The following is a 253,477-nucleotide window of genomic DNA, read 5'->3' as shown; positions in this document are numbered from 1 at the left end:
ACACACACACAGCGCGAAAATTTTTGCTGGACAACTCAGAAACAATGGGGCATGGGGGTGTCTAGCCTCTGCCTGAAGCCCTTCTATTTTCCATACTTAATTCAAATTCGGCTTAGGCGAACATCCTAAAATCTTCTTCCTGAATCAGGTTTTTCTGTCTGAATCTCTTGGGCAGGAAAGTGGGGAGGGTCAAAGGTTCTGAGTCCTTTGTTTCTTTCCTTTTTATTTTGTTAATCCTCACTGGAGAATACCTTTCCACTGATATATTTTTTTTTAGAGAGTGAAAGGGAGGGGGGGAGAGAGAGAGAAACATGGATGTCAGAGAGACGCATCAATTGGCTGCCTCCTGCATGACCCTGACAAGAGCTGGGGATCAAACCTGCAATCCAGGTATATGCCCTTGAATGGGAATCAAACCTTCAACCCTTCTGTCCACAGGCCGATGCTTTAACCGCTAAGCCAAACTGGCCAGGGCTGTTTCTTAATAAACAGCTTAAAATTAATATCCCAAATACTCAGCTGCAGGGTGGCAAAACTTTGATTCCCTTCATAATTTACAGGTGAGAAAACTGAGCACAAAGAGGCCATTTAAATTGTCCATGATTCATAAAGCTGATAGGTGGTAGAACCTGTCTAACTCCAGGGTCCATGCTTATCTATGCTACTCTGCCACCTACAGGAAGGCGGTGAGGGGGTCAACTGAGTTCCACAGCAATGACCAACATGTCATCAAATGGCTGTTTTCTTCAGGAATAACTGGGAATCAATATAGTAGTCATTCAGGAAGCATTCTGAAGCACCCATTCTGTGTTCTACTGGGTTCAAAGAATGCAGAGGTAATTGAGATATAGTCCAGCCCTCCAGAGATACTCAGTTCAGAAGATGGTTTCAGTAGCAAGTGCACCCTCAGGGCCAAGGGCAGCACCTTTAACACTAACTTGAGTCACAAAAGGTCACCCTGCTTTCTGGGCTGACAAAACCCCATGTTGGGGCATATTGCAAGTAGGTGAAACACTGGATTTCACTCAACCTTCTCAGTAGAGTCCTTTCATGCAATGTAAAAACTACACGACAGAACGTGTGTCCTCAGTTCTATAGTTGGTACCCAAACTATGACCTTGTGGAGATATACTGTCCAAAGAAAGACATGAGATTATTTGAAGCCTAGAATTTACAAAAACATCAATGCATATGTAAGGAAATACAGTAGTAACTGAATGTTTTAATATTTCATTCTAATCCCAGTGTCAGTAAAAGGTAGGAAAGGAAGTGAGCCTTCAGGAAAGAAGAAAGATGTGTGACCTGGCAGGTAGCTCAGTTGGTTAGAGTGTCATCCTGATTCACCAAGGTTGTGGGTTCAATCCCCGGTCAGGGCACAAAGGAGAAGCAACCAATGCATGCATAAATAAGTACACCAATAAATCAGTGTTTCTCTCTTTTCCTCTCTCTCTCTCGAATCAATATTTAAAAAAAAAAAAAAAAAAAAAAAGATGTGTAAAACATTTGAAGGGAAAAAAGAGGAACAACAAATGAAAAGCCAAAACCAATGAAGTGGGGATGGTTGAAGGACCTACAGAGAATGAGCACATCCTTAATCTTAAAACTTTAAGAAAAGGTGATAAGAATATTTGAAACACACACATGCAGAAACATTCCTATGAATGGCTTCAGGCTGCGGTGCCACATTTACCCAGGCTACGCAGCAACATAGCTGCAACAAGAAATATTTCACATGCGCTTACAAAGCTGTATTTGCACAAGACCACAGAATATTCTTGTCCACTCCCTGATATCATCTTCATCAACAAAAACAACACACATTTAGGGAATTCTTAGGATTAGCAAAATAATCGCTTTGAGCTACTAAATACATTAAAACTTTAAAATATTGTGATTCCTGCCCCAAGAAAGAACTGTACATAAGAAGATAATGAACAATGCAAGATATGTACAACAAGGGGAAAGGAAGTGGCGCTGACATTATGGATTTTAGAAAGTCAGGCAGGAGATCAAGTGAGCTCTTACCATCAGAAGAAATATTTGGAGAAGCGATGGGTTTTGAGTGAGCTCTTGAAAGAAAGTATACCACTTCAAAAGGCAAAGTAGGTCGTGGCAAAGAGGGCAAGTACACACCAAGTAGGGGGAACACCACGATGAAAGCAAAGTAGGCAGAAGTAAGTGCAAGTGGTGGATTTAGACACAATCAGTACATCTATTTGATGAGAATAATAGAAATAATAAAAATGACTATGGCAGACTATAGTTCCCAAAATGAATAGTCCCACATGCTCTTCCAGAACTTCCACTCCCCATCAAATAGTGGAATCTGTTTCTCCACCCCTAGAATCTAGGGCTTGAATGGTGGACTGATAACTGCTCCCACCAGCAAAGCACACTAGAATTGATACTATGTGACTTCCAAGGCTAGATCATGAAAGGATACAGCGTCTGTCTAACTCTCTCTTAGTTCACTCACCTTTCAACTCTGACCACCATGTTGTGAGGGAGCCCAGGCCACATGGACCAACCACATGTAAGTGTCCCAGTCGACAGTCCCAGCTAAGGTCTCAGCTGACAACCGAATCAACCAGGACACACATGTGCATGAAGATTCAGATTATTCCAGCCCTCAGACCTCAAGCCTTCCAGCTGAGGCACCCGATGTCACAGAGAAGAGACAAGCCATCCCTGCTGTACCATGTCCAAATACCTGATCCTCATGATCTTGAGCACACTAAATGATTGTTTCAGGCCACTAACTTCTGGGGTAATTTGTTACAGAGCTATGAAACACGAACATTAATGGGGTGATTCCATGGTGCCATGTACAGTGTATGATGCCTTATATTTTATATCACTCAGCTCAGTGACTTAAAAATATAGTTTATTAGTATAGCTCATGCACCTGTGAGTCTATTGAGCATTGGCTGACCTAGGCTGGGTTTGCTCATGTGTCTAAGTAATGACTGGGGCACATTAGCTAGGACAGATCTATTCTATGTTCCCTTATCCTCCTGTTGGATCCAGCAGACTTGCCTGAATATGTCATTTTCATGGAGAGGCAGCAGCACAAGGACAAGAGTGGAAAGACATAAGGCTTCTTGAGGCCTAAAGATAGAAATGGCACATCATCACTTCTACCAAATTCTACCGGCCAAATCGAGTCACAAGGTCAGGCCCAGATTAAAGAGGTAGGAAAACAGATTCCACCTGTTTCTCATACTGCAAAGTCATAGGCAAAGAGTGTGCACATGAGGTGGGTGGAGAATTGGAGCCATTAATTCCATCTACTACATATTTAATTTTCATCATTATCAAGTAAGTATCATTATGCTCTCCATTTCATAAATCTAACTGACAAACCAAGGCACGGAGACTTTAAATACTGTGAGTTAACAGAGTTCCTGGAGCTTCCAATGAGACTGCTGGGTGCTCCTCTGGCTGTCTCATCACTGCCCACTGTCTAAAAGACCAAACTCTAAGAAGACGTTTTTCCTCAACGCTTTAGCTTCCAGGCCACAACTGGCTACAAGAGTGCTGGGTCACCCCCTCTTCCTATCTTTTTTTTTTGGTACGTGCTCCGAGCGGGAACTGAACCCAGGACTCTCTGGTCTGTAGGCTGACGCTCCAACTGCTGAGCTGAACTAGCCAGGGCCCCTCTTCCTATCATAAACAAATTCCTGACCTTCCTCTAACTGGCCCTCAAGGTTACTGTACCAACGTGCCTCATGTTTCCGTTTGCCTCAGGCACCATGAAAAGTCCAAATTCTTCTCCCCATTCTACCTCAATTCCAACATGAATACAACCCCTCTCCCACTCCTTCCCAGGCCCTGGACTCACCCGTCATCAATACGATCTATGACATCCTCTCTGAACATTCCCTTCACTTCCGTGCCCTGACTGAAGCCCACTTATCCCTTGTGGGCATTGCTTCCCCTGCCCTGCCGTCCTCTCAAAAGGATGCAGTTCTTTCCCCTCTTATCCCATGTACCTTTGAACTTGTTTCCTATTGCAGCTTCAAAATTGTCCTTCTGGCCCTGGCCAGTTTGCTCAGTGGTTAGAGCGTTGGCCTGCAGACCCAGGAGTCATGGGTTCAATCTCTGGCCCTAGTTGGGGTCATTCAGGAGGCAACCAATTGACGTGTCTCTCTCATATCAATGTTTCTCTTTCTTTCTCTTTCTCTCCCTCCAACTCTGTCTGAAGATAAATGGAAAAATATCCTCAGGTGAGGATTAAAAAAAAAATGTTATTCTGCCTCTTCAAAACTTAAATCCTTTGACGTTCCTGCTATTAGACATTACAACCCCAAATATTGCTCTCCCATTGTGCCTCCTCATTCACTGAAGATGTTAGCATCTGGCTGTCCACCTTGTTCTCCATCCCTACTCCTGTTGCCATTCTTGATGTCTGAACCAAACAATGCTGAGGCCTCTTAGTTCCTTCTACTCCTCACCTCTGATGATTCTTTTCCTTTATCTCATTCCAGGGCCAACTCTTACGGCCATACGCTTGCCCAACACTTACGAATAACAAGCACCCCTCTCTCTGACCACCATCTCTCTGACCACCATCCCTTTCAAGTGTTCTCTTTATCAAATACTTTACATCCATTTTTAAAAGTGCATTACAATTTCCAATTCACTGAGTCTATCATTTTTTCTTTATCCATTACCTCTGCATTGTCTCTTTGGTTCAATGCTCTATCATCTGCGTCGCTCACTGAGGTCCCAGGCAAGTGGTGGGGGTGGGGGATTGGAAGATGGACCTTTTTAAATCTTGTGTTAAGCACTCTCAACTTTATGTTAATGAGTTCTCGGAATCCTAGCGGGGGGAGGGGTGGACCTGGCCCGCCCGTGTGTATTGGGTGCTTCATTTGCATGTGAATAAGGGTTTGTTATCTTTTGGCTTCAAGGTCTCTTCTCTTAAAAAGCAAGAGACAAAGCTAGGGTGTATGCAATAATGCCATCTCAAGGAAATAATTTACTTATATCCACTTGTGACCTGGGGGTACCAATCTGCAAATAAATGGGACTGAGTCTCGATCTGGGGCATTTGCTACCTTGCAAAGCTCCCCCTCACTCCAAGCAGCATGTGCTTGTAGTTTCATTGCATTGCACTGATCCCGGCAGGCCGAAAGACAGCACCAGGAGCTGGACACATCACACCTCACATCCAAGTTAACCACTGGGTGACACTCAGCTATAAAGAAGGCTCAAAAATGTCATCGCTCACTGGGAAAGACCAGCTAAACCCAAGCCACTCAACTGCTAAAGGAAAAGGGAAATATGGATATTTGGAGACACTGATGTTTGTCACATTAGTTAATGCAACTACCTACCTGTACCTATTCTGTGCCTTCGCACAAGTCACTGACTGAGACCAAAGAGAAGCACATAGCTATGATTCTGTTGTAACCCAGGAGATCGACCAAACTCAGACGCCGAGATGGGGTTTAATAAAAGGAGTTTATTGAGCTAAGTCTGCAGGCACCTGCAGTATGTCCCACACAGGAGTAACTGCGGCCTCGGAGAGCTAAAATGGCTCCTTTTTATAGGATTTTGTAAGGGGGAGTGCTACGTGTAAGCAAGCATGTTACAGAAGCGGAATTTAGCAGTTAGTTAATTACCTGTTACTCAGTTTCCCAGACATCTCAAAGGTCAAGATGTTTTCAATAGATTATCCCTGGTGCCGCCCAGGATTACTCAAGGGTTAGTTATTACCCCAGGGTTAGCGATTACTTAGGGATTAGTTAGTGAAGAATGTTCTTCAGTAAATGAGTAAACTGACAACCCCTTTGGTTGTCGTGAAGGCCTCTGGGAGTTTGGGTCAATGGCACTGAGTTATAACAATTCTCATCACAAATCTCAAAAAAATCATTGATTCTACATAACAACCTTACACACTTCTTTAATACATTTGAACTTCTGTTCACAAGAAAATGACTCATATCCTTACATCTTACTCTCAGCTGACAGGACCCTTCTACCACTCACACGATCTCATACATTCCCATAGCTGTAAATACCTATGTATAAAATGATTCCCAAATCTTTATCTGCAGGTCAGTTGCTGAGTATTTGTATTCGACTGTTTGTCTGATGTCTCCATTTGAATGTTCAACAAACCTCTAAACCTAACCAAAACATAACTTTTCTCATCCAAACTTGCCTTTCCCCCAATATTCCCCATCCTTAGTAAAGGGTACCAACATCCTCCCAGTTACTTAAAAGAAACTTATGAGACTCATTTTTCTAGCATCCCATGTTCTATTGAAAGAAAGCCTTATTCGAGGACAGGCTGGTCCCACACCCATGTGTGGCAGATAAAAATCAGGAGGGACACCTTGGCTGTGACGGTCCTTCCTGAGGAGTGAGGGGTCCCCATCTCACACCAGGCACCCAGCTCAGGATTCCAGTGCCAGGGAAAAACCCCCATAACTTCTGGCTATAAAAACCAGTGGGAACCGAGGGTGAGGGAGGCTGAAGAAGCTGAGGTTGCTGGAGCCCCAGGCAGCTCCTCTTAAAGAGCTCAGCTTCAAGAGACATACAGGGAAGAACTGAGCTGTTTGGCCTCAGGGGCGAGGGCTGGAGAGGCAACTTTCTCTCAGACAGACTGCTGGCTGAGGCCTTTGTTCTTTTGATGAGCCCTTCCCTGGGGCGGCATATGGCCACCATATCTGGGACTTCAGCAACCTAGCTCACACTGTTTGCCCCACCTCGGTGATTCCCTGAGGCCCTGCCCCACCCTACTTTCGGGCCCACCCAAACTGTTTCCGAAGGCTTTACATAGGATTGGCCTGTTGTGGATCCTGCTTCAGAGTTTCCTAAATTCTCTCAAACAAGCAGCATCTGGTCTCAGAGAACCCCATACCTCTTGTTAAGTGGCCCCAGGCCTGGCACTAGAAGCAGCCAGCCTTGGTTCACAACTTGGCTTTTCCTGGGCATGTCCAAGCACAACACAAGAAGCAGCCATCGGCAGATCACTTTGTAATTGAGTGGCCCTGGATAGAACACAGACAGTGGCTGACCTTGCCCCAGAGCCAGCACACCAAGCTTCAGACCACATTGAAGCACCACCACCCAAACACCTTCACAAGTGACACACTCAATGAGCAGACTCAGTATGTACCAGAGCCCTGCTGAAGTAAGTCTTGCTCTGTGTGGTTGGCCCCTACACAGCTGATCCTCCAAGACCAGTGGTCAGTGGGCACAGCCAGTCCTTGCAGCTGGTCAGCCTGAGTAAATCCCTCCCATTGATGTGCCAACAGTAATCAAGACTCAATTACAACAGAAGTGTGTATAGTCCACATTACAGGTTCACCTGGAGGGCCCAGCTGGGGTGATCAGGGAGGCTGTGCCACTGGATCCTACAGGACACCTACAACAATAGGCCACCCTACAAAGCCTAGGAGACATAGCAACTCTACCTAATACATAGAAACAATCACAGGGAAGCAGCCAAAATGAGGGGACAAAGAAACATGTCCCAAATGAAAGAAAAGAACAAAACTCCAGGAAAAGAATTAAAGAAAATGGAGCTAAGCAATCAATCAGATTCAGAGTTCAAAACACTGGTTATAAGGTTCCTCAAGGAATTTGGTGAGACATTCAAGGGACTTCATGAGAACATCAACAACATAAAAAAGGACCAGTCAAAATGAAAGATGCATTAACTGAAATAAAAAAATAATTTACAGGGAATTGTAAGAACAAGGCGGTGCTGAGTAACCAGAAGAGTTCAGGTTTATTGAGGGAAAGACCTGCCGGGCTACCTCTAAGGAGAAAATAGCAACCGGCCCCTCCAGACTCAGGATTTTTAAACTTAGGGCTGGGGGGTGGACGTTCAGCCGAAGAGTCATGGTCGTCCTTGATTGGTCAGGGCTGGGGTCTCCCGAGTTCTTGATTGGTCGGGGCTGGGGTCTCCTGAAACTTGTTTTTCTTGTCGAGTGACCATTTGTTAGGGTAGTTCCGTCATTCCGTTCCTCCTGACTAGAGTGATGGGTTTTGGTTTCCTGGAATGAGAGGCTTAGAGCAAGGGGAAATGGTAAGAGGCTTGGGGCATCAATATGAAAGTAAAAGATTTAAGAGGCTTGGGGCAGTAATATGGAAGTTAGAGCTAACAGGTAAAGCCAAGAAGCAAACCATCGACTTGGAATATAAAGAAGCAAAAAACACCCAGTCAGAACAGCAAAAAGAAAAAAGAATTAAAAAAAATGAGAATAGTGTAAGGAGAATCTGGGACAACTTCAAGTGTGCCAACATTCGCATCATAGGGGTGCCAGAAAGAAGAGAGAGAGCAAGAAATAGAAAACCTATTTGAAACAGTAATGACAGAAAACGTCCCTAATTTGGTGAAGGAAACAGACATACAAGTCCAGAAAGCAGAGTCCAAAACAAGATGAACCCAAAGAGGTCCACACCAAGACACGTCATCATCAAAATGACAAAGGTTAAAGACAAAGAGAGAATCTTAAAAGCAGCAAGAGAAAAGCAGGTTGTAACCTACAAAGGAGTGGCAAGAGATATTCCAGGTGATGAAAAGCAACAACCTACACCCAAGATTACCCTATCCTGCAAAGCTATTCTTTACAATCTATGGACATATCAAGGGTTTCCCAGACAAGAAAAAGCTAAAGGAGTTCATCACCACCAAACCAGTATTATATAAAATGTTGAAGGGTCTTCTTGAAGGAGAAAAAGAACAAAAATATGAACAATAAAATGGCAATTAATACATACCTATCAACAATTGAATCCACAAACAAAATGAGCAAACAGAACAGAAACAGACTCCTAGATACAGAGAAACTCTTTGTTGCTTGCCAGATGGGTGGGGGCTGGGGGGATGGGTGAAAAGGATGAAGGAATTAAGAAGTACACATTGTTTGTTAGATTGATGAACCTCAAAGGGAAGAGAGGAGGGAGGGCGGAATGAGATAAACCAAAGAACTTCTATGCATATATGCATAACCAATGGACACAGACAATAGTGTGGGGAAGGCAGGAGGGGGGCAGGATTGGGGAGGAGGGGGTCAATGGGGAAAAAAAGGGGGGACATCTGTAATCATTCAACAATAAAGATAAGTAAAAAAAAAACATTTTTTAAAAAGAGAAATAATATAAGCAAAAGAAGAAGGAGACAATGAGAAGAGGAAGAAGGAAGGAAAGTAAGTTAAAAAAGGGAGAGAGTTAGAAAGAAGGGATTTGGACTTGATCGTGTTGTTCACTAAAATTAGAATTAAGAATCAAATATGTGATAAATTCTAACCTATGAAAATAAAACCATTGTTAGTGATAAGTATCACTCGGGAAGCTGCGACATAAGATGAAGAAGACATCAAACACCAACCAAGGGAATGTGGTTTCCTAGCCCTGTGTTCTATCTGGGCTCAGGTGCATTTTGCCATCCTGTGGCCAAATAATGGTATAGATATTTATCATACCCTACAACATATCTGAAGGCTGAAAATCTATCACTTTAATTTAAGATTTATTGAGGAATGGTAATGCATTCTACACTTGACAAATGAACAATTATCTCTTGACTAGAGATTTATATAAAGCCTCTAATTTTAAACAATCTGAATCATTCAGGAAATTGATGATTTTCAACTGATGTAGAAATAGAGAAATCAAATTATTTAACCTCAAAGAAATTGGTAAAAATGTACTAATCTAAGTGTAGTATGTGTTTTATCTCAAACTTGGAAATGCTTTCTTCTTTGATTATAATTCTACAGATGGAAAAGACTTACACATCCAAAAGGCAGATGTGGATTTTCTTAATTAGTGAGTTCAGAAGTGTGTTCTGATTCCTAATGATTATTCCACTCCACTGCTCAACGTGACAAGGACAAAACAGAACTCATTTAGTTTTCTGTACCATCAATATTATTATTGTTGTTATGGTCTCTAATATATACTGAGGCCCCACTTTGTGTCAATCACTGTGCTAAGGGGCTATACACAGATTATCCCTTAATTCTCACACAACTCTCTAAAGTAGGTAATATTATTTATTGCCATTAACTTGCTCAGGGTCAAAGCAAAAACAAGCTTCTTGGTCTATCTGACTCCAAACTCTTGGGTACTTGCTATGCCACTGTATCTATTAATATACAATGCCTCTTCTAATATATTATGCAGTGACATTGGCATAGGCCCAATTTAATTTATTTTTCTATCTACATAATGGGAGTCATACCACTGACACACTGGGTAAAAGAAAAAGATTGATGTTCTACCTTCCCAATGTTCTATCTCTAAAAATGATTATCCTCAGTTTTCTTGTTTTATGAAACAAGAAATATAATTAAATTCAAATATAATTATAAAGCTAGACAAAGTGTTGATTATAGAGAATCTTGCTAGAAAATAGCAGTTCTTGTCTGGCTGGTGTGGCTCAGTGGATTAAGCGTCGCCCCATGGACTGAGAGGTCCCAGTTCAATTCCCAGTCAGGGCAAGTGCCCTGGTTGCGGGCTCGAACCCCAGTATGGGACGTGCAGGAGGCAGCAGATCAATGTTTCTCTCTCACATCCATGTTTCTCTCTCTCCCTTCCCCTTTCTCTAAATAATCAATAAAAACATAAACAAAATAAAAAAGAAAAGAACATGGCTGTTCTTGCCAAATTCAATAATTGAGTGAGTGCTATTTGGAATGGAAAATAGATTATTTTCAACTGATATAGAAACAGAGAAATCACTTATTGAAGTAACTTAATAAATGCTTTTTGATGATGCTTTTATGGAGGCAAGTATATTTAATCAGGGCAAAGTCTTGGTTTCACGTCTCAATTTTGTATGTGCTATAGTGTTTCTTTTCTTCTAAATGAAGCTTAACACATTATATAATTAATATATATTTGAAGAACTTAAGGAGCAACATAAGTTGATTCAAAAACCTTCAGATTCTCCTGGATTGATAGCTTCTTATTTCTAGACAGGTGGAAAGACCCTTGAATTTGTACCTCTAATATTTCACAAGTAGCATTAAGACTTTGGGCAAGACTTCCGGTCAAGATGGGAGCATAGGTATATGTGGTATCACGTCCTCCCACAACCACATCAAAGTTACAACTAAACTACAGAACAACCATCATTCAAAGCCACCTGAAATCAAGCTGAATGGAAGTCCTACAACTACGGAATTAAAGCAGCAGCCACATCGAGACTGGTAGGAGGGGCGGAGGCGTGACAGGCTGGTCCCACACCCATGTGTGGCAGATAAAAATCAGGAGGACAACTCGGCTGGGAAGTTCCTTCCTGAGGACTGAGGGGTCCCCGTCCCATACCAGACACCCCACTCAGGATTCCAGTGCCAGGAAGAGAATCCCCATAACTTCTGGCTGGAAAAACCAGCAGGAACTGAGGCTCAGGGAAGCTGATGCGGCTGGAGCCCCAGGCAGCTCCTTAAAGGGCCCGCACACGAACTTATCGGACTCTCTCCCTCTAAGCTTGGAGGGGAGGCAGGTCGAGGGGCACCAGAGACATACAGGGAAGAACTGAGCTGTTTGGCATTGAAGTTGAGGGCTAGAGAGGGGGCTTTCTCCAGGACAAACGTGCTGTCAGAGGCCTTTGTTCCTTTGGTGAGCCCTTCCCTGGGGCGGCAGACAGTCCCCATATCTGGGACTCCAGCAACCTGGCTCACACTGGCAGCCCCACCCTGGTGATTCCCTGAGGCCCCACCCCACCCAACTTTCAGGCCCACCCAAGCTTTTGCTAGTTGCTTAACCATAGGATTGGCCTGTCTTGGATCCTGCTTCAGGTTTTCCTAAATTCTTTCAAACAAGCAGATAGCCCCATACCTCTCATTAAGTAATACACAGAAACAAACACAGGGAGGCAGCCAAAATGAGGAGACAAAGAAACAGGTCCCATATGAAAGAACAGAACAAAACCCCAAGAAAAGAACTAAGCGAAATGGAGATAAGCAACCTAACAGATGCTGAGTTCAAAATACTGCTTATAAGGATGCTCAATGAACTTAGTGAGAACCTCAGTAAACTTAGTGAGGGCCTCAAGAACATAAAAAAGGACCAGTCAGAAATGAAGGAGGCATTAACTGAAATAAAGAATACACAGATTCAATAGTAGAGTGCATAAATCCAAGAAGCAAACCATTAATTTGGAATCCAAAGAAACAAAAAATGCCCAATCAGAACAGCAAAAAAGAAAAAAAGAATCCAAAAAAATGAGGACAGTGTAAGGAGCCTCTAGGACAACTTCAAGCGTGCCAACATTCGCATCTTGGGGGTGCCAGAAGGAGAAGAGAGAGAACAAGAAACTGAAAACCTGTTTGAAACAATAATGGCAGAAAATTTTCCTAACTTGGTGAAGGAAACAGACATACAAGTCCAGGAAGCACAGAGAGTCCCAAACAAGACGAACCCCAAGAGGCCCACACCAAGACACATCATCATCAAAATGCAAAAGGTTCAAGACAAAGAGAGAATCTTAAAAGCAGCAAGAGAAAAGCAGTTAGTTACCTACAAGGGAGTTCCCATAGGCTGTCAGCTGATTTCTCAAAAGAAACTTTGCAGGCCAGAAGGGAGTGGCAAGAAATATTCAGAGTGATGAAAAGCAAGAACCTACAACCAAGATTACTCTACCCTGCAAAGCTGTCATTTAGAATCGATGGCCACATAAAGAGTTTTCCAGACAAGAAAAAGTCAAAGGAGTTCATCACCACCAAACCATTATTATATGAAATGATGAAGGGTCTTTTTGAAGAAAAAGATAAAATATATGAACAAACAAAATGGCAATGAATACATATCTATCAACAATGGAATCTACAAACAAAATGAACAGGCAGAACAGAAACATTCTCATAGACACAGAGAACATTTTGTTGATTGCCAGATGGGAGGGGGTTGGGGGAATGGGTGAAAAAGGTGAAGGGATTAAGAAGTACACATTCATTGCTAGACTGACAAACCTCAAAGGGAAAGGGGTTGGGGGGTGGGAAGAAATAAACCGAAGAACTTATATGCATAACCAATGGACACAGACAATAGTGTGGGAAAAGGTGGGAGGGGGGCGGGAGTGGGGAGGAGGGGGTCAATGGGGGAAAAATGAGGAACATCTGTAATACATTCAACAATAAAGATTTTTTTTTAAAAAAAGACTTTGGGCAAGTCACTGCTTAAACTGAGTCTCAGTTTTCTATTTATGAGAAAGGGATACTAATATTTGTCTCATTTGACTGTTACAAGCTTCAAGGAGATACGATGTGATTGATTAAAGCTTTAAAGTAAATCTGTAATTATTGTTGTTTCTCAGTTTGGCAGGTAATACAAAATGGCAAATTCCTAATTTTTTAAAAAATTCCATATTTCCTGTTTAAATATCCATTCTTTTTGCCTACTGACTCTCTCATTACTTTGAACCATCCTACAACATTAATCCAGAGCCTTATTTTCAAGAAGGTATTTGAACTATACCCCTTGATTTTCTCACAGAAACCCTTGTTTAAACAAAGACTAGCCCTGGGTATTTATGTAGATTCTTCACTTTCATTCTGGTCTGGAATCTATAATAATGTTTCTGCCATCTCACTTTTTATAATCTCTACTATTTCTACTATCAGAGGTTCTGGAGAAGACATTAAATTAGCCCATCTAGTTCCAGTTTTTTAAAATATTATTTTTCTTTATTGATTATAGAAAGAGAGGAAGGGAGAGGGAGAGAGATAGAAACATCGATAAGGGAGAACATCATTTGGCTGCCTCCTGCATGCCCCCCACTGAGGATCTGGCCTACAACCTGGGCATGTGCCCTGACCGGAATCGAACTGGTGACCTCTCTGTGCATGGGTCGATGCTCAACCACAAGAGCTACACCAGTCGTGCCATCTAGTTCCATAGTTTTAATAATTCTCGAAGATAAAGTTTGCAGATTAACTACAGATTTAATTTACCTTCTATGATGTATTTTATTAGAAAGTTGTCTATGTAGAATTTTCTGTCATATAAGAAATCTCTATCAAACTGAAGGAATATGAGTAAGAAGATAAGGTTGGCAGGTAAATCAAAGATACATTTGACTACTAAAAGAATATTTTTACAATATTCTGAGCAAGTCTGAACCAGCACTTTAATTTTTACCATTTTAACCTGTCCCAAATCACAGCAGTTCAACTAGGGAATCAAGATAAGACATATGTAGCTGAGAGCCAAGAATCAGAGAAAGAGGAAACCCATGTAATTAAACACAGTGTTTAATATTAATTACATTTATAACACAACACCAGGTCTTCTTGGGAATATCAACTCTCTTTAAACAGAAGACAAGCTCTGTGGATGAAGAACCTTGGTATTTCTGTAGATTCCTCACTTTCATTCTGGTCTGGAATCTATAATAATGTTTCTGCAACCTCACTTTTTATAATCTCTACTATTTCTACTACCAGAGGTTCTGGAGAAGACATTAAATTAGCCCATCTAGTTCCAGTTTTTTTAAATATTATTTTTCTTTATTGATTATAGAAAGAGAGGAAGGGAGAGGGAGAGAGATAGAAACATCAATAAGGGAGAACATCATTTGGCTGCCTCCTGCATGTTCCCCCCACCCCACCCCCCGACCGATTATAAAATAAGGTTTCATTAGGTTTATCCTTGATTTTTTAATAGAAAATTTTATTTAACTCAAAAACTATTTAATTTCATCAACTATCCAGCAAGTGTTCCGATTTGTCTCATAATTGTTATCTTCATATTATAGTTTATTTGAATTAATAAGTTCCCCACATTGTGATTGATTGATAGGTCTCTTAAGTGTCTTTTAGCATTTTTTAAAAATGTTTTTATTTATTTATTAGAGAAAGAGGAAGGGAGAGATGGAAACATTGATGTGAGAGAGAACCATTGATCGGCTGCCTCCTGCATGATCCCTACTGGGCATTGAGCCTGAAACCTGGGCATGTGCTCTGACCAGAAACTGAACTGGGATCTCCCAGTTCATGGGACCATACTCAATCCACCAAGCCACACCTGCCGGTCTCTTAAGTAGTCTTTTATTTTTTTCTTTCTTTTTTTTTTTTGGTGTGTGCCCCTAGCAGGAACCGAACCTGGGACTCTCTGGTCGCAGGCTGATGCTCCAACTGCTGAGCCAAATTGGCCAGGGCTTAAGTAGTCCTTTAATCTGTAGATTCTCTCTCCCAAAATTCAGTTGTTGAAGGGTCTGATTTTGTTAATTGCATTCTTGAGATGTAGCTTACTACGTCCCTGCATCTTCTGTATTTTTTGTAAGTTATTAGTTAGATCCAGAAGTTTGACCACACGCAGGGTTTATATTTTTGGGTGGTGTGGGTCGGGGTAAGACTAGCTTAAAGGTGATAGCACGGTCTTCATCAGGACGCACATAACATCTCCTTGTTTCCCTTTCTGTGATGTTGGCAGATGTCAGTGCTTAATGCCTCCATCTCAATTCATTAGAGGTTGCCAAATGATATTATTCTTTCATTCCTTATCTACTTATTAGCTGCCATACTTTTTCAAAGAGAAACTTCCTCTCATCTCCTGTATTAGTTTCCTGAGGCTATTGTAATAAATAACCACAAACATCAGGATTTAAAAACAACAGACATTTATTCTCACACAGTTCTGGAGGACAGAGGTCCAAAATAAAGGTGTCAGTGTGGTCGTACTCCCTCCAGAGGTTCCAGGGGAGAACCTGTTCTTAGCCTCTGTTAGATTCTGGTGACTGCTGGCACTCCTTGTGGCTGCATTGCTCCAATGTCTATGACTCTGGGTACATTTTCCCTTCCTCTTCCGTTTGTTCACCTCTGTGTGTTCCTTATAAGGACAACTTGTCAATGGATTTAGGGCCTGCCAGTGTATATTCCAGGATGATCTCATCACAAAATCCTTAATTTAATTACACTACCAAAGACCCTTTTTCCACATATGGTAATATTCACAAATTCAGGGGATTAGGACATGGACATATCTTTTAGGGGCCATCATTCAACTCACTATATCTACTATTTGGTACTTGGTAGTACATTTCATATAGTAAAGGCTGGATAAGTGTCTGATTATTTTTCTTTATTTGCCAGTCTCCAAAATAATGAGTTGATTCCTTAGCGTCCTCCAATAGTGACCAATTGCAGTTTTCATGTTTTGTTTTTTAGCAGCATTATAAATTATTAGATTTAAATATTCGACGTGGTTCAACTTACTGCAAGTACTATCCTATTGATATTCAAAAGTATCTCATCTTTGGCCAGTGGGACCTTCTTCATATTGGCTCCTAGCTTCTTTTCACATGATACTAGTAGTCTTTGATATCTTCTGTTATAGGTTGAATTATGTCCTCCTAAAAAGGTGTGTTAAAATCCCGACCAAGTGTCCCTCAGAAATGACCTCATTTTGAAACAGGGTCTTGTTAGAAGCAATCAGTTTAAAATGGGTCATTAGGGTAAGCCTGAATCCAATATGACTGTATCTATATAAAAATGGGAAATTTGGACACAGAGACAGATAAGTGCGGAGGGAAAACAATGTAAAGACACAAGGAGAATGCCACATAAAGATGGAGGCAGAAAATGGTCTGATGCTATCGCAAGCCAAGGAGAGCCAAGGATTGGTGGCCACCACCAGCAGCTGGGAAGAAGCAAAGAAGAATTCTTCCTAGACTGTCAGACAGAGCCTGGCCCTGCTGACACCTTGATTTCAGACTTCTGGCTTCCAGAACTGTGAGACAATACATTCCTGTTGTTTTAAGTCACCCAGTTTGTGGTACGTTGTTGCAATAGCCCCAGGAAGCTGATACACCTTCCTTACCATCTGTATGAAAAGATATTCTATCCCTGGCCAGTTTGGCTCAGCAGTTAGAGCATCAGCCCGTGGACCATAGAGTCTTGGGTTTGGTTCCCACTAAGGGCATGCACCTTGGTTGCAGTTCGTTCCTGGCCCCGGTTGGGGTTGTGTGGGTGGCGGCCACTCGATGTGTCTCTCTCACATTGATGTTTCTCTCTCTCTCTCTTCCTCCCTCTCTCCCTTCTGCTCTATCTGAAGATAAATGCAACAACAACAAAAAAAGTCCTCGGCTGAGGATAAAAAAAAAAAAAGAAAAGATATTTTAGACTCCTTTTGTATTCAGTTGGACAATGATTGGAGATTTTATTTGGTTTAAACTAATGTTAGTCTTACCCTAGTCCTGAAGTCGGCAACATCTCCAAGGAGCTCTGATTCCTTTGGTAGAAAATGTTTTTCAAGATTCATAATCTGGGAGCAAGAGGTACTCAGGGATACTGCTGGGTCACTGTATTTAGGCCTTTTCATGACCTATGTATATTTTTATTAGCTAAAATATACAGAGTTTGGTTTTTTGTTGTTTTAAGAAAGAAGATTTTTCTTGCTCTTGACCTAGATTCAGAATAAGGCATTTCTCCAAGGTGTACTGGTCTTGAAGAACCATAATCTAGGTACTAAGTATACTCATTGCTACTAGGTTGGTTATTGTTTCTAGGCCTTTTCAGAACCGAGGTGGGGTGTATAAAAGACAAAATGCATCATGATACTTCTAATTCAAATTCAAGACTGCAAAATTTTTACTTATCCTCTTCTATCTTACATCTATATTTCCCTTCTTCTATGTTGGGAATCCTGCTTCTCAAGAATAATTGGGATGATATAATTCTTATAATTTACTCATTTTCTTGATCCCTTATTTCACATTAAAAAAAACCAAAAAAACAGAATACATGTACAAACATTAACAGCACCATATAAATACTAAAAACAGTGAAAAATATTTTTCATATTTCTTTTTGTCCGTAGAGAATATCCTACTATAGATATATAGTAAAATTAATGCATTTTAAAGTCACTTGGAAAACTTATTTTCCATGGATATTATGGAATATACTTTTACTTGATTTGCTCTATTTTATTTTCAGTTTTGGGATTTATCAAAAGACAATTTTGTTTCATAATTATGTGAAATATTTACTTCCAGAGTCAAATCCAAAAAAATATAGTTAAGTAAGTCTAGCCTCTATTCCTGTCTTCTCACAATATTTTCTACTTATCCTTATAAGTAACCCTCTTTTAAAAAAATTATATATATATGTCTACATATATATATGGTTTATCTTTACTTTTATTTGAAAAATGTAAGCAAGGGTATGTGTACACATTTTTATAGTTGCTCTTTTCTTAAACAGTAGAATACAAATAACAAATACTTTGCTTTTTACTTAACACTATCTCCAAAAGATCATTTACTAACGGTATATAGAGATATCCCTCACTCCTTGTTACAGTTGTGCAATACTTCATTGTTTGCAAGTACCATAGTTTACTCAGCCAATCTCCTTATATGCACCTGTGGGGTTATTTCTCTTATTTTAGTGTTACAATTAGTCCCACAGTGAATAGTCCCGGGCATAAGTCTGTTCATATTTTTTCACTATGTCTGTGTGATAGAGTCCTAAAACTGGTATTGATGAGTCAATGGCCAAATTCTAACTGGTAAATCAGCATTCAGCTTAAGAAGTCTTATTTCATGATAGCATATACTTTTTACATTTATATACAAAAGTGGTATATTCACCACTTGAGGTATAAAACTTTGGCCAAACTTCTTGTGAATAAATAAATCATTGGCCATTATCATCATTATTAAAATCTAATGGTAATGTTCCACAAAGTTTGAAAGAACTTTTCCTTGTTTTGATGTTGCTGTAGCTAGCTATTATTGTACACTTACCATAAATAATAAAAACATCCATTAAATACTTATTGAAGCACTTTCTGGTAACTTTAATCTTCCCTACAATCATAGGTGGTGGCTTTTATTACATCTTATCAACATGGAGAGGTTTAGTTACTGCAGAAGGTCACACAGAGAAGTAATGGTGAGTCAAGCCTTATTCCACAAAGACTCCACACTCTATGAATACTAAGGTGATTTATTTTTGTTAAGCCACCTGAAAATGGCTTACATTTTGATATACAGAAAATAACTGCAAGTTAATTGCTATTTTAAGACATAGAGTAACAATTTCAAACTACTGTAAAAGATAGAAGGCAGAAAATGAACATTTAAAAAAATTTTTTTTAATCTCTTAGAAGTAATTTGTGTGCTCAGCAATTTCTTCTTATACACTGCAAAATAATTGTTGCATGTGGAAATCAATGTGTGTGTGTGTGTTTGTAAAATCTTAAAAATGAGGTAAATCTGAATGTAATAAAAATTTTTTGGTAGGACTAAAACACATCAGTGCTAATATCTTGAATGAGTGCTGTAATTCTTCACTATGCTTTACAATGGGGACTTTGACTAGGATTAGTAAGTTTGAGACATAAGATCTTTTCTTTTTACCTTTGTATCTTCCAACGTGCCTAATACATATGAGTGTATAAAGGCTGTAAGATGCCTAACTATGCCAGATAGTTAACTTTATTTATTCACTTATTTAAGAATATGGAAGCTGAAGAGAAATCATATAATAAGATTTTAGTTTAAGCCAGTTTCCATGAGCAGTCTTTTTAGATTTGCTTTTTTTTTTGGGGGGGGGGGGTAAATTTAATAACTAAAGGATCACTAGACAGCCACATCCTCGCCTTGTCATTTATACCCCACACCCCTCAAATCTTCAATGTTGGTTACACAAAGGAGTGGAAAACAGCCCTTGGGGAGCATAGTCTCTCAGACATGGATTTGGGCACAAAAAGAGGTACGAAACTTAGCATCTCTTTCATTAAAATAAAGATAAAAACAAAAAACACTGAAGAATTTTTTAGGTAAAAAAAAAAAGCCTAAAATTCCCATAGCTGACTCAGGAGTAGATCTTAATCCTTCCACATAGAGAGATACCTTCATATCTGCAGATGTATCTTCTTCTTTCTTCGCATTGTTGCTTAAATAGTTATAAAACACTTAAATGTTTAGACATATAAGGTTTGTTGTTTATTTTGTTTACAGTCTATTAAAATTCATTCATTGATTTTTTTTCCCCCTTTTTTGTTTGGTAGTTACTCAGTTTTTAGGCAGAACATTAATATTATGAAAAAGAAGTAACTTTTTAATCTGCCAAATGAAAACAGTTTGAAGTTAAAAAGAGATTCATCACAAAGAAAGCACTATTATGTATTTATCTGTTTAAGTATATGGCTGTTACAAAGAATGAATTCACAAACTAAAAATCCAGTATAAATATCTCATATAGTACAAGGAATTGCTAATATTAGAAGGGTTAGTCAAGTTTTTGTGCACAAAGAAAAAGTTCAGATAAAAACAATTTAAATATGATTCTAAATCCAGTCTTACATGGGAGTTTTCTGTTCACTAATTTTCAGTTTTCTGAATGAAAGGGCTATAGCCTCCAAATTATTCAGACCCACTGTTTTAGCAAAAGATCAGAAAATGTCTCTTTCTGAAATTAAGCTGGCTGGGACACATATTTTGATTGAAGGCATATTATAGCTAAATGAGGATTGGAAAACAATGAATTGGAATGGAATCTATGATGGTTACTTAGATGCCAGGCATACTGGGAAGAGATCTGGGAAAACATTAATCAAGTGTGTAAGCATGTTGCGATTCACAGTATGTAGAGAGGCTGACTCAGGCCTCCAGGGAGCTTGAAGGTGTTCAGGAGGCCAGGATTGGGTTTTCTGCTTTTCTAATACGATAACTATATTCCATTATTTCTTAGGTCAGAACATACCTTTGACATCAATCCCTGCAGGAATAATTCTGTGGAGAGTAAATCTCATTGATTCTTCCCATGTCCTGTCTGCAATGGTCTCACTCTTAACTGTTGGCAAAACACTTGATCATTTAGTTAAGAATACCAGATGGTAGAATTAATGGAGGGGAAAGGGCCTTGTCTCCCCCTGGTTGCTAGTGGGAGTGGGATTCTTGCCACATCCTAAGGAATTTTCTGAGACTCACACGGGAGGATGAGATATGGTAGAAGGCTTTATTTCTGTGGAATTACACCCCTGGGTTTCCAAAGTCCCATTTCCCTTGGTCCAGTCATAGAAGAAGTGTATCAGGGGCTTCAGTAGAGCTAAAATCAGAACCAGTGTCCAGAGTTTCCTTTCCATGTTGGAGCTGGGTCCAGACCAGCATCAGGCTAGCTCAGCTCATGTTTTCCTCTGCAGTCCATTAGCCCATTGGTGTCATACAGGAGAATGCAAGGAGCCAAGAGTCCTGTGAGCCATGAGCCACAAGCGACTTCCTTTGTTTAGGGGATTATGTATTCCCAAATTTTCAGACTTGCAGTGGCCATACCCATTCTGGCCAACCATCTTTGTCCCCAGGTGTAACTAGTAGGCAAGTACCTTTCGTATGTCATCTCAACTTTACTGAGCATGCATCTATTTTCCCGTTGTTGGATCCTTTCCCCAAGAGATTAGCAGGGCATAGGCTGGTGGTTCCCTGGGGAGTACAAAGTTGCAGGAAGCTGCCCAAATGACATGCTTATAATGTCTGACCTTCCCTCTTTGCTCCTCTATTATTAATAACTAGCTAATTACAATGGTATTAGTACAGAATAAAACAAAGTGGAAGGTGAGGGATTCCATGTGCAAACAGTTGGTAGTATGCATAATAATGAAGTAATAAGAAGTCCTCTTTACTGCAGTGAAATTGACCAGGAATGGTATAACTTTCCAGGCTGATGGTCAGCTGAATATTAACTGAATTACAAATGTTGACAGAATCACAATTTTATATAATATATCAAGAATACTATTATTTCCACCCTGGCCAGTTTGGCTCAGCGGTTAGAGCATCGGCCTGCGGTCAGGAGAGACCCGGGTTCGGTTCCCGCTGGGGGCATGTACCTCGATTGCGGTTTGTCCCCAGCCCTGATTGGTCGTGCGGGTGGCAGCCACTCGATGTGTCCCTTTCACGTCGATGTTTCTCTCTCTCTCCCTCCCACTCTATCTGTGCAAGGAATGGAAAAATGTCCTCGGGTGAGGATAAAAAAGAATACTATTATTTCCTATGCATTTTTTAAAACCCAAAATGTGTTTATTGGGATGTTTCCCCACTCATCCTGACTCGAGGTGCTTTTAGTGCTGCTTCCTTCTGAAGGAGCATCCTTCTCTAAGCCTTGCTTTTTTTTTTTCTTCTCCTGTTGGCTGACAGAGGACAGTGGAGCAACCAACATACAAAACTACTGTTTGTACATGGCTAAAGATGGTGGTGATTTTATAGCATTCTGGGCACTTCACATCCATAAAATGGAAATTGGGGCTCTGCACCAGGAACTTCTTCTTGTGTTTCCTTATTTCTTCTGGAGAGGGATGAAGGAGACCCTAGCGAGAGGCATGTTGTGGGGAAGACACTACCAGCAGAAAGGCTCCTGTATTTTTAAAAAGTATCCCAAACACGCAGCCCTGTAGGGAACTGAGAAGCAACTTGAGTGTTGAAAGGAGGATCATATGTCTTAAAAGAAATCTCAAGGTTAATAGATATTTTTATACCTGTTCACAAACCTATCCACAACTTCCCATTTTCTGAGTATTACTGGCCTCTGCTTTCGCTGATCTCTTCCTGACAGGCTGCATCTGCTCCTCTCTATAGGAGGATGTCCGTATTCTTCAAACCTGGTTTCAGCAGCACAGAACTTTTTCTTTGTCTTTGTCTTTGAGGATAAATTCCCTCACTCATGCAGACTACATTCCATGTCTTGAAATTCCTAAGGGCAGAAAAATTAGGTACTGTAAATTGTGCCTTCTAAACAGAGCATTCTCTGTTCTGCTTAAAATGTTGACATAAAGATGGGATTTAGCCTGAGCAAAGTAGGTCAAATGCACTCCAATTAATAGACACTTTCTGCCAGCTCTCTCGCAGCGAGAGGGCATGTGAGTTGGTGGGTTGAGACAAGTATTTCAGACATTAATCAATACATACTGGCCATGTGGAGTCGCAGAAGTGCTTGGTTTTTCTTGGCATTTCCACCACTGAGAGAAATCACTTAAAAGTAGGGGCCAGTCCTTGGGGGAACTTAAATCCAGAAACTTTTAAAGTTCTGGTGGAGACGAACTCGGTCGACTTCAGAGGTATTTAATTCTGGAATGTGTTAACAGTAACAAATCAGCTTTCATCACCTTTAGAACACGGACACAACTTTGCAAGCGAAAGGCCCACACTGAGCTACAGGCGCCACAGCCTCTGAGCGCGGAGTCCAACCAAGCTCTCAGCCTAGGGATGACTCCGCATTTAAAATTCTGCCCCCGTCCCAGCGCGCCAGGGACCGGAAGCTGGGCCACGTGACCTGCCCTCCGCGGCCATTCCTAACGAGGCAGCCGCCACCACCCCTTCCACATTTCCTAGTTCCTCCATTGCGGGGAGGTGCAGAAAACGCCTGACAGGAGGCGGTCCCAGCGGCACTGAACTCGAGCGTCGCCAGAATTCACGCTTTTTCCATCTGTGGTTTGCAAGCCCCTTTTACCAAAAGAGCTGCCCGAGACATCCGCCTGGGTGCCAACCACGTGACCACAAGACTTAAGAGGAAGCCACGATCCTACTACACTACTCCAGTCCCCAGACTCAGCCCGATCAGCCCCCTCCCGAGCGCGTGACGACGCGGCTCTCGCGGTGTCTCGCACTCAGCCCCGCCCACCTCTGCCCCCGCCCTTTCCGCCCCGCCCTCCCCCTCCGCCCTGTGTCTCGGCGGCAGCGGCGGCGGCGGCGGCTCGCGCAGCTCGTTGGCTCACTATATAAAGGGAAGAAGCGGGCGGACCGGACGGCTGGAGCTGCAGCCGGTGGCGGCAGCGGCGGTGTGGGGAGCGGCGACCGGTGGTGGTTCCCTTCCTTGGCGCGGGGTGGGGAGTGGGCAACGCCCCCCGGACCCCCTAAGGGTCTAGGCTCTTTTTTTTTTTTTTTAAAGGGCGATTCTCGAGATTTTTAGCTTCGGGAGGACTGCCCCCCTCCTCCTCTCACCGCTCCCCTCTACTTCAGGATCAGATTTTATTTTTAAATTCCCCCCCAGTCTTGCGGTGGCTTGCTTGGGTCACCCTCCGGTGTTTTGGCTTCTTTTCTTTTTTTTGATTTTTGTTTTTATCTTGTTTTCTCGGGGTTGCCCCCCTCTTGTTTGTGTTGTGTGTGGAAATGGCGAACTCGGCAAATACAAATACCGTGGTAAGGACGTGGTTCGGTGGCCGGCGGGGGCTTCGTTCAGGCGGCAGCAACGGCCGGACCGGGCGGGGGTGGGGACGGTGGCGACTCCCGGCCTCGACTCTCCCCAGCCGCCCGCGCGGCCGCCGCCGCTTCCCGCCTCCCGCCTCGGGCGGAGCGGGCCGGGGCGCCGGGCGGGGGGGCGCCGGGGGCTCGCGGCGGCGGGAGGGCGGGGGGCGCCGGCGGGGCCTGGGGCCGCCGCGGGGCGGTCCGGGCCGCGGAGGCCGTTGGGCAGGGGCGAACGCGTGGCCCCGGCCCCAGACCCCGGCCGCCGGGAGGGAGGGCGGGAGGGGAGCCGGCGCTTCCCCTCGAAGTCGGCCCGGCCGCGCTGGCGCGAGAAGGGCTCCCCGAGGACCCTCAAAACCAGAACCGCGCCTGGGGAATTGGGCGAATTCCCAAGACCACCGTGATCCACTTTAATGCAGTGGAAGGCTCATAGCTACTTTGGGGGTTACTTTGGGTGTTTCTGGCAGTCGTGCTTAGGGAGCCTTCACTGGGGCCATTTTATGTTAAAAAAAGAGGACGAAGGTTGAAAAGCACTTTATCTCGGTTCCTTTCGAATCGGTAAAATGGCGAAGGGGAAGCAAAACCCCCATGGTATCTCCGACTAGCAAAAGCACCAAAGCAAACAGAAAAAGCCTGCAGTGGTCAAAAATGTCCCAGCTTTCGCCTTGAAATTTGCCTACTTCTCCCCGTTTGTCCCTTTTTGGTTACTTGCGATCACGTAGGTTTGCAAAAAGCAGTCACATAAATAACCTTTTCAGTCACCAACGCAATGTGATCACTAGTGCACCCCACTCTTATTTTTATTGTGACAATAAAACACGTTTTTGCCCGGTCCCAAATGCCGCAGACAAGCCCGCGGCCGCCCGACTCCGTACCGTTGGCGACTCGGGTCGATCCATCATGGCTGCGGCCGCTTACCCTGCTTTTCAGTCCCTGAGCCTTGTGGTCCTCCTCCCTTTGGCTGCCCTGTTTATATAGAGCCATTGCCGCTCTCTAATATAGACTCTGCCAGGATGGGAAGGTGCTTTTCAGGCCTACGTCACCGCCTCTCCATTTAAACACCAGATCCGGCTTTAAATAGTGAGAGCTGCTGAGAGCGGGGCTGGGAGGTGCGTGCTCCCTGGGCGAGTGGCAGGCTCGTGCAGAGCTCAGCTCAATTCTAGATCCTTTCCTTATACTATAATTTCGCACTAAACGGAGGCTGCTTTCAGAGCCCTACGTTTTTGTTTTGATGCAGCAGCTGGGATGGGATTTGCCGTCTTTGTTAGGAGAAAATAAAATTGCTGTCCCTTTGTATTTTATTTTTATTTTTTTATGTAGAATTTTAGCTCAGAGGTCTAAACATTTTGTATTAGAAGATATGTGTATATTATTGCTGGGAATTTTAAAAATTGCCTTCTATGTTAACTGTTAGACGCAGAAGACTTGACTTTGTTAGTATTTTGTTCATCAAGTATTCAGGAAATATGTTAGAAGTATAATTCCTAGTATTTCATTATGCTTTTCTGTAATAAATATCAAAAAGATGATGCTTTTCAAAGAAATAGATTAAATGCCCAAAGCTTCAACATAGGATCTTATGTCCACAATACGTTTATGTATAGGAAAATTGTGAGTAATGAGAGTGAGGTGGCTTCTGCAAACTAGATTTAAAAAAATTAAAGTTCTATTTATATGGTGTTTTTATTGCAATATAGAAATTAATACAATTTATTTTTTAATATTGTACCAAGGGGCTAATACTGGAAAGGAACCTTCTAATTAATCATTAGATAATGCACTATGACCCTTTAAGCTTGGAATATCTGTGTATTGAAAACCAGGATAAACATCCTAAATTTGAATTTCATAAAAGGCAGAAACTTTGGCTCAAGTTTAGCATTTTAAATAATAATTTGGAAATTACTTCAAATAGTGCTGTGTACCCCCATACTTTTAAAAACTTAAGTATTTTGAGGGTTTTTCAATTTATGAACAGTTCCTCCTGACTTATTCTTTATATATGTGCTTCATGAAGAATACATATTACCCTTCCTTCAGCTATAATGTTTATTAATTCATTAATTGGTCAATTTGGGGTAATTTACTTGTGGGTGACCTCTTGACCAACTACTTTAGAAATGTATATTTGTAACTTAGTAGTTAAATCTACAGATAAGGTGATACCCACAGCCATGTTTGCTTTCCTTATGTATAGAATTGGAATGTTACAATAAGAGTAGGCACTGTAGAGATGCACAGTTTATACATGAATAATTTAAAGTTCACAGAGGCAGGTTAGGCAAAATAAAAAAGCAAATTAGTGAATAGAACAGCAAAGGTGAGAACCCAGATAAATGAATTGTCTTTCTGGTTGTAATGAAAAGGAACAAGTAGTTCTTAATTTTTGCCAGGCAGGGGCACATTTTCTTAGAAGATTGCGTTTGCTTATGAGAGCAAACCATTGGTTTTATTGGGTAGCCAGTAAATTTACCTTAAGCAAGATATAGACCACAAATAATGGCAAAGCATTAAAAAAAGGCTGTTAATCTTAACTCTGTGTGGTAATGGATAGGAATTTTAACAAGCTTTTTTATCACTCTGACATGCAAACCTCCTTTTGTCTAACATTAGGATGTGAACAAATTGTTCTGTTCTCCAACTTTGATGGTTTCAGTTACCAGTGGTCAGTTGTGGTTCAAAAATATTAAATGGAAAATTCCACAAATAAACAATCATAAGTGTGAAATTTCCCACCACTCTGTACTACCCAAAACATAAATCATACCTTTGCCCAGTATCCATGCTGTATATGCTACCCTCTCATTATTGACTGTTCCAGTATCAAAGTGCTTATGTTCCGCTAACCCTTATTTTACAAAAGAATGATCTCAAAGCAAAAGAGTAGTGCTACTGGCATTTTGGACATGCAAAAGAAAAGCTGCAAAGTACTTTAAGTGAAAAAGTGAAAGTTCTCAACTTTAATAAAGTAAAATGTGTGCTGGGGTTACTAAAATCTACAAATTAATCTCAAGTTGTGGAAAAGGAAAAAGAAATTTGTGCTAGTTTTTCTGTTGTACCTCAGACTGCAAAAGTTACGGCCACAGTGTGTGATAACTGCGTAGTGAAGGTGGAAAGGCATCAAATTTGTGGGTGGAATTTTGGGGAAGTTTTTCAAAAATTAAATTTTAGGGGGAGGAAGAGACCACATTAACATAAGTTGTATTATAGTGCAGTTGTTTTATTACTAGTTGTTGTTAATCTCTTACTGTGCCTAATTTATAAATTAAGCTTTATTATAGGTATGTATTGTATAGGAGAAAACATAGTATATGTAGGGTTAAGTGTTGTCCATGGTCTTAGGCATTCACAGGGGGTCTTGGGCCATATCCCCTGTGAATGAGGGGATACATTATACTTTTAGAAGTGTTTCTCATTTTATCCTTCTGGCAACCTTCTAGAAGCCAGCTTATCCCTCTACCCCCAAGTAATACCAATAATAATAGTAATAATAATAATTTAAAAACTAAACATCAAGGTTATTCATGATTTTGTTCCATAGCATCAACTGAGCATTAGTAGAATGAGAGACATTTTGGGAAAGAGATCAGCATGCTTTGTTCCTCTGGGATTCTGAGGCCTGTTATTGTGGGTATATGAATAGTTTAATGGGATAATCTTAAAAGTATAGACTGGGCAACAAAAACAGAGGTTAGGAAACAACAACAGTGAAAAGTTAGGTGATTTTAAAATTTGAATAGTCACTGGGTTCAGATTATATCCAGGCAAATGACTGTAGTATGTACGGTTCTCTAAAGTGTACGACTGTGACAGGCTTTTAAGATATAATAGGGGTCAAACCAGATGTAATAGGAACCAGACGTAGCAACCCAAAAAGCATTGGATCACATTAGGTGTTTTGACTACAACATAGGAAATTAAAACTGGAAATTATATGACCTTGTATGTGTAAGGACTTTTTCTGTATGAATTGCATTAGTCTTAAAACTTTTATTAAAATATGCCTTCACCAAATAATCCAGTGTAACCAAGGTAATGACATTTTCTAGGATGGCCATATCTTTAAGTTGTATCTTCTAAAATAAATTGTAGGTAGTTGGAGACATTATTGTATTACATTAAATTTGTGAAAATGATCTTTTCCAACCGTCTTTTATTTTTCATTTAAAGCCTAAATTATACAGATCTGTGATCGAAGATGTTATTAATGATGTGAGAGACATCTTTTTGGATGATGGAGTTGATGAACAAGTTCTGATGGAACTGAAAACTGTGAGTTTACCCCCCCACACCACACCACTTAAAAAAAAATTATCTTTAGCCAGAGACTAATTCATAATAATTTTTCCATAGGATGGACATTTGACCTTGTTGCAGGAGTATAGTTAAGTGAAGGTTACTTGTTTTAAATCCCAATTCTGCCATCATTCTTCCTCTCACCTTCGGCAAACTACTTATATTTCTCTTTTCTCATATGTGAGATGGGAATTAGTAGTACTTATCGTGAAGTTTGTTTTGAGGATTAAATGTAGTAACCGTATAAAGCTTAGCACAGTGCCTGGCAATAGCATAGCATTAGCTATTTTTAATGGACAGTTAGTAATGTACATTTATGGTTTAATTGATATATCTATCAGGTTTTTTTTTTTTATGGTTTTAATGTACTGATGTACTGTATTCTAAAATTTGTTTATGTTGTGGAGATTGAATAAGTGTTTGAAAAAGAATTTCATGTTCTTGAGTATGATTCTTTATTTTGGCCCTGAAATGTGGGATTTATCATATATTTTAATTTGGGAATTGGTTTTCTGTCTTTTGAATTTTCTTGGATTTAAGCAGAAATATTTAGATATTTTGTTTAGCATCTTGGTGGTGTAATGACTCATGAAATTGTGGAATATATTTGCCTTATTGCTCAGGACAATGGTTCTCAAAGTATGGTCGGTGGACTTCTTGGGTTTTACCAAGGCTCTTTCAAGGACCATGAAGTTGACCAAATGCCCAAATCCAAATAATCAGTTTGTCACATTTTCAGTAAAAGTGTTCTGTGAAAAGTGAGTAGTTCTGCTCTCAACTCAAATGCACATGTGCTGTTCCTTGCGATAACTATTCCATATGCAGCAAAAATTATTTATATATGCTCCCCATTTTGACGTGCTAAATGTCAAAAAGGTGTTTACTTAAGGTCAAGATGAGATTAGTGTCCATGTTAAGAATTGCAAATGTCTGATATTCTATAATGGAATGTGTTAACATTTGACATATCTGCATAATTCACTGAGCTCTTATTTCCAAATGACCAATGCATGATTTTGCAGAATCAGTTCAAAGTGAAAGATAAATTAATGGATTTTAATTGAGGAGTATGTTAGGTTCATTGGTATATGGTTTCAGATTCTACATTGCAAGCTAACTTTTAAGAAACCATCACTTAAAATACTTTTTCCTTTCCCAGTTACTTGGCTGTGGGAAGGCAATTTCCTTCACATGCTTGAATCAAAGTGTCAGAGTGAATGCAGAAACAGATATGAGACACTAGCTATTTTTCCTTAAGCTATTTCTCACTAAATTTTATTTGGTACATATAGTTATTTTCATTAAAAGCCTTGGCCAGTTTGGCTCAGCAGTTAGAGAATTGGCCCACGGACCAAAGGTCTCGGGTTCAATTCCCGGTCAAGGGCATGTACCTGGGTTGCAGGTTTGATCCCTGGCCCTGGTAGGGGTCATTTGGGAGGCAACCAATTGATGTCTCTCTCTCACATTGATTCCCCCCCCCCCCCACACACACACACATATTTCCTTCCACTCTATAATAAAGTCAATGGAAGGGTATCCTTGGGTGAGGATTAAAAAACAACAACAAAAAATTTATGTTAATAAGTAATGGCTATGTTATTTTTATTTATTTTTATTTTATTTTTTTCTTTATTGGTTTTAGAGAGAGAGGAAGGGCGAGGGAGAGAGAGATAGAAGCATCAATGAGAGAGAACATCAATTAGCCACCTCCTGCATGCCCCCCATTGGGGATTTGGCCCACAACCTGGGCATGTGCCCTGACTGGGAATCGAACCAGCAATCTCTTGGAGTGTGGATCACCGCTCAACCACTGAGCCACACTGGCTGGGCGGCTATGCTATTTTTAAATGAATTAGTAAACATTAAAAAAACATTTTTTTTTTTTTTTAAGTCCTGATCCAAGGATATGTTCATTGATTTTCAGAGAGAGAGAAAGAAACATTAATTAGTTGCCTCCCCTATGCCCGGACTCTGGGCATCAAACGCACAGCATAAGTATGTACCCTGACCAGGAATCAAACCCACGACCTTTTTGTACAGGACCACAACACTCCAACCAACAGAGCCACCCAACCGAGGATAGTAAACATTTTTTTTTTTTCAATCTTAGTTATAATTTCATAAAAGTTCTTTGAGACCTCAGTAATTTCTGAAAGTGATAAAGGATCCTGAAACCAAAGCATTTTAAAACTTCTGGGTTAAAAATTGGGCTTTGAGCTCATTTAGAACTATGTACAAATAAGTTATCACAGTTAATGAATGCTAAGGGACATATGTCATGATCTTTATCCACTCAGTGGAAGTGTGGAGGCTGCAATTTAGAAACTTACAAGTAAATCTCACCTTTATTATGATGATGAAATATATCTTAGAGTGTTTAGGCATTTTATTCTGGGCAACTTCTGTATAGTTTTTTCAATAAGAACCTGCCTATGTGAGGAAGCAAAAATATATAGGTTTAAGTGAGATGAGGAGATAATTATCTTGAGAGAAATGTAATGGTTACTAAAACTGAAAAGTTGTAAAACTACAAGTGAAAGAATGCCAACTTTGAGACATGAGTTGGAAGAAGTACAGTATAAACTGCTCAAACAACATAGAATATCTCAGAAATGAATAAGAAGAAAATAAACTTAATTTGGTTTCTTTGTTTTATATGGAGTGAATATTTTACAATTTATGTTATACTCATAAAATTTTTTCAGTTATCCTCCTTCTGTGATCTTATGTAGAAGGTATGATACTTTTAGGTGTAGAAAATCAATTCCAAAGACTTTAATTTACCCCAGGTCAAACTAGTGTTCAGTCCAGATTGTTTGTTATGTACTCTTGCTTTTCACAAAGTCTGGAGAATTGGTTTTAAATACTGATCACAGTAGAATAAGGCATTCTCTCCACAAAGAGAATGAGCTGTCTTTGAGACCAAATAGCTCCACCTGCATTTTTATTACATTTGACTTTTTATTTATTTTTTATTCTCACTCAAGGATATATTTCTCTTTATCTTCAGATAGAGTGGGAGGGAGAGAGAGAAGAACATCGATGCGAGAGGGACACATCCACTGGTTGCCTCCCACATGACCCTGACCAGGGCTAGGGACAAACCGCAACCGAGGCACGTGCCCTTGGCCAGAACTCAACCTGCGCCTTATTGGACCATGGGCAGACGCTCTACTGCTGAGCCAAACCAGCCAGGGCACATTTGACTTTTTAAATATATGTATACACATACATATACACATACACACATACATATATACATACACATATATGTATAGTATATAGTATAGAATGTGTAAACAATATATTTACATATGTTTTACAGGTTATACACTAACATTTTATGGTTGGTTGTTTTTTTTTTTTTTTAATCCTTACCTGAGGATATTTTTCCATTTATCTTCAGATGGAGTGTGAGGGAGAGAGAGAGAGAAACATCGATGTGAGAGAGACATATTGATTGGTTGCATCCCACACGACCCAACCAGGGCTGGGGACTGAACCGAAACTGAGGCACATACCCTTGACTGGAATTGAACCCATGCCTCCTTGGTCCAAGGCCAACACTCTAACTGCTGAGCCAAACTGACCAGGGCTAATGGTTGTTTTTTTTGTTTTTTGTTTTTATCCTCACCTGAGGATATTTTTCCATTTTTTGTTCAGATAGAGTGGGAGGGAAAGGGAGAGAGAGAGACATCAATGTGAAAGGGACACATGTTGTTGCCACCCGCACGACCCAACCAGGGCCAGGGACAAACTGCAACCAAGGTATGTGCTCTTGGCGGGACCTGAACCCAGGTCTCTTTGGACTGCAGGCTGATGCTCTAACCGCTGAGCCATACCGACCAGGGCTAATGGTTGGTTTTTAATTACACAAATTGTGACTTAATTCAACTTTGAATCCCCAGTTTCTTCCACAGTGCCTGGCATATGTGATTGGCATTCAGTAATTATTTAATTTAACTGGTTAATGACAAATGTGGCCCTGGATGGTGTGGTTCAGTGGTTAGGGCGTTGGCCCATGCACCAGAGTGTCACGGGTTTGATTCTTGGTCAAGGTCATGTACCTGGGTTGCAGGTTTGATCCTCAGCCCCGGTCAGGATGCATGTAGGAGGTAACCAATCGATGTCTCTCTCTCTTTTTTTTCTCTCCCTTCCACTGTCTAAAAATCAATAGAAAAAATATTCTTGGGTGACAATTAACCAAAAAAATTAAATAAAATAAAAAATGTGACTCCAGAATCTAACTGAACAAAGTAGTTCAATATTTTTATTATGTTTTCTTTTTAAATGGGGCATACTTTCCTATTCTGGGTTGGTTGTAAGTGGACTAAAAATAAAACCGTTAGATTTAAATGAGTTTGATATTCTAATTCTCTGCGCTAATTTCTTCAGGATCTCATTAGAATTTCCAGAATGTGTCCTAGTTTTAACATTTTGACAGCCACCACTATCTAATAGAACTTTCTGTGGTGATGCTCTCCATTATGGTAGCCATTAGCCCCATATGGCTATTTAAGCACTTGAAATGTGGTTAGTGGGACTGAAATGAATTTTTATTTAATTATAATTCGTTTCAATTTAAATTGTCATATGTGGTTAGTGGCTACTGTAGTGGACCCTGCCGGTTTAGACATTCTTGCTAATAAAAACTAATACTAATTTTATAATTTATGGTTTATAAAGGACTTTGTCATTAGTCCCAGCTCCTTCCTCCTTTTGGGCATTTCACACACTTTCATCAAAAGCTTCCATATGGCTTTGAGGGATTCATTGGTGAATTAGATTATGAATTAAGATGAGTAATGAGAGCACATGTAATTTGATGTTTTCAGGGGTGGGGAATGTCTTGCCCACAGGCCATGTAAGGCCTGAGCAATCAATACCAGCTAACATCACACGTCTTACCAAATTAGCCTGATCAAATATAGCAGGCTAATTTTTATGTTGATAATTATGTATAGCCCAAGAATGCTGTTATAAATATCCAAATGGCCCTTGGCAGAAAAAGGTTCCCCACTCCTCTAGATAATGCATGAAGGGAGGTGATTAAAAAAAAAATTCAACCTTATTCTCGAGGTCATTTCTTGAAACACTGTGGGCCTACTTTACTGTGTAGACTATGGGAGATAGAAAGGGCATAAAAAACATAGTCTTCATTTTCAGTAAATCTATATTTGAATGTAAATTGTGTGGGAATGATAGTCTACAAATCCTCTTAAAGTGAATGATAAAATCACCCTGATTTCTAGACTGTCATACCTAACCATATCCAAACAGCAAGCACTATGGGAAATATACAACATAGCCTTTCTTCTCAGTAAAACAAAGTAAGAAGACTTTCCTCAATTTGAAGACAAATCTGAAATTCAGTTTATCTGCCTCTAGATCAGGTTTCTCAACCTTGGCACTACTCACATTTTGGACCTAATCTTTGTTGGAGAGGGCTGTCCTATTCATTGTAAGATGTTAGCAGCCTGACTGGCCTCTGCCCACTAGATGCCAGTAGCACCCCTTAGTTCTGACAACCCAAAATGTCTCCAGACATTGCCAATGTCCTGGGGCGGGAGGGCGGCAAAACCATCCCTGATTGAGACCCACTATTCTAAATATATTCTAATTATATATAAATACTTGGATTATAGGTTGAATAATTTATTGTTCTACTTCATTTGCCTTTGGGGGAAGCTCTTTTCCCAAACATCATTTCTAGGGAGGCAAGAAATGCAGTTCTCTTATGTTTTATCCAGTAGCTAGATGTTTTGTGAAATTAGGAGAATCCTTCAGAATTTCTAGCCCATAATACTGCCAGGAAGCAGTAGATTTAATCACATTTTAATAGGTCAGTAAATAGACCCAGATGGAGTATATTTTGACAGAGTCATTTCACAAGTGATAGAGACTTGAACTTAGGTTTTTTTGTCACCAGATGACATATATAATACTTATCAGTAAAAAGGAAGGTACCAGTGTTGTGACTAGACCTGTTCTGATAGCAGCAGTACAATTTAGAGGTCAGAGTTTATGCCAGAATTGGGATTAGGGTGAGGCAAGTGAGATGTCTAAGATAAAAAATTTAAAGGACTTTTCATTGTTCACTCTCAGGGTCCAACCCTTACTGTGAATACTGGAGGCAGACTGCCTGGATTGTATCCCAGTTTTGTGTGCTATTAGTTGGTGGTGATAAATAAATTACATAACCTCGTGTACCTTGAGTTCTTTTTTTCTGTAAAAAGATAATAATAATACCTATCTTACCGGATTTTTTGTGTGAAAAATGAGTCTGTACATAAATTTATTTACAAAGTAAGAATTTAGTAGTAGTCTAGTGAGAATGGTATACAGAGGTACATCTGAATCATTGGGGAAACAGAAAATGAATTTTCTCCATGTCTGATTTCAGAGAATTGGCAAAGATTGCTGAAGTAGGGTTGCCTGAAACAATAGCTACTGTGTTGGCAAAAAGAGTACTAGAAAGGAGGAGAAAAAAGGGTTTTTCCTATTGTCTAAGCAAAATAAATAAATAACAATTTGATATTCTTTGTGGTCTTCAGCAGTTTTAATATGATTACTGTTGCCCAAACAGTGTTACATTGTTTATTTTAAATAGCTAATATTTAAACAAGAGAATATTTTGATAAAAAAAATTATACACACATTGCTGTGTATGAACTGAGAAATATGCCCACTGCTTTGGATTCTGGCCGGAGAGATGTGATTGATACTTTGCTTGCACCCAGGTCAAACTAACCAGGATAATTCATCATGACTGATGTCTTTTCTTGTTACTGTTTTTTTTTTTAAGGAATAGTGTTTAATATCCAGTGGTCTGATCTGGATGCAGTAAGCTGGGATTTTAATTTTAGAAAACAAAATTTAATATATAACTTCTGTTTACATTTAATATAAATGTAATAAATTCTTATTCCTGGAGGGGGAGGGGGTGGTGAAATTGAACATTTAACTAATTTGAACTTTACATTATTTAATATTACAAGATTAATGCTAAATATTTATATGGTACTATTCTTGTATTTTTTACATTACCTAGAACAGTATTTGGTACTTAGTAAATATCAATTCTCAGTGGACTGCTCCAACACTCCTTTCCTTGCATCCCCGAAAAGCAGTTGAAAATGTGTGGGGCCATATTTGCTTATTGTGATGTCTAGCGAACACCTTTGGCATTTAGTAGGTTAGAGCCAGGAATGTTGCATTTTATGTACACTTCCCAGCAGTACTACCCTGCACAGAAAGAATTGTCCTGCTCCAAATGTCAGCAGCATCTTAAAGAGAAACAGTATTCTAGAAAACAGTAGTTTGTTTTCTCATTTTTACTTTGTATTAATAGTAAATATCTGGTAAATTCTTGGTCATTTCATCAGCTCCCAAATAAGACATAGTTTCTGCCCTGAAGGAGTTCTTTAATAGAGATGGTAGACTGCATGTGTAAAGTATAACAATATTTTTTTGAATTTTTAAAATTGATTTTTAGAGCGAGAGAAAGTGGGGGGAGAGAGGGAGAGAGAGAGAGAAACATCCATGAGAGAGAGAAACATTGATGGGTTGCCTTCTGTATGCACTATGACCGGGCATTGAACATGAAACCCAGGCATGTACCCTGACTGGGAATCAAACTGGCAACCTTTTGGTGCACAGGACAACACTCCACCAACTGAGCCACTCAGCCAGATAGAAGCAAGGTTTTATAGAATGCATTATGTCCCTATTTGGTACTGTGTGCTATGCTAGGTGCCCACTTTACAGAGATGAGCCAGGCACAACGTGGGCTCTCAAAAAAAGAAAAAAGTCCTTTGTAACCCTAGGAAGAACCCTAGGTGTTTTTATTTTATTCTCACCCAAGGACATTTTTGCATTTATCTTCAGATAGAGCAGGAGGGGGAGAGAGAGAGAGAGAGAGAAACATCAACTTGAGAGACACATTGACTGGTTGCCACCTGCACGACCCCAGCCGGGGCTGGGGACAGACTGCACCCAAGGTAAGTACCCTTAGTGGTAATCGAACCCGGGACTCTCTGGTCCGTGGGCCGACTCTCTAACGTCCGAGCAAAACCGGCCAGGGCGAACCCTAGCTGTTTTTAATCTGCAGTTTATAGAGACTTAGATTTATTAGCTGAAAGTAAGTTTGGAAGTATAATCTAATCCAACTTGTACTCTTTTAGATGAGGAAAATGCCCAAGAAAGATAAATTATTTGTCCACAAAGCCAATTAGTGGCCAGACCAGAACTAACTGGATTCCTGATTTCTGGTGTAATGCTCTAATATTACCACAACTGTAGTTATAATAATTAACATCTATTGAGCACTGACTTTATGCTAGACTGTGATACATGTTTTGTATAGATACTTTGTTTAAGCCTTACAACAACTCATTAGACAGATATTGGTATTGTCTCTGTAAGAATAGTCTTCAATCAAGTCTAAATACTAAACCTACTACGGGAATAGTTGCTCTGGGAAATGGACCTTTAGTTTACCTTTTTTTTTTTTTTTTTTTTATCCTCACCCGAGGATATTTTTCCATTTTTTGTACAGATAGAATGGGAGGGAGAGAGAGTGAGAAACATCAACGTGAAGGGACACATCGAGAGGCTGCCACCCGCACGACCAAACAGGGACGGGGACAAACTGCAACCGAAGTACGTGCCCTTAGCAGGAACCGAACCCGGGTCTCTCCGGACTGCAGGCCGACGCTCTAACCGCTGAGCCAAACTGGCCAGTGCTAGTTTACCTTTTTATTAAGTCATTAGAGATGTGCTGAAATTGTTAGTAGCATGTAGATACAAATCTAGAACAGGTAGAGTTATTAGGGGATTATAAAAATCTCTGTAAGTATGGCAAAGGGAACTTCTTAAAGGATCTGATAGAAGCCTTGGGTGATTTAGGCAATATCCCAAGATTAGATTCTAGGGGAGAAAACAAAGTATATATAGATCCTTGTGTACAAAATGACTGAATTAAATTTCATTTATATGTTTTAAGGAACAGTTTGTGACTTTCTTTTCTATTTATTAAAAATCTATGGATTGATTTTTAGAGAGAGAGAAAAAAATTTCTTGTTCCACTTATTTGTGCATTCATTGATTGATTCTTATATGTGCCCTGACCAGAGATCAAACCCACAAGCTTGGTGTATCGGGATGATGCTCTAACCAACTGAGCTACCTAGCCAGGACTAGTTCAGGACTAGTTTGTGACTTTGGCAATTGCTTACAAGGCTTGAGGCTATCTTGATTAAACACTACTTGGTGGAGAAGAAACGTGTTAGGGAGAAGGATTGTATTAGAGAGACATTGACCGGTTGCCTCCCGCATGACCCTGACCAGGGCTGGGGAGGAACCACAACCAAGGTACATACCCTTGACTGGAATTAAACCTGCGACTCATTGGTCCACAGGCCAAGGCTAACTGCTGAGCCAAACTGGCCAGGGCCTGATTTTTTTTTTTTCCCCTGTCACAGAAATTCTCTTAAGGTGCAATGAGAAAAATAGAACCTCCTGGCATTGGGCAAGGAGACACCTGATTGGTGGTGTTGCTCTTATATCAATCAGGGGCAAAGCAGATGTACGGTCCTTGGTTCATCCTAGCCTGATGCCTATATTGGTGGCCAGAGCTGTTTCATGCCTGAGGCACATTTAAAAAAAAAGAAAGAAAAATAGAAGTGCTAAGCAGAAAAAAATCGTCAATCCTTGTCATAATGGTAGAGGAGGGAAGTTGAGAATACCTGTAAAAGCATTAGGCATTTTTGAGTTGTTTTTTTTTTTCCTTATGTTGGGCTTTTTTAACTTGAGGATTACCTCTGTAATGTTTCTCATTGTTCAGATAAAGAGAGGATGTATTTGTTTTGTATGTTTTTCTAAAAAATATTTTTTCTTTATTGATTTGAGAGAGAGAGAGAGACATCGAAGAGAGAGAACATAGATTGGCCGCCTCCTGCATGCCCCCCACTGGGGATTGGGCCCACAACCTGGACATATGCCCTGATTGGGAATTGAACCAGCGACCTCTTGGTGCATGGGTTGACACTCAACCAGTGAGCCACACCGGCTGGGCTGTTTTGTATGTTTTTTTAAGAGTTAGAAAACATTGTATTAAGGAAATATTTTCATAAAAATAGTTAATAGATTTGGTACAAAAAGGGTTTTCTTTGATTACTAAAAATTTGCTTTTATGAGAGAATCTGCCTAGTAACTAAGGAATTACTGTAGAAAGTTTGTTGAAGATATCAAAAGAAACAAAAATTCTTTAGGTACTGTATAAGGTAGCAAAAATAAGGTTAGATATTTAAAAAGTTTTTATTATTTCCTACACTTGGGTAAGAATTAGAGATTGATTTTTATTTTTATTTATTTTTTGGTGGTTGTATCAGTTTTGAAAATGGAAGGATTTTATACACAGACTAATAAATAAGATGTTAAGTCCAGACATACCTTTCCTGACTTTCACTTAGAAATCTTTAATGTTCTTTGCCTTAGCTATGGGAGAATAAACTAATGCAGTCTAGGGCAGTAGATGGATTCCATTCAGAAGAGCAGCAGCTTTTATTGCAAGTTCAACAGCAGCATCAAACCCAGCAGCAGCAGCATCACCATCACCACCACCACCAGCAAGCTCAACCACAGCCTAAGGTACCTCAGCAAGCGCAGACTCAGCAGGTCCTTATTCCTGCGTCACAGCAAGGTGAGACTGGAAATGTTTTCCTGCTTACAACTTGGAAATGAAATTTGTCATTTTCAAAGAAGAGAAATACTCTGGGTTTCTCCTTTCTATTGGTTGAGGACGATATACGTGTTTGTATTAATAAATAACTTTGTATAAAATGTGAATCCTATTTTATAGTAAAGGTAAGGAATTCACTAACTGAAAGCCTAACATACTCAGATAAGTCTATTGATACTTTCTTTTGAAAAGACTACCTAATGGTGGATTTTCTAAAATAAGTCAGCTCTATAAAGGTTTGTTTCATTGTTTTATATAGTAAAATTATAGTATGCTTTCTTTATGAAACTGAGTTTTTCCTTCAAAGACATATTTAAGTTTAGTCTTTATAAATATATCTTAAACATTAGATTATTTTTGTAACTATACTTTGGCAATCTGAAATTTCAATTCTCTAGTAATTTATGTAAGTCTAAATTGAACTAGATTTCTGTTTTTTTATTAATCTTCACCTGAGGATATTTTTTCCATTGAGTTTTAGAGAGAGTGACAGGGAGGTGGGGGCGGGGAGAGAAACACCAATGTGTGAGAGACACATCGATTGGTTGCCTCTCTCACGACCCTGACAGGGCTGGGGATCAAACCTGCAACTCAGGTACATGTCCTTGACTGGAATCTAGCCCGTGACCCTCTGGTGTGCAGGCCAATAATCTAACCACTAAGCTACATCGGCCAGGGTTGAATCAGATTTCTTTTAAGTGAAGAGTGTATATGTAACATGCCTTCATTTATATTACTTGCTTTTAAGGTAAGAAAAAACAAGTATTTAAAGACTGTGTCCATACTGCTTTATACTTTGCAAGTCATTTTATAGATTTTGTTTTTATTATTAGATTTTTTTTTAATTATTTTTTTTTATCCTTACCCGAGGACATTTTTGCATTTATCTTCAGATAGAGTGGGAGGGAGAGAGTAGGGAAGAGAGAGAGAGAAACATCGATGTGAGAGAGACACACCGAGTGGTGCCACCCACACGACCCCAACCAGGGCCAGGGTTAAACTGCAATCGAGGTACATGCCCTTAGTGGGAATCGAACCCGGGACTCTCCGGTCCACAGGCCAACACTAACTGCTGAGCCAAACTGGCCAGGGCTAGATTTTTTTTTTCACTGAATCCTTAACAAGGGCTTTGTGAAGTAGCTCTTAGAACATTTCAAAGCTCGGGAATATCTGGACCCTGAAAAGGCTAAAAAGCTTTATTCATTACATATAGTAAGTTTTCTTGTCATGACAAACATCTAGAGTAGTCCTCCCTTATAAGCAGTATTGCTTTTCTCAGTTTCAATTACCTGTGGTCAACTGTGGTTCGAAAATATTAAATTGAAACTTCCAGAAGTAAATAGTTCACAAATATTAAATTGTGTGCCTATCTGAGTAGCATGATGAAATCTCGAGCTGTCCTGCTTTGTCCTGTCTGGGATGTGAATCATGCCTTTGTCCAGTGATCCATGCTGTATATGCTATATATGTAGTAGCTCTCTTGGTTATCAGATCATATCCCCGCAAATAAAGATGGACTACTGTATTTAATTATAAAACTTCCTGGGCACTTGAGTTTTGTAAATTCTGTTATTGGAGAGGGGAATGAAGGTAAATATAAAGATTATTTTAAGGTAACTGTTTAGTTACCTATTTGCCTCATTTGAGAGTATATAGATGGCAATGCACAGTAGAGAAATGTTTATCTGGATTATTGTACTGTTTATATCAAGTAAGACTTCTAATACTTGCTTTTATTCTATACCTTCCATCAAATAATTTTATCCTTTTCATCTGTTTTGATGACTGTTCCTCCTATTGTCTTCAAGCCTGGCACTAGGATTTTAGGTCATCATAAATTAAATTTGATTTTCTTCACTCAGAGAACATTAAGATAATGGCATTATCTGTTTGTTCTCTGAAATTTGCGGAATCAAACACTTAATTCCTTTTATACTTAAGTAATGTTGCCATTTTTTATTTGTATTTTTCAGAAGTTGGTGGAAGTAACAAGATTCTAGCTACTGTCAAATTGAGAGAAAAAGGGCGATGTAGATTAAAAAGAACACACAAAAACTAGTTTTAACTTCTTGAATTAATTCTTAATGGGTTAATCACTCATTCCAACAGTAATATTATGTCAATAAAATCGTTACTTCTAAGTTAGCAAGATAGTTTCAGTTTACGAAGGCACAGAAATGTATATGTTTAGGTGATAGATTTCTCACTACTTCTTGTTCCCAGGTTTCCTTGAGTCCTTAGGGTATATATTATTCAAATCTTTTATTTTTTATTTTTATTTATTTTTATTACAGATGTTTCTCCTTTTTCCCCGGTTGACATCCTCCTTCCTCCCCTCCCCCAGCATTGTTGTCTCTATCCATTGGTTATGTATACGTGCATATAAGTTCTTTGGTTTATCTCTTCCTTCTCCGCCTCCCCCCCTCCCCCCATGTGCCCCATCTCACTCTTCTGAGGTTTGTCAGTCAGTACCCTACTTCTATGTCTCTGGGTCTGTTTTGTTCGTTATATTATACAAATAAGTGAGATCATGTTATATTTGTTTTTCTCTGATTGGCTTATTTTGCTTAGCGTAATACTCCCCAGGTCCCTCCATGTCATCTCAAAGGATAAGAGATCTTTCTTTCATACAGCTGCATAGTATTCCATTGTGTACCACAGCTTTTATTATCCACTCAACTATTGATGGACACTTGGACTGTTTCCAGATCTTAGCAATTGTAAATAGTGCTGCTATGAACATTGGGGTACATATATTCTTTCTGATTGGTGTTTCAGGCTTCTTAGGATGTATTCCTAGAAGTGGGATCACTGGGTCAAATGGAAGTTCAATTTTTAATATTTTGAGGTAACACCATAGTGTTTACCATAGTGGCTGCACCAGTCTGCATTCCCACCAGCAGTGTACTGGAGTCCCCTTTTCTCCACAACCTCTCCAGCACTTGTTTGATGAATTGTTGATGGCAGCCATTCTGGCAGGTGTGAGGTGATACCTCATAGTCGTTTTAATTTGCATCTCTGATGATTAGTGATTATGACATTTTTTCATATGTCTCTTGGCTATTTGTATGTCCTTTTTTTTTTTATCATCCTTACCCGAGGACATTTTTCCATTCTTTGTTCAGATAGAGTGGGAGAGAGAGAGAGAAGCATCGACGTGAAAGGGACACATCGAGTGGTCGCCACCCGCACAACCAACCAGGGCCGGGGACAAACTGCAACCGAGGTACATGCCCTCAGCGGGAACCGAACCCGGGTCTCTCCGGACCGCAGGCCTACGCTCTAACCGCTGAGCCAAACCGGCCAGGGCTATTTGTATGTCCTTTTTGGAGACGTGTCTATTTAGCTCCTCTGCCCATTTTTAATTGGATTTTTTGTCTTCCTTTTGTTGAGATGTATGAGTATTCTATGTATTTTGGAGATTAACCCTTTATCTGATGTGTTGTTGGCTATTATGCTGTCCCATATAGTGGATTCCCTTTCCATTTTGATGGTTGTTTCTTTTGCTGTGCAGAAGCTTTTTAGTTTGATCTACCATTCATTAATTTTTTACTTTGTTTTTCTTGCCTTAGGTATAGATAGCATCAGTGAAAATTCTGCTGCATGTGATGTCTGAAATTTTGTTGCCTACTTTTTCTTCTAGGATTTTTATGGTTTCAGGAGTCAAATTTAAGTCTTTTATCCATTTTGAGATTATTTTTGTATATGATGTAAGTTGGTGATCTATCTTCATTTTTTTTTTCATGTAGCTGTCCAATTTTCCCGACACCATTTGTTAAAAGAGGCTGTCTTTACTCCATTGTATGCTCTTGCCATCTTTGTCAAATAATAATTGAATATAATGTTTGGAGTCAATTTCTGGGTTCTCTCTTCTGTTCCATTGATCCATATGCTTGTTCTTGTGCCAGTACCAGGCTGTTTTGATTACCGTGGCTTTGTAAATATAACCTGATATCTGGTATTGTTATCCCTCCTACTTTGTTCTTCTTTTTCAAGATTGCTTTGGCTATTCAGGGTCTTTTTCTGTTCCATATAAACTGTTGGAGTATTTGGTCTAGTTCCATGAAATATGTTGTTGGTATTTTAATGGGGATTGCATTGAATCTAGAGATTGCTTTGGGTAGTATGGACATTTTAATGATGTTAATTCTTCCAATCTATGAACCAAGGTATATGCTTCTACTTTTTTATATCTTCCTCTATTTCTTTTTTCAATGTCCTCTAGTTTTCTAAGAACAGGTCCTTTACTTTTTGATTAAATTTATTCCTAGGTATCTTAAGGTTTTGCTGCAATGGTAAATGGGATTTTTTCTTTCTGTGAGTTCATTATTGGTGTATAAGAATGTCATCGATTTCTTGATGTTAATTTTGTATCCTTCTACTTTGCCAAATTCATTTATTAAGTCTAGTAGATTTTTGATGGAGTCTTTAGGGTTTTCTGTGTACAATGTCATGTCAACTGCAAATAATGGCAGTTTCACTTCCTCCTTTCCAATTTGGATCCCTTTTATTTTTTCTTCATGTCTAATTGCTGTGGCTAAGATTTTCAGTACTATGTTAAATAAGAGTGGCGAAAGTGGGCATTTCTGTCTTGTTCCTATTAAGGGAATTGCTTTTAGTTTTTGCCCATTGAGTATGATATTGGCTGTAGGTTTTTCATATATTGCCTTTGTAATGTCAAGATATGGGCCCTCTATTCCCATATTGCTGAGTGTTTTTATCAGAAATGGGTGCTGGAATTTGCCAAATGCTTTTTCAGCATCTATTGACCTGATCCTATGGTTTTTTATCTTTCATTTTGTTTATGTGGTGTATCACATTTATTGATTTGCGAATATTGTACCAGCCTTGCATCCCTGGGATGACTCCTACTTAGTCATGGTGACTAATTTTTTTGATGTATTGCTGGATCCGATTTGTCAATATTTTGTTAAGGATTTTGGCATCTGTGTTTATCAGGTATATTGGCCTGTAGTTTTTTCTCTTTGTTGTGTCTTTATCTGGTTTTGGAATTAGAATTATGCTGGCCTCATAAAATGACTTTGGAAGTTTTCCTTCTTTTTTGGATTTTTTGGAATAGTTTGAGAAGAATGGGTATTAGATCTTCTTTGAGGGTTTGGTAAAACTCCCCTGGGAAGCCATCTGGGCCTCGGCTTTTGTTTTTTTGGGAGTTTCTTGATTGCATCTTCAATTTCCTTAGTTGTTATGGTCTGTTCACGTTTTCTGTCTCTTCCTGGTTCAGTTTTGGAAGACTGTGTTTCTAGAAATATGTCCATTTCACCTAGATTGTTCAATTTATTGGTGTACAATTGTACATGATTTTTTTGTATTTCTGTGGTGTCAGTTGTTATTTCTTTTTCATTTCTGATTTTGTTTATTTGGGTACTGTCTTTTTGTTTGTTGTTGAGTCTGGCTAAAGGTCCTTCAATCTTGTTTATCTTTTCAAAGTACCAGCTTTTTGTGTCATTGATCTTTTGAGTTGTTTTTTTCGTTTCTATGTCTTTTATTTCTACTCTGACCTTTACCGTTTCTTTCTCTCTACTTGCTCTAGATTTTCTTTTTGTTTACTTTCTAGTTCTTTAAGTTGTAAGGTTAGAAAGTCAATTAGAAATTTTTCTTGTTTCTGGAGGTATGCCTGTAATGCTACAAACTTCCCTCTCAGGACTGCTTTCACTGCCTCCCATAGATTTTGTGTTGTTGTGTGTTCATTTTCATTGGTTTCCAGGAATTTTAAAAATTTCTTCCTTGATCCCCTTGGTAACCCATTCGTTGTGTAATAATATGCTATTTAGCCTCCATATGTTTGAATGTTTTTGCTGTAATTGATTTCTAGCTTCATGCCATTTTGATCTGAGAAGATGCTTGATATGATTTCAGTCTTCTTGAACTTTTAGAAACATAGTTTGTGTCCTAACATGTGGTCTGTCTTTGAGAATGTCCTATGTGCACGTGAGAAGAAGGTGAATTCTGCAGTTTTTGGATATAATTCTCTGTAGCTATCCATTAAATCCATTTGATCTAGTGCATCATTTAGAGTCTCTGTTTCCCTGTTAATGTTTTGTCTAGAAGATCTATCCAGTGATGTCAGTGGGGTGTTGAAGTCCCCTGCTATGATTGTATTGCTGTTGATTGTTCCTTTGAAGTCCTACAGAAGTTTTTAAATGTATTTTGGTGCTCCTATGTTGGGTACACATATGTTTACCAAGGTTATATCCTTTTGTTGGATAGATCCTTTCAATATTATGTATTGGCCTTCTTTGTCTCTAGTTATGGCCTTCATTTTAAAGTCTATTTTATTCACATCTATTTTTGAATTGGTATTTTCCAGTAGACGTAGGTTTTATCAGGTTATTTACTATGGAAATTTTTAACATTCTGAGATATCAAATGGTTGAGTGTAGTTGAATGAAAAAAATGTCAAAAGCATGAAAAAAGTTTTCAGCGTTGTCTAGCATTTTTATGATTATGAAATGGCCTCATGGTACCTTATTTACATGTGTGTTTGTGTTTTTAATAGCTGCAGCGCCACAAGTTATTGTTCCTGATTCTAAACTGATACAGCATATGAATGCATCAAACATGGTAAGTTTCAATCCATAGCACTGTGTTTGGCTTATGCTAACTGAAATTGTGATTATTCTAGGTAGATTGTGTATTGGCAAAGTTTTTTCAAGGCTTGATCAAAATGGCTGTTTTATTTGGTTTCCTAAATATTGGATTTAGAAGCACATTGAGGTTCATAGAATCATGCAATTTTCTGTTGAAAATGCAAAAAGAATGATACTTTTAGGGAGCTATTTCAGTCCCCATTATTTTTGGAAAGGAAGTTTAGAGGACCTACCAAACATGTTATGCCAAGTATAGTTCATTTGCAAAAGATTCATTATTAAGAGCCATTAATTGTAAGAGGTCAGAAATGCTAAGAATTAAAAACTTTAACAAAATGATTATGGTACTTCAAGATAGCTAATTTTTTTTTTTTTTTTTTTTAATCCTCACCCGAGGACATTTTTTGTTCAGACAGAGCGGGAGGGAGAGAGAGGAAGAGAGAGAGAGAGAAACATCGATGTGAAGGGACACATCGAGTGGTTGCCACCCGCACAACCAACCAGGGCCGGGGACAAACTGCAACCGAAGTACGTGCCCTTAGCGGGAACCGAGCCCTGGTCTCTCTGTACCGCAGGCCGACGCTCTAACCGCTGAGCCAAACCGGCCAGGGCGCTATTTTTAATATCAGGCATTTTTTAAAATTTGCCAAGATTTAAAGATAGCATAGCCTAATAAGTTTTATTACAATATCTAAATTGCTACTTTAAAATGCATTTTAACCAGTTGCATTTATTATACATTAGACTTTATATATTTCTAAGGGATATCCACTGAACTTCAAAGGCAGACAAGTTTTCCAATTTTACTTAGGGCATATAATGTTTTTCATCTAGTGTATTATAGTATAACAGTAAAATGAAAATATCCCTTCATATCCTTAGAAAATCTTTACCTATATTCTTAAAGATTTTAAAAAATAAAGTAATATAGTAGAATAGTTGTTCTAGCACTTTTTTATAAATAGCTTTTTTTTGTGCTGTTTAAAATACATGTAGACTGTTAGTGGTGTTTCAACTCTGATATTTTATTCTGCAGTTCAGCCAAATCTTTGATTTAAAGGTAAGAATCACTGTTGTTTGTTTTTTAAATGTTTTTATTAATTTTTAGAGAGAAGAAGGGAGAAGGAGAGATAGATAGAAACATCAGTGAGAGAGAAAGATTGATCAGCTGCCCCCCTCTTGCCCCTTGCTCCCCACCGGGAATGGAGCCTGCAACCCAGGCATGTGCCCTGACCAGGAATTAGACCAGAAACCTTTCAGTGCATGGGTTGGTAATCTACTGAGCCACAACAGCTGGGCAAGAATCTTTTTTTTTTTTTTAAATTCTCACCCGAGGATATTTTTCTATTTATCTTTGGATAGAGTGGGAGAGAGGGAGGGAGGGAGGGAGGGATCGGAGGGAGAGGGGAAAAGTGGGGGGAGGGGGGAGAGAGAGAGAGACAGACAGACAGACACATTGACATGAAAGAGGCATATACATCATCAACGGGTTGCATCCCGCATGACTCTGACCAGGGCGGGGGATGAGCTGCATTCGAGACACGTGCCCTTGACTGGACTCGAACCCACAACTCATTGGTCCGAGGGCTGACTTTCTAACCATTGAGCCAAACTGGTCAGGGGGGAAATCGTCATTTTTAAAAAGATCTCTTAGCATAGTGCTAGCAATGAAATTGTTTTTTCAGATCCAGTTTTGTTTTGTTTTCTTTTTGAAGCGGTATTTAAAAACAAACACTCCTATTTGGTAAGTGATGAGTAGTGAACCTCAAAGCTCATTTGTTATTTATAAGCCATATTGGAAGCAGGGCTCACCTACTAGACAAATGACTTCTTTATGTATACCGGCCTTACAAATGCATAACTTGGCAGAATTGACCATTTTGCATTGTAGTGGAAATTGAAATTTGAAAATTCTCAAAAAATCGGGCTTCTCTATTTGGGCTTTCAGTTCAAGTTGCTGGATTCAATTCTTTTATATGAAAATCACAAAATATCCCTAGTATTTCTCACAAGAACTTTTATTCAAAAATAACTTTATTTCAAGTCTAAGGCCCCACATTTCTTTTTTTAAATTCTCACTTGAGGATATTTTTCCATTTATTTTCAGATAGAATGGGAGGGAGGGGTAGAGACAGAGAGAGAAACACTGATGTGAGAGGAACACATGAGTTGGTTGCCTCCCACACGACCCCGATCAGAGCCAGGGACCAAAGGTACGTGCCCTTGACTGGAATCAAACCCAGGACTCTGGTCCATGTGCCGATGCTCTAACCACTGAGGCAAACTGATCAGGGCCCACATTTCTCTTTAACCTTCACCCTTAAAACTAAAACTCTCAATGTGGGATTCATATTGCAGTTGGTAATATTGAGACTGTTTTCTAGAGAATAACTTGTGTAATTTCAAACAAGTTTGGTAAAATCACTTGCAATGGGCCCATCTAATTTTGAAGAATTTTAAGTATTGTGGGAGAGAATGTGTTTAAAGAGACCTAGGTAAAATTAATGGCCTATCTTACTGATTTGTTATATATCCCCTTGATTCTAAAGGGCATGCATATTTATAGACCAGAAATTTGAATCAAAATGTATTAGCATTTATGTGTATTTCAGCATTTTACTTGATGGTTTCAGTGTTTGTTGTATATATTTTGCATGTTCTGAAACATCAGTTTAAGCTGTTTACCAATAAAAGGTTTCTTGAGTTTTTATTTGCGTTACTATTTCTGATTTAAAGATATCCATTAAAACAGTTTTGATTTTTTAAATAGCTCTGTATGCTTTGGAAATGAATAAAAATCATGTAATTTTATAAGTATATGAGATAGTGATATTAGGTAGAAGGCTATTTCAGGGAGGAAAACAGTACTTTATATTCAACCAGTTTTGCAAGTTTTTTTAATTAAATGATTGCTTTAATGCATTATTTATGGTAGGGCTGTTTCATAAAATACAAGGAGACATTTCCAGTAAACATTAGTAAAACATGGTTTCTGTATGGTACGTCACTCAACAGGTATTAATAGTAACTTGAATGTATAGAGGTTGTGTGCACAAGGCGACTGTCATTTGCTATATGGAAACTACTGTGTTAGTTTGCTTGTGAAGGGAGATATGTTAATCTTATAAAATATGAATTATAGGCAATTACTGTTTCTAGATAATATTTCTCAATAATAAGTGGTTGTTAATAAATTCCTAAAATATACATTACCTTTCATTTGCCTATACAGGCTAGATTTATTTGAAATTGGGTAGTTGAATATCCTGCATTTCATAAAGAGAGCCTGGAGGGCTATAGTTGGATTCTGGGCACTAGTGAGAATTTCATACTCAAGAAGTCAAAATTACTTAGGCCTGTCAAGTGACAACAACAAACATATTTTCTTGGAAAGCTGTACCTAGAGCCTAGACTAGATAGTAGTGTATCATTAATCTACTTGAGTATAATTTTCCAAGTTTTGTTTACCTCTGTGTTGGCATCTCCTAGGCACAGTTATATTTATTTCTTGAAGCTTATTTAAGTAGGGGTGTTTCTAAAAAAATGTACAGATTAGATTGAGTATATGAAGGCTTGATGCCTTAAAAAACATTGAGGGGAGGAGGGGAACCATCACCTATATATAGTTATAGTGAGATACATGAAAATACTTTGAGCACAGAATTAAAAAACACTAAGTCTGTGGTGTGATTCTTTTGGAGGAAGGCGAGAAGTCTCCAGGATAAACAGTAAATTTATCCTGAATTTAAAGAAATTCAGAGTATGATCTCATATTTATTATTTTTTCCAATCCTCACCCAAGGACATTTTTTTTTCTATTTATCTTCAGATAGAGTGGGAGGGAGGGAGAGAAAGAAAGAGCAACATAGACGTGAGAGGGACACATTGACTGGTTGCCTCCCGCACAACTCCTACCAGGGCCTGGGGGCGAACCACAGCCGAGGTTCGTGATTCATTGGTCCACAGGCTGATGCTCTAACTATTGAGCCAAACCGGCTAGGGCTATACTTATTACTATTTATTTATTTATTTTTTTTAATCCTCACCCGAGGACATTTTTCGATATTTTGTTCAGATAGAGTGAGAGTGAGAGAGAGAGAGAGAGAGAAACATCGACGTGAAAGCGACACATCGAGTGGCTGCCACCCACACGACCCAACCAGGGCTGGGGACAAACTGCAACCAAGGTACGTGCCCTTAGCGGGAACCGAACCCGGGTCTCTCCGGACCGCAGGCCGACGCTCTAACCGCTGAGCCAAACCAGCCAGGGCGTATACTTTTATTTTTAATCCTCACTTGAGGATATGGTTTTATTGGTTTTTAGAGAGAGAGGAAGGGAGAGAGGGAGAAAGATCGATATGAAAGAGAAACATCAATCTGTTGCCTCCCATATGTGTGCCGACCAGGGATCAAACACAGGGCTAGTGCACAGAAGCCTAGATATGTGCCCTGACTGGGAATCACACCCGCAACATTTTAGCCAACTCTGCTACCTGGCCAGGGTCCCTGTATATTTTTATAACTGAAATGTAAGAAACTTACTCTATTTTAAAATGTAGAAATTCAAGTTTGTGAGTTTTTTAGAAAGATTTTTGTTTTAATAAAAACTATTAATGTGTTTTACCTAGATATGATGCCAGTGTTGTCACCTTATGGCATCTTAGAATTGCCAGCTATATATGTATTTTTTTATGTTTATTTTTTTTTTCTTTATTGATTTTTTTTAGAGAGGAAGAGAGAGAGAGAAACATCGATGAAAGGGAACATCAATTGGCTGCCTCCTGCATGCTCCCCACTGGGGATTTGGCCCACAACCTGGGCATGTGCCCTGACTGGGAATCGAGCCAGCGACCTCTTGGTGCACGGGTTGACACTCAACCACTGAGCCACACCAGCCAGGCTTGCCAGCTATATTCAAAGTGCAGTCTTCCGATACAAGGTTTTTTATAGAGACCTGTTGATTCTAGTATAAGTTAAATACTAAAATTTCTAAAATAAAGATATTTACACCTTTGCCTCAAGTAAATTAATTTGTAATAAGATTTTGGGAGTAAGAAATCAGAGTAGGGAAGGAAATAATGGAATGCATATTTTATATATACAACATTATTAGTGTTGGTGAGGGTTTTTGTTTTTGTTTTTTAGAGCACATTCTCCAGGTAGAAACAAAACAATTATTCTACTTAATTACTTGAAATAATTAGGTAGAACATTTAGGCTAGGTGGTCTTTATCATGCCACTTTATAAAATGGAATTTAGTCTTATTGTTAGAACTTTTCATTTTAATAAATACTAAACAATAAACTTCAAATACTGCTAAAATACGCCAGAGTTAAACTGAGGTCCTGTTATGCATAGGTGGCTTTGATTTTTTTTTTCCTTTGTTTTTTCAGAGTGCTGCTGCTACGGCGGCTACCTTGGCACTCCCTGCAGGTGTGACTCCTGTTCAACAGATACTAACAAATTCAGGTAATTAGAAATAGTGTGTATATATATGAGAAAATTGTACCATGTAGTCTTTGTTTTATCTTCATTGAAAGACTGAAAATCTTATTTCTTTTACCATTTGGCTCAGGTTATTAAAACAAGTTTATTCAAGGGCTAGAGCATATAAACTGTAATTACTGCTGAGGATGCAGTAGGGAAGATGAGAATTATACTTGAGCTTTTGATCCATGAATGAGAATTCTATTATTGAATGAAGTATGATTGTATAGAAGTGCGTATGTATTTAGTTTTTTGATAAACACATTTTATCCTGCCAAATAAGTTAAAACTTGAGTCATTAGAATTGATTTGTGATATCAGACTAGTCACTTAATTCTTACAGTATCTTAAGAGCAAGTTTATTGCTTTCTATTTTATATAATATTTCTGTGTAGACTGACAAAATTTACTGTGATTTTTGGCATATTAATATTTGAAGAATTTACATGGATTGTGAGTATATTCGCTATAATCATAATTACATAATTTTTTGTTATTTTGTTAATTTCTAAATTTGTGAAGAGCAAACCAGGGGCTTATCTTGCTTCATATGTTAATAAAATATAATTGTTCACTTTTTAATTAATTCAAGATTCTGGGTCATTTAAAACAAACATATACGAGGGATTCAGTTCTATATGTATAAGCCAGTAATATAATTAATGTTATGTAGCAATGATAATTGATTCAGCAAACTTTTATTGTTTTTAAACAGTTTTGAAGCTAAGTACTACGGTGTTTTGGTTCAAAATATTAATGAACTATTATACTTTTATTTCTTTAAAACTTTAGAAATGAATAGCCCCTGAAATGTCTGGTCTGATATATGCTCTCTCATGATTCCTAACATGTTAACAAAGATAATGTAAGCTTTTAATCAACTCTCATAATCTGTTGTTAAAACTTAGTTGGAAAACAGCTTTGTAAGAATGATAAATAAGGAAAATATTGAATGTGGATGGAAGTCAGAGAAGTTATGGATTATAGTTTACTATATGGATGATAGCCCTTTTTGACTTGATCATTTCTAGGGCCTTTGGTGGTTAGACATTCATTATGAATTCATTTATTTGAGATGGTAACTTGGAACACATACTTTTTGCTTTAGGCCAGCTTCTTCAAGTGGTCAGAGCAGCCAACAGTGCTCAGTATATCTTTCAACCTCAGCAGTCCGTGGTTCTACAGCAACAGGTTATACCACAAATGCAACCTGGTGGAGTACAGGCTCCTGTTATACAACAGGTAAAAGAATTTTAAGTTATGATCAGCATGGGATTCTTTTTTCTTCTTCTGTATGAATTCTCTGAGTGGTTCCCTTCTCTCTCTCTTTCTTTTTATGGCTTTATCTACACACATTCTTAGACTCTTCTCCAGTACTACACACCCTGTCATTCTAAATTCAGGTATAACTCAAAGCTTAATTTATATTCAGTATGTTTAAGTTTAAATTGATGTTATATCCTTGCTCACTACTCTCTATCCAGCCTCCTAAGCTAGTGATTCAGCATTCATTCAACAAGCATTTGCTGTGGGTATATATTAGAATTTCTGTAAGGGACTAGAGATTTAGGAGTGAACAAGACAGGCATGAATCTAGTTTCATGATACTTAATATATTTTCTGGAAGGGGATGTATGGAATACTCCCTTTCCTTTAACCTCCAGTATCCAAAGTAGCAGGAAGTACTACTACTAGTTCTTCAGAGTTTCTTTTCAGACTGCAGTTTTAACATAGTTACAGTTTCTTAATATGTTTAAAACTGGTTTTCTCAGACTCTTGTTATTTCCTTAGCTCATGCTTTCATAATTTCACACATAAAATACTGTATATCCTCTTACTAGTCATTTTTCTAAAAACAATCTTCAAGTGTTTTAATGACTTTCCATTGCCTGTTGGAAAAAGTCCACACTCTTCAGCCTGGTTTACAAGATTTTTTTGCTATCTTATTTTTTTTATCTCTTCAGGTTTAATTTTTGCTATACTTCCAGTTGTTACCTGCTTCAGCTGCTGTTTAGATCAAAGTTAATAAATCACCTACGTGTGTGCTGGTATTACTGTGAGGACAAAGGGGACAGAAAAGTGGCTATTTTCTTGAGGAAGTTAGGTACAGTCGGCCCTTGTTTTATCGCGGTTACTCAGTTCCAGACTCTACTGCGATAAGTGAATTTTCGCGAAGTAGGATTCTTTATTTATATACAGTCCTCCCTTGCCACTTTCTGCTTGGACTTTTGCGGCTTCACTCTATCACGGTTTTTTCAAATGTAGTATATAGTTTTTGAAAAAACCACGACAGAGTGAAGCCACGAAAGTCAAAGCGAAAGTGGCAGACAATAAACACACAATGTCAGTATAATTGTACGACGATAGAGGTAAAATCAGAGGAGGAGTATTAAATCCATCCTATTTATAGCTTTCCAAAATGTCCTGCTGTTATTTCTGGGTTCCACTTGATGTTCTTCTTCCATTTAGGATGCTCCCTTAGGCCTTCCTTCTAGCAATGTCCTCCACTCCCAGCAAACAAACAAAGCAAACAGAAAAGCCTGGCTAATCTCCCAAAGCACAAATAGAGACTGAAGTATTACCTAGTAAGAAGGTTTCCCTGACCATGCCTTGATCCCCGAGTTGAATTTAAATAATCTGTCCACTGTTCTCATAGCACCATATCATACTTCTATTACATCTTCTATCTTTTTGAATTATTTCTTTTGTCTGTTGCACCACTAATCTTGTAAACTTCTTAAGGGAAATACTATCTCTTTTTTTTTCTTTGCATTCCTTGAACCTAACGGCAAGTAATTACCATTCAGTACTTTTTATTTATCACTATGCATTATCTTTTTTTTTTTACTCATTAAGTATAGTTACAAGTATGTTAATTTATAACATATAATTAATATTTAGTAATATGTACTTTTTAAGTTGTGGTTTACTTTAGAATCCTAGAATGCAGAATTTGGAACTTTACAAATTATCTCATCTGGTGGTTCTTAGCTGTGGTTGCATGATTAGAATCATCTGGAGAGCTTTAAATAAGATGAAAAGATTTAATTTTACTCCAGTTAAGTCAGAGTATTAGGAGTGGAGCCTATATATCAGTATTTTTTAAGGTACCAGGGTTGAAAGCCATTGATCCTAGTCTAATAGCAAGGTGACTAAAGCCAAGAGAAGTTTAGGAAACAGCTTGCGTCTGCTATATCTATACCTGTGACCTTATATAATACTAAAACTCAGAAGTTCTGATTTTCAGTGCAAGGTTCTTCATACAGAGGCATTGTAGCATCATAAAAAGAACAGAAGTAGAAAGCCTAGGTTTACATTTTGCCTTTTGGTGACTAAAAACTTAGAAAGTTATTAAACCTCTCCATACATCAAGAAAAGATACTACTAACTTGTGTAACTCTTGGCCTGGAATCTGGCGTATACATAGCAAGTGCTTAACAAATTTTTTTTTTTCCTTAGAAATTTGAATTGTAAAATGGAAATTTAGTAGATCAGTACATTAGTTAAACATTTCTGTCTGCTTTTTTTTTTTTTAAATCTTTATTGTTGAATGTAGAATGTATTACAGATGTTCCACATTTTTCCCCCATTGACCCCCTCCTGCCTTTTCCCACACTATTGTCTGTGTCCATTGGTTATGCATATAAGTTCTTTGGTTTATTTCTTCCCACCCCCCCAACCCCTTTCCCTTTGAGGTTTGTCAGTCTAGCAATGAATGTGTACTTCTTAATCCCTTCACCTTTTTCACCCATTCCCCCAACCCCCCTCCCATCTGGCAACCAACAAAATGTTCTCTGTAACTATGAGAATGTTTCTGTTCTGCCTGTTCATTTTGTTTGTAGATTCCATTGTCGATAGATATATATTCATCGCCATTTTATTTGTTCATATATTTTATCTTTTTCTTCAAAAAGACCCTTCATCATTTCATATAATAACGGTTTGGTGGTGATGAACTCCTTTGACTTTTTCTTGTCTGGGAAAGTCTTTATATGGCCATCGATTCTAAATGACAGCTTTGCAGGATAGAGTAATCTTGTTTGTAGGTTCTTGGTTTTCATCACTCTGAATATTTCTTGCCACTCCCTTCTGGCCTGCAAAGTTTCTTTTGAGAAATCAGCTGACAGCCTTATGGGAACTCCCTTGTAGGTAACTAGCTGCCTTTCTCTTGCTGCTTTTAAGATTCTCTCTTTGTCTTGAACCTTTTGCATTTTGATGATGATGTGTCTTGGTGTGGGCCTCTTGGGGTTCATCTTGTTTGGACTCTCTGTGCTTCCTGGACTTGGAAAGTTTTCTGCCATTATTGTTTCAAACAGGTTTTCAATTTCTTGTTCTCTCTCTTCTCCTTCTGGCACCCCCAAGATGCGAATGTTGGCACGCTTGAAGTTGTCCTAGAGGCTCCTTACACTATCCTCATTTTTTTGGATTTCTTTTTCTTTTTGCTGTTCTGATTGGGCATTTTTTGTTTCCTTGGATTCCAAATCAATGGTTTGCTCCTTGGATTTATGCACTCTATTATTGAAGCTGTGTAAGTTATTCTTTATTTCAGTTAAAGCCTCCTTCGTTTCTAACTGTGCATCGAAAATTTCTGACTGGTCCTTTTTAATGCTCTTGAGGCCCTCACTGAGTTCACTGAGCATCTTTATAAGCAGTTATTTTGAACTCAGCATCTGTTAGGTTGCTTATCTCCATTTCGCTTAGTTCTTTTCTTGGGGTTTTGTTCCATTCTTTCATTTGGGACCTCTTTCTTTGTCTCCTCATTTTGGCTGCCTCCCTGTGTTTGTTTCTGTGTATTACTTAATGAGAGGTATGGGGCTATCTGATTGTTTGAAAGAATTTAGGAAAACCTGAAGCAGGATCCAAGACAGGCCAATCCTATGGTTAAGCAACTGGCAAAAGCTTGGGTGGACCTGAAAGTTGGGTGGGGCGGGGTCTCAGGGAGTCAGCAGGGCGGGGCTACCAGTGTGAGCCAGGTTGCTGGAGTCCCAGATATGGGGACTGTCTGCCGCCCCAAAGGAACAAAGGCCTCTGACTGCACGTTTGTCCCGGAGAAAGCCCCCTTTCCAGCCCTCGCTCCAGTGCCAAACAGCTCAGTTCTTCCCTGTATGTCTCTGGCGCCCCTGGAGCTGCCTCCCGTCCAAGCTTAGAGGGAATGAGTTCAATATGTTCGTGCGCGGGCCCTTTAAGGAGCTGCCTGGGGCTCCAGCCGCCTCAGCTTCCCTGAGCCTCAGTTCCTGCTGGTTTTTCCAGCCAGAAGTTATGGGGATTCTCTTCCTGGCACTGGAACCCTGCGTGGGGCATCTGGTGTGGGACGGGGACCCCTCAGTCCTCAGGAAGGACCTTCCCAGCCGAGGTATCCTCCTGATTTTTATCCGCCACACGTGGGTGTGGGACCAGCCCGTCTCACCGCCGTCTGTTGCCGCCCCTCGTGCCTCCGCCCTTCCTACTAGTCTCCATGCAGCTTTTTTTTTTTTTTTTATCCTCACCCGAGGACATTTTTCCATTTTTTGTTCAGATAGAGTGGGAGGGAGAGAGAGGAAGAGAGAGAGAGAGAGAGAAACATCGACGTGAAGGGACACATCGAGTGGCTGCCACCCGCACAACCAACCAGGGCCGGGGACGAACTGCAACCGAAGTACGTGCCCTCAGTGGGAACCGAACCCGGGTCTCTCTGGACCACAGGCCGACGCTCCATGCAGCTTCTTTAATTCCGTAGTTGTAGGACTTCCATCTAGCTTGATTTCAGGCGGTTGTGAATGGTGGTTGTTCTGTAGTTTAGTTGTAACTTGGATGTGGTTGTGGGAGGACGCGATACTGCGCTTACCTACACCACCATCTTGACCGGAAGTCTTGCTTTGGTAGTTTTAACTGTGTATGAGATATGGCCATTTTTGGTGTTTGTTCAGCATTTGGGCCTATTTTTCTATACCAAGTAATGAAACTGAGGTATTTGATCCTTTTAACCAGTTCCTAATATTTGGTTTTCTTTTGCCTTAGGTACTGGCCCCTCTTCCTGGAGGGATTTCGCCACAGACAGGTGTCATTATCCAGCCTCAGCAAATCTTATTTACAGGAAATAAGACTCAAGTTATACCTACAACTGTGGCGGCACCTACACCAGCACAAGCACAGATCACTGCAACTGGCCAACAGCAGCCGCAGGCCCAGCCTGCTCAACAACAGGCTCCGTTGGTGTTACAAGTGGATGGAACTGGGGATACATCATCCGAAGAAGATGAAGATGAAGAGGAAGACTATGATGATGATGAGGAAGAAGACAAAGAGAAAGATGGAGCTGAAGATGGGCAGGTAGAAGAGGTAAGTTTTTAGTAAAAGACTTGAAATGAGAATGTACTGAATCATTTTTTTCTTTAACTTGGTGCCAAACTTGAATTCTATCCTATTTTCTCAGAGGTGGTTAGGGTACTGTATAACATAGGGTTTTAAATATAGAGTTAGGTTGTTCTAACTTAATAAATATTCTAGATTATTCTGGTTGCATTGTTCATATAGCTGTTAATACAAAGGAATGTATACCAAATTAAGTTGTATCTGATAAGGTGATGGCGACAGTGCAAGTAATTCTAATTCTTTGGTTTATACATTCATGATTAGGTTTAAACATAAGACATTGGTAGAACAGATGGATGTGATTAATCTTTTGCTTCAATAATTAAAGGGATGGCAACATTTGGGAAGAGAGGAAACTTGAGAAAAAAGCTAAATGTGACATATTTTTCAGAACCTTTGGTCCATATTACATAACATTTCCTTCGGTAACCTAATCTACTCTTAGTGTCTATCCTCAGTTGAATGTCCTTTCTTATTTATCTTTAGTTATACATTAGAAGCACATAAATCTTTGTTTTCCTCAGTGTTCCAGCTTAGTTACTTGTGTTCAAGATATTTGTCTTACCACAATTTTAATTGTTAACTGTCTTCTGCAGCCTCAGATATAATCTTGCTTATCTCAATACAAAATTCTTCAGTTATCTAAGTAATATTTTTTTAAATAACTACTTTTTTATTGAATAGATACAAATGAATTAAAAATATTTTAAAATATAAGCACCTGTGTCACATCCAGTTAAAAAATCTTATTAATCAAAGTCCCCTGGGTGCCTCTCCCCAGTCTTCTTCCTCCTTTCATCAGAGTAATCGTGCTCATGATTTTGTGTTGATATAATTAACTTTTCTTATATTTTACCATATGCACTTACATTCTTAAATAGCATATTGTTTAGTTTTGCATACACATTTATAACATAAATGGAATAAGAATATATTCTTCTGAAAATGTTGCCCCCCTCCCCAGTTCATTTAAGTTGTTTCATATGCTATAATTATTTGCTCTTATGAAATCTCCACAATTTGTTTATCCATTCTTCTGATGTAATGGGCATTAGGGTTGTGTTTACTTGTTTACTGTTATAGTTTTAAAATATTCTAGTATGTGTTATCTCGGGACACATGTGCAATCGGCCCTAATTTATTGCGATTAATCAGTTCCGGACTCTACTGCGATAAATGAATTTCCACGAAGTAGGATTCTTTATTTATAAATCGAATATTTTCATAGAGCATAGAAAACCTGTTTTCAACCTTCTAAATACGTTTTTTAACATTATTAGAGCCCTATAGACATGAAATAACACCCTTTAGTCACCATTACACTCGTATTACCCAATATATTAGATAAAATAAGAGAAAATAAGACATACTAGATGTTACAAATATATTATTATTATTATTGTACATTTAATTACACACACACACACAGATCTTACAACCACTAACCTATGAAAATAGTGCAACTTGTTTGGTGATGAAGCCATGAAGATGAAGAGATGTACTGCACAGCAAAGAAGAGCAAGGTTACTGCTCCTCTGAAGGCACGGCCTCAGTAGGAGAGTCTTCAGGTGGTGCAATATCTTCAGCAGGTGTGTCATCGTCTTGTCCACTGAAGGATTACTAGGAGTAGGCAGTGGGTGTCTGGGTGTATGGCTGAAGAACATCGTGATAGGCAGTTGCTGGTGCTGTCTTTTCATATGCTTGAGGAAGCTTTTGTAGGGTTCTGTTGGGCCATTAGGTGCATTCCAGAACCGCAATGCACCTAATGGCCCAGGGTGTATAATACAGGGGTGTATAATTGACTTAGACAATCGAGCATGCACTGTATCATTTTCACTGTCTTGATCAACTTTTTAAAAAGTCAAAGCACGGAGTGGCGAGGGATGACTGTGCAAGAGTTATCTAAGTGTTATACCTAAACCCTGAATTGCTGGATACTAAGGCATGCACATCTTCAACTTTACAATAAAATTCCAACTGTTATACTAATAACACTCCTGCCATTCTTTATATAATGGTGCATATGTCTACATGTCTTCATCATACTTGCTATTGTCAGACTTCTTATTTTGCCAGTATGGTAGGTAGAAAATGGTGTCTTTCTTTTTTCTTCTCTTCTCTTTTATTTCTTTTTGATTAATCCTCACCCAACAATATTTTTTTTTTTTTTACAGAGAGTGGGAGGGAGAGAGAGAGAGAAACATTGATGTGAGAGACACATCAACTGGTTGCCTCTCTGACAGAACTGGGGGTGGAACCTGCACGGGCCAATACTCTAACCCCTGAACCACACTGGCTAGGGCTCATTTTGGTTTTAATTTGCATTGTTTGATTACCAATAAGGTTTAACTTTTTTTATTCTTTCTTGTGTTATTTGTAGACAGTCAAATCAAGTATGAAAAATGACATTTTTCTTGCCTTGTTGGCTAAGCCCACCAGAATAGTATTTTTTAGAATTGGTAATTGCAGGTACCCTTATTTTCGTCTTAAAAGGATTCTTTCTTTGGTTTACTCTTAAGTATAATGTTTACTATAGGTTTTTATGGATATCCTTTATCAAGTTAAGGAAGTTTCCTTCTGTTTTAATTAAGAGCTTTGCTTTGTTTTCTAAACTATAAACAATGGTTGAATATTAAACACTTTCTGCAACTATTAGGTAGTCATATGATTTCTTATTCATAATCTGTTATTTATGATGAATTATATTCATTATTTTTCTATTTTGTATTCCTGGGATAACATAACTTGATCATTACATATTATTTATGAATTGTTGAATTTCCTTTGTTGAGGACTTTTGCAAGTGTAGTCATGAATGATACAATCTGTGATTTTCTGTTCTCATACACTTTTTACCAGGTTTTCAGGTTTATGGTAGCCTTATATAATGAATTTTGGGGAGTCCTCTCTCTACCTTGGACTCTTTTTTTTTTTAATCCTCACCCGAGGACATTTTTTGTTCAGACAGGGCGGGAGGGAGAGAGAAACATTGACATGAAAGGGACACATCAAGTAGCTGCCACCCACACGACCCAACCAGGGCCGGGGCAAACTGCAACTGAGGTACATGCCCTTAGCGGGAACCAAACCCAAGTCTCTCTGGACCACAGGCTGACGCTCTAACTGCTGAGCCAAACTGGCCAGGGCTCTACCTTGGACTCTTAAAAAGAGATACACACAGACATACATTTAATTCTTCTGTGAATATTTGTTAAAATATGCTGCTAAAACTATCCGGTTCTAGTAGTAATCTTTATTCAAGTGTTCTGGTTTTGTTTTTGTTTTGAGACAGTTTGGGTAAGTGATACAGGCATAACTTAGAGATATTTCGGGTTTGGTTCCAGACCACTGCAATAAAGTGAGTATCACAATAAAGGGAATCCTAATGTTTTTTGCTGGTGGAGGGTCTTTCCTTTGATTTGTAGAAAACAAAACATCTGTAGAAAGCATAATAAAGTGAAGCTTGATAAAACAAGGTATGCAAGTATTTTTCTGAGTTTATATTTCTCTAAATTTTTAATTGATTAACATAAAGTTAATGATGATACTTTCTTTTTGATGTCAGAATTCATTTGTAGTCATTTCCTTTTCTCATTCCTAATAATATCTGTGCTTTCTTGCCCCTTTTTTCTTTTTCAATATGCCAGAGGTATGTTGATTGTATTAATGTTTTCAAAGAGTCAACTTTTAGGTTTGTTTATTCTCTCTAGTGTGTTTTTTTCTATTCTGTTCATTTCTGTTCTGACTTCATTATTTTATTTGTGTGTGCTTCCAATGTATTTGAAAAGAATGTGTTTTCTGCCATTGTTTTGTCTTCTATATATGTCTGTTTTAGATTGTCAGTATTTGGGGGGTATTCTATATCCTTATTGATATTATTTCTGTGCTTGCTCCATCATTGATTACTAAGTGAGAGATATGTTCAAACCTCCTACTATGATGGTGGATTTATTTCTTGTTTTTCTGTCCTATTTGCTTTTTTATATCTTGAGCCTAAAAATGGGTGCACATAAGCTTAAAATTTACTTTCCCAGTGAGTTGAACCATTTATTATTACTTAGTATCCTGCTTTATCTCCAGTAATTTTGTGTGTGTGTGTGTGTTGGGGGTGGGAGAAGCAAAAAGTCTATTTTATGTCATATGGGGCCATACCAGCTTTATTTCAGTTAGAATTTGCCTGGTATATTTCTTTCATTATTTCACTTTTAAACTTTTTATATAATTAAGCTTTTGATGTATCTTTTTTTATATGGAATACTGCTATGAATGCTTTCATGTTACAAAATTTTTACGCGGGCCAGGTTATGCAGTAGGGAAAGAATAGCCTTTTCAACAAATGGTGCTTGGACAACTGAATATACATATGCAGAAGAATGAAGTTGGACCCCTACCTCACACCATATACAGACTTTAAAACTAAATATGTATCAAAGACCTAAATGTAGCAGCTACCTATGGGGAAAGACTTGTTTTCTGATGGGACCATCTGAAGCCAAGCTGCTGGTGGCTCTGTATTTCTAATGTGGAGACTAATTGTATCTAAGATGATCACAAGATACCTAGCTTGTCAAAAGCTACAAGTTGGGAGAGAGTACATTATGCGGGAGTGGGATCTCCACCCACTCCTGGCAGATGGGACTCGCAACCTCTTCTCAGCACTGTGTCACTGCTGTTGACTTGTGTTCAGCTTTCCAGATTATTTGAAACTTGCAGTAGTGGATTGATTGCCTGATTATACTTCATTCACCTTTCTGCTTACTCAGGCAATTTATTAAATATATCTGTATCTGCACCCCCCCAACCTAAATGTAATAATCTAAATCTTTAAAACTCTTAGAAGAAAACATAAGGCAAAAGCTTCACTACATTGGATTTAGCAACAGTTTCTTAGATATGACACCAAAAGCACAAGCAGTCAAAGCAAACAATTTTAATAGATTAAAAATTTTTTTGCATCAAAGGACAGTATAAAAATGTGAAAAGACAGCCTAAAAAATAGGAGAAAATATTTGCAAATCATGTATCTGATAAGGGATTAATATCTCGAATATATTGAGAACTCTTAAAATTCAACAAACAGCCCTATTAAAAAATGGACAAAAGGCTTAATAGACATGTATTTAAAGAAGAAAAACAAATAGCCAACAAGCATATGAAAAGATGCTCAACGTCATTATTTATTTAGAGAAACGCAGATCAAAACTGCAAAGAGAGAACACTTCACACCTACTAGGATGGCTATCACACACACACACACACACACACACACACACAATGTTGGTGAGCATGTGGAGAAATTGAAACTCTTGTGTATTGCTGGTTGGAACTCTTGTGTATTGCTGGTGGGAATATAAAATGATGTAGCTGCTATGGAAAATGGTTTGATGGTTCCTCAAAAAGTTAAGCATAGAATTACCATGTGACCTAGTAATTTCACTTCCTAAGTATATAGGTAACAGAATTGAAACAGATGTTCAAACAAAAGCTTGCACATGAATGTTTATAACAGCACTGCTCACAGAATCCAAAGATGGCAACCCAAATGCCTGTCGTTCAATGGATGGAAAAAACAAAACTTGGTATATCCGTATAATGGAATATTATTTTGCCATGAAAAGGAACAAAGTACTGATATATGCTACAATATGGAAGAACCTTAAACATTATGCTACGTTAACGAAGCCAGACCACATATTGTATGTGTACATTGTCTGATTTCATTATATGAAATATCTAGAATAGGTAAATCTATAGACAGAAAGCAGATTAATGGTTGCCAGGGGTGGGGAGAGGTAGGAATGGGAAGTGTCTGCTTAACAATAAAGGTGATGAAATTGTCTGGGATTGGATAGTGGTGGTGCTTGCACAAATGAATCATACACATTAAAATGGTTTAAATGGTGAATTTTATATTATGTGAATTTTACCTCAGTAGTTTTCTTTTTACATTTACATTGGTAATGGTCTGTTTTTAATTAAAGAATATATATACATACCCATGTGTCATATGTGTGAGTAGGTACAGGCTTACACTTAATATCATCTTATTTTCCTTTCCACTTTTATTTTGTCTTGTTTTCTTTATCCATTAATTAGAAATCTGAGTTATATCTTTTATCTTCTGCCACAACTGAGGTCAAGTTAAATGTAGTTGGTCATTTTATGATCTTGGTCTCTAATTCTTTTTGGTTGATACTAACCCCCCACCCTCACCTAACCCAACACACACTTTAAATCTAATGACTTAATTAATTACACTGTAAGCCTCCACCATCACAATGGTAGATATGCTATTATGTATTCAGAATCCTAGTCCCTAATGTTAAGACCAGCCAGACTGCTAGCCTGTTTTATAGCACTTTCCCCCTGCAATTTCACCATTGTTTTATCTTTAACACTGCAGCATCTGGTGGTACATAGGGCCATTATCTCATTAAATCCTCACATTTTCGAACCTAAGAAAAAAAAGATTCACATCTAGACATCTTAAACTGTTATTGCAGATAATAATCTTCCTGTACTGTTCTGAAAGAATAAAGGAAATAAAACTGAACATCATTTCAGACTTACAGCTTAACTATTATAATTGTTGTATTTAATTTCTCGTTGGAATTTCAGTTACACTGGCTGAGTTAATGCAGACAATTCAAATATATTTCTGGTACACATATATGCATCTGTTAGGCCCTTGGTTCTCAAAGAAAATCAAGTTCATTGAATTAGAAGGGCCCTTTTCAAATAATGCATGAAGTATGAAAAAAATAAACTCTCTTTTTTTTTGTAGGAGCCCCTCAATAGTGAAGATGATGTGAGTGATGAGGAAGGACAGGAACTCTTTGATACAGAAAATGTTGTTGTATGCCAATATGATAAGGTAAAGATTTTATCATCAGATTTTTGACATTTTCTTTCTGTTTTAATTTCTTCCCTAAACCATCCTTAATGCCTGTTCAAATACTTGGGCAGCTGCTCAATGCCTTTTATATTCAGTATAAACAGTGTAAATGAAAATATTGTTACAGTTTAGTAGATTATTTTAATAGAATTTGTGTAGCTTTACATTTTAAAAATGAGTTATGAATGAAATTGTGAGGCGAGTTCTTAAGTCCCAACTTGTTAACAAAATAAACAGAACTACTTTTGAGTGGTTCTTTAACATCAATAATAGCTCAGTGGGATAATCAATTCTATATTTTCTTTAGCCTCCATTACCTCAAAACTAACAGTTTTAATTGACTCTCTGCAACTTTTTTTATTACTAAAGAGAGAACTAAGGTAATAAGACTATAACAGATTTTTACTGAAAATTATTTAAAAAGGGATTTAGCTTTGCTGTATTTTGGTATCATTAAGGAATTTTTAAACTAGGTTCTGTGAGAATTAGCTCTTGACTCCTTGTTTTCTTAATTCTTAAAGAAGATGCTACTTTCCAAGTATTTTTGTTAAAGTTATTGGCATTGTTGAGATTTTTGTTATTTATTGAAACATTTAATTTGGAATAAAATTTGTTTTCTGTGTAGAATAATTAAATTTATAATAAATCCACAAATTATATGCATTTATAGTTTAATTTCAGTATAAGTCTTTACCAAATACTGAAAACTCTAATGGAAGCAATTGGGTTTTGTTTGTAAGCACTACTCATTCAGTAAATTAATATTTATTAAGTTCCTAAAAGTGCCAGGCACTGGAGCAGTAGTCATGATCATAAAAAGTTTGTGCCCTGCGAGAATTTCCTTCACAAATGATGAAAATCTTAAATGTGTTGCTTTAATAGGAATGAATATTATTAATAACCATGCTTATTGCTAACAGATCTATAGGCAAAATGTCATGACAATGGATCTTGTCATTTTCTAAAGAAAAGGTTAAGTCAAGCCACTTATATACCAGTGAAATTATAGAATAAACTTTGTGAGGTCATTGATTGAGTTATGAGAACATTAACTTTTGTAGATTATGACTTCTGGGTGAGCATTCTTAATACCCTATATCGGGAACATTATAGCAAAGGTAATTTCTTATTATATTCACGTAGAAGAGAAGAGTATTTAAATTAAAACAGGAGATACCAATAAACTTTTATTGTCAAGAAGTCTCAAGAGAACCTCTTGGAACCAAATTATCCAGAACATTTTATGATAACAAAATTACTACCAGGTCATTTAGAAATAGAAATAGTCAAATAGAAGTGATTGGTTAGAATTGTGCTTCTGGCAGCAGTGTTTATAATATGATTGGAAGAAAGGGGAGAATGAAGACATGGACATCAGAAGGTTATTGTAATAAATCAGATGACAAGAGGCTGTTGATACGATAGCTTGAAGATTATTGGTGGTATTGGATAAAAGAGTTGCCTGGTGTCCTGAAGATAACTAAAGTAGAATTAGAGATAAAGTAAACAGAGGTTAAAAATACTAATATTATTATGAAGACTAGTACCACAGACTATAGTATTAGAAGGGTCAGCAATGTGAAAGTTATTACTACATGCGAGGAAAAGGAAGAAAATGGTTGTAAACATGATATCAATATTGAGGAAAGATGGTGTCCTGGTGGTCAGTAGATAATAGGAATGAAGAAAAGCCTAAGTAAGTGGTGTAGACATAAAAAGAATTATTAGAGCAAAGACTAAAGTGTGATCTAGAAGCATCAGGGAGAAGAAGGGGTATTCCTGTTTTAAATGTTTGCCAGTATAAAATTTCCTATGAAAAAAGGACACGTATTTGCAAACCTGGTAGAGATATTTTGCAGAGAAATATCATTCGCTGCTTTAATGAAAAGTATTAAAAATACTGATTACATTTATTTATTTATTTTAAAAAATCCACCTAGTGAGTAAGTGGTTTCTTTGTTTTGGTCAAATTAAATTTTATTTAAAAACCAATTTGTGTGCAGTTGATGTGGCTCAGTGGTTCCCAAGAGGTCACCATTTCGATCAGGACACATGCCCAGGTTGTGGGCCCAATCCCCAATGGGGGCATGCAGGAGGCGGCCAGTCGATGTTCTTTCTCATCGATGTTTCTCCCTCCCTCTCTCTCTCCCTCTCCCTCTCTCTCTCTCTCTCTCTCTCTCTCTCTCACTCACTCACTTTCTCTTTCTCTAAAATCAGTAAAGGGGAAAAAAAATACAATTTGTCGTGAAACTAGAAATCAGTTACAAGAAGAAAAATGGAAAATTTACAAGTATTTGGAGATTAAACAACATGCTACTGGAAAACCAGATGGGTCAAGGAAGAAATTTAATGAGAAATAAAAATACCTTGAGACAAATGAAAATTGTAATACAGCATACTAAAACTTAAGGATGCAGCAAGAGCATTTCAAAAGAGAGAGAAGTTCATAAAGATAAATGCCTACATTAAGAAATAAGAAAGATCTTATCCTGTCCAGTGTGGCTCAGTTGGTTGGGTGTCCTCCTGTGCACTGTGAAAGGTTGCTGATTGGATTCCCAGTCAGGGCACAAGCCTGGGTTGTGGGCTTGATTGTTGGTTAGGGGGTGTGTAGGAGGCAGCCAATTGATGTTGTGCTCTCACATCGATGTTTATCTCTTCTTTGTTCCTTTCTCTCTAAAAGTCAACAAACCAGTGTTTTTTTTAAAAAAGAAGAGAAATAAAATGAGCTCTAAACCTAACTTTACATCTCCAGGAATTGGAAAAGGAACAAAGCCCAAAGTTAGTAGAAGGAAGGAAATAAAGATCAGAGCAGAAGTAAGTGAAATGGAAATTAAAAGACAATAGAAAAGAACAATAAAACTAAGAGCTGGTTCTTTGAAAAGAAAACATTAACCTTTCGTGGGACTCAAACCAAGAAAAGAGAGAGGATTCAAATAAAATGAGAAATCAAATGTTACAACTGATACCACAGAAATACAAAGGATCATAAGAGACTACTGTGAACCATTATATGCCAATACACTGGAGAACCTGGAAGAAATGGATTACTTTTTTTTTTTTCCCCTCACCCAAGGACATTTTTCAATATTTTGTTCAGATAGAGTGGGAGGGAGGGAGAGAGAAACATCGACATGAAAGGGACACATCGAGTGGCTGCCACCCACACGACCCAACCAGGGCCGGGGACAAACTGCAACCGAGGTATGCGTCCTTGGAGGGAACCGAAACCAGGTCTCTCCGGACTGCAGGCCAATGCTCTAACTGCTGAGCCAAACCGTCCAGGGCTGGATTACATTCTTAAAAACATAAAACCTTTCAAAACTGAATTCATGAATAGAAAATATAAACAGACTGATGATATTCTTAAGGAGATAGAATAAGTAACTAGAAACTTCCCAACAAACAGAAGTCCAGGATCAGACTGCTTCACTGGTGAATTCTACCAAACATCCAAAAAGGAATTAATACCAGTTTTTCTCATAATCTTTTAAAAAATAGAACAGAAGGGAATACTTCAAGACTAATTTTACCAAAACCAGACAAGGATACCACAGGAAAAGAAAAGTTCATGCTAATATCCCTGGTGAACACAGATCCTTAACAAAATATTGGCAAACTGAATTCAGCACACTAAAAGGATCATTTGCCATGATCAAGTGGGATTTATTCCAGGGATGCAAGCATGGTTCAATATCAGCATCTCAAGTAAATCAATATAATACAACACATTAACAGAATGAAGGATAAAAGTCATGTTCTCATCAATGTTTCTTCCTCTCTCTAACATCAATAAAGAAAAAAAAGTTATATGATCATCTCAATAGATGTAGAAAAAGCATTTGACAAAATTCAATGTCCATTTATGATAAAAACTCAGAGTGAGGTATAGAGGGAACATACCTCAACTTAATAAAGGACATAAATGAGAAGCCCACAGCCTATATAATGCTCATGGATGAAAAGCTGAAAGCTTTTCTGGTAAGATCAGGAACAGGGTAGGCGTACCTGCTGGGTACCTGCTTTCACCACTTTTATTTAACATACTGTTGGAATCTCTAGCCAGAGCAATTTAGGCAAGAAAAAGAAATAAAAGTTATTCAAATTAGAAAGGAAGAAATAAAACTGTCACTATTTGCGGATGATACAATATTATATATAGAAAACCCTAAAGACTCCACCAAAAAAACTTATTAGAACTATTAAATTTAGTTAAGTTGCAGGATACAAAATCAAAATGCAGAAATTTGTTGCATTTCTGTACATTATTAATGAACTGTCATAAAGAGAAATTAAGAAAAACAATCCCATTTACAGTTACATCAAAAAGAATAAAATACCCAAGAATAAATTTAACCAAGGAGGTGAAAGATATGTACAACAAAAACAATAAAGACATTAATGAAAGAAATTGGAGAAGACACAAATAAATAGAAAGATACGTTGTGTCGTGGATTGGAAGATATACAATGAACAAACCTAAAGTTTGTGTGAACCACAAAAGATCCTTCAGCCAAAGCATTCTTGAGAAAAAAAACAACAAAGCTTCAGCCATCACGCTCACTGTATTTAAACTATATTACACAGCTGTAGTAATCAAGATAGTATGGCATTGGCATAAAAACAGATGCATAGATAAATGGAACAGAAAAAAGAGCCCAGAATATGTGTTAGGACAAAATAACCAAGAATACACAATGGGTAAAGGACAATCTCTTCAATAAATGGTATGGGGAAAACTGAACCACTGTCACACCATACACACAAATCAACTCAAAATTAATACAAGACTTGACTCTTAAGACCCAAAACTGTAAAATTTTTAGGAGAACACACAGGTGGTAAGCTCCTTAACATCAGTCTCAATTTTTTATGATATGACGCCAAAGTGTCAAGTGGGACTACATCAAACTAAAAAGCTTCTGCACAGCAAAGGAAACCATCAACAAAATGAAAAGGCAACCTGCTGAATAGGAGAAAATATTTGCAAATCACATATCTGATAAGGAATCAATATCTGATATACATAAAGAATTCAATAGCAAAAATACAGTCTGATCTTAAAATGGGCAGAAGAGCCCTGGCCAATTTGGCTCAGCAGTTGAGCATTGGCCTGTGGACCAGAGAGTCCCAGGTTCGGTTCTGCTAGCCGTACATACCACAAAAAAAATAAATAAATAAAATGGGCAGAAGATCTGAATAGATAGTCTTCCAAAGAAGGTATACAAATGGACAATCCATACATGAAAAGATGTTCAACGTGACTGATCGTCAGGGAAATACAAATGAAAACAACAATGAGCTATTACTTCATTAATATTACTTGTTAAAATGGCTGTTATAAAAAGACAAGTAACAAATGTTGGCAAGAATGTGGAGAAAAGGGAAATTTTTGTGTACTGTTGACAAGAATGTAAATTGGTACAGCCACTATGGTAATAGGATGCATGTTCCTCAAAAAATTAAAAATAGAACTACCATATAATCCCACAATTCCACTTCTGGGTATTTATTAAAAGGAAACAAAAACACTGGAAAAGATGTGTAACCCTATATTCATTGCAAAATTTTATGATAGCCAAGACATGGAAACAACCTAAGTGTGCATCGATGGATGAATGGATAAAGAAATAGTGCTGTATAAGAAATAGTGATATATATAATGGAATAATATTCAGCCATTAAAAAGAATGAAATCTTGCTATTTGTGACAACATGAATGGACCTTGAGGACATCATGGTAAGTGAAGTAAGAGAAAGACAAATACTATATCATCTCATTTCCATGTGGAAGCTAAAACAAATTGAACTCAGTTATAGAGGACAGATCGATGATTGTCAGAATTGAGTGGTGGGGGATGGGTGAAGATGGGCAAAAGGTGCAGACTTTCAGTTATAAAATAAGTAAATTATGGGATTTAATGTACAGCACGGTGACCGTAGTTAATATAATACTGTGATGTAATTTGAAATTTTTTAAGAGAGATCTTAAAAGTTCTCATCAGAAGAAAAGAACATTGTAACTGTGTGGTGATGAACGTTGACTAGACTTATTTTGGTGATTATTTCTCAATATTTAAACATTTCGAATCATGTTTGTTGTACACCTGAAACTAATAGAATGTTACATGTCAATTATATTCTCAGTTAAAAAAAAGAAACCAATTTACAAATTCAGTAGTGTACAAGACAAAGGTTATTTTGATGTGTGAATGGGTTTTGTTTGTTATTTGTTTCCTCTGTCTTTTTTCTGGACCGCAGGCCGACGCTCTAACTGCTCAGCCAAACCTGCCAGGGCTCCTCTGTCTTTTGATTGTATCTCTTACATTCTTTTTTATTTGTTTATTTAGATACACAGAAGTAAAAACAAATGGAAATTTCATCTCAAGGATGGCATTATGAATCTTAATGGAAGAGATTATATATTTTCCAAAGCCATTGGAGATGCAGAATGGTGAAGAGTTCGTTCTTTTATAAATAAAACAAAAGAAACTTAAAAAAATTTAAAGTGAACAGTTTGAAACTTGGGACATATTCCAACCAAAACTTAACTTCTGCATGTCAGAAAAAGTGCAGTAGAAGCAAAGCTACTGGAACAAAGAGACCTTGACAACATAGACACTACTTCTAACTGGCAAGCCATGGAACTGTAGCACCTGGGGTTGTTGGGGAAGGGTGGGTTGTGGTTTTGTGGAAGAAAACCATAATTGTCCATTTTAAATACAGGTACCTGCCACTGATAATTAGCATGTAAGACTTTGTCTAGATTCCTTCCTCCAACTTGGGTTCAATCAGAAAATACTTGTTAGAATGAACTGAAGAAACTTCCCTTTTGATAGATTGAAATGAAACTACTTATTGTATGTGGTTATATTTGGTAAAAATTGCGTGTGAGCTTTTTACAAAAGGGCAAGAATTACGGTGTTGAATTTTAATTCACTTGTGTAAGGAGGCAATTTAGAACTCTCATAATAGATCTTAAATATTTTTACTTGCTATTCTCCCTCAGTGATACATACTTCTTCCTTCCCTGCTTTATGAAACATCTACTTAACTAAGAGTTAAAGGAAATAATCAGTGACCACAGTTTGGAGACAAAATTTGACCCAGGAGTGGATATGTATTTTAATTAGGTTTTCATACTCATTAAATTAGGGTCTCATCTAAGCAGAATTAAAAGGACAACTTTAATTTCCTTACAAAAATGTAATTGTTTTTTTTAGCCCCACATCTTAAAAAGAAACCTGAAAGTGGCTTCTTTGGAATACGGTTTTATTTCACAAAGGTACCATTTAGCTGAAATTATATACACGTGAAGAGATACAGATTTTTTTCCTGTTGAGCTGAAGTGTATGCTTATATATCTGTTTAGTCTTTAAGCTAAACAAACATGCAGATAACATTCTGTGCATTGACTGAAGCATTGGGCAGGTGGTGAGGACCTGGATTTTTATTAAACAATTTAGTAATTATAAAAGTTTCTTGTGTTTACTAGTAAAGAGTTAAAACTAGTATTTTAATTGAACACATTTTTTAAAATGCAAGTTTGCAATTTGAGGGACAATTTTGGCATTAGAGGGGGTGGGCCACTAATACATATTTACCTCTTTCATTTGGTGGCCCTTCCAGGCCATTGATAATATAAACATGGGCTTTAGTTTGCACATCGGGAAGAAAGCATATAAATTTGACTTATATTAAAAATAGAAACTTAATGTGTATATTAAGAATGCTTTGTATTCTGCGAGGGGCTTTGGAACACAGGATGGCAGTGCTGTGTTCAGTGTGAACTAGTCGCCTGGGAGAACTGCAGGAACACTTGTCTTCACCTTTCTTCTTACAGATAGTTCTTTTCATGGTCTATCTTGACAGAATTCACATGTTACTTTTGTATATTGATTTTTTTAAGTCTTCCATTTTTGTCTTTTTTTTGCCTTTGTGTTTCCAGAAGTAACGTAGAAACACTTTAAAGTACATTGCAAAGAAACTGTGAGCCTATTATATATTTTTTCTTTTATTAACACATATCTTTAAACTTCTCAAAAAGGCTAACATAATTTTATTTTATTTTATTCTATTTTTTGCCTACTTCCCACCCCACACACCAACTTGGTCCCTTTTAACTTATGTTCAGAACTTTGGTGTAAATGGTGGTTTCTAGCATGCTAGTAGTTAGGTTTTATTAGATGCCATAACTGGTTATGCGGTTTTTATTTTTACTATGTTAATTTCATTTTTTGGAGGGGAGATTTATTTGTTTACCCTACTACTCTCAAAGCACACACAGATATTTTGTTTGTTCGTTATTTTGTTTTTTGTTTTTTATTGAGACTGGGAGAAGAGAAGGGAGGGGTGGAATCACGGAAGTCCTGTTCTGTTCTTCAGTTGTCCATATATAGCTGATAGTAGGTTGATACTTACCCAATGAAGAGTCAATGACCTGAACTACCTATAAGTTTAGCAGTGCTGCAGTGTTGGTTGAAACCTTTTGGCTATCTCGTAGTTCTTATGCTACTGAACTTTGTATTATTATATGATATTCAGCTCATGTTTTGGGCCCTCTATGTAGACACACATTTGTATTCATACTAGAATTATATACTGGCCTGTTTTTATAACATTATTTTCAAACATGAAAACCACTGCTTTCAGAGTGATTCACTAGGATTATTTTGAAGCAGGAAATAACTATTTGTATTTGCACCTGTGTATAGCATTTTAATTATGCCATACTTGGCAAATGCTTTTCTTTTACCTGTGAAAATTCTGAAAGCCAGTCCAAACAACACTGCATACCAAATTGTGCTCTTATCTATTACTGCATTGTGTTCCTTTTTAATCGAATAGCATGTTTTACTTTTATTATGGTGGCTTGCTATAAGAATGCCACTTGCTTATCTTTTATTATACTTGAATTCTTAATCATGCTTTTAACATTGTATTTAACAAATCATTTCATTAGGTTCTATAAAAATGTCATTCCTTTGAAAAGGCAAGGATTCCCCTTCAGAATTTTAAAATGAAAATGTTTATTCAAAGAGGGAAAATAGTTCAGAATTGGTTTTATGAAAATAGGTAAAGGTTTCAGAAGAGGATTTGTTTAGATTTGCACAGATGGTGTTGGCACCTTTTACTTAAAAAGAGATTAACGTTAATCAACAATGCTAAGGGAAATTTTCACAAAATGACTTGATAAAGTGTGGAAATGCGTGCCTTTCAGTATATGTACTCTTTTTTTGGTGGTCATTGGGATAATCAGACCATATGAATGCCTGAGAGCACATTTAATTTCTTTGGAGAGCCACATTTGGCTAAAACAGCTGCTTAATGTGCAATTAGTTTCTAGATTAAAATGTCTGTTATATGAGGGGGATCTTTATATTGGGCTTTTATATATTTTTAAATGTTCACATTTTCTGTTAATTAAATGCCATCATATCACATTTATATTGTTGCCTCACTTAAAATCAAAGCCACCTTGATGTTCTAGGAATTCATCAAGATTAGAGCAGTGTGTAGTAATTAAAGTGTGTTTTTGAAGAGCATATTCTAATAGATTCTGGTTTTAGACATCAGGAACATAATATAATGGCTTTTGTATAAAGATTTTCTTTTGCTACAGTGAAAATCAAAGATTTAGTTTCTTATTTTTTCTGCTTTTTATGGAGGAATGAAAAGGGTTGTCTCCTCTAAGAGTAACTTTTGATTATCTTATAGCAATAATGTCATCATTCTTTTCAGAAGGAAAATATGCCTTGTGAAGGAAAACAGACATCATTTCCCCCTTGGGAGTTCCCTTTATAACTTAACATTTTCTTCCACTTAGAAAATTCCTGTTTTTTTTTATCAGATTATTTCATCTTGAACTTTTTTGAGATTTTGTGCAATGTAATATTTTATTGATCCATCTTTGTACATTTTCATTTTATTTCATTGTCTGTCTTCTGTCTGTCTGAATCAGCTATTTCAGATTTTGAATTCATTGGTTAAAAAAATACTTGCTTTATATAGTTCCTCATGAGTTTATGTTAAATAGTTTTGCATTTTAATCTATTATGCTATGGAAATTATTCTGAAGTTTATATTCCCCTTTAAGCCTGCCTGAGTCTATCTTTTGTCATTTTTTATGGTTTAAGGAAGAACACACCAAACTTAATATTTTTGTTTGTTTTGAGGAATAAGAGAAACTTTTTTCCTTTCTCTGTTAAGGGAAGAACTCATTGAGTTAGTAACTACTAAATATTAGTAAGTTACTATTTTCTAGTTAATAACTGTTTCTGTCAAGTTTCCTTAAATCGGTCCGGTATGCGTCAGGGCTACAATTTGGGGGAGGGACTAATCCTTTTTGCTGTTCTGAGCTACTATTGTCAACTGCTGTTGTACATACTGTTATGTGTAAGGGCGTAAATATATTTATTATGTTTGTATAATTCATCTGTACAATTGCAGATCAAGGTTGCTCTTCTGTGATATACGGGATATTATGTTTTAAAAGACCATCTTGGAATACAATTAGAGAACTTAGTATTTTGATGTACTAAGACCTATTTTAAGTTTAATATTTTACCTTTGCAAAAACTTTAAAGATGTTATTTAAAAAAGTAATGTTGCTTGCTTTGCTTACCTAGTGTATAACATTGTTATATAGATAACTGAATAAAATTATACAGTTTAGAAAGGAAAATGCTTTACATTGTTAATGAGAATAAGTTCCATTTATCAAAAAAAAAAAGGGTATCATTATATTCTATACCTTTACAATTAAGTAGGGAGGGATATCAGTCTGAATTATTAAACTGTGTTATAAATTCTTAATAGCTTTAAAAAAGAATAGTTGTATTTCCCAGGCACACAGGAATTTAAATTGGGCTAAATTCACACCAACAAAGTGTAACTAAGAAATTAACATATTGTATTAAATGAGTATTTCTACTCCAAAGAATATAGATTGCTTAGGATAAAATTATTTGAGAACATACTTGTTTTTAATTTTTCTGTTTAGCTAAATCTTTTACTCTTAGTTCAGTTTGTAAATAATTGCATAATAGAATTGGATTTCTGAGGTCTATATTACATATTGAATATATTTTGTGTTATATTTGAAGGTATTAAATAATTAGCAGGCATTTTAATTTTATAGTTAATTCAAGTAAAACATTAAGAAGCTTGTCTTTTTGTAATTTTTTATCCTGTTACAGACTACTTTATATAGGAAACATGCAAATTTTAACCATTAAAACAATCATAATAAAGATATTTTATTGCCAGAAAATCTTGTAATTTTTCAGTTTAATACAGGTTCCTATGTTGATCTTAACCTTTTTGGCCTCAGTTTTTCTATCTGTAATGCATATGGTTTTGAGGATTAAGTGAAGTGATACATGTGACGCTCTTAGAATGGTTTTTGATACACTTAAGCACTCGGATGTCACAACGAAGTTATTTACTTAATTTCATAATTATATTTGCATAATTTACAATGACTAGTGGAGCTGAAAAAAAATACGTAACTAGACAAAAATAGCAAAAGAGAATGTGGTCTGACTAAGAAGAGGCGGTGAACGGTTTGGTTACAAGTGAACAAGTTAAGCCTGGGAGGTGGAGTTGGGAAAGCGGCTGGTCTGGCGGTGGCAGCACAGGGGAGGGCTAAGGAAACACGGTGAGAGGCTGGAAGCTTTATGTTCTCCCTGAAGTAAACATTTCCTGCATTATGTCTAACAGAGGTTGACTTTTCCCGAAGCTAAAACTGAAGAATCAGAAAATTTTAGTAAGTACATGATTTCCCCAAATATCATTGGATTCTGCCCAGTTTATTTATGGAGAAAAACAAATACTGAAATATGAATTGTTATTCAAAGACATTGAAGCTTTGGTTACCTCACTCCGACACTGACCTGAATCCCTCTCCTAGTGATCGTTGGCAGTCCTATTTCTGGAGGCAAATGGCCTTTGTGTCAACCCTCCTCCTCCTCGCTAGCCAAGGAGGAAAAGGAAAATGTAAGTAGTTGCATAACTTTATTTATTTCTGTTTTGAAATACAGTTTTTCTTAGTTAAATGAAAATTGAGCACAGAGTATATATTAAGTTGTTCGACTCACTTTACTGATCTCCCATCAGTAAATTGGAGCCAGGAATTGTGATCAGTACTATTGGAGGACACAGTTGCCACCTTTAAAAGGCAGTTAAGCCCTGGCTGGTTTGGCTCAGTGGTTGGAGTGTCGGCCTGTGGATCAGAAAGTCCCGGTTTCGGTTCCCACTAGGGGCACGTACCAAAAAAAAAAAAAGGCAGTTAGGCCTTGGGCAGGGGCTCAAGTGGAGCGTCGTCATTCTCTTCAATAAAAGGTTGCAGGTTCGATCCCCAGTCAAGGTGCAGTATGGGAGGCAACCAATTGATGTTTCTCTCCCTCTCTGAAATAAAAAAACATATTCTCAGGTAAGAATAAAATCAATAAATAATAGCAGTTAGATTGGATTGTCTTGAGTTCTAATTCCAGTGAGGAATGGATTAATAGCAGTTGGAGCGTCATCCTGACTTCCTAACTTCCTCTTAGGGTTGTTGCGAAGATAATGAGATAATGCACAGGTTGTATTCAACAACTCCTTGGTACGTGGTAACTACTCAATAAATGCATTTTAGTAAGGAATAATGGTCACAGAAAAGATCTGAGGTTTGCCAGCATACTTATGTGAGTTTTCTTGAATTTTTCATATCTTAATAGAAATGGGTTTATAGCCTATGATGATGCTTCTGCAGATTGAAATGAGGGATCAGAGAACTCAATACTAGCAATCATAGAGATCACTGAGTTTGTGAAGAGATAGACAATTCTAGAAATATAATTGTAGTTGTGAGCTTCACATTGGAAATGAGTTTTGTGTTCTTGAATCAAGAATGTTCTGGCCCTGGCCAGTTTGGCTCAGCAGTTGAGCATCGGCCTGCAGACCAGAGAGTCCTGGGTTCAGTTCCCACTAGAAGCACATACCACACACAAAAAGGGGGGAGGGGTGGTTCTGAATCTTCTTACCATCAGACTTCCCCTTTCTGAAGGTGGTTGAGTTGAAATGATACTAGTCACCTCCTGAGCACTTCTGGAATACCCCCTTTCTCAAACGTGTGACAAATGGAATTTATTTCTATTCTTATTTCCCCATTTCCAAACCTTATGCATTCATGACTACTGCTCTCCCAGTCACTGGGACTCGAAGCTTAGTGTCATCTAAGCGTGTTTCTTCCCAAGTCTTCCCCACGCCTAGTCAAATTCTTCACTGTCTGCCAGGTGCTCGAAACAAAGTCTAGGAGTCATCCCGAAATCCCTTCTTTCCCTCATTTTTACCACATCCAATCAGCAAGTTTTGCTGGGTTTACTGTTGATTCATACAATAACAACTTTTTAAATTATTTTCACTGGTTACCTAGTCTAGGTCAACCCAACCCAGACTGGCATTGACCAGTCCAACAAAGCTGCTTTGTAAAACTTGACCTTCCTTATGAAGAGAGAAACAGTGGGACGGGCTCCTTTGACTAGATCTGCGTTGAGTTCCTGGTCACGCCTGCCTCTCTGTGACAGTCTCTGCCTGTTCTTGCTGACCCTGCCTTTGTAGATTTGTCTCGCTAAAGCCAATTTCTTAACCCATCTCCATGTAGAATTTTTTCAAGGTCATGGTGCATAAGTGGCAACCATCTAGGGATCTACCTGGCAACAGCATTCAAATTTCAGTTCCTAAGCAAGGCATTTGCATTTGATTTTCCCTTTGCCTACAGTATTCTGCATTTAGATCATTGTATTCCCTACAGTATTCTGCATTTAGATCATTGTATTCCCAGGTTAAGGACATTACTATTGCTTCTACCATGCTTTATCTTACATTGAGCCCCTTAGTGATTTCTCCTTCCTTGTTCAAGGTGTGTTGTAACTCACTTTTATTTAGACAAACGATATTTTTAATGTGTAATAGACACTTATAACTTAAGATATTCCACTAGGGAAAATGGACACATAGAACAAGGAAGTCAGTTCATCAAAGAAAGGCAAATGTCAATTAATTGACCCTTTTAATAATTGAAGGAATACAAAAAAGATAAGCCATTTTTCCTTCTGTCATATAACTAGATAAAAATACCTCATCATGGGTAGGATGTGGGTAAATGCTTGTTGGAGTGCAAGTTGGTACAAACTTTCTGATGGACTGAGGGAACAAAAAGCACAAATGCTTCAAGCCAGGAAAGACAGATGGTGTGGACAAGGTACCCGAGTTTACCCAAGAGGCTTCAGTGTATAGTGAGCATGGGAGAGGTCAGATATTTTGGGAACAAAATAAAAAGATCCATATTTGATATATTAAATTTGTGGTGCCCGTTAGACATCCAAGTTGAGCTATCAAGGTGACAAGATGAGTATGAGTGGATGGAGCTCGGTGGGGATTGTCAGAGCTGAATAGTATATTCAGGATTTATTATCACAGGGAGAGCATTGAAAGCCATAGAAATGATTCACCTGAGCAAGAACATAGATAAGAGACAAATGAGGAGAGTCCAGGACCCACTCTGAAGGCACTCCCAAGGAAGATTGGGAAGAGGAGTAGTTAGCAGGACTGGCTACATAATTTGCAGAACCTAGTGCAAAATTAAAATGGGGGCTCAAGGTTCAAAACATTAAGAATTTCAAGATGGTGACAGCAGAGCTTTAAACAAAGGTGTACCTACTCTCTGAGCCTCACATCCCTCATCTATAATATGCATATAATAATGGTTGCCTCGCATCCTTGTATAGTGTGTATAATGTATACAACACATTAGACTCTGAAAATAGTTTATTAAGGCAAAATAGGCCTTAGGGTTCTTCTGGTTTGGTCTGCATATTCTACACTTGAGGACATTAAGGCCCGAAGAAGTGATGTAAATTGGCCAACATTGTGCAACTAATAGAAGGTATGGCCAGAAAGTCTCTGGATACCTAGATGAAACCGTTTCCATTTCTTGAGGCAGGCTTTGTATAGCTGTTTAATTTCAACAGGATGAATGAGGGACATTTGTTGTTTCGACTTCCTAGTACACCCTTCCTATTTTGCTTCATGCCAAGCAGGATGGAGGGAGGGCTATACCTCCTTTTCTGGAAGTGGAACAGGGCAAGTGATTCCTCACCTGCCTCTGCATCCAGAAACAGGCCAGAATCTCAAGGTTAAATAAACATAAAATGTATCATCTTACCCATTCTTAAGTGTAGAGTTTATGGTATTAATGTCATTCATAATGTCTTACCCTTACCACCATCCATCTTCAGAATGCTTTGCATCTTGTAAAACTGAAACTCTATACCCATTAAACAATAACTTCCAATTTCTTCTTTCACCTAGCCCCTGACAGTCACCATTCTATTTTCTGTCTCTTTGTGACTAAGTGGAGTCATGCAATATTTGTCCTTTTGTGACTGGCTTATTTCACTTAGCATGATGTCCTCAGGTTCATCCATGTTAGCATGTGTCAGAATTTCCTTCCTTTTAAAGGCTGAATAATATTCCATTGGATGTATGCACCACAATTTGTGTATCCATTTATCCATTGGTGGATATTTGGATTGCTTCCATGTTTTAGCCATTGTGAGTAATGCTGCTTTTGAGACCCTGCTTCCAATTTTTTTGGGTACATACCCAGAATTAGAATCGCTGTATCACATGATAATGGTATGTTTAATTACTTTTTAAACAATTTTTTTTTATCCTCATCCATTTTTTGTTCAGATAGAGGGGGAGGGAGAGAGAGGAAGAGAGAAACATCGATGTGAAAGGGACACGTCGAGCAGCTGCCTCCCACATGGCCCTGATCCAACCGGGGTTGGGGACAAACTGCAACCAAGGCATGTGCCCTTAGCGGGAACTGAACCCGGGTCTCTCTGGACTGCAGGCCGACGCTCCAACCGCTGAGCCAAACTGGCCAGGGCTGTTTAATTTTTTGAGGAACTGCCACACTGTTTTCCATAGTCCCTGTACCATCTTACATTCTTACCAACAGTGCAAAAGGGTCCTATTTTCTCCACAACCTTGCCAACACTTGTTATTTTTTATTTATTTATTTTTTTATAGTAGCCATCCTAATGACTGTGAAGTGGTATCTCAATATAGTTTTGATGGGCATTTTCCCTAATGATTCGTGGTGTTGAACTCATCTTTTCATGTGCTTATTGGCTACCTGTGTATCTTCTTTACAGAAATGTCCATTCAAGTCATGTGTCCATGTCTGAGTCAGGTTGTTTGTTTGATGCTGAGTTGTAGGAATTTTATATATATTCTACATATTAATCCCTAGTAGATATATGACTTGCACATATTTTCTCCCATTCTGTGAGCTGCCTTTTTATTCTGTTGGTATTTGTCTCTTGATGCATACATTTGTAAACTTTTTATGTAGTCCATTTTGCTGGGACAGGGCTGTGGTTTTGACTCCTGCCTGAGCCTGGTTTTCCATTCATTGGCGGACCACTCTTCCCTTCCAATAAATTCCTCTTCTGCTTACATAAACCAGAGTCTGTTTTTGTTGTTTTTTTTAAACCAAGAATCCCTATATACACTGAGTTAACCTGGGAATGAGTCACTTTGAACATTGAGCAACAAAGATCAAAATCTTTATTAATCAGCCAAATCAGTCTGTTGCATCGCTCAACAGCAAGGCTCATGCTCAGTTGCACATTGATACAGTATTCAAATACTTCCACCTTTATCTGTTGGTAAGCGAGGGTAAACAAGGTTTGATTCAGCAAAACTGTGGAAACAATGAGGCATGTTGTAAGAACCACTTTCTTACCCTGGCCGGTTTGGCTCAGAGGTGCGCGCATCGGCCCGCAGACCAATGAGTCTTGGGTTCAATTCTGGTCAAGGGCACATACTTCGGTTGCGGTTTGTCCCAGGTCCTGGTCCGGTCATGCAGGAGGCAACAGGTACATGTATCTCTCTCACATCGATGTTTCTCTCTCTCCTTCCTACTCTGTCTGAAGATAAATAGAAAAATATCCTCTGGTGAGGATTTTTTTTTTTAATCACTTTCTTTCCCTTGCAGGGTCTTCATATTAACCCCTTTTTCCTATTAGACCTTCAAATCCTGTAATCTTCACTAGATACACAAAACAGCAGTCTATTGATATTATTATTAATAATAATATTGTTTATCAGTTACAGTTGTGCTTGGATGACTATCCTTGAGCATAAGAGTTTCAGTTACATTTTAATTCTTCATTTATTGAGGTATTCATGTATAATTATTGAGTACCTACTATGAATACCATGACAGCTAGACCCCAAATCCAACTGGATCCAGTCTTGGTGGAATGACTGGTTAGGAGGGTTGGCAGAGTCAAGTCCAGCTGCCTCATCTCGAGCGTAGCTGCTCTTTGTCGGCCAAGCTGGGGCTTGCAGGATGAGGCCACTGGAGGCCCCTCTGTAGGAGCTGAGGGCATGGCAGCGTCACAGTCTGTCTGTCTCCCTGAGCCTGGTCTAGCACGGGCCAGCCTGCGCTGTGCTCAGCTCCTAATGTCTCTTCTGGTGTGAACATGTCAGGACCCTGTGCCGTGTCCTGAGATGGCACGTAGTCTAATGTTCTACATTATGAGGACTGTGTGTGTGAGGTGTGCTGGAGTTACTTTCATGCTCCTAAAACCCTCTTTTTGACACATTCCATATATTCTGGAGACTCCCCACAGAATTCTACATCCCACAATCAAGAGACCTTGTGTGGGGAGTACTTGTTTTCACATAAGGAGAACATTTAAGTGGAAGGAGAAGGTATCTGGCAGGTTTTATAGACACAACTCTTAGTGGGGCAGAAAGAAAAGTTTGGAAATACAGGTTTTGTTGAAGGGAAAGAGACTAGGAGTGAATATTTCTCGAGTTCCAAACACTTAGCCTGATCTTTTTTTTCTCACAATAGCCTTGAGAGTTTATTTTCGTCTTCCTTATGTAGATGGTTGGCTGAGCTTTATGGACATCACGTAATTTGCCTAAGATCATATAGCAGAACAGTAGTGAAGCTTGCGCTGGTTGGTGGAGTGAGGTCAAGACTAGTTAGGATGAGAGGTCTTCCCATCTCCTCAGATTGCAGGGACGACTGGTTTCCGCTTTGGCTCTGCAGCAGACCGGTCTCCTGCGTCTGTTCAGAGGAGCCATTGTGGGAACACGCTGACTTTTCACAGTCTGTGCTCACCACTCTGAAAAGACACTGCAGAGACAGGGAGACAAACACATACACCTGACTTGGGGCTCAGCAAAGGGGTGACTGGCTTTTCCCCTCCACTACTAGTGTGAAGTGAAGGGAGTTAAAGGAAAAGTGTTCTCAGAAAAAAATCTGTATCTGTTTGCCTGAGAGAGGGCTGCTACCCTCAGCTCACACCACTTCTCCTCCGGGAGTTTATTCCTAAGAGCTCCCTGATGTAATCAAAGTGGCCCTGGCTTTGACAGTTGCTGGGCAGGGTGCAGCAGGAACGGAGAAAGCCAGAGGCTGGTGGCCTGGGATCACTGAGAAGCCCCACTTTCATGTTTAAATGTAAGTATATGGGCAGAATAGCCCGTCTCCCGGTGGCGCTGGCTCGTGCCGCCCTCGCCAGCACATGTTGCAGCAGAGACGTGCCCAGGTCTGAGAGCAGGTAAGAAGAGAGAACTGTTGGCAGAGAATTTAAACACCATCACTAAGCTGATTCAATTCAGTGTGTTTTTATTCTTGCCATGTTCCAGTACTCCTAAACAATGTCAGTGATAAAGCACTTCCTACAGGAAACAGTTTTGGTGTAAATTCTCTTTGGCCTAAATACTGCAATGAATGTTGAGTTTTAATACTAGTATCTTTGTTAGCTTTACTCGTATCTTTTCAAAGAACACTTTTGGCCCTGGCCAGTTTGGCTCAGCGGTTAGAGCATCGGCCTGCGGACCAGAGCCCCGGGTTTGGTTCCCGCTAAGGGCACGTACCTTGGTTGCAGTTTGTCCCCGGCCCCGGTTGGGGTTGTGTGGGTGGCAGCCAGTGGATGTGTCTCTCTTGCATCGATGTCTCTCTCTCTCTATTCCTCCCTCTCTCCCTCATGCTGTATCTGAAGATAAATGCAAAATAAATAAATAGTAACACTTTTACATTTTCTACATTTTTCACATAAGTGAAGTAAGACAATCACAAACACAAAGACTGCATGATTCTACTGATAGGAATTATCGAAACTAGTCTGATTCATAGAAACAGAAAGTAGAATGGTGTTGCCAGACACTAGAGGAATTATTATTTAATTGGTAGAGTTTCATTTTTGCAAGATCAAAAGGTTCTGGAGCTTAGTGGCACAACAATGTGGATATTCTCAAATAGCACTACTGAACTGCATGCTTAAAAATGGTTACACTGGCAAATTTTATGTTGTGTGTTTTTACCACAATGAAAAAAATACAGCCCAGCCGGTGTGGCTCAGCGGATTGAGCGCCATGCCATGAACTGAGAGGTCCCAGTTCAATTCCCAGTCTGCACATGCCAGGGTTTTGGACTTGATCCCCAGTAGGTGGCATGCAGGAGGTGGCCAATTGATGTTTCTCTCTCACATTGATATTTCTATCTTTCTCTCTCTCCCTTCCTCTCTCTAAAAAAATCATACATATCTTTTTGTTGTTGTTAATCCTCACCTGAGGATATGTATCGATTGATTTTTTAGAGAGAGTAGAAAGAAGGGAGAGAAAGATAGATATGAGAGAGACACATGGATTGGTTGCTTCCCACATGACCCGAGGATCAAACCTGAAGCCCAGGTACGTGCCCTTGACTGGAATTGAACCCAAGACACTTTGGTCCACCAGTGTCTTAAAGGTCCACTTTAACCTCTGAGCCAAACTGACCAGGGTCATACATATCTTTTTTTTTTTTATCCTCACCGGAGGACTTATTTCTACTTTTTATTCAGATAGAGTGGAAGGGAGAGAGAGAGAGAAACATGGATGTGAAAGGGACACATCTAGTGGCTGCCACCCGCATGACCCAACCAGGGCCAGGGACAAACCGCAACCAAGGCATGTGTCCTTAGCGGGAACTGAACCCGAGTCACTCTGGACCACAGGCTGATGCTCTAACCACTGAGAAAACCAGCCAGGGCCATACATATCTTTTAATAAACATTATATTCAGCATGGAACTTAATTTAGATAACTCTCAGTGATACACTTAGACCCTAACACTCACGTCACAGCCCACTCATCTGTCTCAAGAGTAAACTCCCGTGGGCTCAGAACTGTTCAGTCATTCGGGGCCCCACTCATGCATCCAGCCCTTGTGGTAGAATATGTTCCTGTGTTTAAACAGCGGATCAGAAAGGAACAGTTGGAGCACAACAATTGTAAGGAAAGAAACAGAATTTAGTTATTTAAGTATGTCCACTGGGAATTTTTATTTGTGCTTAAATATAAAAGTGAAACATTGCAAATTGTAAAGTGTGGTCATTTTCGGTTCTTCAAGGGAGAAAACCGGAGGAGGGGGCATAATTCATATCACGGGAAGGGTGAGTCTTTATGTTGCTGTCTTCTCCCTAAAAATGTTGAAGAGCGAGGGATCCACATTCAGGACTGTGATCCTATAAGGACCAGTGTCACAGCTTCTCCTGTGTTGGGCTGTGGCTGGGAAATAGGGAAAAAAAAAAAATGACACAGGCAAGTTTCATGAATTTCGGATGTCTAAGAGCAGGCTTCAGAAGGTAAAGAACAGAACCGAATTTCGGGCCCACACCTTGTCGGGCCATGGTTCTGTGCTCCCTGGCCTGGGAATCCGCAGCAGAGCAATGAGTCATTATCGTCATATGCTGGTTGAGAGAATGGCATCTAAGGGCAAGGGGCCCAGGACACCTGTCAGTCCCACTCGGGAGCCGCGGAGGAGAGGTGCCTTCCGCTGTGCAGCCTTCAGAGGGAGAGAGTGCTGTCCTGGTGACAATTTGGTGTCTGACACCAGTCGACTGTGAGTACATCGAGGGGCCCCTGACTCTTTGGCAAGAGGAAAGGAGAGAAACAAACATTTCCAAGCAGCTCTAGGTAGGAGACTGTGCCTCATGTCTCAGCTCAAAACTACGTAGTTTCCTTCCTCCTCCTCCTCCTCTTTTTGTTCCACTGGTTGACAATGACCCTTCAGTTTGGCAAGCTCTTGACCTCATCCACTGACCTGACCGACAGACTGAGCACAGTGACGCAGGCATGTTTCATTAAGGTTCTCTTTTATTCCTCACAAAAGGATCATTCCTATCTGGCAAGGAACAGGGGAGCTTTGGTTTTAGGTCATGGCAACCTACCCCACATTTGGAAAAAAGCTCACCCCTTGTCACATTTTGACTCCGAGGCTGGGCCTGTCAGATCCATGTTGGGCTACCACTGAAGAGCCTCTGTCCAGCAACTGGAGTTTCCGAGGACATAGGTGGGAACTTGGATGAACACAACAAATTTGACATGTAACTAGTCATGGGGCCCTTTGATCCCAGTGTGTATTTGACTCATGGGAGACCCTCTTATGCTTCCTTTATACAATGTAAAAACTAAAATTCTCTGTCAATTCCCTAATGAAACCAAGAGGGCGCAAGATCCTCCACAAGAGAGGGGGCCTGAACTCTAAAGCTTCAACTTCTATTCCTTTTCTCTTAGTCGTCTCTGCTGTCGACCTTGGAAAGCAGGGGCTTGATTTGGGTAAGAGAGTTGATACTATGCATTATGGCTGGTGGATTACATGGTTGGATTAATGGATTAGCCTAGCTACTGGATGGCCCAGATTCAGAAATAGGAACAGAAGCTTCAAGATAGGCCTTAAAACTCAGTACAACAATATTTGATATGCTACTGTGGCTTTCAGAGAAGGTCAAGTTTCCCTGGGAAGAGCCAGTCAGTAGGACCAGTCAGTTTCCTAGCAAAAAGGGACACAGGTCAGAGTGACTGGCAGGAGAGATAGAAGATCCCCAGCAAGACAAGGAGGCAGCCTTCTTGTGGGACCCAAGTTGAGTTAAGCTTGAGTAAGTAGCATTTTGTAAGGCCAATTATTGAGTGATGTTACTTCTTTACTTCTATAGTTCCATGATTTAAAAAAAAATTTTCTTGATTGATTTTTAGAGAGAAAGAGAGAAACATCAATTTGTTGTTCCACTTATTTATTTATTCATTCATTGGTTGATTCTTGTGTGGGGGTCAAACCCACAACCTTGGTTTATTGGGATGATGCTCTAATCAACTGAGCTACTCAGCCAGGGCCATCCAATGAGTTTTCAATAAAACCTATTTAAATATTCCTGATCTCAGCTAACTGCTGTCACACCCCCGTGCTGAGCAATGTCCATCTCGAGCAAGGGCACCATGTTCTAATTTGTATAAACGTCCACTGTGGGCTAGCTGTGGCCCTGGCTGTGCTTCAAAGGGTCAAGGGAGGGGTCACATGTGTGTGTGATTAGATCAAATGCTAAAGGAGGACCAGGCCCTGCAAGAGGTTGATGATAGTTCATGAGAGACCCCCGAGAGGAAGACACTCGTGTGCAGATGGAGTTGTTGCAATAAAGCAGAAATGCACAACGAGCATGTCTGGAGTGTGTTGCAAGCATCGCTTCAGTATTGAATCACTGAACCCTAGGGAAGCTGGCCCAGGTCTGGGCAACCAGAGCCTCTGTGTCAGTCAACTACAGCTGAGAGCAGCCTCATCTATTTACCTGGTGTGCATGCAATACGACTTTATTCTCAGCATGCCATGGTGTGAACAGGTTTGGGGAGCCTTGCCATAGATACGACTTGTCAGAGGACCTAGATTTGCTATGTTGAAGGAAATGTCTAGTCATTCTTATACTTGGCTATCTGCTTCCCAGAACCACCACTAACTAATCTCAGAAAATGATGAAGTGGGACCCTTGAGCTACAACTGGTTTCTGAGCCAGAAGTGCTGCAGTGAACGGACACAGGTTGCCGCAAAGGAGGGACTCGGGAACACTGGAGTGATGAACTATTCAAGTCAGAGTTAAGGAGTCATGACAGTCTCTTTAAAATGGACAAACCACCCTTACTCTTCCTAGTGTTAGTGTATATTATGATAATCTGAACTATCAAAAACATTATCATGTTCATTCTCTTCTTGAAGGATCTCCCAGGCCAAACTCCTTCTTTGTATTCTCCTTAATCCTATCACCCTTGCTTAAGAGGAAGGGTTTCCACACAGAGTTGAACAGTGCACAGCCCATAAACTCCATGTTACGATCCTTGATGTTCTCCACTGTCTACTGAGTAGAGGTCACAATTTGCAGTCTGACACCCCAGACTCTCCATGATCTGGCTTTAATCTACCTGAATCAGTGAAGATACTGGCAGGAAACGGGTGTCCCACTCAAAGGGATTAACCAAGAATTTAATAAACACACTATTTACAGAGTGGTGGGTAAGGTTGAAGGAACCAAAAAGGGCTGACGAAACACCAAGGAGTTAGCCACAGTAACGCGATTACCATCAGGAAAGCAGGGGGGATACCAGACTCCAGAGACAACTTAGAGCCAAAGAAGAGAGACATCCCATATAGGAGCTTTCACTACCGGAATAGCCAAGAGGCCAGCGGGATCGGGGGCAAATACCCGACTGTCTCTCCTCCAGCTCTCGGATCTCAGGCCAGTGTCCCCATTGCCAGATCCACTGGAACCCAGAGGGCAGCGGAGTGTGGGTGGTGCAGTCCGCGGCCTTCACGGAGCAGGCAAGGTTGGCGAGTGCCTCTGGGCGCATAACCAGCACAGTCCTCCCTCCTCCAGTCCTCAAGTCCTGTGTCAGGCGTGCTGGTTCCTTTTCTGAATGGGACCATGGTAGCTCACACTTCTGAGACTTTGGCCATGCTTATGCCTCAGTCTGGAGTGCCCTTCTCACCACCCTTCTAAGTTTGTACATTGGAAAGTCTACTCATCCTTTAAATCCAAGCTTAAAGGGGCCCTTCTTAAAGACTTCTCTATCCCCCATGCAGAATCCTCGAGGCCAGCTGTAGGCATGTCTAGCAAAGCCTAAATATTTGCTGTCTGGCCTTTTACGGGAAGAGTGACAGTCCCTGCTGTAACCCTGATCTGTCCATTATGGGAGCCAGGAGCCCTGTGTGGCCACAGCACACTTGAAATATGGCCAGTGCAACTCACAAATAAGATTTTAAATTTAATTAATTGAATATCAGGTTAAAAACCCAATACTCAGTAGATTATGGGAAAACTTTTAAGTCCATTTAGAACAACTTGGGTATGCAAATCTATTCTTTTCAACTGTACATTTCATGGACTTCAAATATGGATCACATTTTTATGAAGAAAATTTAGTTTCCAAATTGCAAAGTATCATAAATGCACACTGACTTTAGAAGACTTAGTAATAAGAAAAAAGAATGTAAATATCTCAATAATTTTTATACTGATTACATGCCAACTTGATCATGTGTTGTATATGTTGGGTTAAATAAAGTATGTCATTGAAATTAATTTTACCTGTTTCTTTTTACTTTTCTTTAATGGGGCTGCTAAAAATGTATAATGATGTAGTAACTTGCATTATATTTCTTTTGGGCAGCACTGTTCTATACAAACATCCAGAAATTTTTTGTAATAATTTTTATACTGCTGTGAACATATCTGTCTTCCTTTCCAGATGCTACATTTTTATTTTTTTAATTAATTCATTCATTAATTTTTATCCTCACCCGAGGGCATTTTTGAATTCATCTTCAGATAGAGTCTGAGGGAGAGAGGGAGGAAGAGAGAGAGAGAAACATTGATGTGAGAGAGACAAATCGACTGGTTGCCACCCACATGACCCCAACCAGGGCAGGGACAAACTGCAACTGAGGTACGTGCCCTTAGTGGGAACCAAACCTGGGACTCTCTGGTCCGTGGGCTGACACTCTAACCGCTAAGCCAAACCAGCCAGGGCAAGACGTTAATTTTTAAAAGAATGAGATGTAGTTTAAAAAAATCTCTGGCTTAAATATCTTGTATGTAGTGTGTATTCAATAACTGAATGACTTGAGTCAAAAAAAATTTTATTCAAATGCTTCTTATTGGATGTGGATGGCCAGTAATCAATGGACTTCTTTCAGAGGAAAGGGTGTGTTGTGGAAACTTTGCTCATAGTTATTAAGAGAAAAAAAAAATTATATATATATATAATTATATGCATATATGCATGCATATAAGTTCTGTGGTTTATCTCTTCCCTCCCCCACTACCCCCTCTTCTGAGGGTTGTCAGTCTGTACCCTACTTCCATGTTTCTGGGTCTTCCCTATTCTTCAGACTGTTATGTTCATTATATTCCATATATAAGTGAGATCATGTGGTATTTGTCTTTTTCTGCTTGGCTTATTTCACTTAGGATAATACTTTCCAGGTCCCTCCATGTTGTCTTAAAGGATAAGAGATCTTTCTTTCTTACAGCTGCATAGTACTCCATTGTGTATATGTACCACTGCTTTTTTATCCATTCGTCTGCTGATGGACACTTGGGCTGTTTCCAGATCTTAGCTATTGTAAACAGTGCTGCTATGAACATGGGGGTACATATATTCTTTCTGATTGGTGTTTCAGGTTTCTTAGGGCATATTCCTAGAAGTGGGATCACTGGGTCAAATGGAAGTTCAATTTTTAATTTTTTGAGGTAACACAATATTGTTTTCCATAGTGGCTACACCAGTCTGCATTCTCACCAGCAGTGTACTAGAGTCCCCTTTTCTCCACACCCTCGCTAACACTTGTTGTTTGATGATTTGTTGATGGCGGCCATTCTGACAGGTGTGAGGTGATACCTCATTGTTGTTTTAATTTGGATCTCTCTGATGATTAGTGATGTTGAGCATTTCTTCATATGTCTCTTGGCCATTTGTATGTCCTGTTTGGAGAGGTGTCTGTTCAGCTCCTCTACCCATTTTTTTTTTTATCGTGTATTATTTTTTATTTTATTTTTGTTACAGATGTTTCTCCTTTCCCCCCCACTGTCTTCCTTTTGTTGAATTGTATGAGTACTCTCTATATATTGGAAATTAACTCCTTATCTGATGTATCTTTGGCAATGATGTTCTCCCATACAGTGGGTTGCCTTTCCATTTTGATGGTTGTTTCTTTTGCTGTACAGAAGCTTTTTAGTTTGATGTAGTCCCATGTGTTCAGTTTTTCCTTTGTTTCTGTTGCCTTAGGGGATGTATCAGTGAAAATTCTGCTGCATATGATGTCCGAAATTTTGTTACCTACATTTTCTTCTAGAATTTTTATGGATTCACGGGTCATATTTAAGTCTTTTATCTATTTTGAGTTTATTTTTATGTATGGTGTAAGTTGATGGTCTAGTTTCATTTTTTTGCATGTAGCTGTCCAATTTTCCCAACACCATTTATTAAAGAGGCTGTCTTTACTCCACTGTATGCTCTTGCCACCTTTGTCAAATATTAATTGAGCATATTGCCTTGGGTTTATTTCTGGGTTCTCTGTTCTGTTCCACTGGTTTATATGCCTATTCTTGTGCAAGTACCAGGCTGTTTTCATTACAGTCACTTTGTAGTATAACCTGATATCTGGTATTGTGATCCCACCTACTTTGTCCTTTTTTTCAAGATTACTGTGGCTATTCGGGGTCTTTTTTTGGTTCCATATGAACTTTTGAAGTATTTGTTCTAGTTCTGTGAAATATGTTATTGGTATTTTGATGGGGATTGCATTGAATCTATAGATTGCTTTGGGTAATATGGACATTTTAATTATGTTAATTCTTCCAATCCATGAACAAGGTATGTGCTTCCACTTTTTTATATCTTCCTCTATTTCTTTTTTCAATGACCTGTAGTTTTCTGCGAATAGGTCCTTTAAATCTTTGGTTAAATTTATTCCTAGGTATCTTAATTTTTTTGCCGTGATGGTAAATGGGATTGTTTTTTCAGTTTCTCTTTCTGTGAGTTCATCATTGGTGTATAAGAGTGCCATAAAGTTCTTGACATTCATTTTGTATCCTGCTACTTTGCCAAAATCACTTATTAAGTCTAGTAGATTTTTGATGGATTCTTTAGGGTTTTCTATGTATAATATCATGTCATCTGCAAATAATGACAGTTTCACTTTCTCCTTTCCAATTTGGATTCCTTTTATTTTTTCTTCCTGTCTGATTGCTGTGGCTAAGACTTCCAGTACTATGTTAAACAAGAGTGTTAAAAATGGGCATTACTGTCTTGTTCCTGTTCTTAAGGGAAATGTTTTTAGTTTCTGCCAACTGAGTATGATGTTGGCTGTGTGTCTTTCATATATGGCCTTTATTATGTCGAGATATGATCCCTCTATTCCCACATAGCTGAATGTTTTTATCGGAAATGGATTCTGGATTTTGTCGAATGCTTTTTCAGCATCTATTGATATGATCATGTGGTTTTATTCTTCATTTTCTTTTTGTGGCGTATCACATTTATTGATTGAGAATATTGTACCAGCCTTGCATCCCTGGGATGAATCCCACTTGGTCATGGAATAATTTTTTTTGATATATTGCTGGATCCGATTTGCTAGTATTTTGTTCAGGATTTTGGCACCTATGTTCATCATGGATATTGGCCTGTAGTTTTCTTTTGTTGTAGTGTCTTTTTCTATTTTGGAATTAGAATTATGCTGGTCTCATAAAACAAGTTTGGAAGTCTACCTTCTTCTTGAATTTCTTGAAATAGTTTGAGGAGAATGGGTGTTAGTTCTTTTTTGAATGTTCGGTAAAATTCCCCCGTGAAACCATCCGGGCCTGGGCTTATGTTTGCTGGGAGAGTCTTGATTACCTCTTCAATTTCCTTAGTTGTTATTGGTCTGTTCAAGTTTTCTATCTGTTCCCGATCCAGTTTTGGGAGACTGTGTGTTTCTAGAAATTTGTCCATTTTGCTTAGATTGTCAAATTTGTTGCCGTATAATTGTTCATAGTAGCTGTTAACAATCTTTTGTATTTCTGTGGTTTCAGTTGTTACTTCTCCTCTTTAATTTCTGATTTTGTGTATATGATTTCTCTCTCTTTGTTTCTTGGTTAGTCTAGCTAAGGGTCCATCAATCTTGTTTATCTTTTCGAAAAACCAGCTCTTTGTTTCATTGATCCTTTGAATTGTTTTTTTGGTCTCCATGTCATTTATTTCTGCTCTGATCTTTACTATTTCTTTCCTTCTACTTGCTCTGGGGTTTTCTTTTTGTTTGTTTTCTAATTCTTTAAGTTGTGATGTTAGTCAATTAGAAATTTTTCTTGTTTCTTGAGTTAGACCTGTAGTGCTATAAACTTCCCTCTCAGAACTGCTTTCGCTGCATCCCATAGATTTTGTGTTGTTGTGTGTTCATTTTCATTGGTTTCCAGGAAGTTTTTAATTTCTCCCTTGATCTCCTCGGTGACTCATTCATTGTTTAATAACATGCTGTTTAGCCTCCATGTGTTCAAATGTCTTTGCATGTCTTTGTTGCAATTCATTTCTAGTTTCATGACATTGTGATCTGAGAAGATGCTTGATATGATTTCAATCTTCTTGAACTTGTAGAGATTTAGTTTGTGTCCTATCATGTGGTCTATCTTTGAGAATGTCCCATGTGCACTTGAGAAGAATGTGAATTCTGTAGTTTTGGGGTGTAATTCTCTGTAGATATCTATTAAATCCATTTGGTCTAGCGCTTCATTTAGAGTCTCTGTTTCCTTGCTAATTTTTTTGTCTAGAGGATCTATCCAGTGCTGTCAACGAGGTGTTGAAGTCCCCTGCTATGATTGTATTGCTGTCGATTTCTTCTTTGAAGTCCTCCAGAAGATTTTTAATGTATTTTGGTGCTCCAATATTGGATGCATATATGTTTATCAAGGTTATATCTTCCTGTTGGATAGATCCTTTCAATATTATGTAGTGGCTTTCTTTGTCTCTAGTTATGGACTTCATTTTGAAATCTATTTTACCAGATATGAGTATTGCTACCCCAGATTTTTTTCCCTTTTTGTTTGCTTGGAAAATTTTGTTCCATCCCTTCACTTTCAACCTATGTGAGTCTTTTGTTGTGAGGTGGGTCTCTTGTAAACAACATATCGATGAGTCATGCTTTCTTATCCAATCAGCTACTCTGTATGTTTTTATCAGAGCATTCAGTCCATTTACATTTAAGGTGATTATTGATATGTACTTATTTATTGTTATTTTTGTTTATTTTGGTTATATTTTTCTTCCTATGTCTTCTACTAATTACTGCAGTCCTTTTAACATTTCTTGCAGTGCTGGTTTGGTGCTAATGTAATCCCTTAGCCTTTTTTTGTCTGGGAAGCTCTTTATTTGACCTTCTATTTTGAATGACAGCCTTGCTGGGTAGAGTAGTCTTGGATTCAGATTCTTGTTTTTCATGACCTTGATTACTTCATGCCATTCCCTTCTGGCCTGTAGTGTTTCTATTGAGAAGTCAGCTGAGAGCCTTATGGGGTTTCTTTTTTAGGTAACCTGTTGCTTATCTCTTGCTGCTTTTAGGATTCTCTCTTTGTCTTTAATTTTTGGCATTTAATTACTATGTGCCTTGGTGTGGGCCTGTTTGGGTTCTTCTTACTTGGGGCTCTCTGTGCTTCTTGAACTTGAATGCCTTCTTCCTTCACCAAATTAGGGAAGTTTTCTGTCACTATTTCTTCGAATATATTCTCTAACCCTTGCTCATTTTCTTCTTCAGGGACTCCTATGATGCAAATATTATTACATTTCCAGTTGTCCCACAGTTCTCTTAAGCTGTCTTCCTGTTTTTTAATCGTTTTTTCCTTTTGGTTTTCTGATTGGTTGATTTTTTTCAACTCTGTCTTCTAATTCACTGATCTGGTCCTCAGCTTTACTGTTTAGACCTTCCAATGTGCTCTTTATTTCTGATATGTCATTCTTGATTTCTTCTTGGTGGTTTTTAATTTCCACCTGGTTGATTTTCAACATCTCTATTTCCTTACTCATGCTGTTGAGCTTCCTCAAGATCATGGCTCTGAATTCTAGCTCTGTTAACTTGCCTAACTGCTCCACATTTATCTCATCTTCGGTGGAGGTCTCTTGTTCTTTCATTTGGCTTTTGTTTCTGTGTTTCACCATTTTGGCTATCATAGTGGGCTTTGGAGCCTGCCAAGTTTTCCCTGTGGGTGTTGGTGTTCTGCTATTTGTGGCTCCCTCTCCTGGGTTTGGATGAGTGAGGGAGGACCTATGTTAAACACCACTATCAAGTCTTACTTTCCTGGTTAGAGTTGCCAGCCCATGGAATGGTACAGTTATCCCCTAGCTTTTCACCTGGAGGCTATCAGTTGATGTTACTTGAAGAGTTTTGGGTTGTCAGTTGATTGAAAAATTCCCTCAGGTGCTCACTGTAAGGAGATTTCCCATGGGTGGGGCAGATGCTGGTTATTAGTGAGCCTCAATTAGCATTTCAATGGCCCACAGGGTGAGGTTGAATCTCTACGGGAGGGGCTGTTGCCTCTCCCCAGAGCCCTGGGAAGGAGCAATATGGCCACCGTCCTTCGTTGCAGCAACTCAGCAAAAGCTCTGAGGGCCCTCCAAACCCCGAGTGTCCCCACACAGTCCCAGTCCAGTCTGCCCTCCCTCTGCCGGAGCCCAAGGTGAGTGGCTGTGGTTCTTTTAGCCTCTGTCCCGGCTCTGCACTGTGGAGCCGCATGGGAATTTAAGCTGAGGGCGCCGCTCCCAGCTAAGGCTACTGCCGACCTGTGGGCTCCCAGGCCGCCCCCCCCCTCACGCCTCCTCAATCCTACCAGGCTCGAGTCAGTGTCCCTGGTTATATGATACTCGCAAGCTGCTTTTCTGTTGCTTTTTCTTGTCGATTTGTCTGTGTTTTAGTTGTAATTCCAGTTTGGTCCTGGAAGACGGTCTGTGTAGCTTCCGTTCACTCCGCTGCCATTTTGGAATCTCTCTCCATCTCTAACTTTTAACCATAGAGGATTCTTAACTCTATTGCAAAGCAGATAACTGCCAAATAGTTGAGCTACACCAGATATGTTGTTATATTTGGGAGGATGCATTTCTAAGGGCTCAGCATCATGTCTGTGATAATAGACATGAACAATAATATATCAGCAATGCAATTCAAATCCAACAAATATTTATTGAGCATCTACAGGGTGCCAGGGATTGTTCTAGACTCTTGGGACATCTGTCATTGCGGAGCTTGTTTTCCACTATGTTTATTATAACATGACAAATAAGTAAACTGTATAGTACATTTGGAAGTGATCAGGGCAATAGAAAAAAATAAAAATAAACAGGATAAAGGGGATTACGATTACAACATGAAACAAGTTAGAATTTTAAGTAGGGTTGTCAGTACAGGACTCACTAAAAAGATGCCATTTGGACGAAGGCTTGATGGAAGTGAGGAATTTATTCACAGAGCTTTCTGGGGGAAAAGCAGTCCAGAGAGTGGTAAGCCAAGCCCAGGGCAGGGAGTCTGTTGGTGTGATCAAGGAGCAGCAGAAAGGCAGAGCAGCTGGAACATAGTCAACAAGGAGGAGAGTTATAGGAAATGAAAACAGTAAGGCAGTTGGGGCCAGATCATATGGGCTGTTGGCTACTGGGAGGACTTTGGCTTTTGTTCTGAGGGAACTAGAGAGCCACTTAAAGACTGTGCAGAGAAATGACCTGATCTGACTTAAGCTGTTTTTTTTTTAATCCTTACCCAAGGACATTTTTGTATCTATCTTCCGATAGAGTGGGAGGGATAGAGGGAGGAAGAAAGAGAGAGAGAAACAATGATGTGAGAGAGACACATCAACTAGTTGCCACCCACATGACCCCAACCGGGCCGGGGACAAACTGCAACCGAGGTACGTGCCCTTAGCGGGAACCAAAAGAACCACTCTAGTTGATTGGTTGAGAATATACCAGAGGCTGACAAATTGTTCTGTAAAGGGCTCGAGACAAAATATGTTAGACTCTGTGGGCTGTGCATTTTATCTCACAACCATTCAGCTCCGCTGTTGTGGTAACAGTATCCACAGACAATAGGTCAAGGAATGAGTGTGGCTGTGGTCCACTGAAAATTTATGGACATCAACATCTGAATTTGGTATAATTTTCATGTGCCCCAAATTGATCTTTTGATGTCTTTAATCATTTAGCTCTTAGGAGATACAAAACCTGACGGTGGGCTCAGTTTGGCTGGCAGGCAGTAGTTTGTCAACCCCTGAAAAATAGACTGTTGGAGAACAAGAGAACAATGGAGACCATTTAGTAATCCAAGGAAGAGAGATGATGGTGATCCAGACAAGGTGATATCCATCCGTATTTGTCTAAGAAGCGGTCATTTTCTAAATATATTTTGAAGAGTAAGCCAGAAAGACTTGATGACTTGGATGTGGGGTGTAAGATAAAGAGAAGAAACAAGGAAGACCTCACAGATTTGGTCTGAGCACATTGAAGTGTGTATTGTCATCAACTGAGATGGAGAAGGCTGGAGGGGAAGTGGGTTTGGGGGTAGAAGGTCAGGAGTTTACTTTGGACCTGTTGACTTTGAGGCCTCAGAGTGGAGATGATGAGGCAGATGGATATACAAGTTTGGAGTTTGGAAAAAGGTCTGGTCTGGAGATACATTTGGGGGGATCATGCATGAGATCACCTAGGGAACAAGTGCTGGCAGAAAAGACTGAAGAATCAAGGACCAAACCTCAGGACACCACAGCATGAAGAGGTTGCTGCAAGGACAGAAAGCAGCAAAGGCCGTTGAAAAGCAGCAGTCAGACAGGTAGTTGCCGTGTTTCCCTGGAAGCAAAGGGAAGAAAGGCCATTGGCGAGGAGGTAGTGAACAATGTATCAAGTACTGCTGGCAGGTCAGGTAAGGTGAGGACAGAAATGTGACCATTGGATCTAGCAACACGGATCATGGGTGACCTTAATGAAGTCAGTTTCCATGGAGCTGTGGAATGTAAAACCTGGTGAGCAGATTCAACAGAGAATGGGAGGGAAGCAGTATGCAGCATTGCATAATGGCAACTCCTTTTTTGTAGTTTTGTGATAAAGGAGCCAAAGAAATGATGGGGGAGTAGTGGACTCCAAAGGAGTTTTTGTTTTTAACATGGGAAAAACAATGTCATGTTTCTATGCTGATCAGGGTACCAATAGAAAAAGAGAATTTAAACTATGGTAACTTTATTATTTTACAATAACTTAAAGAGGGAAATCTATACTTCATTTACTAGAAAATTGGCATCCTTGTCTATAATTATACAAGATTTACAATATACAGATAACATAAAAATTATCTAAGTTAGTTAGAATAACTACCTGTAAAGATTTTTTGATATTTATTTGCCACTTTAGAATAAGAACCTTTTCTTTTGTGATACATTGTATGACCTGATTCTTTTAAAGAAGCAGAGCTGACATCCTGGCAGGGTTGCTCATTTGGTTGGAGCATAGTCCTGACGTACCAGGGTTGTGGGTCTGACCCCGGGTCAGGGCACATACAGGAGGAGACCAATGGTGCCTAGATGTGATGGAGCAACAGGTCTCTCTCTCTCTCTCTCTCTCTCTCTCTCTCTCTCTCTCTCTCTCTTTCTCTCTCTCTCTCTCTATTCTTTCCTTTCTCTCCAAAGTCAGTGAATAAAAAAAATTTAAGAAAGCTATGCTGATGCCTACCTTTCCTTTTTATTAAATTTCCCTATAACAAAAGCACTTGATATTATTTTATTGACCATAGAGATATCACTAACCTTATTTACCAGTAATTTTATTATCAGCAAGGTTGACTCTAATTCTTTCCTTGAAAAATATGTCTATATGTTAAGGCTAGTACCAATTTCTTTACTTTGTTGTCCCCTTCCTTCTTAGTTAATTCAGAGGAAATACCATCTACCAGAAAACAAATGAGGGGCTGTCAACTTCCAAGTTTCCATTTAGTTGAGAGCTCTCAGGGGGCTTTGCAATTGGAAAGCCAGTCATAGAAATAGCCACCAGGTTATAGATGAGATGTTTCAAAAGAAGTTTCTAAACATCTCTGTGGAATAAGACCAACATTAGGTAAACTGATTTTCCAGCCTGTTGGGATCTCCCTAAACTCAGTTTTTGAATAAATGAACAAATTAAGCTTTGTCTTTCAATTAATTATCATTTAATTCAGTACATAAGAGTACTTCGTATCAGACAAAGCTGAGAATTTCCTTAGACATGTTTGAGAAGGTTCAAGCAATAAAACCTAAGGGAAGTAGGTGGATTAGATGCCTCTGGACATTTCTTCCAATCATTGATTTTGTTGTAATTATTATTAACATAGCAAAAGTTAAAGAATCTTTCTCAGGACATGGTGGACAATACTAATTGCTTTAAGAGGCAACTATATAACTTAAGAAATTATTAGCCCCTGCATTTCCTTCTCAGCTATCTGGTACCCATGAAAAGCAGCACCAGCCACGCTTTCTTTCTCATCATATGTACTTACCATCTCTACTCCCGAACCTTTCAACCATTCCTGCTGCTGTGCACTGCACTTGCTCACTGTTTCCGTTGCCAGTCTGTGAAGGGAAATCTGTGAAGGGGATTCTTTTTTTTTTTTTTGGGTACGTGCCCCCCTAGCAGGAACTGAACCCGGAGCTCTCTGGTCCGCAGGCCGACGCTCCAACCGCTGAGCCAAACCGGCCAGGGCTGTGAAGGGGATTCTTGACAAGGTCCTGAATATATCCCAGATGCAGCATCGACCACCTCTGGCCCCTTTCCCTTTTTTAATGGTGGCAAGAGGGACCCAGGTGTGTCGTTTTTAGGACTCAGAGAGGGATAGAATGGCAGGAATGGTTTGAGAGGGTATTGGGACTAGGGTAGGACGGAAAGGTTGGTGTAAGTTGAGGGTCTTCCAGATGGTAGACAGAGTGTGACTGCAGGGTGAGTGGGTTTGGAGACAACTCAAGGGTACCATACAGGCTGGGTGGTCAAACAGTTCAAGAAGCTGAAGAAAAGAACGTCCTCCATGTAGTGCTCCCTCTTGTGGCTCAGCTGCACTAATTAAAATGATATTAAGTAGCAACTTGGATGTCTGGGAAGGCCCATGAGTGCCAGAGGTGTGTGCTCACTGTTTCCCTGTCTCCACGCTGGCCTACAGATGGGGAAAACAGGTGCGGTGTCAGGCATCTCCTCTTTCATCTGGACAGGGGCATCAGTTGCTCAGGATATCTCATTTCTCCAACATTTGTTGAAGCTATTAATTCTCTCCCTACTTCTCCTGTCACAATGCTTAAAGAGCATTTTGAGAAATCAGAGAAGTATCCGAGAGCGAACAGACAAATGGTTCTATTTGTTAGTAACAACAAATCCTAGGAGCCCCATATTCCCACAGATCCACAAATCGCTCGCCAATCTCCAGTTTGACAATATCTAAATGTGTCCCCTCTCATCCCAGAAGCCTTTTCCACCTACTGTCTGGGGAATTGAGGTGGAAGGCAATAAAATTAAGCCTGAGATTTGGCTTAAAAACAAAAAACAAAAACAGAAAACGGGGACGACACTGTATTGGTTTTATTTTCCCCAAACTTTTACCTCATCTGTTTAATATGGCCCTTGTTGAGAAACTTGCAAAGCCTCCCAGTGAGGTGAGCTTCTTTCGGACTGCTTTGCAACTCCCTTTGGGGTTAGTCCTTAAATTACAATGCCTGTGGCAAAAGAAAACTGAGTCACAGGACTGGCTCACAAATAGGCTTCTGTCAAAATACTTCCCATCGAGTAATGGGCAGATCTAGAATGCTGTTTTGTTTTCATTGTACATTTCTTAATGATTAGAATCCTTTGTTTAAATCCTACTATGGTGAATGATTAGTACATCATTACACGATTTCCACTTGACGAGCTATTTCTAGCACATTTCTAGTGTGTTGTGACTTCAATCCCCCCAAAATGGGTTGTAAAGAACCATGTTGTGGTTAAAACTGGGAGGCACAGGGCTGAGGAGCAGTTCAACTTTTTGTTTTTAAATCCTCACCCAAGGATATGTTTCCATTGATCTTCAGATAGAGTGTGAGGGAGGGGGAGAGAGAGACATCCACGTGAGAGAGACACATCGACTAGTTGCCTCCCGTATAATCCCGACCAGGGCTGGGACCAGGTTGCGGGGACCGAACTACAGCCAAGTTACATGCCCTTGACTGGCATCGAACCCATGACAATTTGGTCTGTGGGCCGACACTCTAACCACTGAGCCAAACTGGCCAGGGCAGTTGAACTTTTTGTTATGCCATCAAATAGCAATTGTCCATCTAAAAAGTTCCAATAAGTGGAACAGAATATTCTCATATTCCCAAAACAGATTCCAAAATCATACTAAATGGGTGACAGAATGGAGGTTTGTTTATACAATCTTGGCTTCCCTACTTTGTTCAAAACTTTACTTTTTACCTACTAAATTTGTGTGATAGATAATACTTAGTTGCTTAATTTTCCCTATGCAACTCAGAGTAATGTATATATGGGAAAGAAAAATTCTGATTTAATATGATTAGTTTGTACAATAGAATAAATTATAATGGGGTGTTACTTTTCTTGTGTCTAGCTTACCAGATGCTGTTACAAAGTAAGCATTTTAAAATGCACTGGCTTAGATTTATTACATTCTAAGAATCTAAACTTCATAATGGCTAAATTATTGTTTAAGTTACCTTCAATGTAACTTCCCTATCACTCTAAAGGCATAAAAGTCAGCTACTTTTAAATTAGCCATTCTCCCTCTTTCCTTAAATGCCACATTTTTTCTTGTTAATTATGCTAAAGCCTAATATTATTATATAATTTCCATTCCAATGTCTTTTTTGTTTGTTTGTTTTTGTTAATACTCACCCAAGGATATTTTCCACTGATTTTTTAAAGAGAGAATAGAGGGGGGCGGGGAGAGAGAGAGAGAGAGAGACATTGATGTGAGAGAGACATTGATCGGTTGCCCCCTGCACCACCCCGACTGACCCCGACTGGGACCAGGAATTGAACTTGCAACCAAGGTACGTGCCCTTGACTGGAATTGAACCTGTGACCCTTCGGTCCAAGGGCCAATGGTCTAACTGCTGAACCAAACCAGCCAGGGATATGCACATGATAAAAAAAAAAAAAAAAATCAGCAGTACAGAAGAGTACCTTTGGAAAAGTTTTCATCTATGTTAGTCTGCTTGGGCTGCCATAGCAAAATACCACCAGGTGGTTTCAACAGCAGAAACTTATTCTCTCAAATTTCAGGAGGCTGGAAGTCCAATATTGAGGTGCTGGTGGATTCAGTTCTGGTAAGGGCACTCTTCCGGGCTGCCTGACGGTCGGCCACCTTCTTGCTGTATCTTCACATGTCCTTTTCTCTGGGCACATATGGAGAGAGAGTCTCTGGTGTCTCTTCTTCTTCTTTTTCTTTGAACTTATCTTTATTGTTGAATGTATTACAGATGTCTCCCCTTTTTTCCCCCATTGACCCTCTCCTCCCCAATCCCGCCCCTCTCCTGCCTTCCCCACACTATTGTCTGTGTCCATTGGTTATGCACATATGTACAGAAGTTCTTTGGTTTATCTCATCCCGCCCTCACTTCCCCCTTTCCTTTGAGGTTCATCAGTCTAACAACCAATTTGTACTTCCTAATTCCTTCATTTTTTTCACCCATCTCCCTAGTCCCCTCCCATCTGGCAAGCAACAAAATTTTCTTTGTATCTAAGAGTCTATTTTTGTTCTGCTTGCTCATTTTGTTTGTGGTTTCAATTGTTGATAGATATGTATTAATTGCCATTTTATTGTTCATATTTTTGTTCTTCTCCTTCTGGTGGTGATAAACTCCTTTAGCTTTTTCTTATCTGGGAAACTCTTGCTATGTCTATTAATTCTAAATGATAGTTTTGCAGGAGAGAGTAATCTTGGATGTAGGTCGTTGCTTTTCATCACTTTGAATATCTCTTACCACTCCTTTATGGTCTGCAAAGTTTCTTTTGAGAAATCAGCTGACAGTCTTAAGGGAGCTCCTTTGTAGGTAACAAACTGCTTTTCTTTTGCTGCTTTTAAAATTCTCTCTTTGTCTCTCTGGCATTTTGATGATGACATATCTTGGTGTGGACCTCTTTGGGTTCATATTGTTTGGGACTCTTTGCTTCCTGGACTTGTATGTCTGTTTCCTTCACCAAGTTAGTAAAGTTTTCTGTCATTATGTTTTCAAATAGGTTTTCAATTTCTTGCTCTCTCTCTTCTCCTTCTAGCACCCCCATGATGCCAATGTTGGCATGCTGGAAGTTGTCTCAGAGGCTCCTTATACTCCGCTCATTTTATTCGATTCTTTTTTCTTTTTGCTGTTCCAATTGGGTATTTTTGTTTACTTATATTACAAATCTATGGTTTGCTTCTTGGCTTTACCTACTCTATTATTGATTCCCTGTAAATTAGTCTTTATTTCAGTTAGTGCATCTTAATTTATGACTGGTCCTTTTTTATGTTGTGATGTTTTCACCAAGTTCTTTGGAGTTCTCACTAAGTTCCTTGAAATTCTCACTAAGTTCCTTGAAGTTCTCACTATGTTCCTTGAGTAACCTTATAACTAGGGTTTTGAACTCTGCATCAGATTGATTGCTTAGCTCCATTTTGTTTAGTTCTTTTCCTGGAGTTTTGTTCTTTTCTTTCATTTGGGACATGTTTCTTTGTCTCCTCATTTTTCTGCTTCCCTGTGTTTGTTTCTATGTATTAGGTAGAGTTGCTATGTCTTCTAGGCTTTGTAAGGTGGCCTATTGTTGTAGGTGTCCTGTCGGATCCAGTGGCACAGCCTCTGATCACCCCACTTGGGCCCTTGAGGTGCACCCGTAGTGTGGACTGTACACCCTTCTGTTGCAATTGAGTCTTGATTGCTGTTGGTAGATGAGTGGGAGGGATTTACTCAGGCTGATTAGCAGCAAGGACTGGTTGTGCCCACTGGCCACTGGCCTCTGACTACCTTGGAGGATCAGCTGTGTATGGACCCACCACACAGAGCAAGACTTACTTCAGCAGGGCTCTGGTGCCCCCTGAGTCCATTCCTTTAGTGCGTCACTTGTGGAGATGGTTGGGTGGTAGTGTTTTGATGTGGTCTGAAGCTGTCCACTGGGTGTGCTGGCTCTGGGGCAAGGTCATCCACTGCCTGTGTTCTATCCAGGGCCACCAGGCTTAAGCTACAGAGTGATCTGCCAATGGCTGCTTCTTGTGCTGGGCTTGGAGGTGCCCAGGGAAAGCCAAGTTGTGAACCAAGGCTGGCTGCTCCTAGTGCCAGGTCTGGGGCCTCTTAAGGAGAGGTATGGGGCTCTCTGAGACCAGATGCTGCTTGTTTGAGAGATTTTAGGAAAATCTGAAGCAGGATCCAAGACAGACCAATCCTATGGTAAAACCTTTGGAAATAGCTTGGGTGAGCCTGAAAGTTGGGTGGGGCGGGGCCTCAGGGAATCACCAGGGTAGGGCAAACAGTGTGAGCCAGGTTGCTGGAATTCCCAGATATGGCGGCTGTCTGTTTCTCCAGGGAAGGGCTCACCAAAGGAATGGTGGCCTCCACCAGTACATCAGTTGGAGAGAAAACGGTCTCTCCAGCCCTCATTCCAAGGCTAAAAAACTCAGTTCTTCCCAGTGTCTCTGGTGCCTTTCAAGCTGCCTCCTCTCCAAGCTTAGAGGGAGCAAGTCCGAGTAAGTCCGTGCACGGGCCCTTTAAGAGGAGCTGTCTGGGGCTCCAGCAGGCTCAGCCTCCCTCAGTCTCAGTTCCCGCTGGTTTTTACAGCCAGAAGTTATGGGGTCTTCTCTTCTTGGCACTGGAACCCTGAGCTGGGTGCCTGGTGTGAGAGGGGGACCCGTCACTCCCCAGGGAGGACCTTCCTAGCCGAGTTGTCCTCCTGATTTTTATCCGCCACACGTGGGTGTGGGACCAGCCCATCCGCCTCCACCCCTCCTACCAGTCTCCGTGTGGCTGCTTCTTTAATTTTGTAGCTGTAGGACTTCCATTCAGCTCGAAGTTGAATCAACGGTTCTGAAGGATGGTTGTTCCGCAGTTTAGTTGTAATTTCGATGTGGAAGGAGGTGAGACCACATTTACCTACGCTGCCATCTTGACCAGAAATCTATCTCTGCTTCTTATAAGGACATAGGATGCCACCCGTAGCACTTCATTTAACCTAATTACCTCCATAAAGTCCCTGTCTTCAAATACAGTCACATTAGAGGTTAGGGCGTCAGCATGTGCATTTGAGGGGGACACAATTCAGTTCATAGCACGACTCAATCCCTAGTCCAGTCTCTGGAGAAAACCACTTTTAGCCATTTTAGGATTTTAATTCTCCCGATGGATTTTAATGTAATTCCATTATACACTTATGCACTGTTGTTTTGACTTATAGATATTCAGGCAATATATCTTTTGGCTGCAGAAAGTGATGCCTAGGAAATTAATTGGCTTACTATTATCTCCTAGCTCCCAGCTTTGACGTTTTCTTTTTCTTGTCTGTATTAATTTTAACTTTCTCAACTGGTTGACTTTATAACCTTAGAAAATAAACAAACTGTGGCCGTCTCCCTTCTTCCCCCACTGAGTGAGAGCGGAGATTCACCCTTCACCACGTTCTGCTTCTCCCTCTCGCTCCTGACTTCCATGAGCAATGCCATTACTTGGACTTGTCCGGGTTGGTAATATTACTCCACTGGCAAGTATGGGTCATATAATTTGATTTAAAAATGAAAGTCCAACAGTACAGTATTATGGCATATAAATATTATTAACTAAAACTAGTAGCAGTGGTTCTCAACCTTCCTAATACCACGACCCTTTAATACAGTTCCTCATGTTGTGGTGACCCCCAACCATAAAATTATTTTTGTTGCTACTTCATAACTGTAATTTTGCTACTGTTATGTCTTAGGCGACCCCTGTGAAAGGGTTGTTCGACCCCCAAAGGGGTTGCAACCCACAGGTTGAGAACCACTGGTTTGTTAGTATGTGAGGATCTAGTGAGAAGGAAGTTAAATTATATCTGAAGTGCAATTTCAAGTAATTTCTTAGAAAGGGGAATATTGGTAACTTAAAAAAATGACTCTCATGCAAATATAAAATAAACATTTGTCAAATATTTTATTCAAATTATAATTTAATGAAGAAACCATCAAAATTGGTCCTAAAAACACTTCAGAAGCATTTTACAAGAGTTAGCATTAGACCGCTGGGTTAAATACAAGCTAGTCAATGTCTGATGGGTCCATAGACCATGCAGAAGTTATTTGAATCTCTATCAGATAAAAATCCTCTGGATGAATTAACCTCTGTCCTTATAGAGTTGTAAATAGCCCAGGCAATAGGAAGTCAAGCCCAGCACCAACAACAACAAATCCACAAAACACCTACTTATCTTTTTGCTTATTTCCAAAGCTCATTTTACGATGTGAGAGAAGGAAATGGGAAAGAAAGTGGGCTGGGTTTCCTGCCCCTTGCTCTCTGCTCCAGACCAGTAACTCAGTTCTATCTATCTATTCACATTTTGAAAAGATGTTTCTTAATTTCAACCTGGGGCCAACACTGAGGTGTGTCAGTTGTTCTAACGGAATGGACGGGGCCAAGTGATATCGACTTGCTGTTAATTACCCTAAGTAGCCCCTCAGTCCTGTGATCTTCAGGCCTGGGGTCTCTCTGGGAGTCTGCAGGGAGGAACACATCACTCCGTGGCTGCAGCCTTATTCCGTGCCTGTGTTCTAGGCTGCAGCCTTCTCTACCCTGAGGTACCCATCAACTCAAGGCCATAGACTCTCCATCCTTCCGAAGGCCATCAAAGACTTTGGTCTGTTGTTGGTGCCATCTCTCCTGTTCACAGTGTAGTTTGGACTCAATTCCATTGTATACTTTTTTCACTCATTTCAGTAGAATTTAAAGAGGAAGGTTAGTAGGTGCTGGGACTCAGCCCACTACTTTTAGATGGAACTTTAATATCTTTTAAAACCAAATGCATTGCTACCAACAAGTTCTTTCTTATCCCTTTAGGTATTTCAGAATAAGAATCACTCTTCTGTGTTATACTACATTATATTTCCCAAAGACTTCAAGCAGTTAAGAGTATTTGTTCTCGCCCTGGCCAGTTTGGCTCAGTGGTTAGAGCGTCAGCCTGTGGTCCAGAGAGGCCCAGGTTCGGTTCCCGCTAAGGGCACATACCTTGGTTGCAGTTTGTCCCCAGCCCTGGTTGGGTTGTGCGGGTGGCAGCCACTCGATGTGTCCCTTTCATGTCGATGTTTCTCTCTCTCTCTCTCTCTCTCCCTCCCTCCCTCCCTCCCTCCTACACTATATGAACAAAAAATGGAAAAATGTCCTCAGGTGAGGATAAAAAAAAAATGCAGAAACAATAAAAACGAGTATTTGATCTCAAACCACTATTGTTTTGAATTCTCATGATTCCAGTTTTCATCTTTTGCCCTCACTTTTACGGATTGCCACTCTTATGGTACTGCCCTGTACTTTCCTTCTAACGGGCTGTTTCTGGTGTGTAGTAGATTATCCATAAAGCAAAAGTCAATAAACTTTGAGTGTTTTGAGAAGACAGTCTTTTAAACAACATATAAACTTTAGGACTTGAATTTTGTGACATCTATTGTGACAGGGCTGAGGTCCTTTATCATCACTGATTTGTGTTTATTTTCAGATAGTTGAAAGCCACCAGATAAAGTGAACTCTGACCAGGTCTTACAGATTTAGTATCTTCATTAGGGTGCTATTTATATTCCTAGTGTTAATACTAATTATGTTTTTTCTTTAGCCATCACTGCCTGTCAATGTATCAATATATTATAAATTATTTCACATAAAGACCATTTATGACCAGGATACAATGTTACACTGAAGTTATGCATAGTCAATAGTTTATTTATTAATATGATCTATTAGTAAATGTGCCAATTGTTTATTTTTTCCCTATTTTTAGTCTGTCTGTTTCTAATCCTCACCCGAGAATATGTTTTTACTGATTTTTAGAGAGAGGGGAAGGGGAAGGGAGAGAGAGAGAAACATTGATGTGAGAGAGAAACATCAATCGGTTGCCTCCCATATGCGCCCTAACTGGGAATCGAAAATGCAACCTTTTTGGTGTATGGGACACTGCTCCAACCAACTAAGCCACTTGGCCAGGGCCTCCTGTTTTTACTTTTAACACATAAAATAGTAACCCTAAAAGAAGCTCATAAACTACAAAAATCAATACTCCTAGACTCAACACAGTCATTTCTTAGGAAGAAAATTTATTTCACATTGTGAATGCAAATTTTAGTAACAGTTTTATTGAAGTCACGCTTCTAGGACTGTTTTCAAAGCTTTATTTCAACTACTCAAGATAAAGCATTATTTATCGGTATATGATATTTCAAAATGTCACAGGTGAGAAACCATTTACCAAAAGGTAACACATTTGTTTAATTTCATTAGTTACAAGTGAACTGGTGGAAAAGTCATTATTTTAGGTGTGTATGATATTTCTACAAAGATATCCAAGTTGCAGGGATGATCAGAAATGGGTATAGCTATAGAGAGATCCCAGGTGAACCAAGGGATTACCTCTGGGGGCCCATTGGGCCCACTGACCCTACTCCACAAACTTAAAACAACAAAAGCTTTTATTTCTATTTTTATTTTTATTTTTTTCACTTACAAAAGATAGGCCATGTTTATTTAGGGTTACAAGCAGCTGACTCACTCATTGTGACTCAAACCACAAGAAGCCATTTCTGAGTCCCAGAGCTGGGCCAGGGTGGTAGGAGTGCTGCGCAGGCCCATTCACAGGTTTACGAGCTTCTCATTGAGGGCGATCTGTGACTGTGTGAGATTGGCCAGGTAGGTCACCATCAGCAGGTCATTGATGTTACTGTTGAGCATGGTCTCGAAGTCCTCAGGAACTATCTTGGGTACTTGGTTAACCAGAGTCATCACAAAGCGGCCCACAGTATTGTCAGCTGACACCTTTCCAGACAGTACATCTTCCGCGTACTGCAACACTGTGCTGAGGGCATCCTGGATGCGAGCCGAGGACCCTGCTACCTGCTGCAAGTCACTCGAGAGTCCAATCACCCGGTTGGAACTAAAACAGGTCTTCATGATCAGGTCAACTCCGATGCGCTCAGTGTCGTAATACGCATATTTCACTGTGAGAGGTGTGAACACCACCCCCATGGTCCTCCCAGGGACGCCCATTAGAGTGCTGACATAGGCCTTGATGCTCATGCGGCCGTTCTGGAGGCTCGTGTCCACAGTGAGGTGGATGGGGTTAGGAGCTTCCCGGCTGTAGTACTCGTGGATCAGCACAGAGTGCTCTGTGATGTCGTGGCCTGTAGCATACCAGCCCAGGATGAGCTCATTTGGAGAGACTTTCTTGTGCAATTCATACATGTTCTTAGCAAACTCCATGTCAACAGCCACCTCATCTTCTGACTCATTGTGCGGCACTGAGAAGCAATTGGTGACTTCCACTGAGTGCTTGTCAACGGTCCCCAGCAGCGTTCCGATAACTCGGGCAGCACCCTCGTTGCGTCGCTCGTAGCTGTCCACGATGGAGGCCAAAATGACCGGGTGCAGCCGGACCACGCGGCCGCGGGGGAAGGGGCCTGGCAGAGCGGGACCAGCCAGCGCCTGCGCCGAGGTCTGCGCCGGGGCGGGCGCGGAGGCCGGGGTCTGGCCTGGAGTCGCGGTCGCAGCCGCCGCTGCCACGGGATCTGGGGATGCGGCTGGCGCTGGACCCGGCGGTGGAGCTGGAGCTGGAGCCAGCGCTGGAGCCGAGGCTGGGGCCGGGTCTGGGGCTGAGGCTGGGGCCGCAGCCGGGGCCGGAGTGGGCGAAGGAACACTCGCCGGTCCTGCCGGTGTGGCCATCTTGTCGAGAGAGCCAAAAGCTTTTAATTCATGGTGTGCCTTTAATTCATAAGTGGTTCATGAATACTGAGAACCAAATGCCATCTGTGCTTGGGATGAAATGCAGGGACTGTGCTGACAGACGACTTGGGGAACACACCCATCGAGGAAGGTCCTGACCATTTTGAGTAAGGGAGCAGTGTTGGGGAATAGAATTTTATGTCTAGTGATCAGCAAGGTTGGAAAGAGCTGGTAGTTTCTGAGAGAGGAAACCTCTCTTGATAGCTTTAGTATTGTATTGTGGGTTGGAAACAGCTAAGTAAAGAAACCAATCCCTGAAGACAAGTTAAATGTTTTTAAGTGAATCCACACAGTGAAATAGTAACTCTAAATAACCAACATTTGCAAAACGACCTTTTATTGTATTATATGAATACCATTCTCTTTTTGCCTGATAATTAGAGCTGTGTAGGTCTAGTAATTAGATGAGTAATTCAGATCCAGCCCAATATGGCCACTCAATAAAATTTTTGCTACAGACATCATAACCAAGAATGAGACAAAAAAAATTCCCTGGGTCATATGTCTAGGATCCAAGGAAAAGTAGATGGCAGCCCCACAGATAGGAACAACAGAATCTCCTTCCTTAATACTTGTGTTTTAAGGAAAAGGGATGTACATAGAGTTTTAACATTGGAAGAAGCTATCAAGTTCCTTCATTTCTACAGACTTCTGAGGCTCAGTGGTTTGCCTAAGTTTCAACGGGTACCTGGTACCCAGTTTGCTTTACTAATCAATTAGTGATTTATTGTGCTCTGCTCATAATTCCCACTTGTTGCTACTTAGACATATTTCTTGAGTTCACATTCATTAAGCTATGAGACTAGCCAAGATGACCAGTTCTCAGTTTGCTTGGCCTGAGCCTGGCATTTACATACGCTGAAATCCTGCCGGTTTTTCTGGGCAACACATAATGAACAGTTGGGTCACATCAGGAAGGTCCTTCTGAAGAGATGATTAATAGTTTCAGAGTCTGAAAAAACAACTCAAAGCTAAGCCTTCCTCCTCCTTCGTGTCTCACAATAGCCACTCCTTGTGTGATGTCCTGCTCGACTTCTCACTTTCAAGGAACTCAAATGCTCTTTGGTTGTATCAGCAAACATGAAGTTGGACTGAGTCAACACGTGTCTGATTTTATTTTGTGATCGCCAACCAAGTTTATCCTTTGCCATTTGCTGAATCTTTAGCTTGAAATGCTGTATAAAAGTGAGCAGCTCAGTGCTGATATGAATGAGTTGATGTTTGTGGAGCATCTTACACAATGTCATCTCTGTGCTTGGCATCAAGCAAGCCTTCCAAACAGTATAGATTATTTTGATATCATCGGGGGTTCAGACATGCTGGTAGAATCTTCCTTCTTGGGGGCAATGATTAGATTAATGCTATTCTTTTTGGGAGATGAACTCTTGTCCCATGAACTGTCACCTGCACAAGAGTTAAATAAACTGTCTTGTGTATGTGAAAGGGTTGGAATGCGTGTTCAAGAAACCAGCCTTGTTTAAGTCCCTCTACCACTGTGAGTAGTGTAGGGTCAGTTTACAAAACTGTTTGCTTATACTCTTTTAAGATTTGGCCCTGCTTATTTGGGGTTAGATGTGAGTTTTCAAGCAGCTCATAGTCATCCTGTATGGTGGGGAGATTTTGCCTCATGTCTTGGGTGACCTTTTGGACCTGAATACCAGTCCTGTTCTTTGGAGAAACTCTCTGGCCTCGGTATGCCTGAGCCTGGCGTTTACAGATGCCAAACTTACTGAGCAGGATAAATACATCCCGCTGGAAGGTCTTGGTGAAAATAGCATAGAGAAATGGATTGGCACAGGAGTTAAGGGGATAGAAAAGAACCAGCAAAATTTTGGAGTTGGTAACAGTGATAAGAGGCTTGTTCATAAGTGCCGAGAGAGCATAAAATGAGATGGGGGCCATACACATGAAGTCAGTGAAGATCAAGACAGCCATCCTTTTGGCAATTTTGGTGTCTTTGTCCCCTGGGTTGTACTGGGGATTTCGGACTGTGATATAGATCTTCACATAACAGAAGCAGACGATGATAAAGGCGACGATGTTGAGCAACAAAACCAGGATAATATATGCCAGGGCAAGAGGGGTCTCGGTGTCCATGGGCAGGCAGATGCTGACCTTGGCGTAGCTGCTGATTCCCACCAAAGGGAGCAGGGCGAGCAGGAAGCAGCAGACCCAGCCCCCAACCATGATGGCATATGCATGCCTGAGGCGGATTTTCCGGTCCAGGCGCATGGCGAAGGTGATGGCGTACCAGCGCTCCAGGGTGATGACCGTCAGTGTGTACACTGACAACTCACTAGCAAAGACGGTGAAGAAACCAGCCGTGTTGCACCCGGGGCCTGTCTGCCAGTCGATGGCATGGTTGTAGTACTCAGAATGAGTGTAGAGGTCTACAGAGGCGATAAGGAGTAAATACAACCCCATGCAGAAATCTGCGAAGGCCAAGTTGCACATGAGAAAGCGTGGGACGGTCAGTTTGTAGTGGCTGGTGAGGAGGATGACCAGGACAAAGACGTTGCCCAAGACAGCCAGCAGGCTAACAAACCACACCACAATTCTCAGGAACTTGTAGCCCATGATGTCTTCACAGGGGTTGAACTCATCTGGCTTGGGGTTACACACCATGTCTTCACTGCCCCCACACACGGTGTAGTCATAATGGCTGTCAAAGGCTTGTAGGGTCTCTTCCTGTGGGTTTTTGAGCTTCTCGCCAAAACCAATGATCTCATCTTCTTGTTCTTCAAAGAAGATGTAATAATGAGGGTGCGTATCCTGGAACGTGGAGTCTTCCTTGTACTCAGCACTGTGGTCACCTGGATCTTCTTCATATTCCTGGTAGAAGGGACCATTCAAAACGTTCACAGATCTTCTCTGACGCAGGCTCCGAATGCTGCTCTCATTACACATTAAGGACTCAAGGATTCTGCAAGGCAACAGAAATAAGTCGCTACTTGCTAAAATCCCACTCATGGCCCCCACAACATGCAGCAAAATATGCAGAATACTTACTATGATCTACATGACTCTACAAGATTCTACATGATCTGGTCAGGCCTGTCTCTCCGACGTCATTTCCTATCATCCTCCCCTTCCCTACTATGCTCCAGTGACATTGGCCCTTATTTCTCCTCTAGAACCAATTCCAGAACAGTAGTGAGAAAAAACAAACAAACAAACAGCATGGACGCTGGAGCCAGTCTGCCTAGATCAGGACCTGGCTCTACTATTTACTGTTTCACCTCAGGCAGGTCTATGAACCTTGGTTTATCCCATTTTAAAAATGGAATGATCAAAGTATTTCATATAGGGCTGTTAAAGGATATTAGATGAGTGTATCTGTTTAAAGCTCTTATATAGCACCTGGAACGTGGTTCGTGTCATATATGTGTTGGTTATTGTTATAATTCCTATTCAGAGTGTTAGAACACTATTTTCCCTTTGCCTGGAAAACTCATGACTGCTTCTACTCATTATTCAATTTTAAACTCAAATGTCCCTTTGTCAGAAGGGGCTTCCCTGATCTCCTTAAATAAATTATCCTACCCTTGTGTTTATTTCCTTCATAGCATTAACTGATACCTTATTTGTTTGCTTGTTTATTTTCTGATTTCCCCTACTGGAATGTAAATAAAATACTATATATTTTTTTTGTTAATCCTCATCCAAGGTTATTTTTTCCATTGATTTTTTTTTTTCTTTTTTAGAGATAGTGGAAGGAAGGGAGGAAGTGGGAGAGAGAGAGACAGCGATGTGAGATAGAGACATTAATTGGTAGCCTCTTGCACAATGCCAACTGGGGCCGGGGATCGTACCTGCAACTGAGGTTTATGCTCTTGACCAGGAATTAAAACCACCACTCTTTGGTCCACAGTCCAATGCTCTATCCACTGAGCCAAACTGGCCATGGCTGAAATACTCTTATCTGTTCTATTCATTGCTGTGGATAAGACAGTGCCAGGCACATAGTAGTTGCTCAATAAATATTTATTAAACAAATGAATAATGGACAGTGGCATGCAGGCATGCTCATGGAAGTAAGACTTAGTTTATTGCTAGCCTACCAGACTGACCTCAGAAGAGATTCTTTAACTTGCTGAGCAGATGTTAATTCATATATTGGGATAAAATCCAATGAGCTGCCTATTCCAAACTGTTTGGAAGTTAATGGGAAATCTGTACCCTGCCCTTGGAGTCCACTAGCTTCCCACCCATCCCTCATCCCGTCCTACTCTGGGCCACACGGTATCAGTCTAGAGCCCCTGTCACCATCCCCACCCCTACTCCTAGTTTTCTGCAGGTGTTATGCCCACACTGGCCTTTGCAAAGCTGCTCAATGTTTCCATTTGCTTCTGCCCCACTACTAGATCCCAGTTTACTTCTGAATGCAACTGTGAGTGCAGAAAGTCAGCCAGTAGATATTGTTTAGTGACAGAGAGGATGAATAAGCTATCAGTGACGACGGTGTTAGAACGGGATTGCATGAGACAGAGGGAGAATAATGCAGAGTAAAAGGTTAGATGAAGACAAGATCCAGAGAAAGCATGGAGAGAAAAAGGCGGCCATCCCTCCTTTTCAGCCTTGCAAGCAGCCTAATCATCAACCAATACACACAGAGCTTAGAGTAGTCCAGGTCATTGTGATAGGTATTTTCTACTCAGTTTCTCATGTAATCGTCTCAAACCCATCATGAATGATAGCATTATGATCGCCATTCACAGAGGCTTGGGGAGGTTACGTAAGTAGGCTGGTGTAACATAGCTAGGAGGTGGCAGAGATGGGGTACACACACAGTTGACTCCAGAGTCCACACATATGTAATCAGCAAGCTGTGACCTCTGCAAAGCCCTAATTGACCAGGTAACCTAATTGCTTGTATTTCTAAGTTTGTCCTCAGAATTGTGGCATCTAATGTGTGTTGCATCTGGTGGCCAAGGAACCATGTAATATAATCTCAATGAGGTTCTACAAGATCTGGTTGTTCCTGTCTCTCTGTTACCTCCTATTCTGCTCCCCTCCCCTGCTGTGATCCATTGACCTTGGCCTTATTTCTCACCTGCAATCACACTGAGTCTGAAGTCAGTGTGCCCCATGGATTTCATGTTCCTTATGCATGCTTCCCATTTGTCCCACATGGTTTTCAAACCACAAAGCTTCTTCCCCAAACCCAGAAAGTAATTAAACTTTTCCCAAAGCCTTCTGTCGCTTATTCCAGACACTTGCCACTTACCCTCTGATTTTCTTCTGATTCTTAAAGGCACAGCAGTGGCTCGGATAAGAAAGGTCAGCCCGTGTGAGGTGCAAGAAACTCATAGAAATTGGAAGTTTCTTTAGAGTCCAAGTGTTTCTTGCTATCAATTCTCTGAGGTGCTCCAGGCCTTTGGATGGCAGGGCAGTGACACTGGTGTAAGAGACGTCCCTGGAGAAAGCAGAGTAACACAGAGAGGCGGTGAGTAGGCAGAGCCTAGCTCTTGGCCAGAAAGTCAAACAGGCCTGAGATTCAGAGAGAGATTACAGGCTCCTTTCTGCTGCTGAGTATGCACTCCGAGTTCTTTGTATACAGACCCCTGGTCTAAGACAACACATTAGGCTTCTAAATGTTCGGTGACCAGGCAATCCCATTTTTTTTTTTATCCTCACCTGAGGACATTTTTCCATTTTTTTGTTCAGATAGAGTGGGAGGGAGGGAGAGAGGGAGAGAGAGAGAGAGAGAAAGAGAGAGAGAGAGAGAGAAAAGGAGAAACATCAACGTGAAAGGGACACATCGAGTGGCTGCCTCCCGCACAACCCCAATCGGGGCCGGGGACAAACTGCAACCGAGGAATGTGCCCTTAGTGGGAACCGAACCCGGGTCTCTCTGGACTGCGGGCCAACGCTCTAACCGCTGAGCCACACCAGCCAGGGCGGCACTCCCATTTTTATTGCTCGGAACACCAGTATCCATCAGTACAAATGACTATTTAGCAGACATTTTGTTTTCTCCATCGCGATACATACAAACTCTTGGAATCAGAGACTGACATCAATTCTACCCTGGACAGCTACACCTATACTATGGAAGGGTCTCAAGAGGCAAGAGAAATATATTTGAACAGGTTCAAAGGGGCCAGAATGGTTCTCAGTGTCTGTGGGGACTAGGGTGTGGAGTTAATACACTGCTCAATGACACGGATCAACAGCAGTACCATGACAGTCCCCTAAAGATGCAGAACTTGGGAGTCATACCAGAGCCACGGTTAATTCATGACTCAGAACAGCTTCCCCATGGTTTCTTGAGAAGGCTGTACATGTGTTCCTGGAAAGAAAACTTTAGTATTTACATTAATAATCTGAAATAAGCTTCAAGTCCCTCTGAACACAATGGGGAAGGCGCCGAGTGTAGATATTGGTGTTACTGGCGTAGAATTAATGTGTGGCCTTTCCTGTGACATGTCCCATCCTTTTCAAGTCCCAGAGGGTCCAGGTTACATGTCTTGCTCCATCATTTTTAACTGCATTGACTAATAGCTTCCAATAAGAACAGGAGTATTTAATCTAATATTATATTTTATCAATTAAAATATTTTCTATCTATTCCTTATATTGTACCATTTTTTACAATTACATTTAAAAATATTTTATGTAATTGTAGTGTCTGATTAGCAAGTAGATTCCAGTGTTTACTTCTTTCTCCATATCATTGGACGTGGACTTGGCTGGGATTTACATTCTCAGGGTTCAAGGCTGCAAGAACGTACCACTCAGTTATTACAACCGTGAAGCTCATGTATTAACCCCGTTCTCACCAGAACTGTGATTCTCAGACAAGGGTGCTGTGTTGCTATTTTGTTTTGTATTTAACTTAAAGATTCTATAATTCAGTATTTCTCCAACTTGTCTGGTGGTAAGAATTACCCTTGTTATTGTCTGATTCCCAGGTGATTTTTAACATTCAGCAAGTACATTTGGGGGGAAAAACTGGCCTAAACAACCAACGTTTCAGTTAGTGAGAGAGCTGAGGGCTTTTGGAGCAACCTTGGGCACAGGTGTGCAGTAGAGGAAGCTGGCTTTGCGTCCCCCGACCAGGCCGTGCTCTCTTCACGGTGTGCCCATCTTTCCGCCTCCAGTGTTCTGGAAGCAACTTATGTGTCCCTTCCTCCAGTGATGCTTTCTGTCAGTGCTGGATACACTGATTTTGTGTGTTCATTTGAAAGACTTTATCCTCCCAAGTAATGTGTGTGTATTTTATTAGATATGTCTTTTTTTTTTCTTTTTATCCTCACCCAAGGACATTTTTTTTGCATTTATCTTTAGATAGAGTGGGAGGGAGAGAGGGGGGGAAGAGAGAGAGAAACATCGATGTGAGAGAAACACATCAACTGGTTGCCATCCACACGACCCCAACCAGGCTGCGGACAAACTGCAACCAAGGTACATGCCCTTAGCGGGAACTGAACCTGGGACTCTCTGGTTCGCGGGCCAATGCTCTAACCGCTGAGCCAAACTGGCCAGAGCGATATGTCTTTTTTTTTTTTTAATTTAATTAATTTGTTTACGTTTCAATTACAGTTTACATTCACTATCATCCTGTGTTAGTTTCAGGTGTACAGCATAGTGGTTAGAAAATCATGTACTTTACAGGGTGTTCCCCCCAATGTTTCAAGCACCCACCTGGCCCTGTATACAGTTATCACGATATTATTGACCGTATTCCCTAAGCTGTAATCTACATCTCTGTGACTATTCTGCAACTACCAATTTGTACTTCTTAGTCCCTTCACCGTTTTCACTCAGTCTCCAAACCCGCCTCCCCTCTGACAAGTGTCAGTCTGTTCTCTTTTTAACAGATGTGTCTTGAGAGATCACGTTCATCACCATTCCAGCTATTGCCTGAAAAAACATCCCCAAAACTAAGAGGCACCAAACAACAATCCTTTTATTCTAAGAAGAACTCGTGTGGGTCAGGGATTTGAACAGGACACGGCGAGACAGACTCGTCTCTGCTCTGTGGTGTCTGGGGCTCAGCTGGGAAGACTCGAAGGCTGAGCGACTCCGTGGCTGGGCCTGAATTCTCCACAGACTCCTTCCCCTGCCCGTTTGGGCCAGCACCGGGATGATTCAAAGCTGCTCCGTGGACTGATGATGTGGCCTCCCTGTGGCTGGGGCTTCTCACATCTTGGCAGCCAGGTTTTGAAAGGGAGCATCTGGAGAGCACTTCAGGAGAACTGGTAGATTCACAGGCAGGGGACACAGAACCCATCTCTCAGTGGGACGAGTGACGAAGGCGTTGATGCCTACTTTTAAAACTGCCACAGGGGTCTAAGTGGCGGGGCTTCCACTGAGGCAGATACTTGGTGAAAACTGCTAACTCGCCGCTCTACAAGGCAGTTTCCAGTTCAACCACCACCCTGGACCAGTGTCAAAATCACCTGCAATACAGACTCCTGAGCTACCCCTGGCCACCTGAAGTATATTCTCTGACGGTGGGGCCCAGGAAACTGCACTGTTTAAAATGCTCTGTAGATCATTCAGAATCTCATTTGAATTCTCAGCAAGTAGATACTAAAGTTCAGACAGACAAACAAGGCATGTTGTGTCCAAAGACTCAGCAAACCGAGGGTGGAACCGCAGCGGTCATTTGGGTTTAGAGTTCTTAGGTTCCGTGTCCTAAAGGCCTTTCTCTACACCCATCTTCAGGTCTCTGGAGTCTGTGAACACAGATCCAGGCCCGGCAGCCACCCTCAGGGACTTGTTTTGCAATCTGGGAGGGAAGGATTTATTCTACGGTCTGACCAAGTACCTGCAGTGAGTGTAACCCAGGTGGCCTCTAGTTGGGTCTCAGTGAGGGAGCCTGGCAGGCGTGGAAAAAGCAGGTGAGGGAAAATGTGTATAAACCTTATGACAGGAACATATGTAACAAAATGGGTCCTTGGCATATAGTAGTGTTTAATGAATGTTAATTCCCTCCTTGCCTCAATTTGGAGTTTGTTGAGCTCAAGGGAGAAACAAGGAACCCCACAAATATAGCCCTAGCCAAGGTTTTGACTTGTATATCCAACTGCTTATGTAACATCTCCACCTGGATGCCCCCCAGGCATCTCCAATTTAACAGTCTATCCCAAAATCTCGATCGCCTCCCCCCTCCCCATCCTGCTCCTTCTCCACTTAATCTGGCAAAAGACCTTTGGATTTGAAATCCACAAAACTCCTAAATCCCTCTCTGGGTTAAACTAACAGGACCTCTTGCTGCAATAGCTCTCAGGTCCACCTTTGATCTCTCCCAATCCATTCTCCACACAGCAGGCAGAGTAGTCAGAACACATCAGGTGAGAAAGTTCACACTCCTGCTCAGAACTTTGGATGCACCCTGGATAACATCTGCTGTGCCCTTCAAGGTCTGTAAATCTGGCCTTGCCTCCCTCTCCAATCTCATCTCAGGGGCCCAAGGCCACTTACCAAATCAGATTCTGCCTGGAGCTATTGTACTCCCCATGCCATGAGGCACTTGATGTAGCTCCAAGTACCCATTATGCCTGCTACTGTGAAGGTGCTGCCCTTTCCTGACACCGGCTACTCCACTCCAGCCCCAAGGCACTTACAGAGCCAGGTAAAAGGGACAACTGCTTTTTCCTCACCTTTTTTTTTTTTGCATTTAACCTCCCTTGCAGAGATCTGCAGTTTTAACCAGACAGTCTGGAAGGTAGGAGCTTCTGTATGCTTCCCAACTGATGTAGCAGAGCCTTCCGCTCAAAATAGCGCAGTGGAACGATTCTTCCCTCCAAGCCTACTGGTATTTCTTTATTTCCTAAATTCTGTCCACCCTCTTCCAGGGCTTGTATGCTCATAGAGTCTCTCTTGCCCTTGCCATAAATATTTACAGTAAAATGCAATCGGGTTAACCCCCTGGTCAGATGTCAGCTCAGCTGTATATACGTCTGCAGTCTCAAAGTTCTCATCGCTGCCACCTTGGTTTAGGTCTGAATTTCATTTCACCTGAGTTTTGCAAACACTTCCTGACTGGTCTCCCAGAAAGTCTACTAATCCCACTTTCAGACTTAGAACAGAATGTTCTTTCTAAAACGTGGACCTCATCATATGGCTCCCCAGTTTGAAACCCATGGTTTCTCAAATGTCTACAGAATGAAGTTCAAGCTTCTTAGAAGAGTACCCCCCACACGCACACATTTGTTTATCTTGGTTTCGATCTTTGGTTAGAAGCAATCTCTGCTAGTGATTCTTAAGCACATTCATGCTTAAGAGCAAGGCACGGACAAGCTGAGTGGGAGCTTGTCCACTGGCAGATTTTGCTTCAGGACAACTGTGTAGGGAGCTGGCCACTGTGCTGTTGGACCTAAAATGCCAATGTGGAGATCTTCTTAGGTTTAGCGTTTTTCAACTTCTTCAGAAGAGAGACCTCAAATCTCAGCCTAGAGGGGTTGTACTTGGCTGCTGGCATTTTGTGTGAATGGGGTAGAAGGTTAACATTCCCAGCTATGAATCTTCAATAAATCCTTCTGCTTGTAGCACCATGTCTAACTCTTGCCCCGTGCCACACCTATCACGTGCAACCCCCAGGCCCCTCAGAGGTTCTGCAGGGCAAGGCAGCTGCCTCTGACTCGGCTCTCTGGAGCATACTAAGCTCCACCAACCTTCTCTGAGGATTCTCTAGTTCTTTATGCTATCCATGCACCCTCACCTGTCTGCTTTGTCCTTGTGGATTTAAGTATATTAAAAATTCCCTTTCCATTCTTGTAGGGAGATTTCAGGAGACAGGGGAAATAAAAGCTGATGTTTAATGCATCATCTTTAACTTTTTTTTCTGTAATAATTGCCAGTTTCATTCCTCTGGCTAAGAGACCCAGAAGTGATTTGAGGTTTACATTTCAATAGTTATTTCATCAAGAGTGTAGATACCCCATTGCCCTTATAAGCTGCTTGCAAATTATTTTATTCTCTTACTTATTAAAAAAATTTTAATTCTGTGACACATATTTTTTTGCATTTATCTTCAGCTAGAGTGGGAGGGAAAGAGGGAGGAAGAGAAAGAGAGAAGAATCGATGTGAGAGAGACACATCGAGTGGCTGCCACCCACAAGACCCTAACCAGGGCCGGGAACAAACCGCAACAGAGGTACATGCCCTTAGCAGGAACTGAACCCGGGCCTCTCTGGTCTGTAGGCCAACGCTTTAACCGCTAAACCAAACCGGCCAGGGCATGTGACACATGTTTATTAGAAATACATATAAGCAAAAAGAAAACTCACACCACACAGAAATAAGCATAGTTAAGTTTTTTTTTTTTTTTATCCTCACCTGAGGACATTCTTCCATTTTTTGTTCAGATAGAGTGGGAGGAGAGAGAGAGAGAAACATCGACGTGAAAGGGACACATCAAGTGGTTGCCATCTGCACAACCCAACCAGGACCGGGGACAAACTGCAACCGAGGTACGTGCCCTTAGCGGAACCGAACCCGGGTCTCTCTGGACCGCAGGCCAATACTCAAACCACTGAGCCAAACCAGCCAGGGTCACAGTTAAGTTTTTCTTTTTTCTTTTTTTTTTTAATCCTCACCCGAGGACATTTTTCCATTTTTTGTACAGACAGAGCGGGAGGGAGAGAGAGGAAGAGAGAGAGAGGGAAACATCGATGTGAAAGGGACACATCAAGTGGCTGCCACCCGCACGACCAACCAGGGCCGGGGACAAATTGCAACCGAGGTACATGCCCTTAGCGGGAACCGAACCCGGGTCTCTCCGGACCGCAGGCGGACGCTCTAACCGCTGAGCCAAACTGGCCAGGGCAAGTTTTTGATGTATGTACATATGTTTATATTTATATATGTATACTCAAGTGCACACACACACACAATTTGGGATTTTTATCCTACATGTGTGAGCTGTTACTAAATATGCTACTTTGTAACTTATTATGTTTCACTTTACAATATGGAATTAACATATTTTCATATATCTGTGTGAAACTTCCCAATTGAAAAATAGACCTGGAGAATGGGTCAAAACACAAAATCCATTAAGATACTGGTAACAAGGAAACTACCTAAAACAAAATTCCACCCGATGATTAACAGTAAAATGAAGGTAAAAAATACATCAGAAAATGCTAACAGAAAGAAAGCGGGGGCCAGATTTTACTGTCAGACACAAAAAAATGAAATAAAGAAGACGAATTCAAGGCCTAAAACACACAGGACAAGAACGGCTGTGTGAATGTCTTTGCTTCCAATGCATCATCACAAAGTTGTTTCTTACTCTTCCTATGTCTTTCCTAAGCCTTTCCAACTCACTGACTCTTCTTAGCATCTCCTCAGGGTCCAAATGCCTAAAGGGAGTGTCCTCTTTACGTCCTTGGACAGGCTGAGTCAGCCACCTTCTCTGGAAGTTTGAGGACTTCCTTCTGTCTCCTGTGGTACGTCTTCGGAAGGGCAGTCTTCCTGGGCCTTTGGCACGTTGTGTGGTTTTTCTTCATTTTCTTCATGAGACTTTTGCACGTTGAATATTTTTCTATTCTTTCCTTTTTGAATAAGTTAATCCTGATGGGATCCAGGGAAGTTTTTTCCTTCTCCAGGGATAAGGAGCTGCTACAACAAAGAGGCCCTGGACTGTTCGCCATTATATTTAACTTGTAATAACTACTTCATTTAGCACATAAAACTGTGCAAGAGCGAAGAACAAACACTTGCTGAGAATTGAGCCACTCTACACAGTCTCCCAGCTCTGGAACTGATGGCGGAAGAGCCGTAGTCTGGAGAAATCCTGAAGTCCAACAGGGCAGGGATACTTTAAGTTATTTGAAGTTGCACCTTTTCTCATTCTAAAGTTTTTTGACCACTTTGAATCCAGAATTTCTTATTAGCATATATTTTTTTAAAATAACACCTTGAAAATGTAGTTAAATTGTATTTTCAGAATGAAAAGAATCTGGAGAGTAGCTATCAGCAGTTCAGGGATCTTGAACTCATCAGTGTAACCACATGGATGGAAACCTACAAGCTGGGGGGCCTCCCTCTGTCTTATTGACTCTGGCACTTTCCATAAAGAGTTCATTGAGCAATGGGCACTATGCTTCAAGAGAATCTGTCTCCAGCAAGTATTCACTCATAAAACAGAATGCAGGTGAGCTGAGCCTGGCAGACAGTTTGAACCATCTCAAGCTAAGTATCCGATGAAACTAATAGGACCTGCACTTGGAGAGACTGAATCCTACAGGGTTACATACAGGGCAAGAATATCACCAAATTTTATGATGCTAGGAAATTTTAAAAAGCCAACTGATATTTGATGTCACAGGAAGAACAAATTGCTCCTCAGAAGCAATTATGTACAGTAGCAGCCCCAAACATTGGAACAATTTCCATTTTTTTTTGTGTGAGATATTTTGTCATTATTTATTAACTTTTAATGAATTTAATTAAAATGAAATAAGACTATCAGCCTGCCCATGTTCAGAAGCAATACAAGTGTCTTTTTTGCTTGCTTGTAATGAATGTGGGTTTTCTAAAAATCACTGTATAGAAGCTGATCCATTATAAACATGTAGCCATGTCGGTAAATTGGCAGATGAATGCATCTAAGAGCAGAAAGAAGATTCATTTACTGCTTAAAAGGCAGTTTCCATAATTTATTAATACCAAATTAAAAATAACTTAAGAGTGTAAAGCTGTAAGTTCAAGACAGTGACCTTGTCTAATTATTGGTTTAAAAGAATTTAAAAAACATGATAGACATTTATTCAGTAAGTATTCATTGCCGTCTATATCTTAGGTACAATTCTAGATGCTAGGGCTATAGCAGTAAGCTAAACATGTAGAAATTCCCATTTTTCTCATGCTTACTTTCTAGAGGAAGAGAGAATGAAAAAAAAAGAGTAAAACTTGCAGTATGTTAGATGATGACTATTAGTACTGTGGGGAATAGAATAAAAGAGAAGAAAGGAAAGGAAGATCACAATTAGAGATGAGGGAGGCTATCAAGGAAGGCCTCACTGAGGAGATAGTTGAGCAAAGGTCTGGAGGAAGTGAGTGAGAGAGCCATGTTGGTATCTAGGCAAGAGCATTGCAAGCAGAGACACTAGCCTGTGCAAAGGCCCTGAGGTGAGAGTGTACCTTGGTATGTTTGAGCATGCAAAGAGGCCAGGATAGCTAGAGCTGAGACAGTGGTAGTAGGGTGGGAGTTTAGGAAATGTGGGAGAAGAAGTCAGAGAAGTAATGGGGAGCCATATCATGTGTGCCTTGTAGGTCATCAAAAGTACTCTGTCTTTTCATCAGAGTGAGATCATAAGCCTTCAGAGGAATGGTATAAACTGACTAATTTTAAAAGGATCTATCTGGCTATTGCTTTGAAAGTAAATCAAAGGGAGCACAAAGACGGAAACAAGGAAACCAACAGAAGAGAGGGTGGTGCCTTGGACAAGAGTGGTAGCAGTAGAGATGCTGAGAATGGTTGGAGTGTGTATAGCTTTAAAAGATGAGAGCCTATAGGATTTTCTGATGGCTTGGATACAGAGTATGAGACAGAGAAGTCAAAAAGGACTCCATGATTTTTGCTCTGCAACTAAAGGAATGGAGTTGCCATTTCCTGAGACGGGGAAGGCCAGAGGCAAGGCAGGTCTGGAAGAAATGATCACGGATGCAGTTTCAGAGAGATCAAGTTTGAGAGGCCTATTAGATGTCCAGATGGCATTGTCAAGTAGGCAGTGTATTATAAGTCTGGAATTTGGGAGAGTTGTCTGGATTTGAGATTTCTATTTGGGTAGCGTAGGCATGATGCAAAGTCATGTGACTGGATGCGATCACCAAGGAAGTGAATGGAAGTAGAGATAAAAGGGAGACCAAAGCTGGAGCCCAGGGGCACTCTAACATTAAGAGAATAGGAAGAAGAGGAAGAACTAGAAAAAGAGACTGGGAAGGAGCAATCAAAGGTAAAGAGAAAAACCAAGAGAGAGTGATGCCTTTGAAGCCTAAAGAAGAAAGCACTCCAAAGAGATTAGAATCACCAAGTCGAGTCAAATCCTTCCGAGATAAGAACTAAGAATTGACCATTTGATGCAGTGACTGTGGAAGTCACTGGTTCCACAGTGGCATCGTGGGAGATGGAAACCTGATTGGAGTGAGCATAGAGATTTGAGGAGAGGAATTAGAATTCTAACCAACTCTTTGGTGATGTCTTGCTGTAAAAGGACACAAATAAATAGACAGGCAAAGTATTGTTTCATTGGAATCAGGACCCAAATAGACCTAGGTGTTATGGCTGATTGATATGTATTTTAGGTATCTTTTAATCTACAGGCTCAAGAAATATTGTTTTAGGATGGCAGAAACTACAGCATGTTTAAATGCTGATAGGGGATCATCTGGTAAGGAGGAAAATACAGATGCTATAGAACAGAAAGGTAAGGGTGCTAAAAAATTGCCCTTGAATTACTGAGAGGGCATGGAATGGAGGACCATGGTGAAGGGGCCAGCCTTAAAAAGTGACTCAAAATAGAGGACAGAGGATGTGGACATGGATGCAGGAAGATGAGTAGATATGGTGATGGGAGCACGAGAAATTCTCTTCTAGTGGGTGTCATTCTCAATGACATGGAAGTCAAGGTGATCAACTGGGTGTGAGAATGAGGGAAATGGACTGGAGACTGAGGAGAAGGTATGACATGTCCATCTAGCAGTGTGGGCGAGTGAATGGCCCCCCGGGGTGGGGATGATTTAAATAAAACCACTTGCCATGCTCACCGGCAAAAGTTTAGGTCCATAGTAGGTGGGGAGTCGCATTTCATCAAGGCGGGGTTTTCCCCGGAAAGTATTATGAGAGAGGGGCAAGGCAGTGAGTTGACTGTGTTCATAATGGATTTAAACTGCAGGAGTGAGCATATGAGAGAGGTGAATGATAGTGCAGTGTTTGTGATGGACTGTAGATCCTCATGGGACCAACGAATTGAAGGAATTAATATATTAGAAGGAAAGAGATGGAAAGACAGCAGGATGTTGGAGCTTCAAATTATGGAGGGTTTGCGGTCTGTGGTAATGACAGGTCAAGGGTCTGCCTGTGGAAGTGAAGTCTGGAGGTAGAGCCAAGGGCAAGTTTATTGGAGGAGTGAGGGTCGGCGGCCAAAGTAAAGAAAACATGGTCTAGATGGCTATTGATATCACCAAAAATTATGAGAGGAGTCATGTTAGAAAAGTCACTAGCTGTCACTAGCCGAAATCTTCAAGAAATGAGACTCTGGAGTTCATGGGTAACAAACGCAAACATATTTGGGTGGTATTGTCAGGAGATCAAAGATGGGGAGGGGTTTAAAGGAGGAGGGAGGGATAATGATCCAAAAGCAACAATGAGGAGGAGGGAGGACACTCCATTTAGCTCCATTTTATGTAAACTGGTCTACGCTTCTATGAAATGAGTCAATAATTAGAATGTTTGAACATTAGCTATTCTACTTTAAGATCCCTCAATGCTGTTATCGCTGCACCTCAGTCTTCTCATTTGTTGAGCAGAAATAATAACATCCACCATTGAAGAGTTAAAAAGGCTCAAGGTGATAGACCATCTCTAAAGAACCCAGCATATAGCTGAAGCTTAAAATGGCTGCTATTCACAATAAATAATGCTTGTCTGAAGGTTCAGATGATCACAAATTATCAATCTTTTCTCGAAGTCTTTGTAACTCAGATATCACTGTTATCCTCTTTTTCTCCTTCTTGAGTTTGCATAGTTATACTTCTATTAAACGTATAGTTTTCTTGACAGATTTTGAAATATGGAGCTTAATGTCTCAGCATAATGGATCTTGCAATGAAAAGCTACCTGTATATTGTAACTCAGGGAGGTCAAAGCTCCACACAGTGATGAGAGGAAATGATGCCAGTTCATTGCCAATAGTCAGATGCAGAAACAGAAGTGTCCTCCCCAATGTTAAACCCTTTCCCCTCTTCTTCCCCACCCCCAACACTCATAACAATGACCATTGCTATCCTGGCAAAAGGATCAGCCTCCATACTACCTGTGAGCAATGAACACTCCACTTTTTAAAAGAGTGTTTATTTCTTTTTGACTCAGAAGCAGAACTTAATTAACAAAATGAATTTCAGAGACTTGGCAGAGATAGTGTATCAAAATAAAAACCCTTAACTACCTTATTACCTTCCACCTGTTCCTAGAGTAAAAAAAATCCCAGGGTCATCAAAGAATTTAGTACTCATCTATGTTTACCTAGGAAGACTTGAAAACTGCTTCTTGTATTTATGTTGCGGGTTATTTATTGAAAGTTTTAATCCCAGGTGGATTTAACTCCTCCTCTCAGCCTATTGGCAGCATCTTTTAGTTCATTGTAAAGTCCTGAGTAAAACGTGCTACAGAACAGAGTACACATGATTTTTGCCTCATCTATCTGGCCCTATGTAACCTCATTTCTCTTCTTGCATCACACGAACAGTTGAGATGTGATCTGGGTAAAATCATGAGAAATTATGACAGGAGTAGTTTTGGAGGGGTCAGAATATTTTGTGGTTGATAGGATAAAATAAAATAATTTATTTATTTAAAATATGTTTTAATTGATTTTTTATAGAGAGCGGAAGGGAGAGAGAGATAGAAACATTGATGTGAGAGAGAAACATTGATCGGGTACCTACTGCACGCCCCCTACTGGGGATTGAAAGGGGACCTCTCAGTCCACAGGACAATGCTCAATCCACAGCGCCGCACTGGCCAGGTGAAATACAGTAATTAAATAAAAATGTTTAGCACTGAGCCTAGCAGGCACTCCTAATACGAGAATTGATTTACACTTAAAGTTGCAAAGCAAAAAACTGTGCTCCCACTTGTTTTCTGTTCTGAAGATTCATCCTTGTTAACAGTTCCTAAATAAAGAGTGATGATTAGTTAATACAACTGTTCAGAATGTATACGGTTTAGAGAATTTTACAAATATTATTTTTCTAAGATTCTGACTCAGCAAATATTCTCTTATGTTCTATCAATTTTGATCATGGTGAAAAGCTCTTACTTAAACAATTAACTTTGGCAAAACCAGGCCACAAGAAACCGGGAATGGATTTGTGAATTATCCTTTTTAAAGATGAAAAGTCATCCTGGCTTATTTTTCAGCTTGGCCTAGATGGGAAGCAGCTCCTCAGACTCAATCCCCTGAGGTCAGTTGTATGATCCTCTGAGGCCTGTGCTCTAGAACAGTGGTTCTCAGTGCTCGGGAGAACTTCTCTATTTTGAAAGTAAAAAACTTTTGAGGATGATACTAGTTGCAGTTTTAGACAACTGAAGGTTCACAAAAGTTTGCATGCCTTTGTGGATCTTTGCAATTACTCTATTATCTCTCTCCCACCAAGGGCCAGCCCTCTAGTTGGAAAATGCTCTGCAAATTTCCCGGTATTTATAAAACGTAACTCTATCTTTATAACATTAATCGTTTTTCTCATATTGGTGGCTATGACAGTAAAAGATGTTATTGACCAATTATCTTGAGTTGTTGACACAGCTTCTCCGGTCTGAAGATTCCTGCAGCTAGACTGACTTATCCTTTGTTCCCAGCAAGAAGCCGGCATGCACACAGTTCTGGAAAGGTACCTGCCTGTTCTTTCTCTTCTAATTCTTCTGTGACCTCCCTCGGAAGCTCTCACGGACTCCACATAATGGTCGCAGGCCCCCTTCTTTGCTGTGCTCTTCAAAGACGTGGGTGTGTGACTCATGAAGGACAACCTGCTTCGGTTGCTTCCTCAGCCACTCGGCCCCTTGGCATGAGCCTGGCTTGGTGCCCAAAGGGGAACTGCAAATGTCTGCTTATCTTTGCAATTCACTTCACAGTCCATGAGCAGAGCAGCCTGCCAGACCAAGATCCTCTGGTATCCAGCCCTCGGAGGTTCCCTTCCTCTCCACGGGAGCTTGCTCCGTCGGCTCTACTCGGCAAGCACAGAACGGAAACAAGGAACTCCAGGCTGATGAGGTCTTCAGGCTTGAGTTTCCTGCCCCTGAGGGATGTCCAGCGCCTGCCAAATAGCTTGGAGGTACAGATAAGCAGTGGCTGGGACCCAGGTATCCAGGACTAATAGAGTCAGGGCTGAGGGTGGGCAGAGGCGAAGGAAAGAAGGCACGGTGGTGAGTTGAAGACAGCCACACACTGTAATGGGTTATGCAACCATCACTAATATTCCCATGGTAACCCTTCAGTGGGTCAACTCACCTGCCGAGTCAGGTCATATTCCTCACAATGTGATTTCTACACAACACACTTTAAAACACCATCCTCTGGCCCAGATTTTGTTTTTCTTTTCTTTTTTCCAGCCACAGTTGACATTCAATCTTCTATTAGTTTCAGGTGTACAGTATAGTGGTTAGACATTAATGTAACTTATGAAGTGATTCCCCTGGTGAATCTAGTACCCACCTGGAACCATACGTAGTAATTACAATATTATTGACTATATTCCCTGTGCTGTACTTTATCTCCCTGTGACTGTTTTGGAACTCTTGGTTTTTCTTTTGTTTTCTCTCCTTTTTTTGTTCTTTGAACACATCTTATGTTTTCCTTAGACTTACCGTTTGTTCTTTCTCACATTAACTATCTCTGTTGCAACTCTACCCCTCATCTTAAGACCATCTCATATACCACCTCTTTAAATGAGGCCTTTGCTGGTTACCCTAACTAGGAAAGATATTTTGATTCTCTAATATCTCTTATGGCTCCTTTTACATTAATCTTACAGTACAGTTACGTATTCACATTTCTCCTTTGATGGTAAGCTCTTTAAAAGCAGAGGCTGTGTCTTATCCTTCTAACTTTCCTGGCGTTCAGTAGGTGCTCAGTAAAATGCCTGTAGAAAAGTGAGTAAATGAACACCTTGCACAAGCTTGCTTCAGATTAGCCATTTCTTCTTAGAAACGGAAGAGAAAGGGGAGAGAGGATGGGGGGAGTTGGTAGGTAGGACTAAAACTGATTTTATTTAGGCCAAAAATTTTACCTAGGATCACAACTCAATAATAAAAAGACAAACAACCCAACTTTAAAAATGGGTAAAGTCTTTTAATAGATATTTGACAAAAGAAAATATACAAATGGCTCATAAGTACAGGAAGAGATGCTCAACATTATTAATAATCAGGGGAACACAAAGTAAAGTCACAATGAGATACTACTTTATACCCATTAAGTGACTAGAATAAAAAGGATGGACAACACCATGGGTTGGCCAGCCTGCAACTTTCTTACCTCACTGGTGCTAATAGAAACGGAATGACCATTCTGGGAAAGTTTGGCAGTATTTCCTATAAAGTTAAATATACATTTATCCTGTGACCTGATGATTTTACTCTTAGATTTTTAAACTAGAAAAATAATGAGATATGTAGTTGTCTATGGGACGGTGGGGCATGAGGGAACTTTCTGGGTGATGAAAAATGTTCTAAGCCTTGACTGGGTTAGAGTAACATAGTTTTGCTAAAACTCATCAAAACTGTACACTTGAACACTGCATCTTATTGTGTGTAAATTATACCTCAATAAAAAATGAGTAACCTAGGAATCATATTCAACACACCTGTGCACTTGAGGTGATTTGTGATGATCATTAAGAGTCAGAAAGAAAAACACAAAAGGCTTATTTTTGCTGTAATCCAAGGTGGTGGTGCCATGACCCTTAGATTTTCAAATGATTAGTTTGATCGACCAAAACAACAAAAGTTAATTTTGAAGTTTATTTTTATTGATACATGTAATGTAAACTCAAGAGTATTATCAGAGATTTCCCCTTCTTAGGAGATACTTATAATAGGAAGGGGGACTCTAACATTATAGTCATTTTAAACAGTAAATTCATGCTTATTACTGTGGGTTACATAATATAGACCTTAGAGAACCCTGGTTATTATGAAAGGCATTGCATTTCATAATATTGTTCTTTCCTTTGGGATTATAAACACTCAGAGTTTCTCTTTCAAAATAAGATTAAAAGAAAAAAATGATAAAAAAAAAAAATGGAAAGTATAAAAATAGAAAATAAGATTGCATATCTTGATTAAAAATCAGTAAGTAAAAAAATGTTATTAAGTAAAACTAAGAAGGCTTTTAAAAAATAGCAAAGATTGGGGAATAGATCTTACTTTAGATGTGGCACCTATTTAAAATTAGATTCTTTTCTGAGAAATCACTTTGACAAAGGTAGTAAACCAAGTGGGCAAGTTTGTTTTTACCAGCTCTTAGAGGTCACTGTAAATTAGGACTCTGCATATTGTAATTTAATTCTTTCATAAATACCTTTATGAGGTGGAAATACATTTGCCATTCAATTCTCTTTCTAGATGAAGTTTAAACTTTTCCAAGTTTGGCTTTTACATCAAATTACAACCTAATCATGGCTATTATATATTCAGTTACAATGTATCAAATCTTTATTGAGTACTTGCTTCTCTTTTGAAGTGGGAGGGGATTGCAAAAAGTATATCACATAGTTCATTTCCTTTAGGATCTTAAAATCTGGTTGTGAGGAAGAGATATGTCGGCAATAAAGTAATGGAGATTTTGAAAAAAATTCAAGACAAGAATTAAAGTGAAGTTACTTTAGCGCATAACTAGTTAACAAACACATTTTAAGAAAACTGTGCCTGGAATTTGAAGGACAAGACTGGACTCATCTTCATTCATTTCTTACTTTCCTCCCACTGGCCCCTCAGACGCTGCCATCACCACTGCCCTGTCTTTCTATGCTTGTAGCTTTCTTTTTAGATTTAATTTTAATTTTTTTATTAAAATGATGCATGGGCCTATTTTTATTTGTATCCTCACCTGAGGGCATGCTTATTAATTTTTAGAGAGAGAGGAAGGGAGAGAGAGAGAAAAAAAGGGAGAGAGAAACTTTAGTCATTGCCTCCTGCATGCACCCTGCCTGGGGATGGAACCGGTGACCTAGCTGTGTGACCTGACTGAGAATCAAACTTGCAACCTTTTGGTGTATGGGACAATGCTCCAACCAACAGCCACCTGGCCGGGGCTGGACCCATTTTTGAAAAAGCAAATTACACTGGAGCTTGATAACTCCCACGGCATGTGCCTGGGCCATCTCTCTCTGCATTCTGCTTTGGGAAGAAGCAAACACTTTGAACTTCTGCTATTTTTTCCCATAATTGTAAAACTTTCTTGGTTTATTGGTTTTTGATTCATCCTACTATGGAAGATGAAGGTTTAGCTCTCATCACTCCACACGTACACCTACCTGATACCCCTCTACTCTCCTGAAATAATTTGAGGACATATTTGGGTAAACCCAGATTCCGTATTTTAATTATTACAACTCTGCATATTGTAATTTCATTTCTTTCGTGTATAATTTTTTTCTTCATGAGATGTCTGTCTCTCTTTTTTTATTAACGTGTCTCGGTTTGAGTGGACCTCTTGCTCAGTCTTGCCACGTGCTCCAAAGTTGTACAAAACACCTCTCGAAACAGTTTTTCATACCATCTTGTCAGAAAATCTATCAATCCCTTTGTATTTCTGGACCTTTCCCTCGGCAGCCACCATCCTTCAGCTCTGATACAGACCCCTGAGTCTCAAGAGTCCCAGGAGCCCACTTTTTGGCCGTCCTGGGAATTGCACTTGTCTCTCTGCCGTGTTAACCAGTGCTTCTGAATCCCTCCCCTTTGTCTTTCTGGGTGGAAGGGAGGGGCCGAGAGGGAAGGCAAGGGGAGAGGGGAGGCGCTTGTCCTCCAGACCAGGGCTACTGAAGTGTGGTGCCCGAGTCCTCGATGAGGGCAGAAGCTGGCATGAAATGTAGCCAACCACATCTCTGGTCAGTTGGAGCAACTTTATTCCCACGGGAAGATTTTATTTTCCAATTTTAACAAAACAGAATTTTTATAACGGACATTCACCATTTTCACCAGGAAAATCACATAACATGGACCTGTTTTCAAATACAGTGATACCTCGGTTCTCGAACATAATTCGTTCCAGGAGGACGGTCGAGAACCAAATTGTTCGAGAACCGAAGCAATGAAATCCAATAGGAAATAATGGAAACTGGATTAATTCGTTCCAAGCCCCAGAAAATGCCTATTTACTGGCCTAATTTGTATATAATATGTAGAAAAACATAAGTCTCAACAAGAAATAAAAGTGTACAGTATGTCTAAGGGTTAAATTCAGTGTAAAGCGTGACTCTCTCCACAAAGCGTGACTCTCTCTCTGCACTCACACTGACGACGCAAGCAAGGCGCTGGGCCGAATGAACGCCATTCGGCTCAACTCGGCTCATCTCGGAAGTTCGAGTTCCAAATATTTGTTCGGATTCCGAGACAAAAGTTTCTCGAATCTCCTGGTCGAATACCGATTTGGTCGAAAGTCAAGGTGTTCGAGAACCGAGGTATCACTGGTACATATTTCTGAAGGCTCTTTCTAAATTTAAAATTTCTTTAGAAAAGCAACAGCTTTCCTCATTCATTGGTGACATGTCTCCTTTATCTTTGAAGGAATAATTAAAGATATCTTTAAAAAATCTCTCTCAGGTCCTGGCCAGGTGGCTCACTTGGTTGGAGCATCATCCTGTACACCAAAAACTGCTGCAGGGTTGATTCCTGGTCAAGGCACATACATAAGTTGTGGGCTTGATTCTCTCTCTCTTTCTCTCCCTTTCACTCTCTAAAAAAATCAATAAAGACATATCCTTGGGTGAGGACTAAAAATAATATCTTTCAGGTGAAAAGAAATCACAGAAAAGGTCAACATATTTTCTTGTCTTTTTTCTTTTAACTCATCTTTATTGTTGAATGTATTACAGATGTTCCTCATGTTTCCTCCATTGACCCCCTCCTCCCCACTCCCGCCCCTCTCCTGCCTTTCCCCACACTGTTGTCTGTGTCCATTGGTTATGCATAGTTGTATAGAAGTTCTTTGGTTTATTTCTTCCCACCCCCCACCCCCCTTCCCTTTGAAGTTTGTCAGCTTAGCAATCAATTTATACTTCTTAATCCCTTCACCTTTTTCACCCATTCCCCCAACCCCCCTCCCATCTGGCAACCAACAAAATGTTCTCTGTATCTATGAGAATGTTTCTGTTCTACCTGTTCATTTTGTTTGTAGATTCCATTGTCGATAGATATGTATTCATCGCCATTTTATTTGTTCATATTTTTTATCTTTTTCTTCAAGAAGACCCTTCAACATTTCATATAATAATGGTTTGGTGGTGATGAACTCCTTTAGCTTTTCCTTGTCTGGGAAACTATATGGCCATCGATTCTAAATGGCAGCTTTGCAGGATAGAGTAATTTTGGTTGTAAGTTCTTGGTTTTCATCACTCTGAATATTTCTTGCCACTCCCTTCTGGCCTGCAAAGTTTCTTTTGAGAAATCAGCTGACAGCCTTATGGGAACTCCTTTGCAGGTAACTAACTGCTTTTCTCTTGCTGCTTTTATGATTCTCTCTTTGTCTTGAACCTTTTGCATTTTGATGATGATGTGTCTTTGTGTGGTCCTTTTTGGGTTCATCTTGTTTGGGACTCTCTGTGCTTCCTGGACTTGTATGTCTGTTTCCTTCACCAAGTTAGCGAATTTTTTACCATTATTGTTTCAAATAGGTTTTTGACTTCTTGTTCTCTTTCTTCTCCTTCTGGCACCCCCAAGATGCAAATGTTGGCACACTTGAAATTGTCCCAGAGGCTCCTTACACTATCCTCATTTTTTTGGATTTCTTTTTCCTTTTTGCAGTTCTGATTGGACGTTTTTAGCTTCCTTATATTCCAAATCAATGGTTTGCTTCTTGGCTTTACCTACTCTGTGTAAATTATTCTTTATTTCAGTTAGTGCATCCTTCATTTCTGACTGTGCCTCCTTCATTTCTTTTTTTTTTTTTTATCCTCACTCGAGGACATTTTTCCATTTTTTGTTCAGGTAGAGTGGGAGGGGGAGAGAGGAACAGAGAGAGAGAGAGAGAAACATCGATGTGAAAGGAACACATCGAGTGGCTGCCACCCACACAACCGACCAGGGCCGGGGACAAACTGCAACCGAGGTACGCGCCCTTAGCGGGAACCGAACCCCGGTCTCTCAGGACCGCAGGCCGACGCTCTAACCGCCGAGCCAAACCGGCCAGGGCCCTCCTTCATTTCTGACTGGTCCTTTTTTATGCTCTTGAGGCCCTCACTAAGTTCGCTGAGGTTCTCACTAAGTTCATTGAGCATCCTTATAAGCAATGTTTTGAACTCAGCATCTGTTAGGTTGCTTATTTCTATTTCGCTTAATTCTTTTCCTGGAGTATTGTTTTCTTCTTTCATTTGGGACCTGTTTCTTTGTCTCCTCATTTTAGCTGCCTCCCTGTGTTTGTTTCTGTGTATTACTTAATGAGAGGTATGGGGCTAGCTGAGACCAGATGCTGCTTGTTTGAAAGAATTTAAGAAAACCTGAAGCAGGATGCAAGACAGGCCAATCCTATGGTTAAGCAACTGGCAACAGCTTAGGTGGGCCTGAAAGTTGGGTGGGGCGGGGTCTCAGAGAATCACTAGGGCGGGGCAAACAGTACATCCAGGTTGCTGGAGTCCCAGATATGGGGACTGTCTGCCGCCCCAGGGAAGGGCTCACCAAAGGAACAAAGGCCTCTGACAGCATGTTTGTCCCAGAGAAAGCCCCCTCTCCAGCCCTCGCTCCAGTGCCAAACAGCTCAGTTGTTTCCTGTATGTCTCTGGTGCCCCTCTAGCTGCTTCCCCTCTGAGCTTAGAGGGAGCAAGTCTGAGTAGGTCAGTGTGAGGGCCCTTTAAGAGGAGCTGCCTGGGGCTCCAGCTGCCTCAGCTTCCCTGAGCCTCAGTTCCCACTGGTTTTTCCAGCCAGAAGTTGGGGACTTCTCTTCCTGGCACTGGAACCCTGAGCGGGGCACCTGGTGTGGGATGGGGACCCCTCAGTCCTCAGGGAGGACCTTCCCAGCCGAGGTATCCTCCTGATTTTTATCTGCCACATGTGGGTGGGGGACCAGCCCGTTCGCCTCCACCCCTCCTATGAGTCTCTATGTGGCTACTTCTTCAATTTCATAACTAGGACTCCCATTCAGCTTGATTTCAGGTGGTTTTGAATGATGGTTGTTCTTTAGCTTAATTGTAACTTTGATGTGGTTGTGGGAGGACGCAATACCGCGTTTACCTATGCTGCCATCTTGAACGGGAGGCCTACTTGTCTTTTTGTAAAAAGAATGCGTACTACTTTTTAAGTATTTGCCATGAGTTTACAATGAATCTCCATGTGATACAGTAGATTTTCAGGGTCACTCTCTCTTCTTACATGAAGCCTATGTGTTAAGAGAATAAGGACATAAACCCAAGTAAGTGAGTGCATTGAATCTAAAAGTGAAGTAGAATCATTGAGTGAGAGTGAGGACACGCCCTTGAGACTGAATCGCCCAGTTTCCTTGGGAGGCACCCAGTCCCTACCTGGTGTTTGAGGGAAAGCGGTCACCTGTATATAAAGTATTAATAAAACTTAATTTGTTCTTATTTTCAAAAACATCAATATACATAGAGCCTCTACTATTTCCTTTGCCTCTACTAGATTGTCTTGTACTTCCCCTGGGGTGCTGTGTTCCATTATGGCAAGGACTTGACCAAATGTTTACATCCTGCCTTCTCCAGCGGTATTTTCTTCCTCATAGGAATATAGCTGTCACTCATACTGTCTCACCTCTGTGCCAGGCACTGCTCACGTGTTTTCTGTGCAACCCACGGTGCTTACCACCTATTTGCAGACCTTGTGTCTTGGAAATTTGCAAACAGCAGCTGTTCAAAAATGTCTGTTGTTTTCCTACAAGAGGGCCTCCATGAACGTCCACACCAAGGTGGCTGCCCGATCAGGCATCAGGATGCCATGGTGGGGCCTGGGGCCTTCCCCTCTCCAAGAACAACTTCCAAGCGGTAGCCTGTACAGATGGGCAGAAAAGTACCAGCAGATGCCTTTATTCAAGCCAACCACATCCCCTATCCATGAACATCAGCCTCTCCTCTTAATGCCTGCCTCCCTTGCAGAAAGAGAAAAGAAAAGAAAAAAACAGACTGACACGTTCTTTTGTTCCTCTTACTCACAGCAAGGTTGGACCACTGTACGCTCCTCCAAATGCGTCTTTGTCAATCACTGTCAGGTATTTATTCTTGTTCAGATAACTAGAGGGAGAGAGAGAACATAGATGGGGTGAGGTTAAGTAAATTAGTAGAACTATCAAAATAAAATGTAAGCATAGTCCCCCTTAGCTATTAACTGGTTTTTAAGATTTGGAAATTTAAGAATTGCCTTCTATGGTGTTAAGCACTCAAAAAATTCTAGATTTCAATTGTGTGAGGTTTATACACATTAATTATGGTTGAAGTCTTGGAAAGTGAGCATGGTTATTGTCTAGTTTGCATATCTAGATTTTATACAAGTTGCCTAATTCCCTATTTACCGGGCCTGTGACAACTCTATTTTTCAATCCTCTTCAATACCAAGTGATTTAAGTTTCTTTTCTCAATATTGATCAGTATTCCCATTTACTTTTGAAGACTGGGCTTCAATTAGGGACGTGATGAGGGTGATGAAGGTGGTGAGTGGGGATGGAAACTGTCAGACACTCAGATCTTTTCTTTGGAGCAGGGTAGCTGATTTAGCAAATAAAAACAGCGCAGATAAATGATGAATAATTCTTTAATAGAAGCATTCCCCATGCAGCTTTGAACCAGTCTTACACTAAAAGTTATTTGTTGTTTATCTGAAATTCAAATTTATTTGGGTAATTTGTATTTTCTTTAATAATCCTATTTTGGGGGCGGTTAGCTTGGGTAGATAAGATTAGAGAGTATACCTTTCGTGGAAAGAGCTTGATGGGCTCATTAATCTTTCCATTTTAAAAACACATGGGCATTTGAAGCTAAAATATATATATATTTAATCCTCACCCGAGGATACTTTTTCCTTTTTTCTTCAGTCAGAATGGGAGGGAGGGAGAAGGAGAGAGAAACATCAGTGTGAGAGAGACACACAGACTCTCGCACATAGACACATAGACACGTTGTCTCCCGCACCACCAGGGCTGGGGACAGAACCACAACCGAGGTTCAAGCCCTTGACTGAAATTGAACCCACGACACTTTGATTCTCCGGTTGACGCTCTAACAGCTGAGCCAAACCAGCCAGGGCTGAAGGTAAATGAAACATAAAGTTACCTCCAAATGAATAAAAGCCTCCAAGGATTTTATTTTATTATTATTTTAAAAATTTGTTTTTATTGACCTTAGAGAGGAAGGGAGAGAGAGAGAAAAAAACACCTAAGCAAGAGAGAAACCTCAATCGGCTGCCAACTGCACGCCCCCTACTGGGGATTAGCCCTGAAACCCGGACATGTGTCCTGACTGGAAATCAAACTGGTGACCTTTGGGTGCAAAGGAGGACGCTCAACCTACTGAGCCACACTGGCCAGGGCCAAGGATTTGAAGACTGGCTTTTCCCGGTTAGCCTTTTTAGAGAAGAAAATTGTCTAAAAAACAAAGTATGCGTATATCTTAGTGTGACACATGCAATTGCTTTCAGGGCAACGGGAAGTGAAAGCTGAGAAAGCTCAGCATATGGTGTGGTGCCCAACTGACTTTCTCGGTGTCAGGGCAGCTGATTTACAAATCCCACAAGGGCGGGGCTCAGATGCGGCCTCTTCAGGCAGTGGCTGGACACCACGCTTCCAGGGCAATGTGAAAAGGAGGGTCCGTTAGTCTCACACGTGTACGGGGCCCAGCTGAGATGCTCCCACAGCCAGTATGTGCCTTCTGGATGCGTGGCTGTCGCCTGGGCTTCTGAATCACAGGTTCCTCTGATCACTGTTTGACTCTTCAACTCGCTGTGTCCACGGGGTGCCTTTGCTCAGTGATGGTTGGAGCAGGCAAAGAGCTGCCTTGGAGTAAGCAGCCAAAGAGAAGACCTTGAACGGCACGATTTCGTAAAAAAACAACTGAGCTCAGCAGAAGGGCCACGCTGGCGTGTGTCACTTTTTGTATTCTTTGGACCACGCAGCCTGCCGAGCACATCGGGTTCCCAGACTGCTGAAAACCATAATGTCTGGTGAGTTTATCTCAGTTTGTCCCCATCGTCTCCAAGGGCTGTGAGCGAAAACCGGCTTGCTCTCATCATGAGAAATGATTGCAGAACTAAATAACCGCTCGTCCAATTCTTCAGTGTTTTCATCTGATATTCAATACGCCCCAAGGATAAGGAGGCTGGTTGATAAGTGTCGTAGTTTACCAGAAACGTTGCAGGAGATTTCAAACTGGGAAAGCCAGCCAGAGTCCAGGAGGGGAGAAGGAGGACGGAGGGAGGATGCGGCCAACTTGAACAGAGATAAACTGGGTCTTGGGGGAGGCCAGGTTCTCTAGAACCAACATGGGTGTTTGGGCACTTTACCTCTTAGAGAGAAATTAGGTACTTAGAAATAAAACCTGCCTTTAGCAACATGGAGGACTGCCTCATTTTGCTTTTTTTTTTTTTGAAAATTTTTTTTCTTTGTTGATTTTAGAGAGAGAAGAAGGGAGAAGGAGAGAGAGAGAGAGAGAGAGAGAGAGACATCAATGAGAGAGAACATCGATTGGTTGCCTCCTGCATGCCCCCCACTGGGGATCGGGCCAACGGTCGGTGCCTTGCCCAGGAATCAAACCAGTGACCTCTTGGTGCATCGGTTGATGCTCAACTGCTGAGCCACACCAGCCGGGCATATTTTGCTTTTAATCTTATATTCAGATTGCTAATATACCTTCCATCTGAATCTAAGGGGATGGGATGGGGGACATCCACAGAAGCTTTAATAACTTTAATAGCAAGTGATCCTCCCATTGGCCCCATTTACCACATAATGTTTACTGGGAATGTCATTCTAGTTAAACAGATTCATTGACCATGACTTACCCCGACTCCCTGGAATCCACGTTCTGTCAACGAGCTTGGGTAAGCCAATCACACATCTTGATAGGCTATGTGGGTAACCACTCCAGACAATGATTATATCATAAGGGTGTGTGTGATCATTCCCACCGTCTCTTGCTAAGAACATAAATGAACTTAAAAAAGAGTAAGAAGTCTTGGAGTCAGAGTTGAAAGGAAAGACTTCTCAAAACGTAGGATTTCTGCATACAAATACTGGGAAGGGCTGATGAGAAAACAACCCCAGTGTCTCCTTTAACAACAAGATGGACACTGCTACGTGGGTTTTCAACGCCTTTTCATTCTCTGGGGACGGAAGCTTCTGAGAATTTCTTGGAAGAAATGAAGTTCTTCCTAGAAAAGGTATGCCAGATTTTTCAGGGTGGTGGTGGGGGCGTTTGTTGAGAAACTCTGCCCTGATTTAAGTGCTGTGTCTTCCACAGTTGAGGCAGAGCACTGTGATCAAGAAAGTGAAGAAGGTCAGGGTGGAGATGGGGAAGAATATCCAGTTGAAGAACTCAGTGCTATGGATATAAGATTACGGCTCACATCCTTCCCCAGTGGACACTTGGGACATAGCAGCTGGCCAATGGAAACATGCTGGATGAGCGAAGTCCAGTTGCGGGGTAATTCCTAGCTAAAGGCACCCTCCGGACTATGGTTAAGACGAGGAAGTGTGTCAGAGGGAGGACTCTGCCACTGTGGCAAGGAGAGCTGTGGTCGCTGCTGAGTTTTGCTCTCCCGGGAGTTTTACGATACATTTCAGCTCCGAGATGGACTTTCAGCCTGTATCTCTGTAATCCCTTCAGGGGACACTTGGGCTAGCACTTGTTTATGTTGTGAGATCCTCATGGGGACACTTCCATGAGGAACCATGGTTCCCTGCCATGTGGCACGTTAAAGGGAACCGCTGCCCAGCCCTCTTGCTCTATGGCAATCCTTCCATAGCAGAAATCAGGAGATTGGTCTGTAAACAGTCACAGGTGGGAAAACGCACACGGTTTCAACAGGCAGAGAAAGCCAGCCTTGGAGCATATCCCACAAGCTGTTCAAATACGTAATGAGAAATGATGCCCGGCTTAATCCCATGATCTCCTCTATCGTCATCTCTCCCCCAGTGCTCTAAACTGCCGTGTTTTGCTTTTAATCAGCTAATATGTGATGCTAATTAGTACCGGAATTGTGTTGACTTCCCTGTTCATAATGATTAGTGTTTCAGTGCATTCTTAGCACATCAAAACGGTAGCCCCCCGCCCCCCGGCCCGATTCAAATGTTTACTGTCAAATCGTAGCTGGGTACTAGAGTTTGACAATAGAAAATACAGTGCAGAGAATTAGACATGCTGAGATAAGCAACACGTTCCCACACCAGATTGTGTGGAAAGAGAGGATGGAAAAGAGGTCTCAAGGAACGAACGGACATGTGACTCAGGTTTCGACGGAGAGCGGTTCAGACTTCTGCAGAACAAAGGATGCTTGTGCTTTTACTAATTTCACATCTGAGTGATGACAGAGTGCTTGGTTCCATGTGAAATCACAGGACCATGTGCTCTCACACATCTGCCATCCTTTTCCTGAACTTTTCACTAATTATCCAACTGCTGCGGGGGCGTGTTTGTGCTCAACGTGGACTTTGTCCAACTTGGCTGCATCCGCGTTCTTCAGTGATACTAACAAAAGTGGGTCTCAACGAGGCCAAATCTGCTCATTTCCGTAAATTGGCACGAGGTGGATGATGGGGAAGAACTGTTCTTTTGGATAACATATTGTTTAAATTCAAACCTAAAGATATTTGAACACACTTTTGGAGAACTGACCAAATTGTTAACATGCTATGTGCAATCTTTGAACGCTCTTAAGATAATTATGAGATATTGATGTGTTTATATTACTTTAAAATCACAATTAGCATTGAGACCAGAGGCATCAGTCCTGTGTTCAAATCACAAAGTAAATAGTATTTCATTGTTACCATGGAAACTTGACCTCTGTTTTATCTTCCTCTGGTCCCAGCCCTCCTTGTCATAATCATCTTGATTTTACCTTGGATTTACATGATACCTTTTACTGAAGTACTTAAAGCTAATAAAAAGAAAGTTTCTATCAGCCAGAAATCAGAAACTTAGGGTAGAATACAAATAGATGAAACATTGTTTTATAACAGGAGCAGAGCTTCAAGTTTAGATTCAAAATACTGATTGGAGAGGGGAAAAAAAGATCTTTGTTTTCTATTACAATTGGATCTGAACTTTCAAACCCCAAAATATTTTTATCCAGATACTCCTTATCATTATCCTATGCTTGCCCATTAACCTTTACCAGGAATTGGGAGAAATAGATTACATGTTCTATTATACAATGGCCATTCTCACGGAATACCTTTATGTAGACCATAGGTTCACAAACTATGTCCATCCATTCAAATCCTGCTTGCTGACTATTCTTGCACACACAGTTTAATGGAACACCGCCACACACAGTGTTGTGTATTGTCTGTGGCTGCTCCCACATGACAGTGGCAGAGTTGAGTAGCGACAGCTGAAACCCTGTGGCTTGAAAGGCTGACATACCTGCTCTCTGGCCCTTACCTGAACAAGTCTGCGAGTCTCCGATCTAAACTTTAAAAAATCAAGAAACCAATGATTTCTTTGACTAAGACATACGCCCCACATTTATTAGACTCCTCCAAATAACTTTCATATTGTGCATGAAAATGCCAAGTATGGTAATAATGGTGCATTGATTTCTTTCCTGTGTCTCAAGGAATAGTTACAATGGTTGGAACTGATTGTAATTCAGGGAACCAGTGAATTAAAATCCATCGTCTCCAACAGAATAACTCTCTGTCTCCAGCCAGGCCTCTCACAGAGCCCAGGATATGGTCTGAGGAGAAAGATGGTGGGAATGTTGTCTCCCTACAAAATTTCTTCATAGGTATAATTCCAGGAGATCTGAAACTCTTATGAGCTCTTAGATTGTACACAGACCACCTCTAAAATAAACCTTGTTAAATGTACCTGCCTCACAACAAGTGGTATATTAAAAGAATCCCCTAGAGAAACATGACCCCAAAAGACCAAGGAAATGATCCTGGTGCCAAGAGTTCCCTGGGAAAGTCTGCAGGCCCCATCTGCCTCTGGAACACGAGTGATCCAGCTTACTCTATTAAATGACCAGGGCAGTCCATCTGGATTCTTTAGCTTTATAAAGTCATGAATAACTATTATTATTTATCTATTTATAATCCTCACCCGAAGATATGTTTATTGATTTTTTTAGAGAGAGGAAAGGGGAGAGAAAGAAACATTGACGTGAGAGAGAAACATCAATCAGTTGCCTCCAGTACACGCCCAGCCAGGGATGGAACCCGCAACCTGGGTATGTGCGAAAGGTTGCAGACTCAGGAATCGAACCTGCAGCCTTTTGGTGTATGGGACGATGCCCCAACCAACTGAGCCACCTGGACAGGGAGATTCATGGGTAGCTTTTCAAAGGTGACAGTTATAATGGGGTAAAAAAGGAGAAACATCTGTAACAAAAAAATGAATGAATGAATTAAAAAAATAATAATAAAGGTGACAGTTATAGATTTATCACAGAAAGGAAGCTCAAGGGACAGCAGTTTGGGAACACTCCCTCCCACCCCATCTTTTCTCTTACCAACAGAAGAAACTGGGACGGAAATTATTGTTTCCTTGTTAGTTTTTTTTCTCTCAATAAAAAATGTCTCTACACTCCTTTGATGTTCTGTGGCTGATTTTATGGCCAAAGCCATAAAATAATAGGCTACTAGAGTTACGCTGAGATCCACTTGGCTCATTAGAGTCTCCTAATTATAGAAGATCCATTTTGGAAACCTCTTGAAGTCTTTGAAACATGACCAAAGGCCACTTATGAGCAGGTATGAGATGTTTTCAAGGAAATAGTCAACCTATATGGCCCAACTTCAACCCCAGTTCTTCGGATTTAATAACAGTTTGCCATGCCAGCCTTTTTTTTTTTTTCAATCCTCACCCGAGGACATTTTTCCATTTTTTATTCAGACAGAGTGGGAGGGAGAGAGAGGAAGAGAGAGAGAGAGAGAGAGAGAGAGAGAGAGAGAGAGAGAGAGAAAGAAAGATCGATGTGAAAGGGACACATCCAGTGGCTGCCACCCGCACCACCCAACCAGGGCTGGAGACAAACTGCAACTTAAGCACATGCCCTTAGCGGGAACTGAACCCGGGTCTCTCTGGACCGCAGGCCGACGCTCTAACGCTGAGCCAAACCGGCCAGGGCCATGCCAGCCTTTTCATCGAGGTTGAAGGACTGCATTTGGAAGCTTGCTGAGTTGGTGACCTCACTGCATGGGTCCCGTCAGGTCCTCACTGACGAATGAGCCTGGTGCTCGGTGTGACTGTTTGCTAAAACTTCCGGTTGTGTCTCGGGTCTCACGTGGCCTCCTTTCTCTCACATAAACCCGCTCTTCTGAGTGGCAAGATACTTCAGCTTCATTTTTCAGGCTGAGTTGAGGAGTCTAAACATTCTCCTGGGCTAAGCAACAAGTGGTCAGAGGAGGAGCTGGGTATCCATGCCTTGGTGGTGGCTGGTAAGTTGGCAGTGATGATCACAGCAGGGAAGAGGCTTGAACCAGGGGATCCAGGTTTTGGCTTTGGCTTGACAGCTAGACAGCTCTATCACACTTAAAAAGCCACATGTTACTTTGGGCTTCATATGTAAAATGTGGTAACTGGGCAAGACGATTGATGTAGGTACTCCACAGCGTAGTTCTTGGTGGTTGCTTTCCATTGGACACACCGGGGGATTTTAAAATGCCCTGGCTACCCCCAGATCAATTGAACCAGAATGTCTGCTGGTGAAACCTAGGTATCAGTGCTTCCAAATCTCTTCAGGTGATTTGAATTTGCAGCCAATATCGAGAACCATTGCTCTGTAGACCTTAAAGTCTGAATTTTATATGCCAAATGTCTATTCTTAAAAAACGATAACTGAGCCTGGCTGGTGTGGCTCAGTGGTTGAGCATTGACCCATGCACCAAGAGGTTGCCAGTTTGATTCATGGTCAGGGCACATGCCCAGGTTGTGGGCCCCAACACCAGTGAGGGGCGTGCAGGAGGCAGCCATTCGATTTTCTCTCTCATCCATGTTTCTATCTCTCTCCCCTTCTCCCTTCCTCTCTCTAACATCCATAAAGAAAAAAAAAATTTTTAAATGATAACTGAGGATAATAGAGGGTAATACCTTCCAATGACTAAATATGGCAAAATAAAGAAGGAAATAATGTAAAGCATAGATCCTTATCTTGGGCTTCACAGTTTTTTTGCTTATGGAAAAAACAATTTTTAGAAATGAATTACCCTATATCCAAGGTTGGTTTCTGATTCTTTTTCTCATACAGCATTTCTCATACAGAAAAAGGTAGTTTTGGTTCAGACAAGAGTCACCTGGGCACACTGACTTCAGGAGCCATATTACCAGCTCTGGTGAAGGTTTCTTCACGGTTCTTACCCCTCCCCTTGCTAACATGGTTCTCTGTTGTCTCCATGATAATCTCTTGATGTCCCCAGTGTCCAGAGCAATGTGACAGTCTTCTGAAACCTTCATACCCAAAGGATCTACAAACTGTCTTAATTGCTTTACAAAGTCCCCAAACCCTGCTTCTGTCACAGACATTTGAACTGGGAGTGTCGTTTCTCTAAGAGTCGGGGCTTTCTGGGAATAGTGGAATCAGAGAGGGAGCTACGTGGACAGATTTTACAGTGCCCCTTGCTGGCCGGGAGGGCCACCACCATGCCTCAGGCCGCTGCACCCTGTGCCAGGGATTTCCACTGGGGCGGCAGCTCCTGGTTTGTCAATTGGCTTTATTTGCCTGTCTTGAAGCTATGAAATAAAATGTTTGCAGTTTGGTTTTTTTGAAATGTATGATCTAGTTGTTTTGTAGCCGGAGGGCCTTACAAATTAACTAGTCTATCATACTTGGGAAGCAGACTCGACTAAAGTGATTTTTCATTTGTTAGATATTAGGTTAAAACATACACCAGTAGCCCTGGCCAGTTTGGCTCAGCAATTACAGAGTGTCAGCCGACATACCAAAGAGTTGCGGGTTTGATTCCAGTCAAGGTCATGTCTTCAGTTGTGGTTCGTCCCCGCCCCTGATCAGGGTCATGCGGGAGGCAGCCATTCAGTGTCTCTCTCACATCAGTGTTTCTTTCTCTCTCCCCAACACCCCTCCCCCCACAATCTATTTGAAGATAAATGGAGAGAAAAAAATCCTCAGGTGAGGATTTAAAAACAAACAAATAAACAAAAAATACACCAGTATGACCAAAAAATACACCAATCCACAAGTTCTTACACACAAAATGTGCCCTGGCATAGATCCTGGGGACCACACAGACCCCACAGAAAAGTACAATGAACACAGAAGCCCATGTCAATGGCTCTCTCTTTGCCAGCATTCTGCTCTAGACATTATTTACTTTGGGGGAAAACAAAAGCTGGACATGGCTTTTCAGCTCTTTCTGAGTGAATCAAATGTAAACTGACACCTTTCCTGAAAAACATGTCAGGAAAAAACTAAAAGAAAAACCTTACTCCCTGAACAGCTTTGGACTTAACTAAAGACACTCTTACTTCCTGCGCATAGCAGATGAACGCTGATGCACACACACTCCTACGAGATAACTGAAGATGACGCCCACCTTCTCCATGTTGCTGAGGGAAGAGCTTTGGGATTTAAAATCGGAGTTCGTGTAAGCGTCCACTAAGCCAGTTCTTGCCAAGGTCCTTGCCATCATCCCCAAGTCTTGGTCACACTAACTCTGCGCTCAGGGAATGCGCTGGTAGAAACGATCTGACCCAGCTCTGGCCTGTGTGGCTCAGTGGTCTGTGCACTGAAAGGTCACTAGTTCAGTTACCGGTCAGGGCACATGCTCAGGTTGGGGGCTCGATCCCTTGTTGGGGCTGTGCAGGAGGCAGCCGATCGACTTTTGCTCCCACATTGATGTTTTTCTCTCGCCTTTTTCTTTCCTCACTCTCTAAAAATCCATAAAAAATCTTAAAAAAAAAAAAAGAAAAAAGAATTCTGACCCGTTGGATAGTCCTTCTTGGGGGTGGGAGTTTGGGGGACCATAGAGGTGTCCATAGCTTCCCTTGACTTACACAGCATCCAGCTTTGTCCCATTGAAAGCATGTCCTTGGACTGAAGTAAAGCCATTGTTGTATAGTTTCCTACAATCAACAGAGAGAGGAGAAATCAGTGACCTGCAAGAGGCGGTGCTGGCCCTTTACTGAGGTTGGGCTTCAATATGTCAATGTCAGAAATGTACATGAAGGGTCTCAGGTTACACCTCTGACCCCATAAAAATTTTACAGTATGTCTTGTTTGGGACATAGAATAATATTTCTCAGTTTGAATTCCCATTCTCCAGACTTAGCTTTTGGTAACATTACACTGTTCCTCAGAAGCAGATGCATTTTGAGGAACACAGATTTGCCACTATGAAGGACTTAAAAAAAAAGTTCCACATGTATTAAAAAAACAGAGGTTTCAGTTAATAGTTAATCCAATGTCAATAATAGAGGATTAACTGCGGTTTCTTAAACTCAACCTTTTTAAAGACATTATTCATCTGAATGCATAAGCTTTCTATTTTTTCTGTTTAAAATGCTATTTTGCATTTGTATTTTATCTACATATTTATTCTCAGGGCTTATCATAGATTAAATGCTTAAGTGCTGTGGGGTGAACTAAATTGAACTCAAAGACAAATTTAAGAAAGTAGACAGACCATGCCCTTTTGTGGAAATTTTAATTTTTTGATTTGTTGCTATAATTTTTCAACCAGTTAATGTCTACAATGATTCCAGGGGCGGGGCTGAAGTGTTATCACCCCTATTTCCTGCTTCAGTGACTGAGACGAGGAGGTGACTGCTGAAAACACACTGCTGGAGAGTTGTTGGGAATCAGGATCCCTGACCTCAAACACCATCCTTGCCGCTCTCCAAACACACACACCCTTTGAGCAGGGGAAGGAGCCCCAGCCGTGGGAACTGTGGTCTACACCAGGATGCATGGGGGTTCCTGGGGATATTGGCTTGAGTTAAGAGAAGGCAGCCATGTAGCGGTTGTAGGGGAACTTTGAACACTACACTCCGATAACACATTCGGAAGCACAAAAAGAGACTCCAAATTTGGAATTACATCTGGCTGACACTTCACAGTGTGTGATCCTGAGAATTTCTAAACCTCTTTATCTTCACTTTCCTTATCTGTAAAAATATGATGATAATACTCAATCAAATGGGTGCTGGGACGGTGAAATAGCTATGCAGTGAAACCTCGGTTCTCAAACTTGATTTGCTCCCGAAGGCTGTTCAAGGAGCGATTTGTTAGAAAACAGAAACATTTTTTTTCTCATTAGAAATAATGTAAATTGAATTAATCCATTCCAGAGCCACAAATGATTCCTTGTTTTAACCTTTCTTATATACAGTACATGTCTAATGTACTGTTTAGTCTATAAACAAACACTTCTTTTCTTAAATTTACCCGCTGCGATCCCTAAACGCATCGCTTTCAGCACATGGTCCAGGGCTGTGTTTCAGGAGGTCAGCACGCAGCCAGCGACTTTGCTTTTCTTTTTTTTTTTGTTCAGGTAGAGTGGGAGGGAGAGAGAGGGAGGGAGAGAGAGAGAAACATCGATGCGAAAGGAACACATCGAGTGGCTGCCACCCGCACGACTGACCAGAGCCGGGGACAAACTGCAACCGAGATACATGCCCCTAGCGGGAACCGAACCCGGGTCTCTCAGGACTGCAGGCCAACGCTCTAACCGCTGAGCCAAACCAGCCAGGGCCGTCTTTGCTTTTCATTCATCCAAATCCACAACAGCCTTTCCCCCTCTTCAACTGCCTGCGATTGTTGTTTCGGGAGCACTTTCACACCCTTAGCGACATTAATACTCTCGATGGGCTCTCCATGTTTTAAAATTGTGCTAATTATTGCTTTGCCAGCAACAAAAGCATTCTCTCCCTTGTTTGTTACCGGAGAGATGCTTTGTGTCTTGCTGAGGTATCAGCATGAGAGGGGGGTGTCGGGTTGAAATCTGAAGTTTTGGTCTACCCACGAGGCCTTTCTTCCCTGAACAATTTGGTGGAGAACTGACTTCTTCGAGATGGGAGATGTTGGAGAACCGAGGTTTGACTTGTTATTTCACACAGTGAGAAACACTGACGAGATGGCTGTATTAAGAGGAGTACGCTGAAAAACTGGATTTATCCTATGTATAGAACTAAGAGGTGATCTTTGCTGGTTTTAAATAATTATACAATGAGTTTAATTCCAGCTACTAAGGTGTCCCAGGTGAAGACTGCCAAGCACAGGGACATGGACATAGAGGCTGAGAAAGGAATGATAGTTGTTTTTTGTGTGTGAACGAGAATTCGTTTATGAACATGTGAGAATTATACAATTGCTATTTCTATCTCCCCAAACTTTGTTGAGAGTCCTAGATGACAAAAATGTTCTTTGTTGGAATTAAATTTCAGAGGTCAAATGAAACTCTTATTAGCCAAATAGGCCTTGAAAAGAGAAAACATCAAAGGAAGAATAAAATAGGAACAAAAAAAGAATTACAAACTTTGATTTGTACTCTATCCTACCAGGAATAGGGGTATAAACTCTACTATTAAGCATGCATCCTTTCATGTTTATAGCCTTTTTAGCACGAGCTTCAAAGCAGCAAGGACTTTTGCAGGAATGTAGAAACAATCATCTGAAAAGATAATATACAGTCCAGGCTATGCCCACCTCTAGATTCCAAGAAATCCTTGTTTAGATGCTTACCACACACCTACTGGGCCCCAGGCTAGGTGTGGGACAATGAGTGACTTTCATGCTTGGGACATGGGGTACTGAGGGGGAAAAATGCCAAACAGTGAAGGTAGCATTCCGTAAAGAAATGGAATGGCCCTTATGTATGAGGAGTGGTGAAGATACAAGGAAAATCTTTACAGAGGAAGTAAATGGCCTTGAGGTTTGGGGATGAGCAGGCTAAGACCCCAGGTCTTTGCTGTGCTGTCAAATGAAGTGATGGCTGAGAGGGAGTCTGTAGTCTTTTCGAGAGAGCCCTCCTATGTTTTGAGGAGAAGGATGGGTGTGGACAGCAGTTGAGGCGGCATCATAGGGCCTAGGCTGGTAGATCTAGAATGGCTTGCAGACAGCCTCTTAGAACAGGGAAGCTTGAATCAATTTTTCTGGGGAATAATTCAATCAGGTTTGTCTATGATAAAGAGTCCCTGAACTGTAGTGTGACCAGAGAAAGGGAACCAGCTGACACTCCAGGCAAAACATCCACAGTGCCTAAACTTGGGCAGTGATACTGAAACTAGAGAGAAGGGACCCTTTGGACTCGGTCCCAACGCTACTTTGCAGCTCCTTCTATGAGAGAGGGGACTACTCCATCAGGTTAGAGAGTCAACTTACCTTTAATACCTCTATTCAATCTTCTCATTAGAACATTTTGTGAGTTTCCCTGGTAAAGCATCTCCTTTTGAACATCTAAAGAGTAGAAACTATTCAAACTCTGAGAAAATGAAGTTGAGCACCGTGTTTTCTATTCAATGTCCCTTAATAAGGGCTTAATGACAGTTCGTGATGGCTGAGAGCGCAGTGTGGAAACCCTTAGCGATGCCGTTTCCTAACTCACTGACCTTGGGAAAGTCACTTACATTTGCTTTAACCTTGGGTTCTTCCCCTGTACAATGAAGATACCAGAATATAGAATATTATAAGGCCTGTAGGCCAAATGTGGCCCACTGCCTGTTCTTTAAATAAAGCTTTATTGGAACAGAGCCATGCTCATTAGCTTATATATTGTGCATGGCTGTGTTTGCCCTAAAATTGCAGAGTTTAGCAGTTGCCACTAAGGCCATATGATCTATAAATGGCCCTTTATAGATAAAGTGTGTTGGCTACTTCTATAAGGGAATACTCATTGTTACCTAGATCCTTTTGTCATCTGTAGAGTACCATACATCAAGGCAAAACTGTTACTTAATTATGTAAAAACCCTGGTAGACCATAGAGCATGAACTAGAAGGTAGTATGGTTCTTAAATGGCCTGTGAAAATAGGATGATTTGCATATCAAAATTCAGTGGTTGGCATTTGTAGAATGGAAAAATGATGATGATACTCACAGTGTCAAGGTTTCATTGCACAGTCCCTGAAAAGCATTGGCAGGGACTGAAGTCATGTAGGGGTTGTCTGTGATTTCCCTGCAACAGAGGGACAAACACACTTGGTGAAAACAATACTTTTATTTTTATTCTTTTGCAGTTGAGCTCTTGCTGCACACCTGCATTTAAATAAATAACTGGACACAATTCGGTTTCATCTTATTTCTTCTTAGGTTTCATTGAGTGAGCCTCTGGTGGCTCAGAGGTCAAGTGAGGTGATGAGAGCTATCTTAGATGGACATGCACTCTGAGCCCCAAATGTACAGTGAGCAAGTGCGCTTTGGATTTGGCTGAGGTCCCTGACTTAATCCTTATCTGCAAAGAGAGCTGGTGGGGCTCAGAGACTTCTTGTGAACCTGCAACAAATACTTAGTCCATAGCAACTAGAGTCTTCTGAGTGTATGGAACCTCTGAAAAGAATTGGTGGGATGGGATCAATGGATTTCATTTCATGACTATTCCTAAAGTGTTCTCCACTCGGAAAACACTGTCAGGCAGTTGCCCCTAGAGATTTTTTGTGTGTATGTCAACCTAGTTGCTGAAAGACTGCCTGTATTTTGAACTGAGCTCTTCTGCAGCAAGAAGCATGGTCATTTTTTTCCAGCAAAATCCCAACAATTTGGATCTGATCACTCTACGTTTTGCTGACTCTGTAGTGCGAACTCAACCTGTAACTCTCTCTGCACACATCCTTTTGTTTCCGTACAACTAGGTAAGACACTTGGCCATGTCAGAGGTTTGGGTAAAGAGTCCAGGGCCGATCAGAAGTCACAGGAAGTAGTTTGAGCACCAACAGTGACTGCTACTTGGCACTCTGTTCAGACAAAATCATTTAAGTTTTCTTTTTTTTTTTTAATCCTCACCCGAGGACATTTTTCCATTTTTTTGTACAGATAGAGTGGGAGGGAGAGAGAGGAAGAGAGAGAGAGAGAGAGATCGACGTGAAAGGGACACATCGAGTGGCTGCCACTCGCACGACCAACCAGGGCCGGGGACAAACTGCAACCGAAGTACGTGCCCTTAGCGGGAACCGAACCCGGGTCTCTCTGGACCACAGGCCGACACTCCAACCGCTGAGCCAAACCGGCCAGGGCCATTTAAGTTTTCTATTCCTCAGTTTCCTCATTTGTAGAATGGAAAAATTATAACTTCCTTTTATGACATGTACTTGGTTGAGAGGAGCAACATTGATAATGCATTGGAAAGTGTTCAAGAAGAGTTAAAAATTAGGTGAAAGATAAAGCATCATTATCATCAAATTTTTCTTCTATTTAATCATTCTTATCAGCAAACAAACATGCCATCATTTCTCCCATGAAAAAAGAACCACAGAAAACGTTTTCTCCTGACTCAATATCCACCAACTACTGAGATGGTTTCTGCTCCCTTTTAATAGTAAAACTCAACAGAGTTTGTGATGATCACTCTCGCTAATTCTCCCTCTAGCCCACTCTAACCAGACTTCTCCATCAACAGCAGTCCACCGACGCTGTCCCTGTCAGGGTCACCACTGCTGCACACTACTAAAGCCAGTGGCCATTTCTCAGTCCTTGCCACACCTCATCCATCAGCGCATTTGTCCCAGCTGATCACTGCTTCCTTCTTAAAACAATTACTCTATGTGGCTCCAACCAACACCAATGGCTGCCTCTATTCCTTGTCAGTGACAAATAAAACATTGCCAAGCATTGCATGTGTGCATACTTACAGGATAAAGAGCACATCAGTAGAATAAACTTTGGTCAAGTCAGGAAATATTTTAAGTCCAGTGTTGAAAATGCCACTAGAGTAAAGAAAAAGAAGAAAAAAATAGGAATTAGCTAAGAAAATGAATGTACAGGAAGTAGAATAACGTAATAGCTGAAAGCAATGGGTTCTGAAGTCAGACTGGGGTCAAATCCTAAGTCCTCCACCAACTATCTGAGTGACTGTGGGCAAGTACTCATCCTTGGGTGAGATGATGTTCCCACAAGGTGCAATAATCTACTGCAGTCCACCAGTGTCCAAACATCTTTTCATTTTAGAAAAATCTGGGGATTGTTTGAACCAAGTAAGATTCCTAGGAAAAGGAATTCAGGTGTCTCTCTCTCTCTCTCTCTCTCTCTCTCTCTCTCTCTCTCTCTCTCTGTGACTTTCTTGTTTTAATTGTGGGTGTGTCTGTGTGTGTCTGGGGGGGCAGGGTGGAAAAAGGGGAGGATGGAGTCAGGAAGACAATATAATTACCCAACTCCAAGCTAAGCTTCCTCTTTCAAATTGATACTGTGTTCATTATTTTGCCATTATTCTCCTGTATGGCAAGAAATTTTCAATTTCATATATAGTATCTTCCCCAACTAGATTGTAAGTGTCTTGAAGGCAAGAACAATGTTTTACTATCCTGTATGTTCCCCACAGAGCCTTGCACATAGCAGGGGATCATCACATCAAAGAGTTATTGATGAATTGAAACACAAAGTCCATACAGGAGTGAGTACCTTGTCCCACATGTTTTGTGACTCCCCAGATAGCCCTTCAGCCCAATAACCCATCAATATCCTTTTCTATTCTTCCAGCATCTCCCACTCCCACATCTTCAATACTGAACTATTCTTACTTCCTCCAAATAAGCCATGTGATTCCACACCTTTGTGTGTTGACCATGATATTTCATCTATCTGTATTTCTCTTCTACTCAACCCCCCCTTTTTCCTGGATAACTTCTATTCATTCTTAAAGACTATATCATAAAATATATATGACTATATACTTTTATTTAAAATCCCTGAAGGGAAATGAACTATGTTAATAGTGATTATTTCTGGGCATTGGGATTAGGGTTGATTTTTATTTTATTTTTTTCTCATAATTTTTTTGTTTTTGCATTCTAATCTTTCACAATATATGTAAGCAGGAAAGAAGGAAGATGGGAGGGTTCTTCCAGCTGGTGCTTGGAGGACCCGAGGCCACACTAGACCTCCCCTGAACACATTGTTGCTGAGCACGGACTCTGTGCTTGGCAACCAGGATGTAACAGAGAACACAAATGTGGCTCCTACTGTCACAGAGGTATGATTGAGGTGTCACCAAGGCAAAACAACCTCCAACAGACTGGATTTTACTCTTCGTGGCATTTTTATTTTTGCTGTGTGGCAGCCACTCTACTATTGTCCCAATACCTGTTTTCTAACCAACTTGACAGGCAGGCTCTCAGAGTATGTTGTGTTGTTTTGTTCTGTTAGATCCAATTTAAACGCTATGCATATATACACGACGGCATTTTCTCCTCATGTCTCTCAGAGCAGGTCCCTGTCCCAGCACGATGTGCTGACTGTTGAGTAGGTTTTCTAAAATGTGGATCGTTTCACCCGATGCCCTGCCTGGTGGGAAAGGCGGGGAGTCAGTCCTAGGATCCGATTTGCCCCAGGCCTTAAACCACACAACAGTGCTGGCCCACACCACCCTAGGGAGAGTCCTGGCAGACAGTAACATTATAATTCTCTAGAAAATAAGAGATGGGACTGGAGTGGAATGAATACTCACAGGAACTTCAGGAGAGGCAGCTCCTTTAGGGCACCAGGGTCTATGTATGTTAAGCTTCTCGTATTCCGAATCTCTCTGTAAAAGATATAAGGAGCACATTCACCATAGTGTGTGCATGTCTGTTCTTACCAGAGCTAGAACAACACAAGCCAGGTGTAACCTGGGAAGAATACACACTGACGTGGCACCCCATGGACTGTTCCTGCCAGGAGTCAGCCCCGACAAAGCTCACAGGAACACACTAGCTATTCCACCTTCTCACACCATTGACTTCGTCTCGGTCCATTTGAATTTGTGGGCAACCTTTCTCTTAACTGCGGTCTCAGAGCCTTTTCTGACTCTCAGAAAAACCTCATCAGTGGTTTGTGGAGGACAGAGATCTCTATTGTCAACAGGAGCAAGGGTCCTGGCCCTGGTTGGGAGGTTGAGTGGAAAGGATGGATGGATGGCGCCCAGGTAATGAGGGCAGCGAGCTCTCTGTGAGCTGCTATTTCAGAGGTAGTGGGTGTAAGTGAGTCTCAACAGTGCAGTGGGGTTTACTTTTCTATGTCAGTAATTTCAGACTCCTTAGCACATCTGGTGTGATGTCACCTTCGTCTGTTACTCATGTGGTGTGAGATCACCTATGTCTATGACTTACAGAGTTGGATTTAAATGCACGCCAATCAAAATGCACAGTGAACATTAGTGAAATTAGTGATAGTGAAAAATAGGCTCTCTTTGGTAAATTAAATGTAGTCTACAGATGTAGGTCAGCTAAAAGAGTTTCAAGGCACCTCCCGTGCTTGTGTGGAGAGGCTGGAGAAACCCAGGAAGACCTGCCCACAGCTTTTCCTCACTGGGATGGCACCTTTGGCTGGATGCCTAAATGAACCTGCATTCAGGTATTGATGGTGACGATGAGAAGACTTAGAATCTGGCCTCTGGAATTTATTTTTTTAACAGTTTTATTGAAGGAGAATTTCCATAAAATTCATGCATTGCAGGTATACAACTAGATGACTTTTGGTAAATTTATGGAATTGTGCAACCGTCATCACAACCCAGTTTTAGAACCTTTCTATCAATGACAAAAGTAACCATATGCCCATGCTCCGTGAGTCCCCACCCCCTCTGCCATGCCTAGGAACCACCAACCTGCTTTCTGTCTCTATAAATTTGCCTTCTCTGGGCATTTCATATGAATGGAATCACAAATATGTAGTATTCGGTGTCTGGCTCCTTTCCTTTAGCATAATGTCTGTGAGGTTCATCCATGTGTAGCACGTGTCAACAGTTTGTTCCCTTTTATTGCTGAATAATCAAATGAACCTGGGTTTGAATCTTGGCTCCAGTCACTGCTGATTGCATGGCCTGGGGCACGTTCCCTAACCTTTTTGAGCCATAGTTTCCTCACATGTAAATAGGGACGATAACAGAACCTGTTTCACAGGACTCGTTGAATATTGACCATCAGGAATTTGATGTGTGATCTAGCATGCAGTGAGGGCTCCATAGACAATTACTGTATCACTGTTATCCTCCTAAGTGGAATGAAAGCTACACCAAGAACTTGGGTTGGAGATTCTGCTGTGTTCGTACAAAACGTAAAAACAAAACACTAGGTTTGGTATTTGATTCAACCAAATACCGAGTATGAAGCTGACCTTGGAAAAGAAAGGATGGAATTAACTCCAAGCACAGAAACCATCTAACCCTCCCCCACCTCAGGTTACTGTCCATATGAGTATAAACTCACTGGCCCATTGTCTTCATTACCAGAAAATTTCCCCAGGCAAAAAAACTTTCCTGTTCATTACGGGAACTTCTTAAAAAACACATCGGTGCTCCAACAGTTTGTATCCCACGACTCTTAGAACCCCTCACCTCGAAATCTTTGCCTTGTTTCCACTGCTCCTAACCTACCGTATCATGATCTTTATCCAACCAAGACCCTGTGTTGAAAGACCCACTTTAAACTAGATTTTTATGGAAACTAAACTTTATGCCTGGAACTCTCTGTCCGGGTAAACTGAGGCACTGACCACCTGACTGCAGGACCTCATAGCCCTCTTGCCCTGGCCCTTGGAGAGACTGCCACTCTCTCAAGGCCGTGCCCAGTCTCTGCGTGTGAGCCATGAAGCCCTTGCCAGGACTCTCCATTGGGGGAGGAGGGTTGGAACTGCTGTCAGAGACCATCAAAGGTGAACTGTTCAGGAGAGGGTAGACACTGTCTTGAGTGTGGTCTGCAGTCTGGAAAGTTGTTCCATAAGAGACGATGGATACGCAGACTTCAGTCAGTGACCCAGAAGAGCGTGGCAGTGAAGTGAAGTGCAGCTCGGCTGAACCAGCGTTAGAGGTCATGCGTCAAAGGCAAGCCGGCCCTGCTGCTGGTGACGCTGAGTCAAGGAGGCTGCGACCAGCATGGCTGCTGTGAGAGGGAAGGAGGTGGGAGAGGCTGGGGCGGGGGGGGGGCACAAGGAGAAGACGGATTTCTGGAGGGAAATGGAAGAGTTCGAGGAAAGATGAACAAGAGATACCACAAGAAAACACCAGGGAAAAGAAACCACTTTCCGAGGTAAGAAGACAGCTCAACACTCGCTCATAAGTGACTTAAAAAATAAATCGATGCCGAGAGAAAGATAAACTGTGTGATATCACTGGTGTGTGGAATCTAAACAAAGCTGAACTCAGAAATAGAGATCAGAGTGGTGGTTTCAAGTCTGGGGGGTGGGGGGGGATGGGGAGATATTGATCAAAGGAGACACACTTTCAGTAATAAGATTAACGGATTCCAGGGTTCTAATGTACAGCCCTGTAACTACAGCCAAAAAGACTATTCACTGGAAGTTGCTAAGAGAGATGTTAAATGTTCTCACAGAAAAGAAAGGGTAATTATGTGGCAGGATGGAGGTGTTAGCTAATACTAGGGTGGAAATCATTTCGCAATATGCTAAGTGTATCAAATCAACACTTTGTATGTTAAACTTACATAATGTTATAATATTCATTGTAACTCAGTAAAGTTAGAAAGAACACAGTCTGTTGAAGCAAGGAAGGGGAGGACAGATGGACTGCTAATAGTTTAGCTAAATGGAGACAATGTCAGAAGTTAGTGCAGCTGGTATAATCTTTTCTAAGAAGAAAGCAAGGAGGAGTAGAGGCAAGTGCCCCAGAATCTCTGGTAATAGAAGGAGGGGTCCAAGTTTGAATGAGTCCCAAGCATGCCTGGGAGGTTGAATTTGAATCACATAATTTTGAGTTAAGCAATTATGGCCCAAGCGTACAGGAGGGCAGCTATGCTACAGGGAGCTGGCATACCAGAGAAAGAAAACCTGTATGTAATTGGAACACGGCTGGTTGGAATGGAGATGTCCTCCATAGTAGGTGTGACCAAAAGCTGAGGGTGGAGGGGTCCCTGGCTCGGCCTGGATCTTTGGGTGGCTGTGTTGGAGAAGGCTGCCCTACCCGCCTTCTCATTTACCCAGTACTGTCCCAAGAGCGAGAAATAAACTTCAATTACCTTAGGGCTGTCCCAGGTTTCTGTGTTTGTCTATTTCTTATAGTAATTACCCTACCCAAACCAATGCAATAAGCATCGATACAATTCTTAAAATACAGAGTACACTGTTAGTAGTGGTCATATCTGGTAGGTAGGTTTGGAGGCTAGGAGAGTGTGATTTTCATTTTTTATTTTATCTTGTTTAAAGGAAGAAAAAAAATGTAATAAAGGCATGCAAAAGAGTCCTCAAATTAAAAAACAAAAAGAAGCAAAGCAATAGTCTACATCATTTTTTTTTTTTTTTTAAATGTAGGACCAAGTGGTCTGCTCAAATCTTCAAGTATGGCCCAGCCAGCATGGCTCAGTTGGTTGAGCATTATCCCATGTACCAGAAGGTCACTGGTTCCATTCCTGGTCAGGGTGCATGCCCTGGTTGTGGCTTGATCACCAGCGTGGTGTTGGATGAATGGAGGGTGGTGCAGGAGGCAGCCTATTGATGTTTCTCTCTCCCTGATGTCTCTATTTCTCTCTCCCTCTCCCTTCCTCTCTGTGAAACCAATGAAAACATATTAAAAAAATTTTTTTTTCAAATATGCTCTTCTGTGGAGTAGAACGATTTAGCTGTGCCAGGGAAATATTTGAGGATCATGAAGCTCATTTATCAGAGAAACCCAGCCTTGGAATAGGAAAGGGCAAGAAGGGACGGGGTGTATGTCTTATTGGTCAGGATGGTTCTGACAGTGAGGCAACGGCAGACTGGTTTAATTAAGTGAAGCAGGTAATATTATCCTCATTTTGCAGACAAAACAGTAGAGACACATTTAGAAAGGTAATATTCCTGATCTGTTAAACACTTAGAGGCAACCCTGGGCTATGATCTAGGACTTTTCAGCTTTTAAAAATATATATATTTTTAAAGAAAATCATCCACCAGAACTAAGAAGAAATTTAAATACTCATCATTGTTGCCTGGACGGATGGAGTGGCTCAGTAGCTTGAGCACTGATCTTTGCACCAAAAGGTTGCTGGTTCGATTCCTGGTCAGGGCACATAACTGGATTGCAGGTTCAATCCCCTGCTGGGAACCAGTGGGAAGGCATTTGGTTGATGTTTCTCTCTTTCACAATGATGTTTCTCTTTCTGTCTCTAAGCATGTTCTCTGGTGAGGATTAAAAAAAAAAGGTAAGCCCTGGCCGGTTTGGCTCAGCGGTTAGAGCGTCGGCCTGCGGTCCGGAGAGACCCGGGTTCGGTTCCCGCTAAGGGCACGTACTTCGGTTGCAGTTTGTCCCTGACCCTGGTTGGTCGTGCGGTGGCAGCCACTCGATGTGTCCCTTTCACATCGATGTTTCTCTCTCTCTATCTCTTCCTCTCTCTCTCCCTCCCACTCTATCTGTACAAAAAATGGAAAAATGTCCTCGGGTGAGGATAAAAAAAAAAAAAAAAAAAAGGTAAGAATTCGGCATTGTTTAATTTCCCTTCATTAGAGCTCAAATAAAATGGACATTTTGATAAAAAGTATAACATTGGCCCTGGCCAGTTTGGCTCAGTGGTTAGAGGGTCACCACGCGGACCAATGAGTCGTGGGTACGATTTGGGTTAAGGGCGCGTACCTCAGTTGTGGTTCATCCTCGGCCCTGGTCAGGGTCATGCAGGAGGCAACCAGTCGATGTGTCTCTTTCACATCGATGTCTCTCTCTCTCTCCCTCTCCCTCCTACTCTATCTGAAGATAAATGGCAAAGTATCCTCGGGTGAAGATTAAAAAAAAAAAGTATAACATTGATGCCTGGTGTGTGGTGTTTTCACAAATCAGCAGATTAATAATTCAGCATACATTAGGTTCATTTAATCATATGTCTAGATTCTGTGTTGTTGTTGTTTTTCTTTTTCTGAGAAACATTAAGTCTCGACAACAGCCAAGAACAGAGAAATTTGCTTATTTAATACAACTGGCACTTAGTCGCCCAGCCTAAACCCAAAGAACATGGGAAATCAGCAAGATGAGAGGAAGGAGTTCTCGGGTTGGGGAGACAAAGGCAAAAAGAGGGGAGGTGGAGGCTCAAAACCCTTCTCATTAAGGAACTTTCCAACTACTGATTTCCTTCTGCTGCCTGTGGCCCCTTCCCCCCTCTGCTATTTAACAGCATTTGACTGTGATCTTCAGGCCGAGAGGTATTTACTGACACCCTAGACATCCCAGCCCGTGAGTGAAAAGACACCGAGCTTGGAAGCGGACGGAAGGCAATCATGAAGCCGACTTGGCATGTCACCTGCCAAGCTCGCTGGGCCAAGGGCAGTGAGGAAGCATCAGACTCAAACGGGGCAGGGAAATGGAGTCAGAATGAAGTATCTGAAGAGAAGACAAGCTGCCCCCCCCCACCCAGTGGCATAGCCGGACCTCAAAGAAATACAAATGCAGTAGTGTGTAAGACAGCGTAGTTTAAAGCAAGAAACTGAAGGAGAACCTTAGCCAAGAACCCAGCTCTCAGCCAGTCCCCAGCTTCTTTTGAACTCTTACTTTATTTTGATTTTCAATTGTTTCCTAGTCCGCTTTTAAGTGCAAATAGTTTAAAAATCAATAAAAACAGGAGGCAGGCCACTGTGGCTTTTACTAGGTCTGCTGGCTCTGTACATACAGAGGGGAGAGTCATTAACATTAAACGGATCTACTATGTGCAACGTTACAGTGTGCTCTGGGGACTACAGGGAAGTGACACTAACTATTCAACTGCTTTAAAAAGAAGAGGTGAGCCCTGGCCAGTTTGGCTCAGCGGTTAGAGCGTCGGCCTGCAGTCCAGAGTGACAGGGTTCAGTTCCCGCTAAGGGCGCGTACCTTGGTTGCAGTTTGTCCCCGGCCCTGGTTGGTCGTGCGGGTGGTGGCCACTCAATGTGTCTCTTTCACGTCGATGTTTCTCTCTCTCTCTCTCTCTCTCTCTCTCTCTCTCTCCCTCCCTCCCTCCCTCCCTCCCTCCTTCTTTATCTGAACAAAAAATGGAAAAATGTCGTTGGGTGAGGATAAAAAAAAACCAGGAGGTGAATATATTGGCAAAGCCAGTGTTGTGTTCCTTGAAATACTTTAAATGCTATACAGCTCCAGGATGAAAAATGGGACTGCAATGAGGTAAATAAACTTAAAAGTAACATTTTATGATAGGCTTTTATTACGTAATAAATCACCCATGTGTTTTAACATCAAGTATTAATCTCAAGATGAATGCATTTTGAAGAAAACTTTAATTTTTAAAAAGTTAATTTTAATGGACTATAAAGATAACACATATACAATGTAAAAACTTTTAAACATATTCACATAAAAAAATATGAAATCTCCCTTCATTCCATGATTCAAAAAAATCAGGTTTTTTTTTTCTCTCTCTCTGTAAGTATACATATATTTAAACAGCATTATGTCAAAAGCACTTCCTCTGGGATCAAATAATCTATGACAGCAGATAGCTAATGGTTGCTCAGTGTTACATTCTCCTAGCTAAGCATTTGAATATTTACCAAATTTTTGCCATTATAAATTAACTGAGACAAATGGTTTTTTTTCTCACTCCTCTGTTTATTTTAATAGGGAAATTAAATAGACATGAAATTACTCGGTCAAAAAGTATAACATCTGACAAAGTTATTGGAATATATTATATCCTTAGCTTCTCAAATCCTAATTTTAAAATTAGCACTCACTTTTCAGTAATAGCCTATACAGTCACAGCATAAGTTATCTTGTACATTACAAGGCTTTGAAATGAAAGAAATCGTAATTGTTCTACTTTGATAATTACCAATGAAATATTTTACCACTAACATTACATTATGTGACTAAGGGAAAATAATCTGAACCAAAAGGTGATATTCATGATTTTGATGCATTTTCTAATTTATTGGGGAATTAAAAATAATAGATGTTAATTCAAATAAGTTGTAAATATTCAGGTTTTTGAAGCAGATGGAGAAAAATTTAAGTCTATCAGCAGATGTACCACTGGAAACAGGACTTTATAAAAGTGATTTTTCAAATTGCCTGGAAGATACATATTGCTACTTTCAAGATTATATAATAATCAGGACTAAGACTGGTGTTCTAAGACCTCCAATAAACCACTTGATTCAATTTAATCAGCAAAATAGTTCATCACATTATTTGCCAAAACGCACACACTTCACCTATCCAGCTGTAGAATTTTTATTTACTTGTGAATTTTTAAAAAATTTACATACAAATAAAAACATCCTTCTGAAGGCAGCATTTCTTTTAATTATGTCTGCTTTTCATTAAAGAGATATTATGGTTTTGCACTTGGTTTCAAATTTGGACTGTATTTTCTTAGCTAAAAACCTTGGGCATGAGCTCTGTAAACTGTGATCACCATCTCCACTGACACAGGGAGACTGAGGCTTAGTGGGACTGAGTGGGACTGTGTATGTGAAGCACTTTTAGCAGGGTGCTTGCCCATAAAAGGCATCAGTCAGTAATTGGTAGCTAGTTGGAGCAACAATGGCAGCCATCTATATGCTACTGGTTAAAGTTTGTAACCTTCCTTCCTTCCTTCCTTCCTTCCTTCCTTCCTTCCTTCCTTCCTTCCTTCCTTCCTTCCTTCCTCCCTCCCTCCCTTCCTCTCTCTCTCTCTCTCTCTCTCTCTCTCTCTCTCTCTCTCTCTCTTCCTTTTTCTTTTTTTGGTTAATCCTCACCCAAAAACATTTTTCCATTGATTTTTATTTTTTTAGAGTGGGAGGGAGGGAGGAAGAGAGAGAAACATAAGTGTGGAAAAGACACATGGATCAGTTGCCTCTCACACAACCCGGACCAGGGCTGGGGATTGAACCTAAAACCCAGGTAAGTGCTTTTGCTTGGGAATCAAACCCGAGACCCTTCAGTCCAAGGGTTGATGCTCCAACTGCTGAGCCAAACCGGCCAGGGCTGCTATTGGCTTCTTTATAGAGGAAATGAAATAGAAGATGGAAGTGACCCCAGTGTATCATGTTAAAGACATAAATCTCTATCTGATGTACAGTTCTGGGTCCAAATAGTATCCCAGCTGAAGTTTAAAACCCAGGACTGATTTGTATCCACTTAGGACCCTCAATAATTTACAAAGAAACCTGTCAGTCTTGTACTTTTCTCTTGCCAATCCTCAGTGTCTTTACCTATTGCTAAATGATACATAATTGCCACCTCTCCTGGCTATCAAATTACCCCAAACTAAGTGGCTAAAATAGCAACTATTTTATTACAGTTCAATTTCGAGGATTAGGATTTCAGGCAGGGATAAACTGGGTGATTTTTCTCCTCCGTGTGGGATCCACTGTGAGCACTGGTTGGTATTCAGTTGGTGTCTGGATTGATCTGGAGGGGTCTGTATGGGGATTGCTAGAAGGCTAGGCTCAGCTGGGCCCTTCTGCATAGCCATGTGATCTAAGGACCTCCCCATATGGTCTTCCCATCAGCCACAGTTGGACTGTCATTGCCATCTGGAAACCCAAATTAACAATTAAGAGTGGCGGTGGCTTGGGTCTATGCTGCATTGTTCATTGTACTTACATGTGCGTCATTTTACTCAGATTGTAGAAGGAATGTGATTCCAGCCGCTGCAGAGTTGTATCTATTGATAAGTAGCTGTACATCACAAAAATATAAGACAAAGTAAAAAGTTAGTGAACTCCAAACATACTACCTTGATGTAATGTCTTTGTCAGGGGCTTCTCAAATCATAAAACATATACATTCCTCATGGTTTCTCCCTAATTATGATCAAATTAGTTACTACTTTTGTTTTTTTTTTTAGATCCTGTGAGACCTGAAAGTTTCCCAATGCATGAAGTCCTATTCATCCTTCAGGTTTCATTGAACTGATACTCCCTTCAGAAACTTTCCCCCAAATTCCTACAATCTATCCTCATAATACCATGAACTCTTTTCCCTAATTATCACAGAACAACTTGGCAACTGTTTGGATGGTATTTGATTTGTGTTGTCTCATTGCACTGCAGATCCTCTGAAATGGAGAACCATGTTTGTTTCTGGTGACCATTGACTTCCGAGTCCTTTTCACAGTGCTTTGAGTGTAGTAGACTCCCAATATGTATATGTTAGGTGAATGAGTGAATAAATGAATGAGTAGGTGCATTACTCAAAAGAGTGGAACATGAAAGACATGAAAAAAGAACTCAAGAATGAATAAGAGGCGTTTTAATGAATGAATAAGGGATATAGAATCAGAGATGTAGTTCCAGAGGATGAAGAGAAATCCACAGTGTTCCAGTGGAATATTCCGGAGTGTGGTGACTACATGGTATTCCAATACCTCTGTTCTTGACTTTGATGAGGCTGAAAATTCAAGGTTTATTTTGAACTTTGGAGCAGAAGATAACTGAAATAAATGTTTTAAGTACTAAAATGGGGAAAAGCGAAACTTCTAACCACAAGAATACATAAGGAATGACATTTCAAATAGCCTCCTCAAATTCCATCTTGTAATGAGAATGACTAATGCAGCCAGATTCAGTGACTGATTTTTACGGAGAGGCATTCCTATGACATTTGGGAAAATTAACGATTGACAGATGGTGTTCACCTGTAGCCAGAGTGGAGATTTTTAACCCTGACCATACAACTGAACTACCTGGAAGTCTTTTAAAACGTACAGATGTCCAAGACTTGGTCCAAGATAATTAAGTCAGTGTTTGTGAGGGATGAGGAAAACAATTCTATTTCACAGAGCTTTCCAGATGATTCTAATGTTCAGGCAGGGTTGAGAATCACTGGCCTATACTTTAATTGAATCTATCAGTACGATATTTTCATTAACACAGTGTTTAGAAGAGGAGCTCTGAGTGTCCCATTTGAGTTTATACCATGGTCATTGTGAGTGTTTTAAAGATTCTGTGATTTTTCTTCTGAATTACCTATTCTGTAAATTATTATCCTTTGATTAATCAAGTCTCCCAAGTTATTACCACTTGTGGATAACATTACATAAATTATTTTGATCCAAATATATCTAAAACAGAGAAAGCAATAGGAGATGTTGAAATAATTAATTTATTGTGTAGAGATTGTGGGAATTTATAGGGGAGGAAGCCAAGCAATCTGAGAGACAAGATTAATTTTGAAGGCTGCAAACTTGTTTATCTAACTGTGCATCATATCCATTCACTCCAAATTTTCTCTTGCATTTCTTAGTTCAGAAGCACAAAGCTTTCTTAAAGTTTTTGTGGAGTAGTTATTCAGGTCATGCCATAATAACTGAATGGTGAATCCAACATGTAGGAACCATTTGTCAGAGGGATGAAAAGAATGATTCTCTGCTTGCTAATCCTATTTTATAAACAGGACAAGTCAGATCTCACTTCTTCCTCAAATTTCTTCTTACCATTTAAGTCTTATATAATTATTAGAATGAACATAACATTTATCATCCAAAATAGGATATTTTTGTGTGTTAAAACAGGGTGCCGTTAATATGCCAGAATAATAGGTTGGAATTTGTATTGTCCCAGGCAAACCTACCTAGGGTCTCCTTGGTGATCTCTCTCTTGCCCCCTAGAAATATTACCTCTTTGATGATTATTCATGTATATCTGTGTGCTTTCATTCAACAAATGACCAAATAGACGTGTTCCCTAGCTTCAATGCACTCACAGCAAAGGGAGATACAGACAGGTCAATGGGATTAGCATGTAAGGTGATAAGCTTTCTGAAGGGGGTCAGGGCACACTTAACCCAGACTGGAGAATTTAGCACAGTCTCCTTGGTGGAAATTCCAACAAGATCTTCAAATATCTCAGTCAACCCTCCCATCATTTTAATTGCCTATGACTTTCATTTCAAACCTTTTCAAATTCCAAACTCGGCCAGCTCTACCCTCAATATTAGTAGTACATACTATTTTAATAATTTGTAGAAAAGATTGAAACCTTGAGATGAAGATTTTAAAAATTCCCTTTCAATAAGCCTATTAATTTACCTGCACCTGCCCCAATTCTTCTTATTGCAATGTCAAAAGTGGCCATCTTCCCGTAGAAGGTCAGTCCCTCTACTGGGTGCTCTTAACATTGTTCTTTCTTCACTTTTATTATTATTATTATTATTATTATTATTATTATTATTATTCTTTTAGCTTCTTGCTCTCTACTGACTACTTTCCCTGGCCCCAGTTACAAATATCTGTTTATAACTCTCAAGTCTAGGGTCCTCCCAGATCTTTCCCTGAGTACCCCACCATACCCAGCACTTCCAGTTCTCCTTGCTCTGCTTCTTTCTTTTTACCATATCCAGTAGCCCTTCTAAATCAGTATACAGGCCACCAAATGAAGGTGCTACTGAAACGGGGAGTAGGCAAGGAGCAGTTTAGGGGGAAGATGAAGAGTTTATTTTGAATAAATAAAAGGACTGAGTTTGTCCTGCTTGTGGGACATCAGGGGATGATATTTGGAAGGAAGTTTGTAATGCAGGCCTGGACTGTTAAGAATAGGTCAGGGCTAGAGATATTCATTTATGAATTAGTTGTATAGCTAATAGTGAAATCTGAAACCATTGGCTGCATTTATGGCAAAATGTAAGCATTAGTACTAGTGGTAAAAAGTGAGTCAAGAATTGGTAATTAGGATAGATTAATTATAGATAGATAGATAGATAGATAGATAGATAGATAGATAGAGAAAACTGTTTATGGGAGAAATTTCCAGCTAAGATTTTACCACATCCTGAGATATATTAAAATAATACATCAAGAATTATTAAAATTTTAAGACCAAATGAATTAAAATTTATTTTAGCTTTAAAAAAATCATTTAGGAATTAGGGAATGGAGATGTAGCAAAACCAAGTAAACATTTTGTACATAAAGTTTTTATATATATTACATATGTAGATTGTTTTTCTGGATAGAACACATTTAGAAAATAACATGTCATAATTGCAGACTTTTTTATATTAAGAAAAATGACTTACATCCTGGAAATATTGGGCAGATTTGAAAATGCATGACTGGGAATGGTTTTCAGATGAGTCTCTATAAACTTCCTGTAAAAATAAGTTACACAATTAGAGTTTTAATCATTGGAATTTTCATTAATTCATCTTAATTATACAGAACACATTTTAGAGGCATGATGGTCCTTAACAATATATATTTCATCACATATGATCAACAAAAATAATACTCAATGCAAAAACAAACATACATTTTTCTCCCAACAAAAGAATTAAGAGTAAGATTCAAATGCAGAAAATAAATCTTTGAACTTCATCTTTGAATTAGCAGTAAACCTGCATGCCATGTCTAACACCATATTCAGTTCGTTAACTAAAGGGCAACATAATATATTCGTAAGTTTATCAGGACTACAGAATTCATATCATGCACTTGTCAAAGAAAATGTCTTGGAATGTCATCAGAATAATAAGAGGAATTAAAAGTATTTGAGCCCTGGCTGGGTGGCTCAGTTGAATTGGAGCGCCAACCCAAAAGGTTGCGGGTTCAATTCCCAGTCAGGGCACATACCTAGACTGCAGGTTTAATCCCTAGGGGAGTGTACGGGAGAAAACCAATCAATGTTTCAATGTTTCTCTCTCATATCAATGTTTCTTACACACACTCTCTCTCTAAAATCAATTTTTAAAATATCCTCAGGTGAGGATTTATTTACTTATTAAATAATTTTTTTTTTTTTTGACAGAGAGAGAGGGAGGAAGAGGGAGAGAGAGATAGAAACATTGATGAGAGAGAACATCAGTTGGCTGCCTCCTGCATGCACCCTACTGGGGATTTGGCCCCAAACCCCAGCATGTGCCCTGACCGGGAATCAAACCAGCAACCTCTTGGTGCATGGGCCAATGCTCAACCACTGAGCCACACTGGCCAGGCTCAGGTGAGGATTTAAAGAAAGTATTTAATATATCTTAAAGATTAAAAATTTTTGCCCACCCCTGTATTTAGAACTTCCAGTTTCCAGTTTGACTTGCCAGGACCCTGGAAGTCACCCCTCCATCCTAGCATTGAGTAAAAAGCTGATCTGACTGAGAAATTAGCAACTTTTCTTATACCTATAAGAGAGGGAAGACAGCCCTGGCTGGTTTGGCTCAGTGGTTAGAGTGTTGGCCCACAGACCAGAGAGTCCCGGGTTCGGTTCCTGCTAAGGGCACGTACCTTGGTTTCAGTTTGTCCCCGGCCCCTGTTGGGGTTGTGTGGGTGGCAACCACTCAGTGTCTCTCTCACATTGATGTTTCTCTCTCTCTCTTCCTCCCTGTCTCCCTCCCACTCTATCTGAAGATAAATGCAGAGATGTCCTCGGGTGAGAATAAAAAAGGGAAGTCACAGGGCAAATTGCTGCCCCCATGGCTGAGGAGACAGGCAAATCCAGGGCATCCGGCTTCTCAGAGCAGAGACTCCTGAGTGGAGCTGCCTGGGACCAGCGCTGGGGTAGGAAAACATGGACCGTGATTGCTGAGTCGCTGGAGGCCCAGTGTGGACAATTCTGAGAGCTGAAAACTCCCGGGGGATCCAGTCATAGAGGGACCTCCACAATTTTGTGAGATTTACCTCCATTATTTTGACCAGATTTTAATAGCAAATATCAGAGAAAAATCCCCTTGCGCTTCCCGCAAAGAGAGGGGAAAGGAACCATTTGTAACTGCACCAGATCACTCTGTTCATAGCAAGGCCTGCCCTGGGGAGGGGGGTGGATAATCAGAGCCTAACAGACCTGGGAGAGGGAAATACATACCCAACTCCAGTCCAGTGTAGACATCCCGTCTTACAAAGGGGAGGGGAAAACATGGAGAAACCCTTGTGAAGCTCACAGTCTAGAGGAATAAGCTTGCTAAATGAGTAAGACCTAAACACGGGACCATAGCACGCTCCTCCTCCCCAACACCTCACCCCCACAGTACTGAAGGCCTATTTATAGCAGTTCCTTTTACTTATTTAGTATATCATATCTACTTATTAAGAATTATATCTGACTGTGGTTAATATGATCTTATAGGTTTCAGGCGTGGATTTCTATTGCACACCTGAAACCTATCTAATCATATTAGCCAATGTCATCCCAATACATTTAATAAAAAAAGAATTATATTTGTAACTTTCCAAATCAAAGCATCAGCAAAGCCAAATTAGTTAATAGAAGGACCTACTCAATCACATAGTCAATTATATTGTGATAAGTTTGCATGGTGACAGATGACTACTAGAATTAGTGGGGTGATCACATTGTAAGGTATGAAAATGTCGGATCACTGTAATTTACACTTGAAACTATTATAACTCATATAATATTGTATCCTAATTATACTTAAATGAAAATAAATAAATAAAAATAAGCACCAATGAGCTTGGAGGGCGGGAAGTGATGTGAAGGACAAAAGTGGAGCTTGTCAGCCCTTCGCAAACATTGGTGTTTCAGCACGAAGCCCAATGTTGCCTAATGTGATTTCAGAAATTCAGGTCCTGTAAATTGCCTGCCCTTCCTCACAAGTCTCACACTTACATTCCCTTAATGGGGTTTACTAAAAGCCTGTTGGTCCAGATGCAAGATTCTGAAGTTACAAAGATATGAGAATAACAAGTTGTTTGACCAAAATCTCTGAGAAAAATTGGGCCATGACAAAGGAAAACAAAGGATAAGATAAATGCCTGTTGGGTATCACCCAGGAAGATTGAATTTCTTAAGCTCAAAGATAATCTTACTTATAGAGCTTGTCCTAGGGCATGGATCCTGGGGCATACTCATCTTAAGTTTGCGCACACTGCTTATACGTAATGTGGACCTAATTTATGACTTACGTTGGCTAAAAATGTTTGGGTTTATTCTGTGTTTAAAAGTAAATAACATATTTAATTTAAAATAAAGTTATAATTTTCTAAGTTATAAAGTTATAAAACTTTATAACTAATTTAAAGTTATAAAGTTTCTAAGGTGTTTGGCTTGGAACAGAAATAGCATCTAAATGTAATTTAATAGATTTGGAGTTAAAGATTCAAATACTGTTTATATCCTTCCCCAACGTATGAAATCCTGAAACATATACTTTATGTTTTCTTGAATTCTCTCTTTCTCTTCCACACATATAAACACACGTTAGAACAAAGATTTTTCTCCAACTGCTGAATTAGTTTTAGTTGATGGGGTTCAGCTTCCTCAAATATGGCACCTTGGCATAGTAAATATTTTATGCAGGAAGAATTTGAGCAATGGCAGGTGCAGGAAGAACCCTCTGACCCTCCTCCCCGAAGCATAAAACCGTCATGTAGGCGGTGTCCTCCCTATACCCAGAGAAAAGGAGCATCCGAATCTCTGAAGACACCCAGAGGACTTTAAATGAAGAAACCTTAAGTTTCCCCCTAGGTACTACCATAGCTCATATCCCTTTGTCCTATCATATTTTCCACTTTTCATCAAACTAGCATAAAAATGCTCAGGTTTAACCACTCCAGCTCTTCGGTTCCCTATGAAGGCTTCCATGTCACATAAACTTATATGAAATAAAGTTGTATGCTTTTCTCTTGTAAATTTACCTTTTGTTATAAAACTCCAGCTGGTAAACAAGGGTATTTATTTATTTATTTATTTATTTATTTATTTTCCCCCTCTCCTATAGTTTCTGGTGGGCAGGATGGGATAGTGAATGGCTGGGATACTCCACTCTCCTTGGAGACCGCAGTTGAGGTCTGGCTCAACTGACAGAAAGCTGACGGAAGGTAAGAGTTCTTATCATACCAGTTTTGTAAATCTTGGTCTTATGCTTAGTCGAGAGAAGAAGGTAGACATTTTTCTTTGCCCTTCCCTTTCTAAAGTCAGATTAGCCAGAAAAAAACATTTACAAGAATTAGTTGTTTGGATGGTGACTCTTGAGAGTTTGGTTTTGAGTACCCATTGGTTATTGATCTTCCCCATCCCAGGGACAGCTATTGCTTTCCTGTTGGTTTTGGTGTGTGTCCTGAGAGGCTGGCTTGGTTTTTCACCTGCCAGGGTGTGTAGGTGGTCAGTTCCTTTCAAGTCATTCATCTAAGAAACAAAGATTCTGTGTTTTATCAACATAACTTCCTATGTTTTCTGTTGTCTTTATCAACAGATGTTGATTAAGGAAAACCTAATCTTATAATATTAAAAGGGGTTTGTTCAAAGCAATAAAACCTTTATATTTTCTTTTAAAATCTTTTTTTTTTTTTTTTGAGTTTATTTTTTTTTATTTATTTATTTATTTATTTTTTTATGAATTTTTATTTATTTTTTTGTTACAGATATTTTACCTTTTTACCCCATTGGCACCCCCCACCCCCCCCTCCACCCTGTCCCCGGCTTAGTTGTCCATGTCCATTGGTCATGCATACATGCATATAAGTTCGGTGGTTTATCTCTTCCCACCCCCCCACCCCCCATCCCCTCTTCTGAGGGATGTCAGTCTGTGCCCTACTTCCATGTGTCTGGGTCTACTGTATTCCTCAGACTGTTATGTTCATTATATTCCGTATATAAGTGAGATCATGTGGTATTTGTCTTTTTCTGCTTGGCTTCTTTCACTTAGGATAATACTTTCCAGGTCCCTCCATGTCGTCTCAAAGGATAAGAGATCTTTCTTTCTTACCGCTGCATAGTACTCCATTGTGTATATGTACCACAGCTTTTTGATCCATTCGTCTACTGGTGGACACTTGGGCTGTTTCCAGATCTTAGCTATTGTAAATAGTGCTGCTATGAACATGGGGGTACATATATTCTTCCTGATTGGTGTTTCAGGCTTCTTAGGGTATATTCCCAGCAGTGGGATCACTGGGTCAAATGGAAGTTCAATTTTTAATTTTTTGAGGTAGCACCATATTGTTTTCCATAGCGGCTGCACCAGTCTGCATTCCCACCAGCAGTGTGTTAGAGTTCCCTTTTTTCCACACCCTCGCCAACACTTGTTGTTTGATGATTTGTTGATGGCGGCCATTCTGACAGGTGTGAGGTGATACCTCATTGTTGTTTTAATTTGCATCTCTCGGATGATTAGTGATGTTGAGCATTTCTTCATATGTCTCTTGGCCATTTGCATGTCCTGTTTGGAGAGGTGTCTATTCAGCTCCTCTGCCCATTTTTTAATTGGGTTCTTTGTCTTCCTTTTGTGGAGTTGTATGAGCTCTCTGTATATATTGGAAATTAACCCCTTATCTGATACATCATTGGCAATGATGTTCTCCCATACAGTGGGTTGCCTTTCCATTTTGATGATCGTTTCTTTTGCTGTGCAGAAGCTTTTTAGTTTGATGTAGTCCCATGTCTTCATTTTCTCCTTTATTTCTGTTGCCTTAGGTGATGTATCAGTGAAAATTCTGCTCCGTATGATGTCCGAAATTTTGTTGCCTACATTTTCTTCTAGAATTTTTATGGATTCACGGGTCACATTTAAGTCTTTTATCCATTTTGAGTTTATTTTTGTGTATGGTGTAAGTTGATGGTCGAGTTTCATTTTTTTGCATGTAGCTGTCCAATTTTCCCAACACCATTTATTAAAGAGGCTGTCTTTACTCCACTGTATACTCTTGCCACCTTTGTCAAATATTAATTGAGCGTATTGCCTTGGGTCCATTTCTGGGTTTTCAGTTCTGTTCCACTGGTCTATATGCCTGTTCTTGTGCCAGTACCAGGCTGTTTTGGTTACAGTCGCTTTGTAGTATAACCTGATATCTGGTAATGTGATCCCTCCAACTTTGTTCTTCTTTTTCAAGATTGCTGTGGCTATTCGGGGTCTTTTTTGGTTCCATATGAACTTTTGAAGTATTTGTTCTAGTTCTATGAAATATGTCGTTGGTATTTTGATGGGGATTGCATTGAATCTATAGATTGCTTTGGGTAGTATGGACATTTTAATTATGTTAATTCTTCCAATCCATGAACAGGGTATGTTCTTCCACTTTTTTATATCTTCCTCTATTTCTTTTTTCAATGACCTGTAGTTTTCTGCAAATAGGTCCTTTACTTCTTTGGTTAAGTTTATTCCTAGGTATCGTAATTTTTTTGGCGCGATGGTAAATGGGATTGTTTTTTCAGTTTCTCTTTCTGTGAGTTCATCATTGATGTACAAGAATGCCGTCGATTTCTTGACATTAATTTTGTATCCTGCTACTTTGCCAAATTCATTTATTAAGTCTAATAGATTTTTGATGGAGTCTTTAGGGTTTTCTATGTACAGTATCATGTCATCTGCAAATAATGACAGTTTCACTTCCTCCTTTCCAATTTGGATCCCTTTTATTTTTTCTTCATGTCTGATTGCTGTGGCTAAGACTTCCAGTACAATGTTAAACAAGAGTGGCGAAAGTGGACATCCCTGTCTTGTTCCTGTTCTTAATGGAAATGTTTTTAGTTTCTGTCCATTGAGTATGATGTTGGCTGTAGGTCTTTCATATATGGCCTTTATTATGTCGAGATATGATCCCCCTATTCCTACATTGCTGAGCGTTTTTATCAGAAATGGATGCTGGATTTTGTCGAATGCTTTTTCAGCATCTATTGATATGATCATGTGGTTTTTATTCTTCATTTTGTTGATGTGGTGTATCACGTTTATTGATTTGCGAATATTGTACCAGCCTTGCATCCCTGGAATGAATCCCACTTGGTCATGGTGAATAATTTTTTTGATGTATTTCTGGATCCGATTTGCTAGTATTTTGTTCAGGATTTTGGCATCTATGTTCATCAGGGATATTGGCCTGTAGTTTTCTTTCTTCGTAGTGTCTTTTTCTGGTTTTGGAATTAGAATTATGCTGGCCTCATAGAACGTGTTTGGAAGTCTTCCTTCTTCTTGAATTTTTTGAAATAGTTTGAGGAGAATGGGTATTAGTTCTTTTTTGAATGTTCGGTAAAACTCCCCCGTGAAACCATCTGGGCCTGGGCTTTTGTTTGCTGGGAGAGTCTTGATTACCTCTTCAATTTCCTTAGTTGTTATTGGTCTGTTCAAGTTTTCTATCTCTTCCGGGAATAGTTTTGGGAGACTGTGTCTTTCTAGAAATTTGTCCATTTCGCTGAGATTGTCGAATTTCTTGCCATATAGTTGTTCATAGTAGTTGTTAACGATCTTTTGTATTTCCGTGGTGTTGGTTGTTACTTCTCCTCTTTCATTTCTGATTTTGTGTATTTGGGTTCTCTCTCTTTGTTTCTTGGTGAGTCTAGCTAAGGGTCCATCAATCTTGTTTATCTTTTCGAAAAACCAGCTCTTTGTTTCATTGATCCTTTGAATTGTTTTTTTGGTCTCTATGTCATTTATTTCTGCTCTGATCTTTACTATTTCCTTTCTTCTACTTGCTCTGGGGTTTTCTTTTTGTTTGCTTTCTAATTCTTTAAGTTGTGAGGTTAGACAGTCAATTAGAAATTTTTCTTGTTTTTTGAGGTAGGCCTGTAGTGCTATAAACTTCCCTCTCAGAACTGCTTTCGCTGCATCCCATAGATTTTGTGTTGTTGTGTGTTCATTTTCATTGGTTTCCAGGAAGTTTTTGATTTCTTCCTTGATCTCCTCGGTGACCCATTCATTGTTTAATAACATGCTATTTAGCCTCCATGTGTTGAAATGTCTTTGCATGTTCTTGTTGCAATTGATTTCTAGTTTCATGCCATTGTGATCTGAGAAGATGCTTGATATGATTTCAATCTTCTTGAACTTGTAGAGATTTAGTTTGTGTCCTATCATGTGGTCTATCTTTGAGAATGTCCCATGTGCACTTGAGAAGAATGTGTATTCTGTAGTTTTGGGGTGTAATTCTCTGTAGATATCTATTAAATCCATTTGGTCTAGTGCTTCATTTAGAGTCTCTGTTTCCTTGCTAATTTTTTGCCTAGAGGATCTATCCAGTGCTGTCAACGGGGTGTTGAAGTCCCCAGCTATGATTGTATTGTTGTCGATTTCTCCTTGGAAGTCCTCCAGAAGATTTTTAATATATTTTGGTGCTCCTATATTGGGTGCATATATGTTTATCAAGGTTATATCTTCCTGTTGGATAGATCCTTTCAAAATTATGTAGTGGCCGTCTTTGTCTCTAGTTATGGTCTTCATTTTGAAATCTATTTTATCAGATATGAGAATTGCTACCCCAGCTTTTTTTTGCTTTCCATTTGCTTGGAAAATTTTTTTCCATCCCTTCACTTTCAACCTATGTGAGTCTTTTGTTGAGAGATGGGTCTCTTGTAAACAACATATAGATGAGTCATGCTTTCTTATCCAATCAGCTACTCTGTGTCTCTTTATGGGAGCATTCAATCCATTTACGTTTAAGGTGATTATTGATATGTACTTATTTATTGCCATTTTTGTTTAGTGTGGTTCTATTTTTGTTCCCATTTCTACTGCTAATTACAGCGGTCCTTTTAACATTTCTTGCAGTGCTGGTTTGGTGCTAATGTATTCCCTTAGCTTTTTTTTGTCTGGGAAGCTCTTTATTTGATCTTCTATTTTGAATGATAGCCTTGCTGGGTAGAGTAGTCTTGGATTCAGATTCTTGTTTTTCATGACTTTGATTACTTCATGCCATTCCCTTCTGGCCTGTAGTGTTTCTTGTGAGAAGTCAGCTGAGAGCCTTATGGGGTTCCCTTTGTAGGTAACCTGTTGCTTATCTCTTGCTGCTTTTAGGATTCTCTCTTTGTCTTTAATTTGTGGCATTTTAATTACTATGTGTCTTGGTGTGGGCCTGTTTGGGTTCTTCTTACTTGGGACTCTCTGTGCTTCTTGAACTTGAATGCCTTCTTCCTTCACCAAATTAGGGAAGTTTTCTCTCACTATTTTTTTGAATATATTCTCTATCCCTTGCTCCTTTTCTTCTTCTTCGGGGACTCCTATGATGCGAATATTATTACGTTTCCAGTTGTCCCATAGTTCTCTTAAGCTGTCTTCCTGTTTTTTAATAGTTTTTTCCTTTTGTTTTTCTGATTGGTTGATTTTTTCTACCCTGTCTTCTAATTCACTGATCCGGTCCTCAGCTTCCCCTACTCTGCTTTTTAAACCTTCCAATGTATTTTTCATTTCGGATATGTCATTTTTTATCTCTTCTTGTTGGTTTTTAATTTCCATTTGGCTTATTTTCAGTGTCTCTATGTCCTTACTCATGCTGTTCAGCTTCCTCAAGATCATGGCTCTGAATTCTAGCTCTGTTAACATGCCTAATTGCTCCACATTGATCTCATCTTCGGTGGAGGTGGTTTGCTCTTTCATTTGGCTTCTGTTTCTGTGTTTCACCATTTTAGCTATCACTCTGGGCTTTGGAGCCTGTCAAGTTCTCCCTGTGGGTGTTGGTGTTCTGCTGTTTGTGGCTCCCTCTCCTGTGTTTAGATGAGCGAGGGAGGACCCGCGTTGAACACCACTGTCAAGTCTTACTTTCCTGGTTAAAGCTGCCAGCCCAGGAAACGTACTGTTATCCTCTAGCTTTTTGCCTGGAAGCTAGCAGTCTAGGTTGATGAGTTTTGGGTTGTCAGTTGATTGAAAAACTCCCTCTGGTGCTCAGCCAAGGGGCTTTCACGAGGGTGGGGCAGATGCTGGTCCTTAGTGAGCCTCAATTAGCACTTCAATGGCCCACAGGGTGGGGTTGGATCTCCGAGGGAGGGGCTGCTGCCTCTCCCCAGAGCCCTGGGAAGAAGCAATGTGGCCACCGTCCTGAGTGGCTGCACTCAGCCAAAGCTCCGAGAGCCCTCCAAACCCCGAATGTCCCGACACAGCTCCAGTCCAGTCCGCCCTCCCTCTGCCGGAGCCCAAGGTGAGTGGCTGTGGCTGTTTCAGCCTCTGTCCCGGCTGCGCTGTGGGGCCGCCTGGGAGTGTAACCCGCGGGCGCCGCTTACAGCTGAGGCCGCTGCCGAGCTGCCGACCGTGGGCTCCCAGCCCCGTCTCGCGCCTTCGCAAGCCTACCGGGATGGAGTCGGTGTCCCTCGTTGTATGGTCCTCCAAGCTGCTTTTCTGTTGGTTTTTCCCGTCGATTTGTCTGTGTTATAGTTGTAATTCCAGTTTGGTTCTGGGAGACGGTCTGTGTAGCTCCGTTCACTCCGCCGCCATTTTTCGGTTCTCCTTAAAATCTTTTATTATCACTTTGGTTAAACAGGTGACCAATATCTTATTTAATCAAGTGCTCATAACTTTTGACATTTTGACAAACTTCCCCAAATCAAATTCCAAATAAAATCTCATTGACTTTGAACTAACATAGAGATTTCCCAGAGGGCCTCTGCAAAGCAGACTTGAAGAGAGTTTATATGATCATTCACTCTTCTTGCTGCACTGTAACTAATTTGGCCAAATTTAATGAGACTAGACTTATTTTTTGCAAATAAAAATAGTCTTTGATTATATTTGGTAGAAATGGAGGTGCTTGTAGATAAAAATTCTGTTTCAGTGGAAAACTATAATCCACCTTTGTGAATGTTTATTATCTTTGAGCTATTTTCATCTTTTTATAAACTGAATTGTGCCATTTTGTGCATTTTATTAATAATTAATGTTTCCAATTTTTCCAATTTGTTCCCACATCCCTGACTTAGCACACTAAAAACCCAAACTGCCCATTTCCCAAAGCCCTGCATACTAAAGCTGGACAATGATATTAGCTTCATCATAACAGATCACATATATTAGCTTCATCATAACAGATCACATATGGTTACTCTTTGTGCCTACTGCTGTGGGGGCTACGCAGAAAGTTCACTGGAACACCCAATGCTATCACCAGAGATTTTCAAATTGAAATCACAAAATTAATTGGACTATTACTGCCTGTCCTTACCACCTAAAGATGCTTTGAACCCAACACCTAGAAATCTTCATAACTGGCTGTCTTCTGGATTCAAAAACTGAGTTTATAGTTTGTTCTAGCTGTTAGCCTGTTTTTCTTTTATTTTCATAGAAATGGACCTTGTTGAATGTCTGTTTACTAGCCCCACACAGAGGCCTAACTCAGGTGGGTGCCTGAGTGCCCTACTCCCACCCATATCATCACCTCCTGAAATGAGGCACTACTATTTAGGACTGACCTATTCCCAAGACTGAGAGACTGGTTCAATGAAACATGGGATGATTTACCGACTAAGTTTCTGGACAGTCAAACTTTTTGGGGAAAGTGTCAGATAAAGCAATGATGAGGTTCAAGACATGCTACCCTGTACGGCCGGTGTGGCCCAGTGGTTGAGCATCAACCCATGCACCAAGAGGTCGCTGGTTCTATTCCTGGTCAGGGCACATGCCCAGGTTGTGGGCGAATCCCCAGTGGGGGGCATGCAGGAGGCAGCCAATAGATGTTTTCTCTCATTTATGTCTCTATCTCTCTATCCCTCTCACTTCCTTTCTCTATAAAATCAATAAAGGGAAAAAAAAACTGGGAAAAAAAAAAAACAAACTACATGCTACCCTAAAATAGGGCACCTTGGTGTACTGAATATTTTAAGCTGGAAGAATTTGAGAAATAGCAGATGCAGGAAGGACTTTCTGACTCCCCTACTTTCTTGAAGCAGGTCATAAGACCCTCCTGTGAGAGATGCCCTCCCATTACTCATAAGAGAGTAGCATCCTTATCTCCAAAGACAGAGGGATGCCAAGAGGAGTCTGAACAAACAGGCTTTGCTAAATTTCCCCTAGTGTACTTTCTTAGCTCATACCTCTTTGTCCTATTACATTTCTCACCCCTCCCCACTCTACACAATTTGTATGTTTTTCTATTGTTAATCTATTTGGTTAAAGATTTTTTCCTCCTTGAAGACTTCCTGTCAAGATGGCGGCGTAGGTTAACGCGGTATCGCGTCCTCCCACAACCACATCAAAGTTACAACTAAACTAAAGAACAACCATCATTCAAAACCGCCTGAAATCAAGCTGAATGGAAGTTGTACAACTACGGAACTAAGGGGAAAAAAAAGCAGCTACATCCAGACCGGTAGGACGGGCAGCGGTGCGAGGCGGGGCGGCGGCAGCGCAGTGGTGGCGGCGGCAGAGCGCGCAGCAGCGAGACGGGCTGGTCCCACACCCAAGCGTGGTGGATAAAAATCAGGAGGATCCCGTGGCTGGGAAGGTCCTTCCTGAGGACTGAGGGGTCCCCGTCCCACACCAGGTGTCCCGTTCAGGGTTCCAGTGCCAGGAAGAGAAGTCCCCATAACTTCTGGCTGGAAAAACCAGCGGAAACTGAGGCTCAGGGAGGCAGAAGCGGCTGGAACCCCAGGCAGCTCCCTAAAGGGCCCGCGCACGAACTTATCGGACGCTCTCCCTCTGAGCTTGGAGGGGAGGCAGCTCCACGGGGCGCCAGAGACATACAGGGAAGAACTGAGCTGTTTGGCACTGGAGCGAGGGCTGGAGAGGGGGCTTCCTCGGGGACAAACGTGCTGTCAGAGGCCTTTGTTCCTTTGGTGAGCCCTTCCCAGGGGCGGCAGACAGAAGCCATATCTGGGACTCCAGCAACCTGGCTCACACAGGTAGCCCCGCCCTGCTGACTCCCTGAGGCCCCGCCCCGCCCCACACAACTTTCAAGCTGTTGCCACTTGCTTAACCATAGGATTGGCCGGTCTTGGATCCTGCTTCAGGTTTTTTCTAAATTCTTTCAAACGAGCAGCACCGGGTCTCAGCGAGCCCCATACCTCTCATTAAGTAATACACAGAAACAAACACAGGGAGGCAGCCAAAATGAGGATACAAAGAAACAGGTCCCAAATGAAAGAACAGAACAAAACCCCAATAAAAGAACTAAGCGAAAGGGAGATAAGCAACCTAACAGATACTGAGTTCAAAATACTGCTTATAAGGATGCTCAATGAACTTAGTGAGAACCTCAGTGAACTTAGGGAGGGCCTCAAGAGCATAAAAAGTACCAGTTAGAAATCATGGATACACAGTTAGAATTAAAGGAGGCATTAACTGAAATAAAGAATAATTTACACAGCTTCAATAATAGAGTATGTAGATCCAAGGAGCAAACCATCGATTTGGAATATAAGGAAGCAAAAAATCCCCAATCAGAACAGCAAAAAGAAAAAAGAATCCAAAAAAATGAGGATAGAGTAAGGAGCCTCTGGGATAACTTCAAGCGTGCCAACATTCGCATCTTGGGGGTGCCCGAAGGAGAAGAGAGAGAACAAGAAATCGAAAACCTGTTTGAAACAATAATGGCAGAAAACTTTCCTAACTTGGTGAAGGAAACAGACATACAAGTCCAGGAAGCACAGAGAGTCCCAAACAAGATGAACCCCAAGAGGCCCACACCAAGACACATCATCATCAAAATGCAAAAGGTTCAAGACAAAGAGAGAATCTTAAAAGCAGCAAGAGAAAGGCAGCTAGTTACCTACAAGGGAGTATCCATTAGGCTGTCAGCTGATTTCTCAAAAGAAACTTTGCAGGCCAGAAGGGAGTGGCAAGAAATATTCAGAGTGATGAAAACCAAGAACCTACAACCAAAATTACTCTATCCTGCAAAGCTGTCATTTAGAATCGATGGACATACAAAAACTTTCCCAGACAAGAAAAAGTTAAAGGAGTTCATCACCACCAAACCGTTACTATATGAAATGATGAAGGGTCTTTTTGAAGAAAAAGATAAAATGTATGAACAAACAAAATGGCAATGAATACATATCTATCAACAATGGAATCTACAAACAAAATGAACAGGAAGAACAGAAACATTCTCATAGATACAGAGAACATTTTGTTGGTTGCCAGTTGGGAAGGGGGTTGGGGGAATGGGTGAAAAAGGTGAAGGGATTAAGAAGCACAAATTCATTGCTAGACTGACAAACCTCAAAGGGAAAGGGGTTGGGGGGTGGGTGGGAAGAAATAAACCAAAGAACTTATATGCATAACCAATGGACACAGACAATAATGTGGGAAAAGGTGGGAGGGGGGTGGGAGTGGGGAGGAGGGGGTCAATGGGGGAAAAATGTGGAACATCTGTAATACATTTTACATCTAACAATAAAGATTTGGGGGGAAAAAAAAAAGATTTTTTCCTCCTTTACATAACAGAATGTGTTTTAAAGGACAAAAATATTTGAAATACTAACATTTTGCCAAATTCCACAAATAAGATATTCTTCTAAACCAGATTTCTCACCAAAGAAAGCCTACTAATACACATAGACCAGAAAGGATTATGCATCTCAAAACTGCTGTCTCAACAATGATAGGATATTCACAATAAATCTTAAACAAAGTAAAGGCGGGAATGCCAGCAACCCTAGACTTATGTGAAAATGAATGATCTTTGTTGTATGAAAAAAGAGAAGGTTAGCATTCCCCTTGACAGTGATGGAAGAGGCTCTTGAGCCTAACAACACACATACAGTTAAGGCACTACCACCTACTTAGTGACATCTAACCATTGTTTTTGGAAGAAATCAAAAGTTACCTGGAGACAAATTAAAATGAACACACAACCACCTAGAATCTATGGGACACAGTGAAAGCAGTCCTGAAAGGGAAGTTCACAGCATTACAGGCCTACCTCAAGAAACAAGAAGAATCTCAAATAAACAGTCTAGTCTGGCCAGTGTGGCTCAGTAGATTGAGCATTGTCCCATGGACTGAGAGGTCCCAGTTTGACTCCCAGTCAGGGAACATGCTGAGGTTGCAGGCTCGGTCCCCAGTAGGGGGCAAGAAGGAGTCAGCTGATCAATGTTTCTCTCTCACATCAATGTTTCTCTCTCTCTTCCTTCTCTCTGTGAAAAATCAATTAAAAAATATTTTCAAAAATCATCTATCCAACACCTAAAATAAATAGAGAAAGAATAACAAACAAAACCCAAAGTAAGTAGAAGGAAGGAAATAATAAAGATCAGAATAGAAATAAATGGCAAGGAGACTGAAAAAAAAAAAAAATATATATATATAAAAGGTCAATGAAACTAAGAACTGGTTCTGTGAAAAAATAAACAAGATTGATAAACCTTTAACTAGACTCATCGAAAAACAAAGAAAGAGGACCCATATAAATAAAATCAGAAATGAAAGAGGAGAAGTAACAACAACTAACACCATAGAAATACAAAGGACTGTAAGAAAATACTATGAACAGCTATATGCCAACAAATTGGACAACATGGGTGAAATGGATAAATTCCTATAAATATACAGTCTTCCAAAACTGAATTAGGAAGAATCATAAAACCCAAATAGACCAATAACAGCTCATGAAATTGAAGCAGTAATAAAAACAAAAAACAAAAAAATAACTCCCACCAAACAATAGTCCTGGACTGATGATTTCACAGGCAAATTTTACCAAGCATCCAAAGAAGAACTAACACCTATCCTCCTCAAATTATTCCAGAAAATTGAAGAGGAGGGAAGACTTCCAAGCTCTTTTTATGAGACCAGTATTATCTTAATTCCAAAACCAGATAAAGACACTACAATGAAAGAAAATACAGGTCAATATCCCTAATGAAAATATTAGCATATTGGATCCAGACGTACAATAAAAAGATCATACACCAAAATAAATACCAAGTGGTATTTATTCTGGGGATGCAAGGTTGGTACAAGATTTTCAAATCAGTAAATGTGAAACGTCACATAAACAAAATGGAAGATTAAAATTGCATGATCATATCAATGGATGCAGAAAAATTATTTGATAAAATCCAGCACCCATTTATGATAAAAAAAAAAACTCTCAGCAAAGTGGGAATAGAGAGATCATACCACAACATAATAAAAACCATATTTGAAAAACCTACAGCCAACATCATACTCAATGGGTAAAACCTAAAAGTGTTTCCCTTAAGATCAGAGTGTCTGCTTTTACCACTTTTATTCAACATAGTACTTAAAGTCCTAGTTGCAGCAATTAGACAAGAAGAAGAAATAAAAAGTATCCATATTGGAAAAGAGGAAGTAAAACTGTCATTATTCACAGATGACATGATATTATACATAGAAAACCCTAAAGTCTCCACCAAAAAACTATTAAATCTAATAAATGAATTTTGCAAAGTATCAGGATACAAAATTAATATCCAGAAATCAGTGGCATTTTATACACCAATAATGAACTATCAGAAAGAGAAACTAAGAAAGCAATCCCATGTACTATTGTAACAAAACAAAAAAATAAGGTACCTAGGAATAAATTTAACCAAGGAGGTAAAAGACTTATACTAAAAAAACTATGGGACATTGAAGAAAGAAACTGAGGAAGATTCAAACAAGTGAAAGCATATACCATGGACAGGAAGAATTAACATCATTAAAACGTTCATATAACCCAAAGCAGTCTACAGATTCAACACATTTCCTATTGAAATATCAAAAGTATATTTCACAGATCTAGCACAAATACTCCAAAAACGTATATGGAACCAAAAAAAGACATGAATAGCCTCAGCAATCTTGAGAAAGAAGAATAAAGTTGGAGGTATCAAAATACTGGATATCAGACTATACTACAAGGCCATTATAGTCAAAACAGCCTGGTACTGGCATAAGAACAGGCATACAGATGAATGGAACAGAACAGACCCGAGAAATCAACCTATGCCTTTACGGTCAATTAATATGTGACGAAAGAGGCAAGAGTATACCATAGAGTAAAGATAGTCTCTTCAATAAATGGTGTTGGGAAAATTGGACAGGTACATGCAAAAAAAGAAAAGAAAAGAAACTAGACCACCAACTTATACCATACATAAGAATAAACTCAAAATGTATAAAAGACTTAAGTATAAGTTGTGAAACCACAAACATCCTAGATGAAAACATAGGCAGTAAAATCCCAGACATCTCTTGTAGCAATATTTTTGCTGAATTTCCTGGAGCAAGGGAAACAAAGGAAAAAAATAAACAAATGGGACTACATCAAACTAAAAAGCTTCTGCAAAGCAAAAAACCATCAACAAAATGAAAAGGGAATCCACTGAATGGCAGAACATATTTGCCAATGATGTATCTAATAAGGTGTTAATTTCCAAAATATATGAAGAACTTATACAACTCAACACCAAGATAAACAATCCAATTAAAAAATGGGCACAGGACCTGAATAGGCACTTCTCCGAAGAGGACATACAGATGGCCAATAGATATAAGAAAAAATGCTCAATGTCACTAATCAGAAAGATGCAAATTAAAACTACAGTGAGGTATTAGCTTACACCTGCCAGAATGGCTACCATCAATAAATCAACAAACAACAAGTGCTGGTGAGCACGTGGAGAAAAGGGAACCCTAATGCACTACTGGTGGAAATGCAGACCGGTGCAGCCATTGTGGAAAGCAGTATGGAGTTTGTTTCCTCAAAAAATTAAAAATGGTACTGCCTTTTGACCTATTGACCCCACTTCTGGGTATATGTCCTAATAATCCTGAAACACCATTCAGAAAGAATATACACACCCCTGTGTTCATATTTACAAGAGATGTAAAATATTTCTACAAGAGTTGTCTGAGATTTTCTTGCCTATGTCTTCTTCTAGGATTTTTATGGTTTCGCAACTGACACTTAAGTCTTTTATACATTTTGAGCTTATTCTTATTTATGGTGCAAATTGGTGGTCTAGTTACTTTTTCTTTTTTTTGCATGTACCTTTCCAATTTTCCCAACATTGTATATTTACGATAGCCAAGATATGGAAACAGCCTAAATGCACATCAGTGAATGAGTGGATAAAAAAGCTGTGGTACATTTACACAATAGAATATTACACAGTTATAAAAAAGAAGGAACTCTTACCCTTTGCAACAGTGTGGATGTACCTGGACATTATTATGTTAAATGATATAAGCCAGTCAGAGAAAGACAAATACCATATGATCTCACTTACATGTGGAATCAAATGAACAAAATAAACCGATGAACAAAATAGAACCAGAGGCATGGGTTCGTGGAACAGATAAACAGGAGAGAGGTGGGGGTACCAGATGAAAAAGGGTGAAGAGACTAGCCAAAGAACATATATGCATAACCCATGGACACAGACAACAATGTGATGAAGTCCAGAGGGAGGTGGGTGGGGACTGGGTGGAAGTGGGCAAAGGGAGAGGGAAACTGGGGACATCTGTAATAGTGTCAACAGCAAACAAAAACAAAGAAAAGAAAATAGTGCCACTATTTACTATTAATGACCAAGGCATCACATATAACTCACCAGGAAAAAACCCTTTACAGCTATAGTTTCATATCCTAAATGGAGTCCGTACATTAATAGTTAAACAAGTTGGCTTTAGGATATGAAAATTATAAGGGAGAATAAATATTTAAGCTGATGATACAATTTAATTTATTTTCTCTATGACTTATTTAACTAAGAACAGTCAGTGAGAATATGACTTAGAGTCAAATGTTTCCTTTGAGCCTCGCTGAGGCAAAATTTATGTTTCTCAAATGTCTACATTTGGAAGACATGATGCAGGAATAGAAACGCCTGTGAAACGCCACTGATTGACTTGCAAATTTTGCAGAATAAGATCCAGTTTTACGTAGCCTTTTTTTGTTCCTCCAGTAGCTGTCAGGGAGGGAAATGTAGTTAATGCCAATAAAGAGAGCAGACAGTTCTCTGTTCCAACAAGAACAGTGTGGGCAATTAAATTTTTCGCAGCAATCTTGAATGACGGCAGGCTCATTTCACCGAAATTTCATCAACATGTAAATCCAATCAACAATCCAACATCGTGTTTCTTGCAAGGTTTCTGAAACCATAACTGCATTGTGTGTACAAGCACACATGAAGGTGTGGGCTGTCATTAGTGCGGCCTGTCTTCCACTACAGCCCTGCTTGATAACGAATGTGAAGTCTAAGGACTTGAGCATGGCTGAATTTTACTGAGAAGCCCAGCTGCCCTTCTCTGGTATGGCTAAGCTAAGCTTGTGTGGTCTAGAAAGGCCACACTGCCCATTTGTGTGTCACATTTTCAGTCCCTTGGCAATTAGGCTGAGAATATTTTGTGATTCTGCCTCCATCAAGTTTTTTGGTTTAATATTGTCATCTGTATTTCAAGGGCCACCTTTTGATTTATTTAGTGTTTTAAATCCTCACCCAAGGCCCTAGCCAGATTGGCTCAGTGGTTAAGAGTGTTGGCCCATAGACCAAAGAGTCATGAGTTCGATTTCAGTCAAGGGCACATACCTTGGTTGTGGTTTGGTCCCTGGCCCTGGTTGGGGTCATGCGGGAGGCAACCAGTCGATGTGTCTCTCCCACATCGATGTTTCTCTCTCTCTCTCTCTCCCTCCCTCCCACTCTATCTGAAGATAAATGGAAAAAAATAAAATAAAATGAAGTCCTCACCCGAGGATGCCCAATTCACTGAGCCACACCAGCCTGGTGAGCTTCGATTTTTGTCATCTGTGTCTTAGAAACCCAGGCAATGGCTTGATGGGTTTGCTTATGGAAACTGTCCAGCTTGGCCATCTGGGAGAAATTTTTATTTTTAATACTTGGTTTAAGTCTCCAGATTTAAAAAAATATGTAATTTGGTTTTATTTCATTATTTGGGATAATTAAAAAAAATTTTTTAAATTGATTTTAGAGAGAGGGGAAGGGAGAGGGAGAGAGAGAGAGAAACATTGATGAGAGAGAGAATCAATTGGCCGCCTCCTGCAAGCCCCCCACTGGGGATAGGGCCCACAACTTGGGTGTGTGCCCTGACTGAGAATGGGACTAGCAACCTCTTGGTGCATGGGTTGATGTTCAACCACTGAGCCACACCGGCTGGGTAGGATAATTTTTGTATTGAATCCCCCCCCCCAAGTTTGAAGTATAACTTTACATCCAGTAAAATGCCCAAATCCTAAATGTATACAAGTACAAATGTATACTTACACTATATGTATATGTACACAAATTCCCATGTGAGCAGGACCTGGGCAAAATATAGAATATCTGCATTAACCCATGATGTTCCCATGTGCACCTTCGCAATCAGTGAGCCCACCCTTCTCGAAAGATCACTGCTATCCTGACTTCTCCCACCACAGATTGCTTATTTATTAGCCTCACACAAATGGAATCAGACATTAGCTACCCTCTGCCATCTGGCTTCTTTTGTTCAACACGGTGTGATTGAGACTCGGCCATGTTGGAGAATGTATCAGTAAGTATTTTTATTGCTAATTATGCTGAATACACATAATTTGCTTATTCATTCTCCAGTTGATATTTTCCCTGAGTTTGGGGCTATTCTGAATAAAGCGTTTCTAAACATCCACATACCAATCTTTTTATGGGCATATATAATCATTACTCTTGGGTAAATACGTAGGAATGGGATTTATAGATCATGGGTAAATATACACTCAACTATAACAGACTGACAGTTTCCAAAGTAATTGTACATGCTCATTCTTACCAGTGACAGATGAAAGTTCAGTTAACTTCCCAGTTTAATAATACCTGGTATTACTAGTCTCTTACAATTTAGCCATACTGGCAAGTATATATGTAAACATTCTTAATTGGTATTTTTAATTGCTAAAGGATGTGGAGAAATGCATAGTCAAGCACAAAAGTATATTTGTATACACAAGTGGGAAGGTTAACTTTATCTGTCAACTTGAGTAGGCCATGGAGTACTCAGATGTTTGGTTACACATAATTCTGGATGAGTTTGTGAGGGTACTTATTCTCTGCATGAGTTTAACATTTGAATCCATAGACGGAGTACAGCAAACCCCGCCCCCCAACCTCCAAATATAGGCAGGCCTCATCCAATCCATTGAAGAACTGAGTAGAATAAAAGGTAGGCCAAGAAAAAATTATTTCTGACTGACTATCTTTAAGCTGGGACATTGATCTTTTCCTGCCTTTGGACTCAGACTTGAACTAGAATTCACACCAGCAGCTCCTTGATTCTCAAGCTTTTAGACTCAGACTGGAACCAGCCTTCTGAATATAGATCTTTGACTTCTCAGCCTCCATTATTCTGTGAGGTAATTCCTTATAATAAAATTCCTCCCTTCTCTACACGTGCATGTGCGCACACACATATATGTATGTACATGTATATATACACATATTTCTATATACATATATGCTATACATGTATACACACACACACACACACACACACACACACACTTTATTCTTTCTTAAGAATGTTGGATTGCCCTGGCCGGTTTGGCTCAGCTGTTAGAGCTTCAGCCCGCAAACCAGAGAGTCCCATATTCGGTTCCCGCTAAGGGCACGTACCTCAGTTGCAGTTTGTCCCAGGCCCTGGCTGGGGTCATGTGGGTGGCAACCACTCAATGTGTCTCTCTCACGTCGATGTTTTTCTCTCTCTCTCTTCCTCCTTCTTTCCCTCCCACTCTGAAGAAAAATGCAAAAAAAAAAAAAAAAAAAAAAAAAGTGTCCTCGGGTGAGGATAAAAGAAAAGTGTTGGGTTACATTATAAACTGACCTAGACTTACTGGTTATTTCTGCCTCTTTTTAGATGCTATCTTTCTCAGCCCATTTTTCTGATTTTTGTACCACAAATCATACAAGAAAATGGCTGACAAAGAGCATTCCTTGGGGTGAAAGGAGGAGGCACAGCTAATATATACTGTCCCTAACTTAAAAATTACGTTAAGAAGCTTTTCTTTACAACAGTTAAAAAAATCAATTACTTTTTATAAAGCTACAAACACAGTTCTCCACATGATGAGGCCCTCTAAGACTAATGTTTGCTAGCAGCTATTTCTGGAGTCATTTCAGCTGGAGGACAACATGAGTCACCTCAAAATGGCCCAGAACTCATTTTCCCCATGAAATGATTTACAAAGTTTATTGTTACTTCAACCTTAGGGACAACCTTTATTAGTATTATTACTGTATGTGGTATCCAAGTAAGCAATAAGGAGTAATGTAGAAAGAATTTCCCTTAAAATATTTTTATTTCTCCCAATTGAAGCTTAATGGTTTTTATCTAAGCAATACACTTGGTGTGTGTGTTTTTTTGTTTGTTTGTTTGTTTTTTATTTTTTTTTACCATGACTCAAATTATTATTTAATTGAAAATAAGGTTTTTTTGGATGAACAGATCCATCAAAATGTTAATGAATATACTCAGTCAGAGCCTAGATCCACTTTGCTTCCTGTATGTGAGTCCCTCTATAGACCGTAGGTCACAAATCAGGTGTGATCTATGCCAAGAGCAGAGTGGTAGTGTGGAGGGAAGTATAATGCTGTCTCTGTCACTGACAGGTCAGCTTTCCATCTCCCCAGTCCCCAGTTCCCAGAGTGTGGGCAAGTGTGCTAGATCCGAGCCTGCCTGGACACTCAAATCTATGGAGACCAGAGCTTTCCTGTTTGTTTTACTCATCAAGTCAGTGAGTCAGAGTCCTGGTTCCCAGCACACCTCCACTTTCACGGACAGCTCTAAAGTTCCATGGTGCTACAATTTTATATGAGAAAGACAGCACGACATAGTGTGTACCCCGGAAAAACCTCTAGCGTTACAAAGGAAAAATGCCACGATCAAAAAGGTACAATTGTTCCATGCATGTTGTATACTGAAATCATGTCCTTTTGCCAAGTCTCATGATTCAAACAGAACAGATAATAAAGCCACCTACGCATTTCCTCCTGACAATCCTCTCGATTAAGAGAATAATAAAAGTGAAATCACGTGATTTTCCATTTTGAATGAAATCATCTAAGTGGATGGGAAATCCAAATGTATCAGTAGGTGGGAGGTCATATTCAGAAAGTTCCATTCCTAATGATTAGGGACAATGTTCAGTAAAGTCCTTGTTTGAGTAATGCCATTGGATATAGAAAAGCTGGCTTCCCAAAATAAATTTTAAAAATCTCACTAGTAAAAATATTGAATTAACATTTATTTTCCAGTATGATTTTATATAGTGCTTCTAGATGTCTTAATTTATTGAGTAAAGGATCAATACCAAAATATTTAACTCCCCATAAATTAGAACTTACTTTCAGTACAATTCAGAGTAGAAATTTCAGATTTTTGAAGACAATCTATTTTGAGGTGAAAAATTGAATTTTACCAAAAGCAATCCAATTTTATTTTTCTGGAAAATAAGTGAAGGATTAGTGTTCTGTGGCCTTTTTGCCAACAGACAAGAAAAAAAAAAATCAACTTGGTCTATTCTTTTTAGACATCAGAGACCAGGCAATTGAAAGTTCCCTGTGAAAGTAATTTTTTTCCTCAAGTGCTCTTGAGGGTTCGCACTGAAATGTCAATGACCTTGTTTGTTCAGAGTTTGTATCAGCCATTTTCAACGGCCCTCTGTGCTTCGATAAATATAGTCCTGTAATTAATTGTAGGTACTGTTTACAGAACCTGTCAGTACCATTCCTTAAACATTATGGGGATGCTTTTTGTGACAAAACAGGCTTTATGCAGGACTCGCACTGAACCCAAAATGATTCCGAGAACATCTATCCCATGCTGTGGTCCAAAGTGCAGTGTTAGGTAATTACACAATATAAAATTATTTGGAGGCAATTCTGGTGAATTATTTTTATGATCCCAAGGCTTGGAAATTCCAGACAATGTCAGATGGTCTCAACAAACTATGTAACAGACAACTGGCAAAAATGGTGTATTTTTTTTTTTTTTTAAGAAAAAACAAGTTATTATTTCACCCTCTTTTTCTAGGAGAAAATGTCAAATGTTTTGATCAGTTCTAAGCCACCAGGTAGCCCAACTTAGGACAGTTTCCCAGAATGGCCATACCTATTTCTACTACTTAATACAGAAAGGTTTTATTTAAATGAAGTAAGCATAAAGAGACTTTGATTCACTTGGGATTTTCCTCATCAATACATATTAAAAACTAAAATTAAGTTATATATATTTTATTTATTTATTTATTTATTTATTTATTTATTTATTTTTTTAAAATCCTCATCTGAGGACATTTTTCCATTCTTTGTACAGACAGAGTGGGAGGGAGAGAGAGGAAGAGAGAGAGAGGGAAACATCGATATGAAAGGGACACATCGAGTGGCTGCCACCCACACGACCAACCAGGGCCGGGGACAAACTGCAACCGAGGTACATGCCCTTAGCGGGAACCGAACCCGGGTCTCTCTGGACCGCAGGCGGACGCTCCAACCGCTGAGCCAAACCGGCCTGGGCAAGTTATATATTTTTAAATTAAAAAACATTTTTTTTTCTTATTGATTTTAGAGAGAAAAAGGGAGAGGGAGAGAGAGGTAGAAATATCCATGAGAGAGAACATTGATTGGTTGCCTCCTGCATGCCCCCCACTGGGGATTTGGCCCACAACATGACGTGTGCCCTGATCAGGAATCGAAAAGCGACCTCTGGTGCATGGGTCATCGCTCAACCACCGAGTCACACTGGCCGGGCTATATTTTTAAATTTATATTCTCTCTATCATAATCATAAATAATAGCTACTATTTATGGAATTCTTCTAGGCTCTGCACTAATACCATTACATGTATTTTCTCATTTGATCTTTTTTTTTTTTTTAATCCTCACCTGAGGACATTATCTTCAGATAGAGCGGAAGGAAGAGAGGGAGGAAGAGAGCAAGAGAAACATCGATGTGAGAGAGACACATGTATTGGTTGTCACCCATATGACTCCAACCGGGGACGGGGACAGGGACAAACTGCAACCGAGGTACGTGCCTTTGGCAGGAACTGAACCTAGGACTCTCCAGTGTGCGGGCCAGTGCTTTAACCGCTGAGTCAAACCAGCCAGGGCTCTTATTTAATCTTTATACTGATAGGTGAGGTGTACCACAATGATATTTTCTTATCAATTAGGAAACTGAAAATCAGAGAGGTTAAGTAATTTGTCCAAGGATCTTGCTCAAGACAAATACACACACACACACACACACACACACTCAAATCTTAACTATTTTGTCACATTGCTTTTCTGAATATATTTTATATTTCATACTGTCCATGACTATTTATAATTATTCTATTTCAGAAGGCTATAAATAGACTGCAGAGGATATGGGTACAGAATTGTAAAAATCTGAATCACAACAGTTCTCTTTTTTCCTTTCCTTTTCCAGGTCTCCCTCCTTCCTCTCTTTCTTTCTTCTGTGCCCCATGGTCTGCCCTCCTCTGCTTTGAACCATAACTGAGCAGCTAACGCATATAATTCTCAAAAGTAAATCATAGAAGAGTTTGATAACATTGGATAAAATAAGGAGAGGAAATAGGTACTCATATATATTTTTTTAAATTCCCGAAACATTCCTATAGCCAAAATAAGGAATTCTTTCTCAAAAATATGAAAATCAAGTTTTAAGTAGGACAAGTGAATGGAGTAACTCTGGGGAAATCACAATGTGCCTTTGTTATTGTTTTTACTTCCTTTAAGTTTATGTCAGTTTTGGTAAGTTGTATTTTTCCCTATAAACTTGTCCATTTTATCTAAATTTGCAGATTAAAAAATCATAGAGTTGTTCATAATATCATGAAAGGATAGGATAATTAAAAAAATATCTGTAGGCTCTGTTCCTTTTTGTTTCTGGTTCTTTTTTCTTGATGAGCCTCACCAGGGGCTTACCAAGTTTATTAGTCTTTCCAAATAATCCTTTTTTTTTTTAATTTGTTTGTTTGTTTTTTATCCTCACCAGAGGTCATTTTTGCATTTCTCTTCAGATAGAGCAAGAGGGAGAGAGGGAGGAAGAGAGAGAAACATCCATGTGAGAGAGACACATCAAGTGGTTGCCACTCACACGACCCCAACCAGGGCCGGGGACAAACCACAACCGAGGTACATGCCCTTAGCGGGAACCGAACCCAGGCCTCTCTGGTCCATGGGCCGATGCTCTAACCGCTGAACCAAACTGGCCAGGGCCATTTTGGGTTTTTAAAAAATCTTCTCTATTAAAAATTTTAAAGTTATTGTCTGATAATTCATTATCTGAATCTCCTCTACATCCATTTCTATTGCTGTTATTTCTCTTGATTGTTTTTACTACATCATCATCTCTACTCATTTGTCTGGTTATTTTTTATTGTGTTTAGGACATTGTATGTTAAAAAATGTTAAAATAATTTGAGGCCTAGAATTATCTTTCTCCATGGAGGACTTACATTTGCCTTTGATAGGTGGTTAGGGGCACCAGCAATCCTAGGTCACCTTAATCTGATTATAGGGACTGAGATTATTTGAAACTGTACTTCAGCCCCACGTTTTATCCAGTTTCTCTTTACTCTTAGGTGGAATCCTTTGGGATCCCATCTGAATGTGTGGGAGTTTACCAGCGATCACTCCTTAAGAGAACTTAGATTTTTTTACTAAAGTATGTATGTATGTCTGTATGTCCGTATGTATGTATGTAGTTTTAACCATCTAGCCCTATGGAGCTGGCAAAATCTTTGCTCATATTTTTCCTTAACTATCTCTTCCAGAATTGTCAGCCCCTCCTAGGATTCACCTCTCTGGGTTTCTTTCCTTCCTCTTTGTTTCATGATTCTTTACTACCTTGGTGGCTACAAGATTAAAAGACAATTGTATCCTGCTTTGTTAATTTTTCTCAGCAGGAGTGGTTTATGCTATGTGTAATTTTAAAAAATATTCCTGGAAGCAGAAGTCCTTCACACTTTGTTTTTACCATTGATCTGTGATTTCTTGGGTTCAGTTTGCATATGTGCATATTTCTTTTCCATAATATGAAAGTTTTACAGTCCAATTTTAGATCTTCTAGTAATTTTCTTGTCACCTTCTAAAATACAACTTTATATAATTTAGTAAGTTCTGTCTTACTTTAACAAGTATCATTTAACTCCCCACTCTGAATGATAATCTTTTTTGAAAACTTTTGTTTAGTTATGTACTTGATCTTAGATCAGTCTTAAAAAATAAACTTTGAAAATGAGGAAATCAGTACCCTTGCATTATCTCCCATCTTCTTTTCTTCCTAGATCCTGACTTTTGGTAGTTATATTATTTCTACAGAGTAATTCTTTATTACATTTACATTCTGTTCTATAACTATAATCCCTCCAAATTAATTTAACCTTAATTCCACATTTAAAAGAACTCACTACTCACATCTATTCCTTTTATTATAGGTAATAATTTTTTTCTTGGTTGACTTAAGTTTATTAATTATTTTTAAAATACTTACATAATCTGCATTTCCCTGAATTCTTGCATATTTGAAAAAGTTATTATGTAAATGAACAGTGAGTAAAGGTGCCTAATGTGTCTGGGTATACGGTTTGGGGAGGGTCACACTTTATTTCCCTGAGAATGTTTCAGACATGGTTTTATTCTTAGTACTCACTGAATGGGAAACGTTTGAGGCTACCTTAATTCTTTTGCTTTTAGAATGAAATTTTTATGTTTCCCCTTTCTGGATATTCTTGGGTTCTTTCTTTTCCTTTGAAGTCTGTTAATTTTACTAGGTTGTACATGGGTATCAACTAAGTATTTCATGCCTGCTGGAATATTGTGTATCCTTTAATTGTATGGATTCAAGCTTTCTTTTATTTCATGAGTTGTCTGACATGTATTTGAATATATTTTTGCTCTATTTGATCTGTTCTTTTAAAACATATATGTGTTGCACCTGTTGGATTTTCTTCTGTATTATTTTTGTATATTTTTTATTAATATATTTTTGTTACAGATGTTTCTCCTTTTTTTCCCCATTGACACCCTCCTCCCCAACCCCCCCTCCATCCTCGGCTTTGTTGTCCGTGTCTATCAGTTAAGCACAGATGTATGTAAGTTCTGTGGTTTATCTCTTCCCTCCCCCCACCACCTCCTCTTCTGGGAATTGTCAGTCTGTACCCCACTTCCACGTCTCTGGGACTACCCAATTCCTCAGACTGTTATGTTCATTATATTCCACAAATAAGTGAGATCATGTGATATTTGTCTTTTTCGGCTTGGCTTGTTTCACTTAGGATAATACTTTCCAGGTCCCCCCAAATCGTCTCAAAGGATAAGAGATCTTTCTTTCTTACAGCTGCATAGTACTCCATTGTGTATATGTACCACTGCTTTTTTATCCATTCGTCTGCTGATGGACACTTGGGCTGTTTCCAGATCTTAGCTATTGTAAATAGTGCTGCTACGAACATGGGGGTACATATATTCTTTCTGATTGGTGTTTCAGGCTTCTTAGGGTATATTCCTAGAAGTGGGATCACTGGATCAAATGGCAATTCAGTTTTTAATTTTTTGAGGTAACACCATATTGTTTTCCATAGTGACTGCACCAGTCTGCATTCCCACCAGCAGTGTACTAGAGTCCCCTTTTCTTCACATCCTCGACAACACTTGTTGTTTGATGATTTGTTGATGGCGGCCATTCTGACAGGTGTGAGGTGATACCTCATTGTTGTTTTAATTTGGATCTCTCTGATGATTAGTGATGTTGAGCATTTCTTCATATGTCTCTTGGCCATTTGTATGTCCTGTTTGAAGAGGTATCTATTTAGTTCCTCTGCCCATTTTTTAATTGGGTTCTTTGTCTTCCTTTTGTTGAGTTGTATGAGCACTCTATATATATTTGAAATTAACCCCTTAGGTGATATATCATTGGCAATTATGTTCTCCCATACAGAGGGTTGCCTTTCCATGCTGATGATTGTATCTTTTGCTGTGCAGAAGATTTTTAGTTTGATGTAGTCCCCTGTGTTCAATTTTTCCTCTGTTTCTGTTGCCTTAGGTGATGTATCAGTAAAAATTCTGCTGCGTGTGATGTTTAAAATTTTGTTGCCTACGTTTTCTTCTAGGATTTTTATGGATTCAAGAGTCATATTTAAGTCTTTATCCATTTTGAGTTTATTCTTGTGTATGATGTAAGTTGATGGTCTAGTTTCATTTTTTTGCATGTAGCTCTCCAAGTTTCCCAACACCATTTATTAAAGAGGTTGTCTTTACTCCATTGTATGCTCTTGCCTCCTTTGTCAAATATTAATTGAGCATAATGTCTTGGGTCCATTTCTGGAATCTTTGTTCTGTTTTACTGGTCTATATGTCTGTTCTTGTGCCACTACCAGGCTGTTTTGATTACTGTAGCTTTGTAGTATAACCTGATATCTGGTATTGTGATCCCATCTACATTGTCCTTCTTTTTCAAGATTACTGTGGCTATTCGGGGTCTTTTTTGGTTCCATATGAACTTTTGAAGTATTTGTTCTAGTTCTGTGAAATATGTCGTTGGTATTTTGATGGGGATTGCATTGAATCTATAGATTGCTTTGGGTAATATGGACATTTTAATGATGTTAATTCTTCCAATCCATGAATAAGGTATGTGCTTCCACTTTTTTATATCTTCTTTTATTTCTTTTTTCAATGTCCTGTAGTTTTCTGCAAATAGATCCTTACTTCTTTGGTTAAGTTTATTCCTAGGTATCCTATTTTTTTTTTTTTTTTTTTACTGTAATGGTAAATGGGATTGTATTTTTTGTTTCTCTTTCTGTGAGTTCATCATTGGTGTATAAGAATGCCATCGATTTCTTGATGTTAATTTTGTATTCTGCTACTTTGAAAAATTCATTTATTAAGTCTGGTATAGTTTTGATGGAGTTTTTAGGGTTTTCTATGTATAATATCATGTCATCTGCAAATAATGACAATTTCACTTCCTCCTTTCCAATTTGGATCCATTTTATTTTTTCTTCATGTCTGATTGCTGTGGCTAAGACTTCCAGAACTATGTTAAATAAAAGTGGCGATAGTGGGCATCCCTGTCTTGTTCCTGTTCTTACGGGAAATGCTTTTAGTTTTTGTCCATTGAGTATGATGTTGGGTGTAGGTCTTCATATATGGCCTTTATTATGTCAAGATATGATCCCTCTATTTCCAGATTGCTGAGCATTTTTATCAGAAATGGGTGCTGGATTTTGTTGAATGCTTTTTCAGCATCTGTTGATATAATCATGTGGCTTTATTCTTCATTTTCTTTATGTGGTTTATCACATTTATTGATTTGAGAATATTGTACTAGGCTTGTATCCCTGGAATGAATCCCACTGGGCCATGGTGAATAATTTTTTTGATGCATTGCTGGATCCGATTTGCTAGTATTTTGTTCAGGATTTTGGCACCTATGTTCATCAGGGATATTGGTATGTAGTTTTCTTTCTTTGTAGTGTCTTTTTCTGGTTTTAAAATTTGAATTATGCTGGCCTCATAAAATGACTTTAGAAGTCTTCCTTCTTCTTGAATTTTTTGAAATAGTTTGAGGAGAATGGGTGTTAGTTCTTCTTTGTATTTTCGGTAAAACTCCCCCGTGAAGCCATCTGGGCCTGGGCTTTTGTTTGCTGGGAGAGTCTTGATTACCTCTTCAATTTCCTTAGTTGTTATTGGTCTGTTCAAATTTTCTATCTCTTCCAAGTCCAGTTTTGGGAGACTGTGTTTCTAGAAATTTGTCCATTTCACTTAGATTGTTGAATTTGTAGCCGTATAATTGTTCATAGTATTTGTTAATGATCTTTTGTATTTCTGTGGTGTCAGTTGTTACTTCTTTTTTATTTCTGATTTTGTATATTTGGGTTCTCTCTCTTTGTTTCTGGGTGAGTCTAGCTAAGGGTCCATCAATCTTGTTTATCTTTTCAAAAAACCAGCTCTTTGTTTCATTGATCCTTTGAATTGTTTTTTTGGTCTCCATGTCATTTATTTCTGCTCTGATCTTTACTATTTCCTTCCTTCTACTTGCTCTGGGGTTTTCTTTTTGTTTGTTTTCTAGTTGTTTAATTTGTGAGGTTAGATAGCCTATTAGAAAATTTTCTTGTTTCTTGAGGTAGACCTGTAGTAGTATGAACTTTCCTCTCAGAACTGCTTTCGCTGCATCCCATAGATTTTGTGTTGTTGTGTGTTTATTTTCATTGGTTGCCAGGAAATTTTTTAATTTCTTCCTTGATCTCCTCGGTGACCCATTCATTGTTTAATAACATGCTATTTAGCCTCCATGTGTTGAAATGTCTTTGCATGTTCTTGTTGCAATTGATTTCTAGTTTCATGCCATTGTGATCTGAGACGATGCTTGATATGATTTCAATCTTCTCAAACTTGTAGTGACTTAGTTTGTGCCTTAACACGTGGTCTATCTTTGAGAATGTCCCATGTGCACTTGAGAAGAATGTGCATTCTGTAGTTTTGGAGTGTATTTCTCTGTAGATATCTATTAAATCCATTTGGTCTAGTGCTTCATTTAGAGTCTGTTTCCTTGCTAATTTTTTTGTCTAGAGGATCTATCCAGTGCTGTCAGTGAGGTGTTGAAGTCCCCTGCTATGATTGTATTGCTGTCGATTTTTCCTTTGAAGTCCTCCAAAATATTTTTAATATATTTTTGTGCTTCAATGTTGGGTGCATATATGTTTATCAAGGTTATATCTTCCTGTTGGATAGATCCTTTCAATATTATGTAGTGGCCTTCTTTGTCTCTAGTTATGGCCTTCATTTTGAAATCTATTTTATCAAATATGAGTATTGCTACCTCAGCTTTTTTTTTTTCCTTTCCGTTTGCTTGAAAGATTTTTTTCCATTTTTTCACTTTCAACCTATGTGAGTCTTTTGTTGTGAGGTGGGTCTCTTGTAAACAACATATCAATAAGTCATGCTTTCTTATCCAATCAGCTACTCTGTGTCTTTTTATTGGAACATTCCATCCATTTACATTTAAGGTAATTATTGATATATACTTATTTATTGCCATTTTTTGTTTAGTGTGGTTTTGTTTTTCTTTCTATTTCTTCTACTAATTACAGCAGTCCTTGTAACATTTCTTGCAGTGCTGGTTTGGTGCTAATGTAATCCCTTAGCCTTTTTTTGTCTGGGAAGCTCTTTATTTGACCTTCTATTTTGAATGATAGCCTTGATGGGTAGAGTAGTCTTGGATTCAGATCCTTGTTTTTCGTGACTTTGATTGCCTCATGCCATTCTCTTCTGGCCTGTAATGTTTCTGTTGAGTAGTCAGCTGAGAGTTTTATGGGGTTTCCTTTGTAGGTAACCTGTTGCTCATTTCTTGCTGCATTTAGGATTCTTTGTCTTTAATTTTTGGCATTTTAATTACTATGTGTCTTGATGTGGGCCTGTTTGCATTCTTACTTGGGGCTCTCTGTGCTTCTTGAACTTGAATGCGTTCTTCCTTCACCTAATTAGGGAAGTTTTCTGTCACTATCTCTTCAAATGTATTCTCTAACCCTTGCTCATTTTCTTCTTTTTCGGGGACTCCTATGATGTGAATATTAGTACGTTTCCAGTTGTCCCACAGTTCTCTTAAGCTGTCTTCCTATTTTTTAATTGCTTTCTCCTTTTGGTTTTCTGATTGGTTGATTTTTTTCTACCCTGTCTTCTAATTCACTGATCCAGTCCTCAGCTTCCTCTACTTTGCTGTTTAGACCTTCCAATGTGTTCTTTATTTTTGCTCTGTCATTCTTCATTACTTCTTGGTGGTTTTTAATTTCCAACTGGTTGATTTTCAATGTTTCTATGTCTTTACTCATGGTGCTGATGTCCTTACACATGCTGTTGAGCTTCCTCAAGATCATGGCTCTGAATTCTAGCTCTGTTAACTTGCTTAACTGCGTTTCATTTATCTCATCTTTGGTAGAGGTCTCTTGTTCTTTCATTTGGAATTTGTTTCTTTGTTTCACCACTTTGGCTATCTCAGTGTGTTTTGGAGCCTACCAAGTTTTCCCTGTGGGTGTTGATGTTCTGTTGTTTGTGGCTCCCTCTCCTGGGTTTGGATGAGTGAGGGAGGACCCACATTAAACACCACTGTCAAGTCTTACTTTCCTGGGTTGAGTTGCAAGCTCAGGAAAGGTTCAGTTGTCCTCTTGCTTTTTGCCTGGAGGCTATTAGTCTCGGCTACTTGAAGAACCTTGGGTTCTCAGTTGAATGAAAAACTCCCTCAAGAGTTCAGCATAAGGAGATTTCCCTATGGTGGGGCAAATCCTGGTTGTTAATAGGCCTCAATTTGCATTTCAGAGGCCCACTGGCTGGGGTTGAATCTCTGAGGGAAGGGCTACTGCCTCTCTCCACAGTCCTGGGAAAGAGTATAATGACCACTGTACTGCGTGGTCGCAACTCAGCAAAAGCTCTGAGAGCCCTCTAAATCCCTAGTGTCCCCACAGAGATCCAGTCCAGTTTGCCCTCCCTGTGCTGGAACCCCAGGTGAGTGGCTGTGACTATTTTAGTGCTCTGTCCCGGCTCTGTGCTGTGGAGCCTCTTGGGAGTGTAACCCCGAGGGCACTGCTCCCAGCTAAGACCGCTGCTGTCCGTGGGCTCTCAACCCCCCTCTTGTGCCTCTGCAATCCTACCAGGATCGATTTGGTGTACCTGGTTATTTGATCCTCGCAAGCTGCTTTCCTGTTGCTTTTTCCTGACAATTTGTCTTTATTTTAGTTGTAATTCCAGTTTGGTCCTGGGAGATGGTCTGTTCCATTCTCTCTGCCACCATTTTGGAATCCATTCTTCTGTATTCTTTATCTATAAATTTTTCTCTATTCTTGTTTTCATTATTTTTTATTTCAATTTGCTCAGTTTTCCCAAGATGTCTTGACTGTATTTTAGCATTAGTAGAATTGCTGTTCCCATCGAGGCCTTTCTTTTTTTCTTTTCTTTTTTTAGTTATAACACATTTTATTTTAAAGCTGATAAGTGTCATGAATGTTACAAAATTTAGAAAATAACATGGTATGTTGATCAACTAACAAACAGTTATATTTTTCTTCCTATATTTTGGTGCCTTTATTTTTCTATTTTTCTGTTCACTTGTATCCTGAGATCGTTAACTAATTTTTATAAAATATTATCTTGTCTTATTCTTTTTACCTTGAGACTGTGCATCTCAGCTTTGATGTCTTGATTCAGAAATGCTATTTTATTCATTAAGTTTTGTGAACTCACAGACAACTCTTTGCTCACAGGATTCATTCGTTCTATAGTAATAAAAATATTTTGGTGTATGTTCTTTTCATAATTTTTATTTGTTCTGTTCCCCTCTCCCTTTATTTAAATATTTGTTTTGTGGGCTTTTCTTTTTCTTTTTTTCATAAATCCCATGCTAATTCTTTTTTGGCAATGAAGGATTTTTCTCTGGATATGGCAGAATAATGTATAAGAATATATGAAGGGCTAGAGTGGTGCTCTGGGATGGTAGAGAGATTTTTCAGTTCATAGTAAGGTCTCAAATAATATGAGACTCTGTGTGTGTGTGTTCACATATAATAATGTTAATTATTATTAACATCAGTTTAGCCATATCTTCTTCTCTTCACCATCCATCCATCATCCTACAAATATTTATTATGCAGCTACACTGTGTTAGGTACAGCCCTACGTTTTGGAAATACAGCAATTAATAACACACACAAAATCCCTGCCTCCATGGAGTTTACATTCTGTAGAGGATAAAGACTTATAGCCTCAGGCTGCTTATTACTTAGCCTTCCTTCTGGTCCGCCAAACAGAAAGATAACCTGTTGAAGAGTTACCTTGTCTGCAAATGTCCTCATTCATCATCTCATTTCTCCCCACTGTGGGGCATCCTGTGGGGCTTCAAGGAGCTCCTTGAGCCCATACTTCTTGTTCTATGCATGTCTTGTTCCTTGGCACGTTCCAGCTACTTCGAAGCACTCTGCCCTCTCAGCCTATGGTCCTAGTAGCCCCTTCCTTCTGTCCAGTTTTCACTCTACTTGATAGCTGTTCTTCATGTATACTATGGTTCAAATTAATGAGAATTTTCTAACACAAATAGGAGTGTCTGTTGCAAATAGTCCATGTTGATTTTGGTTGGTTTCTAGACAGCAGTATAGGCTCTAGATATCTTTACTATCCTCAAACTAAACATTTCATCTTTTCACTTTGTATTTATGTTTAAGATTTTTTAAATTGATTTTCAGAGAGAGAATAAGGGAGAAGGAGAGAAAGAGAGAAACATCAATGTGAGAACTGAACATTGATCACCTGCCTCCTGCATGCCCCGTACCAGGGAGCAAGCCCAAAACCTAGACATGTAACCTGACTAGGAATCAAACCAGCAATCTTTTGGTGCAAAAGATGATTCCCAACCAACTGAGCCACACCAATCAGGGCCATCTTTTCACTTTTAAAGTGAGGGAACTTGAGCCAGAAGGGTTCAGTGATTTGGTCAAGATACCACATATAATTTGTCGTAAGAATCTGATACTAGAACTCAAGTGTCTGAATTCCAGTTCAATTGTCTTTTTCATTACATTTTATTTTGTGTGAAAGATGTATAAGTATTAAGTAAACAAACCAATATTAGGGATTGATTAATTAAAAACTATTTCAGCCCAGCTAGTGTGGCTCAGTAGACTGAGCATTTTCCCATGTACCAAGAGGTTGCTGGTTCAATTCCCGGTCAGGGCACATGCCCAAGCTGCAGGCGCAATCCCCAGTAAAGGGCACGCAGGAGGCAGCCAATTGATGTTTCTCTCTCACATTGATGCTTCTATCTCTCCCTCTCCCATTCTCTCTCTCTAAATAATCAATAAGAACAAAAATACCAACTTCAGAGTTGTCCAAACCTCACTTTCTACCTCTCCTTACAATAAAAACACAAGTATATATTTCTGTGAACTTGCTAATTGCATTAGTCAGAGTTGTCCAAAGAAATGGAACTAACAAGATGTATGTGTGTATATAGAGAAAGATTTAGAATAAGGAGTTGGCTCATGTGATTGCAGAGGCTGAGAAATGCCAAGATCTGCATTTGGCAAGCTGGAGACTCGGGAGAGCCGATGGTGTAGTTCTAGTCTGAGTCCAAAGGCCTGAGAACCAAGAAAGGCATTGCTACAAGTTCTAATCCAAAAGCAAGTTGTTCCAAGACCTAAGAAAACTCATGTTTCAGTTTGAGTCTGAAGACAGGACAAGACCAACATCCCAGTTCAATCAATCAGGCAGTAGTTGTTTCCTCCTACTTGCAAGAGGGTCAGTCTTTTTGTTCTCTTCAAGCCTTCAACGATTAAGTGAGGCCCACCCATGTTAAAGAGAGCAATCTGCTCTTTGCAGTCTACCTATGCAGATGTTAATCTCATCCAAAAGCACCTCACAGGCATAACCAGAATAACGTCAGACCAAATATTTGGGCACTCCATAGATCAGTCAAGTTGACACATAAAATTAACCATCACACTCATACAAATAATTAAAGTTTTTTTTATATTTGAAAAGCCAGATATATTTTTTAAAAGATCATGCCTACAATAAGTAAATTATATAGTTATAGAACCACAGAATAAAATTGATATTCAAAATATATAGAGTACTCATACAACTCAACAAAAGAAAGACAAAGAATCTAATTAAAAAATGGGCAGAGGACCTAAATAGACACCTCTCCAAAAAGGACATACAAATGGCCAAGAGACATATAAAAAAAATGCTCAATGTCATTAATCATCAGACAGATGCAAATTAAAACAACAATGAGGTATCACCTCACACCTGTCAGGATGGCCACCATCAATAAATCCTCAAACAACAAGTGCTGGCAAGGGTGTGGAGAAAAGGGGACTCTGGTACACTGCTGGTGGGAATGCAGACTGGTGTGGCCACTATGGAAAACAATATGGTGTTACCTCAAAAAGTTAAAAATTGAACTTTCATTGGATCCAGTGATCCCACTTCTAAGAATATATCCTAAGAAGCCTGAAACACCAATCAGAAAGAATATATGTACCTCTATGTTCATTGCATCACTAAGATCTGGAAACAGCCCAAGTGTCCATCAATAGATAAATGGATAAAAAAGCTGTTGTACATATACACAATGGAGTACTATGCAGCTGTAAGAAAGAAAGATCTTTTATCCTTTGAGATGACATGGAGGGACCTGAAGAGTATTATACTAAGTGAAACAAGCCAATCAAAGAAAGACAAATATCACATGATCTCACTTATTTGTGGAATATAATGAACAAAACAAGCTGATAAACAAAATAGACTCAGAGAGAGAGAAGTAGGGTACAGACTGACAAACCTCAGAAGAGGGAGTTGAGAGGGAGGGAAGAGATAAACTGAAGAACTTATATGTATGTATGCGTAACCATGGACATAGACAACAATGCTGGGGATGGGGTGGGGAATGATCGGGAGGAGGGTGTCAATGGGGGAAAAAGGAGAAACATCTGTAACAAAAATAAATTAATAAAAAGATTAAAATTAAAAATAAATGAATAAATGGATAAATAAAAAGGCACACTACTTTCAAGAATAGAGAGAACAGAACAGTTCTTTTTAGTTTGTTTTGTTTCTAATGTAGGCTGAAAGGGAAACAAGTGTATTAAAATTTCTTTTCAGATGAAGGTTTCTGTCAGTCAAAGCAGTTAACTTGGGCTTCTTTCTCTCTGATCCAAAGCAGTCTTTCTTTCGTTGGTTTTTGAAGACGTATTTAGTCTTCCACTGTGAAGAGGTGGCACATCAGGGCTACAACCAGAGCTGAGATAGCCCGGTTGGTCCACCAGCTGGAATTAAAATCAACAAGAGTAATATGAGTTTCCAAAGGCTTGGGTTTCTTTGATCTGCCGTCTGGATGAAGGTCCCGAACGATACATGTTTTGGACAGTTCTCTAGCATCTGCAGAGTGCCCGACATCCTCAAAGTTTTCCTAGCATCACCCCCAGCTTGTTCTCTAGGACTTCTTCCCCAGCAGGATGCTCCTCCAGAAAGCTGATCAAATCATACACCTTGTGGTGCAGGATCAGCCAGATGCTCTTGCTGTGGTTGTGCTTCTGGAGCTTTTCCAGGGCTCATGCTTGACAGACGTGTCTGAATGCTCAGCCGTGTGCGACCTCAGCAAGCCTCGGGCCTGCACAGACCAGCTGAGCCAGGCGGAGCTAATAGTTGCAATTTCAAAGCCCACTTTTAGAGGAATGGACACAATGTACCAGCTCTTGAATAGCATCAGTGTTTGAAAAGTGTGGTTGTAAATTTAGGAAAGAATAAAATATCAACATTGAAAGTACAGCCATACATTTTCTGACATTGTTGTCTAAAGAAATTTCTCCTTTATTATCAATCAGATTGCGTATTCCACATACTTAAAAGTGTACTAAGTAGTTAAGTGGTTTCAATAAGCTACAAAAAAAACCAAAAAACAAAATTGATTCAAAACATTTTAAAATTTCACATTTCTTCCCAGAATGGTAGAGCAATCAATGTCATTCAGCAGTATTTCTGGAGTTTTTTGCCTACATTTATGTTTATTAAAACTGACATAAACAACAACAACAAAAAACCTGTACAAAATATATCCCAAATCACATATCACTCTGAAACAGTAATCTTTTTTTTTTTTTTTTTTTTATCATCCTCACCCGAGGACATTTTTCCATTTTTTGTTCAGGTAGAGTGGGAGGGAGAGAGAGGAACAGAGAGAGAGAGAGAAACATCCATGTGAAAGGGACACATCGAGTGGTTGCCACCCACACAACCAACCAGGGCCGGGGACAAACTGCAACCGAGGTACATGCCCTTAGCGGGAACTGAACCCTGGTCTCTCCGGACCGCAGGCCGATGCTCTAACCGCTGAGCCAAACCGGCCAGGGCTGAAACAGTAATCCTGAGAGACATTATCACCTAGGACCCCCTCTTCCTCTCTCTTGGCCACGATCTCCTCCTCTTCCTCGACCTTAGCCTCTGCTGTCACAGATTTGCTTTTTAGATTTCATCTTCAGTTCAACATCCACGCGTAATGTATCCAGAGCTCAGCTATGTGGCAGAATAGAACATCGAATGTTATTTCCTCGAATACTCAGTGTTCTTGGTCCTTCAGGATCACTTTTACTACTTTAGGCTGAGTCTTCACACTGACATCTCCACCCGGGACTGTCCCATGGACCTGCGCTCCGTTCTTTAGCTTGATGGTTACAGTTTCATGACTCAGTTTTATAAAAAATCTTATAAGCTTTGCTGGCACATGTTCAATCTGAGAGTAAACAAAACCCTACAACCAAGGGCTGATGGACTGGAATATGAATGGCCAGAAACCTGGATGTTTTGATGGTCTAAAAACCAGGCTACCTGATCTCTCCTGCAGGAAAACATGGTTTATTTCACTTTCCTCTCCTCCTTCTCTCCCTTATTGTTCATTCTTCGGTTCCTTACTCCTATTCTTTCTCCTTTCTCCTACTATAATTAACAGATTTGGGGAAAACAAAGATGCAAAAAAAAACCCCACAGAATCTTTTTGCTCTTATCTTAGTAAGGAAGACAAGCAGAAGCAAGTGGAACAACTAACCCATAAGCTGAAGGATGAGCTCTTCAGCGCTGTAAAGATTGGTTATGCTGATAGCAGATTTTACAGCTGGGGAGACAGTTATATAGGGCCTCAAAGGTTAATCAGAGATTCATTAGCAAAGAGACACATTCTAGACAGAATTATTAATTAAATGATAATAATAACCTGTATCTTTTAGTATATTTTTTCTTAAGGCACTCAAATTGCTTTCTGTGGGTGGCAACCAAATTACCCAAACTTTGACTCCCTACCATTTCCTGTCCCCTCAGTCTCGCTCTTTGATTACATGGATTTACCCTTCAGCTTCCATTGTCTCTCTCAACCCTTATTATTCTGATAACTTGTTTGGTAATCTCTTCTTAGGCTTCTTGTCCTCCCTTCCATTTCTATTGACTCTCTGCTTGCACATTCTTGTTAAAGAAGTAAAAATAGCGATCAAATTTGTCAATATTCAGATTAGTACCTATATAATTTCATGTTTAATATTTTGTACTTTTTGTTTGGTAATTAACCAATTAGATAAGGTAAAAACTATGACAGATGTGATTACTGTTTGTAGAAATACTGGCAATAGAGAAATTCTAGCTACTACTAGAAGAATTCCTTCTCACTCATTAGCTCTGTATACCAGCAGCTCCCAGTAAGCTCTGGGTCTTCTGACATTACACTAAGATGTGTGCCAAGGGTCAACTTGTAGAGCACAGGTACTACTGCAAGACTGTGGGGAGACTAGAGTGTAAACATTAGATACTGGCCTTTGGAGCCAGACTTCCTGATTTTGCAGCCCAGTTTTGCCACATATTAGCTGTACGACCTTGGGCAAGTTACTCATTTCATACCTGTCTCATGGCGATTAACATACATAAGATACCTAGAACAGTGCTTGGCACACAGTTAATTTCTCAGTGATTGTCGACAATTAATTGTACTCCATATTTATTACTGAAGATATGTTAAGGGTAGTAGGTTTTGTATAGACCTGTCATTCTCAAAGTGTGGCCCCTGGACCAGAAGCATCAGCATCACCGGTGAACTTCAAAGAAATGCAAATTCTTGTTCCCTTGTCTGGGGCTGGGAGGTCAATGTGTGTTTAAATAAGCCCTTGAGATGATTCTTATGCATGTTCATGTTTGAGAACCACTAGTATAGACAAAGAGCTTTAGGTTAGGAATCCAGGAACCTGCGTTTCTCAACCTAGCCTTCTAACCGACAGACTGTGTGACTTTGAGATATGTTTCTTAATATTTCTGAGCATCACTCTGAGATCAAGGATGTCAGGTTGATGCAAATTATGATCATCATGGTAAAGCAGTGTAAATTCTTGATTACTCTGCTCATGAACTCATTCAGCAGTTACTCATGCTTGTTTAGAAAGTTCCGCTGTTGCCCATGTATTTTGGTGATACCAACTTCAGATTGTTATGGAATCTTCTCCAAGAAGTTCTGCCTGTCCTGTTCTTGTATATCACTGGATCTAAATTCCATGAGTGCACCCATCTGATTTTCTCTTTGCAAATTAAATCAGCTTGATCACCTGCATTTACCGGGTATAGAAATCTGGTTTGGCCTTGTGATCTCCAGATAGGCCTATGACTAACTTTAACTCCCATTTTTACCTTCAAGTAATGTTCATTTACAATAGGTTTCTGAAAATCACCATCAAAGGAGCCCTTATTTGATTGCTCTACTCCACAGTGTTGTAGTTGACTTCACTGTGTTACATAGTAAGGAATTGTGCAAAATAGTGTGAAATGAAAGAATTTGAATATAATATAATTTTTGGAGTGCTCACTCTTTGCCTATTTTTTTTTCTTTAGGAACTGATCATTTTCATAGTTTCTAGTCCATTGCCTCTGACTTTATCTAAGTTATAATCCCAGTTCACAAACACATATGGGTGCACACACCACCACTACACACATACAACCCTTTTTCCCCTTTTGTCTCACTGAAGTGAACTATGATAGCTACAGCTCTGGTCTGCCTATCACATCTTTCCTTCATTTTTGCTTTCTAGTAATAGAAACCCTCTTTCTCATAACTGTATTCCATGTGGTGACATGGGGCGGACCCCTTCACTCAGCAGCCCACCCACCACTCTTGACAAAACAGTCTTCTCATGAGGATCATTAGCAATGGGGACAGTAAGCTTAAAGCTACTAGTGTCCATGTTTGCCACCACTGGCAAAGCTGCCTGACAATAAAACCTATGCAGAGGCAAGAGAGGGTAGGGCTGTGAGGAGAATGAGAATGTCTGGGTGACATAGTCTTTTTCAACTTTAAAATAAGGGGTTGCACCCTGGCCAGTTTGACTCAGCGGTTGGAGCGTCGGCCCGTGGACCAGTAAGTCCCGGGTTTGGTTCCTGCTGGGAGCATGTACCTCAGTTGCAGTTTGTCCCCAGCCCTGGTTGGGGTCACGTGGGTGGCAGCCACTCAATGTGTGTCTCTCACATGGATGTTTCTCTCTCTCTCTTCCTCCCTGTCTCCCTCTCCAGCTCTATCTCAAGATAAATGCAAAAAAAAAAAAAAAAATAGAGAGACGTTGGTCCACAGTCATGTCTGTAGCTACCATACACTGCAAGTTTACTGTATGCTAAATACTTTCCATGCATTAATTTCATTTACTATTTTTAAAATTCTACGAGGAATATGTTATATTTCTCCCACTCCTATGACTGAGAAATCTGAGTCCCCCAAAAGCAACACAGTGTAAGCTAGTAGGAAAAGTTATGTTCACCATTTAAAGTTTGTTTCTATCAGTGTCTGGCATCAGGATGAGATATCAAAAAGAATTAGTCAAGCCTGGCCGGTGTGGCTCAGTGGTTGAGTGTTGACCCATGCTCCAAGAGGTCACCGGTTCGACTCCTGGTCAAGGCACATGCCCAGGTTATGGGCCCAATCCCCAGTGTGGGGCATGCAGGAGGTGGCCAATCAATGTTCTCTCTCATCAGTATTTCTCTCTCTCTCCCTCTCCCTATCTCTCTTTCTAAAATCAATAAAGAAAAAAATTTTAATAAAGAATTAGTCTAATTAATAGATAAAGCAAGATTTCTTTGACTTCAAAATCCTTGTCCGTATCATTTATAAATTAAAGTATTATTGACTTGAGAGACCACCTAAACTCATTGAGTGGTTATCAAAGGGTGTTTCTAGGTCAACGCTCTATGTTTCTACAAATTTGAAATGATTAAAGATTGAAAAAAATATGTACTTCCCTCAGATTCAACATTTATCTTAAGGTGACATGAAAGAAAATACTTATTTGTCTATCTAATTCAAATTGATCTTGAGTTGTTCCATGACATGAGTTGCAGGTTTACTTTTTATTTCATCAGAGAGCTCAAGGTACTGTTTTATTTTATTTTATTTTTTTAGCTTTTTATTTTATTTTTTTTTATGAATTTTTTATTTATTTTTTTGTTACAGATATTTTACCTTTTTACCCCATTGGCACCCCCCACCCCACCTCCGCCCCATCCCTGGCTTAGTTGTCCATGTCCATTGGTCATGCATACATGCATATAAGTTCTGTGGTTTATCTCTTCCCACCCCCCCATCCCCCCACCCCCTCTTCTGAGGGATGTCAGTCTATGCCCTACTTCCATGTTTCTGGGTCTACTGTATTCCTCAGACTGTTATGTTCATTATATTCCGTATATAAGTGAGATCATGTGGTATTTGTCTTTTTCTGCTTGGCTTCTTTCACTTAGGATAATACTTTCCAGGTCCCTCCATGTCGTCTCAAAGGATAAGAGATCTTTCTTTCTTACCGCTGCATAGTACTCCATTGTGTATATGTACCACTGCTCTTTTATCCATTCGTCTACTGGTGGACACTTGGGCTGTTTCCAGATCTTAGCTATTGTAAATAGTGCTGCTATGAACATGGGGGTACATATATTCTTCCTGATTGGTGTTTCAGGCTTCTTAGGGTATATTCCCAGCAGTGGGATCACTGGGTCAAATGGAAGTTCAATTTTTAATTTTTTGAGGTAGCACCATATTGTTTTCCATAGTGGGTGCACCAGTCTGCATTCCCACCAGCAGTGTATTAGAGTCCCCTTTTCTCCACACCCTCGCCAGCACTTGTTGTTTGATGATTTGTTGGTGGCGGCCATTCTGACAGGTGTGAGGTGATACCTCATTGTTGTTTTAATTTGCATCTCTCTGATGATTAGTGATGTTGAGCATTTCTTCATATGTCTTTTGGCCATTTGTATGTCCTGTTTGGAGAGGTGTCTATTCAGCTCCTCTGCCCATTTTTTAATTGGGTTCTTTGTCTTCCTTTTGTTGAGTTGTAGGAGCACTCTATATATATTGGAAATTAACCCCTTATCTGATACATCATTGGCAATGATGTTCTCCCATACAGTGGGTTGCCTTTCCATTTTGATGATTGTTTCTTTTGCTGTGCAGAAGCTTTTTAGTTTGATGTAAATTGTGTTCATTTTCTCCTTTATTTCTGTTGCCTTAGGTGATGTATCAGTGAAAATTCTGCTCCTTATGATGTCCGAAATTTTGTTGCCTATATTTTCTTCTAGAATTTTTATGGATTCACGAGTCACTTTTAAGTCTTTTATCCATTTTGAGTTTATTTTTGTGTATGGTGTAAGTTGATGGTCTAGTTTCATTTTTTTGCATGTAGCTGTCCAATTTTCCCAACACCATTTATTAAAGAGGCTGTCTTTACTCCACTGTATGCTCTTGCCACCTTTGTCAAATATTAATTGAGCATATTGCCTTGGGTCCATTTCTGGGTTCTCTGTTCTGTTCCACTGGTCTATATGCCTGTTCTTGTGCCAGTACCAGGCTGTTTTGGTTACAGTCGCTTTGTAGTATATAACCTGATATCTGGTATTGTGATCCCACCTACTTTGTTCTTTTTTTTCAAGATTGCTGTGGCTATTCGGGGTCTTTTTTGGTTCCATATGAACTTTTGAATTATTTGTTCTAGTTCTATGAAATATGTCGTTGGTATTTTCATGGGGATTGCATTGAATCTATAGATTGCTTTGGGTAGTATGGACATTTTAATGATATTACTTCTCCCAATCCATGAACAGGGTATGTGCTTCCACTTTTTTATATCTTGCTCTATTTCTTTTTTCAATGACCTATAGTTTTCTGCAAATAGGTCCTTTACTTCTTTGGTTAAGTTTATTCCTAGGTGTCTTAAATTTTTTTGCGCAATGGTAAATGGGATTGTTTTTTCAGTTTCTCTTTCTGTGAGCTCATCATTGGTGTACAAGAATGCCGTCGATTTCTTGACGTTAATTTTGTATCCTGCTACTTTGCCAAATTCATTTATTAAGTCTAGTAGATTTTTGATGGAGTCTTTGGAGTTTTCTATGTATAATATCATGTCATCTGCAAATAATGACAGTTTCACTTCCTCCTTTCCAATTTGGATCCCTTTTATTTTTTCTTCATGTCTGATTGCTGTGGCTAAGACTTCCAGTACAATGTTAAATAAGAGTGGCGAAAGTGGACATCCCTGTCTTGTTCCTGTTCTTAATGGAAATGTTTTTAGTTTCTGTCCATTGAGTATGATGTTGGCTGTAGGTCTTTCATATATGGCCTTTATTATGTTGAGATATGATCCCTCTATTCCTAATTCCTACATTGCTGAGCGTTTTTATCAGAAATGGATGCTGGACTTCCGGTCAAGATGGTGGCGTAGGTTAACGCGGTATCGCGTCCTCCCACAACCACGTCAAAGTTACAACTAAACTAAAGAACAACCATCATTCAAAACCGCCTGAAATCAAGCTGAATGGAAGTCGTACAACTACGGAACTAAGGGGAAAAAAAAAAAAGCAGCTACATCCAGACCGGTAGGACGGGCAGCGGTGCGAGGCGGGGCGGCGGCAGCGCAGTGGTGGCGGCGGCAGAGCGCGCAGCGGCGAGACAGGCTGGTCCCACACCCAAGCGTGGTGGATAAAAATCAGGAGGATCCCGCGGCTGGGAAGGTCCTTCCTGAGGACTGAGGGGTCCCCGTCCCACACCAGGTGCCCCGTTCAGGGTTCCAGTGCCAGGAAGAGAAGTCCCCATAACTTCTGGCTGTAAAACCAGCAGGAACTGAGGCTCAGGGAGGCTGAGGCGGCTGGAGCCCCAGGCAGCTCCTTAAAGGGCCCGCGCACGGACTTATCGGACTCTCTCCCTCTAAGCTCGGAGGGGAGGCAACTCGAGGGGCACCAGAGACATACAGGTAAGAACTGAGCTGTTTGGCACTGGAGCGAGCGCTGGAGAGGGGCCTTCCTCGGGGACAAACGTGCTGTCAGAGGCCTTTGTTCCTTTGGTGAGCCCTTCCCAGGGGCGGCAGACAGAAACCATATCTGGGACTCCAGCAACCTGGCTCACACAGGTAGCCCCGCCCTGCTGACTCCCTGAGGCCCCGCCCCGCCCCACACAACTTTCAAGCTGTTGCCACTTGCTTAACCATAGGATTGGCCAGTCTTGGATCCTGCTTCAGGTTTTTCCTAAATTCTTTCAAACGAGCAGCACCGGGTCTCAGCGAGCCCCATACCTCTCATTAAGTAATACACAGAAACAAACACAGGGAGGCAGCCAAAATGAGGATACAAAGAAACAGGTCCCAAATGAAAGAACAGAACAAAACCCCAATAAAAGAACTAAGCGAAAGGGAGATAAGCAACCTAACAGATACTGAGTTCAAAATACTGCTTATAAGGATGCTCAATGAACTTAGTGAGAACCTCAGTGAACTTAGGGAGGGCATCAAGAGCATAAAAAAGTACCAGTTAGAAATCATGGATACACAGTTAGAATTAAAGGAGGCATTAACTGAAATAAAGAATAATTTACACAGCTTCAATAATAGAGTATGTAGATCCAAGGAGCAAACCATCGATTTAGAATATAAGGAAGCAAAAAATCCCCAATCAGAAGAGCAAAAAGAAAAAAGAATACAAAAAAATGAGGATAGAGTAAGGAGCCTCTGGAATAACTTCAAGCATGCCAACATTCGCATCTTGGGGGTGCCCGAAGGAGAAGAGAGAGAACAAGAAATCGAAAACCTGTTTGAAACAATAATGGCAGAAAACTTTCCTAACTTGGTGAAGGAAACAGACATACAAGTCCAGGAAGCACAGAGAGTCCCAAACAAGATGAACCCCAAGAGGCCCACACCAAGACACATCATCATCAAAATGCAAAAGGTTCAAGACAAAGAGAGAATATTAAAAGCAGCAAGAGAAAGGCAGCTAGTTACCTACAAGGGAGTACCCATTAGGCTGTCAGCTGATTTCTCAAAAGAAACTTTGCAGGCCAGAAGGGAGTGGCAAGAAATATTTAGAGTGATGAAAACCAAGAACCTACAACCAAAATTACTCTATCCTGCAAAGCTGTCATTTAGAATCGATGGACATACAAAAACTTTCCCAGACAAGAAAAAGTTAAAGGAGTTCATCACCACCAAACCGTTATTATATGAAATGATGAAGGGTCTTTTTGAAGAAAAAGATAAAATGTATGAACAAACAAAATGGCAATGAATGCATATCTATCAACAATGGAATCTACAAACAAAATGAACAGGAAGAACAGAAACATTCTCATAGATACAGAGAACATTTTGTTGGTTGCCAGTTGGGAAGGGGATTGGGGGAATGGGTGAAAAAGGTGAAGGGATTAAGAAGCACAAATTCATTGCTAGACTGACAAACCTCAAAGGGAAAGGGGTTGGGAGGTGGGAAGAAATAAACCAAAGAACTTATATACATAACCAATGGACACAGACAATAATGTGGGAAAAGGTGGGAGGGGGGCAGGAGTGGGGAGGAGGGGGTCAATGGGGGAAAAATGTGGAACATCTGTAATACATTTTACATCCAACAATAAAGATTTGGAAAAAAAATTAAAAAAAAAAAAAGAAATGGATGCTGGATTTTGTCGAATGCTTTTTCAGCATCTATTGATATGATCATGTGGTTTTTATTCTTCATTTTGTTTATGTGGTGTATCACGTTTATTGATTTGTGAATATTGTACCAGCCTTGCATCCCTGGAATGAATCCCACTTGGTCATGGTGAATAATTTTTTTGATGTATTTCTGGATCCGATTTGCTAATATTTTGTTCAGGATTTTGGCGTCTATGTTCATCAGGGATATTGGCCTGTAGTTTTCTTTCTTCGTAGTGTCTTTTTCTGGTTTTGGAATTAGAATTATGCTGGCCTCATAGAACGTGTTTGGAAGTCTTCCTTCTTCTTGAATTTTTTGAAATAGTTTGAGAAGAATGGGTGTTAGTTCTTTTTAGAATGTTCGGTAAAACTCCCCCTGAAGCCATCTGGGCCTGGGCTTTTGTTTGCTGGGAGAGACTTGATTATCTCATCAATTTCCTTAGTTGTTATTGGTTCAAGGTACTGTTTTAGAATTTGACATCAAACCATATGAAACCCATAAGAAATGACTAATATTCAACCATTTTTTAATCCCCAAAATGGCAATTCCATGTATTTTGGCCTAATAAAAAGATTGGGAATTTGTATATGTGTGTGTATGTATGTGTACATCTGATCTGTAGAATAAAAAAAGTTGTTTTGACCCTAAGAAATTTTCAAAAGACTTAATTAGTTACCATTAGTGCCCTGGCCAGTTTGCTAAGTGGTTAGAGCATCATCCCACAGACCAAAGGGTCACAGTTTCGATACCTGGGTTGTGGGTTCTATCCCCAGCCCTGATCAGAGTAGTGCAGGTTGTGTGGGAAGCAACCAATCAATGTGTCTCTGTTACATCAATGTTTGTTTTTCTCTCTCTCTAAGAGTACTTAGTTATTAGTTAAGTGAATTATTATACAGGCTTCCTCTGAAACATAATGACTCCTTAATTTAAGTAGTATGTATATTTTTGAGTCCTTTTAGTTAGCATAAAAGTGACAGGGGGGAAAACAGTTCTATCAGGCAATCAACTCCATTTCAAAGAATAGACTTAATTTTACTGCATAAATGGCTTTTAAAATAAACATTGCCATGAATATTAAGACTTTCACTCGTAATGCTATATATTTTAAGCATATTTTTAGTATAACTCTAGCTTTAGTTTAAAGTTTTGGATTACAGGTACGTTTTGTATTTTATAATGACACATTGAATTCACACATTAAATGAGCTTAACTATATCTCAATATATTCTAAACTTGTGACATAATCACTGTCTAACCATCCTATCCCCAAACTATCCTTTCCTCCAGTTTGCCTCATCATAACAAATATCCCCTGAGTTGTTCAAGCCAGAAACCTAGAAGGCATCTTTGGCAGACTGATACTACTTTTGCATGCCCCAAATAAACGCATAGGGTTACTAAGGAAACCAAATATACTGAAATGCAATGACCAGAACATTAAAACAAATTTATGATGTTTAGTATGTGGGTTTCTTTATTAGCATGTTAAAAAAAAATCTAAGAAGCAATGTATTAAACCATGTTTCCGGATATTTGCAACAACGAGATATGAAAATATCTGTGATTCCTATTGGTGACAAATTTACAAATACTCCTAATATAACTGTGATTTGCTGCCGACATTCGTAATTGAAGGAAGTGCTAAATTACAGTTAGATATCTGTGAAAATAACGATGTTAATTTCTCCCCATACAAATTCATGGACCCCAGTTATGAAATCCTAAAATGTAGAGAGATCTGGTGTCTCTAAGGAGAAAGGCATAGAGCAGGTGCCTTCGGGTGCAGGAAGGGAGAATTCCCTCATGCAAGGAATCCCCCATTCAAGAGAAAGGTTGAAAGGTTTTGGTCCCTGGAGTAGAACCATCTACTAGTGCCTTAGGGAGGGGCAAAGACTCAGGAAGAAATGGCTGCTTGGAAGGCTGGGAGGCTCCATCCTGAGCACTGGGACCCAGCTCCAGTAAGGGACCTCTGTGGTCCATTGTCATGGCTTGGACAACTGGTATTTTAGCAGTATGGGCTGAAGGTTGGAGGGGTCTCACAAGGTGTTTGCTGTAGGTAGGTACTGGGTCCCTTCACACATTCTCAGGTTATAAAGGTGGGGGAAGGGAGCCACAGAGGAGCAGGAGAGAGGTTCAGAGTTCCATTTAAATTATTTTAAAGATACAAAATAATTTTTTTGCACACACAAGATGTTTTATTTTAATGTCATACTCACTATACATTCTTGACTCCTCTGTTTTTCTTAAGCCCCCAAATCCAATCAACTGGCCCATCTTGTTGACCACACCTCATGTGCTGGGCTGTCTCTCCTATCACTGTGGTCCAGGCTACAGTATCCCTCTGCCCAGTGCTCATTCTTGCCACTCTCCAAAACATCTTTCCCCCTTCAAACAGAGGTGCTTGTTTTCTTTTCAAGACACAAATCTCAAAACTGTAAATGGTTTCCCTTTTCTTTAGAACAAAGTCCCAAATCCTTAACCTTCTTTGAACAGGCCATTGTGTATTTCTTCTAGCCTCATTCTACTTGACTTTTCCCTTGCCTCCCTACACTGCAGTTCTTTAATTGCATTTGCTACACTTCTACATTCTGGGCCATTGCACACATGGTTCCATCCTAGCCTTCCCTCCAGGGCCAGCTCATGTGTGAAGGGCAGCCCAGCTGCACGCACCATCTGTACAACCCTACGCTGCAGCCCACCCCTACTTTCTCTTCCCCCACTCTTCCATAGAGCTGTTGTATCTGACCCTCTGGCCTAAATTAAACCCACTTGCTATGTGCCCTCATAGAAACTGGTCCTTCTTTTTCTACCTGTAACACTTTTTAATTGTTTGTCATCCCACTAGACTATAATGTCCATAAGAATATATATCACGTGTGTCTTACTCAAGATGATTCCCCAACACCAGTACAGCATCTGACACATAGTAGATGCTCATTCATTAATTAATTCACTCACTCGTCAGTATTTATTCAACACCTCTTATATGACTAAGTGTCAAACACACACATGCTCAGTGAGTATCTGTCACTGAGCTTCAGAGCTGGTGGCTGGCTTAACAAAACCACCCACATTTTCTTGCCTATTCATCTTGCTTAATATCTGTCGCAGCTGGAACCTCCCTCTTTATTTTGATCATGCCACCGACTGTCTGGAGTGGCAACACACATATGTTATATGGTTTATAAGAGCATGTGTCTGCTTTTGGATTCAGAAAATGTGGCCATTTTATTATGACTATTTATTTACTTAAGGAATGTCGTTTCCTTTTGATAAAATGCCTTTAGTTGTATCTCTAGGGTCCTGTTCATTGTCTCTACAAATATTATCTGCTTTCATTACTAAATTGATGTGCAAGAGAAATCTAATTGAGACCTTGCTCAATGTCTGAGTTGGTTAGATTCCAACAGTTTGCTTGTTAATCTGCTTTTCTGAGTGCATTTTCCATAGGGTGATCGAATTCCCGGGCCAGACCCCCAAAGTCTATTTCACCTCTTCTTGTGGTGCAATGAGGAGCGGTTTGAGGTCTGGGTTTAGAAACTATGAGAGGCCATGGCATCACAGGAGAAGGCTGTCTCCGTCCATTCTGAGTGCAGGGTTCTTTCAGGTGAAGTTTTGAGATAGGCAGGTTGCTTTCTCCTCCCCTCATCCCAGCACCCCCATCCTCCCAGCCATGCTTTCACGCCACACCTACCCTCTACTCCTTCCCTCTGCTCCTACCCTCCGCTCCTTCCTGCTCAGCATCCTTGCGCCGCCCTCAGCCATCACTGCTTGGCTGCACTCAGAACCAATTTAACCCCAAGAGTTCTGTGTCAAAATTACCCATGTCACCTCTTCCTTATTCTATGTGTTGTTCTCCTCTCATCTTTGGAAAACCAAAGGTGAAATTAATTCATGCTGTTGGATAATGGACTTCTATTAATTAATTTATTTATTTTAAAATTAATTTTTTAAGTTGATTTTGGAGAGAGAGAGAGGGAGAGATAGAAGCATGGATGAGAGAAAACATCGATTGGCCGCCTCCTGCATGCCCCCACTCGGTATTGGGCCCACAGCCTGGGCATGTGCTCTGACCAGGAATCGAACTGGTGACCTCTTGGTGCATGGGATGATGCTCAACCACTGGGCCATACCTGCCGGGCTGATATCATTTATTAAACAAATTCTCAGCTGCTTCCAATGGAATCGTAGCCCAGGTGAAGTGAAAGTGTTCAGACTACTGGAGTACACAGGTTAGGAAATATGTTTTAGGATATCAAGACATTAAGTCATTTCCTAATTTAAAGAACTTTTACAGGCCATCTTTCACGAACTGAGCTCTGTGTTAAACAGGAGAGATAAATAAATGATCCTGAAAAATACATGGGCTAATGGGAAAGACAAGTAGGTAATTCCATCGAGGGTGTTAAATACTATTATAGAGAAGTGTACCCTGTGGAATTTGGCTGGTCAGGCTTCCCAGAGGAAGTGACACTTGAAGAAAGACCTAAGTGACAAATAGGAATCTGCCCCGGGGAGAAAGACAGTGTAGGCAGAGGAAACAAGTACGAAGGTGGAGGCAGGGAAAGAAGGGTACATTTGGGGAAATGCAGTCGGCTTAGTCTGGAGACTGTGAATTTCAAGATAGGAAACAGACATGAAATGGGCCCTGGCCAGTCTGTCCCAGAAAAGAGCATGTTTTCTACTTATTTGGCATTTTGCAATTCTTCCCTTCTTTCTTTTATACACTAGAGATTCTCCGAACGTTCCATGTTTGACATTTTCCCAATGACGGAAGGCAACTGCAGAGGGGATCTTGACCTTCCGACTGTGGAAGCTTGAGCAGGGGCTGTTTCTATGTATGGTGTTTGTAGGTTCCTTTCCTACATACTCTTACTTCCTCTTTGGCACAGATGTCCAAACAAGAGTGTGGCTAAGAATCACCTAGGTTATTTGTTTGAAATGCATAGTCTCAGGCTCCATTTTCATTATTCTGATTCCACTGATTTGGGGTGTCATCTGGAAACTTGGGTTTCTGATAGGCCCACAGGTCATTTGAATTCAAGCTGTCCTGGGGCCACACTTTGAGAAAGAACACTCTGTAGTGCCAGGGAGAGGGAGAGAGAGATAGAAACATCGATGAGAGAGAACATGACTGGCCGCCTCCTGCATGCCCCCCACTGGGGATCAGGCCCACAACCTGGGCATGTGCCCTGACAGGGAATTGAACCAGTGACCTCTTGGTGCATGGGTGGACGCTCAACCACTGAGCCACACCGGTCAGGCACAGCTGACTGTACTTAAATTGTAAAGTGGGACAGGTTTACCTTTGTGCACTGCCTCCCATATAGTCCTGGTGCCTTTAAGTTGCCCTTGGGTTACTCAGAGCTCCCCGGGGGTCCTTCCAGTCACTATCCTGATGCCCGGTCCCTTTCTTCCACCATCCAAATTTACCATGCTATAAAATCACAGAATGTGCCCTGGCTGGTTTGGCTCAGTGGTTAGAGCATCCGCCTGTGGACCAGAGTCCCAGGTTCGGTTCCCGCTAATTGCATGTACCTCGGTTGCAGTTTGTCCCCAGCCCTGGTTGGGGTCATGTGAGTAGCGACCACTTGATGTGTCTCTCTCACGTGGATGTTTCTCTCTCTCTCTTCCCTCCCTCTCTCCCTCTTGCTCTATCTGAAGATAAATGCAAAAATGTCCTCGGGTGAGGATAAAAAATAAAGAAAGAAAGAAAGAAAAAATCCACAGAACGTTAGCAGAACATTAGAACTAGTTGAAAGGTGTAATGTGGGTGAAAGCACGCATTGCCCCAAGTCAGTTCCCTCGTTGGCCTACCTCTGTGACCCCTGGGTGCCCTTGGTCAGTCCCTAGTTGGCCTACCTCTGTGACCCCGGGTGCCCTCAGTAGGTCCCTTGTTGGCCTACCTCTGCGACCCCCGGGTGCCCTCAGTAGGTCTCTCGTTGGCCTACCTCTGTGACCCCCGGGTGCCCTCAGTAGGTCCCTCGTTGGCCTACCTCTGTGACCCCCGGGTGCCCTCAGTAGGTCCCTCGTTGGCCTACCTCTGTGACCCCCGGGTGCCCTCAGTAGGTCCCTCATTGGCCTACCTCTGTGACCCCCGGGTGCCCTCAGTAGGTCCCTCGTTGGCCTACCTCTGTGACCCCCGGGTGCCCTCAGTAGGTCCCTCGTTGGCCTACCTCTGCGACCCCCGGGTGCCCTCAGTAGGTCCCTCGTTGGCCTACCTCTGTGACCCCCGGGTACCCTCAGTAGGTCCCTTGTTGGCCTACCTCTGTGACCCCCGGGTGCCCTCGGTCAGTCCCTCGTTGGCCTACCTCTGCGACCCCTGGGTGCCCTCCGTAGGTCCCTTGTTGGCCTACCTCTGCGACCCCCGGGTGCCCTCAGTAGGTCCCTAGTTGGCCTACCTCTGTGACCCCCAGGTGCCCTTGGTCAGCTCCTCGTTGGCTGACCTCTGTGACCCCCGGGTGCCCCCGGTCAGTCCTTCGTTGGCCTACCTCTGTGACCCCGGGTGCCCTCAGTAGGTCCCTCGTTGGCCTACCTCTGTGAACCCCGGGTGCCCTCAGTAGGTCCCTAGTTGGCCTACCTCTGTGACCCCGGGTGCCCTCCGTCAGCCCCTCATTGGCCTACCTCTGTGACCCCGGGTGCCCTCGGTCAGCCCCTCGTTGGCTTACCTCTGTGACCCCGGGTGCCCTCGGTCAGCCCCTCGTTGGCCTACCTCTGTGAACCCCGGGTGCCCTCAGTAGGTCCCTAGTTGGCCTACCTCTGTGACCCCCGGGTGCCCTCGGTCAGCCCCTCGTTGGCTTACCTCTGTGAGCCCGGGTGCCCTCGGTCAGCCCCTCGTTGGCTTACCTCTGTGAGCCCGGGTGCCCTCGGTGTTCCACAGACTCTCCCAGCCTGTGTTCTGTTCGTTTCCTCATCCCCTGCTGTTCCCTTCGTTTGTGCTGTTTCATGGAAGGAGGTGACCTTCACGTGCTGGGTTTCTAACTCCCATCTAATGCTATGACTATGTTTGGGTAAGAAACTGAAATTTTGTCCGTCTTGAAAACTGTGTGCTACAAATTCAGTATAAAATTTTAAATGGATAATAATGATTTATTCCCCTCCCTTTGTTCCTCTTTACCACAAAGCAGAATTCTCCATCATTTCCATCTTCAACTACCCAACTTCTTTGCCAGCCTCCGGTTTTCAGAGCTACTTTCAAAAATTAGCTTTTAAAATGAAATGTATAGAGGTGACATTGGTGACCACATAGCGAGAAAAAGGAGACTTCCTCTCTGGGACCTCAGGGCAGGGGCCACCCCACACAAGGCATGAGCCAGGCTCTGGGGTCAGAGTCTTCCAGAGCTATTTTTTAAAGATTTCTAGATGCACTGCAGAACTTCATGGCAAGAAACTCAATGCTTATTTCATTCTCAAACAGAGGGATTTAGGGTGTTTGCAAAGTCCAATTTCTATGCTTCAAAAAATAACACGTGACTTAGAGAGGTTTTGAGTTTATATCAAAACACTGATCATGATCCTAGTACTCAGAACCAGACCATTTATGTATTTATACCATATAAACAGTTTCTAAGAACTCTATCCCCAACACTCAAATCAAGGGTCTATGGAATTGAAGTGAAAATTAGGATCAGGTGAAGGTTTACTTTTAAGGAACATCTGATCTAAAACAAAATGAAACTCAAGGCTTAAATTCTGTTCTTCCTGATACTTCAGTTTCTCCCTATCATTGCAATTGGCCCAAACTCTCTGTGTGAAGAACCAGCTCTCTGGAAAGCTTTTAGGAAATAGCTTTTTGAGACTGTGTTCTGCTAACACACCATGACTAATAGCTGCGGGAACTATGACCAGGTCTCCAAGTCATTTTATGCCTCCTACTTGGTGTGGAAATTCTACGATCAAATCCATTACCCTCAGTTTGGTTGCCAGCCCTGCTCCCTTCCAATGAGATTGTGGCAATTAAAGCATGTTAAAGAGTCTAGCGGCATTAACTGTGTAGTGCCATTGTCCAATGAAACCGTTAGGGTTTGTACTGATGAGTCCAGGGGGCTGTTAAGGACGAGATCAAGAGGAGATGGAGGACATGCAGAAGGAGTCTACTGAAGGCTATTGTTTCAGGCATTTTCATTGGCTTTTCGTATATACAGCTCATTTATTCTCCTTTAAATCCCCTAGACACAAACTACCCCTCCCCCATTCTGGACTCTGACACCCAACAGAAAGCTATTTGTTATTTGTCATCATGTGATTCAGCCAGGAGACCTCTAAAGTTACAGATTGGCTATAACATAGAGCCACTCCCTCTGGTCTGACCCCTGAGCTCAGATCATCTGGTTTCTTCCTGGGGAGACAAACAGTTCCATCAGGGCAGATCTTCTAGGGCTCTGAGGAGGACCATCCTGACACTGTTTTCACTCCTTCAAGGTTGTGAGCAAATGAAAACAGCGCCTCTCACAGGAGAGCTGGGGAACCTTGCTACAGAATAGATCTCCTACTGGCTTTTGGACTGAAATAACTGAACCAGCTAGATATTTTAGATATATTTATTTATTGCATTTCTTCAATTAAGATGAATTTTATAGGCCCATCTCTCATAGGTATATTCATTTTAATCCTGAATTAAAAATTATACCCTGGCTGGTGGCTCAGCTGAACGGAGCATTGTCCCATACACCAAAAGGTTTTGGGTTTGATTCCTGGTCAGGGCACATACTCAGGTTGCGGGTTCGATCCCTGGTTGGGATGTGTCCAGGAGGCAACTGATCAATGTTTCTCTCTCTCTCTCTCTCTCTCTCTCAAAAAGGCAATAAAAAAATATTCTAGAGTGAGAATTAAAATAAAAGATTAATATACATTTTTCCCTCACAAATCATTCTAGCAGTAGAAATAATCACACAAACATCATGACACATAAGAATAACGCATGAAAATCCTTTCATCAAGGACTAGGATTATACTTTATCCCAAATCAAGCCAAGTAAATACAGATGATGCCAGACCACCAAAAAATGAGCTCTTGGACTCTAAAAGGACAGAATAAATATCATCCCTTGGGCCATATGTGTGGTCCAGGGTGAAGAATCAGCTGTGGAGGACAGAACACAAGCTCACTGGTGGTGAGGTCTAGGTCAGTCTCTTACTCTCCCAGGAAACCAGTGCCCAATGTCATGAGAACTGGTGACAAAGCCGCTGACTCATAACAGAGTACAGCAGACAACAAAGAGTGGTTATGCATTTTCATTGGCCTGAAAACTCCTAGAAGACAAGGTCTGTATGTTTATCTTTGTAGCAACTATCGTGCTCATCTAATAAATCTTATATAGACATGTTCATCAGAAAAAACCACCTAAATGTATCTACAATCATGTATACCTGTTAAGATTCCCCTTGCAAAAGCTACATAGAAAAAAAAAATCTTAATTCACATTTTCCAGGGGAGTTTTCAGTGTCATTGAAACAAAGAAATATTTTTTCCCAAGAAGTTACTATATATATGACTAAATACTCTAATTAATATTTTTTAGGCCATATATATATATATATATATATATATTTTTTTTTTTAATGCTCTCTCAAGGATATTTTTTTCCCATTTATCTTCAGATAGAGTGGGAGGGAGAGAAAGAGAGAGAGAGAAACATCGATGCAAGAGAGACATTGATTGGTTGCCTCCCACATGACCCCAACCAGGGCTGGGGATCGAATCGCAACCAAGGTATGTGCCCTTGACCGGAATCAAACCTGTGACTCTTTGGTCTGCTGGCCAACACTCTAACCAGTGAGCCAAACCGGCCAGGCCATAAATATTATACCATAATTTTAAACACTTCGTAAGCTAATATAAAAGATGGTTCTTTGAGGAAAAAAAAAAAGCTAATAAAATAGACGAACACCAGAGCAAGATTGATCAGAAAAAGAAAGAAAAAAACACAATACATAATTGTATTGGGAATGACAAAGAAGCTATAAGTTCTGTACAAATTTTAAAAAATAACTTAAGAGGAAACAATGAATATAAATCTGAAATTGTCCTAAAATATGTATCTGTTCTTTTCAAGAAGTAAAGCCCAAAGAGGTTAGCAAAACTGTGCCATGGTAAAGCTTGGTTATACCTCCTACTGGGAGGGCAAGTTAACTCTCTTTAAGCCTTTGCTCATTTACAAAATGAAGGTAGTAATGTCTTCACTACTACCATTGGGTGAACAAGTATAAACGAGGGTCTTACTCTTTTCCTCCTTAATAGAACAGCAGCGACAAGTATTAATGTACTAATTTAACTAATGTATTAATATACAAGTATTAATGTCATGACACCTGAGGATTGAATACTGTACATACAAAAGCAATTTAATCAAGGAAGTCGCTATTGACCATTTTGCCTAAGTCTTGTATTTATTTTAGGCAGAGGTCAAATTATTTAGGACTCTTGTCTGGTGTTAATTGAGTCCTCTTCCTATCATTCCTAAATGACCCCAAACTCAGAAACTTTGCAGCCCAGCAGTTCTAAGGGCACAGTAGTCAGCGTACAGTCTTTGGCTTGTTATAATCTACTTTCCTGGTCAGGGTTAGCCATCTCAAAACTGCCAATGCTTGTTCTTAATGTTGTCCTGGGGCATGTGCCATCCAGACCAACACACCTTGGAAAGCAATTCTGAGGACAAATATTGATTGTGGATCAATATTATTTCTGTATAAGAAAGAAAACATGTTTTTCTACTTTACACCTGGTCTCCAAAGTGCAGTGTTCGAGGCGATACTTTAGGGCACAGAGAAATAATTGGAACTTCTACTTACAATTTCCAAAATTCATGTTCTTTGAAGCTCTGTGTTTGCGTGTCTGTTTCATGATTTACATGGCATAATGATACAGTGGGTGCATCTGGAGAACACCATATGCACACACGTTTTAGAGTGCTGATTGGGAGCATGCACGGAAGAAAGGGTTTAGAGACCATATTATTAGTAGGCAGGAAAAACCGGACCATGGGGTGAATAAGTAGAAACGAGGGTAATACAACAGCAGAGACAAGTGGCACGTTTTCATCTCTAAGGATGTTTCACACTATGGGTCTGCCACTTACTGGTCACCTGCTTTGCCAAATCACCTAGTCTGTGTGCCCCAGCTCCCTCACCCTTAAAGGGGGCCATAGCAGTGCCTGCTGCAGGTTTTATTTCCACATAGGAGAAGGATGGGGAAGAAACCCTGGGTTCGCCGGGATGGAAACTCTCTTAGTCTGAAGGCCATGTGGGGTAAAACCTGCAAATGCTCAGATTTGTCTTTCTCTGTGTTTGTCAGCAAACTTAAACCTGACTTCCAGTACCTCTGAGTCAGAACAGAGGAGGGAAAAAGGAGGGCAGGCTACTGCCCAGAGCTTTATGGGCTGCGCTGGCAGAACAGGAGCTGTGCTGGGCCCACACTCAACAGGCAACAGAGTAACTGACGAGGCACATACACCAGCCTCAGGACCCCTATTACTGGGCTGTTTTGCAAAGGAATAGATTTGTATCTACATTGTTTTTTTTATTTTCTAGAGAGAGAGGAAGGGAGAAAGAGAGAGAGATAGAAACATCGATGAGAGAGAACATCGATTGGCCACCTCCTGCATGCACCCACTAGGGATCAAGCCCTGGGTATGTGCCCTGACCGGGAATCAAACCAAACATCTCTGGATGCATGGGTCGATGCTCAATCACTGAGCCACACTGGCCGGGCTGTGTATACCTTGTTAAAGGTAGACATTTGCCTCATGAAGGAGGATATGGAGGGCATCCCAAGCAAAGAGAACGGTATCTGCAAAGGCATGGAGATGCGAAAATGCACAGAGGGAGTATAAAAGCCAAACAAGCAAATCATCTGGGTCACTGCTGTATGCTTGATGTATACAGCTTGATAAATATTCATTGGTTTGATAGCTGAGTGTCATATAGGAACATGAAGGATATATAGGAAATATCAGAATCATGTGTGGGGAATATTTTCTTTTTCAAATTGCAAGCCCTGCCTTTGGAGGTTCTAATGCACAGCCTGCAGTGCCATGAGTCCAGCCACTGTGAGAGCTACCGGAGGGGGAGGGCCTTAACTCCAGGTCAGTGCTTCCAAACTGCAAGTTGTTACCCATTGGCAGACCGTAAAATCAATTTATTGTATCATGGCTACACCTTTTGAAAAATGAGATAAAATAAAATGGAACACACATATATATAAATATGTCTTTATCCTGGGATGCAATGTCAAATACATTTCTACCCTGGGCCATGGTCAAAGGTGTCAGTGCAGTTGATGGAAGCCTGACTAAAGCAGAAGGTGGATGTTGGTGATGATAATGAGAAGAAATTGATGGGATTTAGTGACGAGTTGAATGTGGAAGGTAAAGCAAGGTGATGGTTCAGAATTTCTGGCTAAAGCTAGTAGGTGAAGTACAATGTCCTTAAAACTAAGGTTTAGAATGAGGAAGTAAAATGTGGGATTCGTTTGGGGTTGGATGGAGGGATTGGAGGCAGGATGTAGGTGAGATGAGAAGATGAGATGAGTTGGAAGTTCCTGCAGGTGGAGATGTCTGGGGGGCAGTCGGAAAGGAAGCCTGACGCACAAGGCAGAGTACAGGGGTAATGATAAAGTCTGTGTCATTATGATCCAGGTGAGAACTGACATGTTAAATTGGAGATTTTCTTTTTTGTTTTGTTTTGTTTATCCAAATTTTATACCTAGAAGGAGGTTTATATCACAAATGTGCACTTCATTTACATTTGAGTACTTAAAACTCTTATGACTCTGTAAAGAAATGATTAGTTTAGAACAGAAATAAAGAATGACATTTTAGCCCTGGCCAGTTTGGCTCTGCAGTTAGAGCATTGGCCTGTGGGCCAAAGAGTAGCAGGTTCGATTCCAGACAAGGGCACATACCTTGGTTGCGTTTCGTCCCCGACCCTGGTCAGGGTCGTACGGGAGGTAACCAGTCAATGTATCCCTCTCACATCAATGTTTTCTCTTTCTCTCCCTCTCACCCTCCCTCCCACTCTATTTGAAGATAAATGGAAAAAATACCCTCAGGTGAGGATTAAGAAATAAAGAAAGAAAGAAATAAAACTTTACCCCATGTCTAGTTGACAATTACACAATGCCAGGTTTCAAAAAAATTTTTTTAATATGTTTTTATTGATTTTTTAGAGAGGAAACATTGATGTGAGAGAGAAATATCAATCAGCTGCCTTCTGCATGTCCCTTACTGAGCATTGAGCCAGCAACCCAGGCATGTGCCCCAACTGGGAATCAAACCAGGACCTCTCAGTCCATGGGACGACGTTTAATCCACTGAGCCACACTGACGGGGCCAATGCCAGTTTTTTAAAACTTTGTTTTAAAATTATTAGTGCTATCTTAATCATATTTTAATTTTATTTTTATTGTGGTAAGAATATTAGAAATCTATCTATACTCATATTTTTAATTGTATAATACATTATATGTACAGTGCATTACTGGTGACTATAGGCACAATTTTGTGCAGATCTCTGGAGCTTAGTCATCTTGCCGAACTGAAACTTTGTGCCCACTGAGTTGTAACTCCTCATTTTCTCCTCCTCCAGCCCTTGGAAACCACCATTCTACTCTCTGATTCTATGGATTTGATGATGTTTAGATACATCATATAAGTGGAGTCATGTAGAACCTTGAGGGCATTCTACTAAGTGGAAAAAGCCAGTCACAGAAAGACAAGTACTGGATGAGATGTTCTAAGGCACCTGGGTACAAAAGGACAAAGAATGGAATCCTGGGAGAGGTAACCCTTTCACAAGCAAGACTGGGGAGAGGTGGATGGAGAGAAAGTAGGAGGAGAGTCTGACTGTTATATAGAAATGTCATGTGTTACAGGAACAGCAAGCAGAATAAAAACTACACTGTGACTTTCAGATTGGCAGTTTGAGGCTCTGGACCTTCAGAAGAGCAGTTATTATAAAGCTGAATAATTGGATAACTAACCAGATTTCAGCAGGTTGGAGAGGAAATGAAACTGAGAAAGGGAGGTATTCTCTTTAAGACAGAAAATGGAAGGAAATTGAGAGGGTTCACAATCGGAAGACAGAGTCAAGGGTGGGGTTTTTATAATGGGAAAATTAGGTCATACTTGTAGGTAGTGGTGAAGGGTACAGGATGATGGTAAATAGTTAACTCAAGATGCTCACTATGTGCCAGGAATTACTATAAGCACTTTACATAGATAAATTCACTTTAATCTTCACAACACCACCAAGAAAATTGAGGCACAAAGAGGTGAAGGGAATTAAGCAAGGTCACCCACAACTGACATCAGAGACAGGATTTGAATCCAGCCTGGGGCTCCTGAGTCTATGCTCTTAACTTCTACACTTTGCTAGGAAGAGGAAGATGTAGGGAAATAGGGCACAAAGGGCCATATAATCCCTTACCCAGAAATTGTGGGGGCCAGATATATTTTGGAACATAGAAATTTTTAGATTTTAGAAAGATAATATAACATTTTTTATTCCACCCATGCAGGATAAGGGGCCACACCGTCACCTCAGGAATTGATATTTTTGTAGTAAATAAAGACTATAAATAACTCACATGAATTTGGGCTAAATTCTGCTGCCATGAGTTACCAAAAAATTATCAGTTACTGAAAAACTGTCAGTCTTCAGAGCTGTCTGAATTTTAGATTTGCAGATAAGAGATTGGGCTCCTGCAATAGCCAAGCAGGTGTCCAAAGGAAAGAAACTGGAGAAGGTGGAGGGGATGGCTGTCTGGTCTTGGAAAAGGTCAGGAGCACCCATTCCCTTGTGAAAAGAGAAGAGGCAAAAGGAAGACAAAAGTTAGGTCCCAGCTTCTCCCTGGCAACTGCCACAAAAAGCGCTGTTCTGCTTTCTCATCGAAGGCCAGATGCCAGATGGACATCACCCTCTTTCCTTCAATGTCTAGAATGGCCTGTCCTGGCCTTTTCTGTATTTCACTTGACCGGCCAGTGGGGTCAAGGTGATTCTGCTTCTGTCTTCCAGGTGTAAGTGAGAAAGGGAAAGGCGAGTGGGGTTGAGGGTTGGAGGGTGCTCCTAGAGAGATTCTTCATGGGTCCTGGTTCCCTTTTCAACTGTCATTCATTCATTCATTTGTTCATTTTGCTACCCACTGGGGGAAAAACCTTAGAAAACTGTTAAAACCATGGACTGTGTTGACGGGCCAAGTGAAGCAAAACTGAAACAATTTATTGTGACCCCTGGAGGGCGGGGAGAGAGAGAGATTGAGAAGGAATATGAATGAGGACTCCATGAATCGGGTTGACATGGAAGAATGGGAATCCGAGTAGAACCAATGAAGACTGAGACGTACAGCTAACAGTATGATTTCTCCCAGAATGTCTGTAGCGTCTATCAGTACAACTCTCTTTCCCAACCACCACCAGGCTCAAGTCGCAAGGAGCCCCAGGTTTCTTAGTTTACTTGACTGAGACAGGGAGTCCTCAGCTCAGAGGAATAGGAGAAGGGAAGCATGACAATGTTCCTTGTGTTCCCAGTAGGGGCTTGGACATAGTAATCTAGAAAAAACATTGTTAAACATAGTGCTGGATGCTAGAATATTTCTGTTGGTGCTTAACGTACATGTTAACTAAAAACCTGAGACTGAATTCTGGATTGCAGCTGATTTCTGGGATGGTATTAAATGTCAGGTATCTTAGGGGTTAAAAAGTCTTTGGTAGGCCAGCCAGAAAGTTTAATATGCATGTAAAATACATTCCAAACAACAGATTTCTGGAACATAACCCTGTAAGTTGGGGCCTGCCTATTTTTTTATAACCTTTGCCAAAGTGACTAAAATTAGCATAATAGAAATAAAAAAAATTATATATTCTTGTGACTGAACAGCATGGCAGCATCTTCAAACCCAGAGTTGAATTTTAAAGTCAACATTATTTTATTGGGCATTTTCTAGAAGCAAAGAGAATAAATTGCAAACAACCCCATCTGGCAATATTAATGGAGAAATTCTACTTTTACCTTTATAATAATAGTAGCTCTATGCAGTTTAAGTCTCAGTGTGAATGGGGGCACAGGTGGTATACTGATTATCCTGCTGAGGTTACAAATATTTTGTTTCTCTTCCGTCTCCCTGATTTCTCCAAACCAAAATTGTTAACAGTTCAGAGGATCATTTTGTATATGTAATGGAGGAAAATACTGGAATGTTTTGCTTAGAAAGACTTATTATTTTGGGAAGCAGGAAATTCATTAAATAGAAGTGGTATTCTTCTTGATTTGGTCTACGGGGTTCTAGAGGACACATCTAAGGCCAATGTGGGTAGATTTTCCCCAGTATAGGAAAGGTTAACAGAATTCCTCCAAAATGAGATAGTAAGTTCCCTTTACCATGTATAGTCAAAGGATGAGTATCATGAATCAAGTGTAGGAGATTCTGTGGAAAGTTAAAATAAATGGTCTACTAGTCCCCCTTCCAATACTAAAGCTCTATAAGTTCAAGAAAATCCTAATAACTACTCCTTCTTTCTTTCCCAAGCAATATGATACCCTCAAAACTGGATGCCAATGAGAAAATTCAAGTTGACGCTAAGACTCCAGTTGGTCATACAATTGTGCAATCAAGTTTTAAGTGTTCTGGATAGAGCCAGCCAACCTGGGACTGCCCATTTCCTTAGTCATGGAGATGTACTTTTGGAAACCAAAATCTGCAGTAGGCAAAAATCAGTCCAAGCCATGTGGCTTTCCAACAGGGTATGATTACATAAGAGGCCGAAATTATTATAGCCCAGAAGGGGAAAAGTCAGCAGAATTCATTATCCTTATAAGACACATTCTTTGATCCTTTCTTCTACCATATTACATGCACTGTTTCTTGGACTATCTAGTGGTCAGTGAGGTCAAGATAATGTTGTATATGTCTCATTGCCTTTACTCTGGCTTTAGAGAGACAAGATGAGTTTCTTTGTAGATTAGTTATTATTTAAGAAATTTAAGTTTTTCTTTGTTGGAAATCAAAGTTCTCTGATATGTGGCAGTAGCCTCTGTTTGATCTTTATAAGCAGTGGCATCAAGACATTGCAGTCTGCTCAGATATAAAGTCATAATAGAGGTCTATTTGTCTTCTTTATAAACCCACCAAATTTGTAATTTTTTGATCAACATTGGCTATCCATCTGGAATGCAATTCCATGAGCGTATGGACAAATTATCTTGTTCAGCATTCTACTTCCATTAGTTAGCATAGTGCTAACACTCAGAACATATTGAATTGAAACAATAAATCTAGCAAGGAAATGATCACCTGCTCCCTTCAATGCTCTTTATATCTTCCTGATCACACACACACACACACACACACACACACACACACACACACACAGTTTTTTAAAAGAATAGAAAGAGCCTCCTTTTTATTTCACAGATTGCATATAAAAAGCAGTAACAAGCAAAATCGAGACAGACTCAGCTCTGGTAGGGTAGGGGGGTTGGGGTGAGAGGGATTGAGCAAAAAAGAAAAAAAGAGAGAGAACTCATAGACATGCACAGCAATGTGGGGATTGCAGGGGGAGGGGAGGAGGGAGGTGGAAGAGAGCACAGAAGGAATAAATGGTGATAAAAATCAAATTAAAAATTAAAAAATAAAAAGCAGTACATGCTTGTCCCCATGCCCTGAATCAGTGCAAAGATTCTGTCTCTTCCTTTTAAACAACTTCGTTCATCATTGCTATCAACTAGATCAATGGGCACTGACACAGTTCATAGTGGTATAAGGACAACTCAGCTGGCTTTTAAGGTTTTCCTCTAAAGTGCCACAAACTGCCTCCAGTCCCATACAGGAGAGAAGGAGCTGTGGGTGGCCTCCTAAGGAGGTAGATACCACCTAATGGACAGTCGAGACAAGCAGCCTCATCATAAAATACAAGTAAATATGGAAGATCTCCTGCCTCCTAAAATCTCATGCCTTTTCAGGCAATGGTTCTTTCTGAGAGGTGGGGCAAAGACAGCAGGGAGCGTGTGTGACCTGGGAATGAGAAAATGAGGCGATGGATGGTATTAAACACTCACCTGCCCTGTCTTGCAGTTTTACCAGAAGCCAGACAATGTAATTTCTACCCCAGGATAGTCCTAATAATTAAATCATCTTGGTTTGTAGATTGTCTACTTATTCCATAAACACCCGCATGTAATATTTCATTTGATCTTTGTAATAATACTGTGAAATAGTTAACATAGGTATTATTATTGTTATTGCTATTCCCATGTATTCTGCAAATACAAAAACTGCAGGGTTTAAATGACCATTTTAAGGTTAAAGTGTTGGTTAGAGGCAATGCTGATCTCTAGGAGACTAAGCAGTGTGGTGTAGCAATCACAGGAGAAAAGCCTGCGTAATTCCAACTGCATTTATCATCTACGTAAATTCAGAAAAATCCTGCGCATTTTCTGAGCTTTTTAATTTTTTGAAATGGGGGCTAAAGAGGCAATGAAGGATGGGCAGGGACAGATGTCAATTTTTGTCCTGTTCACCTCATGGAATTATTCTGAGACAGGGGTAACACAGGTTGAAGTACTTCGTAAGGTACAATGTAACTGAGATGGTAGCGCTCTAAGAAGAGTAATACTTCCCGGCGCAGATGAAAAGATGGGCCTTTGGGGTCAGAAAGGATTTGTTCCAGTCCCAGCCCCACTCCTTTCTAGCGGTATGACCTTGACTGAATTCCTGACCCTTCCTGAACCTCAGTTTCCTCATCTTTAAAATGGGAACAATAAAACCCGCCTCATAGGAGGGACATGTTGATTAATTGAAATTAAGTACAGAAAATAGACGTTACTAATTGAATAATAATAGTGGTAGCAGAATAATTTACATAATAATAATATTTTCTCTATAGTTGAAGAAACAGATTTTGCAGCTTGGGCGTTTGGTTTCAGGGTACTCAGAGAGCAGAGCAGTGAGACACTCAGTAAACCAGTGTGAAGCCTTGTATTTGCTTTGGAAGAACAGACCTAGAGAGTGGACACTGGATGAGAAGAAACTTTTACTTTTTCGCTCCATCCCACCAGTCACACTCACCTCAGTTCACAAGGTCTCTTTCTTTAGAATTAGGGAGGCGCTGGATGCCCAAGGAGTAACCAGTACAAAACAGACTTCCCTTCTTTATGGCTGTAAGAATCCCAAGAAAGCTTGGCCAGAGATTGGATTTTCGGTTGTGCCGTTGCTTACGCCCGGTTTCCCGGATTACTAGGACAACACTTCTTCCCACTGAGGACCTGGTCTGCATCTGTGGGCGTTTTCTGGCCCCCTTGGGCAAGGAAGCAAACTACAGAGGTGCAATCTGCTCATCTCTTGGTGCTCCCTCTGCTGGTTGGCTGGAAGCTTACCACAACAGAAGACAGACTCGGAACATTCTGCAATAAACAAAGGTTGGCCCTTCCTGGGTCATAGAAGAAAGTTTCCAAGAATAAAGAACTGTGGTCATGTATGGCTTTGTATTGAATATAATTCACTTAAAAATAGTTCCTTCCCTGGCCGGTTTGGCTCAGCAGTTAGAGCGTCAGCCTGCGATCCAGAGAGACCCGGGTTCGGTTGCCGCTAAGGGCACGTACCTTGGTTGCAGTTTGTCCCCAGCCCTGGTTGGGTCGTGCGGGTGGCAGCCACTCGATGTGTCCTTTTCACGTCGATGTTTCTCTCTCTCTCTCTCTCTCTCTCTCCCCCCCTCCCTCCCTCCCTCCCTCCCTCTCTCCCACTCTACCTGAAGGAAAAATGGAAGAATGTCCTCAGGTGAGGATATATATATATATATATATATATATATATATATATATATTTTTTTTTTTTTTTCCTGTCTCCCAGGATAGGCAGAAGATACTGGGGAAGGAAAAGAACATGTAAATAGTCAAACAAGGCTGCTGGGTTTATGTTCAGACTTGGGAATTTGACTGTAAACGTGACAGGAGGGAGTAAGAATAATTGATTCCATTCCTGTTGATGCATTCATTTAAATTTCTCATCAACACAACACCACGCGGTTGCTATTTTGTAAAATTTATTGTGTTTATAAGGGGACACACCTGGTTTTGAGACACAAGATAGAAAAGTTGGATCAAAACCATATTGAATCAAAGGAAATTGACTTAAGATTTTTTTTTAAAGGCTTACAAAAAGCATATATGGGAATTTCAAAACAATCATTTAATCTTCTTTAAAAAATCCTAACTAGTTTTATCTACATGGGAAAAGGGAAATAGAAAAATTTAAGGTGGATGTGTAGGTAATGCTGACCAAGAAGGGCCTGAAATATCAGGTATTTGAGATGGAAGTATGCTGAGTGCCTTAATTGTCCACCAGTGCTCTGCACAGGGAAGAGGCCCTGATGATCCACGGTGCAGGAAGAAAACACATTCATGTTTCTCTATTTCCCTCCTTTCAACTTTACATGTGTTTTATAAATGTGCAAAAGATGTGCTACTTAGAACATTCATATAGCATGGAATTTATAAATAAATGTGTATATTAGGAATATATGTTCAAAAATGTTACTGATGGGTGTGTGCAATTAATTAAATCTGGAGGTCACTATTCTAAAAGACTGGCCCATTCTAAACTCTACTGGGTAGAGCAGGCATATACTCATAGTTTCACACGATTTTTCTCTTCCCCTATTTGGGCTCTTTCAACTCTTTTTGCTGAATCATGGGGTACTGTCTATCCTCTTGGAAAGCACGTGAATTTACTCTAGTTTATCAATTCCTTTTTAAAATGTGACTCAACTTGCACTGAAGGCATGAGACTCACATTTCTCTTGATTTGATGCTATATACTATGAATACAGTGAATATTAATATTTTTAGAAATTACATCTGTCTCTTGGCTCTTTTGATACTTAACTACAGCTCCCAGAGGTTTTTACCAAGAACTCTGGGCTAGGACTTTACCAATTTATTTCTCCAGTGACCCCTGACATTGTGCAATTTATCATTGAGAGCTAAATGTAGGGTTTATATTGAGCTAAGTTAAGTATTGTCTTCCATATTTTGATTTATAGCACAACCTGTTGGGATTATTTTTTAATCTTGCCCCATTCAACAAGTATTTGCTGAGGACTCATTTAAGTGCTTGTCAGTGTTTTGGGTTGTGGGGTCGTATGAACACATCATAGCTTTCTTGTTGACTCTCTCACATTCTAGTCAGGAAACTGAACATAAACTTTTCCATCATGCAATCTGTTAAAGTTTGTAACAGAGGTAAAGGGCAATGAATGTGAAAAGAATAAAAAGATGTAAATAATTGCTGACATTTTTATATTGATTTAGGATTTAGGATTAGCTTACATATCTCATTTTATTTAATTCTCAAAACAATTCTGATGGATAATCAATCCTCAATTTACAGAAGAAGCAGAGGCTCAGAGCAGTTTCAATGGCCCAGCAAATAAGAAGTACCTTTTCCCCATTTTATTTTTTTATTTTTAAGGAAACCAGAATTAAGTGATCCTTTCTGGCCCAATATTTATTTTCCAGGATTTATGAGCGGATTGCTTTAGCACCCTCTGGGCTTGTTGGTGTGAATTCATCTAAAGCAGCTTCTCCATCAATATGTCAGCTAATCTTGGTCTGCAATACTTTTCAAGGTTATGAATAGATTTTCCTCAGGCTCCTGTTTGTCACCTGTTGTCATCTACTAACTTCACAGTGTCCTCTGGCAGTCTGCTGATCCTTCAATTACTCTTCCTCTACTCTGAACATGACTTTTTTTTTTTTAATTAATTTTTGTTACAGATGTTTCTCCTTTTCCCCCCACTGATTCCCCCCTCCCTGCCCTTTCCCCAGTTTGTTGTCCATGTCCACTGTTCATGCGCACATGCATATAAGTTCTGTGGTTTATCTCTCCCCCACCACACCCTCTTCTGGGGATTGTCAGTCTGTACCCCACTTCTGCTTCTCTGGGACTACCCCATTCCTCAGACTGTTATGTTCATTATGTTCCACAAATAAGTGAGATCATTCGATACTTGTCTTTCTCTGTTTGGCTTGTTTTACTTAGGATGATACTTTCCAGGTCCCTCCATGTAGTCTCAAAGGATAAGAGATCTTTCTTTCTTACAACTGCATCCATTGTGTATATGTACCACTGCTTTTTTATCAATTTGTCTGCTGATGGACACTTGGGCTGTTTCCAGATCGTAGCTATTGTAAATAGTGCTCCTATAAACATGGGAGTACATATATTCTTCCTGATTGGTGTTTCAGGCTTCTTAGGGTATATTCCTAGAATTGGGATCACTGGGTCAAATGGAAGTTCAATTTTTAATTTTTTGAGGTAATACCATATGGTTTTCCATAGTGGCTGCACCAGTCTGCATTCCCACCAGCAATGCACTAGAGTCCCCTTTTCTCCACACCCTCGCCAACACTTGTTGTTTGATGATTTGTTGATGGCGGCCATTCTGACAGGTGTGAGGTGATACCTCATTGTTGTTTTAATTTGCATCTCTCTGATGATTAGTGATGTCGAGCATTTCTTCATATGTCTCTTGGCCATTTGTATGTCCTGTTTGGAGAGGTTGAACATGACTTTAAACTGTCCCCATGATGTTGAATTTTATCTTCTGTTCCCAGACTTTCTTCTTTTCCCCTTCTCCTCCACTATCTGACACTAAAGTCTGGAAGGAGTGATAGGGTTAATAATAACAATGAAGCAAAATCCTTGGACCTGTCTGCATTAATGGCTTCAAATTCTGGCTTGTCTTTATGAAATTTGTTTCTTTATTTCCTTTTTGAAAACAAACCTGGGTGATTGAACATCTTGGCTGGAATTTTTGCTGAAGAAAAACATTCAGAGGCTCTTGAAGTATGTCCAAGTTCTCAAGTCTTTTCTGTAAGTAGGTAAAACCACTTGTTTGAGAAAAAAGAATTTTTCCCTCCACTTTAGTGGGTTTTTTGTTGTTGTTGTTGTTTGTTTGTTTTGTCATGTGCACTGGTGAACAACTCTCATTACAGGTATGAGTTACACATGGGGACAGAGAGTGACCGGTTGAAATGATGAACGTTTGTACTATACTGAGTAATTTCTTAGGAAGAGTTTATAGGTCTTTTCATTTTGAATCATAACATCAGATGAGAAAACAGATTTTTAAGAAGCCATGTGTGGGTTTGCAAATGATTCTTGATTAAGAGGGAGAAAAATCAGGACTTGTTCCATCTGTGTTTTAATCTTCTCATTCATGAGAGCCATGGTTTACCTGTATAAAATGTGTAACAGCTATTCCTGTTTCAGGCCACTCTCTTCAAGAAAACTGCCACCAGTTTTGTGCTTCCAACATCAGTGTGTTTCAAAAATGAGCACAGTAGTAATCAGACAGGCTTAGGTTCAGGGATAGTTTGTGGGCCACATCTTACATGCATCCTCATCCACTCTGGGCTCAAATGAGAAGTTTCCCAATAGGGCATGGAAGCCAGCATCCCGGGGAGATGACAAAAAGGAAGTGCAGGGGAGTAACTATGATCAATGGGAAACAGGAGGTGGGAGGGAGCGGGTAAGTTCCTTCTTATGAACTTTTCACAGAGCCTGTCCACAGATACCCCGTGAGGTGCCACAGATGCACTTGCCACATTACCTGCTGGGTTTCTCACGTCTCATTAGGAAGGAAGTAGCAGCCCTCCCTGCCATACTGCTCTTGTTCCGCACACTCACACTAGCAAGTAACCTCTGCCTCAGACTCTGTTTTCCAGGGAACCCAGGATAAGATGGCTATTGGTTTAAAACATCTACTAGCCAGCACATTAAAGGTTCATTTCAATCCAGGATAATTTTGTGAACCTGCCATGTGCAAGGCACTAGGTTAGGTGTCATAAGGGAAGCAAAGGTGAATAAAATTCAATCCCTGACCTTAGGCACCAATAGTCTGGAAGAGAAGATAGAACAATAGGCAGCATAGCTCTGAGAAAGGAACTCCGGACGTTTAGGCTCTCCTGAGAACAATGGAAGCCAATGATCTATGTTAAACAGGGAACTGAGACCCCATCCACAGTACATTTTATAGTTATTACTCTGACTGCTGTGTATACTAAGGACCGAAGAAACTCCATGTATAGTGGTTCAAGTGGGAAACAATGAGGTGGTGTGAACTTTGATGCCAATAACAACAATGGCATGAAGACAGATTGAAGACATATTTAGGTTGGTAATGATTATGAATTTGATATTAGGAAGGAGAGAGAGGACAGTATCAAGGATAACTCTACTGTCTGTTTTGAGGATCTCGGTAAATGGTTGTCTATTCACTGAGATGAGTATGCAGAGAGAGTTTTGTCTAAGAAGATAATGAAATGCTAATGTTCTGTAGGATATCTAAATAGACAGTTGAATGATATAGACCTAGCGCTCAGAAGAGACCTAACCTAGAGACCTGAAATTGAAATTCATGAGAATCTCAGTCCATGTGTGAATGAGAGTAGACAAGGTAGCTGGTAGAGGTGTGGTATGAGAAGGGAACCTAAGAAACAACATCAAGTAAGTATCAGGTAGAGGAAAATGAGCTTGTAAAATAAAAAAGCCAAGAGAATACAAACTGAAAGATGAGAGACACGGATGTGGCTGCCCTGGGGACGTGTCAGTCTGATCACCCTTTGGCACACAGCTTTCTGTTTAGCCGTCAGGAGGACATTTGCTGCCAGCCTCCATCAGGAGCACATTTGGAATCTCTCACATGTTTAAACTAAGGCCCTAATCTTCTTGGTAAGCCCACAGCCAATGGCTGAGCACAGCAGGGGTGCTGGAGTCTGGCTGTTACGCTCAATGTGAGTCCCCTCTAATAAGCAGTCTTCACTCAAGAGCTCCCCACTGGGTCGCTACCAAATCCTGCTTCCTCTCCCTTTATCTTTCACAGATATTACCCTCTGCGAACCATATGCATTCCCAATTTTGTCTCGGCATTTGTTTCAGAATAACTGAACTGATACAGTTGATACCAAAAGAGGTTTGAGAAAGCAGGACGTAACATGAATCACTTTCTGTCAGTTGGTAATGAGGATCCCGTACTGGGTAGTAAGTACATGGTGGCAGCCTAATTCCTAAACCTTCCACCAGTGACGGCTTGGAAGAGTGGTCTGCAGAGGGAACTGCCCTGGCCTCTGCAATGATCCGTACTCAAGAAAGTACGTATTTTCGAGTTGGGTTGGGGTGGGAGTGAAGGAAGTGAAGGAAAGCAATGCATCCAAGAAATTAGCTGGCTTTGAGTTGTATTAAAGCTACTCTAGACAACGAAAAGAGGTGAGCAATGAACAAATGATTGAAAATTACATGTAAAGGCCCTAATGTAGTCTGGTAGGAAATCAGGAAAAGTTGAAGACCAAACTCAGGACTTCTAGTTAAGAGTTATGCTTTTATTTATCCCTCAGTAGGGGAATGAACACATAATCTGCGGTTTATTCATTCAATGGACAACTGTACAAGGACGGCTCTGCCCATGGACCAGTTGACATGGAAGTCTGCCAGTGTGGAGTAGGAACTGAGCAGGCCTCTACACACCAGATGGTGGAACAGGCACTTGGTCACATGATCTGATAGACCTTGTTGTGTTGGAGATGTCTAGAATGGAAATAGTAGTGTGTATGGGGTTTAGGGTAAGCCCTCCCAGGAGAATCATAATGCAGTACCATGGAGTTCTGGAGAAAGGCCACAACACCTGCAGTGCAGAGACACAGCTCATGGTATGCTACTGGGAGACTGGGTCAAATGAGACTGAACATTTGACCTTGGAAACCAAGTTACCCTGCTTCCTAAATGACCCTTATCAGCCAAGTTCTGAAAGAATGACTAAGTCATAATACCAGGCACACTCAGCAGCAATTAATCAGATGGAAAGTGGTCCATACAGATCAAACCTAAGCAGGACCACAAAGCAAGAGTAAACTGTGTGAGCAGGCAACCCAGAACTCTAAGTCACCGAGACTGCAGCACCATCCCTTCCTTGGCTCACACGTATGGTTGTGTGAGGAGACCCATATGAAAAACCTAAGGAAAAAGAAAAAGCCAGAACTTGGTTGATGGATCATTTGGTTTGGTATACAGATGTTGGCTCAGTATGTCCACTTAAAATGGACATCAGCTGCTTTGTGGAACTGGCCTTGAAAGACAGCTGCAAGGCAGAATCTTCCCAATGGGTGGATTTCATGGAAAAGTAGCCTGAGATAAGTGTATATATATATATGGAATTGTGAGCAAATGAATTGGCTAGCTGGTCAGGGGTCTGGAAAGAAAAAGACTAGAAGTTAGCAGAAAAAAATGTCTGGGCTAGATGCATGTGGATGAACATCTGAGAGTGGGTATGAAATGTGAAAATCTTTGTATCATATATTAATGACACCAGAAAGTAGCCACCACAGGAGAAGCACTGAATAGCCAAGACAAAATGATCAATTGACTGTAGCCACCTGTTGTCACTGGCCACCCCAGAATGAGCATGATTGACACATTAACAGAGTGAATATTACATGTCAATAGCATGGAATCCCACTTATCAAGGCTTATCTGGCTATTACCAACCTGTTTGCAAGAGAGATCAATGCAACACTATTACTTGAGGGGACCACATCACCACTTGGTTGCAAGATGACCACTTTGAGCCCTTTCTTCCTGGAAGGGCCAGTGGCTTATTGTCATAGTAGCAGATGCTTCTTCTTGGCAATTGTTTACCTTTCCTGCCTCTAGAGCCTCAGCCAGCACCGCTATCTGGGAGATTTCAAAGTGTCTGATCTCGGCATATAATCTCATATAACATACCATCTGACCATGAGGCTTTCTTCACGGAGAAGGAGATAGGTAGGTGAGCCCATGGTCATAGGATCCACTGGTTATATTAAGTACCACACAATCCAGAAACAATTGGTTTTACAGAGCCATAAAGTAGCCTACCAAAGGCACAACTGAAGTGCCAACTTGAAGGCAATACTTCTTCCATGATAGGGTGCCATCATGCAGATTACACAGTGATTCACAAACACTTTGGATGTAGTGTCCTATTAGGAAGAATATATGGTTGTAGGAACCAAGAGGCACAAGCAAGAGTGGCCCCAGTTCCTTTAATAGCCAATGACCCGCTGAGGGATTCTGTGCTTCCCATCCCTCCCATCCCTACAATTCTAGGCTCTGCACAGAACTACAAGCTATGACTGCTACCTGGACATTTTGGTCTCCTTATGTCCAGGGACATGAGGATAGGAGTAAATGATAGGAGTAACTGGTCTGGATCAGGAGGAAGAGGTGGGCCGGTTGTTATACAATGACGGTAGGGAGTAATATCTGTGGAATTCAGGAATCCACCTGGTCATGTAGTAGCACTTGCTCAATTATGACTAAAATGGACAAGTCCAGCAACCCTAGCCTGGGAAGAGTATAGTTACCACAGGCTCAGACCCCTCAGGAATGAGATCTTGGATCATACCAGATAAGTCATCAAGGCCAGCAGAGGAGAAAGCTGAGTGTGAGGGGAATTTAGAATGAACAGTGGAGGACAGAGATGGTAAGTATTGAATGTGGTCCTGAGACCAACTGCAGCAACGGGGCCAGAGTCCATCCCCCTGTCCTCTCTTCTAAATTTCCCCTCAGGAAGACAGACCCACTGCAATCCTGGATGACCTGTTCTCCACATGTGTATGGAGAAGTAGATCTACATGGTGCACGGGCTGGGTTGTGGAGGTGAGCACCCCCTGGCTCTGTATCTCAGTAACTGCCCTCACTATGCAACCGCAGCCCTGCCTCCCGTGCTGAACAGAGGCACAGTTCGAGGCACCTGGCAACCAAGGAGCGTGATGTGGAGGAGACAAAGGGAAGTGGTCATCACTGACAAAATCTGCCAAAGTTTCAGTCTCAGAAAAGATCTAGAAATGTCCACTGGATTTTGCAACAAAGGTCATTAGGGACTTTTGCAAGAGCTTCTGCAATTGAACAATGGTGGTAGAAGCCAGACTACACTAAACTAAAAAGTGAATGGGATAATAGACTATGTTTGTTTTTCTGAGATATAATCTATGTACAGTAAAACACACTTTTTAAATGTAAAGAAAGAAGAATGAATGGGAAGTAATAACATCAAGAGAGCAACTTGAGAAAATTCTATGAATGTTTAGCTGGGAAGGAAGGAAACAGGTAGGGAAGAAGAAGTGGTAGATGGACTGAGATGTGACAATTATGGCAGGATTTTTTAAAATTCTCTTTTAGCAGAAAGAGACTTGAGTGAGTTTAGATAACAGTGGAAAGGATCTGGGAGAGGAGAGAGAAAAAAGTCAAGGTAAGGTTAGGAGATCAGGCAGCATGGATGCAGGAGCAAAGGATGAGTGTAGATCCCCCCCACCCCCGCCCCTTATTATTTAATTTAATGAGTGACACCAGTTAACAAAATTATTCAGGCTTCAGGTGAACAGTTCCACAGCACGTCATCTGTACACTGTTTTGTGTGTTCGCCACCCCAAGTCAAGTCTCCTTCATCACCATTTACCCCCATATCCTCCTCCACCTCCACCCACCCCCTTAGATGCTTTTAAATGAATAATTTAGGTTGTGTTTTTTTTCTTTTTTCTTGAGTCTAATTCTCTCAAAATCCCTATATTATAAATCTGTGTTCCCCAAAATATTTGATAAAAACATAGCCCCTTATAATCTTACTCTGCTGAATGAGAAAGCTTGTCCCTGAATAATGAAGAATGCCTTTACACTCGAACAATCACTTCCTCGGTCTTCTCAGCAGTTTTCTGAAGTAGGGCAGAGCCATCTTATGGTTTTCATTCGAGAGATACCAAAGATGAGACACAGAAAGATTCAGTGCCTTGCTGAAATGTTCACGACTTGTTGAAGGCCTCCCGCCTTCGGACCTCCATTTCCATCCACCTCTTACTGTATGAACAATCCTTTCTCACAGTCATGCAGTATTTCCCAATTGTGGGGGACACGTCCATCCTCTGCTCTTCGCCATGACTTCCAGCTCGCACAGCTTTATCCAAGACATTTCCACACCCTACTTTGCTGCTACTGGAAATGAAGATGCTGGATACACTGTACATAGGAAGCATAGCACCCCCAAATCACCCTACTTTTCTTGGTTATGAGAGACACACTTTCTGTAAAGTCCAAGTTTCTTGTCAGTAAAGGAAATTCATAAGCGTGTTAGAGCGTCTCATCTCACACAACCGAACCAGACAGAACCCTAACAGACCCTTTCATGCTTCACCGAGCATGTTCAGAGCTTTGGGATGGGGTGTTTTAGATCCGGGGCACGGAGAGTGGTTGGGAAATGGCAACTTGGTTATGCTACCTCAGGAGGCCAGCCAAGCATTAAATAGGGGTATCTGGAGAGTTTGGAAATACTAACAGGCTTTTCAGCCCAAAGTGGACACAGAACAGATAAATCTTTCTTACAGATTTATGGGCCCTATTGGGACAGAGCTGCCCCAGTCAGAATTTTAGCCACTTTACCCTACAAATAGTAACTCCCCAAGGATGAGTGTCTCTGGATAATGATATGTCTCGTAGATCTTTAAAATGTCCCTTTTGCACAGTGGACAAACGTTTGCTCTCCTGAATAAAGCTGCACAGGCCTCAAACCTAACAGCTGCAGGTGGTCCCTGCGTGGAAGCCTGCCTTCTCCAAATCAATGCAACGTCCACGCCGAGGGTGAATCAGACCAGCTCCACAGGTCTCAGAGCCACTGCTGCACTCATGATAGTGGTTGGCCTGTGGTCAAGGCTTTACTCTGGTTACCAGGTATTTCACGTACACGCTGCTAGCATTACCCCACGTGATCCTCACAACCAGTCCGTGATGTGGGTACAGCAGGTCTTACACGTTTGTTCCTCCTGAGAGTTGAGCAAACAGTCGCCCACACGGCGAGTTGGTGGAGAGCTAGACCTTGACCACACATCTGCCCGGAAGCCCAAGCCCAGGGTGGGTTGGAAAGAAATAGCTGAGAAGTAAGCGCTGGTGAACATGAAGGGAAGAATACATCTACTTCTCTTATTTCACCTTTTTAAAAAAAATTCTTAGCAAATTTTTGTTGTAGGCATATTGGTTAAATTTTTTAATGGAGAAATAAGATATAGAAGCCAATATGATGATAAGAAACACCATCACAAACAAGATATGGTTTGAGCTCTGCAGCTTCCCTGTGACAGCGAAAAGCCCTTTGCTCCACAAGGGTAAGCGAGTTCATGGATAACGGCTCATGTGTTGCTGTTCAGTCGCCTCTTTCTAGAAGGTTGGCCAAGACTGCCGTGGGATCCAGAAGGGATAAGCGCATGGTGTTCCTCGGCCAACTGGCTGGAAACACTCTTCTTCACGGTCTGGGGCTCTTAAAACCTTTGACACGGGAAAGTAAATTCATGGCTCTAAGCCTCTGAGAGTAAGCAAGGACATTCTTGGTGTTCAAAGGATTATATTTAAGGTGTAAGGTGTTTAGACCTGGAGTGGGGCTGCTTGCTTCACCGGTGTGTTAGAAATGAACCTGCCTGACAAGTCCTGAAGGTACGTGAAGCTTGATCTGTTCACCTCTGTGCTCCCTTTGGGCCACTTGTCCAACCACCCACACTCTTTCCATCCCCACAGCGTGGATGAACCGTGAAAACAGTGCCACTGCCAAGTGAGAAAAGCCAGGCACAGAGGCCACATGCCATATGATTCCACTTATATAAAACGTCTAGAATAGCCCTGGTTGGCTTGGCTCAAGGGTTAGAGCATTGGCCTGTGGACCGAAGGGTCTTGGGTTTGATTCCTGGTCAAGGGCATGTACCTGGGTTGCAGGTTTAATCCCTGCCCCCAGTCAGGGTCATGAAGCAGGCAGCCAATCAATGTGTCTCTCTCGCATTGAGGTTTCTCTCTCTTTCTCTCTCTCTCCCCCTCCCTCCCTCCCTTCCACTCTATCTAAAAATCAATGGAAAAATATCCTCAGGTGAGGATAGACAAAAAATAAATATAAAATGTCCAGAATAGGTAAATTCATAGAAACAGAAGCAGATTAGTGGTTGCCAGAGACTACGGGGAGCAGGGGGACAGAGAGTGACTGGTGAGTCTGTGCAGGGTCTCACCTTCCACCCTGGAGCTTCCTGTTATTTTCTGGGAACTGTTTTGTCATTCATGCACAAGAAACTTGGAAGGTTGGTGGAGTTAACACCCTGACCCATGGGAATAAACCTGATGGATGTAATTTTTCCTTTTGTCCCTCCCAGAGCAAGGGTCCTGAGATGCCTAACATCTGCATTCGTGGTGGCGGGGTAGTTTCCCGTGGGATCAGCAACCATTCGCTTCTGGCAGCAGGAAACTCTCCCTTCCAGCTGGCTTCATCCCCCCACCCCCACCTTCTGCTCCCTGGAGTCAAACACCCCAGTAAGAATTCTCACACGACTGTGCTTTCTGGAGAATTCAGGCTAAGACATCATTGACTCTCACTTTCCCTCAGACTCCACACAGTCTGTTAAGAAATCCTATTGGCTTTGCCTTCAACATAAATCTAGGATTTAACCATTTCTCACCACCTTCCTGCTATTACCCTGGTCCAAGCCATGCCACCTCTTATTTGGTTAACAGACACAGTCGCCAGGGTGATCTTAGTACAATGTAAATCAGCTCATGCAGGTTTTTTTGTGGGTTTTTTTTGGTCTTATAATCTTTAATAGCATCTTATCTCAGTTATAATACATACTTTTTTTTTTTTTATCCTCACCCGAGGACATTTTTCCATTTTTTGTTCAGGTAGAGTGGGAGGGAGAGAGAGGAACAGAGAGAGAGAGAGAAACATCGATGTGAAAGGAACACATCGAGTGGCTGCCACCCGCACAACCGACCAGGGCCGGGGACAAACTGCAACCGAGGTACGCGCCCTTAGCGGGAACCGAACCTGGGTCTCTCAGGACCGCAGGCTGACTCTCTAGCCACTGAGCCAAACCGGCCAGGGCAATAATACATACATATTTAATGCCTTATAACGATCTACAAAGTAAACATGATCTGTCCTGTAACTTCTCTGATCTCATTTCCCACAACCCTCTCTGCTGCAGCTACATTTCTCTCCTTGTTGCTTCTTAAACATACTATACGTGTTCCTCCCATATACTCCTACCACGGGGTCTTTGCATTTATTCAGAAGTTTCTCTCCCATGACTGATATTCAAACATTGCCTTCTCAGAGAGGCCTTCTCTGACCACTTGAAATGCAACTTCCAACGTTCCTTGTCCCTCTCCCTCCTTACTTTTTCTCCATTGTACTTACCACTATCTGACATCCTCTGTTTTATTCTTTTCTTGGGGGGGGGGGGCTATTTTTCCCTGCTAGAATGTAGGATCAATGAGGTTATATATTATACATCTTCAATGCTTAGAATAGTACCTGTACATATAGGTGATCAATAAATATTTATTGGGAAAAAAAGAAAGAAGAATGGTAGGAAGGAAGAAAAACTACAATAAAATGCCACCAATCTGGAGGTAAGATTTCTGATCATCTCAATTCTTTGGACCACGGCTGTGTACCCAGAAATAACTGAGAAGGGTGCTGAGAAGGAAACAGAGCAGTCACGGAGCCCGACGAAGACTGTCGCAGGAGAGCCAGCCCTCACCCGTGCCCTTCCGTTAGGTCCTACTCATTGCTGTGTACAGAGTCTCTCCCCAAAGTTAGCCTTCTCATTTCCCGGTCACCAAAGGTTGAAATAACAAAATATGGAGTGACAGTAGCTCGCAGTAAGAAGAGACCATTTCAATCCACTAGCTGCAGTTGAGTAATTACGATAACTTTCGGGTGTGGGCAAAATTAAGCTAATGCCTACAAGATGTAAGCCAAAGGCTTCATGTATCATATAAACACAGAGATCATGTTTTTGAAAGAAAAACTGGGACACAGGGTGCTCTTTCCAGGTGCAGGAGGGGTGTGGAAGGTTTAGTTAAGATGAGGATGAAATATTTGAGTTTCTGGAATATCCCGATGGTAAAATATTTTAAATAGGGCTGGAGCAGAAAAATCCAGGGCATACTTACATGTCACTACATGTACGAGAACAGCATTTATAACATGGTTTTTAAAAATTTCAAATGCTTCTTTGTCATTTTAAGAAAAAAATTGTTTTGAAAATGTTTGAAATACCCTGAATATTCTTTTTATTTTTTTCCCCTTTATTTGTTTTAAAGAGAGGAAGGGAGAGGGAGAGAGAGATAGAAACATCAGTGAGAGAGAACATCGATTGGCCGCCTCCTGCATGCCCCCCACTGGGGATTTGGCCCACAACCTGGGCATGTGTTCTAACCCGGAATCAAACTGGCAACCTCTTGGTGCATGGGTAGAGCCACACCGGCAGGGCATATGGCCCTTCTTTGGCGAAATTCCTCATTGTGTATAATATTAGGAGGACCCAGTTCAGCATCTTCCACTGCAGACACCAAAAATGGGAGAGGGGGACCTTCTCCCTCTCTCTACCCCCAGCAGCTAGGACACAGCTAGACATATTATCTAACACATGTCAGATAATCAGGTGCTCTCATGTAGGATATTACTCTCTGGCTAGTGGTTCAAAGAAGCAGAGACAGTGGAGAAATGATTGATGGCAACACATAGACTGTTCAGCAGCTATAGCATTGGGAGCCCAGTTCCACAAATGTCCAGTGGCTGTGGCTGAGGTGTTGTCCATGGAGTTGTTCCAACCAGAGGGTTGGCTGTTGCTCCAACTTCCTGCCTGCCCTGGGCCCTGGCTTATTTCAAAGCCTGGTTCTACAATGATTCTGTAAATTACATGTTATTCTTTCAAAATATTTATTTCCTCCTTAAGCTGGACAGAATGGGTTTTGTTAGTTACCTACACACACACACACACACACACACACACACACAGACAGAATAAAAGAGAAATCATGGCACCTGGAAGGATGCAGTGAAGCCACCTTTATCAAACATAAAATGTTTGGGCAGCAAGTGGGTGCTAAAGCAGAGCGTGTCTCTTGAGGTTGAAAACCAAATGTTACTCAGTTATGACCACTGCTTGTGACTAAACAATTGTGAAATGTGGAACAGGTGTGACTTGGAGACACATAAGATTATTTTAGGTGAGATGCCCACATGGCATTAAATAACATGGAATCCCACAGTGAGAAAGTGATTCCCCTTTCCCATCGTCTTTCCCTCCTGCTGATACCACCAAGGACACTGTGCCGGACTGGTATCTCTTTAATGTTTCCTGGACACGTATTACTCAGAGCATCCTCCGACAATTATCTCAAACTAGAATATAAGTACATTTGTGTTTTCATTGTATTTGGTTTTCTGGTTTCCTCCTCTTTACAGCAAGTCATGCTAATTTTCCATTTATAGTCATGATATAACTTTCCAGATAAATTTCAGTTAAAGAAGCGAGTCAACGTAGATACTGAGCAAACAACAGCACAGATAGAATGTGGCAAAAGTCCTGAAGATGGTGAGTGATTCTTTTCCTCTTAGAAAACAATGGGATAGTCCATCAGAGCCAAAGATGCAGAATGCAAATGACTGCAAACTGAAGTAAAAAGCAGAACCCAAAAACAACAGCTGCAACACCTCCTTCAGAAACATTTCGGAGGCGTACAAGTGTGTGATGAACAAACCATTGCTCCACTGAAGCCCTAGACCCCAGAGGGTAGAGGTGGGGTGGGGGCAGAAAAAGAGAGGTAGTAATTATGGGTTGTCACCATAATGAAACTGAAAGCAGGTAGGTTGAAAGGACAAGCATGATAAAGCAGCACTTTGAGGAAGAATCCACACAAATCCAGAATGGCTGTCAAACCCTATCCACCTCCCCATTCAGAGAAGGGATGGTCCAGTTATTCATACAGGTGGCAAATGAAAACACTCTGAATGAAAGTGATGGGTTAGTCTTGCTATCCTTGGTTCTGAGGTAATATGATCTATAATTATATACCCAAATTAAAATTTTAAGTTGTATTCTGGTTGCTTCATTTAAGTTCCCTTAAATCAGTAAATATCCATTGAGAGGAGCAATTTTTTTCAAACTATATCCAAGATTGTAGACTTCTATGGGGTGAGGGGGTGGGGGTAGGGGTACCAGCCCCCTCTTACCTACCACCTAGTTGGAACCACTGTTACAATGAGAGTGTACCATGCCCTTCTGGAGGGGGAAAGTGGAGAGAAGGATTCAGGACCACAGTTTCAGTGAGAGCCACAAACAATACAGCTCTCTCCCACCCATCCACCAGACCACGTGGCAGGTGTCTGGATGGTGCAGAAAGAGGCGATCTGTTTATCTTTCAGAACCACAATATATGAATAGAAGACCAGGCTTAGGACAAATTTCTCTCAGCACCATAATAATTTGTCAATCAACTAGGCAGTGGGTACACAGCACCTAGCTTCAGAAAAGCAGTTACCACCCAGGAGAAGTTTTTCATGACAAAGATCTGATTTTCTTTTTTTCAGCAGAGAATGCGTTCTATAACATAGGTTAGTCTTTCTTTTTCTCCTCCCCTCCCATCCTCTCTTTCTTTCTTCTCCCCTTCCTTCCTTTCCCCCCAACCTGAGTCCTTGCATTTTTCTTGTGCCCACAGCCCCCAGAAGTTATTTGTGAATTATTGGACATAATAAGTTTTCAATCTTCTTTCTCCAAAGCCTCATGATAGCACTGAAGAGAGGCTCACAGGGTGAGGGCCCCTGTCATCTGAGAGCAGAGTTTTCAGGGTGCAGTGCTGTGGTATTTCATACCAGGCACCACGACGTACAAACTGTGAAACTTTGAGCAAATTGCATCATTTTGGTGATTGCCCAGTTTTTTCCTTTAGAAAATGAGAATAATAAAATCATCTGCTCAATTGGACTTTGTGAGAATTCAATGGGTTGGGTTCATGTAAAGGGCTGAGAACAGTAATATGCACAATAAAACAGTATAGCTTTATATATTTGACGTACATCATAGTGTCCTTTAACAAAAGAGTTCTACTGCCCCCCAAAGTTTTAAAAATCACTTTGCTAGTGTTATAGATGGTTGTGGTCATTGTTTAAATCAGTATACCATTTTACCCATACTTTTAAATTTTCTCCTCCCTACCTCACAATAATGTCATTTTTCAGAATAGTCCCCCTCCAATTGTTCTCAAGGTCAGATTCTCCTTGCTCCTGTCTTTATTCAGTTCTTAGTCTTTGTGAATCAGTGGCTTCTCTTAGTGGATTCTCTCTTCAGCACCACAGACATCAGAAAGCACCTCACTAAACCCTCTGTTTGACCCAGGAGGACACTTGGGTCCTCCTAAAAGAATGTTCTCACCTAATTTCAGTTAGTGAGAGGGGGACGAAGAGACCACAGGTTTCCTGACCTCCTCCTCCATTGCCCTTTCTCTGACATTACCCTTTCTCTTTATCATTTGTTGCAATTAACAGGATGAGCCCAAGTTCCTGTCCACTGTTAGAGCCTCATCTCTCTTCAATGGCTGGACATTCGGCTGCCTTTAAAGAAGTCTCTGAAGAAGTGATGTTTCTGGCCTTCTTCCCACATGAACAATGAGACTAGCATCAAAGTAGTTCCAGGGTTGAACGATAGGGTTTCTGTGCTAGTGGAGCTTGTGTCCTGCTTGGGTGAGCATGCAAAGAAACAAGTTACAGAAAAGCACACCATGTGTAAGGGCCAGAACAGGGGTCATGCACAGAATGTTGGAGGAAGGGAGTTCACCCAGCCTAGAGAGAAGCTTCTGGAAAGAATTAAGCCCTTGAAGTAGGCATTAGCCAAATGAAAACAGGGCAATAGTTGCTTTAAGCAGAAGGGATAGGATGTGGGAGGGAAGGCAAAGGCAGTTGTGAGAGCAAAGAACTTGGATAGGCGTGCTGGAAGTTCTGATTAGTAGGAGTGGGAAGTCAGTGAGATTAGGAGCCATGAGGTTTGAGAGAAAGACCGGACTCGGGCTTAAAAGATCTTGTAGGGTATACAAAAGAGTTTCATTATGAAGGCCATGGAGAGTCAATGCAGGGGTTCAACCAAGAGTAAAGAATGCACTTTGTTCTGTGCTTGGAGCATGGAGAATAAAGCAGTATTTGGAGGTTATCCAAATTAATACAGGGGAGATAAGAAACTGAGGTATCTCAGAGCATAGAAATACATACCTGAACTGAAATGTTAATCATTGTTTCATGTCCCTAAGAGCTAAATTCTTGAGAAAATGAAGTGGAACTTCACCGTTGCTTTTCATCCATCTACATTAATAACCTGTACTTTCTTACCTGAACTGGGTTTAACCAGTCTGGGTTGTTTTACTATTTTTATTTTGTGTTCTTTTTTATTTAAATCCTTGCCCAAGGATTTTTCCATTGATTTTCAGATAGAGTGAGAGGGAGGGAGGGAGGGGGGAGAGAGAGAGAGAGAGATGGAGAGAGAGAGAGAGAGAGAGAGAGAGAGAGAGAGAGAGAGAGAGAAACAGAGACAGAGACATCAATGTGATAGAGACACACAGATTGGTTGCCTCCCACATGATTCCAACCAGGGCCTGAGATCACATAACAACCAAGGTACCTGCCCTTTCCTGGAATCAAACCTGAGACTCTTTGATCTGCAGGCCAATTCTCCAACCTCTGAGTCAAACCGGTCAGGCTTTAGTTTGTGTTTTATTTTTAACCACTCAAGAAAGCACCCCCCCCCCCCCCCCCCCCCCCCCGGCCACTTTTGTCTGCAATTATCCTTTCAATGGTCACCGATTGAAATGTCTGTTAAGGAGCAGACATACATAGAACTTATTTAACTTGTTTCTAATTTGGTAACTTTAAAAAAATAAGTCTTGTCATTGCCAGTTGACATACAATATTATATTAGTTTCGGGTGTACAGCATAGTGATTAGACATTTATATAACTTAAGAAGTGAGAGCCCTCAATAAGGCTAGTAACCAGCTGACAATTTTTCGGTAACATTTAATATGCAGATAAAATGTAATTTCTGAAATTTCATCTCTCTATCCCTCTACCATGCCTATCCCAAAGGAAATTTCTGGATTCACTATGTCAGTGGGCAGTTCGCATTTCAGAAAGTAACTCAGATACTTCATACAAAGTTACCTTCATAGAAAGTATAAAAGGTACATTTAAAAAAAGAGCCCCTGCTTATACTTTTGTCAACTATTTGATGAATTAGCAGACCAGCTAAGATGATTTTCCGTCGAGAAAGACTAAAAGGAGAACTCTATTTTTCTGCAATTTTTTATTCCCCAATATAAGATCAAAAAGCCAGTTACTGAATTGCTATTAGTCTTATTAATATCTGAGTTAAAACTAAGATTCAGCTTGGGTGAGGAGCAGGGAAAACAGAATGGCTCTTTAGAAAGAACAACTCTCACTTTCATCTGGTACTGAAGTTTTGTTATCCTTTCCCGTGTTATTAGTAACTATGGGGTCAGCAATCCCAAGTTTGAAATTGAGTTTTTATTCATTGCACGCACCACACACACACACACACACACACACACACATACACACACACACACACCTCTGGCCTATCCACAAGTTCTTTTTGTATACTTCTGTTCACCTTTCCAGCTGCACTTGGCCTCTGGGACCTACCCTCTCCCCTCCAGGTACTCACAAAGTCTGTGTACTGGGCAGCAGGCTGGGGATGTGGCGGATATCCTTGCAAGTGACTCTGAAGTCCTCCTCCTGGTGGCATTCGCAGGACTGAGAAAGACATCCTTTCCCGCCCAGGCTCCTGGGCAGGCCGCCGAGAAGCAGCGCCAGCTGCAGTAGGGGCATCGGCCTCATTTTCCACGGGTCCAAGGCCATTTCTTCATCCTCCACTATCATCTCATTCTCTGCGCGTCGGATTCCTCGGGTTGAAGGAGAGCGGGAGGGAGGGGTGGGAGAAAGAGGACTCGTTGGGGTTGTGACTTCAGCACCAAAGAGGAGGCTGGAGAGGGAAGAAGAGGTACTCAAGTGTTCTGTTTCCCTAGGCAACTCTCCGCGCAAACAAGCCTGTTGGCTCCACTTTCCCAGCCCCAGCCACGCAGCCCGCTCTGTCTGTTCCCTGACACTTAACACCAGTCCCGGCTGTCCCCACCCTGCTTTCCAACCAGCCCCACGCGTTCCTCCCATTAGCTCTTTCCAAAGCCTAGTTTAGAAGCCCCTCCTTTCCTTGTCCCAGTGTGAGTGGGCCAGCTTTCCCCGTGGGTAGACTCCTAACAGCGCCGCCTGCCGGGACCCCCATCCCAGGGCACTTTGTATCAAGAGAAAGTCCCCCAGAATGAACCATCCAGAGCAGTCAAGGGGTCAAGCTTCTTCTGACCTAAGGTGCCTCTGCGGATGCCAGCCTGACACGCGGCCGAAGCCGGGGCGCCACACCCCTGGCGGATCCTCACTGTTCCCCAACTTCAGCGCAAACCCGGGCGCTTTGCGCAGAAATCGCGGCGAGCAGTCACCTGGCGGCGTCCAGCGCACATTGCAGCAGGCGGACTTGGCGAGGTAGGTCGGGACTGGGCTCTGGGGCCATCTGCTGGGCTGAACTGGGAATGGCAAGAACAGTTCTTGGCCCCTTGAGGGAACTCCAACTCCAGCTTTGAGACATGGATTTGAAGCTTACAGGTAAATTCTGGTCTGCCCAGGAATTTTATTGAGCCATATACCTCCCCTCTTCCCTCAAAATATGGGAATAAAAAGAATACTTAAGTGGTACACTATCATCTACTCATCATTCTTTACACAATAGCCAAAAAAACCCCCAAGATTTAAAAATATAAATTAGATAGTGACAATTTCTCTCTTAAAAGCCTTCAATTGCTTACTAATTCTTCTTGGGGGTAAAAAGAACATCAATTCTTCACACAGTGTATGATTCCATTTATATGATTTTCTGGGGCAGAAAGGGGAAACTGTAGTGATGGAAATCAGAATAATCTTTAGAGGAGACTGATCAGAAAAAGATAGGAGAGGACTCACCAGGGTTA

The 253,477-nt window shown here is 40.6% G+C and overlaps 3 protein-coding genes, 2 non-coding genes and 4 pseudogenes across 8 annotated transcripts; 4 read left to right on the top strand and 5 right to left on the bottom strand.

Moving 5' to 3' along the window:
- Positions 1-22,018: 22,018 nt before the first annotated feature.
- LOC118638584 lies at positions 22,019-22,292 on the bottom strand (annotated as a pseudogene).
- Positions 22,293-23,664: 1,372 nt separating this feature from the next.
- Positions 23,665-76,261, top strand: GTF2A1 (general transcription factor IIA subunit 1). Of its 4 annotated transcripts, XM_036274573.1 has the most exons (11): positions 23,754-24,106; positions 28,319-28,420; positions 38,942-39,146; positions 45,703-45,767; positions 46,830-46,853; positions 51,188-51,263; positions 52,390-52,523; positions 57,279-57,599; positions 64,417-64,506; positions 70,875-70,978; positions 76,246-76,261. In XM_036274573.1, coding segments are annotated over exons 1-11 (1,152 nt in total). In that variant the 5' UTR covers positions 23,754-24,076; the 3' UTR covers positions 76,247-76,261. The 4 variants fall into 4 exon arrangements, with proteins under 4 accessions (XP_036130475.1, XP_036130466.1, XP_036130459.1 ...); XM_036274566.1 differs by lacking the exon at positions 76,246-76,261 and having other exon boundaries at positions 70,875-74,426; XM_036274591.1 differs by lacking the exons at positions 70,875-70,978; positions 76,246-76,261 and adding an exon at positions 70,103-70,165 and having other exon boundaries at positions 23,758-24,106.
- LOC118622579 lies at positions 37,959-38,103 on the top strand (annotated as a pseudogene).
- Positions 40,965-41,107, top strand: LOC118622624. The gene has a single exon (XR_004958098.1). It is a non-coding gene; the product is annotated as a small nucleolar RNA SNORA79 (small nucleolar RNA).
- A 31,919-nt stretch (positions 76,262-108,180) lies between the features above and the next one.
- On the bottom strand, positions 108,181-109,328 carry LOC118638577 (eukaryotic translation initiation factor 3 subunit F-like). The gene has a single exon (XM_036274603.1). It carries the CDS (start codon positions 109,326-109,328, stop codon positions 108,243-108,245), a length of 1,086 nt encoding a protein of 361 aa, XP_036130496.1. The 3' UTR covers positions 108,181-108,242.
- A 1,314-nt stretch (positions 109,329-110,642) lies between these two features.
- Positions 110,643-252,302, bottom strand: TSHR (thyroid stimulating hormone receptor). The gene is made up of 10 exons (XM_036274553.1): positions 252,127-252,302; positions 166,487-166,558; positions 163,076-163,150; positions 154,052-154,126; positions 152,241-152,315; positions 150,494-150,571; positions 146,454-146,522; positions 136,443-136,520; positions 114,616-114,804; positions 110,643-112,311 (listed from the first exon to the last, which is right to left on the bottom strand). Exons 1-10 carry the CDS (start codon positions 252,297-252,299, stop codon positions 110,904-110,906), a joined length of 2,292 nt encoding a protein of 763 aa, XP_036130446.1. The 5' UTR covers positions 252,300-252,302; the 3' UTR covers positions 110,643-110,903.
- On the bottom strand, positions 121,555-128,084 carry LOC118641355 (annotated as a pseudogene).
- Positions 180,738-180,863, top strand: LOC118622668. Its single transcript, XR_004958106.1, has one exon. It is a non-coding gene; the product is annotated as a U6atac minor spliceosomal RNA (small nuclear RNA).
- On the bottom strand, positions 204,975-206,487 carry LOC118641303 (annotated as a pseudogene).
- Positions 252,303-253,477: the final 1,175 nt, after the last annotated feature.

Source organism: Molossus molossus, unplaced genomic scaffold (genome assembly GCF_014108415.1).
Source record: "Molossus molossus isolate mMolMol1 unplaced genomic scaffold, mMolMol1.p scaffold_m16_p_1, whole genome shotgun sequence".
In the NCBI taxonomy this organism is placed as follows: domain Eukaryota; kingdom Metazoa; phylum Chordata; class Mammalia; order Chiroptera; family Molossidae; genus Molossus; species Molossus molossus.
This window is presented reverse-complemented; position numbering and strand designations above follow the sequence as displayed.

Bases quoted from the DNA above. Each gene is read 5' to 3' on its own strand.
- LOC118638577 (XM_036274603.1), bottom strand. From the start codon at position 109,328: ATGGCCACACCGGCAGGACCGGCGAGTGTTCCTTCGCCCACTCCGGCC.
- TSHR (XM_036274553.1), bottom strand. From the start codon at position 252,299: ATGAGGCCGATGCCCCTACTGCAGCTGGCGCTGCTTCTCGGCGGCCTG. The intron at 152,316-154,051 runs GTGAGTATTCAT...TCTTTACTCTAG, and splicing joins CTGCCTCTCCTGAAGTTCCT to TGGCATTTTCAACACTGGAC. The intron at 136,521-146,453 runs GTAAGTCAAGGG...CTCTCCCTCTAG, and splicing joins GGGACAAAGCTGGATGCTGT to TTATCTGAACAAGAATAAAT.
- GTF2A1 (XM_036274566.1), top strand. From the start codon at position 24,077: ATGGCGAACTCGGCAAATACAAATACCGTG. The intron at 24,107-28,318 runs GTAAGGACGTGG...TTTCATTTAAAG, and splicing joins CGGCAAATACAAATACCGTG to CCTAAATTATACAGATCTGT. The intron at 57,600-64,416 runs GTAAGTTTTTAG...TTTTTTTTGTAG, and splicing joins AAGATGGGCAGGTAGAAGAG to GAGCCCCTCAATAGTGAAGA.